Raw genomic sequence first — 201,972 nt, 5'->3', positions numbered from 1 at the left:
TTATTAGACTATTTGGCAAAAATTTTAGTTCTTTTCTTTCTTAATGGAATTGTAAGTAATGCTGTGCCGAATATCCTAAAATTTGCCTTTCTGACTGCATCTCTCCCTTGGGTTTTGGAGATGGCCATGTTGTTTTCCAGGTTAGGCTCCCATCAATATCTAGAGTGCCTATCTTTGTACTCTTTCCAGCACAAAGTGCTATTTAAAAAAAAAATATTTGTTTAGTTGTAGTTGGACACAGTACCTTTATTTTAGTTATTTTTATGTGGTGCTGAGGACTGAACCCAGTGCCTCGTGTGCTAGGCAAGTGCTCTACCACTGAGCCACAACCCCAGCCCACAAAGTACTATTATTAAACAAGCCTTTGCAAATTTTGGACAAACCAGTTTATATTTCTTTAACTGCCATTGAGGCTGAAAATGATGTAGCATTGTACTTCTCCTTTGGTGACTTATCAGTTGTTATTTAGTTATTATTTTTACCTTTTCTTTTGGAGTCCTAGCATTTTCCTTGTTTGTTTGAAGAAGGTTTTTATATAATAGTAATAATAATAATCTATACTTATAGCAAGTATTTTTCCTAGTTGATTATTTATTCTTTATTACATTTAATGATCTTTGCACACTTATTTTGATGACAAATCCTATTAACCAGTCATCTTGTTTTCCCTTACATTGCTCTTAATGCTTAAAAAATCCTTCTTTTTCAGCTTGTATTTTATTCCTCTTATTTCTCTTACACAGTTTTTTTTTAACTGTGTTTACATTTAACTCATATCCAGAGGCAATTTTTGATGGGTTGAATAAGGTAATGAAATAATATAGATTTTTCCAAATATCAAATATTCTTTTTTAAAAAATATTTTTCAGTTTCAGTTGGACACAATACCTTTATTTTATTTATTTATGTTTACGTGGTGCTGAGGCTTGAACCCAGGGCCTCATATGTGCTAGGTAAGAACTCTACTGCTGAGCCACAACCCCAGCCCCTCAAGAGTTCTTAATATCAATTACAGAATAATCAGTGCCCCTCATGGATTTCTGGTGCTCTTTGAAACTATATGAGCTCTTCAGTCTTATGGGCCTGCTTTTGGGCCAACTATTCTGTTGATGAGTCTGATTATTGTTTTGCTAGAATCCCACTGCTTACATTACTGCTTTAAAAATAAACAAAAATTTTTAAAATTTTATTTTTTTGTAACATTACATAGAAATAGCTCTTTCCTACTGAATGCTTTGTGTGTGTGTGTGTGTGTGTGTGTGTGTGTGTCTCATAAGTAAATAAAGAAAACTCCATGAAAAATATAGATGTCAGCTTTAGGGAGTGAATAAAAAGGGTAATATACTTAGGGATGTTTGAGATAAGGGAAGGGAAGAAGTAGTATTTGTGGAGTGTGTTACCTGCACAGTACACAACATGGAACAAAACTGCAGAATGCAGGGAGGAAAAAATGCATAAGAAAAGAAGAACAGACAGTGTTAGAAAATATCACAAAAACAAAGGGAAGGAGAAAATGGAGAAACAACTGAATATCTGTGAGAAGGTAATGATTATTCAGATATTTATAGAGCATCTTTTCAAGTGCGTATATTTACAGTAGCATATTTGCATATAAAATGTAAAAACCCAAAACAAGGCCTAACCCATGGGAATAACAGATATGAAAAAAACAAAATGAAATATCAATATTGGTGAAAGAAGAAATAGAAACCTCAGACCCTAAACTAGCAAACCCCAACCAATTGTCTGTTGTGGTTGAATTGATGATCAAAGAATTGATAAGTGTAGAGTTTGCCTGGACTTTTCCTGAAATGGGTACTGTATGTTTACTTTTTCAGTTTGATGAATTTGTACATATTTTTCTATAGTTATTCAAAATCAGATTTGCTAAAGTGTGACACACAAATTGAGACATAAGCTTTGATTGTGTGATTTAGAGCCAGTGGGTCAGCAATCCTATTTTGGATGTCATGTTGGCACAAGTTAAGCCATATTAGGATTGTGATTTTAGGTAAGTTATTTAATGTATCTAAGTCACTTTCCTCAATAAAATGAGGTTAATCATATAAATTGTTTCTCTGATAATGAGGTAGTTTATACAATTTTTAGCAGGGTAGCTGGCACGTGATCTGTGCCCATTTGACTTTTTTTTTTTTTTCCTGAAAGCTTCTGGATACCACCGTGTCAGGGCAGAAACTTCTGTGTCTTCTTCCTGATGTTTCACTGCTGCTTAAATCAATGGTTGGTTCATTAGAAATGTTCAGTAAATATATGTTGAAAAAGAAAATGAGTATTTCTATGGGTTCTAAAATGCCATTAAGTTTTTGTTGGTTTTTGCTCATTTAGCTCATGTCAGGGGTTGATGCAGAAACTCCCTTTCTTCATGTTCAGATTCCTCTTTAAATCAGACTCACCTAGAAGGAGCAAGGCATTGTCCTCATCAACTCCTGCATTATTTCAAGAGCTTGCCCCTCATAGGGGTCTGGTTATCAACCAGGTAAGGAGGGCAGAGCATGGCAGGTGGAAAGTGCTCTGGCAGAGGAGACCCAGAGGGCATAGTAGGGGGACACAAAAACAGTCCTCCCTAACTGTGCAATTCTCCATAAACTGGTTCTACTGTATTCTGCAAAATTTGCAAATCCAGATATACTTATGAGATGGGATTCTAGGGGAGGTTTTCAATACAACACATGTCCATTATCCCAGAGCTTACATTCTAAACCAGAGAGCTTCCTTTTAGTTCCTTGATCTCAATGTTTTATTTAAAGTGAGTTTGGATCCATCCTGGGGTTTGACTGAAAATAACATTGCCTCAGCCACATCACTTATGCAGCCTTTCTAATGACTAAGAAGGAAAATTAAGGAAAATTTCCAGATCTTTTGATAATCCAGTTGCACTCCAGCCTAACTAGTCTGTGGATGCCATGGGGAATGGGAACCTCTTAAGTGCAGTACACTTAGATTTCATGTTTAATTTCACAATTGGTCCACATTTTCTATCACTTGCTTCACCTGCCCTGTTTGTTCTGTTCTGCTAAAATCTTCTTGGATCTGTGGATATAACCAATGAAACATCCAAAACACCCTCACATGCTATCCACGAATTTACCAACGATGGCAAAAATGATTTTAAAGGTACAAAGAACTATGACATAAATCCAAAGTAGTTTTATTATAATTGTTAATATACATCCATGGATACAACTGTTCCTATGTTATGATTTCTTACATTGATTTGAGAAATCCCTTAGGAGGGTTCTTCTCATTTCTAAGACATCAAAGTGCTTCATCTGTGGCTTTGTCATTGCCAGTGGGGGTCACTCAGAACACAGTTTTGTTTTCTTTGTTTGACTTTGAAGTGGTGATAATGGTTTTGCCTCACAGGGCTGTGCCCAGGAAGTGTCTAATTGTGTGGCTTACCTGAGTGATGGGTATGTTTAGAGATCTGTGAATTTTTTTTTAGTCTAACATTAGGAGAATGGAATTTATTCCTTATGGGATTGGAGCAAGAAACAAGAGGAAAGTGTCTGGGATCTTGACTCACTGGCTCCACTGTTTTGGATAAGCCATGTAATTTCTCTTTCCTTGGCTTTCTAACTCTTAAGATAGTAATAGCCTAGAGTACAAGGTTGTTTAGAGACCGGATTAGATTGACTTCATGTTTTACAAATCTAAAGGGATTTGAGGAGGATGGGCTGATGAAGGGGACCTGGTCCTTGTGCCCAGAGGCGAGGCTGCTAGTGGCAGCTCAAAGCAGAGTTGTGCCAACAGCAGAATCTGCACTCTACATGACACAGCTTGGCTTTGCTTTTGAAGTCCTTTCTTTATGAGGGTGGAATTTGTGATAGGAAACCGGTTTGCTTAGGTTAGGGTGGTGGAGTGGGGTGGGGTGGGGTGTTGATGGCTGCTACTTTTGTTTCCATGTTTGATTTCCAGGTTTCTGTGAGGTTCTCTCATCTTGCTTCCTGTTTTTCTGAAAGCCCGTGTATATGAATATCTTTTTTCCTGCAGGTGTTAGTAACTTTTTTATCCTTCCGGACAGTCTCAGCAATCATTGCTTTCATGTGGGTTCTATGACCTGGGTGAGTGATGTATTAACACAAACAGATTCCCACAGCGAGGGACTTGTGTGTGAACGTTGGGGTGAGGCATTCCTATTTGGAATGAGGATGTGAATCTCCAAAAGCATAGCTAATTTTTAAAAACTCAGATAAACTTAAAAAAAAATCTGCGGTAGAATTTGTTAAAATACATACTTGTCATTCAACACATGCCAGTAAACTCAGTGAATTACAAAATATCAGCCATGTACAACAGAAATCTCAGTATGACCTTACTAAAAACAGCCTCACCATACATAACAGTCTGCACACACAGATATACATTAATCTCTTGAGTTACGTCTTTTAAAAAATTTTTTTTAGTTGTAGATGGACACACTGTCTTAATTTTATTTACTTACTTTTATGTGGTGTTGAGGATTAAACCCAGTGCCTCACACATGCTAGGCAAGTGCTCTACCACTGCCGCAACCCCAGCCCTTGAGTTATATCTTAAATGTTTCTTCATAAAACCTTATATTTTTAAATCTGTACACACTTCCTACTATGCATCCATGGCTAATAGTCATGCCATTTGGGCAGTAGATTTTTATACCCTTAGGTTTCAGATTATTATTCTTTCCTTGGCAAAAAGCATAGCTGTCTGGAGGAAGTGCTAGTTCACCCGTGGTGTCACTGCTTGCTTCCCAAGCAGCTAGAACGACTGCTACTCTTGAGGCCTCCCGAGGGATAATTCTGGGATGGAAAATTCTCAGCCTTGATAGGAGTTTAGCAACAGTTAGGGAAAACATAAGAAATGAAATTTTTTAAAACCAAGTTGACTAAGGCTCCTATTTTTTTTTTTTCATAAAATTGCCTGCCTTCTGGGGACGAATTCTCAGGACCCTTGTTTATATCTAGAGGAATTCCATTACAGAGGGAGCCCTGCTACATTGGAGCCTATGTCTGACCAGAGTTTTCAAACTAAATTTTGCACTTGAAAGTTTTCCAGCAATTTTTAAAAAGTGTTTTCTTGCATGAAGAAGTCTATACATCTTTCACACTCAGAAGGAAGTTTGCCAAAATCAATGATAGCCCATGTGTTCACTAGTCATTTTAATTTTACACAGATTTGACTATAAACATGCCTAGCTTTAATTAGAAGCTTTTCAATAAAAACTGTCCATCATAATTGGAGGAGAATTGATATCACCTCACACATCATTTTGGGGAAACCATTGCTTAAATGTATAATAGATAACAGAGCCAGCATGGATCTGTTGACCCACTTAAATCTTTTTTAAATTTGCCCATGTTTTGTTTTACTTTTCTTACCACCTATAGAAGGGAAATTTGCTGGGTATAAAAGTTGCTTGTTTATAACTATTCTCCAAGATCTCATGGGGAAGCTAAGGGTTTATGGGTAAATCAACATGTTTCATTATAAGAAAGTCAATGCCCAGAGGGAATGGGACTATCAAGGAGGGTCATGATCTTTTGGACATGTCATTCATCTTAAGTAAAACTCAGGTGTGCATAAAGAAGCACCCCAAAGCCACCTGTGTGGGCGTTTATGTGCTGCATGCTACAAAATTCTCCCCACCTCCTCATTCAGTATGAACTCCAATAGTCTCTTCTCCGCAGTTTCTTTAACAATGTTAAGTCAAATGATATTCTTTAGATGAATCCTGCAGTACTTTTCTCATTTTGAATGAATTCAAAGGCTTCATGTTGACTTAATAGTAGGGTTATCACATAATTATCTTGCAGACTCTTTTGATTATAAAAGGGTCCTTAAGAGCAATTATACTAGGGCAAGAGGTATAAACCAAGGTTGTCCCAACAGAGACCTAGTGGCACCTACCAGAAGACCCCGTGTGAACTAGCCAGCCTTCTTTCTGGGGTCTCAGGTTCTTGCTCTGTTGGCTACCCTCAGCCCCTACTTAGCTTCACCCTCAGCGACCTACTGGATGCTATTCAAATATAACAAGCATGTCTCAGCCGCCTGGAATGTTCTTCCCTGAGATATCTGCATGCCTGGCTCTTTCACCTAATCCAGGATTTTACTCAAATCTCATCTATTAGAGCTTTCCTGACCCCCTCCTAAAATAGTATTTTCCCTCTTCACTCTCATTATCATGCCTTATTTTTCTCCATTATATTCATTTCATCCTGCCATGTTATACATACGCACATTTTATTTGTATGTTTTCTGTTATGTCTCCACCAGCGGAGGGCAAGTTCTATGGCTAGATGGAATTTATCATATTTATTGTAAGTGCCTGGCATCTACACATTTGACACATAGTAGGCATGTAGCCCTACTGGATGGGTGAGGATGAGCACTTGCCTAGATGAATAGGAAGCTGGTAAGAACTGGAGGCTGGCTTATGGGGAAAGAGCAACTTCCATTTACTTATGGATGGCAATTAAGTCAGATGCTTGTCATCCAAGAAATAGCTGAGAGGTATCAGGAAAAGTGTTATACAATATTTGTAAAGAGTGAATGGAACGGTTAGGATGGCAATCAAGAAGTAATGTCTCCCTGGAATAATTTTATATCTGATTATAGGAAAATATATTTTATGTCTTTCTAGTATGATTATTCCATTTGGGTTGTCCGCCATGTGCATTAATTCAACTTAATTTTTAAAATTCATTTTTAAATTTTGTGGTAGCTGCTAGATTTAGGAAATCCCTTAACAGATGCTGTCATCTTAGAAATAGTAATATTTAACTGTCAACATTCTTTTGTTTACAAATATCATCTTATTTAATCCTCCCCAAAAAACCTTTATGGTGTGAATGTTCCCATTATCTCAGCTGATATCAAGAAAATTGAGGTCCAGAGAGGTTGAGATACTGTCTTGGCCATAGGGTGTGATTTGACTGTTTTTGTTGTTAAACTACTATTCATTCATTATTTCTGTTAACCTCTGTGTTCCAATACAAACACCTTGACAACACTCTCTGATTTCTCTGGCAAATTCTAAACATAACTTTTGTGACTCAATCTACTTAAGCCATTGCCAGTTGTTTTTCTCTTAGTGTTTTAACCTTGTTTGTTTATTTCATTGCCTGCCTTTTCTCACTGAAATGTGAGAAAAGCTTCTGGAGGGCAGAGGCCTCTTTATTTTTCTCACTGTTCTATCCCTGATGCAGAAGTACCTGATGTGTATCTCTGCTCAATAACTGTTGATTGCATGAATAATAATGAATAGTATTAAAACTATCTCTTTTTTTTGTATACGATTCATGTGACTCAGTAAAGTCACCTAGTATTTATAAGTACCAGTTTGGGGTCTGGTTCTGTGGTTTTACTAAATATCAGCTCCTCCTCTTAAGTACTCTCTGTGAAACAGTTCTTAATCTCTACAGTAACCCTAAGAGTTGATTAGCAAAGATTCAGAAATGTTAGGACATGGCTCCTCTCCATAAAGATCTTCAAATATAATGGAGAAATAATATTAATAGAAGTGAAATAACTAGAAAATAATACAAGTTTATAATAGCAGCAAATAATTATTGAATATTGAGATGTCATTAAATTTTGAAGAAAGAGGAATGTAGTTCTCTTTCTATATTCATCTTCTACAAAGAGTTGATATCTTGGTCTTAAGAGATGGGAGGAATTTAGATGGAGGGAAGAAAGGAATGATTTTCCTGGATGGACTGAACAAAGGTACAGTACATGGCTGATCTTTGTGTTCTAGGAATAGTGATATATGTGATAGGCAGGTAGGGAGGAGTAGATCATGAATCAGCTTGAAATTCAGACAAAACTCGACCAGAGGTGGCCAAATCAATGAATTCTTGTGTGCATGTGGATATGTGGGCATAAGTACATCATTTATAAAGTCAGGAAAATCGATTGTTCTAGCCTTATTATGTGGATTACATGGGATAAAAGTAGAAAGCACATAATGATCAGTCTGGTGCATAATGATCAGTCTGTACATGGTAGCTATTATTACAACTACTAATGATTATAGCAGAGAAAATTTTGCATTGAATTTTTAATCTGGGTAAACAGACTTTGAATTATTTATATCAGGTCTATCCACTTTGTCTTTATAAAGTTGAATATAGCTTAACCAATATTAGTACTGATTAGAGACTGGAGATGTGGTTTGGTGGTAGAGTGATTGCCCAGCATGCTGGGGTCCCTGGGTTCAATCTCCAGGAACAAATACACACACACACACACACACACACACACACACACACACACATATTGGTTAAAACAAATAGAGGGGATCCTGTATGAAAAAATGAACAGACCCTACATGCACTGCTGCGCTTGCCTAGCAAGTATGAAGCACTGGGTTTGATTCTCAGTACCACATATAAATAAATGAAGGTCCATCAATATCTAAAAATAAAAAAAAGTCAAAAAAAAGAATGGCAAACTAGTTGATAGAACTGAAAAGTAATCACATGAACAGATCTTCAGACTACTAGCTCTTATTATTTCATTAAAAATGTGCTATTCACAACTCTACAGAATCCAGTCATAGCTTTGTGATTCCCCATGGAGAATATTTTAGTTTATATAAAAACAGGCATTTCCCAGAGGGATCAACAGAGCAGGCATAATAACCTCTGCAAGATCCACTATAAACTTCAAGGGTCTGAGAATGCCTGTAAGGTTTTCATTTTGTTTTATTTTGGTTTCTTTCTTTTTTTTTTTTTCTTATTTGGTGATGATAGGGGAGGCAGAGTATAAATAAGCTGTAACTCAAGAAATGTTTACCACTTTAACATTAAAACAAGTTGCAGTGTTTCCATCTAAGCATGGTGTACCGGTTCTTTTAGTACAATATATTTTGTACTAACCATTCTCCAAATTGCTTACTGGAGTCACTATTGCAATCTGTAATTATTGTTCTAGATGAATGAAAATAGGTCAGAGTTCTAAGGAAACTAGATGTGGATGGAGAGGTCTGAGCAACAGGGCTTCTGTAAAGGGAAGGTTTAAAAAGTTAAGCAAGAAAAAAAGTGGTAAGAGAGAGTAAGAAAAGAGGAAAAGACAAAATGATTTGAGTCTTTGAAAGAATTAAAGCCAAGAATTCTAATGAAAATAAAAACATTAGTCAGAAACCACACTGTTTGCTTTATTGCTCGTGTCCACCAAAGTAGAAAACATTTTCTTTATGCAACATCCTGGACCTGCTCCATCTAATTAACAGAAAGAAAGGTCATCTACATGCACAAAAGGGCACTACCTTTGTTGCTGAATAGCTGGATTAATCTTCTAACAAAGTCTTAAATATTTCTAATTCCCTCTGCCCTTAAACCTTGGAATTAACTAGACTCTCAGGCTCTTGCTCTGACCGCTCCATTTCCTCTGACTAGCCCTGCAGTTTCAGACACTCCCTGCTGTGTTCTGTGGCCCCTACACAGTCTTTCTTGAGAGGGGCTTTGTGGACAGAGCTACTTAGCCTGTGGTCCTTGCAGTGTGCTGCTGAAATGTCCCTTTCCTGTCCTCAGGCCCTTTATGCAACTTGTGACACAAGTTTCTAGCAGTGAGATTAACTCTGGGTCAAAGTGCATGGAGGGTTTTGAGTGCAGGTCACTGTTTGCTGTTCTGGTTGGCGAAGTACATAGTGGCTTAAGCAATACCCCTTTGGCAGTTTAGCTTAGGGTGTGGATATTCTGTGACACAGGTGTCCAGTCTTGCTTTTTCTTCAGGACAATTAGCTAAAAATGAGTTGCAATCTGTTTTGGTTTTGTGTGGACCAACTATGCAATAGCTTAAGTGGAAGCCTTCAGTATGCCAAGGCAATTCACTCTCTGCAGGCTCTCCAGTCCTGCTATAAAATGAAACCATTCATAGTATTTTCTACATTATAGCATGCTCCAGCTGCTGCTCTCAGGGCCAGGTGAAGTTTGTTCACTGGATCTGGGATCCAGGTGTGGTTTCATTTTACTGGAGCAGCAGGCAGATGCTGAGAGCAAAAGCCGAGGGTCACACAGACACGATGGCAGAGCAGCCATGACATGTTCTTGGAAACAAAAACAATTACTGAACATCTAGTTTTATGTAAAAGTATTCCCCCACCCTTTGATTCAAGAATATTACTGGGAACATTAGCAAAACAAGGCAATTCTGCTCAGACTTGTGAACATCAGACCTGAACCTGAACATGCCTTTAAACTGGGCTAAGGTTTTGTACTGTAAGTGGTTGCATTTAACTTGTTTATTGCCACATCCTCCATTCTGGTTTTGTCCCAGAGATTTCCAAAGGTTCCAGCCGCTTTGGAGTCTCTGATGTGTTTTCATCTGACCTTTGACCTAAACTTCAGTGTTATTTTCAGCTGTTCTTTGACAAGGACTCCAACAGCTGCTGCTTAATACCACAGACAACTGTGACACATGAGGAGTTTCGAGCAATAGGATTGATCTGTGGATCTTGGGCTCTGATTTGAAGCCAGTTATAATTTTTCTTCTCAGGGGGTGGGGTAAAGAATAGAAGCCAAGCCAGTACAGTGCTATCCTTTTTCTTTTTTTAAGTATACTTAGTGTTAGCCTTTAATTTAAAAATAAGATTAAAAACTCTTTTCTTGCTGCAATTTAAAGGTAACAGCAAAGCGTTTTGCTTTCTGTAAGTAATTGTGAGGAATAATTTGAAAAAAAAATGCTCTTTGATGGAGCAGAACCATCACAAAGAAATCTTGACATGATAGGTATCTATTGATAAATGCTGGTTGGACTATTTTTAAAATGCTCCTAAGAAATCCAAGGCTCTGAGAAAATGTAACTATTCCACATAAACTTCATTTGGCAAAGGGCAGTAAGTTTTAGAAAAGCAGATTAATCTAAAAATATATTTCAAGCAATTTTGTGACTTAACCTCAAAACAAATACCAGAACTTTTAAGTACATTTTTGGTATTTTTATTTTTTCATGAGAGACTTGAAAATTTTTGAAAAGATTGATATCCAGGTCAATGACTTGCTGGCTTCAAAGTCCGTAGTTACAACTGTTTAGTTTCAATGGCAAAACTAATTTGGGTTGTCAGGATGTATTTTTTTTCCATTTGCTATCAAACATCAGCTGATAGGCAAAGAGCTCAAAGCTATCCTTCACTTTTCAGATAATGGCAAAAAAATAACAGGCACTTAGTGTTACCATACTAGGGGTGTGGCTCTTCTCTGCGATTGCTCCCCTCTCTCTCCTCTCTTATGATAAACTCAATGGGGCTGTCTATTTTTAACCTCCTGTACTTTACTTTCAGCAAAGTAATCAGTGCAAGCAGAGCTCTTTTCCCTGAATGAATCCAAGTAACCCCGGTGGTTCCTTTCTGAAATGACCAGCAGACGTGCATCTGAGCAGAGGCTGCCCAAGGAATAAACTCTGGTTGTAAAGTACCATGTCTAGCCAAGGAAGTCCTGGAGTGGAGTTTTCAACAACAACTGTCAGTTCAGTAGCTGTGCAGGCTGGAGACTGCAGAATCGTGATAGCTGTCATAAAGGTAAGTGAACAACTTTCTTTTTTTTCTGTGTGACTTGGGCTTCTTGCAGCATGCTGATAACCCTAAAGAGCACTGTACGCAATCAGCAGGACTCAGCACATAAAAAAGAGCGGTATATACTCCTGCTTTCTGAAATCAGCAACTAAGAGAGAAACTTTTACTAAGTTTCAGCCAGTTTCCAGAGCTTCTCTTTCCTTTCAGTTAGATAGAAAGCATCTAGAGCAGCTGAATTAAAAAACCCCTACCATATATTTTCAGTTTGGTCTTTAAAGGCACGGCACGTGGATTAGAGGGTCACGCTTACCAGCTGAGGAGGCTGGCAGGGCTGTGCATGGCTTGTGGGTTTGAGAGTAGATGTGAGGGAGGTGGGAGGAGGCAGATTAGAGGGTGGCACTGTTTTGAGGATGATGGAGCACAGGAGACACCTAGAAGGGGCTTGACTTGCACCCCATGCAATACTGGTTTTAATGTGGTAACGGTGCTACTAAATCCTTGTCCCATTGCTGGGGGAGTGCTACAGAAGGTGTAAAAAGCAGGTATGAAATTTGCTTTTAACAGTCAGAAGCTGAGGCCGCTTGGTGCTTAAATACATGTTTTATGTCTAGCAATTTGCTCATTTGCAAAGATAACCAGACATTTTAGGATTAAGAAGACACCCATGATTTTACTCCCTATGAAAATGGCCTGTGAAACCTCTGAAGCACTGTACTTGGGTGGTAGACAAGTTACCATCTAAAGAATCCAGTGTTTGCTAGGCATGTAACTCAGTGGTAGAGCACTTGCTTAGAATGTGCAAGGCCCTGGGTTCACAAAAGTACCACAATACCACAAAAGCAATGACAACAACAACAACAACGAGAGAGAGAGAGAGAGAGAGAGAGAGAGAGAGAGAGAGAGAGAGAGAGAGAGAGAGGGGGGGGGGGAGGGAGGGGGGAGGCGGGGGGGGGGAGGGAGGGAGGGAGGAGAAGAATTCAGTGTGTAATGAAAGGAAACCTGGCAAAGGAGCTGGTGTTCACCAGCCAGTTACTTTCAGGACACCAGCAGACTTAATTGAATGCTTTTCTAGCCTTTTGTTAGAGCAAGAACAACAAGTCCTGTTTAACTGCTGCAAATTTTATGGTCATATGAAAACTCGTAACAGAAAAACAGAACTTGACATTGAGCAAAATGATTCATTATAGAAGCACAGAATGCAAAGTGTTCCTACAGAGGCCTATTTGCCGGTGCTGGGGAGACCTGCCCCCCCATGTATACAGGACCTCTGCTGACTCCCTTGCCCTCTGGTCTTTCTGAAGGCAGTAGGTGGAGGTGAAGAGAATTCTGATGCAGAAGTAGTGAGAACTGATCATTTGTATGTGATTTAATGAGGCTTCCAGCAACTGTAAATTTCAGCAATTAAGGAAAAGAGGCAATTTTCCTATTAAAAAAAAATTTAACTTTTCTTTTCTTCAAATGAAACATTCTTAGAACAGGATAAAGAATAATGTTTAGGAAATTAATCTATAGGAGAATCAGAAGGATGGTGAACATAGGAGAAACAACAACAACAAAAAAACCTTTACACTGGATAGTATTATTTTTAACTGAATTATGTTTCTACGAATATTCCTTCAATGTCCCCTCCCCAACTCCTTTCCCTTACTTTTACCATCTCCATATAAAATACACTTGATGATATTCAGGGTGGAAAGTCCATCTCAGTGGACTCAATAGCACTGCCCATGTCCGATTGTGGTGAAGTTTGCATCCTACGTTGCCCACATGGAATTTCACGATTTTTATGGAAGTTCAGTTTTGTGAGAATAAAATTGTGTTAATTATCCTGTAACTTTGGAATATTCAGTAATACATAATTCATTGTATGTGTTTCTCATTAGGGAATTTAAAAAATTAAATCTACACTGAGAGATGAATTTATTATAAGAATAAAGCATGACAAAGCATGCATTTATATTAGACCTGCTTGCTACATTTCAACTTAAGCAAGGCCTATCTCTATAGAAAGAGATTTCATATTATAACTGGAAATTAAAAAAATAAAAATAGAAAAGGAGAAGAGTAAAGAGGAAGAAGCAAGGGGAACTAAAAGTGCATTTTATTCCATTTTTATTTTTAGTGTGGCAAATGGGTACAACTTCAGTTGGCTGAATCACAGCCCAATCTTCTAGAGATTGGGAGCAGTCAAGATGAAACCAAAAAACTTCTTCATGATCATGAACTTCTTTTGGCCAAACTCAAGGTAAGAGCCTAAGATGTAAAGCAGATGCAAATTAAAAAGAAAGAAAAATCTCGCTCTTACTCTTCATCTTTGAATCCATTGCTGTCACTGGTTATGGTCACTTTACTATGGTACTAGATAAATAATGGGTAAATCTACTACTGTCACTGTGGGTAAACATCAGCACAGAGAAGTAACAAAATTTTTTTTAAAAAATTCCCTGATGTGATAGGAGATATTGAGTGATAATATTCTCACTGTGAAGAAATACGTTTTTTACACTCTGACTTGGTGGAAAAAAAAAAATTCCATTTCTTGCATTCCTTGCTTCATACTTTTCAAATCAAAATGACAGATCCAAACTTCCTGCTGTTAATTACAGCTTCTAGTAAGACTAATTTGTAGGCCTTATGCCCCTGTTGAACTATCAAAAATATCTGATTTTGTGCTTAGTATTTAGAATTCTTGAAGCCAAATAGCCAAATAGTATTTTGGTAAAATCAGACTTATTCCATATAGGTTGTAGTTATTTAGTAAAGGATCTAAAATTAACATTGATTAGAGATTTCCAAGTAAGGGACAGAAAAGGTCAAGGCTGTACCATAATTTGTGGGGTTGAGTGTAAAATAAAAAATGTGGGGTCCTTTGTTCAAAAAAGCATCAAATACTTTCTTGATCTGTCATAGTTCTTTTTATTTGCTGCTTAATATATGATTTCTTCAGGTGCAGGGTTATGTGAGTGCAGACCCTCAGGGATTCTCAATCTCACCCATAGCTCAGTTAGTATACCTGTGTGGACCTGACCGCATTGAGAAGGGATGAAAGGTAGATAGGACAACAGAGAGTTCCTATCCCCTGGAGGTGGAACTACATGTGCATGAGGCTCCAATTCCTAGCATATGCTCCACTGTCCCATGGGACTTCACTTATGAAACACAAATTCACAGAAAAAAAAATCCTTAAAAATTTCAAGACAGAAACCTGCAGAGCATGAACCCCATGGTGTCCCTTTCTGAAAATGGAGCCCTGTGATGAATTTCTTTGCTAAGATCAAAGAGGGTGATGGAGATTCACAGTCCTACATTTACTAAGACAGTCTACAGTTTTGATACTTTAACATTACTGGCTTCTTTGAACATCCAGGCTGAAATTCATACTTGCTTTCTAGATTCAGATGCGGATCTAATCTACATCAGATATACAGACAGTAGTAAAGGTAACCAGGTAAATCAGACTGAGAAGTTGAAGAAATAATTATTATTGAAGAAGGAGACATTTGACAGCTCCTAGCTCAGGTCTCTGGGTTCTGAATTGTCTTTCAAGGTAGCAATCCTTATCTAGGAACTGGAATTATCAGGAAGGCTTGTGTCTATTAAAAAATGAAATTACAATCTGAAGGAGCATTGAACTGGGAATCAAATGCCTATATTTAGCTCTAATTATGTTTCAAGCTAGTATAATTTTATTAACAATGCAAGGTGTTCCTGTTAAAGAAAAAAAACTGCATAAACTTGTCTTGAATACCTAATTCTACTAACTACGGAAGCCCAATACTTCCTTGTTATTCCTGCCCATTCCACGAAGTTTGCTTTCTCATAGTCCTCAGAGAAAGTGAACCTTTGTATTCACCTGGCAATGGTGGCTGAAGTTAATCTGGACTTGAAACCACATTCCTTCCCCAGTTCCCACTAATAATTCACACTAAGCAGCATTTTCTGTTCCACTGATGAATTGTGAGTGGTGGGGAGCTCACAGCAGTTTGGGTCTCTCAGGCTGCCTCTCTTCTCCCCTCATCTCTGTTCCTATCAAAGCAACTTCAGCGGGGGATGCTTTCTTAGGTGAAGCAGTACAATTGTCTTCAGCTCCTATACCTATTTGCTCAACTCAGAAGGGATTTTTCATTTAATGGAATCCCCCTCCTTAGAAGGAGCTTGTGGATCTAGATTCTAAATGTCTTATGTCTTTTTATGGCTGTCCTTGGACTGTATACCAACTACTTAAGTTCTCTGGACTTCAGGATTATTATGTATAAAACAAAGAGGGAAGACATGGCAGAATTTCATATTTATTGTGGATCATCTCATAATGTGCCTTGGAAGCCATTCTCCCTCCCTGCATATGCATCTAACAAAAAACAAGACCTCAGAATAATCTTTTGGCTTCATGTAGGCCTGTAGCCATAACCTCTTAGTATTCATCTCTTCCCCACCCAACTGCCACCCCAGGAAATTGTAAATAGTAGAATTATCTTCCAAACAGAATTGGTTCTAAAATTACTGGTATTTAAGAAAAAGAAAGTAAGAAAAGGAAGGAAGTTATCAAAGAATCTGAAGTCTATTTCAGATATGCCAACTTTATTAAAATAAAAAATTATGAATTTCAGCTAGCAAATGAATAGACCACAATTTCAATCAATGTATTAGTTATTTTGCTCTTGGGATCGGTACAAACTTAACCTATAGCAGAAATTTCTAGGATCCAAGTTGGTTTTTAATATGAAGATTTCAAAGAATAGGGCTAATACTAGTTTAAGAAGCCAATAATATTTAATATTTAATGTTCATTCCAGCCCTATCCCTATGCACAGGGCCCTATGATTTGTTCTAATTATAAAGAATGCTTTGTAAGGGGATTTGGTGTAGGGGGTGTGAGAGTCTGTGCTGAGGCTTCTCTGATTTGAGGCCAGCACTGATCCTCTCTGGTGTTAGGGTCTATATTTGAAAAGTTAGGATAATAACAATTACCTTCACACATCTAAAAAGAAAATGTGGAAAGAGAAATGCACTGATATATAGAAGCATATGGCTCATATTGTGCTAATTCCTTTCGAAATGAAAAGTGGCATAATTATTATGTCAATAATGAATATATCAAAGTAATTTGGATGTTTAATTTAATAGAAAAGCTATTTTCTGTCCTCCATTAAAAGTGATCTCAAACCCTACTAATTCAGACTGAAGGGAAAAATTCAGGAAACAGAATTTTTATGAGTGTTTCTAATATTGGTAATGTCTATACCCCAGAGATCTTATTTTGCTTTCAGTAATGTGTTTAACAATCCCAGTGGAGTATCCAGAGGAAAAGGTCTTCCTTATTTTCAGTGGTGAAAACAGTCATGTGGAAAAAACTTTTGACTTCCAAAAGGCATCTGGATTCCCAAATCATACTGAAATAATTTCTAATGAGAAAGAAGGCAATCAAGAAAGAGAACAGGAGTAGATGTCAGTCAGGCGAAGAGCTGCAGGGGGAACATTGCACCTTCAGGTGGGCACAAAATGGTGGGAGGAAGAAAAAAAGGCACCAAGACAATGTCACTGAGAATGTTCCACCCAGTGTCTGTCTTCCAGCTACATTGTTAGTGTCCAAAGGAATTAGCACAATATGAGCCAAAGAAAGTTCCTGGGCACTGGCTCCTATATTTGTAGACATGTGACATCAGCTTTCATTGAAGAATGAGCCTTCAGAGTAGAAACACTAAAAAAATTCACCTCTGATTTGACTCTCATAAACCCATTAGTTTCCTGGTTCTCACTAAATCTCTGACCCAATGAACACTTATTTTTGTCTGCTTTCTGTTTCCTGAGCTAGAAGCAAATGTACTATAAATAGAACGTATTAGTAGTAAAGCTAAACATTTTATTGAAACTTGCTTTGACTAAGAGACTGTGAACTTTCCTGCTGTTAAGCTGAAGTATTTACTCAGAGTGCATTTCAAAAATATTTTTTATTGTGCTAAAACATATGTAACATAAGATTTACCACTTTAACATTTTGGTGGTGTATAGGTCAGTAACCTTAGTTACATTCACTGTGTGTGCATCCATCGCTACTATCCTTTTCCAAAATTTTTCTTCACTTTTAACAGAAAATCTGTATCCATTAAGCAGCAACTCCCCATTGTGACCTCTGCTTATAACCTGTGATGGACTTTTTTTTATGAATTTGTCTTTTCTGGGCACCTCATATAAATGGAATTGTATAACTTTTGTCTTCCTGTGTGTGGCTTAGCTATTTTACTTAGCTTATAACATTTTCGAGATTTGCCCATATTGTAGCATATATCAGAACTTCATTTCTTTTTGAATAATGAATAATAACAATGAATAAGTAGATAATGAATGATAATATATTGCAATGATGGAATATCCCTTGAAATGTTTTGATTTCAAGGGTCTTTTTTTTGAATATTTGTGTATGCTTAATGAGATATCTTGACCATAGAATCTGATTCTAACTGTGAAATTCATGTGTATTAGTTGTACCTTATTACACAGAGCCTACAGGCAATTTTAGACAGGATTTTTGTTGTGTCTGCATTTTGACTTTGACCTATCACATGAGGCAGATGTGGAATTTTCCACTATGGATTCATGTCATTGCTGCACTTCTGATTTCGGATGCTCAACATGTAGTACATTTACAAATCGTCTATTTATCTGTCCACAGCAGCTATATCATTTTACATTTCCACCAGCAATATACAAACATTCCAATTTTCCACATCCCACCAAAGTTCGTTATTTTCTATTTGTTTCTATTTTTAAATTGTAGCCATTCTATTGCCTATAAAGTAGTATCTTATTGTGGTTTTGATTTGTATTTCTATAATGAAGAAGGATGTCAACAACTTTTCATATGCTTACTTGTCAATTTTATATCTTCTTTGGTGAAATATCTATTCATGTTCTTTGCCTATTTTGAGATTATGTTGTTGGTTTGATTTTTTTTTATTGTTGAGTTGTAGGAGTTCTTTATATATTCTGGATATTAATCCCTTATCAGATATGTGATTTGCAAATATTTCTGGCATTTTGTAGGTTGCTTTTTACTTTTTGGATAATCTCTATTAAGAACACATTTTAAAGTTATACAACTTGAGTTGTAAATATTTGAATATTAGAGACAGTTTTATAGCATGTATGTTGTGATGTCATAAGAGGACTGTGTCATAGCAGTGGTTTACCCTAAGTATTGATTTCATAGAGGAGATCCATTTCCTCTCTTTCCCTGCTGTCTGATAGGCCCGTAAGATCAGGAATTATACTCTCTCAGAAGTGTTAGGGAAGCTTGCACCTATCTTTTCTCTTCATTTTTTTTTTCCTTGCAGAAGTGAGGAGAAAGTATCTCCGGGCTGGTGAGACTTGGGGATGAAGTGGCTACCATGGAGCAGCCAGCCTCAAGGGCTCTGTGAAGCCTTTGTCCACCTATGGGCTCTAGATTCTTCTCTCTTCTTCTGCTGACCTGGCCAGGTGTCCCTACCTGGTAGACATAGGCCACAATTCCACTGGGAACAGCTAGGCCTCAGGTCCAGTTCTCTCATAGGCAGGTTCCAAGGGCTAGATTTTAAGGGGAAAAGTAGAAAGCCAACACAACCCCATCCTTTAGTCCATCCTCACCAGTAAGAAGAGCAAATATTTTAATCCATATTTGACCCTGATATCCAGGAGCCCAATCCTGACTGCCCAGCCAGGACAGATTACTCTTTTCTGTATCTATAATATTTTCTTTCTTTTTCTTTTCTTTCTTTCTTTTTTTTTTTTTAGAATTTCTGCTCCTCTAATAAATCAACTCATATAAACACTTCATGGACAATGGATATATCTGAGTTCCTGCCTATCAGGAACAAATTATAGTAACAAAATTATAGGCTCCCTAGGCATAGCATCATCTGTGCTGTATTTTATTTGCCAAGGCAGGGAAGGCTTTTATGTAATTTTAAGAGACGGGACACAGAAGGGCCTATGGGGAACGGGAGGCCCACACCATATTTCTCTGTAGCTGAGCAACACCAGGTGACACAGAGTCAGTAAGGGAAAGAGTCATCCTCTACATTTCTGCTAGAAACAGAGCATGGCTGAGGTGTAGCAGATACTGACAAGCCATTGGGCAATTTTAGAGAGATCCAATTCATAGGAAGATTATAGCAAAGATAACTTTAAATTATGTGGCCCTATTCCCACTGAGAATGGAAGTCTGCATCCCTGCCAACCGTGTAGTAAACCATCTTAGAAGCAGATACTCCAGCCCCAATTGAGCTTCCCAGCTTACCTGTGTGGAATAGAGACAAGCCTTCTTCACTGAGCCCTGTCCAGACTGAACAAATAAAGACTGCTGCTTAGGCAACTAGGTTTATTATCCCACGAGAAAACAAGATGAGAGGTAACAGCAAGGGTGCCATCCTCTAGGATTTTGAAGGTAGCATTTATGAAAGAAAAGACACAGCAGAAACTGAGGATGTGCTCAGTGGTAGAGCACTTGCCTGGCAGGTGCAAGGCCTTTTGTTCAATCCCCAGTACTAGGGGGAAAAAAAGGCACAGGCATAAGAAAACAAGAATTCTCATGGGGAGACAGTTGAGAAATGACACTGAGTTCCTCTAAAATAAGAGCTGTTGTGTTAGAACTAATAATAAATAAATGAAAATTCTAAAATTTGTGAATGATTCACTTTTTGAAGAATGAGTGAACTATATGCATTCTGATATAATTTATTGACTAGAAGGAAAAGGATAGTAGTTATGATTCTATAATTTTACTTATAGGGATATGCATAAAATCTTATAGGTATGTCATGGAAGGAATTACTGATCTGTCAGGGAAAGTCAGGGAAAGCTTGATGGAGAAAGTGGTATCTGAGCTATCCTGAAGATGGATATATGTATTCCAGAGACCAATTTAAAGGAAAAAATGGAAATAGATATAAATATTTGCAATATACATGACAACCAAAGGTTAAAAATCCTTCAAATTGATTTAAAAAAAAAAACCTAAAATAGACAATTCACAGAAGAGAGGCAAATCATCAATAAACATGTAAAAAAGTGCTCAATATCAATAGTAGCCCAAGTAATTGAAAAAGATTATTTCCCTATATTACTTGCCTCTTGCTTAATTTAAAATTTAAAATATTGATTGCATCTAATGGCAGTAGGATGTAAAGATAAGGGCATTCTCCTGTACCATCTGGGAGACTTCAGATTGACACAGCCATTTGGAAACTAGAAAGCATTAAAATGCAAAATGCTTACATCCTGGGACCCAGCAACCTCACTCCTGGAATTTGTTCCTAGCAATGAAAGCACTGCTCAGGATATAGTGAGAGTAATGCTTTTGCTGCCACATTGAGCATCTTTACACTTCTTTTTCCCCTTTGGTACTAGGAATCAAACACGGGGATACTCAACAATTGAGCCACATTCAACCAGACCTTTATATTTTTTATTTTGAGATATGGCTTTACTGAGTTGCTTAGGGCCTTGCTAAGTTGAACCTCCCACCTCAGCCTCCCAAGTCACTGGGATTTTAGGCACATACCACTGTGCATGACTACCTATGTTTTTAATAAAATGACCTAACTGGAAATAAATAATATCCAATAAAAAGGCATAAACTTATAAACTGTTCCTATATGCTCCTTCTATACTGTAGAATATTATGGTGAGCCCCATGCCTTAAACTCTTAGGTGCTTAATCCAGTGCTGCTTGGGCTTTCTGTTATTTGTCACTAAATACATTATTATCCGAAACCTGGCTCCAAGGCCAGGATCACAGCTAGCATTTTGAGATCATAGGCTTATAGCCTCCAAGCTTTGTTTATTTAGAAGATAAGTTGTTCTTTAAGGTGAAATCTACAACCAAAAATTTTTCATGGAAAGTAGAACTCATGGGCTGGGTGCAGTGGTATATTCCTTTTATCATAGTGGCTCAGGAAGCCGAGGTAGGAGGATCGCAAGTTCAAAATCAGCCTCAGCAATTTAGCTAGGCCCTAAGCAACTCAGTGAGATCCTGCCTCTCAATAAATTATATAAAAGGTTTGGGGATATGGTTCAGTACTGCTGGGTTCAATCCCCAGTGCCAATGAAATAAAGAAAGAAGGAAGGGAGGAAGGAAGGAGGGAGGGAAAGGGAGGGAGGGAGGGAGGGAGGGAGGGAGAGAGAGAGAGAGAGAGAGAAAAGAAAGAAAGAAAAAAACATTGTCCTAGGGGCTGGGGATGTGGCTCAAGTGGTAGCATGCTCGCCTAGTGTGCGTGAGGCACTGGGTTTGGTTCTCAGCACCATATAAAAACCATGGTCCTTATTGGTGACACAAAAGCTCTTGATCTGAGATTTGGATTGATAGGGCAGAATTATGACATTTTAGTGAATTTACAGATGTATATTTTTTCAGTGTTGTTTTTATTAGTGCATTAAAATTATATGTACTAGTAGGATTTATTGTTACATATTCATATATTCACCTGATATAACAATATAATTTGGTCAATATTGTTCCCCATTATTTCCCATTTTCCCCCCTTCCTTCCCCTACCCCAGTCCCTTTCCTCAGCTCTACCGAGTTCCCTTTTATTTTCCTGAGACACCTTCACCCCAAAATACACACACCATTTCACCCCTTTTTCCTCTCTCTCTTCCACATATGAGAGAAAACATACAACCCTTGAATTTCTGAGTTTGACTTATTTCACTTAGCATAACAATCTCAAGTTCCATCCATCTTCCTTCAAATGACATAATTTCATTCTTTCTGGCAGAATAAAACTCCACTGTGTAGATATACACCACATTTTCTTTATTCATCTATTGACAGACATTTAAATTGGTTCCATAGCTTGGCTATTGTGAATCATGCTGCCATAAACATTGGTATACATGTATTGCTATGGTATGATTCTCTTAATTCTTTAGGAATGGTATAGTTGGGTCATATTATGGTTCTATTCTTAGTCTTTTAAGGAACCTCCAAACTGATTTCCTTAGTGGTTGTACTAATTTATAATCCCAGCAACAGTGTAAGTGTTCCTCTTTCTCTCCATCGTCTCTCACATTTATTATTGTTTGTATTTTTGATGGCTGTCATTCTAATTGGAGTAAGATAAAATATAAGTGTAGGTTTAACTCCCATTTACCTAATTGCTAAAGTTGTTAAAAATTTTTTTCCACATACTTATTGGCCATTTGTATTTCTTCTTTTAAGAAATGTCTGTTTGATTATTTGTCTATTCATTGATTGGTTTTCTTTGGTGTTAAGTTTTTTGAGCTTTTTTAAAAAATATATTCTGGGTATTAATCCTCTGTCAGAAGAGTAGCTAGCAAAGATTTTCTCCCATTCTGTAGAAGTCTCTATCCCTATTCTTAATTGTTTCCTTTGCTGTGTAGAAGATTTTTAATTTGATGCCATCCATTTATTAATTCTTGGTATTATTTCCTAAGCATTAAAATTCTATTGAGGAACTTGTTGCCTGTGCCTATACTATTGGTGTATTGGTCCTACATTTTTTCCCCATGGAAGTTGCATAGTTTCTGGTCTCATTCCTAGGTCTTTGATCCATTTTGAGTTGCTCTTTTGCTTTGTGAGAAATGGGATCTAGCTACATATGAATAACCCTTCTTCCCAGCACCATTTGTTTAAAAGCCTATCTTTTCTTCAACATATATACTTTTGTCCCTTTGTCAAGGATCAGATGACTAAATCTGTGTGGGTTTATCTCTGTGTCTTTATGCTATTCTATTGGTCTACACATTTGTGTTTATGCCAGTACCACACAGTTTTTGTTAATGTAGCTCTGTAGTACAATTTAAAGTCAGATACTGTGATGCCCCCAGCATTGCTTTTTTTTTATGGTTTAGAATTACATTGGATATTCTGGCTTTTATTCTTCCAAATGAATTTTAAGACTTTTTCCCCTAATTTACACAAATGTATTTATAAAGCAAAGACAAAGCAGTAGGACATGACTCACTATCTCTATTCCAAACCTCCAATATTGCCGCTTTGGATTAATATTAGGTTAAAATATGCCTTTTGAGCTGGGTGTGGAGGTGCACACCTGTAATCCCAGAGGCTTGGGAGGCTGAGACAGAAAGATTGCAAGTTCAAAGCCATCCTCAGCAACTTACTAAGGTTCTAAGCAACTTTGTGAGACCTTGTCTCAAATAAAATAGAAAAAAGGGCTGGGGATGTGGCTCAGTGGTTAAGCACCCCTAGGTTCAACCTCCAGTATTAGGGTCAGGGGGACCCTTTGAATTCTGGCCAGAAGGCAACAGATCATATGTATGTATTGTCCTTAACTGAGAATGAGATTCTCTTTGGTTTAAATTCACTATGTCTCTTGCCTCCTTGGCCTTAGTTAGAATGTATCTTTTTTAAACTATAGACTTTGCCTTTGATATTTAATAAGGTATAAATGCACAAAACTCAAGGGATTTTCAAATGACATGGCTATATCATTCTCATGACAAGTTCATCTTATTATTATTCTTTAGGAGAATAAGGCAAACTTGTGATTCCATGGTTAGTCTGTCCTCCAACTTATCTGTATCTACTATCTTTTTCCTCTCACATACTTGAAATTCAGATACTTGAGTGAAATTAGACTTTTTGTCTTCTTTACTGATTCCAGTTCTAGGCAAGATGGAATGAACACTCTCCGGGCTATCTCCACTGCTGGGAATAAGACCCCTGGTGCCGTGTGCATATGGCCTAGATGCTGATGAGTACTGGCCCCCAGGCAGATTAGGGCAAGAGAGCAGAATTCCATATACCATTAAGCCCACATTTCCCCACCTTCCCCCATCCTCCAATATTTCCTAGATTGACTACAAAAGCAGATTTATATCTTGGTGATATGTCGGATGTGGACAGAAAGAGCCCCAGAAAACGCTCCTTCAGGTCCAAGGAGCAGGAAAAAAGACCTCCAAGCTTAAAAGAGGAAGGGGAAAATCCCCTGCTTCTGTTTTTTGTTTTCAGTATGTCCAGCGTGTTTTCCCCAGCCCAGGCCGACCCCCCATAGCAGTTGTGAAAGTAGAGGCAGCCAGGCCTGTACCTAAACCTCTGAGAAACAGGAAGTGCCTAAACCTCTGTCTAGAGGAGCTGTGGCCCCAGCGCTGAGAGTGTATTCACTGTCCCCCGACCCGCTTTCTGCTACTCAGGGAGACACAGTGGTAGAAGTGCCTGGCAGCTGAGGAAACCAAAGGCACAGCTTTCAGGTCAGGTGACTAGTAAGGGGGCCTTCCCTGGAACAAGTGTCACATGCTGAGTCAACCAGGGCAGTGAGAAGTCAGAGAAGGGGAGCCAGCAGTCCCACTTCTCAGCTTCATAACTCATATTTTTTTTTCTGATTTTATTTTATTTTTTTTTTAATTTTTTAAAATTTTTTTTCCATTTTTTTTTATTGATTGTTCAAAACATTACAGAGCTCATGATATATCATCTTTCATACATTTGACTCAATTGGGTTTTGAACTCCCCAAATACATAATGCAGACTCACTTCTGTTACATACTCACATTTTTACATAATGGCATATTAGTGACTCATATTATATACATGGCTATCCAGTTGTCTTAAAGAAAGCCTAATGACCGTCAGCCAGACATGGATCTCTGAAGAGCCACCGACTCTCAAGTTCAAGTTCAAAGAACACATTTTTCACTTGAACAGCCAAATCAGAATGCATCCAAGTTTTTCTGTAATTGGAACTAGAAAAACCCATACCACCCAAGGCTGCCAACCGCTCTTGGAATGCCTGAGGTTCTTTGGTTCAGTGGTCCTGTGGGGGATTAAATTTTTATTAATGTCTCAGAAAGAAAACACCTCGCTGAGTATTACACTTTCTAGAGCAGCACTAAATAGAAATATATAATGCAAAGTACATGGGCCGACCATATTTGTAACTTAAAACGTTTTAATTGTCATGTATAAATTTTAGAGCATTAAATGCTTATGTTAGAAAAGAATAAATATCTCAAATTAGTGATCTCAGCTGAAAAGACTAGGAAAGTAAGAGCAACTTAGAAACAAAGCAAGCAGAACGAAAGAAACAATAATGATAAAAGTAGAAGTCAGTGGAATTGAAAGCAGAAAAACAACAGAGAAAAAAAAATCAATAAAACCAAAAGCTGATTCTTTGAAAAGGTTAATAAAAATGATAAATCTCTAGCTAAACTGAGAAAGAAAAAAGGAGAAAATGAAATTTGCCGATATAGATATGAAAGACAGGTGTCTCCATAAACACCACAGTCATTAAAATCACAATTAAAAAATGCCATGAACAGCTCTGTAGGCACAGATTGAACAACTGAGATGAAATGAACCAATTCCTTGAAAGCCATAAATTCCCAAAACCGCTCAAAAAGAAATATAAAAAGAAATAAGTGAAAAAACTTAATAATATGCTTAATTTACTCCAGTATATATAAAATTATCATTTAGAATGTAATCATCATAAAAATTATTTATGAGGTATTTTAATCATATTTTGTACTAAGACATCAAAACCAGTAGTGCATCATTATTTGAACTAGACACATTTTAAGTGGTTGGTGGTTTCCATCTGGCCAATATGGTAGCTTTAGAGACTAAATCTTATAGGAGAAAAAAATACATACCAATAAATATGCACACATGTACATGTAAATATAAATATATATATATATATTTATTTAAATTTGGGAGAGACTTATCAATAGGATAATGTATGCAGAGCCTGAAAAGGAAACCTGTAAAATAAGATTTCTTTCAGGAATAAGAAATCAAAACAACCAGACCAAACTATTTCCAATAGCAATTTTTTGAAGGCATTTATAAAGCAATATTATTAGACATGGGTCATAGGAGGAGTAAAAATATTTTTCCTAGTGTAATTAAAATTTTTTTAAAAAATATGCATGTGAATAAAAATATGTGTTTGGTAATTTATGCAATTAAATTTACTTAAATAATAATTTCTTTAGAACCAATAAATTATGAAAGCATTTTGAACAATAGAAAAATAAAACAACCTTGTAGTAATCCAGTTTGAAAGGCTGACAGTAGAACACTGTAATTAAATGGTGAACTGTCTAGTTCCAAATTCTGGAAACATTACTGCACATTTCATTAATAATTTTATATATAATTAATTTGTTGTTCATTGTTCATCTATTAAATATTGCTCAGTGGAGTTTTTATGGTTATTTTGCTTAATAATGATAGCATGGGAGCAAATACAATTCAGATTCTAAAAAATAACTGGAAGGGTTCTGTTAATATGTGTTGGTTAACACATCATTAAAGATTGTGTACTTTGTTACTTGAGTGAGGAATAAGCAAGGATGTTCTTTCTGTTAGTGTATTTAGAGAAACTGAAATTTTATGATATTGCTTAATTCATTTATAAATATTTCACATCTGATTGGTTTTCATTTATGTTGTAGATGATGGCCTATGTTCTGAATAATAAACGGAAAGGGAACATAATGTTATTGAAAAAATACATTCTTTAATAACTTGAGTGTCCAATTTTTATTATTATTTAATGTTTTGAACCATAGTCTGTATACTACATGTATCATTGGGGTATATATTTAAACTTTGGTTAAGCCTGTTTTCCAGGACCAAGCCACCCACCTGGAAAAGTATTGGATAATTAATCAAGATTAGGAATTATAAATTATTAACTGAGACTTATACAACTAGCCTGAATAAAATGTTAATTAAATATAGGGATACCAAATAGCATTTTCAACCCTCAAATTCCCATTCATTAGTCATCATGAGAGATTCCTTTTATGAGTCAGGTTTATCTTTCTACCAAAAATAAAAACTAGCTAAAATTGCAAATAATATTTTGCTGTAGTTACTAGAATTTTCATCTTGTGGATTGACTATATAGCTATGAGACATCTTCTGTGTACATAGCTCAGAGTTAGTGTGCAAACTGATTCTTAATTATTTTCTTTATAATTCATTAACTCAGCAAAAGTGTATTTTCATTATACAAACACACTGTGCCAATGGCTATAACAAAGTCTTTTAAAGTTGAACCTTTTTACTCTCTCATTCAGAATCCAAAACTTAAGTTCTTTGTGCAAATTGAAGTTGAAAAACTTACAAAAGCAGTGATAGTTTTTATTGATTGATCATCTACTATGTGCTAGTCATATTAGATGCCTTAGGTATTTCATCCTTAAACCAACTTTGTGAGGCAAACATATTCACAAATGGATTTAGAGGTGGCTTATGCATAAGTCCCACAATAGTTTAGGCCAATCTGAGTCATTGCCACTCTGATTTAAGAAGTTATCATTAATATTCAAAATCTAAGTATTAAGAGATAACATGTACAAGATTGCATACAAAGTGCTAACAGATGGTTCATACAAGAGTCATTATCTCAAGAAAGAAGAATAGTTATTTGGATCTCAAAGGAAGTGAGCTGTAAGGATTGGGAATCAGAATGACATTCTAGATTAGAGGACATGGTTAGCAAATCTGAGATAGATATAAGCAAGACACACACAGATACATGAAGAGTTCTGTCAGAAATATCTGAAGATAAGGTTAACATGGTATTAATGATGAGGGTTGGGTTGGAAAGCAGGACTCGCTGATCTGCACAGTTAGATTTGTGGCTTAGAATGGGTTCTTAAAGCAGAACCCATGTTATCTCTTTGATAAAATAGTTTCATGAAGGTTACCTCTATAACATTTTGCAGGGTAGATTTGCATGGGAAATTTCTGGAGTTAAGAGATGCAATAGAAGCTATTAATAGACACTAGGACTTAAAGTAGGACTCTGAGAGAGTAAAAATGTTCAAATTTAACAGTTTTTTTTTGTTATAGCAGTTTGTACAGTATGTTTTTATAAATAGAACAAAACTTTTGCTGAGTTAATATAAAGAAGATATTTCAGAATCTATTTTATATGGAGAATAAGGGAATAGTCAAAAGTTATTCCAAACCTTTAAATGTATAGTATAAGAAAGAAGACATTCCAAAGATATATTATACAATGACCCAAGGGGTGCCATTTTGAATCAGGACATTGTGTGTGTTAGCATATCACGGGTCTCTGATTCCATTTGCTGGAGGAGTTTACAGTGAGTCATGGTGCTAGACACCAAAGTGGTAGTTGTTTAGTGAACAACTATGAAGAGAAGAACTGGCTTTAGCAAAAGTAAACTTTTCTAAAACATATGACTCGAACTAGAGGGTGATGCCCACTAAGGAGCTTGTGTTGGGATGAAAGCAATGAGAGGCTGCATAGATTATCAGCCTCCAATGAAGAGGTAGAGTCCAAGCTGGAGAAGAGTTTGTTTACTAGGAACCTGGATTTCCATAAGATACAATTGTGAAGTTTGGAAGAAGAGGAAACAGTAAAAGTAAGATATAAAGCAGACAGATGATGACCAGAGAGACTTACTCAAGTACCCAGGCACAGGAGGAATGTAAGGAAACATAGAGTTTATCAGCCTCAAGATTGCAAATGGTCACAGTAGCATCTATCCCCTGGTATCTTGGGTTGGCAACTCTGGGATGGTGACTTCCTGTTCCGGTGTTCTCATTCTAATGGACTGTTTCAGGAAATCAATGAGAGGAAATGGCATGGAAATTAAGCATCTCCACAAGGAGCAGTTAGAGAAGGAAAGGTTTACTTAAGTGGGCCTCAACCTGGATGCTTAAAAAGCAACCCAGTTCTCACATATTCAAGTATTCCAATGGAAGGCTGGAATACCTGTATATTTAAAAAAGTTTTTTTTGTAGTAATTCCAAGGAACAATGAAGAATAAGAAGCCCTGACCTAAACCAGCAGAAACATCCTCCACAAAGCAACCAAATTAAAGGTCTTGAAGATAGGTGTCTTTGATAGAATGAGAAAGGGACCATGGAAATTAGATTAAAAAATATTCAGGAACATATCACAAAAGTTTGGGGAAAAGAAAATTTCAAGACAGAGTACTAAATAGCATAGAATTTCAAGACTCAAGTACATACACAGCAGTGTTTATGATGAATCTGCCATGAGATTCGACAGTGAGAAAATTATTTCTCTCTGAAATCTTTCTGGAATATTCTCCACTTATGCTATTGGCCATGTTCTCCTCTGAGTACCTTCTGTAAATTGCAGATCGTCTACCTCTACTCTAGTATCTGTTTCATGAAAGATCCACATATATTTCATTTTCATCATCTTCATTAGACTGAACACATTTCTCTTCCTGGGGTCTAATCCTATGCTTGAATATGTTCAGTAAATATTTGAGGAATGAATGAATGAATGAATACATGCATCTATTACACAATCTCTGTGAAGTAAAAAAAAATCTCTGTGTAGTAACAAAAAATAAGTTAATTTCTGTGTGTGTGTGTGTGTGTCTGTGTGTCTGTGTGTCTGTGTGTGTGTACAAAAGAAACAGGCAAAAAAAAAAAAAGAATGTGGGTAAAGAAATGCAATAGTGATGATCTAAATGGTGTTCACATCCCTTGCTCTTCTTGTACACAATGGTTCTGAGGGTTTTAAGAAGACTTAATTATTAATGTATAGAACATTTGGGCTCCTTAGAGAACATGGTGGGACGGATAAATTATTAATACTATTAGCTTTTCTGATTTGTGTCATTCTTCTTCTTTTAAGTGAGCTGGAGGATAAATTTCCAAGTAAATTATTGATGCCCTCATTTCAGAACGCTAAGTCAGTCTGTGTGAAGCCTTCCCTGAGCTCTGGGCTCACCGTAGGCCTCTCTTTCTCCACTGTGCTTCCTCTGGGCTTCTCAACACAAACTCCTTACATTCTGTACAGTGTCACACAAATGTGGTACTTCTTCAAGCGTGACCTGTATAATGTGCTTCAAGTGTCATATAAAATATTTACATCCAGATCACTGTGAGCACCTAGATACCTACTAAAGGGCCACTCTTTAGACCCCTACAAGATAAGGCACTATGGGCAGAGCAAGGGAATCTGCCCTTGGCACCTGTATCTCTAAGGCTCTTTTTCATCATATTGGTTTGCTTAATTTTTAAAAAAGTATATATATATTTCTCATAAGACCATAAGCTTTCTTCTGGGCTGAGGTTGTGTTGGCATACATTAAGTTATCATCTGGGTAATTTTGGTCTTAATTAGTTATAAGAGTTTTAGAGCCTACGTCATGCCATGTATAAACATAATACATGGCCACTTATTGAGTGCTTGCTATACATCAGCCAAGTTTTAAAATTTAATATTTAATTTCAAATATTAAGTTTATTTAAGCATTTTAAATTATTAGTTTGTCCCTAGAATAACCACATGAGATAAAGTCTGTGAGTGACAACTCACCTCCTTAGTCAAGCACATCTGCTCTGCCTGCCTGGATGTGAGTTCCAGTGTTGTCACTTAGTTGTTTAACACTGGGAAAAGTTACTTACTCTGGCTCTGCCTTAGTTTCCACACCTGTAAAATGGGGCTAATAATTGTGCCTACCTTAAGGGTAGGTGTGTGGATTCAATGAGTTGAAACAGTTAAGGCATTTAGAACACGTTGTGAGTGTTGAATGATGAGTATGAATATTTTTAATTCCAACTTCACAAATGAGGTGGCTCCTTGATGCACAAGTTATTTGCCTGTTCATACAACTGGGAGCTGGATCTCCAGATTCAGGGGCCCGTGTGGTCTTTGTACTGCTACATTCCCTTTGATCTTCAGCTGGACTATAAGGTCCCTCTCAGCGAGGAGAGTTGTAAGGATGGTGTTAGTCACTTCTCAGCTGACTGAGAAGGACCAATAATTTCTCAATATGGTGGCCTTGGATCTCATAGGATTTGTAGGATGCATGTCACCGTAGCAACAGGATGGCTGTGTTCCAGCAGGTGTTAGATTCCCCAGTCTCTTGCCTGCTCTGTGCTTGCCACTGGGAGGAATATGAAAGAAATGTAAGAGGCACTTTTGGCCTCTAGAAATTTATAATGTATAATGTATAGAGGACAAAATGACCCTGGTAGGCCCATGAAGCAATTAAATAACAGTGAAATCACAACATCAAGGCAGTAGATGATTAATTAAGTCCCCTGATGAAAGTTGCTGATAGTGAAAGTACCACAGCCAAGTTCAGGGGGAAAGAGAGATTATTTTGCTGGGAAGGTTTCATGGAGAAAGTGGAATTTTAAGTCAACCTTGCAATGCAGGAATGTGAGAGTAAGTGATATGAAAGTTAGTTTCTGGGAGGGAAGAGAGGTCCACTGTCAGAAGGGGCAGACTGCTCCTTCTACTCTGGCTTGATCCTGAGAACAGATGTTAGTTTAATACTCTTATTTATTTACTCTCCTATTTGATACAAAAACTTCCTAATGTTCTAGCTTTCATCAAGTCTGAAAGAATGGGTTATTCTCTTTGTTATTGTTGTTTTTGTTTTTTTATCAAACGTGGTAGAGTTCAAGTTCCCCAGTAAAACACACAATAGAATTTTTGATAAGCCCCTAGGACTCTGTTTTTTCCGTCACACAAAAGAGCCCAGAAACTCTGAGGAAAAGGTAATGAAAATCTAAACAAATCCAAGGGTACAGGTACAGACCACTCTCTCCAACAACAGAAAACATTATTTAGAATCTAACCATGCACCTGTAGATTATTTCTAATTACACTATTTCCTTCATTTCACAGAGAGACCTGGAAGAGTCATTTATATGCAAATGCAAAAGAAAAAAATTAAAATGCATTTATGAAAAATAATGTTGTAGAGGTTTGGGGATACATTTGAAGTCTATTTTAAAATACCATCTTTTATTGCACAAAAGAAATATTTTGAATAACAGTTATTTTGCAGTAATTGAGAAGAAAATATCTGATTGTATTTACATTTAATTCTAAGGGAACTAAGTTGTAGCCTTAAAAGGTGAAAGTTGTTCTGGCATTTTCATTATGAATGGATTTTTTTTTTTTTGGTCCTTTAAAGGCTTCTGGCCTGAAAAAAGACCAAACAAACCAATCAACAACCCAAATCCTTATTTCTTTTTAATCTAAACCTACCGATTCCACACAATTTCAGAATTTTACGAGTCAGTTTGTTAGATAAATTTTGTCTCTGTTCCTGGTTATATTGCTGATGTTTTCTAGGGACAGCAGAATCCTTTGATATTTGCTAACTTGGTTTTAGCACAGGAACCCCTGAAAGTTTAAGCATGACAGGAGAATTCTTAACGACATGAGGGCTGAGGGTGTTTTCGGGTAGAGGCCATTTCGACTCAGGACTTGGCCTTTGGGCTTTCTGCAGCCTGTTCACTGCAGCTTTATTTCCAACTGGAAGCCAACCAGAAATCTAGTCTGCCCTTTGTGTTGTGTGCCAATTTGGATCAGGGGCAGCCCATATGAATAGGGTGGGGTAATGATTCCTCCAAACAGACGTGTGCAATGAGGTTTTTACAGCCAGAATTAAGTGGTGGTGTGCTCATTTCTCTTTCATCAGAAAAATGTTTAGAAGTCAAAAGTCATCGTGCCTGAATACAGCATGTGGAAATCCAAATTATGTGTGGTTTACAGAGGTAGGTTTGATACATGGAGGATGAATTAAAGGCATAAAATGCCTATAAAAGGAAGTGTGTAACTTCTAAAGTATTTGCCCTGTTATTTTATAATTATCTTACATTTTGGTTGCAATTAGTAATCATGATGATGCTGGTTGTTATCTGCTTTTATAGAACACTAAATTGCCACCGGGCGCCATGATATTCATCTTACATATATCATGCCATTTCAGACTCACCACAGTATGATGGGAAGATCACTCATGCCCATTTCTACATGAGAAAACTGAGACTCATGTTTTTGGTTGTGTGAGATCCCATAGTTAGTGTCAGAACCATCTGCTGGTACAACTTGGGATGACAAGGAATCTTCTTATGCTCACCTATCCATACCCTTCTCATCTAGGCAGTTTCTGATGCCACAAATTCCACCATTAGAGAGCCATTATTTCAAATTGTCAAGAAATTGTTCACAAAATTATTCTTTATTAAATACGAGTAGGGAAGCAAGCCCTTTCCCATCCTGCAGTCTTTTGCTGACAGAACCTGTTCTCCTCATGACCCTAAAGGCTTTCTGGTCCTTGGTTTGCATGAATATTTTCAAAGATATAAAATCCTTAAATTTAAAAAAAAATCAGCTAATAGAGTTGTTAGTATTGGCCAGCATGTGGAAAGGATTTATGGTGACTCTCAGGGTTTTCCTCCCATTCCTGCGGTCACACCACATGTTCATGGCTTACTTATCAACATTTATGGCTCATTCTAGTGGCCATTAGGAAACACTGAAGCCAGGACAATGTACAAGCTTTGCACTCATAACTGGGCCATAGCGCTGAATTTTTAAAATAAACTACCAAAACATCAACTAGGTTAGAATAATTGACATTACACACACGTGTAGCGTTCAACTCACATTTACTTTAGAGACTGCTTTCATATACATTCTCATTTTGCATACATAATAAGAATCAGTGTGGTATGGATACCTTTTTTATGGTGAGAGAATTGAATCTTGGGGAGATTAAGGGACTTGTTTCTATCTAGTTACAGGATCAACTTGGACTCAAATCTAGTTTGTTATGATCTTTCCACCATGCTGCATCCAGTGGCTTCCTGTTCCAAGCTGAGCACTGAAGCCTCATCTTTCTAGAAGCATATTAATTCCATGGAAAGTGCTGCAATATCACTGTCAACTGTGAGGTCTCCTTATTTTCTCATGTGAAGTCTGGCCCAGCATGGTGGATGCTGATGTCCAGGGTCTTAGGTCCCCTGGGCAGTGGTGGTTTGGATGGGCCCACACAGGTCATGTGGCACTCTGAGATGTGTAGGAGTACCACATCTGATATAAACGGCAATGATCAAATAGAAAAAAATTATGCTTTCAGATTTTTGCTGTAATACTCCCGAGACTATATATTGAGTGGGAGAACAAAATACTTGTATTTGACACAAGGAAATGCTTTCTAAAGAACTCTTCAGATTCTAAGTGATAGTAATAACAAGAAAGTCTTTTTTTTTTTTTTTTTTTTTTTTTTTTTTTTTTTTAATTTTTTTTTATTGGTTGTTCACAACATTACAAAGCTCTTGACATATCATATTTCATACATTAGATTGAAGTGGGTTATGAACTCTCAATTTTACCCCAAATGCAGATTGCAGAATCACATCGGTTATACATCCACAGTTTTACATAATGCCCAATTAGTAATTGTTGTATTTTGCTACCTTTCCTATCCCGTACTATCCCCCCTCCCCTCCCCTCCCTTCTTCTCTCTCTACCCCATCTACTGTAATTCATTACTCTCCTTGTTTATTTTCCCATTCCCCTCACAACCTCTTATATGTAATTTTGTATAGCAATGAGGGTCTCCCTTCATTTCCATGCAATTTCCCTTTTCTCTCCCTTTCCCTCCCATCTCATGACTCTGTTAAATGTTAGTCTTTTCTTCCTGCTCTTCCTCCTTGCTCTGTTCATGGTTGCTCTCATTATATCAAAGAAGACATTTGGTATTTGTTTTTTAGGGATTGACTAGCTTCACTAAGCATAATCTGCTCTAGTGCCATCCATTTCCCTGCAAATTCTATGATTTTGTCATTTTTTATTGCTGCATAGTACTCCATTGTGTAAAGATGCCACATTTTTTTTATCCATTCATCTATTGAAGGGCATCTGGGTTGGTTCCACAGTCTAGCTATTGTGAATTGTGCTGCTATGAACATCGATGTGGCAGTATCCCTGTAGTATGCTCTTTTAAGGTCTTCAGGGAATAGTCCGAGAAGGGCAATAGCAGGGTCAAATGGTGGTTCCATTCCCAGCTTTCCCAGGAATCTCCAAACTGCTTTCCAAATTGGCCGCACCAATTTGCAGTCCCACCAGCAATGTACAAGAGTACCCTTTTCTCCACATCCTCGCCAGCATTTGTTGTTGTTTGACTTCATAGTGGCTGCCAATCTTACTGGAGTGAGATGGTATCTTAGGGTGGTTTTGATTTGCATTTCTCTGACTGCTAGAGATGGTGAGCATTTTTTCATGTACTTGTTGATTGATTGTATGTCCTCCTCTGAGAAGTGTCTGTTCAGATCCTTGGCCCATTTGTTGATTGGGTTATTTGTTATCTTATTGTCTAATTTTTTGAGTTCTTTGTATACTCTGGATATTAGGGCTCTATCTGAAGTGTGAGGAGTAAAAATTTGTTCCCAGGATGTAGGCTCCCTATTTACCTCTCTTATTGTTTCTCTTGCTGAGAAAAAACTTTTTAGTTTAAGTAAGTCCCATTTGTTGATTCTTGTTATTAACTCTTGTGCTATGGGTGTTCTATTAAGGAATTTGGAGCCCGACCCCACAATATGTAGATCGGAGCCAACTTTTTCTTCTATCAGACGCAGAGTCTCTGATTTGATATCAAGCTCCTTGATCCATTTAGAGTTAACTTTAGTGCATGGCGAGAGGAAGGGATTCAGTTTCATTTTGTTGCATATGGATTTCCAGTTTTCCCAACACCATTTGTTGAAGATGCTATCTTTCCTCCATTGCATGCTTTTAGCCCCTTTATCAAATATAAGATAGTTGTAACTTTGTGGATTAGTCTCTGTGTCCTCTATTCTATACCATTGGTCCACTCGCCTGTTTTGGTACCAGTACCATGCTGTTTTTGTCACTATTGCTCTGTAATATAGTTTGAAATCTGGTATCGCTATACCGCCTGATTCACACTTCCTGCTTAAAATTGCTTTTGCTATTCTGGGTCTTTTATTTTTCCATATGAATTTCATGATTGCTTTATCTATTTCTACAAGAAATGCCATTGGGATTTTGATTGGCATTGCATTAAACCTATAGAGAACTTTTGGTAATATCGCCATTTTGATAATGTTAGTTCTGCCTATCCATGAACAGGGTATATTTTTCCATCTTCTAAGATCTTCTTCTACTTCTCTTTTTAGGGTTCTGTAGTTTTCATTGTATAAATCTTTCACCTCTTTTGTTAGGTTGATTCCCAAGTATTTTATTTTTTTGGAGGATATTGTGAATGGGGTAGTTTTCCTCATTTCCGTTTCAGAAGTTTTGTCGCTGATATACAGAAATGCCTTTGATTTATGCGTGTTGATTTTATATCCTGCCACTTTGCTGAATTCATTTATTAGTTCTAGTAGTTTCTTTGTAGACCCTTTTGGGTCTTCTAAGTATAGTATCATGTCATCTGCAAATAGTGATAATTTAAGTTCTTCTTTTCCTATTTTTATGCCTTTAATTTCTTTCGTCTGTCTAATTGCTCTGGCCAGTGTTTCGAGAACTATATTGAATAGAAGTGGTGATAGAGGGCATCCCTGTCTTGTTCCAGATTTTAGAGGGAATGCCTTCAACTTTTGTCCATTCAGAATGATGCTAGCCTGAGGCTTAGCATAGATAGCTTTTACAATGTTGAGGTACGTTCCTGTTATCCCTAGTTTTTCAAGTGTTTTGAACATAAAGGGATGCTGTACTTTGTCGAATGCTTTCTCTGCGTCTATTGAGATGATCATATGGTTCTTATCTTTAAGTCTATTGATGTGGTGAATAACATTTATTGATTTCCGTATATTGAACCAGCCTTGCATACCAGGGATGAATCCTACTTGATCATGGTGCACAATTTTTTTGATGTGTTTTTGTATTCGATTCGCCAGAATTTTATTGAGGATTTTTGCATCTAGGTTCATTAGAGATATTGGTCTGTAGTTTTCTTTCTTTGAGGAGTCTTTGTCTGGTTTCGGAATCAGGGTGATGTTGGCCTCATAGAATGAATTTGGAAGAGCTCCCTCTTTTTCTATTTCCTGAAATAACTTGAAAAGTATTGGTATTAATTCTTCTTTAAAGGTTTTGTAAAACTCTGCTGTATACCCATCCGGTCCTGGGCTTTTCTTGGTAGGTAGTCTTTTGATGGCTTCTTCAATTTCATCCATTGATATTGGTCTGTTCAAATTGTGTGTATCCTCCTGACTCAGTCTGGGCAAATCATATGACTTAAGAAATTTATCGATGTCTTCACTATCTTCTATTTTATTGGAATATAGGTTTTCAAAATAATTTCTAATTGTCTTCTGTATTTCTGTAGCATCTGTTGTGATATTGCCTTTTTCATCCCGTATGTTAGTAATTTGAGTTCTCTCTCTTCTTCTCTTTGTTAGCATGGCTAAAGGTCTGTCGATCTTATTTATTTTTTCAAAGAACCAACTTTTAGTTTTGTTAATTTTTTCAATAGTTTCTTTTGTTTCAATTTCATTAATTTCCGCTCTGATTTTAATTATTTCTTGCCTTCTGCTACATTTGCTGTTGTTTTGCTCTTCCTTTTCTAGGGCTTTGAGATGAAGTGTGAGCTCATTTATTTGTTGGTTTTTTCTTTTTTTGAGGAATGACCACCAGGCGATGAATTTTCCTCTTAAAACTGCTTTCATTGTGTCCCATAGATTCCGATATGTTGTGTCTGAATTTTCATTTATCTCTAAGAATTTTTTTATTTCCTCCTTTATGTCTTCTGTAACCCATTGATCATTCAGTAACATATTGTTCATTTTCCATGCGATGTAGGATTTTTCCTTCCTTCTTTTATCATTGATTTCCAGTTTCATTCCATTATGATCAGATAAAATGCATGGTATTATCTCCACCGCTTTATATTTACTGAGGGTTGCCCTGTGGCATAATATATGGTCTATTTTTGAGAAGGATCCATGTGCTGCTGAGAAAAATGTATATCCATTTGATGATGGTTGATATATTCTATATATGTCAGTTAAGTCTAGGTTATTGATTGTGGTATTGAGTTCTATAGTTTCCTTGTTCAACTTTTGTTTGGAGGATCTGTCCAATGGTGAGAGAGGTGTGTTGAAGTCACCCATAATTATTGTGTTGTGGTCTATTTGATTCTTGAACTTGAGGAGAATTTGTTTTATGAATGTCGCAGCGCCATTATTTGGTGCATAAATATTGATAATTGTTATGTCTTGTTGGTGAATGGTTCCTTTTAACAGTATATAATGTCCTTCTTTATCCCTTTTGATTAACTTAGTCTTGAAGTCGATTTTATTCGATATGAGGATGGCCACCCCTGCTTGCTTATGAGGACCGTGTGCGTGGTATATTTTTTCCCATCCTTTCACCTTCAGCCTGTGTATGTCTTTTCCAATCAGATGTGTCTCCTGGAGGCAGCATATTGTTGGATTTGTTTTTTTAATCCATGATATCAGCCTATGTCGCTTTATTGGAGAGTTTAAGCCATTAACATTCAGAGTTACTATTGATATATGGTTTGTACTTCCATCCATGTTTGATTATTTATCGTTTTTTAAAAAAAAAAAAAAAATTAGTTTGTTTTTCCATGATTATTTTTCTCCCTCGCCCTCTGTCTTTACCGAGGCACTTCCCTCTGATGGTTTTGGTTATTGTTTTTCATTTCTTCCTCGTGTAGTGTTTTGCTCAAAATGCTTTGCAATGCTGGTTTTCTGGCTGCAAATTCTTTTAACTTTTGTTTATCATGAAAGATTTTTATTTCGTTGTCATACCTGAAGCTTAATTTTGCTGGATACAGAATTCTTGGTTGGCATCCATTGTCTTTCAGTGTTTGAAATACATTGTTCCATGACCTTCTTGCTTTCAGTGTCTGTGATGAAAAATCCGTTGTTAACCTTATTGGTTTACCCCTGAATGTAATCTGTCTCCTTTCTCTTGTAGCTTTTAATATTTTCTCTTTGTTCTGTATATTGGATATCTTCATAACAATGTGTCTTGGCGTTGGTCTACTGTGATTTTGTGTGCTCGGTGTCCTGTATGCATCTTCAATTTGTATATCTGTTTCCTTTTTTATTTCTGGAAAGTTTTCTGTAATTATTTCATTCAGCAGGTTACTCATTCCCTTGGTTTGAATCTCTGTACCTTCTTCTATCCCGATGACTCGTAAGTTTGGCTTTTTTATGTTATCCCATAACTCTTGGATGTTTTTCTCGTGATTTTTTACCAGCCTTTCTGAGTTGGCTAGACTCTTTTCAAGATGAAATAATTTGTCTTCATTATCTGACGTTCTGGTTTCTACTTGCTCCACTCTGTTAGTGATACTCTCAATTGAGTTTTTAATTTGGTTTATAGTTTCCTTCATTTCCAAGATTATGGTTTGATTCTTTTTTATAATCTCTATCTCCTGATAAAGGTGCTTAACTTCTTCTTTTATCTGTTTGTGTAATACATTCTCAATGTGTTCTTTTGCTGCTTGAATTTGCTGTCTCGTATCCTCTTTAAGGTTCCATTCCATCTGTCTAAGGTGTTCCTTGAGTTCTTTATATGACCATTTTTCTGATGACTCTAGGTCCTCCTGAATATTTAGGCTGTCCTGCATTGTTTGTACTCCTTTTCTTCCTTGCTTTTTGAAGCTGCTCATGTTACTTCTTGTTCTGTTTGACTGCTGAGTTACTGTTTACTCCTATAAATTTATTTGATGCTTGGGAGGAAAGGTATTAGAAGGGAATGGAAAAAGTCACTAAAGAGAATGAGAGTAAGCAGGTAGAATTCAAGGAAGGGGGGATAAGATAATTGAAAAGAAATGAAAAGACAAAAGAAGAAAAAATAGGAAATAAAAAAAGAAAAAAAAATTTTTTTAAATAATAAAAAAAATTAAAATTGGAAGAAAAAAAAATTTTTTTAAAAAAATTGTAAAAAAAAAGTAAAAAAAAATTAAAAAAACAAGAAAAATGAAACTGAAAGAAAACCCCAAATCAAAATTAAAAAAACAACATCAACAACAACAATAACGGCAACAAAAAACAAGAACAACAACAACAACAAAACTAATAAATGCAGTCTTAGAGTTTGATTAACTTCTCTTCCAGTAGGTGGCGCTGTGACCACCAGGCCAAGTTTCTCCTATCAATACGCGGAAACCAATCACTGTGCAGCAGCTCCTCCTCCCAGACTGGGCGAGTCTCCAATCCTGGGTGCCTAGGGCGTCCTCTTGTGTCTAGTCACTTCCCCACTTTTCTTCTAGCCAGGCCCCTCTCACGGGTGCTGCTCACCACAATACTGGGTACACACCAGGTCTGCTGCTCCCGGGAGCCCTGTTGTCATGAATGACTGGGCACACTCTTCCAGTTTGCCATTCCCTCAGACCCTAAGTTTGTAGAGCTTGGGGCTGAGAATCCTCAGCGAATTTTACTGCCCCTCCGGTAGCCACACCCCCGGTAGCTGGTGCAAGAGACCTCAGCTGTCTGCACTGGTGGGAGCGGTAGTCCCGCGCCGGCGGGTCCCACGCCACCTCTAATTCCCTCGGTCTGGCTACCGTGCTCACGGGAGAGCTGGGAGAGGCCCTTACAGGAGAGCTGAGATTGGCCCTTAAGGTTTCCCCGATGTGTGGAGAGGGAAGGCTAGCGAATTACACACCTGTAGCCGCAGGTTTCAATGAAGTTATCTCCTCCGCCGCAGTCTGATGACGTCAGTTGTCTGCCATGGTGGTATCTCTTGCAAATGGCGACAGTTTGTTTCCCTTTGCCGGGTGACCAATGCAACGGGTGGGTCCTTACTGTCTCTCCCAAGCCCCGTTTCAAACCTGTGGCCACTACCTATGAAGGCTCGGTTGGCATTTACCTCCGTAGGATCAGAAGGGCTGACCGGTTGTTTCAGCCGGATGGATTAGTGCTGAGTCACAGCTGTTTGTCTGCGGGAAGCAGGCGAACGGGAGCTTGAATTCAGCCGATCCAGGTTCAGTGTGTGTTCTGAGAGGCCCAGACTGCTCGTTCCAGATCCACGTCAGCTCAGCATTGCCTAGTGATCCTGAGCAAACAGAGTTAGGCTGTTTACGACTCCCTATGCCTGCACAGCTGAAGAGGTCAGAGACTTGATCTCTCCGCGCCCGCCGCCATGTTGGAATCAATCCAACAAGAAAGTCTTTATTGCTGATAAACATGAAATAATATTCTCGTATCTTACCCATTTAAATGCTCTTCCCATCAATCTGAAATAGACTAATATGATGTATTTGAACTAGATTACTTCAACTTTTAAAGTCAATATTAATTATTAGAATCTCCTACTATAGAGTACCCATTTTACTTTTGATATGAGGTATGGTGTAAAGTCAAGAAGATAGAAGGAAAAGAAAATATATAATAGTTTCTAAGTAGTACTTGAACATTGCTAAAAGCTTTTCAATATCAAATAAATATTGTGTAGTTAAACTGGAATTACTGACACAGTAGTGAGCAATCTAAACGTGCAACAGTGAGGGCTTGGATTTGATTGGTGTTTAGAAAGAATGTTTCCCCCTCATCATAAATGCTCTGCATATATGAAATAAGGTTATGGAACTGAGTGTTCTTTTAAAATATGAAGGTGCTTTTCTTATCTGTAGTGCCGACTATGAATATATTTTACTGATTCCTATTCCTAGAGTCTAGAGGGAGATCCTTCAATAGAAATATTTGGGATACATATTAAGTATTTGGATTTGTATTAAGTGTTGGTATTAAAATGCACTTTTATCTTATAATATAACAATGGCTCGACAGACACAATTATATTTTTGAATTACCAGATGATGATTAACACTGACAAAACATAATGCTCTGAACTTGGACCAAAAAAGGACATGGTCTTTGGGTACTTATAATTGAGTAGAAATTGGACTTTTTTTTGTTTAATAAAATTTGCTTTTATGGATTCATTATCTGAAAAAAATAGTGACTTATCTTCTCAAAATATGAATTTTAGAACACGAATTTTTCTTTTATTTTTTTGCTGCCTAATTTTTTTATAGTAACTTCCCTCTTGGAAGCACAAAATGATCAAGATAGTCCTTGCTCTCACCTAGTTTATAATCTGCAGGAATTAAAATTTGCTCACGTAATTGTACTATCAAGGGCAGTGCAATATCCAAATGAGAAAGTTAGAGAAGAAAGGGTTCACAAGAAAGACAAATTGCTTTTGGTTGGGATGGACAGGGAAGTTTCATATTAGAGGAGGCTGAATTGGAATTGGGACTTGAAGACTACCAGGTTTAGGAAAGGCAGCAATGAAAGTGTGGCGTTCTCTAGTTAAAATGAACAGCATACGCTAAAACAAATCCTTGATGTTATGTGCAAAAGACTGACAGAAATAATTGAACTTAACTACATGGTATTCTTAAAATTTTTGTTCTCGTTAGTCTAAATGAATCATTTCCAGTTTAGCAATAAAACTGAGATCATTTCTGCAAGCTGGAGACACTACCTGTTTGTGTTACAGGTAGACTTTCCTGTGAGGAAAACATATGCAGGTCATACCACATATATTTTCTCTTTTAGTAAATTGCTATTCAGGGGATCATTTAATGATCCACTGAAGAGAAAGTCTGTAATCCTTTTTGTGCTCTGCATGGCAGTTGAGATGGTGTAATGACCATAAAATATGCTCTACTTAAAATCAGCAATTTCGAAGCCACACTTAAAAAGACAGAGTGCATTCTCCCAGGATCATAGAACATTCTTGGTTTCCTATCCTTTTGGAACCAAAAGGGAAAGCAGTCCTTCAACATCTCTTTAAATAACCAGCTTTATTATATTGACCGGAATGTCTTTTTCTTAGATCCCATTCCAAAATACTTTCCTGAGTTTAATGACTAACCAAGTGGGAGAGGAAAACTTAAATTAAGCTGGCCTTGACTGAATCCCGAGGCAAGTCATTTTTCATGGGTTGCTCATTGTAAAAGCTCCATATCTCACTGTCGACACGAAGTCTGCTTACACTGTAAGCTGGAGATTGCATTTGTTCTGTTAAACAACTAGCTTAAACAAATGTTATTACTGCTACTGTCGATTAATCTAAGTGTTTTATTTGGTGGCGTCCCGAGGCCTCTTCAACCTGAGAATGGATTTTTTCATATCTGAGAATGTTGTCTCCTTTTTTTAAAAAAAAACAACTAAGGAAAAAAATTGATTTTTTCCCCTTAGACTTTGACAATAGAATGAAGTATTTTTGTGGCACCCAAGGCAGTGTCTAATTTTTCTTTTTGGTATTTTGTATAACCCAACTGCCATTTTCTTTGGTTTGAAGATGGCACAGTGAATAGAGGGATTTATATACTGTAAAATTGATCTGGGAACGTGGGTCCCAGGAAGGGTATTGAGACTTGAGATGGGGACAGAATGCTTAACTCCCAAGGAACAGAGACAGTGACTCACAAGATGTAAGTGGGAAGTGGAAACTTCTTTCTAAGATGGGTTTCTCCAGTGGGACCATGTGGCTTCTTAGCAGAGGTAATGCTAGCCAATGATAGATGTAGAGTTATTTATTTATTTTAGCAAAAGTCAACAGTATTTAAGTATAAATCAAGAAAATAAGATCTGGGGAAAGTCAGAAATCCTTCATCTAGATTTACTAATTGTTAAAATTGTTCTATATTTTTCTTTCTCACTCTCTTTCAAAATATGTAAATATGTTCATGCATCCTTTTATTAAAATTGGGAGTGGAAGGAACTAAACATTTAAAAGTAAATTTCAGACTTCAGGAGATGGGCTTTTCAATAAGTGAATCCAATAAAAATGCAGAAGCTCATAAATATATAGGGAAAAGATAGGTATAGGAAAGAATCAGGAAAGTCTTTGCAAAAGGTTATTTGCATAGCTTGAGCAAAAGGAAAAGCACAAATCATAGTGCCAGGACCTAGCCAGTATGGAGCATTAGGAGAGCAGAAGGTGGCTTTGCAAGGTTGCACCAAGAGCCAGGAAGAAGGGGCTGGGGAAAAGAGAGGATGGGGAGGTGGGCAGTAGGCAGAGTGTGGAATGCCAGGTTTGCTGCAGAAGGGAGGTTCCTTTTATGTCTTCTCTTGTGGGGTGCAAAAAAACCATTGATAAGTGTTTTGGCAGGGGAGTGTCCTAACTGGTATTCTTTCACCAGAACTTTATAGAGAGAATGCCTCAACTCGAAATAACTGTAAAGGGGGAAATTTTCAGGCCTTCTCTTAAGCGTGTAAGTAAAGATATCATGGGAACTTACAGGCTTTCAAATGCCATAATATCTTACCCATGAATTGGTACCATATTCCTTCCTTCTTTCCCTCCTTCTCTCCCTCCCTTTCTTTTTCATAATAGAGATTTTTTTTGCATTTTAAAATTCTTAGTTGTAGATGGGCACAATACCTTTATTTTATTTATTTATTTTTATGTGGTACTGAGGATCGAATCCAGTGCTTCACACATGCCAAGCAAGTGCTCCACCACTGAGCCACAACCCCGGAGCAGATTTTTGCATTTTTGTTCAAAATGTTCATTGAAGTTTAACTTGTGTCAGTTGAGATGCCAGGCATAACATATAAAAAGAGATTTAAGACACAATCCTTTTCCTTTAGAAGTCTAGGTCAATGTTGCTAAAGTTACAAAAATATACTTTTAAAAATCACACAGTGATCATACATATTTATGGGGTGCACTGTGGCATTTCAATACATGTATACAATGTATAGTGCAGATCAGGGTAACTGGCATAGCCATCACCTCAGACATTTATCATTTCTTTGTGTTAGGAACATACAAAATCCTCACTACTACCTATTTTGAAATATTCAGTTAGTTGTTGTCAATAATCTATTGTGTTTTAGTACATTTGAAGTTATTCCTCCTATCCAACTGTGGTGCCCTTTAGAAAAACAATAAGTAGATGGTGCTTGACTGAATATCAGAATCAAGTGAGGAGTTTCTGGAGAAAGAGTGATTCCCCATTTTTTACTCCAAACATATTGAGTCAAAATTTGCTATAATGGAACCTGGGAATCTGCATTCTCTGGAATCTCTCCCTCCTGTGGCACTGGTGAGGCCAGTTCACTGCCTGAGGTTTGGGAGTATGAAGCCTTAGAAGGAGGATAGGAATGATTCAGTTCAGAGGTCTTTGCAAAGAACTCAGAAATGGTCAATGCCCAGGAAACTCTACCAAATGTTATGGGAACACATTTATGGTATCAGCCTGCATTGTACAAGCTGCAATGTCATATGTCTGTTTGCATCCTTGGAAAAAATTAAAAAGTCAGGCACATGGTAGGATTCCACAAATATTTGGCAAATGAACGAACATTGCTTAACCCTAATGCTAGCAGAGGAGATGGTTAGCAGTGTCGATGTGTATTTTTGTTTGGCCAAAACACCAAAAATACTAACATATTTTTAAAAAATACAGATAGCCTAGGTCCTAGCTATTTTTTCAGACTTTTCAGTAGTTCTGAATTCTTAAGCCAGGGTTCAACCATTTTGGTAGAATATGTGCTCTAAAGAAGATAACAGAATATAGAGGATGACATCAGTCACCTTGTGAACACTTGTCACACTGAGACTTTGTGTGCTAAAGTAAGAAAATGCATTCCCTGGTATTCCTTCTGAATCAGTTATGATCGCTGTGTGATTGTGAGAGATAATCTAAGTGATGACAGGTGAAGGTAATAATGGTAGTTAATCCAGACATATATTAAATAATGGAGATAGGAAAAAAATCATTTGAGACTGAACTTGGTAATCACTTCATGTTGTTTATTTCAAAAGTATTTGGAAATAAACGGTTTGAAACATTTAATCTTCTTGCCTGGCAGAAGAGATAGTATGACTGCATAATCATTAGTTAACATTTCATTATAGATGTCAAACCCGAGATGCTAGGTAGACAGTTAAAAAAAAAATTAAGACTTTTATTTATGATCCTTTACTATCTAAAATAAAAGTCTTATCTTGACATTTGAGGTCTGGAGAGATGCTAAAAGTTGATATTGGGGAGACAGAGTTGATCTTTAGCAATTGAAAATTCATTTGTTTAAAAACCATATTCCAGAACAGCATGCATTTTAAAGTAGCTAAATAATGATGTTTATCTGATGCAGTTCTTTTTCTACCCCTCAAGTCATAAACAGATACGATTTTAAGATTTTAATTTGTCTTACATATTTATTAAGTTTGGAGAAGCCACAAAAATGTGGATTATGTCTCTGAATGTATTTATTTTTCTAAGTAGGAGAATCAGTTAATAAGTAGGCTGGATCCAGGAATGCTAGTAATGTTGTTGGGCTCTGTCTCTCTGTCTCTTGGGTAAGCTGTGTACATAGCTGGTAGAGTGGCCAACCACCCGCACCAGGCTCACATCTGACCAATTTAGTAACTGGTGAATAGATCTTTGCAGATCGTCTCACCAGGTAAGGTTCTGTGGAATCTGATTTTTCAGGCTTTGATCATTTTTCTTCCCTGAGAAAATCATGTTTTCACTCTTGAACCAATCAACTCATCTGTGACTTGGAAGACAACTCCTCAAGAAGCCAAAAAATACAGATTTTAGGAGTTTAGCTTGCCTTTTAAAAAAATATTACTTAGGAAGTATTCTGAATTACCTGATAGAGAGTATAAGGTGTGGTTTTAAGAAAATTCAGAAAATTGATATCCCAATATCACTGGTTGAATAGAAAATTCAGAAAATTCATTCTCATTCTGATCCCAAAATTTAAAGATTAATAACAAAAATATTTGGCGTTAGAATTCAATCATATTGATAGTCAGCTAAAATGTCTATTGATCCAAGATCTGTTGTATCTTACAGATGAACACATATAATTCACCTATCAACAAATATCTAGTTTTCTTAATAAATGGTCATTTGTATTTATTGCCTCATTGGCTTTTAAACAAACTTATGAAGATAATTATCAGCAATAGAAGAAATTGCAAAAGATGACTATAAAAATTGATGGAGGGGGCTGGGGTTATAGTTCAGTGGTAGAGTGCTTGCCTAGCATGTGCAAGGCACTGGTTTCAATTCTCAGCATGGCATATAAATAAAATGAAATAGGTCCATTGACAACTAAAATTTTTTAAAAAAATTGATTGAGAATACATTTTTGTATGAGCATAGGCAATGTGGTTTCAATAATTACAGCATATGTTTGCTTTCAGATATATTTACTTTGTTTTAGTGAGTGATGCCTAAGGATGCATAAAAACAATTATGTCAATCTTCCTCATCATTAATACAATATTTAGCCCAAAGGAATACAAATCCTAGAACACAACATTCCATTTTTACTTCCATTTGGATTTTCAAAACAGGCTACACATGATTATATAGTTGGATTTACTGCAAAATCAAAATACTAAGACTTGAGCCTTGTAAAACATAAATTTTTGCCATATGCTGAATTTCTATATTTAATTACTGAATATTTGTGCTATCCATCTCATCAACATATCTGATACAATTATTATTTATTTCATACATAAAAATAATAATTTCATTATAGAAAATTAGGACAAAATAAGAGAAATTTTCTAAAAACCCAGTTCTTTAAATATAATCTAATATTCATGTTCCTTGGAAATAGATCATTGTTATTGTCTCAGATTAAAATATCTTATGTTTTGAACTGTCATCATTTCTGAAATTGTTATTAGTGGTTATAGTGATTAGCATTTCCTATAGATACTGCAAATCAGAAGTAACTTTTTATTTCCTATTATGAGTATGTTATTATTGGTCAGCTTTTTGTTACTGTGACTAAAATACCTGACAAGAGCAATTTGGAAGAGGAAGGATTTATTTTAGCTCATTGTTTCAGAGGTTCAGTCCACTGTCAGCTGACTCCATTGCAGAAGCACCATGACAGGGCACGGTGCCAGCTCTTGGTAGCCAGGAAGCAAGAAGGAGAGAGTTGTGGCAGGCGCTAGGGAGAGAAGGAGGTGAGAGCCAGGGACAGATGTAGTTCATGGTCATGCCCCAATGACCTAACTTCCTTTAGCTACACCCCACCTGCCTACCATCACCATCCAGTAATCCATTCAAATTATTACTCCATCAAATGGATTAATCCACTGATGAGGTTACATCTCTCATAATCTGATCTTTTCACCTCTGAATATGTTGCATTATGTAACCCCTGAACTTTTCAGGGGACGTTCCAAGATCCAAATCAGAACAGGTATCATTTAGTTTATTCCTACTAGGATCTCAATATGATGTTCTCCATCCAGTGGTTTTATAAATAAATAAAAATCTTACTAGTAAGAAGCACACATAAATAAAATCTTAATTAAAATGGTGGTTAACATATATTGAACACTTATTATATACCATGCACTATGCTAAGGGCTTCCAGGGATTACTCATTTAATCTTCACAAAAACCTCATGAAGTAGTTATTATTACTGTTCCCATTTTATGATATGCTGAGATTTGGTTATAAAATTAACTTGTAAAGTGTGCCGAGCAGTGGTGGAGCCAGAATGTGGACTCCAGAGTCTGTTCACAGTGCTGGGGATAAAAGCCAGAAGCTTGTGTGTGCTGAGTAATGTGCTACCACTTCAGCCTGGCTCTTAATGATGTCATTACACTGTATGACATCAAAAGGAGACCCATTACTACTTTGGAATGTGGCCCCTCAAGGCAAATTCATCTCCATCTCTGGAGAAACAACTCAACGTGTATGATGTTTTGACTGTTAGAAAAACACCATTTTTATATGTGAAAAAAAGGGAAGGATATTACCTCAATAGGTGCCTCATGAGCAAACTTTGTCTCCTTGCCAGAATAAGAAAAAAATTCAAATTTCATTAAGAAATGTTAAAAATGATGTTTTCAAAATTACAGCAAACCAGAAAATATCAGAGCAATTTCATCCATAAACAAGTGTTGAGCATAAAAGATCTTTATTCTGTTTTCCAGATTGGATGGATGCATCCTTCAAATTGTCTAAGAAAGTTGCTTCAAATTGTCTGCTCTATAGTGTAGAAATGGGTCTAGACAAATGACCACTCAAGTAGGCTCTAAGCAACTGCTGTTCACTTATGTTTCTAGCAGCATATATTTCATATGTGCTGTGATTCCTCAAGAAGTGTATCAATTACTCTGTGTGTTTGTGAGCTGTATCATTCTGACGGGTCTGAGATGCTTCTTGAGAGCTTCACTTCATCAATGACAGTGTCCTGGTCTCAACTCTTACGTCAAACTCTGGAATGCCCGTGTCTTCCTGGCTCTCTTATTCCCACCACCTCTGAGACGTTTTCTGATTTCCTGGTGCTTTGCTGTGTACACATCCCCCATCTCTTCATTCCTCTTCCCAAGGTCATTTCTATTCAACTCTATGACTTTTTTTCCCCTTGAATCCATTATCCTCTTTTTTACCTCCCACAAACAGTGTGACCACAAGCCTGGAAATGTATAAGTGGTTTGTTCTGGTGGACTATGTTGATCGCACAGCTCCTGAGCACAAAGCATCTTTGGCACTGCACAGCTTTGGTAGCAGCACAACCGTATGGTCAGCCATCACTCCCACCCAGCCTGACTCATTTGTCAGCTTCTTCTATTGCCTTGTTCTCAATTGTGCTTCCTAGATCCATGGGAGTATACAAATGTAGTCTCAGAGAGATCCATTAGGACCTCAAATAATTTCCATGTTTTTGGTGGTTATCTTGAAATATTTAATATAAGCTGACAAATTTCAATGCCTTCACTTGTGTTTGTGTTTCATTTCATTGGTGCCAATGGAGTGGCATATGGACTTTCTTTGGTGGTTCCTCAACTGGGGAGTCCACAGCATGTTCTCTGAGTTCCTGAGTTCTCAATATTGAGACACACTGCTCTAGAGTATAGAAAGGGGCCTGGATGAATGACCACTCAAGCTAGGGTATTCATTTCTCATACATAGAATATATACATACTATGAGCCTCACTCCCCTCTATTTAGTCCCAAAATACAACTATTATCACTCCCCTTAGCATAATATTCTCCAGTGGAGTATAAATTTTCAAAATATTTTCTAATTATCTTTGGTATCTCAGTAGTGTCCATTGTGATATTTCCTTTTTCATCAAGAAGTTTAGTAATTTGAGTTTTCCTTCTCTTTCTCTTTGTTAGTATGGCTCAGGTTTTATCAATATTATTTATAATTTCAAAGAACCAACTTTTTTGTTAATGAAAAAAACTTTTTTTTGTTCAAGTTCATTGATTTTAGCTCTGATTTTAATTATTTCCTGTCTTCTAATATTTTTGGTGTTGATTTGTTCTTCTTTATCCAGGGCTTTGAGATGTAATGGTAGGTCATTTATTCATTGACTTTCTATTCTTCTAATGAATGAATTCAATGTAATGAACTTTACTCTTAGCACTGCCTTCATGGTGTCCCAGAGATTTTGATGTTGTATCAGTGTTCTTGTTTACCTCTAAGAATTTTTTAAAATATTATCCCTGATTTCTTCTGCTATCCATTCATCATTAAATAGCATATTATTTAGTCTCTAGGTATTGGAGTAGCTTCTATTTTTATTCTATCATTCATTTCTAATTTTATTACTTTATGATGTAACAGAATGCAGGGTAATGTCTGTATATTTTTTGTATTTGCTAAGAGTTATTTTGTGGCATAAGATATGGTCTATTTTAGAGAAGGATCCATGTGCTGCAGAGAAGAAAGTGTATTTGCTTGTTAATGGATGAAATATTCTATATATGTCCATTAAATCCAAATTGTTGCTTGTATTATTGAGTTCTACAGTTTCTTTGTTTAGTTTTTGTTTGCAAGATCTATGCAGTAGTGAGAGAGGTGTGTTAAAGTCAGCCAGTATTATTTTGCTGTGGCCTATTTGATTCTTAAAATTGAGAAGAGTTTGTTTGATGTATGTAGATGCTCCATTGTTCAGGGCATATGATTATTATGCTTTGTTGATATAAAATTCCCTTAAGCAGTATGAAATAGCCTTTGTTGTTTCTTCCTATTAACTTTGGCTTAAAGTCTACTTTATCTAATATGAGGATGGAAATCTCTGCTTATTTACGTGCTCCATGTGAGTGATTTTGTGGGTTTTTACCTATAATGTGAGTCTCTTGAAGACAGCATATTGTTGCATCTTGTTATTTAATCTAATATTCTAATCTATGTCTTTCAATTGATCAGTTTAGGCTATTAACATTCAGAGTTATTACTGAGATATGATTTGTATTACCATTCATTTTGGTTTATTTCTGGTTTTTAACTTAGTTTCTCCTTTGACTGTCATCCTTTAGTGTAGTCTCTCTCTTTGCTGGTTTTCACATTTTTTGTTTTCATTTCCTCCTCATGGAATATTTTGCTGAGAATGTTCTGTAGTGCAGGCTTTCTAGTTGTGAATTCTTTTAACTTTTCTTATCATGGAAGGTTTTATTTCATCTTCAAATCTGAAGCTTAATTTTGTTGGATATAGTATTCTTGTTGGGCATCCATTTTCTTTCAGATGTTGGTATATGTTGTTCAAGGATCTTTGGGTTGGGAAATCAGCTGAGATCCGAATTGGTGTCCCCCTCCATGTAATCTGATACTCTTCTCTTGCAGTTTTTAAAATTCTCTCCTTGTACTGAATGCTAGGCATTTTTATTATAATGTGTCTTGGTGTGGTTCTGTTGTAATTTTGTACATTTGGTGTCTTGTAAGACTCTTATATTTGATTTTCCATTTCATTCTTCAGCTGTGGGAAATTTTCTGATATTATTTCATTGAAAAGATTGTTCATTCTTTTGGTTTGTGTCTCTTTGCTTTCGTCTATCCTAATAAATCTTAAATTTGGTCTTTTCATGTTATTCCACGATTCTTGGAAGTTCTGTTCATGGTTTTTCATTAACCATTTTCTCTGTGGGGTCAACTTTATTTTCAAGATTATATATTTTGTCTTCATTGCCTGAGGTTCTGTCTTCCAAGTGGTCTAGTCTGTTGACGATATTTTCCATTGAATTTTTAATTTGTTTTATTAATTCTTTCATTTTGAGTATTTCTGCTTGACTTCTTTTTATAATCTCGATCTTATTATTGAAGTGATCTTTCATCTCCTGAAATTTTCTCTGATTTAATTCCTTACATCATCCTTTATTTCATGGATCAGTTTAACTATGTACATTCTGAACTCCTTCTCCAATATTTCTTCTACTGTGTTGTTGATTCTACTATTAGAGCATCTTGGTTTGTTTGGGACACTTTATTCCCTTATTTTTTCATGTGTTTTGTGTGTCTTCCAAACCTTCAGTGTGGATCTGAGGTAGTATAGTTTCTACCCTATAGACTTACAGTGTCCCTGAAAGTTTCCAGTACCTTACATTTATATTGGGCTTCCAGGCCCTGGCTGTTGTCCCACAATGGATTGGCCTCCTTCATAGATGGGGCAGTGGTGGCAGGTGGCACAGTGGCCTGAAAAGCACTTTAGAAAGGCAAATTCCATATACCCATGCATGAGAGGCAGATGCGGGCCAGTGAAGACTCGCAGCCCCTAAATATCTTAATGATGTCTTCATTAGACAGAGGTGAGTCACAGGAAGGAGAAGGACGAGCAGAAAGCTGCATGGGGGAGAATTCTGGACTGAGACATGGATAATAACCTATAGAGTCAGGAATCACAAGAACTTCAGGGAAGTTAGAGAAAAGTGTGAGAGAGTGAGTTGAGAGAGGAAAGAATAGAAAGAATCAAGTACTGGGATTCTCGCTTGCTATGCTTAGACTTTAAGTTTTATCTTCAAACCAATTGGAAGCATGGAAAGATTTACAAGTTGCTGATTAGCAGGATCATACTTCTATATGGAAGCAGGGTAGAGAATGGATTAGGTGATAATAAGCCTTAGAGGCATGGGTATGAGTTGACAAGCTGTTGGAGGAAATCAGGAGAGAGATGATGGGAGATTAAATTAGGGCAAGGGGGTGAAAATTGAGAAAGGCCAGGGTTCAAATGATAAGGAAAAGATCAACTCAGTAGGTCTTTGTGACTGACTAGGTCTTGATATTGAAGTATTTGGCAGGGATGGGTGAGTGAAGGTTGTCGTATTTCTGTTCCTGGCAGCCAGGTGAGTTGCAAACTTAGTGAAGATGGTTGTTGGATTTTTTGGTGACAACTTTCAGTAGGATTTAAAAATCAGGAGAAATAAACTATGTCTATAGTGGTTGTAGTTACAACAGCGAGGTATTCACTTGGAAAGAGTGTACTGAATAATAATTTTCACACTTTCTCCCCCACCCTCTATTGGATTGTACAGAGACACAATATAATTAATACTCGTGGCTTATTGGAATATTTCATTCAGAAGGAGTCACTGGTCCTGCCCTCAGGACCATATCGACATTCCTGAAAGAAGTTGAGTGTAGTTTTGAAAAAGTCAACCAAATGATTTTGAGATTAGTCCCCACCCCACCCCACTCCTAACAGCTACTTCTTATGTGAAGAGAAAAGATCATGGTATCCTGGAATACCTAGACACTTAAAAATGGACAAAGAAATGCATTTGTAAAAGGAAGCAGAAACAGAATGAGCGTGTAGTGGTGTCCAGCAGAAGAGAAACATTTTTACTGGAGCATTGAACATTTTCAATTATGAAGAGGTGATTAAATGAGGAATATGGCATTGACAAATGTGAGGTCAGATGGATCTCTGCAAGAGTAGGACAGTGGAGACAGAAATCACTCAAGAATGAGTTGAAAAGGAGATGAGTATTAGAAAAAGTTGAAATATGGAAGAAAGGAAAGCATTGCCACAATAACTAGATCACCATCTTCAATATCTATCACCATGATCTGTATTGCTTAAGAGGTGCTTGAAAATTCTTACAAATGGATAAGTGAATACATTCATGAATAGCTTTAGGTTCCACTAAGTATTCTTTTTTCTGAAACACAAGCATCATAGAGAGTATTATTGTGTTATGTTTGAACAAGTGACAATTCAATTTTAGCTTTAATGGAGGAAAAAGAGCACCCTTTCCATTGAAGTGAAATACTTCCTACACAACTATGTTGATGGAGGGTATCATAAATATCATAAAGATAATATCTATATTTTCAACTGGAAAGCACTATACAAATATTCTTTTTTTAAATAAAAAGCCATAAATTTATTGCAAATCTAGAAGTACCAGAATGTCACTAATACAGAACAAATCAGCAATCTTTTTATTTTCTTCCAAACATTTAAAATCTTGATAATTGACATACTGAAATTGGCATACATATTTTTTTTCTCATGCAGTTAACAGAATGGACACAGAGCAGATCCCTCAAAAATCAGTTATAAATATTAAATTGTGTTGAACATTCATAGTACAAAATATGTTGTAAAGTGCTGAAGTCGTGTAGGTCAACAAACCTGCCCCGGGCTCAGAGTCTTTCCGAGCCGTGGCAGACATGTGCTACATCCACCTTGTTTTAGGTGTGTCTGTTTTGGACAGACGCTTTGTCATTTCCTCCCTTGCCCTCCCCAAAGTTTTACCGATTGTCCTATTTCTATAGCTGATAAAATGCTGTACGAAATGTAGTCAGTGGTGATGAACTATGTCACTTTCATCTCAGTGCACAGAAATATTCAAGCTTGTATGTACCTGGAACCAAACTAGGCTTGTTATTTTTTTCCCCCTGAGTTGTCATAAATTAACAGTAAGATGAATAAAGATGGAGCAACAAGCATTGATCACCACCTGGAGGGTGAGGTCCAGTAAAACAGGTGAGGAAACAGGCCACCTCTGATCCTCTTGATGAAAACTGCTAGAATGAGAAAGACTATACATGTAGTGTGACTCCAAAACAATAATGGACACAATCGAGTTCTAGATCAGACGAGAGTTCTACCTTGTAACTTGTGATGGTAACATAAATGTCTCTGCTACTGCCCAATGAAATACAGAAATGCTTCAACAGTAAAGGTTTGACAAAATCAGAAATGCACCAATGATTCAGTGAACTATAATTTTGATCAAAGAAGATCCTCAAGTATTCTTAGGTGATCAAAGAAATCATCTTTTAAAAGCTAAGGTGATTTGCTCTCCATTATTTCCCCCCTTTACATAGCACACACTACCTTTAATCAAATTGAAGGATCATTGCAATTTGGCCTTGTATGAGAGTAACTTTATAAGACAAGGAGTACTTTTTTTAAAAATTTTTTTAATTGGTTGTTCACAACATTACAAAGCTCTTGACATATCATATTTCATACATTAGATTGAAGTGGGTTATGAACTCCCAATTTTTACCCCAAATGCAGATTGCAGAACCACATCGGTTACACATCCACATTTTTACATAATGCCCTATTAGTAACTGTTGTATTCTGCTACCTTTCCTATCCCCTACTATCATTTAAAGGATTGCGGGAAGGAGGTAAAAATGCCATTGATGTCTCAGATTCTGTTTTATTTCTTTTGATTAATCATCCTAGAATAACTTAATAATAAATAGTGGTTTAAATTAAAGACATTATAATCACATATTTCTGAATAATTAAAAGCAACAGGAAATACATTTTTGAATGCAATTCCATATCTTCTATATTGAAATACTTTTGGTGATGATTGGCCATAAAAAAGAAGTGGTCGTCTTCACATTTATGACATTCAAGTTATATATTTTAAATTTTCTGCTTATTGATCAGATGTTTGGTCTTAAACTATAGTTTAAGACAAATATTCTTATTGACATTATCATGTCATTACTGAATTGATAAATAAGACGTGAAAAAATGAGACTTTTCCATTTTAAAGAGTGTTTTCAGTTACTAATTTGTCCCTTCTTACTGCCTGGATTTTGATGGTCTTCCACTAGGAAGAGCTGTTCTACCACTTGGCAAGAAGTCAGTCTATAGCTGACAGTGATGGACAGACATTTGAGGAGAGGGGGTGAAGGTGGAGTGCCAGGCTCACTTCAGATGCTTAAAATATGTCAAGTTTTCCTTGTCTAAGTCTCCATAGTGCCAAATTCAATTTCTAAAAGAATCTTCAGGTCTAAATAAGAAGAAAGAGAAATGGAAGACTTTGAGAGTGCTGTCAAGGGATTTCCTACAATTAGAAATCTTGGAGGTATGGCAGTCTGGGGAACAAAGAGACAGATTTTGGTCCAATAGAAGACAACTTTTTCTAACATCCATGGAAGGGTCTGCTCTAAGGGTTGGGGAGACACAGCTGTGTGGGTTTCCTAACGTTGTTGAGTTTGGATTGGAACAACTGGTGTCAAAGTCTCCTCTAACCTGAATAACCTGTGAAATAAAGTGAGATGATTTTCAGGAAAATGTGAAAGAAACCATTTCGATTTTTCCCACACAATCTACCATGAACACTTACTGAGCCTTTATGATGTGTAGAGCATTCAATGTTTCTCAGTGGTGCTACCATTTGGTGGGACAATCCTTTATCAACCTTTCCCCATTGTGGTGACTAAATATGCCCTACAGGTATGAGGATCAGTGACAGCTGCTTAAGCTGGAAATATTATTAAGACAGAGTTTTAAGTCTCTTGTGTCTCCTTCATGAACTGGAAATCATTGTCATTAGCATGCATGTGTAAAGATCTCCTCTCTTTCCACTAGTATATTGCTTGCATTTGTGTTTCAGGCTGCCCAGCTGATACACCCTGCTCCTTGAGCAGAAGAGAAAAGAAAGGAGGTAGTCTCCCTGGAGGCTCAGTAATGAACATTAAAATAGCATTTCCAAAGTGTTGGTAGCATATGAACAGTCATCTGATTCAGAAGGGTAGGTGTGGCCAATGAGATGACATGGTACTTGGGTAAACATCGAAAGGTGGGAACCAATAAAAGAACCATGTGGCCTTACTAACACCATTACCACAGCTGAAGAAATAGTACTGTAGGGGGCCCCCAGTGCTAAACATCAAACACCTGGGTGGTAGGTTCTGGTTTGAGTTCTTGCGCTATTTCTAGAATCTCACAAGAAGCACCGAGATTTTGGATTAGCTGAGAAATAACCCTATCCTATGAATCCTGCTTGTTCACTCTGTTTGAGTCCCTGTCTTCTCAAGTATTTTAGATAGCATTTTAGTATTTTAATAGATTAATGCACTGAACCATTCTTGGCCTCTGATTCTGGTACCCCAACAGTGATCTAAATTTTGAGAGAATTTTGAACAGAAATTTTTCTGCATATCCGAAACCAAGCAGAATGTCTACTGGATTTCTTGGACAAAATCCCAAGCACAACTTGTACCAGATCAAACCCAGAGGGTTCTGCAAGAATGTTCTGGCCTTGGGTCTGCCATGAATATAACATTCTGTGGTTCACACCAGAGGTCATGGGAGAGTCCCAAGGAAATACTGGAAGCTGGAATTGTAGTTCTTCAAGTTGTTTGTTCCCCTGTCTTCTACATTACTTTATAAAGTGTCACTTCAGTGGGAAAGGACAGTAATAAGAAGAATCATTTCACGTATGTTTAACAAAGCGGAGAGAATTCTATGTAAAAATGCTTTCAAAGACAACCCTTTTAAATATAAAAATAGCCAATTTCAGACTTATCACCTTTGTTTAAAATATGAGAACTATTACTGTAAGGTTAAGTGTTTATCTGCCTCTCTCCAGAATTAATTAATTGCCTATTATTCTTCCCTGCATCTCTGCCATGTTATTATCAAACTCCCCTAATCTCAGTTCTTATTGTACTTCTAGTTGTATTAATGAGTTTTCTTAAGATGTTAAAGCTCCTAACATAATATTTTTCTTCTTCGTATATATCCCAGAAATAAAGCCTATTGCAAGTAGAAGTTAAGACTAGGTTAATCTATTTTAGTGATTAAAAAGTATAAAAAGAAAACCATGCACAATGCAAACTTAACTAGCACTTAAAGTTATCTAAATGTCTAGTTATTATGCTCAAAAATATCTAGGTAAGAAAATATGTGCTTTTGAACCAACTGCCCTGGTGATGTAGACAATGAACAAGTAGTTTAGCCTGAATACTAAACAGTGCAGAACTGTATTTTTTAACATCAGTGCACAGATGGTTAGTGCCATTTCAACATAATCTCCAGGAGACCTTTTCTGAGTTAGCTGTGAAACCTTTAGGCTCTACTCTGGAGTTTTTACCTACTTGATTTTTCTTCTTTATTAAGCATGAGAGAAACTTGGTTGTATGGATACACCAATAAAAGATTTTACTTTTTGTGACTATGTCTGTCAATTTTTATTAGGTAATGAATGCTATGGTAGCAAAGAGTAGTGGCCCACAAAAAAAGATTTTATTTCTTACTCATATTACATGTTGGTAACTACAGTTCATTCTGCATTTCTCTTTTATTTTAGGATCCAGGATAAATAATCCTAAACTCCTACTAAGGAAGAAAGTAGTGGTGAAATCACACATTAATTCTTAATAATCTGCTCAGAAGAGGCACGTAAAATTCCTGTTCATGTTTAACTCCTCTCAATGAGTCACATGGACAAGTCAGATGATAGGGCACATGAAAGTGTGACCCTCTTAAAGGCAGACCAGCAAATAAATGGCACAATAATATAATTAAAGTGTATAATGTATCTTATGATATGATTTGAAAGTTATGAAGAAGGAAATGAGTGTTCCAAGAATAATTGGAAATAACAGTCCATTGTTCCAGCATAAGAAGGGCATGATTTTCTTCTTTTTAGAATAGAGCTATTTTACATAGCTACAAAAATAAAAACAACACTTGCCCCCAATGATTTTTTTAAAAAAAGACATTTTCATTAAAAAAGTGAAAACATATGGAAAGGTATGATAAGAAAGTAAATTAAGTTGGAAAACACCTCAGGTAAATACCTAGAGAAATGGAAAAAATGTCTACAAAAAACATAATAAATATTCATAGCAAGTTTATAAACAATAGCCACAAATTGGAAATACTTATCAACAATAACTAGAGCAACAAATTGTGTCTTATTCATTCAGTAGAATATCTTCACAGTTAAAAGAACACACAAAAAATGTGTGGACGGATTCTATTGCACATTGTTTAATCATATCTTTCTTTCCTTCCTATTTATTTATTTATTTATTTATTTATTTATTTATTGCTATGACATTTTTAGTTCCTTAGATGTCCTATATATTAACCCCTTATCACTTGTATAGTTTGTAAATATTTTTTCTTTTTCTGTAGGATTTCTCTTCTGACTGATGATTGTTTCCTTTGCTGTTCAGAAGATTTTTAGTTGGATTAAATCTATTCATCTATTTTGCTTTTGTTTCCTGTGCTTTTTAGATCATGTTCCCCAAAATCCTTGCCTAATCCAATGCCTTAAAGAATTTCCCCATTTTTCCTTCTCATATTTTCATTGTTTAAAGTTTTATATTTGTCTTAATACACTTAAGTTGATTTTTTGTAGTTATGGATTGTAGGAGTCTAATTTATTCTTTTGCATGTGGATACTCAATTTTTCCAGCATCATTTATTGAAAAGACTGACATTTCTCCAAAGCAACTTTTTTTGTTTTTATTTTATTTTTAAATTAAAATAATTTGTTCTAATTAGTTATACATGACAATAGAATGCATTTTGACATATAGTATACAAATGGAGCACAACTTTTCATTCCTCTGGCTATGCAGGAGTCATACCAGTCATGTAATCATATGTGTATATAGGGTAATAATGTTCATCTCATTCCACTGTCTTTCCCACTCAGCACCCTATCCCCTCACCTTATTCCCCTCTGTTCAATCCCAAATTCCTTCATTCTTCCCTACCCCACCCCACCCCCTGCATTATGGACCAGCATCTGCTTGTTAGAGGAAACATTTGGCCTTTGGTTTTTTGGGTTTGGCTTATTTCACTTAGCATGATATTCTCAAGCTCCATCCATTTACCTGCAAATGCCATAATTTCATTCTTCCTTAAGGCTGAGTAATATTCCATTGTGTATATATACATTTTCTTTATCCATTCGCCTGTTGAAGGGCACCTAGGCTGGTTCCATAGTTTAGCTATTGTGAATTAAGCTGCAATAAACATTGCATCACTATAGTATGCTGATTTGAAGTTTTGGGGTTATAAACTGAGAAGTAGGATAGTTCAGTCAAATGGTAATTCCGTTCCAAGTTTCAATGCACATTCTTTACACTTTCATTAAAATTTAGTTGGTCGTAGATGTGTGGTTTATTTTCAGACTCTCTATTATGTTCAATTGGTCTATGTATCCTAATCTTGATCACTGTTGGCAGGAATGTAAATTAGTAAAAATATTTAAAAAACAGTTTTATGAGTTTCCTCATAAAATTAAAAACAGTACTACCTTTCCTCATAAAATTAAAAACAGTACTACCTTTCATTTATTTGTTGACTGTTCACATTTCTTCTTCTGTGATGTGTCTGTTCAGTTCCTTTGCCCATTTATTGATTGGATTATTTTTTATTTTTTTATTTTTTTGGTGTTAAGTTTTTGAGTACTTTATATATCCTTGGAGATTAATACTTTATTGAAGGGGTAGATGGCAAAGATTTTTTCCCAGTCTGTAGGTTCTCTCTTCACATTCTTGATTGTTTCCTTTGCTGTGAAGAAGCTTTTTAGTTTGATACTGTCCCATTTACTGAGTCTTGATTTTACTTTTTACACTATAGAACATGATGGAGAGTTGGGACTACTGTTTTCTAGTAGACACAGGGTCTTGTCTAATATCTAGATCCTTGATCCACTTTGAGTTGAATTTTGTGCATTGTGAGAGATAGGGGTTTAGTTTAATTCTGTTACCTGTGAATATCCAGTTTTCCAAGCACCGTTTGTTGAAGTGGCTATCTTTTCTCCAATGTATACTTTTGGCACCTTTGTATTTATGTGGATTTTTTTCTGTGCCATTTATTCTGTACCATTGGTCTATGTGTCTGTTTTTGTGCCAATACTATCCCATTTTTGTTACTATAGGTCTGTAGTATAATTTAAGGCCTGGTATTGTGATGCTTCCTGATTAACTTTTCTTGCTGAGGATTGCTTTGGCTATTCTGGGTCTCTTATTTTTCCAAATGAGTTTTATGACTGCTTTTTCTATTTCTATGAAGAACATCATTGGAACCTTAATAGGAATTGCATTAAATCTGTCTAACACTTTTGGTAGCATGGCCACTTTGACAATATTAATTTTGCCTATCCAAGAGTATGGGAGATATTTTCATCTTCTAATGTCTTCTTCAATTTCTTTTTTTAAAGTTCTGTATTTTTCATTGTAGAGGTCTTTTACCTCTTCTGTTAGATTGATTCCCAAATATTTTATTTTTTTGAGGAACTTGTGAATGGGTAGTTTTCCTAATTTCTTTTTCAGTTGATTCATCACTGATGTATAGAAACACAATTGGTTTATGGGTGATATGATTGGTCAACAAATATATGAAAATATGTTCAACAGCTCTAGCAATTAGAGGAATACAAATTAAAACTACTCTATGGTTTTGAATGGCAATTATCAAGGATATAAATAACAATAGGACTGGGGCTATGGCCCAATGTTAAAGCACTCGCCTAACATAGGTGAGTCACTGGGTTCCATCCACAGCACCACATAAACAAATAAAGGTATTGTGTCCATCTACAACTAAAACAATATATGAAAAGAATATAAGTAACAATAAATGTTGCAGAGGATGTGGGGAAAAATGTTCACTCATAGATTACTGGTGGGACTGCAAATTGATGCAACCACTCTGGAAAGCAGCATTGACATTCTGAATAGAACTATCATTTGACCCAGTTATACCACTCCTTGGTATACACCCAAAGGACTTGAAATCAGTATACTACAATGATTCAGCCACATAAATATTTATAGCGGCTTAATTCACAATAGCTAAGTTATGGAACCAGCGTAGGTGCCCTTCAACATATGAATAGATAAAGAAAATTACACACACACACACACACACACACACACACACACACACACACAATATTAGCCACAAAGAAGAATGAAATTAATGCATTTACTGGTAAGTGGATGAGACTGGAGAATATCACACTAAGTGAAATAAGCCAATCCTGAGAAACCAAAGGCCAACTGTTCTCTCTGATATGTGGATGCTAACACACAATAAGGGGAAGGAGAGAATATTAGAAATACTTTTGATTAGACAAAAGGAAATGAAGGGGAGTATGAAACAGTAAAATTAATTAGATATAACTTTCTTATATTCATATATGAATACATGGTGTGTATAATTCCATATCATGTATAACCACAAGATGGGTAGTTATACTCCATGTATAAATGATAAGTCAAAATACATACTGACTTGTAACTAAAAAGAACAAATTAAAAATTTTAAAAAACAATACTAGCATAATTCAACAAAACCACTATTAGTTGTTTTTGCCAATACCATTCTGTTTTCATTTAACAGCTTTATAGTATACTTTTAAGTCAAGTAGCATAATACCTCTTGCTTTGTTCTTTTTGCTCAAGATCATTTTGGCTCTTTTATATTTTTTTAAGATTCCAGTAAGGATTTTTTTCTCCTAATTCTGTGAAGAATGACATTGAAATTTTGATAAGGATTGCATTGAATCCATAGATCCATTAGGTAATATGGACATTTTAACTGTATTGATTCCTCCGATTCATGACACAAATGCCTTTCCATTTTTAAATGCCTTTTTAAATTTATTTCAATCATGGTTTACAATTTGCATTGTTGAGATCTTTTACCTTTTTGGTTAAATTTATTCCTAGGTATTTGATTGATTGATTGATATTAATAAATATCACCCCCTACATTGAACACTATTTAGGTTTTCTCTTCACAATTCAATCTTGGTAAGGCATATGTATCAAGGAATTTGTTCATTTATTCTAAGTTATCATTTTTTGACTTATTTAGAATTCTTATTTCCTCTTGCTGAACTTACCAGTTTATCATTATGTAATGACCTTCTTTGTCTCTTTTGATACAAAGTCTGTGTTGTCTGATTTAAGCATGGTGTTATGGTTTAGATATAAGATGACCCCCAAAAGCTCATGTGTGAGACAATGCGCAAAAAAGTTTAGAGGCGAAATGATTGGCTTATGAGAGCCTTAGCCTAATCAGTGCATTAATTCCTTAATAAGGATTAACTGAGTAGAACTCTAGGAAGACAGACTGTGGCTAGAGGTGGTGAGTTTCTGGGGTTATGCCTTTGGGGTATATATTTTGTTCTTGGTAAGCAGAGCTTGCTCTCTCTGTTTCCTGGTACTTTGTCCTGAGCTGCTTTGAACATCTTCTGCCATGATGTTCTGCCTTACTTCAAGCCAGAGCAATGGAGAAGGCCATCTATGGATTGAAACCTCTGAAACTGTGAACCAAATAAACTTTTCTTCTTCTAATTGTTCTTGTCAGGTTTTTTGATAATAGTAGCAAAAAAGCTGACTAAAACATATGGCTACTTCTGTTTTATTTTGCATTTCATTTTCATGCAATATTTTATTTCATTCCTTCACTTTAAGTGTGTGTGTATCCCTAGAGGTGAAGTAAATTTCTTGTAAGCAACATATGGTTGAATCTTTTTCTAAAGAAATCCATTAGGTCCTTTAATTGGAGAATTTAATCCATTTACACTTAAAGTTATTATGAACAGATCAGATCTTACTATAGCATTTTATAACTTGATTCTTTGTTTTATTGTAATTATTTTCATCTTTTATTACTCTTACAGTCTTGCTTTGTAATTTCCAAAGTAGTATGTTTTAATTCCTTGATAATTATTTTTTGTTTGTTATAAATTTTTGCTTTGTGGTTACCTGGAAACTTACAGAAAACATCTTTTGATTATAACAGGTTATTTTGAAATGATAGTAACCTAATGTGACCATAAAGAAACAAAAAAAGCAGAGAAAATATATTAGTAAAAAAATTGTGCTTATACTCCAATCTTCCCCACATTTTGATTTTTTTTCCCTTGAATGCTGTGGGTTGAATAACCCAGCACCTCGTACTTACTGAGTGAATGCTCTACAATTGAGCTACCCACCCAAGACTTATTTTGAACTTTTAAAGTCCCATTTTACCATTTTTCTATTTACTATTTTCTGTTAACATATGAATGTAGTTATTATTTTAATTGTTCTGTTTTTTAGTTTTATGCTAAAGATATAGTTTATGCACCATGTTTATAATATTAGAGAGCATTCTGAATTTATCTGTGTGTTTAGTATGGCCAGTAATTTTTATGCTTTCCCTGGTTTTCCTCTTCCTCATTTATGTCTTTTTCTTTCACTTTGAAGAATTCCCTTTAGCATTTCTTATAGGTTAGAGATATGTTCTTTCAGTTCTTGTTTGTGAGTGTTTGTAGATTTTCTGGGTACAATACTTTCAGTTGGAAATTTTTTCCCTTTAGTTCTATGAAAATCTCATGCCACTTCCTCCTGACCAGTTAAGTTTCTAATGAGATGTCTGCTATAATACCCTTATGGATTATTTTTGTTGTTGTTTTCTCTTAATGCTTTGAGAACCTTCTCTTTATGTTTTAATGTGAAGTCTCGATTATAATATGTCTGGATAAAGACTTGGTTGAGCTAAACCTAATAGGGGACCTTTGCCCTTCTTGTACCTAATTTTTGTATCCTTCTCTAAGTCTGACAAGTTTTCTTTTTATTATTATCTCTTTGAATAAGCTTTCTACCCCTTTGGCATTCTCCAGTCCCCTTTGAAACCCAATAATCTAATTCTCTTTTAATTCTGTTCTAAAGTTATCATAGACTTTCTTTATTCCTCTTGTTTCTTTTTTTCTCCTTTATCTCTGTATTTTGAAGTAGCCTGTCCTCAGACTCACTAATTCTTTTGTTTGATCTATCTTACTATTGATGCCTTCTACCATTTTTGTAATTCTACTTAGTATAATTTTCAGCTCAAAGATTTCTGTTTAACTTTTAAAAATTAAAACTTTGAATATAGTAGCTTCATTATTATTTTCTCTAAACTGCTTATAATTATAATGATCATTATAAATTTGATTTAAGAATAATTATTTAAAGTTTTTTTAAATTTCCAAAAATATTTGTTTTATTATCCATTTATATTTATATTTATTACAATGTGGTCTGACTGTTCGCACCTACTTGAAATATTTCCGTGCTATAACTGGAAAGTTCATGAGTGCCTTATCTTTTTTTTTTTCATATTTTTTAAAACCAGAACATTAACTGTATGGCTAATTGTTGAATCTCTCAAGAGTAACAGATGCTACAACAGCTGCCCTCTTGAGTTTAGATTTGTTCCTTCATGGAATCCATGCTGGAATCTGCAACACGAAATTTTTAGGCGCCTCCTTAGAGCATTCCTGTGCTCTGGCTAAACTTGCTCTTGAGCTTGCTAGAGGTCATCTCCTGAAGGTGGCAGGCCCTAGAGCCGGGGCAGCCAGCCGACATGTGTATCTTATAGAGCCTTTCCATCTCCCTTTTCTACCATGGAGACTAAAGAGCAAGTGCCTTATCTGTGCTGAAGATTATACTATTTGTCAATATAAAAAGGCATTCTTTAATCCTGAATGATTTTTGTTTTGTTTCTAATATATCTGATATTAATATTGCTAGTCCTGTTTTGTTTTGTTTTGTTTTGTTTTTGCTTGTTTCTGCCTGTTCTTTCTCATTTCTATTTTTAAATGTTATTTCTTTTTTAGTTTAAGGATGGCTCAAGCAAAAATATGAATTAGTTGAATTTTGTTGCTTTATTATTTCACTCACTTTAATGATATTTATTTTTTTAGTTGAAAACTTCACGTTTTTACTGATATTTAATATATTCCCATCATTGCATTTGGTTTTGTGTAAGTGTCCTGATAAATATGCTCTTACTACTTTTGTTTTCTTTGTTACATTTTGCCTGATCATATTTGTAATGCCTTTCTACTAATTTGAGTCTTTGTTTTGTTGCTAACTTCAAGAGTGAAACAGAATCTATGGAATGCTCCTCCTATCTCTCAGTGAGACACTTATGTAAGTGCATGTTCCCTTCCTCCTCCATAGTTTGTTCAAACAAGTCATAACTTTGGTTACAGATTCTCTAATTTTTACAATATGAATAGTATCTTTCAATAATTTATTCTTAATATTTACATGAAGTTTTATAAACATACTAACAACTAACTGACAGTAATTCAAAGTAAACAGTAAGTTTTCTTGGGCTCATTTCTCATGACTTTATTCTTGATTACTCTTCTGGATGTCTTCCAATTAGTTTTCTTATTTTTATTTATTTATTTGGAAATGTGAGATCCAGCTCAATAATCTATAACTCCAGGAATGTAGGAATGCAACTTTGATGAACCTCTACAGTATTTAGCGTGGCTATGCTCTCTGGCTGTCCACAATCTCCACTGCTCCTCCTTGCCTACACAACAGATTGTACAAATTCTCTCCTCAATCTTCCCAGGCTACTTACAGTTTCAACTATCCAAGTGTTTAAGCCATGCTTCTGTGTTCTTGCATTGGGTGACACTCTACCTATGCCTTGTTTTTCTCCTGGACTTAGGCTTTGGAAGATCGAGTGTGGGAACTCTTGCAGGAAGCAGACAAGACAGCTGAAGAGAACAAGAATCAGAGTCAGGTTTATGACGCCATGGCCCAGACCTTGGGTGAAGCATGGGCAGCCCTGGTCTCCATGCTTGAAAGAAGAAGGGAACTCCTTAGGTTGACCTGTGAATTTTTTGAAAATGCCTTGGAGGTTTGTATTTGAAAATAATTCTCCCTTTTCTACACCAAAGCCAATAAACAGCACTCCTGAAAATGTTTTATTTCCACAATTAGACATTGCCATTGGATTTTTTTAAATGGCAGAATAACAAAGGTATATACATTTAAGAGAATACATTTAAGTTTTTAAATTAAAAAAAATGAATAAAATATTAAGTAAAGTGGGTACCCTTAGTCTTAAGTCATTTTAATTTTATTTCCTCTTTAGAAGACACTAATGCAGTTACCAATCAAACAATCAAACAATTACCATTAATTACAACTAATAGGGTCATTAGGAAATGCTGGTTTAGAGCATTCTTGTTGACTAAAAGTGGAAGGATAAAATTCTTCTGCTGATTAAAAAAAAAACAATCACAGAATGTCTCATAGAACACTTAGCTTATAAAGTTAGCACTTTATAGAGTACTTTTCTAATGCATATATTATTAGTTTTCTGTAGTTTGTGCTCATTAAAATACAAGGGAAGGAAAAAGTACTGGATCTAAGAAGATCATTTCCCCTATAATTTTTCTTGAATTCTGTAATTTTTTTTTGAGGCTCCAGATTTCAAAATGTGAGCCTCAAAGAACATTATCAAAAGAAGTGTTGTATTTGGTATAAGCCAGTTATTGGAAATTTCACTTTTAACTTCTCTGTCAAGTGGCAGCACATTCGTTCTGATGGGATAGCACTGCTTCATTATGATAAAGCACTAGCTTTGAAAAATATGACATTTTTAAACGGAAAATTCAGAGCTTAAATCCAAAATAATGAAGCAAAGAAGATTAGTAGCAGAACATAAGAATTGAGGTAGACAATCTCATGCATCATGAAGTCATTTAAAAGCCAAAAGGAGGAGCAAAAACCTTATTGCAACTTCCAAGTTTTGCTCTCCACAATTTGAACACTGAAGTCCAACTCCAAGTTATTTTACAGATCTTCTTGGGGAAAAGTTCCACACAATCATCGTTTTTGAAAAGAAATAAACTAGCTGAAATACACCTACAGAAGCCAAATTAAAGATGTAGCTGATTCATTCTGTCCTAGTAAAGGGTGTACAGGTGTCAACTGCCTCCAAACTTAGCTCCTCTGAGTACAGGAAATGATTTGTCTAACATTAGGCTCAATATTTGCTTCTCACTGTGTTTTAGTGTTAATGCTAGCTAATTTTCTCCATGATGTGGAAATTACTTCCAGATTCCACATGGAGTCAAAGGAAATATTAAGTCAAACCATTTCAACCCAGAATTTCTTATTCTCTTACTTGAGTGAGCATTTGTTGGATCTAGTGAAATGACTAAATGTTTCTGTATTATCCTAATTCCAATTTTCGGACCAGCTCCTGTATACTGTTCAGGCTCCTTTTGTATACCAAGCAATTTTCATTAGTAATACAAAAGAAGAGGGTGAAATTAATATCAAGCTCTTTGAAAAGTGTCTCCTTTTTGCCACTTCTGCCCTGAACAAGCTGTAGAAAGAGGAAAAGTATAACTTTTTGGTGGAGAAAAGAAAATATCCATAAGTTAGTAGAACATCAAGGCAAAATTTTCAAGTATTATTTGCTTATTGGTTTATTTTTTAAAAATTTACATAAGCATTAAAAGTACAGAGATAAGTTATACAGTGACTTTAAAACTTATCATAATGTTCTATGAGTGAAAAAAAAACCAAATCACCTGTGATGGCCATTCATTTTTTCTCTTTGAAGAATATTTTCATTATTTCTCACGAAGGTGCCCCTTTGGTGTAAACCTGTTCAGGCTACTTCCTGTATAAATATATATTTTGTTGTGTACTAACAAGGGGATTAGACTAAAACTTGCATTTTTCATTTCTAAGTTTAATCATTGTGGGGGGGGGACTATATTTAAGCCTTCTCTGAGTTTTTTTTTTTTGAGTTAAATTTACTCATAATTTCATAAGTACTGGCTAGCCAAGCTTTTGTTGGTTTTTTTTTTGCAAACTTTCTGCTGATTCTTTCAGACACTTCCTTAGAATGTTGAAAGTGATTGAATTTATTACATAAAATACAATGATTTTGGTTGAAAAATGGAATATACTTCTGAACAGTAAATAAGTTGGTCTATTTCAACATACAGGGAATATTTCTTGATATAAGAGAAATCTAAAGGAAGGAGAGGGACTATGAAACTTTGTAAACATGCGAACACCCACTTACAAAAACAACCCAAACCAGCACACACTCACACATACCATTACAGAAACGCACATGGCCATCGAGGCTGTTAATTCATCAAATTACCCACAGATAACAATAAGCATCATTTTGATTTTGATTGATTTCTTATATCTTCCTTTATGTTTGTGTTGTAGTTTGCTATTAAAATAGACCAAACTGAAGATTTCCTCCAGAGTCCTCATGAGTTTGAAAGTGCTGAGACTTTACAATCACTTCTTCAGCTTCATGAACATCACGCCAAAGGCAAGAGACATGTTTATTCTTCACATAAACTTTTAAAATTTTCCAAAGATGTTAATAATATAGGTGCTTATGTACAACAGCATGCTTTAACTCATCTTGTTATGTAGACCCCCAACTTGTTCCCAAAAAGGATAAGTAAAGCTTTATTTGTGGTTACCTTCTGAAAGCAAGCACTAATTGTAAATGATTCTAAGAGAATGCAGAGGAAGAGCCTCTGGAAGATTCCTTACCTGGTCTTCTAGTTTTAATTCTTGAGGAAAGAGGCCATTTTCACCTTGGTCATCATTTTATCCTTGCATCTAGCAATGTGGATGGTGGGTCCTAAATACTTGTTGGTTAAATTCAGTGATTATTCCTTTTAAGTGCTAATAAATGAAGGCCAGTCTTTTAAATAACCACTTTGAATAAAGAAAATTCCTCTCTCATTATTGCAGAAAAAAAGTAGTGAGCTTCTTCCAGATACAATTAATAAAGCATTACACAAAAAGATTTCCAATTTCCTCTGCACAGCTCTGAAGACAGTCCAATTGTTACATCAATTTGTATGCCAGGCCTCTCCTTTAACCCTCTGCTGCCAAATTTGGGAATGGCCAGTACTAGAACAAGGAAGGTATTTGTGGAAGAGTTGTTATTTGCTATCATCTTTGGGGGAGTAGGGTAGATAAATACATAGGGAAAGTCACTTCTGCCTAATGTGTCTTCTAATTAAAACTAAGTGTGAATGAAATGACTTTTTGCTCCACAAATTTGATGATGCTAGAGAAGAATAAAGAACATTTTCAAATCCACAAACATGTATTGTGTTTATATTCATTCTCCACAGGACCTAGATCATTATGATTAATTATTTACCATAACTTTTCCCAAACCCAAAGACTAAAGAATTCAATGTTTCCTGTGTAAATTCTTATGAGAACCTATGAAATACATACATGCAATTTTAACTGATTATTATTCTGTACAACCTATCACTAACAAGAATCATAAACATCAAAAGATTCAGCACTAAAGCAGCGGCTATCCATTATTTACATGGCAGCCACAATTTAGCTGGCCACCCCAAAGGTAGGTGAGCAGAATCACATGACATTCTTTCCCAGAGACTGGAAAGTGATTGAGTCTTGTTAACTGAGGTGGGTTCTTGGTCTCAATTCAATCTTTATCCAACCAGCATGATCTTCACACAGCAATTTTACTCCTGGAAATCTGAGAGCGACTGATACTGTTGATGAAAAGGCTCATTACTGAAACAATAAAATGAAGTTTTCCAGAGGGATGGGGGCTTATGGAAGTAGAAAATTTCCCAGAAACATTGAGAGATGGAGCTGGAAGGGGGTGAAGTAATCTAAACATTGTATTCTTGCTCTGGTTGGCTCCTACAAGATTGGCAGATGTGCAGCACAGCAAGCCAGTTTACATGGGTGTGCACTGCTTGGTTGGAGGCCATAGGCTACACTGCTGGCATCCAGTGACAGAGGATTGCTTTTCAGGGGTATTGTGTTTCAGAATCCACCTGGCCTTCTCTTAGTCTGAAAAGAAGGATAAAAATGCTAGCTGAAGTCAGGAAACTTGCTTTATATTTTGGGACAACAAAATATTCTTCCATCCTGATGAGATGCTTACCAGAACCCTTTTTGTGCCTCTTTTTGTGATACTAGAAACCCAAGGATTACACAGGGCCCGGTCAAGATACCTGGTTCTAATTCATATGCCTCATGATGGTTCAAGCACTTTGTTTTCATAGAATGGGAGTTGATTAAACAGAATCATCAACTGATTCAGTGGGATATGATTAAGATGAGCTGATTTGAAGTACATATTAATGGATGAAACTCCAGTTTGTAGTTAAGGGCTTCATATCTGTTATCTTTAAATTTAAGGAAATGAAGTATAAGTATAGTTAGCAGTCGTAATTCATCTCTGATATGTCGATCAGTTGAGTAGCACAGAGAATGTTGGGATGGAAAATCTAATACTGTAACTGAGAACCATGATCTAACTTACTCCTCCTAGTCGGCTCACTTCAATTAGCTTCTCCTGTGCCTTTTTATAATTGAGCAATGCTCAGGCTGCATTGTTTGTGAGAAGCTTATCCTCTAACATTGCAGAGGTCAGAACAGCAGGAACAAGTTGAAGTTTCTGCCCTCTGGAATGTTACAGAATAAGCCTGTTCCTCCACAAGACAGTCCTTAAAATAGTTGAGAACTAACATATCTTCTCTTGTCTTCTCTCCTTTGGGCTACACAAGCTTAGTTAAAGTCTTTTCCAGCAAGCATGGTTTCCATAGTCAACCTGGCTACCAACCTGGTCATCCTCAATTCAACCTCACATACTTAAACAGTGTTTTCCAAGCCTGGAGCTGGTGAGAAACCTAGAGCCATGTTTCTAGGGAGTGCACAGACTTTGGCCTCAGGAAGCCAGTGGTTTAGCAGGGCAGCAACCTGCTTGTCACACTCTTCTATGCTTCCTCTGAGTGTCTTGTACACCACCCTGCTCACTGTGCATTGATAACTTATTTCCTTACTTATCTTTATCACCAGATTGGGAAACCCTGGGTGGCAGGGATTAGAGCATCTCTGCACCTCCTGAACTTAAGATAGCTTCCAACCCAAAGTGTATTTCTCATTGAATGTTTCTTGTATTTAATTCCAATGGAAGGCATGGCAGAATGATGAAAAAGTAAGCAATAAACAAGGTACTACAGGGATGTTCAGGAGGAGAATAGTTGCTTTAATTTTGATCACAGCTGTGATCAAAATTTTGATTCTACCTGTTTAATGTCCTTCTTAAAATGAACAAAATACCTACAGATCTGTAAGTCAGGGAGAATCTTATTACTCCATTGTCATAGATTTTAAATAGATACAGTCTCAAGGGGGCCCGTTACACTGTTATCTTTACTTTTGAATACATTTCAAAATGCTCATTAATTAAGTTTAAGAAAAAAAAACATTTTCTTGAGAAAGATTTCAGAATATTTTAAAATTTATTGGGAAGAAATATCATCTGTGGTCTCAGTGACCTTGATGACTATGGCCTTGATACTTTTTTGAAAGCACTAATTTGGGCAAGTTTTTAATAACTATTAAGCCCACCTAACTTGTTGACCTCTTTCACTGGTTTAAATTGATTATTTATACCTAGTAATTATGGCAAACCATATAGATATTAGTATAAAATGTACTTTAGTATCTTTTTTGTGGGGGGGGTACTGAAGATTGAACTCAGAGGCACTTGACTACTCGGCTACATCCCCAGCCCCTTGTATTTTATTTAAAGATAGGGTCTCAGTGAGTTGCTTAGCACCTTGCTGTTGCTGAGGCTGGCCTTAAGCCCATGATCCTCCTGCCTTTGTCTCCCAAGCCAGTGAGATAAGTATCACTTTTTTAATATGACAAAATTAATCTAACCAATTAAGCATTGAAAATTTTACTGATTGTTTATCAACTTCACATCATAAGGTAAGTAGGGTTTTTTTTAAAATTTAATTTTATTTTGTGTGCTGGGGATTAAACCCAGTGGTGCTTAACTACCACTTTTTATTTTTTATTTTGAGATATAGTCTCTCTAAGTTGCTTAGAGCCATACTAAGTTGCTGGGGCTGGCTTTGAACTTGCTATCCTCCTGCCTCAGTCTCTGTAACTCCTTGTTTCTGGGATTACAGGCATGTGCCACTGAGACCAGCTAGTAGGGTTTTATAAATGCCAAAATGTGTAATCTTTCCAATAAACAAACTGTAGAGCTTTTGTATTCTTGAATATAGCTAGATGGTTTACCGTGAAGAAAAATATGTCATTTGGTATGACCAACTAACTGATGGAATAAATAAGTAGGGAAATGTAGACTGTAAAAAAACGTGAGTATGAGGAACTGACAGGGGAAGGCCAAGGGAACTGGCAGAGGGAACCGAGGGAAGAATTGGTCCATTTGGGTGACCAGCAGGTAGCCGGTAATAGGCTGATGCAGCCTCAAATTACCTTTGGCTCTGGCGCATGCATGCCTAGAGCAATGTGGTCATGGTTATACTATTTTGACAGAAACTCGGACAGAAAACTAAAAAAAAAAAAAAAAAAAAAAAAAAGAATGCAAATTGAAATTTTGGCTAATTATATGTATTTTAAAGGGCCAGTTCAGTATGATTTGATCTACTGTCAGTTTGCAATATCCTGAATCCCTAAAGTTGTGCTTCCCTCCCTTATTTGAAAAGTCTAATGTGTAAGATTAGACATGTGGATACTTTGTTGCCTAATCAGATTTTCTGTGTGTGTGTGTGTGTGTGTATGTGTGTATGTGTGTGTGTGTAGCTGTTCAAAATATCACAACAAGCTCTTCAATGCAAAGGAAAAAAATTCTTTCTTTTTCCATATACAAAAGTAAACTCACTCATTCTCATTACTACATTGTTTGCAAAATTATGGCTATCTAAATTTACGACCTTCTATAACCTATTTCACCTTGTTTCTCCTGCTGTTTCTTTTACTTCCCCATAACTAACTTGTTTTAGACAATAGGTCCTTCCCCTGCTGCTAACTTAGTAATGTTTTCTTCTGTGTTACCTTTTCATCATTGTGACCAAAATACCTGAAAAGAACAACTTAGAGGAAGAAAACTTGATTTGGGCTCACAGCTTCAGAAGTCTCATTCCATGGTCCTGAGAAGAGGCAGGACGTTATGGAGGAAGAGGTGTGGCAGAGGAAAGCTGGTCGCACAGGGCAGCCAGGGATGGGGGTGGGGGAAGGGAGAGCCAGGGACAAGATATAGTCCCCAAGGGCATTCACCTAGCCTAGTGACCTACTTTCTCTAGCCATAAAAAATATACATATAATAATACATGTATATGTATACAATTATACATATACCTATGTATAATTCCCACCCAGTAGTTCATTCAAATGATTAATCCATCAAATAGATTAATCCACTGATGAGGTACAGTCTCCACGATCTAATAATTGTCTACTAGCCTTCTTTGTATAACTTGCTATACTGGGGACTGTGCTTCTAAATCATGAGCTTTTCAGAGAACATTTCAAATCTAAACCATAACAGGTTCCATTTCTTTGTTCAAGAAAATGAATTTCAATGTTCTCCATGACTTTTCTTATTTAAATTCTCCTATTCTTCTGTTCTAGTTCAAATTCTTGTGTTTCATTTGTTTCTTTGTATTGGTGACTCCCAAATTACCCAGGGCACATAATCATTGCTTGGAGATACTATTATATTAGTAAGCTCTAGTACTATTATCTAATATTTTAATAGACAGGTGTTACTTAAACCTACAACTTAATTTTCTTCAAAAATCACAAACTTGTGGCCCATTTAACAGTAAATATGCTTTATCTTGTGGGGAGTTTTAATTAAAAATATATAAAGTATAAAACATTTTAAAAAATCAGAAGCTTTTCCATACAAATCTATAGTTATAACTCTTTAAAAAATTGGAAGCCGTATCAGCACTGCAACCATATTCTCTCATGTCAACAGTTGGCTGGAACTGAGTGAAAACTGACTCCATTAGACTGAACGAGTTTTTCTACCTTGCCATAGTCCCTGACATTGAGACAGCTGGCTGTAACCTTCACTAGGTGTTTGGTCATGACAGGTATTACCCTTTTGACCTCATATTTAGTTCAACAAGCTCAGAATACAGAATACTCCAGGGAGGGTTGGCACCATAACCAGCATCACACCACTAAAAACAGTGAACCATATCAAAATTCTATCATCCTTCCATGGCCTACACTGAATCATGCTAATGCTCAACTTTAGCATCTAACATCTGGCAGTTAGGGCTGTAGCAATGGTTAGGCCAGGGTGTTTGACTACTTCAAGTTTGTAAGCAGTTTATGTTGACCTTGCAGTGTGGCTTGTTATTACTATTAAAGCTATATGCATTTAAAATTATATGAAGAATCCAACTATCACTACATAAAAGCTTGCTTATATCATTATCTCGTTTTCTTTTTAATTTTCTTCTAGAACTCCTATCTCGATCTCTAGCCCTTTTAAACAAAAGCCAGCAACTCACTGACTTCATAGAGAAATTCAAGTGTGATGGACCTACTGTGAGTTCCGAGTTGATCCAGGGAGCTCAGAGCAGCTGTCTGAAGATTGACAGCCTTCTTGAACTTCTGCAAGACAGGAGAAGGCAGCTAGACAAGTACCTGCAGCAGCAGCGGCAAGAGTTGGGTCAGGTTCTGCAGATATGTCTGTGGGACCAACAAGAAAACCAGGTAACCCAATGGGCACTGGCTGATATCCTGCCTCTGCTAACTGGTCATATGTGGATTAGCCATACCCTGGGGCAGTGTCTCTGTTGTTATAGTCAAATCCTTTTATTTTTGATCCAAAAGGCTTTCTTCCAAACTACCATGTTGTTTTTCCAAGTAAATATGAATACAAAAGAAACAATTTTTATTTACTGTCATTATAATATTGATTTTGTGAATGGGAGAACAATTACAGACAGTTTTGAAAATGACTATGTTTTACTCTTGGGTTCTCTTTCTCACTTCTTTCCAGGTCATAACTGGCAGGCACAATTTTTTTTTTTTGCAATCCTGAATGTTAATAGTACTTTTCTAAAAAGTTGGAGAAACATGAGGGTGCTGCTGAATTGTGCTAGATTGCTGTGATTATTGTTTTAAAAAGTCTGTAACCTCAAAATAGAAGAATGGTCTGATGTTAGTAAAGAAGTCTGACCTTGGCCAATGGCTGAATTCTCAGTGGTTAGAGGGTTTTGGAGGTGTTTAGGCTCTTCAGAACTCACTACCCAGGCTCCAGGCAAAACTCTGATCAGTCATTGACATGTTTGTGAGGTATTCCTTTCATCTCAGTCATTTGAGGGTAAGTGTGGACAGAATTCTCTTTGCAAACCCCCAACTAATATAGATGGTATATTTATTGCAACATTTCTGAATGTCTCAATTCTGTGCTCAAATCTATGAATATTAAGAGGAAAGAATTAAGAGAAAGGATACAGAGGGAGATCTTCTGGTTTGGGTGCACGGGAAAGGGGTCTTTTTACATGTTTTATTTTTATTTGACACAAATTGGAAAGACAGACTTATAACTGGAAGCAAATACTTGTTCTTATTTCAAGCTGGAAAAATGAGACCTTAGATGATGACTAATATTTCAACTAATAATTATTGAGTACCTACTATATGCTAGGACACACACTATATGCTGGAGACACACTAGACACAAGGCATTTTCCTCTATAAATTTTCCTTCTAATATATTTCTCAATTTTAGCCTTATTGACAGTTGGTGCTAGGTAATCCCTTGTTGTGGGGGTCTGTCCTGTGCACTCTAGGACATTAACCCTGACCTTTACTAACTAGCAACTCGTGAAACATCCTCAGTTATGACAACCACATATGTCACCACATTGCCAGATGTCTCCCAAGGGGCAAAACTACCCTCAGTTAAGAACTGTCATTCAAATGTGATGAGAAAATCATGAAATATATAAGCAAAGTAAAAAGTGCTTTAAAAAAAATCAAAAAGGACACTGAATTTGGACATGCATTGCTCTGCTATTAGATAACCCTCTCCCAGGAGGTGGCATACAGCAGAGGCAAATGTCCACCCTCCAGTCATAGACTCTGCCACATTGCATTTTCTTCCTAAGCTACTTCTGCCTTGGCCAATCAGCTCCTGTCCTGATTTTGCTGTGCATTACCTGTCCACCCCACCTGCCCCTGATTCAGTTCTTGTGGTCCTTCACCTGCTTATTAGAGTACTGTCATCCAGTGCAATAGTTTTTACTGATGATTTTGGCATAACAAAGAAAATCAATGCCAGGGACAAGAATCAATATAAAATTGTCAGACAACCATTTCTAAATTTCCTTGTCCTTCCTCTCTTAAGTGGGCTCTCTTTCAACCCCTCCTAACCCCTACCCACCACCATGTTCCCAGAGCTTTTTAATCCTCAATCTCACTGATTCAAATTAACAGAGCCTTTCTCTCTCCAAAGGAAAGTCTCATCCATGAGGCTTCCCAATGCAGAAGCATCTACAGTAAGTTTTATTTATTCATAAGATAGCCATTTTTGTCTTCCTGCTTCCTGACTGTGGCAATTATCACTCACTTGGTTCCTCTGCAGTTAAAGAAAAAGAAAGAAAAGTAAAGAAATCACATGAAAATTCAGGATGAATTTTCAAATTCAAATTCCAAATGAACATTCTAACCCAATGTGATGTTGAAGGGAAATCTGGATCTCTGCCAACCTTAGAAAACTTAAAGATGTCTCATATTAACTGAAGTGAGGTATTGTAGAAGCTTTCTGAATTGGTGAATTCTCTAACTTATCAGTCTTCAGCTTTCCTTTTCATTTTTTTTTTATTTTAAGGGGGGTGCTTTTTAGGGGGTAGTGTTAAAATAGATTTTATTTCACAGCAAAATTGAGCAGAAAGTAGAAGTTTCCCATGCACCCCGCCCCACAGCCTCCCAAATTATTAGCATCTCCTACTAGGGGGGCAAATTTGTTATAATTCATACATTTCCATTAACACATTTTTATTCCCCAAAGTCCATCACTGATATTAGGATCACTCTTGATGGTGTACATTGTAGGTTTGGACAAATGCATAGTGACATGTATCCACCATTGCAGTATCATGCAGAATCACTTAATTGCCCTCAAAAATCCTCTATTTATCCTTCTCTACACAATTGCTGGCAACCCCTGATCTTTGTAATGCTACAATAGTTTGCCTAATATCATATAGTTGGAATCACACAATATGTAGCCTTCCTTAGATTTATTTTTGTACTAAGTAAAATGCAATTAAGTTCTCTGTGTCTTCTCATGGCTCGACAGCTTACATCTGTATAGGGCTGAATAATATGCCCTTATCTGAATGTACTACAGTCTAGTCCTCCTTTCACTTACTGAGGTTTTATCCAAGTTTGGGCAAGTATGTATGAAGCTCTGTAAGCATCCATGAGCAGGTTTTGGTGTAAATATAAGTTTTCCATTAATTTGAGCAAATACCAAAGAGTGGTGCTGATGGATAGTATGCTAAGAATGTGTTTTTACTGTCTTCCAAAATAGCTAGACACTCTTCCTTCTCACCAGCAATGACTGAGATTTCTGTTGTTTGACATCTTTACTGGGACTTGATGTTATCACTGTTTCAGATCTTGGCTATTCTAATAGGTGTACAGTAGTTTTTTGTAGTCATTTTTAATGGGCCTCATTTTAAAATTGGAAATAGTACTCCACTCACAAGGTTGCTCTAAAGATTAAATGAAATAACATGTATAAAATATACTGCTTACCATTTTAAGAGAAATTTAAGAAATGCCAGTTTCCTTGCCCTCACTCTCCTTGGTTAAACCTTACAACTAACAGATTCTCTCATCTAGCCCAAGTTCTTTCTCCTGGGTTTAGCATTAATGATGTTATACATATTGAGGTTTCTTAATGCCCTTAATTGTTGGATGCTTTTATGGATATAGTAAAGGCTTAAAAATGAATATTTGTGGTTATGAGAATGAAACTGATCTACCTACCTACCTATCTTCCTTTCTCTCTCTTTTTGCTGTTATTATTTTTGTGATGCTGGGGATTGAGTCTAGGGCCTCACTCATACTAAGCAAACATTCTGCCACTGAGCTACTTCCCTTGTCCTTTTAAAATTTTGAGACAAAGTATCACTAAATTGTTAGGCTGAACTTGAGATCCTCTTGCCTCAGCTCCCAAGTAGCTGGGATTACAGGTGTGTAATTACACTGTGCCCAGCAAGAATAAGGTTTTCTTTTAGAGTCCATTCCTAATAGTCCTTGAACCAGAACTAATTTAATTATAGTAATAAGAATAAATACCATGCTTCATATGACCCATTAATAAATAATACAGTCATTTCCTTAAATATAAAATTTAGGCTCTTAATCTTAAAATGATCCCTATTAACACATTCTCTCAATAATAGCAATGATAGCAACTGGAATAATTAATAACAACTGTTGTTTCTTTGTGCTTGTTAACAGCAACAATCCTGGAGTAGCCTGTTGGCTGGGTTTAAATCTCAGCTTCACTACTTATCAAGTGAGTAACTGAGCATTTATTTAAATTGCCTGAGGCTCAGTTTTCTCTAAAGATGTGGATAATAATAGTACCTACCTTTAAGGGTTATTAGGATGACTCAAGAGTTATTACATGACAAGTACTTAGGACAGTGTGTGGAACACAGAAACTGTGGTATTAGTATTAGGAGTTTTTATCATCATATCTGAAAAGGATAGTGAAGGGCCAATATGTCATTGCTCTCCTTTTTTTGCTCCCTCCACTGTCATGCTCCAGTAAAGACAGGGCTTGAGTTGAAGGTCAATTTCATTGTTTGAGTTCATAGGGTATGATCAAATAAAGGTCACTTTTATAATCTTAGCAGCCATATTTGTTTAATGGGCATTCAGCCATATTTGTTTAATGGGCACTCTAACTTTTGTTAGAAATGTGAGGAGCTCACTATCCATGTAGATGCTTTATTAGAATTTTGGTTTACAGCCACCTTTTAGGCTTTTATCCTAACAGGAGCCCAAACACACAAGCACATACACATTTGTTGAAGGAACAAACAAATATACAAAAGTCAACTAAATATGCCTGTATTTATTCTACTGTAATCTGATTTTTATTCAGTTGAACAAATCATAGACATATTCTTATATCAAAAGTAGAATAATTTTAACAGATACATTGTATTTTGCTAATTGAATGTAACACAATTTAAGCAACACCTTACTGATGAGTAAGTCAACCCTTCAGTTTTTCAGTGTTATAAGCAATAGTCAATACTGACCCTGTTGATAATTATGTAACAAGGAAATATTCAAAAAAGCTATGTAGGTATTAGCATAATTCTCTTACCTGAATTTTAAAGTTTCTCTATTCTATAGTTTTGGTGATGTTGTACTGGTACAGATGAGCAGCGGGGACCAAAATTGAATGAGGTCTGCAAGTAATTTAAGTTCTGTGATTATCATGTTCCTGGATGATTTTCCTGATAATTCTAGAACATCGTGGAACCACGCCTCTTTAGAATGCAAAGTTTATTTTGTCAATTCCCTACCTATTTTAAAGAATCATGGAAGCTGTCAGACTTTACATGAATAAAATATCAGCTTTGTCAATCATTTTAACCACTCAAGGGAAAATTAAGTGAAGAATTAGAATAAAGATGACTGATAAATAATAATGCGAATGCCTGAGTATCTGAGGCATCTCTTCTCCTTTAGGGCCATTTGAAGGATGCATTTAGTGCTTCTTTCTCTCTAAGTGCTTCTGGCCTAATGTTTTTGAGACAAAAACAACAAGATTTTTCTGTCTTAATTGGGACATGAGAGCCTGGTAAACATAATCATACCATGTTATTTCTTTATCGTTATGTTTCAGATGTAAAAATGTGTACTCGTTTTACATTGAAAGATGAGCAGCTGCCCTTTCTTTTCAGTTCCTGCAGCATCTTATTTTTCAGATAATCTGCTTCATTAATGAAAATCAGAAGCAGCTTGGAGTATTTTGTGCATAATTAATTATCTTGGCAAGAAGATTTATGAATGCAATTTTTCTCAATTGCTCCAATCAGGCATAAGTGAGCCAAACAAATATATTAAAACTAAGTTATTCATGGCCTGTTTGTATAAGACAGTGTCAAGGACATCTAGGAGAATTAAGACACAAGGGAGACAATCTTTTTTTTACTATCTGGATCACATATATGTGTGTAAGATACATATTTCTGGGGGAGGGTCAGAGAGGTTGCATTCACTTGGAAGGTTTTGTGGGTTATAATTTGAGTACAGTATACATCATAATCATATAGTATATTTACTGTCAGTAGACAATTAAAAATGATATCAAGATGGTCTACATAAAGCACAGTCTCAGGGCACCAGTCTTGTATCCGGTGGGCATCTGTAAAACTGTGTGTGTAGGAACACATGTGTGCATGTATGTGCTCTCTGGTGCATGCTGCCACTTTCTAACTAGCATTTAGGGCTTGAATGGTTGGTCAGCTTAAATTGATATAATGTGTGAAATGTTAGTGTCTTTTTAAAAATTTTTTTTTGAATGTAGCTTTTTAAAATTTTTTTTTAGTTGAAAGTGAGTACAATACCTTTTATTTTTATACGGTGCTGAGGATTGGACCTAGTGCCTCATACTTGCTAGGCAAGTGCTCTACCACTGAGCTACAACCCAGCCCCTAAATGTAGTTTTCAAACAGTGTCTGGCATAAAACCAAAATAAGGGTTGAATTATCTTGGTGATACTAGAATCAATAGTTTAGTTCAGTAAAAGACAACAATATCTAACTAGCCATTTGTAGATTAAGATTTATCCCAGAATTTCATTTTGGAACATAGGCTTCTTCTAGAATTCTCTCTAAAGCATGCCAGCAGGAAATATAAAGTACCTTAATGTTGTAGGAAAAACATATAATTTAAAAAAAAAATTGTTAGATGTTGATGAACTTTTATTTTATTTCATTTATTTATATGTGGTGCTGAGAATTGAACCCAGTTCCTCACACATGCTAGGCAAGCGCTCTACCACTGGGCCGCAACCCAGCCCTAAGGAATATATAATTTTGAAAGTAGCAGACATCGTTGCTGGAGTACTTGCTAATCATTACTGTTTTCAATGACATTGCAGGTCAAAGGTAGCAACAGAGGGACTCAGATACAAATAGTAAGGGGACCAAACCTGCTTTCACCTTTACTCGCTTAGATGGATTTGGACCATTTATCGGCCTCTGTGCCTTGGTTTTATTTTTGGTAAAATAAGGACAATAGTAGCATCTGACTATAGATTTTGTACAAAATAAATAGGGTCATATATGTACAAATGTTAGAGAACAATCTGGCATATGTTAACTGCTCAGTAAACATTCAGGTGTTCACTATAGCGGTATATGGCACTTTCTGAGCTTAGATATCACTGGCACGAAATTCTGCATATCAGCTGGATCCCACATCCATTCTCTAAACCACTATGTGATCCTAGAATTCTAAAATGTTCTGATGTGCAGGGGAATAAATGCCATTTTATGACTTGATATCCGGCCTAGTTTATTCAAAAGTTTTGCTTTTTCTCCCAGATAGTTAAAAATCAACTTTTCAGCTATCCACCAACTTCGTCCACCCTTTAGGTATTTCATTAGCTCATTTATATTTATTATACGTTTTAACTACAGTTTCATTAAATTTAGTTTGTTACTTCTATATACAGTTGTCCTCCCTTATTTGAGGTTTCATTTTCTACTGTTACCCACAGTCAACCATGGCTCAAAAATATTAAATGGATAATTCCAGAAATGAAAAATTCATAAATTTTAAATAACTTTTATGACAGCAGGTTATTATAATAGTTCTATTTTTTTTTCCTTGATATTCTGGGGATCTAACCCAGGGCTAGGCACCACTGGGCTATATCTCAGTCCCAGTTTTATTTTATTATTAGTTATCTATCATAGTTAATACTTTAGTATGTCTGATTTATAAATTAAACTCTATCATAAGTATATATATAGGAAAAATAGCATACATAGAATTTAGTATTGCCCTTGGTTTCAAAAATCTACTTGGGTCTTGGAAAACACATTGTGGATGTTCATTTGAACTGATGTTTTAACATTTTGATTATTTAATTCCCAAAATCAGTTGGTAGGATGAATGTGGGGTATTTACTATGACTTCCTTGTCCTGGTGTTGGAGTTGATTTTCCTTTTTGTGACAGCACTGCCATCATCCCAATCTGGGAGGGGGACTCATTCTCTCCTTTCCCTCACTTTCAGGGTCCCCAAAGACAAACCTAAAGGCTCAATTAAATTTAATACATTTTAAAGGGAGACTTATAATTAAACATAATAACCATTGTACTTTAAAATGATTACAACATCGTTTTAAAATTTAGCGGTGATTTGTTTTCTGAAAACACATTATATTATCTCCATTTCTTTTAACAACCAACGGTTTAGGTCAAAGCTTCAAACTGAAATCTATGAAGCTGCATGACCTTGGAAAATGTCAAACCTCAGTCCTACTCCTAATGTCGGTCTGTCTCTTTTTTCTTACATAGTGAATGTAGTTGGTTCTCGATCTCCAGATCTATTAGGGTGAAAACTTATACTGGGAAAACCAGACCTTGGTTATTTTTGGTAGGAGCACACATTGCTAAGACACTGGGCAGGGCTCTGTTTCCTTTCTAGAAAGACTTCTACAGCTGGGGGAATTTCTCTCAATGAGTTGGAGGTAATTTTAAAAATAAAATATGGGTCCAGTGACTTTTGCTATACTAATTTTATTGATTGGACTAAATAGCTTTCTACCACTAAGGAGCTGAAATTGAAGAGCCCAGCTAAACAAAAATAGGATATGAGGGCAAGGTTGGGAAGGGAAGTCTTTATCTTTCTTGAGAAATAAAGACACAGAGAAATTATTTGTCAATAAAAGTGAGATTATATATATGATAATATTGTAATTCTAGACAGGTACAAAGGTGATCTGTGAAGCTATTTATAAAATAACAAAATTTGCCTCATGATAATATATTTTAGCTCTCCTCTTTATCAATCAACAGAGTTGTTATTGTGTGTGTGTGTATGTGTGTGCACATGCATGTGTGTGTATGTTTATGTTGCAGGAGAGTGAACCCAGAGTCTTGTACATGCTAGGCAAGTACTCTGTCACTGTGCTATATCCCCAGACCTTTTAATTATTTTTTCAAGACAGTGTCTCACTAAACTTCCCAGGATGAACTCCAACTTTTGATACTCCTGCCTCAGTTTCCTGAGTAGCTGGGACTACAGACATGTGCCACTCTCAATCAGCATTTATCCTGGGATTTAATAATTTGGGAAGACACTAATGCCTTCCAGCTGACTTCAGTGACTTAAGGAGAGCTCCCAAATTCTACAGCAGAAAACTGTGAACATTGTCCTCTTTGAATCTCTGAGACTAAGCCCAAATAACAATAGGCCTATAGTTAGATGGATCCCAAAATGCATTTAGTAAAAGAAACTCAATCTACATGTTTAGTAGTGTTAAGAGACAAAGTTATAACAAATCCAGGTTTTCAGCTCTTAGTTGACTTTATTTGTGATTCCAGAATCAGGCAGTAGTGTGGACCAAAAATGCTTTGGAATGCTCTACTACATCACATGGGGTGGGTTATAGTCATAGCCAGAAAAAAGGAAATGACATGCAGAGATTGGAAGTTAGGCACAGAGAGAGAGGACTGGTTACAGCTCACACCTGTCTTATTTGAACATGGTTTAAACAGTTGTACTCTTGTGACTGACTGAGACTCCGCCTCTTGTTACCAGAGTAGGTCATAGTCAGTATCATGTTAGGTGGCAATCCTTCATGTACGAAGAAAGCTTTAGTAAAAGCCACACTTAAAGAGTATGGAGGCAGTTCTAGGCCAAACAGTTCACTTTAACAGCAATAATTGTTCTTTTTTTACCTACTCCCAAGTCCTCAAGTACAACATCAGAACATGTCTCTACTACCTCTTGTAATGTCATAGTCACCTAAATGAAGCCAATGAATATTTGATTCTGGTTTTGCCCAGTTAAGTACAGAGCACATTTGACTGGATTGCCTAACACAAAATACAGACAACTGGTTTCTAGTTTCCCCACCATTGGGGAAAAAAAAAAAGGAAAAGAAGAAAACCTAAAACCTTTTGGGAGATAAAATTGCTGCTATAATACTAACATGCCTTCAAAATCAAAGTAGTCATTGGAACTGTCACCTGTGGCCATCAACTATAGCTGAAAATATTTTGGAATATATGAGTGTATTTTTGGTAGCTGAGAGAGAGAGCTAGACTGTCAAAATGTCTTAGGTTAAAGAAGATAAATAACTGATTCCTCCCTGCCCATCTCTTTATCATTTTTTTTTGGTCTCTAATAATAGCTGGTTATTTGGCAAGAACTGTTCTCTTGGAAAAGAAAATGAAAATAATTTGAAGAGATTATCATCTTCCCTTAAGCATTTTTATTAAGGTGGTTTGAATTGCTTGTTGCTGGCTCACCTCCTTCAATATAGTCTTAAATAAAGATTAAAAAAAAATAAGATCCAATCTCAGATTGTAGAACAAATTGCAGAAAAAGAAACTATTGGTTCATGGCAGTCTGATGCATGACTTCAGGCTGTGGCACCAGTTCACATGCTTTCCACCTGAGTTGTTTATCCTTGAACACCTGAGAGCATTTTGTATTGCATGTGTTCTGATGTTTCAGTCCTATCTTTGGCATGTGTCATTTGGGAACTGGTTCTCTTGGTCTGTGCTTGCTGTCACCTCTGCCCATGGCTGGCCTCTTCCTCTCGGGCATTCCTGATGGGTCTGGTGCATACTTCCCTTACTGTCTCCAATGCACTATTTCCACTGAGACCCCACAACTGCACACAGGGCCATTTTCTATGCTAGAATTAGGTTTGATAAGTACAGCCTTGCATTGTGGTTTTGATTTTAAGACTGGTCATCATTATAGGCTAATAAGAACCACTTCTCTTTTCCAGAATTCTTTATTTGTATAGATAAATATGATGAAAAGGAAAAATAATTACTGGATCATGCAGCATGAACTTCAGCCATGGCATTCCTGTCCCCAACTGTAGGACTTAGGCAAGTTACTTAATCTGTCTGGGTTTGAATTGACTCATTTATTGAAAAAGCCATTAACTCCATATAGAAAGGGTATAAAGATTAGATGAGATATCGGTGTAAGCTACCCAGGTAGTACCCTATACCTCTCTGTGAAGGTCTACTCTTCTCTTACTTTCTTTATTCTTATCTTCCAGCAGGGGTTCCAGGTATGGGGTAGAAAGTTCAACAAAGACTTGTCCTTCCTTGCCCACAGATAGCTTCTTCAATACCATTCCCTTTCATCCTTCCTACTCAGTCTGATACACTCCTATATTAACTCTCATGAATCTTCAGTTCTGTCTCCCTGCCATAAATGCATGCTTCATCTAATCAAATATAGAAAAAAGATGTGAGGAGTAACCCATTTGTTCCCTGTGCTTTCCCTAAAGCTGTCTTCAGCTGTCCTCCTGTATTCAGCCAGTGAACTCAGCCAATCAGCTTCTTTGAATGGGTCATTAGTTCTTCTTTCTCACCAGCTCCCATCAGTGATCCATAAATGCACCCAACTGATATCTCATTCCACTATTCTCCTGGCTCTGCATTTTAATTTGCTGTTAATTAAAACTCAGTCCTTACATTTACATTTAAGAAATAATGATTTTTTTTGGAACATCCTTGAATTACAGAACCATCCAATAAAAATCTGTGATTTTAAATATTGCAGTAGCCATTTTAAAAAAGTAAAGAGAAATATTCAAACAGTGAAAAGTAATCATACATATTTAAACCCAAAATGTTCAAAATATTATTTCAACAGATAATTAATACTAATATTCTTGTGTGTGTGTGTGTGTGTGTGTGTGTGTGTGTGTGTGTGTATGTTGTAGTGGGGATTCAACCCCAGAGTTCTCTATCACTGAGCAATATCCTAAGCCCTTTTTATTTTTTTATTTTGATACAGGATCTAGTTAAGTTGCCCAGGCTGGCAATAAACTTCAATCCTCCTGCCTTAGCAAACTGCTGGGACCACAGCATGTACCACCCTGCCCGGCAATAGGAGCATTCTTTTTTTCTCCCGACATTTTTTATTGATGTGCTATAGTTGTACATAATGATGGGCTCTGTTGTTATATATTTATACATGCACACAAGACAGCAATATAATTTGGCCCATATCATTCTCCCAGCACTTCTCTCTTCCCTTCCCACCTCCCACCCCTGGTCCCCTTCCTCTACTGATCTCCCTTTGACTTTCATGAGATCTACCCCCACCTTTCTTTTCCTTTTTCCTATTTAGCTTCTGCCTGTGAGAAAAAACATAGGACCCTTGGCCTTCAGAGTTTGGCTTATGAAGATGCTAATATTCTTGATGAGATACTCTCATTATTTTTTTATGTGAAAAGTCTATGAGATTTGATGTGTATTTTATACTTAGAGCACATTTCTGATTGGAGTAGTCACATTCCAAAGTACTTGTGAGTTAGAACCTTATAACTTGGGCAGTATAAGTCTATGCTCTTTGGCAGAATTTTTCTGGCTTCTTCAGTTTTCAAGGTAGCCTCTTGGTTTTATTGAACATCCCTGATTCTCCTTTGTATTTTTGCTCACTTCCCTTCATCTCTCTTTCGTCACCCTCTGATAGATGCCACATACCCTCTCCCCCCAAAAATATCTGTCGCACTTCTTCCCAGACTTAATTCTATCTCCTTCAAGTACCTAGAAGCTCCGTTAAACTGATAAGATGATCAGAAGCACATTACTTAAGTCAGGCTGAGAGATAGGAACTGAGAAAAGAGAGGAAAAGTGTTTTCACTTCCTCTTTTAGTCTAGCCATGCCCAGAACTCACTTCAGTGTACACTTTGAATGTTTTTTGTTTTTCCTTCATTTTCACATTCTGTCAACCTATGGGTCATATTTTCATCCTTTTGCAGGAATCTTGTTCTACAAACATGCCCAGATGCATCATTTGCTGTACTTACCACTCAGGCTTTGGGACAGCAGCTGATCTAAAGTGCACTTGGAATATCTGTGCAGCTGTCTATAGTAGCTACTTGCAGGATGGCATGATTGATTTACTGGGTATCAGAGTATTGTGGTTGACATGCTCTTGGCTATTTAGGGTGTCTTATTTTAGTCTGAGAAGGACTCTGAGAGCCTGTTTTGCATACATCCCATGGCATATATGATAAGTCTGAACTATGAAGCTGCCTCTGTGTGTGTATGAGCACCTCAGGATGAGATGTAACACCCTCACAATCTACTTACTTTGGAGTTTTATGCCAACCTGTTTTTGTTTTGTTTCTTTCTAGGGTGTTGTGGCAATAAAAATGTGTAGCTCTTGGGCTGGGGTTGTGGCTCAGTGGTAGAGCACTTGTCTAGCACATGCAAGACCCTGGGTTCGATCCTCAACACCACATAAAAATAAATAAACAAAATAAAAGTATTGTGTATAACTAAAAAATAAAAACTAAAAAAATGTGTAGCTCTAGAGAGTCAGTATGCTTTAACAGGTAGGTATTTGCACAGGAAAATACTGCATATCACCAGGTTTTTTTCTTACATTCTCTTTTAGGGAATAATATTACCTCATAAGAATAGTATCTTTTGGGGTTTAAAATAGTATTGGCCCAATCTAGAGGGTGAGGTCACTTAACACCATTTATAAATGAAAATAACTGGCTTTCATCACTACTAGCATGTGTTAAATAACGAGTTTTTGACTCATAAAATTTAATAGGACCATCTGAAGGTTCAGGTTTCTCACCTGTTTGGGGAGATTAATGGACACCTGTTGGTACCCATGTTTCATTTACTCAGCTTCTATATTAACCGTCTCTAATAAAGCATTCTTGAGATTTCTAGGCACCTCCCTCCCAACACTTTAGCTAAGAATAAATGAAATTTAGCTAGGCACAATGGTGGTGCACGTCTATGATCCCAACAGTTTGGGAGGCTGAGGCAGGAAGATTATAAGTTCAAAGCCAGCCTCAGCAACTTAGCGGGATTCTAAGTAACTTACTGAGATTCTATCTCAAAAAAAAAAAAAAGTTGGGAATGTAGCTCAGTGGTTGAGAACCTCTAGTTTCAATCCTTGGTACCAAAAGACAAACAAATAAAAATAATAAAATTAAAGTCACTCCCAGTGCTTAATAAAATAAATTATCTCTGAAATTCAGCTAACTTCATGATTCATTTCATTTTAAGGATGCTCTTAAGTCATTCCTTGTGTTGTCTATATATGGACTAAGTTCATGAGAAATTACTTTGTTTTATAAAAATTAAACAAGTCAATGACTAGATTTTATTGCTCTTGATAAAATTCTCTGTGGGTTCTATATGTACATGTACATATCCAGTTTTAACTGGGACATGAGAGAAACAGACTGACTTCAAGTAATTGTGAATACATAAACACAATATTTTAAAAGTAGAAACTATAAGATAATACATATATTACCAAATAATCTGAAGAAAATGAAGCATATTTTACATGAAAACTGCTTTTTTTTTGCATTGGGATTGGACTAGAGTTTAGGTTAACAGAGATTTCCAATTATCAGAAAGCTGATGGGCTGGGGATGTGGCTCAAGCGGTAGCTCGCTCGCCTGACATGCGTGCGGCCCGGGTTCGATCCTCAGCACCACATACAAACAAATATGTTGTGTCCACAGAGAACTAAAAAATAAATACTAAAAAATTTCCTCTCTCTCTCTCTCTCTCTCTCTCTCTCTCTCTCTCTCTCTCTCTCTCTCTCTCTCTCTCTCTCTCCCCCCTCCCACTCTTTCTTTAAAAAAAAAAAAAAAAGAAAGCTGAAAAAATCCTCTTGCTCCATACAGCCTACTCCATGCTGGAAAATACTGAGTTGGTACTTTTGCTCTCATAATCAGCTCTGCAATATCAATCCTAATAATGATCCTGGGGTATCCCATTGTATATGAGCCTTTAAGTTTGAATTCTGGTGTGTGCATGTAGGTGTGTGGTACACTTATTGTGTGGAATTTTAAACTTAATCTAACTTTATCCTAGACTCTTGCTTCACACACTTCTTTTTGTTTCAGAATTTGGAAGAAATCCTATGGCAAGATAACTTAGAAAATTAGTATCAGGTTTGGGATATGTCTGCCATTTTGAATGGGCATCGAGTATCTATTTCTTGGGTTTGAAGTTGTTCTCCTTGATGATAAGGTTTTGTAAGACTTCAAGTTACCCAGGCATGTATCTGGGAATAGCAGAAAGAACATGTATTTTGAAATCCTATAGACTTGGAGGCAAATACTGCTCTGACGCTAACTATGTGGCCCTGGATAATCTTGTCTTTACAATTATTATATCATGCTTATTATAAACTTGTTGAGAAAAATAGAGATTATGTCCCCAAATCAACTAGCCAACTGTTTTGCTTGTAGTTTTCTATCAAGCTGGGCTGGGGTTGTGGCTCAGTGGTAGATCGCTTGCTTAGCACATGTGAAGCCTTGGGTTCAATCCTCAGCACCACATAAAAATAAATAAATATGGGCTGGGGATGTGGCTCAAGTGGTAACACATTCGCCTGGCATGTGTGGGGCGCTGGGTTCGATCCTCAGCATCATATAAAATAAAGATGTTGTGTCCACCAAAAACTGAAAAATAAATATTAAAAAATTAAAAATAAATAAATAAGTAAAATAAAGCTATGTGTCCAACTATAATTTATATATATATATATATATATATATATATATATATATATCCATGATGTGATCATAAGGATATAAGGATTTGAGAGTATAAATTCAACTCTTTTATTTAATTGGGATAAGGAACCTGCATTCAGGGGTCCCAAGTCATAGTCCCAGGTCAAACTATAGCTTTATTTGAAAAATGTATGGTATCAGGATTAAGGATGAAGCTTAGTGGTAGAGTAATTTATTAGCATGTTTGATGAGTTCAATTCCCAGCATTGAGAGAGAGAGAGAAAGGGACAGTGAATTCATGGCTTCTTTCAAGTTCTTTGATTTTGTTGTTTTAACATGGTGTATGGCATGTAGTGTAAATCGAATCTATATGAATGAATCATGCCCTTAGCCACTTAAAATGTCAATGAAATTTTAATAACTTTTCTGTTTAATTTCTGCATACAGATTTCTAGCAATGAGAGCAATCTAAGTAGTTTTGCATTGTCTTTTTTATAGTAGAAAATATAATTTTATATGTTGTTTAATATCCCCATCTAGGTCTATGTAACTACATTCAGATTCATATTTATATCAATGAAAGAAAGCATTTGAAAAGAATGCATGATTTATAGGATACAAAAGAACTCATTTTCATTCTTTTTGAGATTTTCTTTATGCCATGTAATTTACTGAGCTGAGAAGTAATTTTTGTGCTTTTCTGAAATGATTTTTTTTTCTCTTAGGAATGTAGAAGTTGAAATGAAGAGAAATAAAACCTTATATTCATTTAATACATGGGATTACTTTATAGAAGGAGAAATTAAAGTGGCTTAAGCTTTAAAAGGTTGAGGAACTATTCTTGAGTTTATACTGACTTATTTGCATCATTTGAATTTTGTTCTTTCTTTGTTGCTTCTTTCCTAGGTTACTTGCTGGTTTCAAAAAACCATAAGAGATTTGCAGGAACAAAGTCTAGGTTCATCACTTTCAGACAATGAGGAGCTAACTTGTAAGCACGAGGAACTAACAATAAAAGCAAAGGTAAGAGACACTAAAAATAATTGAAAATGCATGGGGTTCTCTCGAATATGTTTGTATGAGTGATTTAGAGGGGGCTTCTAGAACAGCAAGAAAACCAACATCTTCTATAATCTCTATATTCTTAATAGTGAACTACATACCAGATGCTATGCTAAGAAAGTATATTAGATGCTTTCTTTAAATTATCACAAAAACCCTAAAAAGTATGTATTATTTTTCTCGTATTATGGATCAAACCAAAGAAACAAAACAGAGGCTTGGAGATGCGAAATAACTTGACCATTACAGTGTCTTCTCAATGACAGTGTTGGAATTTAATTCTAGATTTTGTCTAGTCCACAGCTCAAGGTCTTTACACTTTGGTAGTTTTCTAAATAATTTTGTCTATCCTGAGATCTCAACTCACTATCACTTTCAAGGTATAGTTTGATAACTGTTCCCATTTACATTTCCCTAGTTCCTTGACTCAAAATTTCTCAATTTTATAAGAAGTATGGGCTGCCGGCCAGGTAATTTCTTGTTGATATCCGGAATGTGCAAAAATAGACCCAGGGAGGGCTGGAAGCATGATGAACAGGGAAGCTGGACTATAGTTGTTTCTCTTTCCATTGAATTTTGTTATTTAGAAATCAATTCATTTGTACAAGTTGGGTCTGTAAATACTTTCCACAATTCTTTATAGGTGCTCCATATTGATCTGTAAGAAAACAAATTCTGACATAATAGACTGAGTGAGAACTGTGAATACTGTATACAGCATCAAGATTTAAAGAACTCTGAATTATTAATATAGTGGGTGGTTAGCAGCTGAAGGTAAAACAGTCACGAAGTTCTGGAAAACAAGGCACCAATGCTACTGAACAGTGGTTGAAAATAGTGAAAACAAACCAACTATTCACATGTCTAGGATGGGAATTGATGGGGAGGGGACAGGCAGTAGATTGCATTTATTTAGATTTAAATCTTCTCATAAGGATCATGACATATTTTCGTCTTGTTTTGTGTTAGTTTCTTTCTTTTATTTGAGTACTGTAGTAAATTGTGGGTATTCAAACTGTTTGATTAGAATATCTAACTGATCGATAAAAGGTACTATTACAGGAGTCTGTTGATCCAACAGTGATGCTCATTTTTTAAGTTCTTTACATTTTTTCAGCATTTAAAAAATCTACTTATAAAGTTTATTTTTATTGAGGTTGTACAATAATTTATTCTGTGTGTATCAAACTCAAATTCTATCAGAGAAAATTCTGTCAAAATCTTCAAATGCTAAGCACAAGGGATGGATTGAATTGCGTATGATAGCTACTTCCTTTAAAACAAGTGAGCAAAACCAGTATAACCACATAATTTAGACTTACTGTGAGTTTTGGTCACTATAAACATAGAGTTATTATGGTTTTTTACAGTCATGAGGTGAAGTAGAATATTTGTTAATGTTTGACTTTGGTTTTAGTAGGACACAATTTCTATCACAGTTTGCAGTTCATATTTGAACCTCTGATATGCCTAAATAGAAAAGCATACAGATATCCTTTCCATCATTATCCTTAAATTACAAACATGGCTGTGCCATTTTGCATTTCTGCCAAAAGTGAATAAGACTTACTGTTGTTCCCTATCCTTGCTAACATTTGGTACTGTAGGTGTTCTGAATTTTGGCTGTTCAAATAGATGTGCAGTTCTGAATTTTGGCTGTTCAAATAGATGTGCTCAATGTTGTTTTAATTTGTATTTCTCCTGATGACATAGGAAGCAGAGTATCTTTTATATCTATTTGCCTCTATATCTTCTTTGTTGATATATCTGATAACATCTTTGGCTCCTTATTTTAATGAGGTGTTTTGTTTTCTTACTGTTGAGTAGAAATAAATTTTTAGTAATACACATTTTATTATGCCAAGTGAACTGTGGAAAAATTCAAAACTCGAAGGAAAATAAAAGTTAATCCTTCAACTGAAAGATAATCATTATTAATATTTTTGCACATTTCCTTTCAGTCTTTCCATATATAACCCTAGAGATACATTAGAGTCATGGTCTTTTGCTCCATCATATTGATGAAATTCAAATAGGAGGATTACTCATTTTATTATACAAAAAAAGTTAAGCTATAAGAATATCCAAGAAAATATTATAGAAAGGAACTAATTCCTGATAACTTCCATGATATTCCCGACTAGTCTATCTGCTTCCTTTAGGGTTTGAGCTATTCAGGATCTCATGCAGAAGCTGATTATTGCCCCAGGCAAGAGATTTTCAAGGCAAACTATGTCTGGAAATTGAGGCAGAGAAATCTCTCCATTACATCACTGAGCCTAAATATATTTTCTCAAAATAAATACTAGTGTTTTTGACTAGGAGTTCTTGTTTTCTTTCTTCCTATTAAGCATTCTTTTTGATGTGAAATTCTTTCCAAATTACAGGTTGGCCTATGGAACCACCAGTCTCAATGCCGTCTTTAGAGACTTCAAAAATATCAAACAGTTATTCATTCATCCATGCATACATGCATTCATTCATTCATTTTGTGGTACAGGCGATTGAACTCAAAGAAGCACTGAGTTACATCTCCAGCCCCTTTAATTTTTTATTTTGAGGCAGAGTCTCTCTAAGTTGCCCAGGTTAGCCTCACACTTGCTGAGGCTGGGCTTGAACTTGTAATTCTCCTGCCTCAGTCTCCTGACTCATTGAACAGCTATGCAGAGTGGATCAAACAAATAGAGATAAATACTCAAGACAGGTATTGTGGAACATGCCTGTAATCTCAGCTACTTAGGAGACTGAGGCAGAAGGATTACAAATTCAATGCCAGCCTGAACTATTTAGTAACATCCTCTTTCAAAAAGTTAAAAGGGTTGGAGATGTGGCTCAGTGGTAGAGGGCTCCTGCGTTCCATCTCTAGTACCATGGAGAGGACGAGGGAGGGGGAGGGGGAGGGGGAGGGGGAGGGCAGGGAGAGGGAGAAAGAAACAAACATAATTTTTTGATAGAAAAACTTTTAATAATTTGCCAGCAATTTGGGACACTAGATTGTTCAATGGCAACACAACTGGTTGTCCAAGGCAGCAGGGGTCTCTGAATCACATGCACTGAAAGAGCCCCGTCAATGGAAGTGCAAAAAATGGAGTGGCACTCCATTCTAGGGTTTGAGCAGGTGGATGGAATATGAATGGTTGGTTAGGAGAGTTCTTTCCAGAATAAGGCAGAATTAGGCAAACAGCATCAGAATAGTTTGTCCATGAAAACAATGAAAGGTCCTAGAAATGAACACAGATGAGAGAGAATAAAGAGAATCATCTCAGAGGCAATAGATGTATCCACAGCCATTCAATTGGAAGCAATAGTAAGAATCCATGGTCATTCCTAGTAAATTTCCACAGGTTGGGGGCTAGCAAGATTCCTGAGGCAGTGAGAAGTGGGACTAGAAGACCTCAAAACTCCCTTTATCTTTCAAACCCCATCAAGGAGATCAGATCATATTGCAACATCAGTTATGCTTGCTATATTTAAAGCAACATCAGTGTAAAAACACTTTTCCAGAGCTGATATGAAGTAGTAGGGCTGAGTTGGGAAAATGGCAACCCATATTGAAAAAAAAGACAGCATCTTATCCCTTGAGGTTCCCAACCGGCAGTTAGGAAGAGAAAACATTACCTAAAAACGTACCCCAGCATATCTCCAGTCTGTGGCATCCACCATGATTATGTTTAACTCAGCCACATGCCCCAGACACTGAGGTTCATCCATTCTTTGGCTCCCCACCAAATGACCTCTAAACCTCTCACTTTGTTGGCCTTTACAAGAAAGACAGCATCTAGTTTGAAAGCTCAGTGAAAAATGAAGATTTACAGGCTTTTAAAAAAAATTATTGAGAATTTCAGGATAGCAGCAGCAGAGAACTAAGCCAAGCCTGGGGTCCTTCTAAACGCAGGCCCCTGTGTGATTGCACAGGTAAGTTGATAAAGCTACTTCTATTTACAACCTTAGGAATGCTGGAGGGACCTAGAAACCTTTGTTGCTTAGACATTTTCCTTAGCCACTTTTATAAACCTCATGTTTTCTTAACACACACACACACACACACACACACACACACACACACACGAGAGAGAGAGAGAGTGAGAGAGAGAGAGAGAGAGAGAGAGAGAGAGAGAGAGAGAGAGAGAAAGGAGAGCTATAATTCTTTGTCCTCCCCATACTCCAAAGCAGAATATGTTCAGGGAGTAAAGCAACACCTAGAAGTTGACTGTAATTCTATAATGAGTTGCATCTAAATTAAAAAAAAAAACTGGTAAAAATTCCTGCTGTGTCACTTATAACTTGACCTCCCTGAGCCTCACTTTCCTTATCCAAAAGAAGGAAACTTGAAAATTCAAGTGGAAAATATTTGTGAAAGCCCTTGCCTTTTAGTGGTGCCCCCCCAAATGTTGTATCTCTTCTAACCTATAGGGTGAAATTTCAAATAGTTTTCATCTGTGCTTTTTCAATATTTGTATTCCTTATTGAAGAAGGAAGCCCATTTTCTACGTTGTTATATAGGAAACAGTATATTACATTTTGATTTCTGTTTGGGTATGGATATGAGGAGAGGGAGGGGAATGTTCCTTTCAAAGATTTAGCAGAAATAGGGCATCAAGCTGGGGTTTCATTAGTAAAACTCATACAAGTAATCTGATACACAGAGAAAGCAGGTGTTTCTACTGCCCACCATGAGATTGAACAGCAGGGAGTGGTCTACACAGCTTGTTAGTGTATTCAGTAAGTTCTTTCCAAATAAACTTCCAAAAATGTCACTATCATTTCTTGCTGAAATACATTCAAAACAAGAAAGATAACCACTTTTCCCTCCCTCATTCCCTCTCTCTCTTATTTCTTTCTTCCCTCCCTCTCTCTTCTTTCCTTCCTTTCTTTTCTTTTTTCTTTTCTTCTCCCTCCCTCTCTCCCTCCTTCTTTTCTCCCCCTTCCCTCTCTTCTCTCCCAACCCCAACCCCTTTCTTTCTCTGGGATTGAACCCAGGGAAACTTACTCAGCCACTGAGCTACATCCCCAGCCCCTTTGTATTTTTTATTTTCAATCAAGGTCTCACCAAGTTGCACAAGCTGACCTTTTGCATTAGCCTCCAAAGTTGCCTTGATTATAGGCATATACCACCATACCCAACAAATTTTACAACTCTTATCTGTGGCAGCATGTGTTGAAATCCTTGAACTGAGGGATTTTTTTTTAATATTTATTTTTTTTGCAGTTGTACACAATAGCTTCCTTCCTTCCTTCCTTCCTTCCTTCCTTCCTTCCTTCCTTCCTTCCTTCCTTCCTTTATATGTGGTGCTGAGGATCAAACCCAGGGCCTTGCATATTCGAGGAGAGTGCTCTCCTGCTGAGCTGTAACCCCAGCCCCTAAGGGATATTTTTAATACATACTTTGTGTTTAATAATTTTAAACTGTACTTTCTTTACTGAATATAAAAATAGTTTTCCTTTTACATATGTAACAGATAAAGAAATAAGCAGACATGGTTGATTATAAATTGTGTTTTGGTTTAGAACTTTAAATACTCTTAGACTGTATCCTAAGTCAAAGTAATACCCCATGACTTAAATTCACCTTTGGAGCCCAGACTTAGTTGTAGGAAGTATAAAGAGAACCTGTAAATAATACTTCCTCATTACAGGATCTCCTTTGAGGAGGCATAACTCATTTCCTAGAACTGCCTTCAGGAACCAGCCTGGACTTCCAGAGCTTCAATGCATAGTTCAGTTCAGGCCCTTTGTAGTGGGTGTCTTGGTTGAGTCTGGATTAGTGCTCCTCAACTGTGGCTACACATTAGAGTTACCTGGGGAGCACTGAAAATTACAGACATCTAGATGTCATTCTCTGAGTCTATGTAGTTTTGTTTTTTTAAAATTTAGTGTAATCTTAAAGTGTTGGAGTTTCTATCAAAAAAGGCATGTGAGTTTCTCGCTCCTTCTGAAAAACTGGAACATCTGGCATTATCAGGTCTGCCTTTCCGTGAAGACATAACAACTCTTTAGAGAAGGCTTGTGTGCTCTCGTTGGCCAGAGGCCCCACATTCCATCATTACCTATCTCTTCTCCCACTTATTTGCATTATCATTATGTTCTTGGCCCTTGTGAGAATTTGAGTTTGTGACCTGAAGGGCAATGAGATGCCATCAAGCAAGGTAGTAGCTGATGTGCTTTTTAGTTACCTTGAAAACAATATGAATGATAGTAATAGGAAAGAGTGAGATTGAAGACAGGGAAAATCACTTTGGAAACTATTTCCATTTGAATGGGAGTGACTTTAAAGTCTCTTTTAAGATGGAAGTTATTAATCTCCATCTTTAAGATTTAAAGGAGATGTTAGCCTTGTTATTCAAGGTGTGCCTCTCAGTCTCAGCGGCATCTGAGTGTTAGAAACGTAGATTCTGAGACTCCCCAGTCAAACCTGTAGAGTCAAAATCTGTGTTTTAATAATTTATCCAAGAAGATTAGTATTCATGATAAAATTTAAGAGGTGTTGAGGGTCTTTTTTCCACCATAGAGTCCATGTATGTCCATATCCTTCTTTGTTTTTGTAAATGAACCTATATTGTTATAAAGTCCTTCATTAACTATAATCTTCAAAATTCTGAGAGTCAAACTAAAAATGACGTAAAGAAACATCATCTTCAATGGTTTAGTACAGCAGCATTCACATTATTCAGCTTCAAGATTAAAACCATCTTCCATGATTCATCACTTAATCCGATTTTCCAAGTCATTGAAAATATTTTCCAGTTGTTGCTGAGTGATTTTATAAATTGGATCTGTGATCTTGGCCCCAAGTTTTGTCAAATAATATTATTTAAAGATCTTTTTAAAAATAGCAGTGCTTAGGTTCCATGAAAACTTTATTCAGAGAGTCAAGTTTAAAGTTATAAAATATTTAGAAATATGAGAAAAAGAAGTAAAGCAGAATCTCCTGCAAGTTTGACTGGTTTAAATGCATAATTATCATCAGTAGAGCTAGTACAAGTGACTCTCTAAAAATATATTGATATTTATATTGTGTGTGTGTGTTTAATTATTTATTTGCATATTTTTGCAGAATTGGGAGCTGAACCCAGGGGCTTTCTACCTTGAGCCACATCACATTCCAGTCCTTTTTGTTTTTATTTTGGGACAAGATCATGCTAAGTTGCTGAGGCTGGCTTAGAACTTGTGATTCTCCTGCATCAACCTCCCAAGTTGCTGGAAAACAGGGGTGCAGCACTACACACTGTAGGTGTGTTTATACACAACTGTGTGTGTGCTGTTTTGAAATGTGATTTCTTTCGATTAACATTATGATATAGCATTTCCCTATTTAATTCATATTTTAAATGCTTTTTAATGATTGCATGTCCCCAAGCCCTGTAGATATTCATACATTGTCTGAGGCAGCCAGAAAGATGTAGTGTCTTAAGAAAATGGCATGAAGTGAATGGTTCACTCCTAGGCAGTGTCCAGCTTGGCAGCCCTGGCACAAGGAACCAGCAGTTAAATTTCAGGATCTCTGCTTTCTTTTTGTATAATCTTGAGCAAATTTCTTATATAATCTTGAACAAATGGATCTGAATTCCATTCCCTTTTTGTAAAAAGGGGTACCTAACTTACACAGTTGTAAGGATTAAATGTGTTTAAATGTAGTAGTACTTAGCACAGTGCCTGCTACAACTCCATACTGTTTTATTTCCTTTCCACATTATAGTTATATGTAATGATGAGTTTTCTTGTTGTATATTTGTACGTGCATTCTGTACAACAATATTATTTGGCCAATATCACTCCCCAATACTTTTTCCCTTCTCCCAACCTCTGGTCCTGCCCCTCTACTGATCTCTGTAATTTTCATGAGATCTCTTCCCTCTCCACCTTTCTTTTCCTTTTTCCTCTCTAGTTTCCACACAGGAGAGAAACATATGACGCTTGGCTTTTTGAGTTTGACTTATTTTGCTTAACATAATGGTCTCTAGTTGCATCCATTTTCTCCACATCCTCTCAAGTATTTATTATTAGTTGTATTCTTTTCTCCTATTTTATTTTTACAGTAGAAGGCATTTTGACACACTGTACACAAATGGAACACAACTTCTCATTCCTCTGGCTGTCCATAGTGCAGAGTCACTCCAGTGGTATAATCATACATGTATATATATATGGTAATAATAACTGTCTTGTTACACCGTCCTTCTCATCCCCACAGCCACATCCCCCCCTCACTCCTTTCTACGCAAACCAAAATTCCTTCAGTCTTCTATACCCCCACCCCCAAAACAATATGGATCAGCATCTACTTATCAGAGAAAACATTTGGATTTTAGTTTTTTTCTGGGGTTGGCTTATTTCACTTAGCATGATATTCTCTATTCCATCCATTTACCTGCAAATGCCATAATTTCATTCTTCATTAAGGCTGGGTAATATTTCGTTGAGTATATGTACCACATTTTCTTAATCCATTCATCTGCTGAAGGGCATCTAGGTTGGTTCCGTAGCTTAGCTATTGTGAATTGAGCTGCTATAAACATCGATGTGGCTGTGTCCCTGTAATATGCTATTTTTAAGTCCTTTAGGTATAAAGAGAGGAGTGGGATAGCTAGGAAAAATGTTGGTTCCATTCCAAATTTTCTGAGGTATCTCCATACTGATTTTCATAGTGGTTGCACCAATTTGCAGTCCCACTAGTGATGTAAGATTGTTTCTTTTCCCCTACAGCCTCGTGAACCCTTTTTATTGCTTGTATTCTTGATAATTGCCATTCTGACTGGAGTGAGATGAAATCTTAGAGTAGTTTTGATTTGTATTTCTCTAATTGCTAGAGATGATTAACATTTTTTCATATGTTTATTGATCAATTGTATTTCTTCTAGTGAAGTATCTTTTCAGTTCCTAGTTTTTTGATGATTGGGTTATTTGTTTTTTCTGGTGTTAAGTTTTTTGCGTTCTTTATTGCTGTATCTTAGGTGCATGTGGTAAATATTTTTTCCCATTCTCTAGATTCTCTCTTCACATTATTGATTGTTTCTTTTGCTGAAAAGAAACTTTTTAGCTTGAATCCATACCATTTATTGGTTATTGATTTTACTTCTTGTGCTTTAGGAGTCTTATTAAGGAAATCAAGTCTTAAGACAACATAATGAAGACTTGGGCCTACTTTTTCTTCTATTAGGCACAACATAACTGTTCTAATGTCTAAGACTTTAATCCACTATGAGTTGATTTTTGTTCAGGGTGAGAGAGGTTTAATTTCATTTTGTTACACATGGATTTCCAGGTTTCCCAGCACCATTTGTTGAATAGGCTATCTTTTCGCCAATATGTTTTTGGCACCATTGTCTAGTTTGAGATAATCATATTTATGTGTGTTTGTCTTTGTGTCTTCTATTTTGCACCATTGGTTTACATGTCTATTTTGATACCAATACTATGCCATTTTTGTTACTATTGCTCTGTAGTGTGGTTTAAAGCCTGGTATTATGATGCCTCCTGTTTCATTCTTCTTGCTGAGGATTGCTTTGACTATTCTGAGTCTCTTATCTTTTGAAATGAGTTTCATGATTGTTTTTTCTAGTTCTATGAAGAAAGTCATTGGGATTTTAATAGGAATTGCATTAAATTTGTATAGCAGTTTTGGTAGTATGGCCAATTTGACTATATTAATTCTGCCTATGCAAGAGCATGGGAAATCTTTCCATCTTCTGAGGTCTTCGTCAACATCTTTCTTTAGTATTCTGTAGCTTTCATTGTAGAAGTCTTTCACCTCTTTTATTAGATTTATTCCTAAGTATTTTATTTTTTTTAAATTTTATTTTCGAGGCTATTTTGAATGGGGTGGTTTTCCTAATTTCTATTGCAGTGGATTCATCACTTATATATAAAAATGCATTTGATTTATGGGTATTGATTTTATATTCTGCTATTTTGCCAAATTCATTTATTAATTCTAGAAGTTTTCTATTCTTTGGATCTTCTAAATATAGAATCATGTTGTTGGAAAATAGTGATAGCTTGAGTACTTCTTTTCATATTTTTATCTTTTAATTTTTTTCATCTGTCAGATTGCTGTAGCCAGAGTTTCAAGAACTATATTGAATAGAAGTGATGAAAGAAGACATCTCTGTCTTGTTCCAGTTTTTAGAGGGAATGCTTACAATTTTTCTTCATTTAGAATAATGTTGGCTTTGGGATCAGCATAGGTAGCTTTTATAATGTTGAGGTATATTCCTACTAACCCTAGTTTGTCTAGTGTTTTGAACATGAAGAGGTGCTATATTTTGTCAAATGCTTTCATTGCGTCTATTAAGATGATCATATGATTCTTATATTTAAATCTATTGATATGATGAATTATGGTTATTGATTTTCATATGTTGAAACAACCTTGCATCCCTGGGATGAACCCCACTCGATTGTGCTGTGCTATCTTATATATATATATATATATATATATATATATATATATATATATATATATATTGTTTTAATTAGTTACACATGACAGTACAATGATCTTGACATATCATATATTTGAATCAGATGGAATATAATATCTCATTTTTCTGAGTATGCAGGTTGCAGAATCACATTGGTCATGCATTCACACATATACACACAATAATAATAATGTCTGTTATAATATGTTTTTGTATGCACTTTTCCAAAATTTTATTGAGAATTTTTATGTCTCTATTCATCAGGGATATTGGTCTGAAGTTTTCTTTCATTGATGTGTCTTTGTCTCATTTTGGTATCAAGATGATACTAGCTTCATAGAGTGAGTTTGGAAGTGTTCCCTCCTTTCCCATTTCATGGGATAATTTGAGGTGTGTTGGTATTAATTCTTCTCTGAAGCTCTTGTAGAACTTGGCTGAGAATCCATCTGGTCCAGGGCTTTACTTGGTTGGTAGGGTTTTGATGGTGTCTTCTGTTGCCTTGTTAAAATAAATCTGTTTAAAATGTATATGTCCTCCTGATTCAGTTTGGGTAGATCCTATGTCTCTAGAAATTTGTTGGTGTCTTTGAGATTTTCTATTTTACTGCAGTATAAATTTTCAAAATAGTTTCTAATTATCTTCTGTATTCCAATAGTGTCTTTTGATATTTCCTTTTTCATCACAAACTTAATAATTTGAGTTTTCTTTTGCTTTCTTTTTGTTAGGGTGACTAAGGCTTTATCAATTTTATCTGTTTTCTCAAAAAAACAGATTTTTGTTTTAACTTTTTCAGTTGTTTCTTTTGTTTCAATTTTATTGAATTTTAGCCCCGATTTTAAGCATTTCCTGTCTTCTAGTTTTGGTGTTTATTTGTTCTTCTTTTTCTAGGGCTTTGAGATGTAATACCAGGTTTTTTCATTTGTTGAGTTTTTCTTTCTTTCTTTCTCTTTTAATAAATGAGTTCATTGCAATGAACTTTCCTCTTAGAACTACCTTCATGGTGTCTGGGAGATTTTCATATGTTATATTATATGTTCTCATTTACCTCTAAGAATTTTTTATCTCCTCCTTGATATCTTCTCTTATTCATGCATCATTCAATAGTGTGTTATTTAGTCTCCAGGTGTAGGAGTAGCTTCTATTTTTTATTTTATCATTTATTTCTAATTTCATTCCATTATGATCTGATATAATGCAGGGTAGTACCTCTATTTTTAAAATATGAACTTAAAATATGGTCTATTTTGAGATGGATCCATGTGCTACTAAGAAAAAAAGTGTATTCACTTGTTGAAGAATGAAATATTCTATATATGTTTATTAAGTCTAAGTTATTGATTGTATCACATAGTTTCTTTGTTTCGTTTTTGTTTGGAAGATCTGTCCAGCAGTGAGAGAGGTGTGTTAAAGTCAGCCAGTATTATTTTTTTATGGTTTGATTTTTGAAATTGATAAGGGTTTGCTTGATACACATGGATGCTTCATTGTTTAGGCAAAGATATTTATGATTATTATGTCTCATTGATGTATGGTTCCCTTAAGCAGTATGAAGTGACCTTCTTCATCCCTTTTGACTAACTTTGTTTGAAGTCCACTTTATCTGATATGAGGATAGAAACCTCTGCTTATTTATGTGGCCCATGTGAGTGATATCTTTTCTCCCATCCTTTCACCTTCAGTCTGTGGACACCTTTTCCAATGAGATGAGTCTCTTGAAAGTAGTATAATAGTTGGGTCTTTTTAAAAATCCAATCTGACAGTCTGTCTTTTAACTGAAGAGTTTTGACAATTAATATTCAGGGTTATTATTGAAATATGGTATGTATTCCTGGTCATTTTGGTTTATTTTTGGTTTTTAATTTGACTTGGTTTCTCCTTTCACTAGAGGATGATTAGTTCATCCTCTAGTGTATTCCTCCCTTTGCTGATTTTCATTGTTGTTTTTCATTTACTCCTCATGGAAATTTTGCCCAGAATGTTCTGTAGTTCAGGCTTGCTCATTGTAAATTCTTTTAACTTTTGTTTATCGTGGAAGGTTTTATTTCATCATCAAATATGAAGCTTAATTTTGCTGGACATAAGATTCTTTGTTGGCATCCATTTTCTTTCAGAGCTTGGTATATGTTGTTCCAGGATTTCTTAGCTTTGAGGGTCTGGGCTCAGAAAGTTCCTGAAATCTGAATTGGTTTCTTCCTAATTTGAAACTTTTCTCTTGTGACTTTTAAAATTCTCTCCTTATTCTGTATGCTAGGCATTTTCATTATAATGTGCCTTCGTATGGATCTGTTGTAGTTTTTTACATTTTGTGTTCTGTAATCCTCTTATATTTGATTTTCCAATTCATTCTTCATGTTTGGGAAATTTTCTGATATTATTTCATTGAAGAGATTGTGCAGTCCTTTGGTTTGTATATCTGTGCCTTCCTCTATCCTGATAATTCTTATATTTGGTCTTTTCATGTTATCCCATAATTCTTGGGGTTTCTGTTCATAGTTTCTTACCATCTTCATTGTGTTGTCAACTTTATTTTCACGTTATATATTTTGTCTTCATTGCCTGAGGTTCTGTCTCCCAAGTGATCTAGTCTGTTGGTGATGCTTTCTATTGATTTTTTTAAATGTATATTTTTAGTTGTAGTTTGACACAATACCTTTATTTTTTTATTTATATGTGGTTCTGAGGATTGAACCCAGGGCCTCACATGTGCTAGGCAAGCACTTTACCACTGAACCACAACCTCAGCCCCTCTATTGATTTTTTTATTCATTTTGAAGGATTTCTGGGGTTTTTTTTTCAAAATCTCTCTCTCTCAAAGTACTCTTTTGTTACCTCTATTTACCCTCTTATCTGTTTGTTGGAGTGATAAATTGTTGCTTGTATTTGCCCTTTTATCTGTTTGTTGGTATGATCAAGTGTTGCTTGTATTTGCTCTCTTATCTCTTTATTGAAGTGATCATTTATTGCCTGTATTTGCTCTCTTATGTCATTCTGTGCTTTGCAGATCATTTTAATTAGGTTTGTTCTGAACTTCTTCTCTGACATTTCATCTATTGTGCTCTCAATGGATTCTGTTATGGTAGCATCTTGGTTTGTCTGGTGCACTTTCTTGTTTTCTTCATGTTGTCCATGTGTCTTCCTCTCTATCAGTGAGGAGCTGAGGTATTACAGTTTCTACTCTGTAATCTGGTTGTCTACCCTGCAGGACACCAATACCTTGCCTTTAAGGGGAAGATCAATATTTACAGCACCCAATGCAAACAATATGCAGCTTTAAACCAAATAACTCCTATTTAGCCAATTACAGTTTTTTTCCACAATAAACAGAAATGATGTTTTGATTAATATCTACAATATAAATAGTAGATTTGCAAATGGGTCTATAGTTTCAAATGGTAGGCAAAGAGAGAGCAGGGGTGGGGTGGGGTGTAGGATGTTGGGTTTATAAGGGATTAGGTGAGGATATGGAGGTGTATTCGATCTAAGGAAGAGTGAAAGAAGAATGGAGAGAAGTAGACTAGTTAGGGATACCTCTGGTGTAACCTTTCTTGCAGGGACCTGGGTGATATTCTTCGAGGTCCTAGCTGTCATCTCTAGATGGAAGCACTCCAGGAGAGCCATATGTTGGTAGATGGGCAGGGTCATAGACTGGTCCCTCTCCTCCTCCTCCTCCTCTGTGTGGTCTGGGCGGGGTCACTCTCTATTATTTGTATTCTCCATGACTGCCATTAGACTGGTGTGAGACAAAATCTCAGAGTAGTTATGATTGGATTTTCCTTTGCTAATGATGTTGAACATTTTTTCATGTATTTGTTGCCATTTTTATTTCTTCTTTTGAAAACTATACTGTTTTTTTGTGATGGAGGTTAGTAACAAAAGAAATATAAAATTTACAATTAGTGATGTTTGGTAAATTCATGATGTTGTGTCACTACCTTGCCTATCTAGTTCCAGAATATTTTTAGGACCTAAAAAGAGAATATAAGTTTATACTCAAAGGACTTAAAATCAGCATACTATAGTGGTGCAGCCACATCAATGTTTATAGAAGCTCAATTCACAATAGCTAAACTATGGAATCAACTTAGGTGTCCTTCAATAGATGAATGGATAAAGAAAATGTTATATATATAATATTATATATATATATTTTTTCTATAGAGTATTACTCAGCTTTAAAGAAGAATGAAATTATGGCATTTGCCAGTAAATGGATGGAGTTGGAAAGTATCATGCTAAGTGAAATAAGTCAATCCCCAAAAAACAAAGGCCAAAGGTTTTCCCAAATATGTGGATGCTAATTCACAATAAAGGGGAGGGCACTAGGGAAGACTAGAGTTACCTTAGATTAGATAGAGGGGAGTGAAGGGAGGGGAGGGGGAAATACGGGGACAAGAAGGATAGTAGAATGAAACAGACATTATGACTTTATGCATAAAAATGACTGCATGAAAAATATGCTTCTGCAACATGTATAATCAGAAAAATGAGAAATTATATCCCATCTATGTATGATGTATCGAAGTGCATAAATGCATTCTACTGTCATGTATAAATAATTAAAACAAAATAAAAAAATTAAAAAGAGAGAGAGTGGATAAGATACACATTAAGCAATCAGTCTATATTCCTTTCTCCTCCTGCCTCAGACAACCACTGATCTGCTCTATACCTCTACAGATTTACCAATTCTGGATATATTATATGAAATCGCATGACAAGTGATGTTTTGTGTCTGCCTTCTTTCACTTATTTCCAGATCTATTCATGTTGTAGTACAAATAGATCATTCATTCTTTCTTCTTTTAGTTGAATAATATTCTGTTATATATAAATACCAAATGTTGTTTATTCATCAGCTGACAGGCATTTGGGTCATTTTCACTATTTGTCTGTAATGAATAGTGCTGCTATGAACATTCATATATATATGATTTTGTTTGAATACATGTTTCCATTTCTTCTGGTTATACACCTAGAAGTACTTAATTACTGGGTCATGTGGTATTTCTACATTTAGCTTATTGATGACTCACTATGCTGTTTTCCACAGTAACTGTACCATGTTATGTTCCCACCACCAATGTACAAGATTATAATTTCTCCACATCCTCGTCAGCACTTGCTATTTTCCATTTTGTTTGTTTAACTGTTTAATAGTAATGTTACTGTGTGTGAGTACTATCTCATTGTGTTTTTTATTTGCATTTCCCTAATATGTAATATCTTGCAGATCTTTTTGTGTGCTGGTTGGCCATTCATGAACCTTCTTTGGAGAAGTGTTTCTTTAATTCTTTACCCAGAGTGTTCTTTGATGAACAAAAGTTTTTAATTTTGATTAAGCCCAAATTATCTATTTTAAATTTTGTTTTCTTATACTTTTGAAATCATATTTAAGAAAAATATGCTTTTCCAATCCAAGGTCATAAAGATTTACCTATCTGTTTCCTTCTAAGAATGTACTGGTTTTATCTCTTATATTTAGGTCTTTGCTCCATTTGGGATGAATTTTTGTGTATGACATGAAGTAAGGGTCTAACTTTTTTCTTTTATATGTGTTTATCTAGTTGTCCCTGCACACTTTACTGGGAGAAAATTATTTTCCCCCACTGAATGACATGGCACATTTCTTAGAAATTAATTGACCACAGATGTATGGGTTTATTTGGGGCTCTTATTTCTATCTCATTGATATAAATGTCTATCTTTCTGCTTGCATGCCACACTGTTATAATTCCTGTAGCTTTGTAGTAAGTTTCAATATCTGAAAATGTGAATTATATAATTTTTAATTAACTTTTAAGAATGTTTTTGGCTTTTCAGGATCCCTTGCAATTTCATGTATAAAAATTTAGCTTTTCCATTTCTTCAAAATGGGCCCTGCCTGGAGATTCTGATGGGGATTGCACTGTATCTATAGATAACTTTGGGGGAGTACTGGCTCTTAGGAATATTAAGTTCCCCAACTCATGATTATAAGATATCTTTCTGTTAATTTAGGCTTTTAATTTTTTCAACAATGATTTGTAATTTTCAGTATACTAGTCTTGCACCTTCTTGATTAAATTTATTCTGAAGTATTTTTTGATGCTATTGTAAATTTTCTTTCATATTGTGTTCATTGTAGGTCTACAGAAACAAAGTTTTTGGGTTTTTTTTGGGTGGGGGGGTACCAGGATTCAACCTAGGGGTGCTTTAACATTGAGCCATATCTTCAGTCCTTTGTTGTATCTTATTTAGAGACAGGGTCTGTCTGAGTTGCTTAGGTCCTCACTAAGTTTCTGAGCCTGGCTCTGATCTTATGATCCTCCTGCCCCAGCCTTCTGACTCTGGGATTACGTACGTGCACCACTGTGCCCAGCATAGTGATTTTTTTAAAAAAATGTTTATCTGATAATTTGCAACTCTACTGATAAAATTCATTGGATCTAATAACTCTTTTGAGTATTTCATTGAATATACCAAAGATAAGATGATGCCATCTGCAAATTTCCCCTTGTAAGTAATGGGTATTATTTCCTTACCCATATGTCTCATTGTAAAAAATTCACTTTCTGTGTAGACCAGAGCTTCTTAAACTATAGTGTACTTGAAAATTACCTGGACACTTAAAAATGTATATTATGATCATCAAGTTTTTAGTGGGGGTCTGAGCGTCTTTATTTTCTAACAAACTTGTATGGAGTATTGATGCTGCTGGTCTCTGAACCATCCTTGGGCTGACAAAGGTATGAAGGGAAGAAGTGCACAGTATAGAGTAGTTCAGAAACCCAGGGTCATTGTTAGAACTTGGAAGATGTAGGTCAAAATAGACCTATGAGTCTCTTAAAGTGTTGACATGATTGTCCAAGTCTTGAATTTAACCTTTTGTTGTTTATGTTTGTTCCTATTCCCATTACTCAGTAACTGAAGATCAAAAGATAAGTAGGTTTTCTGATTGTTCCTCTTTAAAAATAGGAATATTCCCTCAGAAGTAGCACTTAAATGAATTCTTTAGTACAGAGGGAACTACTTATAGGTCTCTTGGGAAGTGTAGAGCAATATTCAAAATTCCTACAACATAGTTTTCAGGTTATCCAAATATTTTCTAAGTACTTCACAAGCATGGTCAAATGGCTGTCTTTTCATTGCTGCACATTTTAACCTGTACAAGGAAACTCACTATTCTGCTATTTGAACTTTCATTACATCCCAAGTTCTTTTGTTGAAGGTATGTGAAAAAATCGTAAAATTACCATAAAATATATTGCTTTAGTAAATCAGCTCACCATGGATCTGATGACTCCAAAGAAAATCTATAAAATGAAAGACAGTCCATTTCTTTTAAAATGTTTCATCTAATTAAGAAAAATAAAGTGAGGTCTGAATCTGAAATGTCTCAAGGCAGAAATCTACTGAGTTCTCCAAACAGAAAGACACCTGCACTAGTGCATTTCAATTCCTCTGTCTTCATTTTAGTGAGTAATTTGTTTCACTTGTCTGATTTTTAAATGAACTTCCCAATTAAAAGCAGATGTCATTTTTCACAGAACATAAATTAGAAACAATTTCATTACGAACAGGCAAAATATGTATAAATAGTATTGAATTTACCAGTGAGGATTACACAAATCTACAAAACGATGGATTTTTTTCAGTTGGCAATCCTCTTCTTACCTCAACTTATGGGTTAATTTGAAGCTTAGTGAACCATATGGTTTGATTTCCAAGGTAAATTTAGAAAGGCCCTCAGAAATATTTATGCCCATTTGGGAAAGGGTTGAGTTAAGAAAGCCAATAGAGAAGATTGTACTGTATAATCACTAGGTTTAAAAATACCTGCTGTCACTTTGCTTGTGGAATCTCCACCAGCTCATTTATGTTTAAATGCCTAGGAAAAAAAGTTTTTATTTTCTTAATTACATGCATGGTAATATTGCTGTCATAATAACAACAGTGAAATTGAGTCGACCTTCAGGGGACACCTGAGAAGCTGTATCTTATGACTTGACATGTCATGCCCTAAATCTCTATCACCTCCCTGCAAGCTGTTTTAGCATCTATGTGGTGACTTATTCGATACTTGGCCTTGACCTTCTTACTGCAAAGCCCTTCATTTTCCACTGTCTTCAGCTTCCCACTCCTTTAGCCATTGCATCTTGTTTATGGCCTGACCCCAAAATGCTCTCCTCATGGCCTCCTTTCTTTTCCTCTCCCTGGCTTCCTTCCTTGTGCTCCTCAGCCTGGGCCACAAGAACTGTTGTGAATAAACCCTTTCACTGAGTTTCTGTTTTCTTCCTCATTTAGAAAGATCATGAAGCCATTTGCATAATTGTTCTGATTGGCTCCCCTTAAAATACAATTTATCTATTATTGGTTACCCTTACAAATTTTTTTATTTGTCATCTGTTAATTCGATAGTCCATCTCCCATAACAACTCAACCCAAACATTCATGCTCTTTTAAAATTCTCACCTGCATTGAGTCAAGCCTTATCTAATCTCAAAGTTGCTTAATTATACAAAGCGAAATCACTTACTCATTTCTCTGCACAAAATTTTTGTCTTGTCTCCTCTTTTTCCTCCCCTTCCCCTTCCCTTTTCCCTTGTTTCAAGTTTAAGTCTTCATCTATTATTCTAGATCCCACCCTTCCCATCTTCTTTATTTCATATCTTTCTTCATTCTTAATCCCTCATTTCTCTCAGTCTTTCTGCTCCATGCACTGCCAATCCCCTTCTGTCTCCCTAACTCCCACCTGTTTGTTGTAGGTCTCACCTTAGATGCGTCTTCCCACAGGGGATTCATATTCATGCCTGACACCAGATCAGCTCCATTTCTCTTATGATCCAGGATCATCCTCCACCCCAGTTCTCTGGCCTGGGCATCACCCCTGGCCTCTCCCCAGCCCCACCTCTCAGCTCACCAGTTGAAACTCCTACCTATGTTTAAAATCCTGGAAGAGAGCTTCTCAGATTCTCCAAATTGGAAGCAATTTCACTTTCCACCAAATACTTAGTTTTCCATTTGAGTTCACAGTGATCCCTTTGTATTAGGTGTCCTTAAGAAGGACTGAATGATGAATTAATTGTTTGTGCTGGGGATTAAACCCAGGAGCACTTTACCCCTGAGCTATCTCCCCAGCCTTTTTTATTTCCATTTTGAGATGGGGTCTCACTAAATTTTGAGGCTGGCCTCAGCCTTCTGAGTAGCTGGGATTTCAGGCCCACATCACCACACCCATCTTGAATAATACCTTTTAGATCATTCCACATTCATTGTAGAAGAGTTATAAATGTCCATCCCAGTATTGTTTGCTACTGCTTCACAGATTTTTAAAAATTACTTAATTAATTTATTTTACAGATAAATGCATTTTGACATATGGTACACAAATGGAGTACCACTTCTCATTCCTCTGGCTGTACATGGTGCAGAGTCACTCCAGTAGTGTAATCATACGTGTTATAGGGTAATAAAGTCTATCTCATTCTACAGTCCTTCCCATACCCACAATTCCACCTCTCCCAGTCTACACAAACCAAAGTTCCTTCATTCTTCCCTATCCTCCTGCCCCACTATGGATCAGCATTCACCTATCAGAGAAAACATTCAGCTTTAGATTTTTGGGGATTGGCTTATTTCACTTAGCATGATATTCTCTAGTTCCATCCATTTACCTGCAAATGCCATAATTTCATTCTTCTTTAAGGCTAAGTAATATTCCATTGTGTACATGTACCATGTTTTTTAATCCATTCATCTGTTGAAGGGCATCTGAGTTGGTTCATAGTTTAGCTATTGTGAATTGAGCTGCTATAAACATTGATATGGCTGTGTCCCTGTAGTATGCTATTTTTAAGTCCTTTGGTTATAAACCAAGGAATGGGATAGCTGGATAAACTTGTGGATCCATTCCAAGTTTTCTGAGGTATCTCCATACTGATTTCCATAGTGTTTGAACCAACTTGTAGTCCCACTAGCAATGTATAATACCTATTTCCCCGCATCCTTGCCAACACTTATTATTGCTTGTATTCTTGGTAATTACCTTTCTGATTGGAGTGAGATGAAATCTTAGAGTAGTTTTGATTTGCATTTCTCTAATTGTGAGAGATAGTGAACATTTTTTTCATATGTTTATCGATTGATTGTATTTCTTCTAACGTGAATTGTCTGTTTAGTTTTTTAGCCATTTACTGATTAGATTATTTGTGGGGTTTTGGTGTTTTTTTAGTACTTTATATATCATGGAGATTATTGCTCTGCCTGAGGTGTGTGTGGTAAAGATTTTTTTCCATTCTGTAGGCTCTCTCATCATGTTAGTGATTTTTCTTTTGCTGAGAAGAAGCTTTTTAGTTTGAATCGATCCCATTTATTGATTCTTGATTTTACTTCTTGTGCTTTAGGAGTCTTGCTAAGGAAGTCAGGTCCTAAAGGTGATATGAGGAAGATTGGGGCCTACTTTTTCTTTGATTGGTCGAAGTGTCTCTGTTCTAATGACTAAGTCTTTGATTCACTTTGAGTTGATTTTTGTGCAGGGTGAGAGAGGTTTAATTTCATTTTGCTACACATGGATTTCCAGGTTTCCCAGCACCATTTGTTGAGTAGACTATCTTTTCTTCAATGTATGTTTTTGGTACCATTGTCTAGTATGACAGAACCATATTTATGTGCATTTGTCTTTGTGTCTTCTATTTTGTACCATTCGTCTACAAGTCTATTTTGGTAGCAATACCATGCCATTTTTGTTACTATTGCTCTGTAACGTGATTTAAAGCCTGATATTGTGATGCCTCCTATTTTATTCTTCTTGCTGAGGATTGCTTTGGCTATTCTGAGTTTCTTATTTTTCAAAACGAATTTCATGATTGCTTTTTCTAGTTCTATGAAGAATGTCATTGGGATTTTAATAGGAATTGCATTAAATCTGTATAGCAGTTTTGGTAGTATGGCCAATTTGACTATATTAATTCTGCCTATGCAAGAGCATGGGAGATCTTTCCATCTTCTGAGGTATTCTTCAACATCTTTCTTTAGTGTTCTGTAGTTTTCATTAAAGAGATTTTTCACCTCTTTTTTAGATTGATTCCTAAGTATTTTATTTTTTATTTTATTTTTGAAGCTATTGTGAATGGGGTGGTTTTCCTAATTTCTCTTGCAGTGGATTCATCACTTATGTACAGAAATGCATTTGATTTATGGGTATTGATTCTTAAAAAAATTTTTTAGTTGTCAATGGGCCTTTATTTATTAATTTCTATGTGGTGCTGAGATTCAAACCCAGTGCCTCACACATGCTAGGCAAGTGCTCTACCACTGTATCCTACTACTTTGCTAAATTCATTTATTAGTTCTAAAAGTTTTCTGGTGGAATTCTTTGGATCTTCTAAATACAGAATCATATTGTCAGAAAATAGTGATAATTTGAGTTCTTCTTTTCCTGTTCCTTTAATTTCATCTATCGGATTACTCTAGCTAGAGTTTCAAGAACTATGTTGAATAGAATTGATGAAACAGGACATCTATGTCTTGTTCCAGTTTTTAGAGGGAATGCTTGCAATGTTTCTTCATTTAGAATAATATTGGCTTTGGGCTCAGCATAGATAGCTTTTACATTGTTGAGGTATGTACTTACTAACCCTAGTTTTTCTAGTGTTTTGAACATGAAGAGGTGATGTATTGTGTCAAATGCTTTCATTGCATCTATTGAGATGATCATATGATTCTTGTATTTAAGTGTATTGATATGATAAATGGTGGTTATTGGTTTTCATATGTTGAAACAACCTTGCATCTCTGGGATTAACCCCACTTGATTGTGCTGTAGTACGTTTTTAATATGTTTTTGTATGCACTTTTTCAGAACTTTATTGATAATTTTTGCATCTATTTTCACCAGGGGTATTGGTCTGAAGTTTTCTTTCCTTAATATATCTTTGTCTGGTTTTGGTATTATGGTAATACTAGATTCATAGAATGAGTTTAGAAAGTTTCCCTCCTTTCCTATTTCATGGAATAATTTGAGATATACTGGTATTAATTCTTCTGTGATGCCTTTGTAGAACGTGGCTGAGAATCTGTCTGTTCCCGGGCTTCTCTTGGTTGGTAGACTTTTGATGGAGTCTTCTATTTCATTGCTTGAAATTGATCTGTTTAAATTGTGTTTGTCCTCCTTATTTAGTTTGGGTAGATCATATGCCTCTAGAAATTTGTCAGTGTGTTCGAGATTTTCTGTTTTACTCAAGAATAATTTTTTTTTTAGTTTTTACTTATCTTCTGCATTTCAATAGTATCTGTTGTGATATTTCCTTTTTCATCACATTTTTAGTAATTTGAGTTTTCTCTCTCCTTATCATTAGGGTGGCTTATGTTTTATCAATTTTATTTAATTTTTAAAGAACCAGCTTTTTGTTTTGTCCATTTCCCCCTATTGTTTCTTTTGTTTCAATTTCATTGATTTTAGCCCTGATTTTAATTATTTCCTGTCTTCTGTATAGTTTGGTGTTGATTTCTTTTTCTAGGGCTTTGAGATGTATTGTCAGGTTTTTTATTTGTTGAGTTTTATTCTTTTAATGAATGAGCTCAATGCAATGAACTTTCCTCTTAGCACAGCCTTCATAGTGTTCCAGAGATTTTGATATGTTATATTGGAGATCTTGTTTACCTCTAAGAATTTTTTTATCTTCTGTTATCCAGGTATCATTAAATAGCATATTGTCTAGTCTCCAGGTGTTGGAGTAGTTCTATTTTTTTAAATTTTATCATTGATTTCTAATTTTATTCCATTATGATCAGATAGAATGCAGGGTAGAATCTCTATTTTTTTTATTTGGTAGGACTTGCTTTGACGCATAACATATGGTCTATTTTGGAGATGGATCCATGTGCTGCTGAGAAAAAAGTATATTCACTTGTTGAAGAATGAAATATTTTATATATGTCTGTTAAGTCTAAGTTATTGATTGTATCAAATAGTTTCCTTGTTTCATTTTTGTTTGGAAGATCTGTCCAGCAGTGAGAAAGGTATGTTAAAGTCAGCTAGTATTATTGTGTTGTGGTTTATTTGATTCTTGAAACTGAGAAGAATTTGTTTGATACATGTGGATACTTCATTGTTTGGGGCAAATATATTTCTGATTGTTATGTCTTGTTGATGTGTGGTTCCCTTAAGCAGTATGAAGTGACCTTCTTCATCTCTTCTGACTAACTTTGGTTTGAAGACCATTTTATCTGATACTAGGATGGAAAACTCTGCTTGTTTATGTGGCCCATGTGAGTGATATGTTTTTTCCCATCTTTTTACTTTCAGGGTCTTTTCCTGTGAGATGAGTCTCTTGAAGGCAGCATATTATTGGGTCTTTCTAAAGAAATCCAATCTGCTAGTCTGTGTCTTTTGATTGATGAGTTTAGACAATTAACATTCGGGGTTATTATTGAAATATGGTTTGTATTCCCAGTTATCTTGGTTTATTTTTGGTTTTTAACTTGACTTGGTTTCTCCTTTGATTGGCTTTTCCTTTACTGAAGTTCTTCCCTTTGCTGATTTTCATTGTTGTTTTTCATTTCCTCCTCATGGAATATTTTGCCCAGAATGTTCTGTAGTTCAGGCTTTCTCATTGTAAATTCTTTTAACTTTGTTTATCAGGGAAGATTTTTATTTCATCATCAAATCTAAAACTTTATTTTGTTGGAAATAATATTCTTTGTTGGCATCCATTTTCTTTCAGAACTTGGTGTATGTTGTTCCAGAATCTGCTAACTTTGAGGGTTTCAGTCGAGAAATCTGCTAAGATCTGAATTGGTTTCTCCCTGCATGTAATCTGAACTTTTCTCTCGAAACTTTAAAATTCTCTCCTTATTCTGCATGCTAGGCATTTTCATTATAATGTGCTTTGGTGTGACTCTGTTGTAGTTTTGTACATTTGGTATCCTATAATCCTCTTGTATTTGATTTTCCAATTAATTTTTCATGTTTGGAAAATTTTCTGATATTATTTCATTGAAGAGACTGTGCATTCCTTTGGTTTGTATCTCTGTGCCTTCCTCTATCTTGGTAATTCTTAGATTTTGTCTTTTCATGTTATCCCATAATTCTTGGAGTTTCTGTTCTTGGTTTACCATCTTCATTGTGTGGTCAACTTTATTTTTAAGATTATATGTTTGTCTTAATTGCCTGAGGTTCTGTCTTCTAAGTGATCTAGTCTGTTGGTGATGCTTTCTATTGATTTTTTTATTTGTTATTTTTTCCTTCATTTGAAGTATTTCTGGTTTTTTTCCAAAAAATTTCTATCTCTTTCTTGAAGTAATCTTTTGTTACCTGTATTTGCTTTCTTATCTGTTTATTGGAGTGATCAGTTGATGCCTTCATTTGCTCTCTTATGTCATTCTGTGCTTTGCAGATCATTTTAATTAGGTTTGTTCTGAACTCCTTCTCTGACATTTCATCTACTGTGCTGTCAATGGACTCTGTTATGGTAACATCTTGGTTTGTTTGGAGGAACTTTCTTCCCTTGTTTTTCTCATGTTGTTCATGTGTCTTCCTCTCTAGCAGTGAGGATCTGATGTATTACAGTTTCTACCCTATAATCTTGTCATGTCCCTGCAGGATACCAATACCTTGCCTTTAAGGGAAAGATCAATATTTACAGTATCCAATGCAAAGAATGTTTTAGCCTTAAACCAAATAGCTTCTATTTAGACAATTACAGTTTTGTCACAATAAACAGAAATGATGTGTTCAATTAATATCTATAATATCAATAGTAGGTTTATGTGTGAATCTATAGTCTCTAATGGTGGACAAAGGCAGGGTATGGGGGTGGGGTTTATGAGGTAGGAGGTGGGAATATAGAGGTATTAGACCATAGGAAAAGTGAGAGAGGAATCAAGAAAAATAGACTAGTAGGAATACCTCTGTTGTAACCAGGCCTGCAGGGACCTTGGTCATGGTCTTCCAGGTCCTGGCTATTGTCTCTAGATGGATAGCCGACTGAGAGAGGCATGTGTTGGTAGATGGGGGACCCACAGCACAGTCAGTTTCCTCCTCCATTTTGGGCTGGGGTCAACCTCCTTTGCCACCTCTGCATGTGGGGCCAGGATCAATCTGATTCACAGATTTTTGATTATGGGATTAAGTCCTAGGCATATACTTAGTGATAGATTGAAAACCAGAGCCCCAAAAAAGGAAGATGAGTTGAAGAAATTCTAGGTCTTGCCTGAATTTTGTTAGAGGACAAATGATTTCTTCTGTACAAGTAGAAGTAAGCCTTTTCTCCAATAATAGAGTTTGTTGATATTATACATAGGGTTATAAAAATTTCAGAAGGAAAGTTAAAAAAAGTAAAACCTGAACAGGTTTATACCTTTACCCAGCACATCTCTATATGTATCTCTGTCTATCTATCTATTCTTGATTGTCCTTTTAAATCAATGACCCTTTGACTGAGATGGTGATGCAAAGAAAGCATAACATAGAAAGGTCTGCTTTGGTTTCTCCCTTATGAGTTAAGATGAATGATATCTAACATTGTATCAGGGCTATTGTGGACTGTTGTGTTAACTATTCAATGAGTGTGTGGGCAAGGATTTTATTTATTTTCATTGCATCTTCCATAGGCTACCTCAATATTCGCCTAATCTATAAATCCCAAATTAAAATTTAGATTTAGAAGTCATCAAGGCCATAATGTAATGTTCACATAATATAATAATGAGTTGAAAGTTTTACAGCTAAAGCTACCATGATTATATGGCCCATCCTCTATTTATTAGTATGATTTTTACATAACCTATTCTAGGCCTAAGATATTATGGATCAGTAATTTCAACATTTGGCTGGTTATAAGTATTATTGCTTGTCTCTGACTTGAAGTAAAATGCTTCAGGTTTTAACAAATACACATTTTTTCACCCTACCAATAAAAACTATAGTTCATTGATATGAGGTGAGCCTGAAAATATATGTTTTTAAAACTTTCCCAGGAGGGGCTGGGGATATAGTTCAGATGGTAGAGTGCTTGCCTGGCATGCACAAGGCCCTGTGTTCAATCCCAAGCACACACACACACACACAAAAAAAAAAAAAAAAAAAAAAGAAGAAGAAGAAGAAGAAGAAGAAGAAAGAAAGAAAGAAAGAAAGAAAGAAAGAAAGAAAGAAAGAAAGAAAGAAAGAAAGAAAGAAAACAAAACAAAACATTCCTAGGAAATACTCATAGTCAGATTTAAGACCATTGTTCTAGTCTGTATCTGACACTCATTTTGGGCAAAACATAAACACACCCTCCCACATATTAATTTAATCTAGTTTATGTAGGAAAATCTCCACAAGAAGTGAGCATCACAGCTGAATAATTTGCTCCACAATTGAACTATATGATGCAATGCTGAATATATCTCCAATGGGTTCTCTAGAAAATGAAGAAGTCCTTCGAGGACATTACTGTAAACTAGGACTGAATAGCCTGTGTCCCAATCCAATTATAGACAAATTATGTTAGAGGAAAATCTTCTTGCCAGTCAGGCTTTTAGTAATTTTGATTAAAAATGGAAACACCGATCTCCAAAATCCAAAAGCCGAATGTTTTCTCTGACATGTGGATGCTAATTCACAATGGGGGCCAGCTAGGGAAGAATAGTTACTTCAGATTAGGTAGAGGGGAATGAAGGGAGGGGAGGGAGTATGGGGAATAGGAAGGATAGTAGAATGAATCAGATATTATTACCTTATATACACATATAACTGTACAACTGGTGGGATTCCACATCACGTACAACCAGAACAATGAGAAATTATACTCCATTATATATGATGTATCAAAGTGCATTCTACTGTCATGTATAACTAATTTAAAAATTATAAAATAAAAACAAAGATAAATACCTTCCCCGCCCCCCCCCAAAAAAAATAGAAACACCAGTTCGACACTGGTCTTTACTTAATTAACTAGATGAAAATGTGAATAAGAGGTACAAGAAATCTAGGGAATATCAGGAAGACAGAACACTGAAGAAAAAGACAATGGTTCATGGAAAACACACATCTTGGGAAAATTTCTCCCAACTTTATATATAATTAAACTATGTTGAACAAGGAAGGATAAAATAAACACATTTCTGCACTAATGTCTCTTTTGAAGATTGGCTTATGAGCATACTTTATTGTGACTTTATTTACATTGGAGATTTGATTTTGCCACACATCCATTTGCTTCCCTGTTAGCAATGTGCACCCTGCTTTTGCCGCTGACTATGGGCTCCACTCAGTGGCCAAAACTGAAGAGAACAGCAGAACCGATTCGTCATTTCTGCTATATTCGATTCCAATCCACGCAGGGTTAATTCATGGATAAAATGGCCAATAACCTAAAGTTTTGGAGAGCCTGAAGTCCAATAATTTCAAGCCCCAATTAGTTATTGAATTAGATGAGTCATAAGAGAAGCAGCAGTGTACACCCAATGGTGGTGACTATCATTGCACTACAGGAAAAGAGCTCAAAAAGCAAATGTCTTGCCTGAAGCCACTTAACAAGTTTGGAATAAAGTGTACTTCTGTGTCCAGTTCTCCTGTTTCCCACGAGCTATCCCCTGATTCAGTGGCTGTGATTCTCCATTGCAAGGCTAAATAGCCCAGTTCTTTCATCTCTAGGTGAGACAAAAAAATGCAGTTCTTCCTGTTTGCAGTCTGTGCCTGTGCTAGGATCACATCACAGTGAGGGCATAGTTCAAATGCCGGTGGGCATTGAACTCTGCACACCCGGGAGAGTGGGGTGAGCCATTTCTCAGAATGACCCTTGAATTTGTACAGGTCAGCACAGAAATGCCCTGGAAGGGAGCACGAGGAAAGGAAACTGAAGCCAGTTTGCAACCCAACTTGACATGATTAGAGTTTCAGCTTTTCGAGGACTCAGTGCCACTCTTCAAAAGCATAAACATTTTTTAAAAATTTCTGTTCAAAACAGACTTTCAAATATTCCCTGATTAAAATTGCCAGGTTTATTTTGTTTGTACCATCTGCTAATGCAATCATGTAAAATTCTATGATTTTGTGTCGATGAGTTAATTCTCCTGGTGCCAAACCAAATAGGAGTGTAGATTTAGGGATTGAACAAGAAATGGGCTGTTACTAACGAAGTGGCCTAGGAATTAGCCATGCTCAGGGAGCTATACATGAAATCACCACATACTTCTGCCAGATCTGATGTTGGCCAGTAATCTGCACAATCCATATTTCTTAGTCGTTTACAAACACAGTCCCCATTCCTTCTTGTCTGTCTTCCCCCACTTAAAAGTTAAAATTCTGAAGTCAAGTTGATGATGAAAATTTATCACATGGTGTTGGATCATTAAATCACCTCATCTACAGGGAATTTTTTGTGTGAATAAAAGCTTTCTAAACATACTCAGATTATTATTATTTATCTTTCAAATCAGAGCAGCTAACATTTTTACTTTTTGAACCCACTTACTGGATAATTTTTATGCCAGTTCATAACTTCATTTTAAGAGTTAACCTAGGACTTTAACAAAAAAAGGAAAGAAACATTTTTTTTTCACCTTCTTGTCTATCAGCTCTAATCCTCTTAACAGTACCCTTTCAATCAAGGGATGCACAAGCAGCTCAATTTCCTCAGCAAATGGAATACTGAAAGGTACAGTTTAAAAGGGTTACTACTGTGAGTGATAAATGAAAATAATGGAGTGACCCATGGAAACACCCTGAGCCCAGGAACACACAGGGCCATATGTCTTTATTGGGTCAGAGATACTCACGCCATCTCTGTCAACTGGAAAGCCAAGGAAATGGCAGGCTTTGGCTTTCTGCTGTTGGGGACAAATACTGGAAATATTTCACTGCAAAATGACTGAAACCCTGTTAGAGGTTTAACACTTAGCAGGCAGCAGGAACAGCTTAGAGAAAACGAACTAAGATTTTCTCCGTTGGGTTCCTCCAGCCTTGACAAGGATGACAACTATATTTTTTAAATACTGTGATGGATTCAGATGACTCTGGAAAGTTTTATCTTAAAAATAAAATAGCAGAAGTATCCCCTAAGAAAAATGGCTGGGGAAATATATCATCAGAATGGTGTCGAAATCCATTGGAAACTACCTCCAGATTGCCCAAAGAAAACAGAACCAATTTTCTGAATAGATTGAATAGAAATATTGAATGGGTCCAGCTTCACTTAATACCTACAGAGTTCATGTGAAAATGTAATTAAGCAGACTGGGGGTGGAGAGTAAAAAAAAAGAAAAGAGGCACAAAATGGTTCTTTACAGTTTCTTTGGAAGGTCAGAGCCCACGTTTTATTGCACTATATGCCGCACAAGGTTAGAGTGGCTTTTCAAAGACTTGGCTCTATGCCAAAAGTCTCTCTCTGATGTTGTGGCAAAATTTACACTAAAGGCAGATTTATGAACATTGTTAGAGAACAGATATTTCTCCTCCTCCTTTTATTTATAGAGAAAAGCTGTATTATTTTGGTCTAATTGCTAAGCAAAATTAAGCCTGAGTTGGGGCTGTAAATTTTTAAATTATATCTATAATAGCATCATGTTTATTTTGAAATAGGAAGACTCACGATTTCAAATTGGAAAGTTCCAGGGTCATATAAGACTTTTCTCATCTTCAGGGCCATATCAAGGATCTATGGAAGTTTTACCTAAATAGCTCGAAACTAACATGGCAAATTCTTCTGTCATGAGGAAAACCATATAAAAAACCATATATCCTCCTCTATGAAGAGCTGAGGCTGGGGTACTGGTTGACAGGCTGTGAAGTTAAACCACCTGAATCTGAGTGCTGGCTTTTTCTCTTACATGTGCTGAGACCTTGTGCAAGTTCCTAATCTCTTGGAGCCCCAGTGAGATCACTGGTAAAATGTAGATAATAATAGTTCCTACCTTATGGGGGTTTGGCAAGATAATACAGGTAACCATTTAGCACAGTGTTGACACAGGGAAAGGAAAATTAGCCGTTACTGTGTTGTAGACCATTAACATCTTCAGCCTGAGTGTACAATGGCTATGAACCATTTCTCCATCCCAGTTTCTTCTGTGCTTTGTAAGCATTTCCCAGGGTCTCCACAGTTGTTAAATAGGTTTCCCCTAGTAAACAGAGAAGCTTCTGGTCAGTGCCATTAAAACAAAAATTACTTTGCATCTTAGTGTTCACCACTGAATTCAACAAGCTTTGACAGAAGAAAGAATGGTACAGAATGAACTAACTTGAGTAGCTGAAGGTATAGGGGTAAAAAAGAGAAAGAAACCAAAAACTTTGGTTAGTAGATGGACTGGTAGGTGATTCAGGGCTTAACTTTGAATAGTATTTCCCCACACTGTTCCAACTGGACCATTGGTCTCTGAGATGGTTAGTGAAAAAATGGTTTCCTGTTCAAGAATGCATGTCCAAGACATTTCATACCACATTTCTCTCTAGGAAAGTCTTAACCACATTAGTATTTTATGGATTCTGACAAGTGCTTCAGTAAAGGGACCTGTTTTACTTTGTTTATCTCATAATACTGATGAATATATCATCCTGGCCAATAACATTTTGGTAAACTTTCTATTACCATTAACTCAGAACTGGGAAAAAGGAATTCTCATAAATAAAGATCAAATTTTGGGATGCTAATGAGCCATGATAAAACTGATGGGAAGTGGAACTATTATGGGAAGTGAGTGCCTATTATGTGTGCCAGAAATTATGCTAGCTGCTTTAAAAATATTTGCTCATTTCCAATAGGTTAAAATAATGGTTTTTAAGCAGAAGGGATATTGACACTGATTTATGAAAGACTTTCACTGCATATATTAGTTTTTCTTAAGTGAGGACACAAAACCCTTTAAAAAACAAAGGGTTTTGAGAACTCATGTAGCCCATATCCATGCCCAAGAGTATTGCTTTTGCATTTGCTTGGAAATGTGAAGATTTTGGAGTCTCAATCCTCAATTCCCTGGAAGGTAACATAATGCTCAGAACTGTGATCTAGTCCTGGTATTGCCACTTATTGGATATGTAACCTTAAGGAACATATTCCTATGACCCTGTGTAATACTAGGAAAAAAATAGATAATGTAAGAATTTTTGAGTATTAGAGTTACAAGTCACAGTTTTATAACAGGATCTCTAAAAAAAAATGCCATTCCCTTAATCTGCCTTCTTACCCTCATATCCATTTATCAAAATATTTTTCTCTTGTGCAAATACTAGCACAGGTTTATAGACACCACAAAGGAATATGTAAAAGTTTGACATTCAACACCTGCTAATTGTTATTTAAAATAATACCAAATTTTGGTGAGTGTGTGTGTGTGTGTGTGTGTGTGTGTGTGTGTGTGTGTGTGTTATAGAACCAGCATATAGGTAATATATTTCATAATATAAGTCTATAGGAAAGTTATATAAAATAGCAGTTTATATATTGTTAAAAGAAAAAGCTACATTTTGTTCTTTCTTTATATTCCCCAAGACATCTATCCCAGCACAGTGTCATGTACATAACACTTAATATATCTATGAAATGAATAAAACAGTAATGGTAAATTGCACTAAAATCATTTTATACTACATAATATAAAAATGTAACTTAATAATAGGGCATTTTGCACTAGGGGAACAAACTAGGATGGAGTCAGACAGAGATTTTGTGAATCTGGTGATAAATTTCTCATGCTTTAACAAATAGCTTATGATTACCGCTCAATCTCAGCTAAAATGGGTACCAGAAAATACACTAACAAGATGGTCATGTTAGAGATAATCATGGAACTGAATCTGGCTACAATCCTTTAGCAAGAAACTTGAATTTCCCTTAAGAATTTAGATGGAATGTTAATGTTTGGCTTAATCCCACTGTTATTTTCTTTCTTTTTTTGTGGTTTTCTCATCCTTACACAATGTAATTTTTTTAAAAAAACTACCTCTTTTCTTTTTTTGAAATGTTTATATATCATTAAGAGTGATGCATTGAGAGGAGAAACTAGGGTCAGGAAGGAGAGAATACTGCACACTAATGGGTCTGAATTTCGTGATGAATAACACATCTTTGAGTTTTTTGCGTAGGCACACACAGAAACAAATGCCAGAGATATGCGATTTCTCTTCCTTTCCTGTACACATTTGCTGACAGGGAGACTGAATTCTGGGAGAGAGAGCTTTTGAGACTTAAATGGAGACAAACAGAACATGAGTTAGAGATGTTAAAATGCTGTTGATGGTGTGTTGGGTCTGCTTCCAGGTACAGGTAACAGAAATGAAAATGACCTGCATTCAGGCAACCAGGTGTTCCATCAGCCACTCATCTCTGTGCTTTCTTCTATTTTCACCTTCTCTCCCTTTTCAGCCTCTTTTCTGCATCCTTTTGCATTGTAACTTCCTGTTGGTATTCAAACCTATAATTCAGCATGCACTACTATACTATTTATTATAGTTGCATGTTTTGAAAATATGACAGATTTCTGATATATTCAACACATGTAAATGTTCCCTGAATCTTCGATCACAGAGGGGGAAAGTGTCTTAGTTTGAGCTGTTGTAACAGAGTAACACAGATGGTGTCGCTTATAAACAATAGAAATTTATTTTGCATAGTTCTGAAAGCTGGAAGTCCAAAATCAAGGTGCCACCTTGATTGGATTGTAGGGCTGTCTCCTGGGTGATAGATGACTAACCTCTCATTGTATTCTCACATAGTGAGGGGAAAGCTAGAGAGTTCTCTTGGGCCACTTTTATAGGACTCTAATTATATTTAAGAAGGCCCCACCCTCATGACCTAATCGTCTCCCAGTGGCCCTACCTTCTGATGTCATCTTACTGGAGGTTAGATTTCAACACAAGAATTTGGGGAGGGACACCAACATCCAATCCATAATAGGGGATGTGTATAATAACTAAAGAGAGTACTCTCTTGCAGGAATGGAATTCCATTGCAGAGAAGCTGAAAAGCGAGGCCTTGGGGATTCTATGGGGAAAGGACTGTGTGGAGAAAGAACATCTACAGCTATCTAACCAGAAACTGAATCAGCTTCAAGAAGAATTTGGTCGACTCATGGTGGAAAGGAAAACCTGGTTAAAAAAGGCACATGATTTTTTTAACAGTGCTAATAAGGTCAGTGTAAGGTTAAGATGATAATTTTAGGTATTCATGCAAAGTAGTAGCAGACCCATTACTGCAATAGTTGTAGATCACAGAAGTCAAAACTCCATGTAGAATTTCAAAATTAGCAGCAGCAAAGGAGAGTTTTCAAAATATATTCCATGGTGTCCATTATTTGGTTCTTAAACCTAAGAGACTCTGTGCCTTCACAGGTAAAGAGTTACTTTTAAAAAATGACCTTATGAAAGTTTTATTTTAGAGCTACCATAGGTTGTTCGTGGGGAATGCTTGTGTCTGCATTGTGGTATTTCTAACAGAGAAAGGGGAGTCTCATAAAATATATCAAGGTTAAAAAAAAAAAAAAGTATTTACCAAAAGGTCTTTGTCCTTTTTTTTTAATCCTCTTTCATTTATTAGGTAGAAATACATGAGTAGTGAAAACTTTGCAAACCAAAAGGCCAAAAACTGCCTCTCCTGATTGCTCTAGCTTGGTCTTGCCTTTTTAAGTCAGGCACAGAGAAGTTTTGCTGTGGACCATCTCTGGATCATCTTGAGTTCACGAAGTGCTCTGCTTCTTCTTGTTGACTCATTTAATATTGATGGTAGCAGGTGGTTCCTATTGAGTGGTAATGTCCTGGTCATATCACTTGAGGATGGTGATCTTACTTGAATTTTTTCTACCTATACCAGTGTAATATATACCTTCCAACCACCATGTTGAAATTGTTTAATAAGTTAAATTTCCCTGATTTAGAAATAAACATCGTGGCAGGCAATGAATGGGGAAACCCCAGGAAGCTCAGTTACATTGTGATCTAAAGTCATGACATAGACTCTGAGTACAGTGTCCTTCAAAGAGGAACTTCACTTCAAATTTCTTTATTAATAAGAAACTTTTGAAAAGATGTACAGGAAAATCCTAAAACAGGGGCTAGAATTATCATAAAAACATTAAAGAAGTATTTATTGTTTAATTATTTGTTGTTGGGATTTTGTTATTTTTTAAAAGAGAAATAACATATTAATGAATATGTTGAATGTAGATGTGAAGTGTTGTTCCTCTTAGCCGTCCTATATTTGAATAAGAGACTTTAATTTACGTCTCATGTTCAATCTACAAACTGAGTGGGTCATTCTCAAGTCAATTATTATCGTTTCTAAGGAAAACAGTTATAAAACATGTTGCTACAAAGCAGTATTTCTATTAGAAACCCTATAGTTTACAGTCTTGCAAATATAGAATTCCTCTCACACATTCATTCTCATTTTCTCTCTCTCTCTCTCTCTCTCTCTCTCTCTCTCTTCTCTCTCTCTCTCTCTCTCTCTCTCTCTCTCTCTCTCTCTCTCTCTCTCTCTCTCTCTCACCTGTTTTTTCTGCTCTCATTATTTAGTTCTTTGCTGGGGAGATTTTTATTCTAATATTACTCCTGGCCCTGAAGGAGAAGGAATATCTCTAGTAAAATTTAATGAAAAAAAAGGTGGAGGAAGAGGAGGAAGAGAAAGGCAAGAGTAGTTATTACTTTCTCACCGTCACTCAGTAATACAATTCAGATCTGGAGAATGGAATTCATATTTCTTAACCCCCAAGACTTTGATTTCTAGACTCCCTAGAGTTTGCTCATTTGAATGCCATGCCTGTTAACTATGCAAATTATGATCAACTGAACTAGGATTCATCCATGCTATAGCATTTCTATAGCTAAAGTGGCATCCAAAAGATATAGAATTTTTTCTCCCTTTTTAAAGCATCAAAGAAATAATTTCCAGCTTTAAAGCTACAAATTCAATGAAAAAAAAATAGATACTTTTACCTCAGCAAAAATAGAAGCTGAAGTTTGGAAAATGGATGTCTAAGTATTACTTTTAAAATGAATTCGTCACTATATTATTAAGAAGCAGTAAATCATGAGATCCTGTAGTAGAGAAATCCTCTCATGACTTACAAAATTTTTTTTTCCCTTTTTTGATTTTTTTCGCTGGAAACTCCAAATTTTATTTTATTAACATCACCATTTTATTAAATCTTTGGAATAACATTCATAAATAAATAGAGGGATGCATTTAAAAAAGTTAATATAATTTCAAAATCTCTTAATTTTTTTCAGGTTAAAACTTCTATTTACATGAGTGAAGGAGTATTTTTCATATATAGCATCAGGGATTTTTGTGTTTGTTTTTAATATCTAAAGCACTGAATTTTCCTTTTGAAAATTCACTTTCTTGCATCTTGAGAGTGCTGGAATTTTCTAATTATGAGCCATCCCCTCCTTAGATGAAGTCATACTCTCAAGAACTCTTGAGGGCTCTGATGTTAACTTGTCACAGTTTGATGGATGCTAACAGAAGACACATGACTTCTAGGTCAGAGTTGAAGGACTTCATTACAGCAAAAGCCATAGCTGATGGACAGCATGTCACATCCATTCTATAGGGCCCAGTTTCCACAGGGATGATACAGAGGATGGTATTCAAGAGAGGAACCCTCAACTTGTGGAATCTGCTGTTTTATAGCAAGCAGTAAGCAAATCTGTTATTTGTCTTAATGGGGAGACATTACCTCAATCCCAAAGTTGCTAGCTGCCGATACAATACTCAGAAATGGCTCCAATAAAGAGAGGTCAAGATCATGTACTCTTGGCATAACAGTAAGATAAATGGAAGCACCAGGCACTCATAAAGAACACCCACAAATCTAGGTGTTGGCACTTTGGGAGCAAAGAGAAAGTCATGCTTTAATAAAAAGGTACTTTCCTCAAAATCCAATTCCACTCTAGATAAGCAGAATTATTTTTTCAGCAAACAGTCTCTTATTTCAAATTTCTGGAAGCTAGGTCAATATTATTTTTTCTAAAAAGAGAAAGACGGGATTTTAAAAATATACATTTTACTTTTAAAAAATATTTTCTTAAAGGAGAAAGGAATGAATGTCAAAATCTGTCTGAAGAATGGACCATTAGCAAATTTTTAAGATCTAAATTTATTTATCCAGATTTTTATCATGTTTGTGGTTACGATCATTTAGAAATCTTTTCCCCCGGCTTTTCCTTTCATTCTCATTCATTCCTCTCTCTACTGATTTTATTTATTATTTTTTTAATATTTATTTATTTTTTAGTTCTCGGCGGACACAACATCTTTGTTGGTATGTGGTGCTGAGGATCGAACCCGGGCCGCACACATGCCAGGCGAGCGCGCTACCGCTTGAGCCACATCCCCAGCCCATCTACTGATTTTAGATATCATTCAATAATTCCTTTTATTAAAGTCATTGAATAAGTAATATGTAAAATTCATGAGACTAATACCCTTCTTTAGATATTCTTTAATTTAGTAATTCCATGTGTCAGGCATTGTTCTAAATACTAGGCTATAGCAGAAAACAAAGCATCTATAAGCCAATATATTTTATAACTTGTGAAATTCAATAAAATGTAATTATCACCTAATTGTTCACATGGACAACAGTTCTCCCAATGCCTTTGCCCCATAACTTCAGGAGTGCAATTGATTCTCCTTTAATTCTGCTGGGGTTTGAGGATGATTACCCAGGGTTTGTGAATCTGTTTCTCCCTCAGAGGAAGTACAAGCAGCATGTGGCTTGAGATGTGGCTGTTTGAACCTGGAGTGAGCAGTAGGTGACAGTGCCTGTCAGGAGTTATTGCTACTGATGTTTGTCAAAAACTAGCCAGGGATTAAAGTGAAGAATGAGCCATGTTATTCAAGAACCTTTTAATTTTAAAGTTTCCCACTGTATTTGGTGAACCTGTGTGTTAAATCAACTTAGCAACAAGTACAAGAAAGGGTCGATGGTCAACAGTGACTGGAAAAGAGTACATTTGATTACCAAGTGCTGCTATGAGTTAAAGGACATGGCATGAAATGGGAACACAGCATCTATTACTGACACTCATCTCGATGTCCCCAAATTTGCATCCTTCATCATTATAGATTATCTTATCTATTGTATTTCTGGCATGTTTGTGAAAAGGTAGCTCTGATCAATCTTGAGTGATCATCCAAAATGTATTGATCATTGTTTAGGGAAGGCAGTTTGAATCAAACGGATAAGTATATAGTATGTTTCAAGAACATAACAGCATGAGCTGGTGTTTCTAGGACAGCTGTGATTGATCCCAAAGCTCTCAAGCATACATGATGGGCCATAAATTTTTATATTCCATGCCTTCCACTCCTGGGCATGTGATTTCACTGGGAAAAACAAGCAGAGGAGACTGAGGCCAAATCTATTTTATGAACGTGGTCTGAGAGTTTGGAGTAGTCAGTCTGAAAGCAAAGGTGAGGCAGAAGTTGGGGCAGCCAAAGAAACACACAAAAATTAATTAAAAATATAATGTGATAGCTTTCATTGCTTCTGCCATTGTTGTTAAAAGTTTACTATCTCTTATAAAGATAATGTTACTTTTTCAAGATATTTATAATGACATAAAACAGTAATGCCTCCAGCAATATCTTTGTTTCAGGTGAAAACAAAATAATCAAATCTGGAGTATGGTATAATTTCATTTATACAATCATCACTTTAGCATTTTTAAAACAAATACATTTTAAGCCCAGATATGGAAAACAATTAACCAAAACAGTCCAGTTGTTGTATATATTGAAAGAATATTATCCAGAAATATTATCCAAAAAAATCATTAAGATGACAGATGACATAAGAAAATTCAAGAAATTAAGTTGCTTGTTACTAGATACCAAGGGAGATGTAATTACTTTCAGTTGTACAGTTCTTTAGTAGCCTCACTCGGATTCTTCTTTCTCAGAACTTCCTTCTCTCTTGGAAACAACTAGAGCAACCTTCTTCCCTATCTCTCCTTCTTCCTTATTTACATATAACTAAGATGTTATAGTCCTCCCATTTCTGTTTCTGGGCCTGAAATGGGCATTTGAGCTAAACCAACGACAGATACCATCTGTATCTTCCAGACCCTGTCAGGTCTAGTTTAGAAAGGAGGCAAGGGAACAGGAGGGTGGAGCACCCTGCCAAAGCAGCAATGGAGTTAGCCCATTCAGGAGGGAACTCTGAGCAGAGACTTCTAACCTGGCCCAGCGATAAAAGGATCAAGGACGGCATCTTCAGAGGATGGGACCCCTGAGCTAAGCCTAGCAGGATAGGGCAAAAAGAAATGGGAGAGAGGTGAATGGTGCAAAGTCATGTCATGTTTGGGGACCCAAAGATGGGTCATTTTGTATGAAGTGTAGGGTGTCTGCTCAGAGTGAGGAGAATCAAAAGCAGTAGGAGCTGCAAGGGGGCCAGGAAGGTCTTGGATGCCATGTCAAGGAGTATCTGCTTTATGCCGAACGTCCTTAAACATGCAGAGTTGTTTAAGGACTTGAAAAGTTATGATAGGGCAAACCTCACCAGGAGAAGCAGATCATGTGTTAATTCACACTCCTTTTTAGATTCCCAAGAGAATGGTGACAGTAGGATTTAGAAACCTTTGGGTTTTAGAATTCTGTCTAAACAACAGCAAATATTTGATAACTATGACTGTACTATTAGCATAAAAGCATTAAAATATATATAATAGAAAAATTATAGAAAAGAAGGAATGCCTTTAACACCTTACATTCTCATGAGGGTCCACAACTCAGTCCATATTTAATAGTTATAATCAGGACATCCAGTTTTACTGTTGCTCATTCTCTTTTTTTAAAAAAAAACATATAAAATAAACAATGCTGATCCTTTGCTAGAATAACATGGTGCATTTTGGAGTCAGGCTGGGAATGAATCTGGTCTCGGACACTTAGCCCTGTGACTTACAGTAGTAAATTAACTTCCCTTGCACTTGGGCTTTTTTTAAAAAAATCTGTTAAATACTAATTATATAAACTTCACAGGATCATCATACTAAATTAATATATAGCTAGCGCATCGAATAACAACAGTCACTAAATGTTAGCTATTATTTTGTCACTGTACAAGCATTTAATATCAGACTAGCCACACTAGTGTGACTTCAACACTTTTGTTCATTTTTATATCCCCAGCACATTGCTGAGGATATAAATTCATAGATTTCAATGAATATTTTTTTGAACAAAGAAAGGAAACCAAATGCTTAATATATTATAAGCGGGCATTTTCTACATTAATATTCCCAAGATCATCCTACAAGTTATTTAGGTCAATTTGGATAAAAGAAACCACAAATTACTAACAGATACCAGCTGCCTAAAGTTCTATTTAAGGGGTCTGGTTTCCATTTCTAAGGAGGATTTATCCCAAAGAAACTGAGATGGTCAATACCTAAATACTCTCCATTCCTTGTTTATAAAATGCTTTTGATATTTGTTACTTTAAACCTAAAACTCCTTCGTTTTCAGTCCTCAAATTTTTCAGATTATGGGGCAAAACCTGCAACACCTGTTGTTATTAACACCACTAATCCATCCTGAAAGGGGAAGGGGTTCCTGGGCCCAGCAGCAAGGGCCACTGGGACAAGGAAGAGGCAGGAGCAGCAGCAGTGGGCAGTGAGCTTTAGCGTTGAAACCCCTCACCCCAGAGCCCCTAGCCTTCAAGGATTTGAAAGCTTGAGCCTTTCTGACCAGGACCTGAATTAAGAATCATCTTGGCAGGTTGAGGGCCACCAGCAGTTATCTCCGGTCATGTTCAAGAAAGTAAAATGAAATTTTGGTCTCTATAGTGAACCCAGAGGAAATGTGGATCTCCATAGGTAGAAGAATCAAGCACTCTGATTAGAAAGAAGCTGAGTTGAGTTTTTGTCCTTGGTTAATTTCAAAGTTCATAGTTTTGTCTTGTTGTGGTTTAATGTTGACTCTTTTCAAATTAGTGAAGCAGCTAAAATGTTCTTATTAAACATCTCTGCGAAGCAACATGATTTAAGAATTATGCTAGAAAAATTGTGATTCTTGTCTAAAGCACTAGTCTTGTAGATATTTTTTTTAAAGAATAAAATGTGCCATGTCCTGATATCATCTCTATTTGATGTGGTGCAGCCTGCCTTGGATCTTGTACTTAACAAGGGAAAAAGGAAAGGTTTTTATTAGCCTCTTAAAGAACAAAACCCCAGCAACTCCTTGGTCTTTTCCAAATTAGGGCCCTAAGGAGTGCATGCCATCTCTTCCTTGCCTAAGACCTGAGTAGTGTCATTTGAAATGTTCAAGAAGAGCTGGGATTCAGAAGGAGAAAATATCTTTGTGCTTACATCCTTTTCCCCAATCCAGTCATAAAAGCTTTATATGACCTGCGTGGATAAGGTTTAAAGAAAGAGGGAGCTGTGAAGAGAGAAACTAGAGGGGAACCATTAATTCCAAAGGAATGATTATGTGGGGGTCACAGTGTTCTTATTTCTAGAAATAACCCATTCTGTACTGTACGTGCAACCAAGAGATTCTTTCCAGGCTGGATCCAGTTTATCATGTTCTCTATAGATATGGTAAATCAAAAAGCCCTCTGTTCTATTTTTGGAGTAGATTAAGTGAGAGCAATGATACTTAGATCATTTCTGGAATCAGCACATGGATTTCTCATCTAATTCTTCATGGGAATGAGAGAAAGGAGTTTTGCATATAATTTAGACAATCACACACATTATAATCTTGAAAGAGACTTCCTCTTAAAGTCAAGAAGTTTAGCTTTTATTTCTGTCTACAGATTATTCCCTTGGGGTTAGATTAAGATTTACTTTAAGGAATAAGTTCTCTTACAGCATCCTGCCCACCTCACCTGCAGATGTTCTACAGATGTATTTGTTGGGCTAATGAGGAATGAAATCACTCATTTCCTTTTTCTGCTATAGTTTTATTAAGTGTGCTACATAGAACAATTTATAATTCAATGCTTTCCTAACACTTGGATCTATTAAAAAAACAGCTCTGAAAGGAAATTTTGCTATTTCTCTTCCAAGTTATGAGTTAGTTTTGTCCTTGATAGAATTATCTCCTCCCTTTTTTTTGGGGGGAGGTGAGTTACTGGGGATTGAACTCATAGGACACTCGACTACTGACCCACATCCCTGGCCCTATTTTGTATTTTATTTAGAGACAAAGTCTTACTTAGTTGCTTAATGCCTCACTTTTGCTGAGGCTGGCTTTGAACTTGTGATCCTCCTGCCTCAGCCTCCCAAGCCTCTGGGATTACAGGTGTACACCACCGGGCCTGATTTATCTCCTCCTGTTGAATATTCTGCCCTTCATTTTTACTTCCATTATATTAGGAAATGATGCTTTTATATAGCATTCAGGGATAGAGTGATATCACACATGTGTTTAATGACTTTGTGGCTTCAGTGCTCAGGCCTGTGAAAAGAGCAATGCCTGAAGACATGAGAGTGGCAACAGTGCCCCTGGCCTCCTGGGATGAATGACACACAGCAGGCAGCCTCACCCTCCTCAGTGGCTTTTTAATATTCACTGAATGAATGAATCAAGGTTTGGCAAAACAGCAAATATTTGTGGAGTATTTATTGCATATCTGTCATAATGCCTAGTTACTTTCATATTTCCTTCTTCTTTCATTCTTAAAACAACAACAAACATGATATGTCTTAAGGTTATCCTGGCTTAATAGGAAAACAGAATGGAGTTCAACTTCTATGCAAGAAGCAACACTTTGGAGTTCTCCATCCTTTTCCTGTTCTTACTAAGATCTTGGGAATTATTTTAAAGGAAGAAAGGAGAGAATACCCTGACATGTCATCCTTTAATGTAACTCAGGGCTTCTCCATTCCAGTGTGAAGATGTGTCACCTTAATCACTAATTCACATATCTTAAACTCTAAAGGTGATTTTTAGGGAGAGGATAATTTTGATTGCACCAGATTTTTGCTTCAGGCATTGACTTTATAATAAATCCTCAATTAACAAGAGGCTCTGCTTTATTCAAAATAAGCAATAAAGAATTAAAATATAAAACAAAACTTCAGAAACAGTAGTTAATGTCAAGTGATATTTCAATGAACACTGGAAGAATCCAGGAAGTCATCTTCTTTTCTGACGTCGGCATCTTGTTGCATTTGGCTCTGTTGACAACTGCAAGAAGGAAGAAGTATTAGATAAGAAAGAGTTCTTTAGGGTCAAAGTTTCTTTAAAACACTTTCTTTCTGCCAAGCGGGGTGGCGCACACCTGTCATCCCAGTGGTTGGAAAGGCTGAGGCAGGAGAGTCATCTGTTAAAAGCCAGCCTCAGCAATGGGGAGGCACTAAGCAACTCATTAAGACCCTGTCTCTAAATAAAATACAAATTAGGGCTGTGGATGTGGCTCAGTGGTTGAGTGCCCCCGAGTTCAATCCCCACTACCCATCTCCTCTAAAAACCCAACTTTTATTCTTTTATAGTCCTATAGTGTAGAAGAAATCTTTCTCTCCATCTTTCTCTGCATCGACCTTTTAACTTTTCTCTGTATCCCTCACCTATAGCAAGGAAAACTAGACATTTAGTTAGAGAAAATAAGTTGAAAAACCCTTCCTTTGCAGCTGAAGTAGCTCGGTGGTAGAGCACTTGCCTGGCATGTGTGAGGCACTGGGTTTGATCCTCAGCACCACATAAAAATAAATAAAATAAAGGTATTTTTTTTAAAAAAGGATACAATAAAGTTTTTTTTTAAAAAAACCCAAACCCTACCTTTTCCACTCAAGATCACAGCCTTTTTCTGAAATACTGCTTCTTTCTTAAGCTTTCTATTATAACTCTTTGCCACATGAAGCTATAGACTAGGGTTTAAGAGCAGGACCCTCAGGGCCAAACAAATCGGGTGTAAATCTCAAATCTGTCCCTTAGAACTGTGACTTAGTGGAATTTACTTAACCTTCCTGAGACTTGATTTTCCCAATCTTTCCAATCACCCAACAGGGATAATTTCTTGCCCTCCCAGGGGGTCTTAGAGATGATACACTTGGAATGGGATAGGCATTCGATAATATTTGCTGAGTGAATAAAAAGTTACATGTCCCTCACTGTAGGGAAGCAGCACATAGTCCATTCTCATTAAACTGAGTCATTGTTGCTTCTTCTCAGCTGCTCAATAAAGGGGAATGAACTTGTTTAAACACTCTAAGCAAATAGAGCCGACTTGAGACCTATGAGGACTCTGGTTGGGAGAACAGAATACCTACAGACCAGTTAATATAGCATTTTAGGGCATCCATTGGAAAATTTCAATTCTAATTCTGTCACTAAGACTTATTTCCTAAGAAGCAGTCAGGTGTTGGGATGTGGGTGCATTTAAACTCTTCCACAACTGTATGTAGCTTTTACATTTGGCTTAATTGCCTTTCCCAAGAACCTCCCCTGGCGTCTCTCGGGTCTCAGTAGTACCAGACCCGTGAACCCATCTGTTCTCATTTCTCACAGTCTGGGATCCTCCCCAGAGTCTCCTGTGAGGTCTTCCTGCTACATTCCCATGGCCCCTGCCAAGCTCATTGGCTTCCAGCTCAGGAGTGCAGGAAGGCCACATTCCACAGCCCTGGCCTGACTGTGCAGCTACGGGCGCTTTCTGTTATCAGGACGGTTCTTGAGATTGGCATGGAGCATTATGCAAGGTGGTTTCTCCCAGTCCTAATGAAAGGCAACAGAGCTCTTCAGCTTTTCTTTGACTTTCCTAACTCATCTGCTCTCCAGATGAACATCAGAGATGGAATATCAGGAGACCTATGAAGACCACTGCACTCTGCTTCCTGTTCTTACCTTGTATTACCACAGACTGATTTCCTTGATGACATGTGCTCCTCTATTTTAATGCCAAGTCAACCTTAAAAGTGAATGGATAACTACTTTCTAACCTGTGTTTATTCTATAAGCTTAATACCCTGCACCAGGTAGTTGGGCTGCTAATGCAGGATGAAAATAAAGGAATTTGAAAGTCTTCTCTCAAGACAATATCTTGGTATTCAAGGCTACTTTTTATACATAATTCTATTTTGCACATCTGAAAAGAAATAGCACCTTGGTCCTCCTCTGTGCACTGCTTTAGCACTAAATTGTAATTTCCTTACTAGGCAGAGGTATGGTTTGGAGGGAGTGGGCTGAGGTCTTTGAACAGGCAAGGGAGAAAAGGAAAATTAGTAATTTCCTCCATATTTCCCCATGGTGTTTCACGTTCACAGTATACTTTATTAGGAAACTTCCTTTTAAGACTGTTACAGAAAAATTTATGTCAGTAAAGGATATCTAATATTTTTTAAATAGCTCAACCCTTTATCTGTATCCAGTATAAAATGTGCAAAATATAAACCAGACTCTCCAAATTCCACAGTTTGTAACTGTTTGTGTGGTACAGATACATTCTCAAGGTAAACTGTTTTGGTAATTTCTGGTGTTGACATTTATTTATGCTGAACTAAACTGTGATCAGTTTTCCTAAAGGGAGGCTTAAAACTATACTGCTGTTTTCCAAGGCTTCGATAGTTGTTTTTTGGTGATGATTAAACTAATAAATTGAATGGTCTGGTTTAATCGCCAGTGTTTTGTGTACACATGGTTGTAGATTTTAAACTAGAAAAGCAGAAAATAAAAGTCTGTTTTCTTTGGCAGGCATTTGATGTACTTGGAAGAGTTGAAGCTTACCTTAAGCTCCTTAAATCAGAGGGTTTAAGTCTGCCTGTCTTGGCAGCAAGGCATGAGGAATTACACAGAGAAATTAAAGAGTGCACAGCTGATGCTTTGCAAAGGGGCCAAACCTTAATCAGACAAGTAGACTCCTGCAGGTGAGTAAGCTTCCTTCATCCTCAGTGTAACAAGCTTTTCTACAATTTCCACAACCTGTTAAAAAAAAAAATAAGTCGCATAATATTTTTTTTCCTGCTTCTGATGTTGTGCTGCATTATGATATGGCTTAAAAGGATCCATTAAATTTTGGTCACCAGTGATTCTGAAGGCAGTGTTGCTCATCGAGAAGTGAGGCCATATTCTGAGCCTGAGGACTTAAATATGCTCAAGCTTTCTCTCTGCATGTTTCTGAGGAGGGAGAAGGAATTGATGAAATAATAAACAGGGCTTTATTTCTCAAGCTTTTCATATCCTAGCATCTTCATAGCATGTCTTTCTCCCTTTAGTTCAGGAACCTCAGGTCTATCTATCCCTTTTCCCTTTCTGAAAAGAAAGAAAATTAAGTACAGAATTCTCTTTCGTTCATGATCTTGGTGATTGATCAAGCAAAACCCTAAGTAAAAGATGACTATTAATAACAATAGCTAAACCACATTTATAAACATTAATAAACAATAGCTAAATAACATTTATTGAGGGCCTACTATGTGCCAGGCACTGTGCTGAGAGCTTTCAGAGCATTATCTTATTAATCCTCATGGTGACTCTACAAAGCACCGGCTATTAAGGTTTACCTTTTACAAATAAGGTAACTGAGACACAGAGAGCTTAAGTAACTCGCAAAATGTCACAAAGACAGTTTGTGACTCAGCCAGACTTTGAATCCAAGTGCATGAGCCCCAGACTTCCTGCTATCTGTGCTTGGAGAGTCATTTCTTCGAGCATGTTTTGTGAAAGCATCAGTGTGACCTTAGACTTGGGTGGCATGAGGAGAGAAAGGGACCTTGAGAAACAGAAAGAATGCAATAGCAAAGCATGGGAAAGAACTGGTGTTGGAAGACAAAGGAGAGATGACAGAGCAGATTATGGAACAGGTCTTGGCTAGGAAGAAATGAAGGCAACCTTACATTTTGGCAGAGAGAGGCTTCATGGATTTGTACAAATGGTTTTCCCTCCTTCATATCTACAGTCACCTTGAAACTCAAAGTCATTCAATTTGATGAACAATGATATAGGCAGAATATGATAAAAAATTGTTTTTCTGTTTAAACCCTTGTTTTACTCTATTTTGATATCTTTAAAAGTGCTGGTTTGAGAGTCTATGTTTAGGAAACTTTCCTTCCAAAAAACCTTCTGAAACTGGACAGAAGGACTGGGCTGTGGCTCAGTGGTAGAGTACTTGCCTAGCATACGTGAGGCACTGGGTTTAATCCTCAGCACTGCATACAAAACTAAGCACATAAATAAAGGCATGCTGTCCATGTACAACTACAAAAGAAAGAAAGAAAGAGAGAGAGAGAGAGAGAGAGAGAGAGAGAGAGAGGGAGGGAGAGAGGGAGGGAGGGAGGGAGGAAGGAGAGAGAGAGAGAGAGAGAGAGAGAGAGAGAGAGAGAGAAAGAAAGAAAGAAAGAGAGAGAGAGAGAGAAAGAAAGAAAGAAACTGGACAGAGGTTCAAAGCTAAGGTTAGAAATAATCCAAGGTCTTCTAGCAGGAGCCAAAAAGTTGAGGTGATAAGGAGGACAATAATTTTCTCCTTTGAAAAACTAACAAGAACAAATGTAGCTACTAAGTATCTTCACTTCAGTTCCAAGCCATGCACCACATGACGACGGTTGTCCATTAAGTTCCAGGGTCCAACATGCTTCTTTCTGGACCCAAATGTGCATACAGGTGCTCCTTCCTCTCCCTTCCCCTGTTGCAGGTCCACTTTCCTGGAATGTGTAAGTGACTCAGGATACACAGAGGATAGACCATGAGGGAGAATAGGCACTTACTGTGCCTGAACTCAGGGTAACTGTTGGAGGTTGATCTGAGTCATGTGATGTCTGCATTAAGTGGAGAGGTCAGCATGGCTGTAATCCTTGGGGAATGATCCAAACTCAGTTTAGCTATTGGATCTGCAAGGACCCGCAGATGTTATTTCTACTGTCAGGTTACTTGTGCCTGCACAGATATCTGGAGTTCTGTTTTTGTGTTGCTGCTTCCTATCTAGTATTCCACTCCACAAATTGTAGTTGCTTGCCTTCCCTAAAGTCTGACCTCTGATCTCTGGGCTCTAGGATTCCCCTCCACCTCTCTGCTGAGCTTTAGTCAGGTAATTACCTCCCAGGCAGTAAACTGATGTAATCACAAGGCTCATCTCTTTTGTTTCCCCTTCCCTGAGATCACTGTCCTTTGCTACAGGTTGTTCACTATCTGAAAATCAAGATTTCATACATCTATCTTTTTCGGGTCATTTAAAACACGAGAGTAAATCCAGTCCCTGCTTTTGGGCTAGAAACAAATCTCTAGTTCAGTTTTGATGCTTCACTCCTAAAGTTAATAAGGTGGCCACCATTTTTTACTGCTAAACTTATCCTATTTGCACTAATCAGGATGAGTCAATGCTTACTTTTCTTTCATATATATATGAAATATATATATATAGTTGTAGATGAACATAATACCTTTATTTTATTTATTTTTTTATGTGGTGCTGAGTATCAAACACAGTGCCTCCCATGTGCGAGGCAAATACTCTACCACTGAGGTACAACCCCAGCCTAGTAATGCTTTATAATCAATAGTTAAAAATAAGTGATTTTGTTTTAATATATATTTTTTTCTTTTTTGGGGGGGTGCATTTTTTTAAACCATTCACTTTCTGTGGTTGCCATATTTATTTACTTAGCTAATTTCATTCTTTGTCTCCTTTATTCTTTCTCGTCTTAATTTTTACATGCGTGTTGTTTTTCAAAGGGAAACACATCATTTTGTTTTCAAGAGGCAGACTGGATCTTGGCAGTAAAAACAATCATTAGAAATATTTGAAGAAACTTGATTTAATTCTTTTTTGAGGGGGTACTGGGGATTGAACTCAGGGGCACTCAACTACTGATCCATATCCCCAACCTGAAATTTTGTATTTCATCTAGAGACAGGGTCTCACTGAGTTGCTTAGTGCCTTGCTATTGCTGAGGCTCGCTTTGAACTCATGATCCTCCTGCCCCAGCCTCCTGAGCTTCTAGGATTACAGGTGTGTGCCACTGCACCCAGCTCTATTTAATTCTTAGGCAACTGGATTAAAAATAATTGGTAGCATGTTTTTTGTCAGTTTCTTAAAATTCAAGCTTTCATGAAAGTTTCAAGGTATTTGATTGCCCTGAAATTACATAGATTTTACAAATCACTGCTACTTCAATTTTGCCAGAAGGAACTGAAGGTAAAGTGAAATTGTTTTTTGACAAAGGACATTTTTGATTTAGAAGGTAGATGCAGAATAAAAATCCATTAAAAGCTGAATTGAAATGCATTAGAATCTCAGTTGCAAACTAGAGTACTAAGTGGCGACTGACCTCAATCCTGGGCATTCCATCTGGGCCTTGATTTCCTTCCTTATCTAATGATCTATTGGCTAATGGATCTGGGTTCCCACCTAAGAAAAGAAGCAGACCCAAAGACGGAAATTTAAAGTTGTAGTCAATTCAGGAGCGAATGTGGAATTTAGAATGGTGGTGATGGAAATCAATGTAAATTTCAACAGAACAAAATGGTTTCCTAGACTTCTGGGTGTCAGCATCATGACCAGAACACAGAATACCAAGGTTCCTGTTATGGGACGTTTGAAAACTTGCATGGAGAAGAAACTCAGGACCTCATGTCAAAGGAGTTTTATTTCATGAGTCTGAGAGCTGGAACAATGATACAATTTTTGAAAACTCTCTGAACCTCAGTTTTCTCATCTGTAAAACAGAGATTGATAATTTCATAGAATTTTTAACTGAATAAGATAGCACCATTTCTTGAACATAGAAAGCACCCAATAAGTAATTACTTCACTTTTTTTTAAACTTTTATACAAAGAGCTTCAGACACAAAATTCTAAGAACCACAAGGTTGTTTCAAATGATTTCAACCGAGTGAGCTGTACCAAATTGTCATGTTCATTTTAATTAACTGGGAAGGCTAAGATTAAAATAGAGAGGATAAACATGTATCTTAAGGTAACAAAAAGCATAATTAAGTATTGGAGCAGGTAGGAATTTCAGGGGTCCTATAATCTGATTTTTTTTTTTTAACTAAAGAAAGGACCTCAGCTAGGTGCGGTGGTTCATGCCTGTAATTCCAGTGTCTCAGGAGGCTGAGATAAGAGGAAAGTGAGTTCAAAGCCAGCCTCAGCAATGGCAAAGCACTAAACAACTCAGTGAGACCCTGTCTCTAAATAAAATACAAAATAGGGCTGGGGATGTGGCTCAGTGGTTGAATATCCCTGAGTTAAATACCCAGTACCAAAAAAAAAAAAAAAAAGAACCTCAGAAATTCAGTTTTCTGAGCTTTCTCAGTATATATGAAACCTTTGTCATTGCTGTTCTGTAATCACCATTGTATTAGGAACAGACCCACGCTATTTTTCTCTCCTGGAATACATTTGAAGTTGGAGCAGCCTCACAGAGTAAATAGTGGTTATTTTTATGTTTCCTTACCTTTTCTATGTATGGCCTATAATCAGATGATAATTCTGAGTTAAGTTGCTTTTATCTTTACAGAGTATAATATCTGTCACATAACCTAATTATCCCTTAATGTTAGTGATATTTTAGTGCATTCCTTTGTATTGAGTTATGATGCAAGTTACCTGTTATCATATATGAGAATGGTCACATGGAGACCCTCCAAGTTTGCAAGCCCTGGGTTTTGGCCTTCTTCATCTCTTTTTCGGTCTGGCTTGGCATCCTCCTCTAGCACTGAGTCTAACAATAGACCAAACATCGCTGGCTACCAAGAAGAATTCTGTAGTTTTGAAGCCACAGGAAGCTGTAGTGATTGGAAGTGCTGATCCTAGGACCTTGTTTGAGGGCAAAGTTTTCCAGAGGGACTCCTTTTTTTTCCTCAAGTACAACTACTAATTCAGAGTTCAAAAACATGAAAACACCCAGCAGGACCAGGCAACCTTATGAAGTATTCATTTGCCTTTCCTCTTTGCTAAAATTAATTTAGGATTTATGAGTAAAATTATATCAGTTCAATTTCTGTCCCAAAATAAGGATGTTCATTATGCCTTTTATGGTGGATTTAGGCTTCTAAGTCTCATTTTGCTTTGGTTTAACTTTAAATATTACCTGTTGTGATCCAAAACTCATTAATTTCTCAATGTAAATTCTTTTTGAAAAAATTTTAACTTCAAATGATTAATTTTTTATAGTGCCACTTTAGAATTTACTGGACCAATTCAAATGTTTTTATCATAATAGAGTACCCTACAGTTATTTGGCTTAAACATGTTTATCAAGAACAGTGATTATCAATCTGCTAAACTGATTTCTGTTAAGCACTGCACAATAAGCTAACTTGTTTTTTTTCTTTTTCTTAGTATATAAATTATATGTTTTACTTTTGAATTTGGCAATAGATATTTCCAAGTGTAATTCTTTTTTTTAATTTGTTCTAATTAGTTATACATGACAGTAGAATGCATTTTGATACATATCAATGTAAATTCTTTAATGTATTTTCATGTAAAAAGAGGAGTTAATCAGGATTTTGCTTCCTCTCCCGACTATTTTGATTTCTGTTGGTTACCACTGCTTCCCTTGGTTGATATTATGGATGTTAATGAACTCAGGACAGAGCATGGTCTTTGTTTATTCATCCAAAAATAGTTTAGGTGCTCTTGAGCATCTATTGTGACAGGTGAAGTGTCTGTCCTCATATTGCTGCTTCTATTCTACTGGAAAGAAGGAAACAACTAAACACATAAAAAAGTGAGGTGCTCTTATGTAGCAATGAGAACCACCAGTAGATAGAAAAGCAAAATGGGAAGAGAGTGAGTGCAGGGAGAGGACTGTGGCAGACCCTGGAGTCAAGGGAGAACTCTGGAAGGAGAAGAGGCTGCCATGCAAATAGCTAGGGGATGAGTGGACTCCACAGAGCAACAGAAGAGGATAACAGAAAGAAGGACAGTGTGGCTGGAGGACAGAGCTGCAGGGGGCAAGGGCCTAACACAAGACCAGAGAGTTGGGCAGCACTTGGACTGTGTTCAAAGGCTCATTAGCAATAATGGAAAATGCCTGTGTGTTTAATTCATTCATTAATTTAATCCTCACCCTCATTGTAGGCACCACTATTACTAATTTCCCTGTTTTGTGGAGAAATTCAGCATCTTGCTATAGCATCTATTCCTCAGCAATAACAGGTAAAATGAGTACTGGAATGTCAGCCTCAATGCTCTGTTGGGTTGCTAGCTCTATCTGGGTCTTTATCTTTTTTTGATTTAACTTCAATCAATGACAAGGAACCTGGTTGCTTGGTGGATCTGGATTCATTTTTACTCTAGTGTGCTAAAGATGTACTGCGTCTATCTTCTAGTTTCAACTCGAGTCCCAACTTCTCTGGAGTTTTTCTCTCTTTCAGTTTATTTAAAAAATGACTGAACATACTTACAAGCATCTTGGCCCCTGGGCCTCAGGGGGGCCAGTCCAAGCTATGGCCCCAATCTCAAGAAACTCAATGAGGGAGCCACACACCAAGAGTGTGCACCAGGCACAAGGAGCCAAGGACACAGTGAGTGCTAGAGATACTGCTGCAAACAAAGGTGACACAATGCCAAACTCTGTGATCAGGACAGGACAAGAGAAGGAGTGGGATTGATGGAGACAGTGATGAGTGGTAGTGGAATTTGGAAGGTGGAGATGAGTATAGGGTCTGTATCTTCAAGCCAAGTTGAACAGAATCTACACCTACTACATAATACTTTCTTTGAATTTCTTTGCATTTCTCATATCTACCATGTAGCTTCTTTTATATATATGTATATATATATATACACACACACATTGTAAATGGACACAATACCTTTCTTTTATTGGTTTATTTTTATGTAGTGCTGAAGATCGAACCCAGTGCTTCACACGTATGAGGCAGGCGCTCTTCCACTGAGCCACAACTCCAGCCCCTGTGGCTTCTTTTTTCATTTGGTTGCTGTTCTAAGTCATTCCTAATTGTTTTACTTGTGACAATATCATCACATTGGGACTCTAATATTAACCTGCAAGCCGAAACCAATCAGGAAACCTCTTCTGTCATTAACATTACACACCAGGTGACTTGATATGAAATGTTGTTAAGGGACTGGCATGTTATCAAAGAAAGCCCCTATCATACTGAACATATATACCAGAGATCTTAAATGGAAAAGAAACAAAACTAATCCCCATCCTCCAACCTAACAAAGAAATGAGTTGGAAGAATATTTCAAGGCAGTGTCTTTACAATGGGGTGCTGAGTGGATACGAGTGAAACCCAAATCATATGTATGGATTTATGGGTAGTAGGAGGACTGCAAACCAAACCCCAAACCAAACTTTTTGGCAGGAAATACACCAAAATGTGTTTTTATTTTTCCAAATTATCTCAAATGAATGTAATTATTTGTTTAGCTCTTGTTGTATGTTTTTGTCTGAGTATGTCATAAATAAGAAAATCTCAAGAAATGTCTTTTAAATATGGCTTTTCTGCTGTTCCTGTTATAAGCAGACCTCAGTCTCTCTCATACAAGTCTTTCATGCTTTTCATTCCTGGTTCTTCCTGTTCCCTGCTCAGTGAGACCCTAGGATAAATTTTCTTTTTAAATTTTCCCTTTGTTTCCATTTGTTGATTTTTCCCCTTAGTTTTAGTAGTTATGTTGTTTTCATTTCTAGGATTTTAATTTTTTTTCCAGATCCAATTTTGTTTTTATTTCTGTCTGTTTTTGTTTCAGAGTTTCTTGTTATTTAATTGTGAATGTTGATTTTTCCTTTATCTCCATTGAGCTCAGAGGTATTTATTTTCAAATTGCTCTCCTTATTTTCATTCCAGCTGGAGTACATTTATCTCTTGATGGTCGAGTGTTTTAGGATTGCTTTTTCTTGTATGTTTGAGATGTTGCATTATGTGCTCATTTGGAGGGGGAGGGCCTTGCACTTTGGCTATCTTGCTTGCTTTATTCTTTCCTCTTTGCTCTTTTCTCCTCACAAGCTTTGCAGGGGTTTCCCCCTGGATTCACAGTACCCACTGTCCAGAATCATACTTCTGTCATGTGATCAGGTTCATACAGGAGCCCATGCAGATACTGTGGCTCTCAGAGATGTGATCAGGAAACCAGCAGAGGAGAAGAGAGGGCTTGGTGCAAATCCTGCTAAGTATAAGCCATGGCTCCAGTAGCAGGTGGCTGCATTTTTTAGTCTCCTTTAACAATGAGGGAGAATCACATCCCTATTACTGATTTCAGGTAGAGTCCTGGTTATGGCACCCTTTGCACAGGACACATATGATGGTCTCTGTGGCCTCAGGAATGGAACTTTGGGCCATCTCTATATGATCTGGACCCAATCCCAGAGCCCTGTGGCTTCAGCTCCACTTCTTACTGTTTCTTCTTTGTTATGTATATATAAAACAATGTGTGTGTGTGTGTGTGTGTGTGTACGCACATGTGCATGTTGTGATTTGTTTGGTGGAGAGAGGTTATCAAATAACTTAAAAATTGTTATTAAAAACATGCATTTCATGTCTACAGTGCAAATGATATTTTTTCAAAGAAGGATGCAAACTAGACAATAGCAGCTGTTTCCTCCAAAATAAACACAGGCGTAAACATGAAGGGACAGTGTTCGGGTTCCTGGTAAAAGAAACAGAAAGCTAAAGACAAGAAAGACTTTTTTCCATCTTCCAAGTATAATTTGTCCACAGAAAGAAAGAAAAATATGGTCAGCTGATCCCTTTTGATGAGACAGAGTAAGCTGTCAAGTACTTACCATCTGGTTTAGCTCCTAATCCAGATGGGCTGCCAATAGTAATTTATGAAAGGGGTGAAAGTAAGTTGTCATTTTCCAGAAAGAATCATTAGAACATATTAACATTGGGATTTGCTCCTTCCCCTGCCCTGATTTGTGACAGATAAGATAGGGCAACTGCTTTCCTACAGTAAATAGAACAGCCTATTCTTGAACCAGAAGTCAATGTGTCTTTGCTTCTTGAGAGAAAAAAAAAATAATCATTTTTCTTTTCCCTTCCTTTCTCTCTGTTGGCTCCCAGTATGGAGCTTCTAACAAATGTGGGAAGCCTCCACAGTCTGTTGTTTCTGAGTATTAGAAAGTCAAAGTCAACATCAGGAATAATCTGATGCACCCCATGCTACTGATAGGCACAACTTAATCCTTTCTTACAGGGAAAGCCCAAAGGTCAGTCCAATGCAGATCATAGGCCATTAGATCTGGACTAACCCCTGCCCCTCCAACTCCCAATCAGATGCACATAAGCAATGTTGCTTCAGAATCAGAACAGGGTAACAGGGTACCATATTTTGTTCTACCACATTTCTGTTACTCACCATCAGTCCTTGTCCCATCATTAATTTAATGTGACTGTGAAGTAACAGAACTCATTGCTGGTGACAGATGGAATTCTATTTCTTTATTTTCAGTTCACATAAGAATTGCTGGCAAATTGTGAAGTCAGATCTTTCCTTTGATCAAGCCATTTGCTCTTCAGGCACTGAGGAAATTGCCAATATGTATGCTATGCATGTTTTAAAAATGTTTTAGAATGGTGAAAATTAGAGTCTGGAATCAAGCCTATAAATTTTCTACCTGAAAATGATCAGGCCTAGAATAGGGGCTGGTTATAATCTGCAGATTAAGGTTTTACTGAGGAAGAATAGAAAAGACCATAGTAGCTCTGAGACTAGGAGTTGGATGGGTATATGCCAACTGAGAAATTGGGGAAAAGGAAGAGATTACTACCAATCATACAGAGATGAGCTAGATGGGATATAGAGAGAAAAAGGAACTAGTTAAGGTGAGAAGGATGATTGGGAGCTTCTCATACCAAGGAAGGAGGATAGGCCACAAATAGGATGGCAATAATGGACAGGTAATACTGCATAGTAGAAGAATTTAGTCTTTTCTCCTAAGGCTATAAATAGATGAGAGTAAGTATCAGATGAACCAAACTATACATGACAAACTCAATTAAATCCAACTATAAATGCTAAAGCATACCAGAGAAGAAATGAGACAGTCTTTACACAGTCTAAAGTCACCAGGGGCGTGGCTTAATGGTGGAGTGTTTACCTAGCATGTGTAAGGCCCTGGGTTTGATTAGCACAGGAAAAAAGAATAAATAGACAAGCCTGATGTCTGTAAGTGGCCAAAAGTGCAAAGCCATCATTATTTGAAAACTATTGGTCACTGTTATCAGTAATATTTTAAATATGGTAACTGTGTATATATGTTTTCCCATCCTTAAATCTATATATACTCTTCACTTAAATAGTGATCTGACTGTACTTTATTTAATTTTAAATTGTGCATTAATCTACTACTTATAAGTCTATATGCTCAGGGCTACAAGAGATAGAAGAATGAATAAGATACCATCTTTTCCACTTAATGAATTTACAATGTAATTAATAGAGTGCATTATAAGTAACAAATCACCACAAAATAAAACAGAGCCTCCTAGGTCATTGAAAAACAAAAGCAGAAATAGTTCTATTTAAGTTGATTATGGTTTATCTAAATTAAAATAGTACATTGCTTTAAAAAACAGTATTTTTAACTGAAGGAACATTTTATTTCCTATGTCCACTAAATTGTTATCCTCGTTCCATTTTCTGTGCTGGAGGCACCAGCAAGACCTGTCATTTGGACAAGGTACCACGCCCCTCTAGCGGCCACTTTGAAAACAACAGGCAGATATTGCATTACCCAGAGAAGCCAGCCAATTTCAAGAGCACGTCAGCCAGGCCTAGGCTGTTTGTATGATAGCCAATAACACTCAATAAAGGAAAGTTAATTCTAGAGGAAAAATGCCCCTCACCCTATGTCATGTGTCACAGACTCAGATAAGGTACTGTAAAGTGGTAGAGTGTGAACTCTGAGATCGATGAACAAATCTTGGCTCTGCCAATTCATAACTGGTCAACTTACTGAGCATCTGTTCTCAGTCTGCCCATAAGTAAAATGAGGATAGTGATTATAGTTCAAAAACATATGGGGTAGGGTCGTTGGATAATTAGAAAAGGCACTATTTGAGACATTAAGAATGGTGCCTTATCACAGTAAGATTTCAATAATGACTTTTATTAATTATAATTATAGTATCTTATGGTAAAAACAAAACCAGTATCATCTGAATCTTCTAAAATTAAGATATTAAATTCGTCATTAATTCAAAAAATTAAATATAATAAGTGTATATATTTGGGTATTTAAGAAACATGACTTTAAGTCAGGTGTTTCCTGCTTACTAGCTGTGTGTCTGTAAGGCAGATTATCTCACCTCTGGAGCTTCGATTACATTGTCTAAAAATTTGGAGTTATCGGTACCTTCCGAAGAGACATGTTTGTTTCAAGAATTTATTAAGTAGTGGCTGTTATTAAAATTACTTGCAAAGCTGTCAGGATCACAGTCCATATTTGCCTTGTACTCTCCAATTGGGTGTCATAAGTTTAGAGGAGAAGGAGCTCCTTATAGATTTAAATGGCCAAAGAGGAGACTGGTTTAGTGTGAACAGAATTAGAGAACCATGATTGAAATGCAAAATAGGGACACAGGTGGGGAATTCAGGAGGAGTGGGGATATTAGAGCAAGTTTGGGTTAGAATCAGAGAGTGGGTCTGAGCCCTGGTACCTGAAACACTCTGACTGGGACTTATGGATAAGACCCAGATTTGGCTGCCACCTATATTCTTCAGAGATGGCCAAAGTACAAAGAAGTGATGTGAACAAGAATCAAGAGGCTTGGCTGGACCTGGTTACTGAGGACTGGTTTCCCCCACGGAGCAGCCTATTAAAAAATTGTAGTTAACTCCAAGCTACCTTCTTTGGGTCCCACAGGCCCCCATTGTAAATCTGGTTAGTAAGATAGGCCCTGTCTGCAATAGATGCAGAGTGCATTCTGTTGGGGGACCACAGAAGGCCACCCAGAAGTAGGAGTAGCATCTTTCATCTTGGTTGATGCAATTCTTTTTCAAGTTCTACTCTTTCCGAATTTTGTTAATCATTTCCAAATTCCTTTTATTTTAGCAATGGCATTTTCTACCATTTCTAAGCTATCTTTTCTTGCTACATGTTTGCCAGTTTCCTTTTATAAGCGTTGTCCTTTGTACCGTTTCACAGTGCCACTTTATTGTCTTTATCTTTCTCATTCCAGATTTTCGTGTTCACAGAAAACTTGGAACCAGTAGAGTATAGGACAGCTGAGCTTTTAAGTGCCTTTTTAGCAAATTGTGTCTCAGTCTAAAACCTAGTCAAATATGATTAGGATTACCAGTACACTGCTTCCACAAAATTCATGGATATAAGTATCATTAAGAATTACTTTTAAAGTTCTCCTGATGACTTGATTATATTCTTCACTGTCTCTGAGTATTCAAATGCAAAACTAATTGTTCCAAGTGTGATGTCTCTGGAACATTATGTGCCAGGAATAAGACTTCTCGCAATGGATCCATATTTCCCCCAATTACACTTGTCTGGGGTCCCTGTGGTGCCCATAGGACACATCTGAATGTGTCCCTCCTTTATAGCAGCCTCATTGTCATTCCAGTGAGATTGCTTTCACCTCTTAGCCATTTGGGATCTTGCCCTCATTTCATTACTAATTAAATTCATTTTTACAGAGCCATAAATTAATTATTTGAGGTAAAATTACTGAAATCTGTACCTCGCTCAAAGATCTTTTTTTTAAACTCTGTGTAATTAAATTTAAGAGTCATCATGTTAATCCTTATTAGTGTTTGAAGGAAATGACTGGTAGGAATTAATGACTTTAACTTCTTAAATAGTAGGCCAGGTCCTCTTTTAGGGATAGGGGTAAAGATTTAAAAGTGCTCATTCCATCCACAGTGTTCTTCCTTTGTCTTGCCTTGTTGGTGTTCCCAACTTGGAACTGGTTTGGAAACCTGTTTAGATGTCCAACTCCAAGTTCATTCATTGTTTCAAAGGCATTTTCATTTTATGAGCTCTTGTGTGGCTTTTTTTGTTTGTTTGTTTCACAAGACCAGAGAAGAAAATGACAATGTGAGAGTGGGTTTCTTTTTTATGCATAAGTGTATTTGATACCTAATTGTTGGTGATAACTTAGTTCTCATCTAACAAGTCTAGCCATGAGTATTCAGAATTATTAAGAACAAGGGCCTTACTGTTATATAAATATTTTATCCTATTGGATAGTAAATGCTTTGTTAAATGGCTGATATATATTTCTGTTCAAAGAGCATCTTTACCTAATTAGAATAAGTTATATTCCATGTATGTGTAATATGTCAAAATATACTCCACTGTCATGTATACTGAAAAGAACAAATAATTTTAAAAAAAGAACATCTTTAGTTAAATGAACCTTTTAAATAATACCCTCAGGAAAACTCTTGGCTAACATGCTGTGCCTTTTGCCATATGGTTCTTAAAATATCTTAGAGAAATATTAAAAAGTAAACCTTTCAAAAGAGGACAAGACCTGTTGCAAAAACCCATAACATATCTTTTCCTTTAGGACTGACTGATTTAAAACAAAGGAACATGATTTGGTTGTCTCTCTGCCCCACCAGTATAACTACTATTATTCTAAAGCAGATGACTATCACTAACTTGTACTTAATGTAAGGAAGCAGAACTGTTTTCAAATGTTCCCTGTTCCTGGGACTTTTGTGTTGGGTTGAGTGAACTAACAGCTGGCTTTCTCGGTTCAGCTTTCGAGTGACGGGCGTCCATGAGATGATGGGACACATTCAGAGACGAGTGGACCAGTTGACCCAGCAGTGTTCAGCACACAAGGAATTTGCTCTTAAGAAGCAGCAATTAACAGCCTCCGTGGAGAATCATCTAAGGAAGGTAGTTTCATGCAATGAAACTAAAACTTCTAAATTGTTGATTATAGATGGTATTGTGACTGCCATGTGTGGACATGGAGAGGGTTACAGGTGTGTCTCCTTTAGCTTCTGTCATGTGCCACATGAGGTCCTACAACCTGACCAAACACTCATAACTCACTATTGCTCATGAATCATCATATCATGCAAAAACAGGTATCTAATACAATATGCCACCTCTAGCCTGATTGTATACACACAAGGTATCTCTCACCTTGCACAGTTCTGTGTAACTGAACTACATACACATCAGAATAAGGTCCTTTAGGTGGTTCTGTGTATGGTTCCAATATGCACATATGTTAGCATGGCACCATATAATGTGAGGGATACAGACAGATGAATACATGGATAGATAGACACTAGAAATAATGGTTTTAGGTTTTTCTGGGAATAAATTAACATTACCATGCTTCGTTGAACCAGACCATTTCAAGAGATACAGTCATTTTGCATAAAAAAGATGGAAAAAATGAATACATTGGCTTGTTATAGAAACATTTCCTATTTTCAAAGGGGAATAAGGATAAGAACCCACATATTGACATCCCAGTAATACTAATGCTGATGAACTTTGCTGCAGAGGCTGGGTTTCAAATTTTCAATGATGGTTTCATTATACAGTGGACTTGCAATCTTGAACTTAAGTGAGTATAATTAGTATGTTTTGCAACAGAAGACATTAAATAACAATGTCTCTATTTTAAATTACCTTTCCTTCTATTATCTATCCAAACATTCGGGAATGTGAGCCTTGTTCTGATGATTGAGTCCAGGGAGCGTCTAAATACAGGAGCAGCTGTGGTTCCTCATTCCCTACAGCTTGAGACACAAGCTAATTTGGTGGAGGTGGAAAACACTGTTGGAATTCAAACAGCTGTTGGCTACTAGTCTTACTGCCAATTCACAGCCAGTTTGTGGGATGTATGGACTCTAGATGGAGCAAGGGAATGAAGGAAGTAACTTGAATGGAATGGAACCCTTCAAGGGTCTCTTTATCCATTGATTCATACGTACCAAAGATGAAGTCACAATTCCCCAAGTTCTTCAATTTAATGATTCACATATGTCCCTGTGTTTAACTATTACATGTGCAGGGGTTTGTGCTTCCCCAGAACCCTTCGTTCCTAAAGGCAGCAACCTATAGGGTCGTCTCTGGATTGTCTCATAAGTTGTGCTCTGGATTCTATTTCAAAATGTGCCTGTAAATTGGTCTCATTAAACTTAACAGATAAATTCAACTCTGTTGATACATTTGCAAGTGTATTATCATCCTTTGTAGGTAATGTAGATAGTAAGTTCTGAGAGGATGTGAATGGTTGATGATATCTCATTGCTCTTAATAAAAGAAATATCCTTAATCATATACCCTCTGTTGGTGGGTTACTAGTCTTACTTCATGTGAAAGAGGAGCATTATTAAGATATGAAGGGCTGAAGTATTTGAAACTCTTTTAGATTAAATTTTATATATTTTAAAGGACAATAAGAATATATACAGCAGTATTTGTTTTATTTATATATATATGCATCCATATATGCAAATATCTTTACTAAGACTGTAATATATTCTTTATTTCTAAAGGTGGATATGTCAATTCAGAAAATCATTCCGGTTGTTTCCAATGCAATGGATATTGGTTCCAGTCTTTCTGAATCTGAGAAGATTTTAAATCAATATCTGGAATTAGATATGCAAGCTAAGGTAAAGTAAAATAAGAATTATTATTATGGCTCTGATTTTGCAAATATTATGTTTAAAATGTTCTATAGCTCTAAAACTTAATTTTAGCTCCCTTAAGGGATGCATTTCTAGATTAGTATGTATCAAATAATGACTTAAAAACTCATACTATTATGTGTGTCTAAATTATTTATATTTATATGTGCATTTATTAGAGCATTTAAGCTCACTGAAACTCAATATTACAGCCTAGTATTAAATACTCATTTGGCTTTTTTTCCTTTCCTGAAACATTTTAGCAACTCCTTTTGTGGGTTCCAGAGGAGGTATTTCTCTACAGGTTTTTTTTTTTTTTTTTGTGTGTGTGTGTGTGTGTGTGTGTGTGTGTGTGTGTGTGATTTTCTGCTTAGAGTATGTCACAAAAGAAAATCATCAGAAGGAGCATGCATAATTGCAAGATTCCAGGAGGCAATGGCTCTCAGCATTCAGGCAGAAGTGCCCCATCCCCGCCTCAGCACCTTCTTTAGCACCCTCCTGCTTTTTCTCATGGAACTTGGGTTCAGTGATTCCTATCAGCAGCCTCAAACCTTTAGTGAAGTCTCTGCCTGCACAGCAGGGCTTGCAGGTCAAGTCTAACGTGAGAGTCAAGTCTAACTCACCCAGGTCCTCAACAAGAGCCCTGGGACTCCAGTTTTTAGCAGAAGAGCCCTCTTCACAGATGGCCCCCACCCAAAACTCAGACACACCAATGTTTTTAAATGGAGTACTTTGAATTTATTATTTAAGGTCTAAAATAACACTTATATGTTAATGTTTTTATTTCAAAAAATTTAGTAGCAGGGAAGAGATTTCATGGGGAGAAATCCCATGTTTCTCTTCTTCCCAGAGTGCTACCATGAAAAAGGGCTTGTAAATTAAAATCACCTTCATTCAGTGGAGCACATGGGAAGCATATTAATCACATGCAGGGAAGCAATGCTTACTTCTGCAAATGAAAATGAAGCTTTTCTCTCCCATTTCTCCTTGATTCTTAGCTTGTTCTCACATGGAAATTTACATGGCTTTTTCTATGGCAATTGTACAGTCATGAGTCACTTAACCATGGGGGGTATTGAGAAATGTACTGTTGGACAATTTTGTTGTGTGAACATTACAGAGTGTGCTCCACAGTCCTAAATGGAATAGGTCAATTGCTTGACATGGCTTCTTAGAGCAATCAAGAGATGTAGTGAACACAAGATCTGAGAGGCTGCTGGCAGTGTAACCAGGCACACTGTTTTACAGTAAACTTGTTTTTTTTTTTTTACATAAATAGAAGAGTTCACTCGCAATAATAAAAAGTATAGTACAATAAATACATAAATCAGTAACAGTAATTTATTATCAAGTATTATGTACTGTACATAATGGTATGTGCTTTACTTTTATACAACTGGCAGTGCTGTAGAGTTGTTCATACCAGCATCACCACAGATACATGAGAAATGTGTGGTGCCATTCAGAATGGCTGTGGCATCACTGGGCACTAGGAAGTTTTCAGCTCCTTTATAATCTAAACGGACCACTGTCCCTCATATATGCAATCCATCATTGAAACACTGCTATGTGGCAAATGACTGTAGGTAGTGCCTACAATACTTACTGATCCATTTAATCAATGGTAAGAGTCCACCAGCCAGAAATTTCATGAAGAAGAAAGAGTCCTAAGCAAGTTAAATTCATCAATTATTTGGTTTGTTCGGATCTGATATGTACATTTCCATTACCTGTGTTTAAGAATACTTCTATATAGGCATTTGAATAAGACTGCATGATTGATATGCCATTTTTTTGTAAATTAAGAAGGAATGAACAAGTTTTATAAACTTGTCATCTCATTTAATAAAATTAGCCCATGAATTTGTTAGAGCTATTGTTAAATTTCATGAAGCAATTCTCATGGATAATTATTTTACTTAAATCACTTAAAACTTTCCTGCCATTTTTGTTTCACAAACTTTATATGAAACAACCTTCCTGCTATTTGTGACACAGAAAATAGAATAATCTAAATGAGAAGTGTAGCTGATAGAACCAAGGAGCAACTTGAGATGGTTTCCATTTTAAGTGCATTGCATTTTTTTTCTTCTTTTTGGAATTTGAAAAGTTGTGCCTTTCTTTTGTTGAGTAAATTCTCAGGACAAATTCAATTAATAATCGCAATAGATGGATGTGCAAAAGGCTAATGAAATGTGAATGTTCATGATTCCCCTGTCAGCTTCTGACCTCTTGTACTTTGTTTTCACAGGAGACATCACAGGCATTGGAAGCAGCTGCAAAAGCCATGTTGGAGAAAAATGAATTTGAATCTGATGAAGTAGCATCACTTTCTTTTAAAGCTCAATGGCTAGAGGAAGAATTAAACATACTTGGCCAGAGCATCACCTCCAGGTCACAAGTCCTGCAAAGCTACATAGCATTTCTAAAGTCATCAGAGGAGGTACAGTAGGATGTGTTGACAAGGTGACCTCTGCCTTTCTCCTGTTTTCTATGGGGATCAATACTCTGACCTGACAGGTAGTTCCTTATCTTCTGCCCAGTACATGCCCTCACTTACAGGCTCTTTATTCTTCAATGCACCATACAAAGGCTTGAAGAGCAAATTGTTTCATTTTTAAAAATGTGTACATGTAGATGTATGCACCAATAAAGTATTGCAACATTATTTACTATGTCTTATCCATATTTACCATAATCTAGCATAGAACAAAATTATTTGAAAATAGTCACTTTCTAAACCACCGAAATCTGAATACTGAGCAGTTAGTGTGGGTCATTTAAAATATATAGAATTGGAAATTACAGGCCATTGCTTCAATCAGTCATCTGTCTTGTTGGATACCTTTTTTTTTTTTTAAAGAGAGAGTAAGAGAGAGAGAGAGAATTTTAATATTTATTTTTTAGTATTTGGCGGACACAACATCTTCGTTTGTATGTGGTGCTGAGGATTGAACCCGGGCCGCACACATGCCAGGCAAGCGCGCTACCACTTGAGCCACATCCCCAGCCCTTGTTGGATACCTTTTAATAAGTTACCTCTCTTAGATTCTTCTGAGGTTTTTTTTTTTTTTTTTTTTTGACAAGGCCATACCAGATATCTCTAACATTCCCTGTAGTACAGTAGGATTTCATCTCTGAAAGGTCAGTTTCTTTGAAGATGGCATCAGTAATAGAAAAATGTTGGATCCACCTCACTTACCCCTGAGAACTGTGCACCCTGTGCCAATGCAGATGACTCTTGCGTTCAGGAACACAGGTTCTGGTTTCGTGGGAGCCAGAACCAGCAAGGTCCTCTCAGGGATAAGGTTCATGCTCAATTTCTATTTTCTCATCTCTAAACTTCTAACACCCTCACTCTCAACACCCCCCCCCCACCTTCCTGCTCACACAGGTCTCCTCTGTCTGATCTAAATTCTTACTACTGGGGGATGGGGGGAGAAGCTCATGTCCAGTACCTAGAAATATCAGATACCCATGCTGTCCTTTTCCACATCTTTCCTTAACTGTTGGTCATTTCTTACTTCTTTTTAGTTCTTGGCCCTAAACTCCCCAGTTTGAAGAGACATTATGACTGTTAGCATTATCCTGTGGATGAACATTTTTGTTCAGGACTCAAAATGGAAGAGAAGCTACAATGAAACACTTTTTTTTTTTTTTTTTTTAGAGAGAGTGAGAGAGGGGAGAGAGAGAGAGAGAGAGAGAGAGAGAGAGAGAGAGAGAGAGAGAGAGAGAGAGATTGATTTTTAATATTTATTTTTTAGTTCTCGGTGGACACAACATCTTTGTTGGTATGTGGTGCTGAGGATGGAACCCGGGCCGCACGCATGCCAGGCGAGCGCGCTACTGCTTGAGCCACATCCCCAGCCCAATGAAACACTTCTTGTTACATCTTCATTGTCAAAACAATTCCTCCCTGGCTTCACATTAAGCATTCACTTTCACAGCCCACTCTGGTCCTGGGGACCAGGAGCTTCTCTAGGGCTGGAGCCTCAGCTTTGCAGATACCTGTTTCCCAGAAGAATATCATGTCTCTCAGTTTCCCTGCTTACACTATGTCACTTTCTCTCTCTGGCAGAGCCTTCCATCCTTCTAATCCTGGCAAGGCCTCTGGTCTGTTCCTCCCTCCCCCTCTGGCTTTTCCTTTTTGCTTCCCTGGGTTGTGGTTACTCATTTCCATTCCACTCTTCCTCCTCTCAACTCCCTGCCTTCCACCCAGAGTAACCCTGCCAACTCCCAATACTAGATCAGTCCAACGTCTGTTTACTCATCTTCTCTTTCCAAGCTTCCAGACGCTCCTACGGAAAATCATACAGTCATGCTGATTGGAGCTATTTATGGGTCTCAACCTCAGCTGGGTCCCCCATGTGCTGCCTAGTTGATTCCCATTCAATAGTGGTCTTCAAGTGTCTTATCCCAGTTCCCACCCCTAAATCTCAGCCATTGTCCTTACATATCATACACTGGGAAAAAATGAGGCCATTGAGCCTCACAGTCTTGACTTCCTTCTACTTCCAAACTTATTGACATATTTACCCATTGTCCACTGGCTCCAATAAAGTGATGTCCCAATTCCTGTTCAGCCCTATTAGTAACCAGTCCCTCCCTATATACTCTTAAGTTTTTTTGGAACTAGCTCTAGCAGCCATCCTCTAATTTTTCAAACTGCCTCTTTCCAAGGCTTCCTGTAGTCTATAGTTGTATTGTCATAGTCGTGTCCTCTCCTTGGCTCTCTCTCTCTCTGTCATTTGACTTTCCTTCACATGCACAGTTTTGGAATGGGAGGTTGGCATTCCTTGCTCCTACTAGCCCTTCCTCCTTAGTCCTCATCTCCGTGTAAATCAGTTTCCCTTTTCAACCCTGACTGTTTGCCATCTCTTCACTCCACTGAAAAAATGTTCTTATAGGCTACCTACTGGTGGACAGATGAAATGGTGTACTTTCAGGCTTTGTTCTGTTGAAATTATTTAACCTCATGACCCACTCTCATGTCCTTTGACTTTTTTTAAACTATATTTTATTGAGGTATAATTTATATAGCATAAAATTGACAATTTTATAGTGAAATGATTTCTAGTATATTTAGAGTTGTGCAAATATGATAGCACTCCAGTTTTAGAATATCCCAACTCCTCCAAGAAGAACCTCAGTGTACATCTTTGGACAATCCTGGCTTCAGTGTCTTTTCCAGTTCTAATAAACATTAATTTTGTATCAGGCCCCATGCTTTTCACTCCTGATTTTACTTCATCCTCAAACTGCCATGTTTTAATTACTTACCATTATTATCATTTTACAAGTGAAAAAAACTGAGACTCTAAAAATTAGGCATTCATATCAAACATCTGCTAAACATCAAAGCTGAAGTTTAATCACCTTCTTTTTGTTTTCCCTTTTCAAAGGCTGTGCTCTCCTGTGTCTGTCTGTTGAGAGAACCTGAAAGATCTGTGAGCTCCCCTTCTCCCACATTCCTCATCATCTTGAAATTCAAATAATTTTTCACATGTAATTAGTGAAGCAAGTTGCCAATAATTTTTTTCTACCAAAAATGGATGTAATAATGTTTACTATTAATTCACTTAAAAATAAACTATTACAGATATAAGTGAATTCCTATAATGGCATTGTTCTCATTTACATGCAAGCCTTTTTTGAGTTATTGATAAAGAGGATGGATTAAAGCTTGTTTTGAGAATTGCACATAACTGGCTACCCATCATCTTGACAAGTAGCACATAGCAGTTGACCCTCTGGAAGCCAGGTGATTGCAGTGCCAATTCTGAGTCATAGGGGGAGCTATCAGTTGTTTCAGACAGAATGTGCCACAGTCATGGTGGCTTCAGTAGAAAACAAATGGAATCTTGCTGCTGGGCTTTGTTCCAGCACAATTAACCTCATAGCCTCTTTTCTTACCTCTGAGCTTGGGCAACCTGAACTTCACCCGGTTTAACATCATTTATCATTCTCTGAGTCAGTCACTGTTTTCCAGCTTGTCTTTTATGCCTCCTTTTCCTTCCACCTGGGATCCCTTTCTACTACCTCTCACTCTGGACAGCTCCTCAAGACCCAGATCAAGCATCACTTCCTTTGGGAAGTTCTTCCCCACTTACTCTGTACACAGGTGGTGATCTCTCCTGAGCGTTCCCATAACATCATGTATACACCTATCTTCACATTGTGGTTTGAATATTGGTCTCTTTATCCCAGAACTTTCTTTGGGTATCCAGGAAGATACATGCTTAATTCCTACTAGGTTATCTCAAAGGGCTCCATGGAGGGGTAGCATTTTAACTAGCTCATGAAGAATAAATAGGAGAAGACAATGGAGAAAAACTCATCCTGAGCTGAACAAGCACCAGCAGAATAGAAACGTGAATAAATGGCTCATGGAACCAGGAGAGAACTTCTGTTTCTGAAAGCTATCTGCAGACTCTCTTATTAAGTTCATTCAAATTGAGAATAAGTTAAAAAAATCTTTTAAAATGTGGTGGCTTATTGAATGAAAGTTCTTATTCTGTTTGGATTACTTTGGTAGTTAAAAGCTCTTTGAGTCTTGTTTTTTAGCCATTAAGTATTCAAGATGCATAAAAATCTATGTCAAGCTTTGTAAGGTTTTGAACAACCAATAAAAAAAATAAAAAATAAATAAATAAATTTAATAAAAAAAATCTATGTCAAATAACTTCTACTATTTCTACATCATCCAATTACTTGTTAATCTATAGTTACACACTTGATATTATATAAACTCAATGCAAGGAGACTAATTTAAAATAATATTGCTTACAGAAAATTAGGAATTATTTGTGCCTCTTTATTCTGGTTTATCATTGATTAGAAATCAATAATGAAGCCATGTGTGGTGGTACACACCTGTAATCCCAGCAGTTTGGGAGACTGAGGCAGGAGTATTTTAAGTTCAAAGCCTCAGCAACTTAGTGAGGCCCTAAGCAACTTAGCAAGACCCTATCTCAAAATGAAAAATAAAATGGGTTGGGTATGTGACTCAGTTGTTAAACACCCCTGGGTTCAATCCCTGGTACCAAAATATAAAAAAATAAAGAAGTCACTGGTGATATACTAATTACTAATAATCTTTTATTAATTTACATTTATTTCTGATTTGTAGCCCCTGATTCTATATGTGTTTTTCCTCTGAATTATCAAGCCGCTTGAAACTGAAATACCTAGTCTTTGACACAAATTGTCCTAAATTGTGAAATATACACTAATATGTAGTACATTAAAATGATTTGGGCTACGATAAATGTTTTTCTGGGTTAAAAACTTGTCCACTCAATTTGCTACCCAGGGGTAGTCATGTATGTCAACAATCTAAATAGATTTCTTCTGTTTTTGTGGTTAGTTGATAATATTCAAAATTATTTAAATAATTCTGAAAGTGTGATTTCAATTTAACTTTTACCTGGGTTTTTACCGGAATCTTCTGTTCATTTTTCTGTTTTAAATTGTTCTTAAAACAGACTGCTAAAAGAGAATTTATCTTTTCCTTTTTAGGTAGAAGAGCAATTTCAGAGCCTGAAGGAATTTTATCAAACTCAAATCCTTTGGGAGGAGAAGGAGGATGTGAAAATCAAGAATTGGTCTGACTCGGCTGAGAAGCAGTGGCAGCTATTTTTGAAGAAGAGTTTTTTAACCCAAGACCTAGGACTTGACTTCCTTAATTTAATACAAATGGTGAGAATGTCATTAAAGGAGTCACATCTTCTACAAGGATTACTCATCAAAGTCAGAATCATAAATTCAAAAGTTCACCTGTTAATCAGCTGCACTGGTTTTAGAAGTTCATTCAATCTAGACCAGTTCCGAAACCCAACATTTATATGCTTTGAGCTCTTGTTAATTTGGATCAAGAAGGCCCTTTTAGCTATTAAGAAGAAAGATGACTATAATGAGATTGCAACATTGTTATTACATAGACTCAGAAGTCCATCCCAAAGTTCTGAGTTCTGTGGAGAGCACATAACCAGGTCCTTACAAAATTTCATTGGCTACAGACAACTTTTTTGATGAATCTTCATTTTGACGAATCTCTTACCTTAGCAGATCTTTTCACAATGAAGCTCCATTGCATTTAGAAATATACCATCATTCTTTAGTTGTCATGAGCATATCTATGAAATATCCTAGGATCCTTTTGTCCAACTATGACTCTCATAAAGATCCCTATTCTTTTTTAAAAGAATTCTTTTTTAAAAAAGATGGTTAATCCTCCTCTCCTTCAGTACCTCACATATCTTCCTAAGAAAACTGCTGATTTCATTGTTAGAAAATGCCAGCTGTTAGAAAACTGTGATTTAAAAAAAAAATGTTAAATAAATCTGTGTTCATATCTGTCTTAGCTTTCTGTAACTAAACAAGGTCAAAAAGTATCCATATTCAATTTCTCTTATATTTGAATGTCCTTCCCACACTGAAAATAATTGCTGTATCTAATAAGAGCCTTTTCTGCAGCTAAACATATACAAATCTTTTACGAGTTAGTTTTCTCTCCAATTCTCCTTTCCAGAATTTTATGCCATTTGTTAAAATTATTAAGTGTGACCAAGAAGTGAAGTACAACTGTAGCACAGAGCACGGTGAACTGGACCATCATTCTTTCTTAGTGAGACCTAAGATGATACTACATTTTTACCAATAATTTTACTTTGGTATTTTCATATTAAGCTTGTAATAGAATAAAACTCTCATAACATTTTCTTGCAACTATATCTAAGCCAAGTTTCTCCCATGTATGTTTATGTCCACCATTTGTCTTTTTCATGCAGATGTGGGCCTAAATGTTTGATCTTATTTGATTTCATTTGTTCTTCACCCATGATTCCGTCTTGTTAAACTAATTTGAACCTATATTAGCTATCTCTCCTGTGTCTTATTCTGTAGATTTGACAATTAAGCCTTTTATGGCTGTAATTACTGCCTTAATAATAATGCCTAAAGGCAGATCACATCCTCATTCATAAAACAATCTATTGATTAACCAGTTTTTTAAACAATCATCAATGTTCCAATTGTATTTTAATTCAATCACGACTTCATAATCTTTTTATAATGGGAATGAGTTATTTTATAACGAGTTACTTTTCTCAAAGTATTTGCTCAAAAGAAGGCATACCCAGTGAACTACATAAAAATTATTTTACACAAATCAAACTGATGCTAGTGATTAAGCTTTAAAAAATGCTCACAAAGTGCTTGATAAGTGATGAATTTATTGCACTGGATTTTAATGTGAAATTTATCAGTCTTTAAATTGTGTAATCCATCCTTTTTCCTTTTTTTAAAATAATGAGACATTTTCCTTTCTCGAATTAGCTAAGCCTTCTAGTTTCTGTAGATTTTTAAAGATTACTGACATTTATAATTTTCTTCATACCTTGTGGCATGATTAATCTCAATCTGGAGTCTGAATTTATCTGAACAAATTAGGTTTTAACTACCCTAATCTACTTTGACCTAAAATCATCTCTTTTATTTTCTTTGCTTCAACTCTTGTAGTTTGAAGATCATTGTTGTTAAGCCGTTGTGGAAACAGAAATAACATGCATTATATAGTTGTAATTTTATTTTATACTCTCCTTGTGCCTCAGGAAAAAAAAAAAACCTTGATAAGCTATTGGCCTGTGTTCTTATGTTACACAGATGTTTTATTTAAAAAAAAAATTCAAGCTACTTTTCATCTGGAACATTTAAAACACCTATGTCTGATCGTTTGCATTTTTTACTTGGTTCAGTATATAGTCTTTCATCTCTTGATATGTTTCCAATTTGCCCTTGGACAGCATATATTTGCAAACACCTTTGGTATCTATCCTTTACTAAATGCATTTCATAAATTTTATTGTTCAGTTCTAGATTTTCCAGTTGGTTCATTTTAAAGTAAGATTTAATCATTGGTGAAATTCTCTTTCTCACCCTGTCTTTATCTTTCCCATATTTTATTGAACCATATTAATCACAGGAGTTTTAAAGTATTCCATTAACACCATCATCTGCATCTGGAGTCCTCTGCTTTTTCTCTTGGTTTCCAGTTAGGTAGTCTTGTCTTTGGGGGTGAATATTTTTCAAATACCAGGCACGATGTGTAGACAACTGGAGGGGCTTTGATTGGAGTTATCTTCTAGAATGAGCCCCTTTTCTCCAGGTAGGTGTGAGTGAGAGATTGCCTAAGCCAATCAGAAGCCTGGAATTGTCTGTGATGCCATCCTGCAAGGCTCAGTTTCATCTGTTCACCTTGGGTTTTCAGGGTTTGCAACTGAGAAGGTGGTCCTTTCTCTGATATCTCTGCCTGGGGCAGGTCCCAAACTCCATTCTTGGTTTGGGGTGACAGCTGAAAAACTCCAGTTTTCCAGATGTGTCTTACATGGGTATTACAATCCACTGTTCTGTATGGCTCCAATATTTTGTCAAAGTCCTTAAGAAGAAGACTGTCTGTGTGCTTGAAACCCTCCTTGATGGTTCCTTTGTTCCAGGAAAGCCTTGATCATCTACCTCCTGTACAGAATAGGGATCTGTCCCTGGGGAAAAGTGGGGAACAGGTGAGCTCACTACCTGAGGTCTTCCTGCTGGAGTCTCAGCCTCTCTAGGTCTTGTTGCTATGGTCTTGTTCTTCACTTAGGTGCTTTCTGCATTTTCTCCAGCTTTTCTTGTTTCACTAAGCAGAAGCATTCCTCTCCCATTGGTTACTACAGCCTGCCCAGAAAGAGAAGTCCTTCATTATTTATTTAGAAAAGTTAAGATTGTACATGTAGATTTTCGTGTTTAAAGATATGCAGCAGGAACCCATTCCAAATAATATTTTGTATCTATATCTAAATAAACCTGGATTGTTGTGACATTTAAACCCCCACTTAAGGTTTCCCCGAAACAGTGTGCATTTTAACTACTACATCTTCATAGTTTATCTTGAAATCATAAATGCGGTCACTTTAACCCAGTCTTCTCTATTGTTATACGATAAATAAATTCTACTTTACTGATATTCAAAAATAAAACTCCACATAGTAGTTAACGTTTCTGATTTAGCGATGTTATGAGATATGAAATTGTTGGTAAAGCAGTTAACACACATTCTTTTTCTCTTCCTATCTGTTGGGCCATTAGGCTTTCAAACGAACATTGTTGAAGTATGGTGACTGTTTGGCTTTGAGAGGAAGACCAGCTGGCCTGAGCCCTGAGGGTTCTGCTGCTGGTTATATTGCCGTGGCTGATGTTTTTAAGCTTGAAATTGAAAAAAAAAAATTGAGTTCATCTAAAAATTATCAAGATCAGAGAAATTGATTTAGGTCAGAATTTTGGCAGATGAAAGTACCAGTTTATTAATTTATAGTAGTGAATACCAAGAATGCTACTGAGACCAGCCTTCCTATAACTAAGGATCTGGAAAGCAAGACATCAGAAGATCATTTGTTGGGCATGAATATAAATGGAAAATGGATAATTTAGCGGCCTACTTAGACTGGATTATGGCAGAATTTTTCCATGCCCTTCACAGAAGTAAAATGAGCACCTGTTTACTAGCTAGACTGCAGGCAAATTATTTAACCTTCCTGAGTGGTCAAAACACTAAGTCTGCCAAATACAAAATCACCTTTCTTAGATCCTGCTGGCTGCTCATTAACAAAGCCTGCTATTCTTTTTCTTAGATGTTGTTCAGATCATCATATTCTTCTGATTGTAGTTGTCATTGACATGGTGTAATTTTCAGGTTATATTAAATTTTATATTAAATAAAAAGAGTATATATTTTAATAGTTTCTTAATAATAAGTGAAAGAGACCTTAACTATATTATAGCATATATAAAAACAAAATGTAGAATTATTCTAAATTATCTAACACTGTAGTTGTCCAATATCTTTCATAATTTATATTTTCTTAATCATAATTACAGAATACAACACTTTATCACTAGATTCCCACATTCATGGGAGAAATTCACTTAGGACTCGTAGTTATTGTTCTGCAATTAATTGTCACTTCATGATGTCTAAAATAATATAAAAAATATAAAAGGCCACTATGAATATATTTTAAATTATTTAAAGATAAAGTGGCCTATTTTTGAAACACTTTTGAATATTCATGACATAGTCAATCGCTGTCAGTTTGATTACAGAAATCTATTAGAAATTTGAGAATTTATTGAGAAAAGCTGGCCATTGAAGTAAAAAAAAATCATTGTTTTACAAAATAAATATTCCTCTGCCTTTTTTATGTTTACACAGAAGCAAAGCACACAATCTTATGCTTTACCCTATTATTCTTTTGTCACCAGTTAGATTTCCTCTGTTTAAAATCTGTGGAGGTTTTCAAGCCAGGCAGCTACACATGTGAAAGTTGATAAGTGAAGTCTTGGAGTTTAGACAATGTGCTTCTGCTGCATGATAATCATGAATGCATATAGGTACACATTTCAGTTCAGACAAAATGGGGAAAATTGAGAGAAATGGAAAATAATTGTAATATACACAATATGATAGTTTAAAGGAAGAAACAGAAGTCTTGAATAATCCACCCCTTGAGGCTGAGATTCTACATATGCTAATGACTCCAAACACCTTTTGGGTCTTAAAGGAATTCAAGACCTAATGAGCAAGCATAGAATCTGAGTTCTGATGGCCTCACTGCCTCTGGACAAGGAATTCAGCCTTGTCCCAATAGCAGAATGGTGATTTGCTTTGGCTGTGATGAAGTATTTTTGCATCCTAAGATAGTTGTATGCAAAAAAAAATTGTGCCTCTTGGGAAAGAAAAGTCATTATGTGGATTATTCCTTTAACAGACAAAGGAGAGTGAAATATTAAATGTGAAAAATAAAGTGCACATTATGGAGAACACTCTGGAAAACCAGAAGGCTAAATGGGAAGAACTTAGCCACCTGCGGATGGCATGGCAACTTAAAGGAACTGAAAGCAAGTCCGTGAAGCAGCAGTGGACAGCATTCAAGGAGAAACTCAGAAAGGTAAGGAAATGTGAAATGTCACTAAGCCTTAGTCAGGTAGTTAATCCTGATGCACACCGACACATGATGGAGCTTCTGAAGCAATACCATAAGTGAAAGGAACTGGGTGAGGAGGCTAAGTATTATGTGCTTCCACTTGTTCAAGGTGCCTAGACCTTCTGGTAGGTTGATGAAAAAGTTCTAGAAATGGATAGTGGTGATGCTCACAGAGAATGTATTATGCCACTAAATTGAACACTTAAACGTGGTAAAGATGATAAATGTTTATTATGTACTACTACTATAAAGGCAAAAATAGCAAGAGAAACCAAGGACTTTTCATGATTTAAAACCACAGATGTCTCAGGGAGTTAAAAAGTGTAAAGGCACACCACATCATCACTAGAACGATCATTGATGTTTACTCAGGTGTCCAAGAAAACACATCCATGGTTATCCAATGTTTATTTCAGACAACCCACAATGTAAAACTCCTTCAGGAAGTACTCATGCCTGTGTCTGCACTTGACCTTGGAGGGAGCCTCCAGACCATTTCAGATCTGCGGAAAAAATGGAATGAAATGAAGCCTCAGTTCCAGGTGAAGAAGTAGATTGATGGATTTGGGTGACTGGGAAAAATGTTTATTCTGTTTGAAGTTTACCTAATTAATTTTTACATTCTGGTAAACATCTTTTTTTTTTTTAAACAAAAGCACTGCTTACCTAAAAATCCACTGGAAAGACATGTTTTTCTTAGCATTTTCCCGGATGCTTCTCTATTTGATGACACACAGACATCTAGACCATGAAATGTCCTAAATATGTTTTCATTATAGATCAATTTAATTTACATTATAAAGTAAAAGTTGAATATTTTTACCATATATATACATACATATATACACATATATATACTCTAATTATTTTCTTAGGCAGTGTTTTAAACTGAGATGCCTCGGGACAAGAATGGGCAACCTCTAACTTAGAGGCTCTGCTGCCCTTGGTCCCTGAAATCTCACCTGTGTTACCCCTGTCCCCACATTCTGCCACCCAACTTCTACCACAGCCCCAAGAATTTTGCTGTGCTCTTTATTCACCTCAGAAAGGCTTCAGCAAGCCCTCAGCAAAGGAGAGAGAAAACCATGAGTCATGTTCCTGGCTCCTGCCCTGCTCCCCAAGCCCTGTTGCTCCCAAATGGAACTCAACTGCCAGGAGAGGTTGCCAGTACCATTGTCCTTTGGCCTGGATTTTTGGTTTTTAATGCAAAACTTATAAGTGTTGGCATTAAGGAATCCCAGAATCAGATGAATGAAGGTTCCTTTAAGACAAAACTTATATACAAGAAAATATAACCACTCTCCCTACACACACATACCACAGCAATCTCTTTCATCAGAAAATGTGACTAGTCTGTGTTAGGTTTCTTGAAATGCCCCATGAGATATGCTCAATATCATTCTGTTTGCCTAGACATGTTTATGTCTAAATTCCTCTAAATCAGGAATCGCTGCTGAGCTCATCTGGCTCTGTCACTGTGATGTGCAGGGATTTGATGGCTACACGCTTAATTTGAACTTAAAGATCCAGTTTAAGTCAGTCTTCAGAAAATCATTTCCTTAACCTAAATCATTTCCATTACTTTCACCTTTATTATAAGATCCACCCCCAAATTATAGTAGCATTCTCTTGAAGTTGTCAACTCTTATGAGTTCTACACCAGATCCGGTTCCTATGAAGGACATCTGAACAGTGCTGGGTAGAGGGGAAGGCAGTTTATCCTCTGTGCAGGGGTGGCTATTTGTGGATAGGGGACAGCCACTTTGAAGCAGCATGTTCACTCTGCTGTTCATCTGGTGGCTCATTCTGATCATTCTTTTATCAGAGAGCACAAGTTATTCCCCTGATATATTTGTACACTTGCCTTCTCTTGATGTTCTTACCGTGCCACTTAATTCTAGTCTGTATTAAATATCAGAGCTGATCGTGGGGCTTCATAAGGATCTAAGAGACATTTACTCAACAGATGGGGGAAATATGTGGTGGGTCATAGGAATGCACAGCTTTCCATTTCAGGACCCAGCCTTGACACGTTTCTTTTTCTTTCTTTCTTTCTTTCTCTCTCTCTTTCTTTCTTTCTTTCTTTCTTTCTTTCTTTCTTTCTTTCTTTCTTCCTTCCTTCCTTCCTTCCTTCCTTCCTTCCTTTCTTTCTTTCTTTTTTTTTCATTGCTTATAAATTTCTGAGAAGATAAGGATGAACTAATGCACCCCTACCAGCAAGCACAATGCCTGGAGTAGGGGGAAGCACATAAGAAGTATTTGTAAACAAATGAGAGAATGAGTCGTTATTTAGATCATCAGATTGCTGGTAGTAAAACAAAACAAAAAAAAAAAACAAAAAAAAAGCTGGATTTCTTGCATTACTTTCAATTTTTTAGCAACTGCGTGATGAGGTTCAGTACATCATGAGAGAATTGGAAGAATTAAGAGACAAAGGAGCCCCTGTGAAAGAGAAGTCTCAACAACTGAGTGACCTTATTTACTTTCATCAGAAACAAACAGAACGCATCCAAGATTATGACAATCTCCTGCACAAGGTAGTCCTCTTCCACCAAGTCAGGGAGGAGGTAAGATTTATAGATGTCTAAAAGATCCCAGGTTTTACACTATGGAATTAAATTAATCTTAGTATCACAAATCAAAGCCAAATTGCTTGCATTCGAAGCTAACAGAATCTGCACATAATTTCTCTATCACAATGCCCCATCTTTGTTGTGTTCCTTATCTTCGGTCCATAAATATAGCACTCATATTTCTACCTCCAAGCCTTAGCCTCTCAAGCTACCTTGTGGGGCAGATCTTTGTCTCTCTTCTCTGTTATATAAACCTGTACCTCCTTTCCAACAATCCCACCTTACTTGGAGCGACCTCCCTCTCTCTCTATATATATATATTCTAAATCTCTAGTGCTCTCTTTATTCCATACATCTGTCATTCTTAGTGTCTTGATTCTTAATTACATTACATTTTACTAAGAGCAGTATTTTTCCCAACTCAAGGATAAGCGAGTTGAGAGCAGGAACCAAGTTCAATATTTATTTATCTCAAGTATCTGGCATTGTGGAGTTCTCAGTAAATATTATTTTTTGGTTGCTCTCTTCACAAGAACATTGAAGTTATTAGCCTCCATTTACATGAAATAGAGGTGCATTGATATTCCTTTAATATAGCCTCTGAGTTTACTCAGATCACAGGCCTACACCTTGCTAAGGTTTTAGTCAAGGACCAAAAGGGCGTTTCCCTCTTTCATAGAACTGACAGTGTTACAGTGTTAGCTGCTCAGTGTTAGCCAGTTGGATTTGAAGCACTATAACATGTATTTGGCCATATAACTAATAATTACGGGTGGGCTTGGCAGCATTTCACCAAGCTAGTATAATATGTTATAGAAAATAGACTTAAAAATCTGTCTATGAAACTCAGGTTAATTGTTAATGGCCTAAATTCCAGCTGGGACGTCTCATCAAATCAAGAGAACTGGTGTTTCTGGAGCAGCTGGAGGAGCTGGGTGATGCTCCTGAGGCCCAGATACACCTCAGTCGCTCTCAGGATCAAAAGGCACATGTGGAGCAGCTCTATCAACTGGCCTTTTCCTTAGGAGTGGACATTATCTCATCAGCACAGCACCCTGTAAGCATCTTAGGACTCCATTCTACCTAATGAGAAGGAAGCCAGGCAGGCTGCTTATCATATATTTCATTTGAAAATATATTCAACCATTGGGGTAGTTACTTGTGGTGAGTTTCTACCATCTATGTCAAAAGGAAAAAATTTTAAGGAGAATATTCAAATATAAAAATCTTATTGTGGGGCTAGGGTTGTAGCTCAGAGGTAGAGCGCTTGCCTAGTATGTGTGCAGCACTGGTTTCGATCCTCAGCACCATATAAAAATAAGTAAACAAAATAAATGTATTGTGTCCATCTACAACTAAAAAATATAAAATAAAAATCCTATTGAGCACATCTGTTCTCATGTTGATATCAAAGAGAGTATTTTAGAGCTGTGTGGTCCCACACAGCAGTTAGGTTTCACATTTGAAATGTGTTCACATTTGAAATGTGCCTAATGCCACTAAGAAGCAAAACTTTTAATTGTATTTAATCTAAATTAATTTAGTTATCAGGAAACTTTTAAGTATGTTTGGAAGAACTTGGTTTATGAATATGCTTTTGAAATTAAATTTTATGAAATTTAAGTGTAGATCAAATATTTCTGATAGAAACTTAGCAATAATTGAAATATGCTTGAAGTACGAAATTATACCAAATTTCAAAGACTTAATATGAAAATTGTTATTAATTTTTTCTATTGGTTACTTATTATAAAACAATGCTTGGAAATATTTAGAAACTATTTATGAAAATTAATTTCACTTATTTCTTTTTTACTTTTTATTATGACTACTGAAACATTTTAAATTATTTTTATGGCTCCTATTATATTTGGACAGTGCTGCCTTGGGATTGCAGATTTGGAAGATAGTAGATCCTAGTGTTTATTTAGAAGAGTATCCTAATTTTATAGAGGAAGAATTTAAATTCCAGAAATGCTTGTCCATATAAGTTCAAAATGGAAGAGCCCAAGCCCCCTGGCTAGCCAGGGCTGTGGGCACTAGGTGTTGATCTATTTTTTCCCACTGATCAGATTTCAACAGTGGAGCCTAAAAGAAAAGAAAGTATTTCCAAATCAAATTTTCATAAATAATACAGAAGGCTCTGATTTTCAAAAAAAATCCTTCTCCAAATTTTTAATTCAAAGGAAGAAAAGATAATGGTTATTCCACTAAAATGTATTGCATTAATAATGTCAGAATGGCCAATTTAATTTTAAAGTTCATTTAAAATAATCCACCAATGTATACATAACACAGGGGAACTATAGTATATCTTTCTAAGCTGACAGCCACCTACTTTTGTCAGGAAAGAGCTTTCTTTCTAAAAGAGTTTTATTAAGTAAATGAACTTTAAAAAGGAGAAAGTAAGAAGTCTCACTTGGCATAATGTAAATTGTTCTCCAGCCTTTTTCTGGCCCTCACCCCAGCGGCTCCTCTGTGCTAGGTAGAGATTGGAGCACTTGCATAATGAACCTGAGGTTAAACTCAAGTTGACGCGAAAATTATAGTGCAGGAGCGGAATGTTTCTAATGCATATTTTATGCCTTTTGAAGTAAAAATTATACCTTATAATGAATGGTGTCTCCGAGGAGTTGGGCATGATGAGCAAATCTTCCAAACTTGAGATTCAAGACTGGAAATGTCTTTCCTGGAGTGTTGAGTGTCTGGCTTCCTTCTGAAATAATAATATTCAGATATATTTAAGGTAAAATAAATTAGGATCCTATATCTTATTTTTTGGGGAAGTGTTGCTTCTGGGTTTCATAATGCAGGTAAATTGCATATTTGTCTTATGGCCATTTCACTGTTCATTTGTCACTTCCAAGTGCTTTTCATTTTTAGAATTGCTCTAATGTTTCTGCAAAGAATGTGCAGCAGCAGCTGGAGGTCCTCGAGGTGGACAGTATGAAGTGGCGTGCCAAATCTGAGGAGCACGACCAGGCCCTGTGTCGCAGTTTGGAGTACTGCACCACAAGAGATGAAATCAATGAGGTGGGGCAGTGGGAACTAACACAGACAAAAGCTGCTCCCGACATGAAGTGTTCATCTTGGTGAACACATGTGTGCATTCACACACACACACACACACACACACACACACACACACACACACACAGTGAATCAGGATACTTCCTTCTCATCTATGTCCTTTAATTCTCAGAACAGTGCCTTCAGTGTTCTGAAAGTTTTAATAAACTTCAAGTTCCCAGTTTTGTTGAAATGAGTCAAAGCATTGAAGAACCCAGAAGGCAGGATTACGAGTGTGTTTTGTGTATGTGAGTTTACTTGCTTTTGTTTGTTTTTTTGCCTTTTCTCCTATTCAACCCTCACAGTAGTCCCTTGCTTGAGCTGTTTCAACTTTTTTAGGGCACAGAAGGCAGGGTGACACTGACTGATGGCAGCCAGCTCAGCCTGCTGAGAGTCTATTTAAGTATGGTTGACTCATAGTGAAGCGGGTGCTAAGGACAGGGGAACAGTCTTTATGTTTCAGAGGCTACTACAGGGTATTAGCATCAGAGTCAAGTGGTTGGTTTCATATTTACTCAAACTGAGTAGCTTTTCTGGCAAAAAAAAACTCTCTGTGAAAAAGAAAGATAAATATGGCCCTCCATCCATGTCCATGTGCTCCTACATGCATAATTCCACCTCTTCCCCATCAACTGTGACCAACCTCCAGTCCCTAGACACTTACTGAGTCACCATCACCCCTTTCCCAGCTAAAATTTCCATTCATGGATTTACTAATTTGGGGGGAAAGCACAAATTAAGATACCAAGGGTCCTAATTTGGAGAATTGATAGTAGAATGCAAGGGTACCCATAAATACCAAATTTATCTCCACTTAGAACAAGCTATTTCTGAGCTCCTAAAGACATGAGTCCACTAGGCAAGGAGAGGAGGGGGGAAAGGGGGTAGTTAACCTTCTTGAACTTCTGGATTATGCCTGAAGTTCTGCATAATCTGGACACAGCAAGTATCAAATATTATTAAGCAACATTCAAGTTTGGACTAAATTTGAGAATTGAGCTCTAATAGTGGTCTAACTCCAAAATACAACCCCTGCAGGCTACACTTTTTCAGAGCACAGGCAGGTGCAAGAAGGAGCGTGGCTGGAAGGAAAGCAAGAAGGCAGGACAGTAGTAGCCACTTGGACCTCATCTAACAGAAGGGAAGCCGAAAATGATATCTACAAACATTTTTTTCATTTAAGCAATATGCCACAAAGCTGTAGAGTCTCTGCTTAGAGTCTTCGTTATAGGGAGTCACTTTCGACTAAAGTCTTGTTAACTTAATTCTGAGTGGAGCCCAAAATGCAGTCTGCCCCCTCCACAGTAACATGGCCTCTTCTGGTTTCTGTACTTCAGCTTACACTCCTATTAGGTCTTGTTAAAGGAGACAGTCAGAGCTTGTTTTTCTCCCTAAGTCTATAAAATTCGGATTTGTGGCCAGAGAAACAAGTTTGTAACAATCTCTCCCAAAGTTATCTACTTTCTTCCTCCTCCTGTCTTCTTCCACCCCTCACTTGCTTCTCCTCCTTCTTCTTGCTGTATACCATTGTCTTGTCCAAATGTCCCTGTCCCTCTTGGCAGTGGGCAGTGATGGTCCAGCTTTGCATTTCAAGTGGAGTAGATGTTCCCAGCCTCCTCTGGCTGGGTTTCTATCTCCTGGAGGAGCCCTGGCATTTATAGAGCTGGGTCTCCCTGTTAGGCCCTTCCAGCAGGTTCTATTTATAGGGACTATCTTGTGATGAACTTGCACTTGGAACCAGCCAGCTGGGATGACAGATGACCCTTCCAGTCACAGTAGGGACACCCCAGGATTGTCTGTACTGTTTCAGGAATGAGCAACCAGACGCATGTGGGTTTGATTTGGGAATCAGATGTCATTTTAGCAGATGCCTGAATATTAAGAGAGGTATCCTTCCCATTTGCTTCTATTTCCAATCCAACTAATCTTTGATGTAAGTTACAGTTTCACATTGAAAGGATCTTTGAAAACCTTGGGTCTTTTTCTTTTCTCCTCCTCTTCCTCCTCTTCTCCCTTCTCCTCCTCCCCCTCCTCCTTCTTCCTCTCCTCCTCCTCCTCTTCCTCCTCCTCCTCCCTTTTTTTTTTTTTTGGTAAAGACATACTAGGCATATAAGAATGTAGCAACCACATCCTGAACTTTTCAACCACAAGCCTAGTGGAAAAATATCAGAAGAACATTTTCAATGCCTCTTAGTAAAATAAATATATATGTGTTCTAGTTTATATTGCAAATCTCAGAGTACAAACAGATGGTCAATTTCCACAGTGGTAATAATATTTAGATATCAATAATGTTAAAAATTTAGACATTATTATCATTATTGCTCTTTAGATATAGGCACTTAGACCATTATATAAAATGAAATGAAGTATGATACACAATTTTTTTTCTTTTATTAAGAATAAAACCAGATACTTGGCTGGGAAACTAGAACATACACAGTATTTGTTTGTTTGTTTTTTAAGTTAATCTTAGAACATTGTTTTGCCCCCAGTGTGCTTAAAGTGTCTCCTGAAAGTTCAGACTCTGGGTTGCAGTAGATTTTGGAGAATGTCTAGTTTAATATCTTCATTTTTCAAATGAAAAAGAAAACTGAGGTATAGGTATATGATTTTCATCTTAATAATGCACAAGAGGACAAAGAGTTTCTGCTCATAGTATTCCAGGGGTTGACTCTGAATCAGAGGCTAATTTTTGAGCAAAAGTCAGTTGCTAAGTTCAGAATTTACCATTCACAAATGTTTCAGTCCCAATCACCCAGTATATGATCTGATGTTAAATGTATCTTCTCTATGGTTTCCTCTTCTATTCCTATTTTCTATCTATTCTAAGATATTTGTACGATTGGATGTGACACCATAGTTCATTTAGTTATTTCAACAAATATTTCTTTCTTGACTGTGCTGTAATTAACTTGTGTGGTCTCATCTGCTCCAAAGGTACTTTCAAAAGGATTTGGTACTTTAAGGCAAAATGTATAAGAACTCTAAATATCATTTTTAAAAAATGTAATATAATATTCCTTAAAGACAAAAAACAATGATTTTTGTGCTAATAAGGCACAAAATCATTGTTTTTTGTCTTTAAGGAATATTGCATTACATTTTTAAAAAAAAATTGATATTTAGAAATCGTAAAACCTTATTTTCTTTGTATTTACCTACTAGAAAACACAGCTGTCAAACTCCCAGTTTTTTTAAACTTTTTAAAAACTTATTCAAAAATTATCAAGGAACAAAATTATTCTTTTTTTGTCTTTAAGGAATATTGCATTACTTTTTTAAAAAAATGATATTTAGAAATTGTAAAACCTTATTTTCTTAGTATTTACCTACTAGAAAACATAGCTGTCAAACTGCCAGATTTTGCAGTATTCATTTTTACCCATTTCACACAAAGGTGTAATTAGATGCATAAATGTTGAATACCACTGTATATTTTCTTGCCTGGTTAAGTGAATAAGTGATTAATACACATAGACATATTCTCTGCTGTGTGACATGACAGAGGAACATCATTAGTTACTCATTCTTTGCCCATCTACATTTAGAAAAGTAATAAGTTAATATCGAGTATTTTTTTTTGTAACTTGACCAAAAAATCCTTTATTTGATGTTAATGGAAATGTGTATCTAGAGCCTTATATTATGGGTCACAAGCAATTCCTCTGCTGAAAAGAACAGCAGTGACAGAATCAGGTTGGTATCCATTTTCTCAAAATAAGCTTTCTGCACATAAGCTTTCAGGTAATTATATTACTGTACCCTGAAGTGTTTCCACGTAGCAACATCTTGCCTATCAGGAAGAAAGCAGAAAAGGACTCAGTATATATAATCCATGTGTCAGGCATGGGTTCCAATGACACAAATTCTTCTGTCAGTTTGGATAAATCCATCATCTGAGTTCTAGAGACACGAGCTGGATTAGAAACAGTAAATTGGAATAGAGGAACAGTGTCCCTGGGGACACATACACAATCAATAAAAATGAAACCACCTGATATCATGTGGCACTTTGCTACTGACAAAATGACCATGGACAACCACCCACTGACAGGAAAGGAAGTAAGAAAAGTTTATATTGAGAGCAAAACAGCCATTGGGGCTGCACCATGAAATAGTACAGACAGTAATTATTTTCCAGATTTATAACCTGAATTTATTATTTAAAAATTAAAAAAAGACTTCATTCAACAAATATCTTTAATGTGTGGCTACTGTGTGCCAGACCATAGGAATACAAACGACCACAGGAAACTTAGTGTAGGGAAAATTAAAACCTAGGAGGCTTACTTCATGGCCACTTGTTAATCGGGCCCCACTCTATGTCTATTTGGAAGGTATGTGTAAGTAAATAGGAAAGTTTCCAATTGTTCAGGAAACAGCCATCCTGTGGGGTTAAACTAAAAATTTCTGTGTTTAACTTGTGTAAACAGCTGTAGGAAAGTTCCAGAAGAATATAGAGAACTGAAGGTTAAAACTATAATAGTTATCCTATCCAGAAAATAAAACTTAATATATTATGAAGATAGGAAACATGCAGAGTGGGTAAAATATTTATTATTGAGACCTGCTGCCACCTACAATTTGAGATGGTGCAATCATCTTCTCTTTCCCAGTTGCTCCATTTTCTCTTGCTACAAGATGGGTCTTAAGCTCAGGTCAATGTGGTATGGTTGCTGAAGGGAATGAGAACAAGAAATTCTTGTCCAGGAACATCTCTAGCACTGGGGCTGAATATGCTGCCATTTATATTTGGCAAACCATTTTGGTTAACTTTTAAGTCTCTGGGTGTCTTCCTTTCAAATGCAAGCATTCCTGGAGGGTGACATTACAGACTATTGTTACTGAAATTGAGCATCAAAAAGTTTTATTTATTTATTCATTTTTCTTTTTTTCTGGAATGGGCAAAATGGTGGGTAAGAAATGAAGCTTCTCAGGTGGACATTAAGAGAAATGAAAATTGACTACCATTTTTTTTTTAATTTTTACTTCTGACCAAGAATGTCATAATTCTAATGGAATTTTTTTCTTGTTTAGTTTGGTTTTTAAACACATTTCCTTGGTTGTAAAATATCCCCTGTCTCGCACATCAATTGGTCTTGCCAGCAACAGACTTACAGATAATACATTCTTGTGCCAAAGCTGCCTCAACCAGCTTAGTCAAGACTAAGAATAGCAAGTCAGATTTCAGGTCAGAAGTCTCTTCTCCTTCTTCCCAACAACACTTTCATCCTAATCCTGAAAGGGAGTTTACAGCTTGCCAGAAAATTTGGTGAACATGCTCATTCTTCTAGTTTCAAAATGACCGTGGTTTTAAAATCTTAATAATTTTTGATCTAATTATAGCTGTTAACTTAGTCTACTTATTCCATGGCAAATACAGAGGAGTTGAGAGAGTGCAAAAATAGGAACATCAAATTGTTCACTGAAATTTTTTTTCCTAATTTTTAAAAGATGTTCAGAAATTATATTAATATGAATTGTAACAACAGTTAAAGATTTCCAGTTGGGTAATTTTTTTCTTGCTCTATAATTTGGGTGTTTTATTTTTCTGCATATGTGCTCAAGTCGAACAGTTGTCTTAACCATCTCCACCATTCCCCATTGTTGACAAGCGAACTAAAGTTAGAAACAGCTGCATGAACAATGATACCACACTAAGCAACCATGGCACTCAGTTCCTTTAAAAATATGACCCCAAGTTATGTGGGGATTAGATGGGAAGTTAAGTTTTCATATTGGAATGTGCAGGTAAGAAAAATTAGATACTGCTAAATTTTTTAGTTGCTGGAGGTAGCTCTCCATGCTGTTTGCCACGTGTACCTTAAAAGTACAGAGTTTGAGTTGGTTAAGGCAGAATGGTTTAGATTTTGAAGGTAATTCCAGTGGGACCAAAAGAGAAAAGTGCCAGCACCTTCAGCAAGGGAGCTCGAGTGTCAGAAAGAGGCTGATCCCATTTCACATACCCATAGTGTCATGAACATTCTTCAGCCTTATGAATCATGTTCAGTGGAAGTGCATACATTCTGAAGCAAACAGAAATAAAGTCACACTTATCCGTTATCAGTCTTAAATTTCTTTTCTTTTTCTTTTTTGTATTGAGGATTTAACCTAGTGGTGCTTTACCACTGAGCTACATTCCTAGTCCTTTTTATTTTTTATTTTGAAAGAGAGTCTTGTAAGTTGCTGAAGGTCCAATAATTTGCGGAGGCTGACCTCAAATTTGTAATCCCCCTACTTCAGTCTCCCGAGTTGCTGGAATTACAGGTGCATGTCACCCCACTCAGCCAGTCTTAAATTTCTTAACCTAAAGTTTATTTGAAATCTCATGGTTTAGGATTAGAGTGTTAAGGCTTAGTCTTTCTCCATTCCTCATATAATTTTCTATTAGCTATTAAACCTTCTCATTTAAACAAGCATCTCTGTTCAGGTGCCAACTGCCATGACCATCACAGCTGTTAATTCAAGATCCAGAGAGGGGTGATGGGGGATGAAGAAAAGACAAATAGACACAGGGATTGAACTCAAGGACGCTTGGCCACTGAGCCATACCCCCAGCCCTATTTTGTATTTTATTTAGAGACAGGGTCTCACTTAGTTGCTTAGTGCCTTGCCATTGCGAGGCTAGCTTTGAACTCTCCATCTTCCTGCCTCAGCCTACTGTGCCTCTGGGATTATAAGCATGTGCCACTGCATCTGGCATTACATTAATATTTGATCTTTTAAAAAAAAAACCTTGAATAATTTTAACTAATTGTGCTAAAATTATATATAACTAAATTTAATTGCACACAAACTTTTAAAAAGTGCTTATTGGTTTTCATGTTAATGACCCAGCCCCTCTTCCTTCCTCAAGACTTAAGTGTATAAAAATATGTCATGTTTCAGTAAAGAAAAATAAGATACAAAATTTTATTTTCCATGGATAAATGTTAGTGATATATTTTTCCCCTTATTCTACCTTAGACAAAATATGCATGAAAACAAAATTTATCATCTTAACCATTTAATGTGCATAGTTCAGTGCTATTTAGTACATTCACACCATTGTGAATCTATCAGCACTGTCTGCATGTCTGCAGAATTTTTTTTTTAACCATTCCAAACAGAAACTCTGGTCATGAAACAATAACTCACCACTGGGATATGTTTTTTAAAACAAGAATTCCTGGCTTGCTCAGAGGTGGTATTATTATACTTATAGTTGTAGATTATAGCCTTATGGGGAAAAAGTTCCTGCCTAAGGTTTATCAGAATATTAAAGATATAGCTCCTTTACATCTCAGACTCATAAAACTAACCTCATCCTTTCCTGCTAAAATCAAACATGTGTACATTGAAACATCAAATGTCATAGTATGTAAATATTTATTGGCACAAATATGTTAATTTATTATAACATTCTTGTAAATCATTTTCTGAGTTCTGATAAATTGTTTCCAATTTTTGAATTTATGGCTCTTTTCACTCCTTCTAAACATTACTGATTTATCAATTAAAACGCTCTATGTGGTCTCTGTTCTTGGTTTAGATATAGTTTCAAGCTAATGCACAACAATTTCATTACCATATAAAACAAATAATACTGATTAAGCATAAGTATGACAGATGCAAAACTACATGAATATAATAATTTCTGTGTACACAAGTCTGCTAAGGCTTTGCAGACAATTGTCTCCAAGAAGTGTTAAATATAAGGTCAAGGCTTTATTTTCAAATATGCAGAATTTGAAATAAGCATTTTGAGAAAGCATGCATTTTCTAGAGCAGATACATTTTTCTGCACTATGAATCTAAAATCTCACCTGGTGCACAGCTTTTATTCCCTCCCAAATAAATTATTTGCTGTCATTGAAAAGAATTTTAATGTTTTTCTGACTTTTCTCATCATAGCTCAAATTTATCAACCATGACATTGTTCACTCTTGCTGTTAAATGACTCCGTATAATCTTGAGGTTAATGTTTTCTCTGTATTTCTCTTTGCTGATAACACAAGGAGAGAGTTGCCTGTCAATATCCTCATCCTTCTTGAATATAGAGAAGGGACAGAAAGTGATGTGTCTAATAGAACTGAACTGCTTAGAATTCTGGTGCAATGGTAAAGTCAAGCTATCATCATCTGTACCCTGTTCTCTGAGCAGAGACATGTCCTCAGGTTAGCATTGCCACTATTGGCAATGACTCTCATTTTATTTATTTATTTTATTTATTGTTTTTGAAGCACATCTGAAGTTAACGACCTATGTCTAAGAAGTGAACTCCTTTGAAAATGACTCAGGAAAAAATATTTTTTAACTGGGCAAATAAAACTGTCCTATCAAATCTTCTTTTTCACTCCAAGGTGGTCTCAATGTCACCACTTCATGGTCCTCTTCAACCTGAATAGCTCCTTGGAGCTTAGTATATTTAAATGTGATGGCTGCAAGAGAACATTGGGAGATGGAAGAATTGGGAACAAATATTAGCACAGAGAACAGAATGAATAGGATAAATGATACCAAATAAATAAAAATAAGAAAATCAGAGTTGGTGAAAGCCTTTGCACAATATGGTAGAAACTGTCTTGCTTGGGGAACAATGGGATATTCTATAATTTTAAATCCTAATAATTACAAATCAAAATGTATTAAGAACAACTGATGACTACTCATATTGGGGGATATATTTAACTTCACACTACATATCCACCTACCTAATTTGTTAGATTTCTATTGAAAATTAACTGAATACATTTTGAAGGTTATACATATTTTGAAGTGTTTAGATATCTTGACTTATCATAAATGAATATAAGTTTTCTTATTTTAAGAATTCTGTTTATTTTCATTGAACTGTAGCTCAAAGAGTCTTTCAAAGATATCAAAAAGAAATTCAACAATTTGAAGTTTAACTACACTAAGAAAAATGAAAAAGCTCGAAATCTGAAGGCTCTTAAATATCAAATACAACAAGTTGATATGTATGTTGAAAAAATGCAGGTAACGAAAAAGTGTTTGTGTGTTTGTGTGTGTTTATGTGTGTGTGTGTGTGTGTGTGTGTGTGTGTGTGTGTGTACTACAATGATTGCAAAATCATTTAGTACTTTATATCAGATGCCTCTTGGGGTTTTTTGGATCAAAAAGATCATTTTCCATTTTTATAACATTTGGCTTTCTTGTGTAAAATAAGTAATAAATTAATTTATTTCTCCTTCTCTTTTCAAAAATAGTAATTTTATCTCTATAGTCCAGAGTCTGCCTTCCTGAATTTTTTTTTTTTGGTTGGTTTTGGTGTTCAGCAAAATGGTGTCAATTTTAAGTGGACTCACCTGCAGTCACAGTATCATCCTGTCCTTGGTAACAGCATGCCACCCTTAGTGGGAGTTCTATCATCTAAAGTCAAGTGTTGCTTTTACTACTTTTTAAAATATTGCTTATGAGAGCCAGATTTTAAATTTTTTATTAGTTTTTTTAATTTAAAGTTTTTAAAACTGATCCATAAAACATAAAAATTATACATACTTATATATATTTATGTGGGGATAGGTGCTGTTTTAATACATGTGCACATTGTGTAATGTTTAAATCAGGTAAAACGTATCTGTCTCCTCAAACACTTATCATTTTATATTTATGATGAAAACTTTCAAACTTTCTTCTTCTAGCTTTCTGGAATATGCAATTCATGATTGTTCTCTGTAGTCATCCAACTCTGCACCAAAACACCAGCGCTTCCTCTCCTGTCTGACTGTAACTTAGTACCCATTGATGGACATTGAGATTTATCTTTTGAGGCAGCTTCAGAATGATTTCTACCAAACATACCCTCATGTCAACCTCTGTTCTTCTCCCCAAGACATATGTACCCTGTAAGCCTCCACTTACTTTCCTTGCACCATTCTGTATCAGCAGCTTCCTTTAAGGCTCTCCTAGTCCCTTGATGACCACATGAATGGTGAATGCCCTTTTCAGGAGACAGTGAGCTTATTAAGAACAAGTATTTAATTTTCATTTTATGATCACTCTCTTTTTCTAAAATTCCTACTAATATTTTCAAAATCTATAATCAACCCTTCTAAATTTTTTATATATTTGCTGAATACTGGATCAATAAAATATTTGGAATAAAACCTATTATTTCTAAAATACATTTGTAATAACTATGATTTTAACATATCAGAATTGTGGAAGTTACAAAAATTTGTCCTAATTGTCTTGCTATTTTATTGCTACCCTTCATAAATCATATCTGATTTTTTAAACTTTTTTGCACAGGTTTTGAGAAAGAAAATGGAAAAAGTTAATAATAAAACTTGTGATTCTTTCTTAAATTATCCAAGTAATAAAGTTAATGTCCTTTTGGAAGCCATGAAGGATTTGCAGAAACATGTGGAGGACTTTGAGAAAGTTGTCACAGATTACAAAGTAAATCTGGACCTGACTGAGCATCTCCAAGAAGTAATAGAAGAGGTATCATCTTAGTGTTGTTATGATATCCTTGTTTTAATGTTTAAAGAAATTATTTTGCTACTTTAAAACAATGCTACATTAGATATTATTGTCATTAAATCCCTGAATCATACTTCTTTTCATGATAGTGTCGTTGGGATAATTTCTTGAAGTAGAATCACTAGATCAAAGGGGATGGCTGTTGTAAGGCTTTTGATTGTATTATCCAATTGCTCTTCAGAAAGCTTTTACTAATTTACCCTTGCCAGAAACACAAGAGTACACATTTCTCTATAACCTCATCGACCCAGGATGTTTAACCATTGTGAAATTATGTTCACTGCTGGATAGCAGTTTAAAATACTTATAATGGCTTATTTGTCTCACAGATTTTGAAAATATTTAGAAAAAAAGTGATACTGGCATTTTTCAGGTGCAAGATTTTGTTATTCATGTAATTTTTATTATTGTCAAGAGAATTAATGGTGGTCTACACAAAAGGCATAAAGTTTGACAAGTTATTATTTCACACTTCATACTGAAGAAACTACACTTGAAGCTCTTGAGTATTCTTTGTTGCCTATTATTCTGAGATAAAGAATATCTTTCTTTACCACTAATACAGTTGAGTTTTTAGATTTAACACTACATTAAGGAGGATCAAGATGATTATTCTTCTATATCTGATGTATGGGTTTGCTGCAGCTCCATGGCACTTATTTAAAACCAGCTTATAAGAGAGTTGTGTGTTGCTATTTCTCTCCCAGCATAAGTGCCTCTGGCCTGGGTCAAATGTTTCTCCCATCACTATTATTCATTTTTAGTGAAAAACTGTTTCAATTCTCCACTGTGCTTTGAAAATATGATTATCTTCTATTTTTAAAAGGTAAAATGCTATCCTTTGGATGATATTTCCTCCATCCATAATCTAAATACCATTCTTAAAAGATAATATATTTATTGCAATATTAAACAGGCAATATTTTACCTATGGATTGCTAATGATATTACTTTATTATGCTGGATTTTGAATGTTTGGGCTATTTCCTTTCCTCATAGCTGATGTTTGGATTCTTTTTAGTACCAAATGTTTTTCATGACTCTTGTTCTTGAGTCTGCAACATTCCTCTTAGGAATTATTTTTTTAGACAAACCTAAAAAGGCAGGAGAATCAAAGGTGTTTCTATGTTTTTGGTTTTTAATTTTATTTTCATAGTATGCTTTCTTATTTCTGCCTTTAGTATCTAAGTGAAAAATTACAGTGTTTTGGTATTTTCTTTAATATGACTTAAAAAGTTCAAACCCATGTGACCACAAAGTTTGAGGAAATTCAAATATTATGCTTCACTGGTGAATATTAAGAACTTTTGAAGGATGACATCTCTTTAATCTGTGCTTTAACCCATTTTAATTTAGTGTCACTTTTGGTATGAAGATGCAAGTGCCACCGTTGTAAGGGTTGGGAAATATTCCATGGAGTGCAAGACAAAGGAAGCCGTGGAAATTCTCCACCAGCAGTTCAACAAGTTCATTGCACCCTCGGTGCCTCAGCAAGAGGAAAGGATTCAGGAAGTCACGAACCTTGCTCAGCGCTTATATGGTAAGTTCTCTCTTAAGCAATGCAGTGATTTGCCAACAAACCAATCTGTACTGAACCTTATCTAGCACGAAGGAGGGAAGGCAAGCCTTCAGGGTCCTCCGGTTCAAAATTATTCAGAGGAAAGGCTCATGATTAGAGCCCATATCCAGCAAAACAAACAGCAGGGAATGGAGGGAGGGATTCCTGACAGCAAGAGATGGAGCCTCCTGATTTTTAGCTACCAGAAAGAGATATAAACTCTCCTTCTCTATTTGCTGTTCTCCTCCGTTCCTCTTATTCATCTCCAGGGAAATAAAACCAGAACAATTCGACTTATACACACATACAAGTGCGTGCACACACACACACACACACACACACACACACACACCACACACACAGCAACAACAACAAATCTAATTTCTACTAGAGTAATTCCTTGAACAACATACAAAATACTTATGAATAATAAGTATGAATAATATTCATAAAGCTAAGACTGAGGTCTATAACCCTCTGGTTTCTATGAAGGTTTTGGTTCACAGATTTGAGAAATAGCTGGAAAATCCTCCCTTATCTACCTCTCACTTGTGCAATAACTGGAAGAACTCTGATTTTTATCTTAAAATTTCTGTTTTTGTCTACCTCCATCATTAGGAAAGGTAATATTGTTGCCAGCCTGAGAAGTCCTTCTTCCTAAAATCTGTCTCCAATAAAGAAGTCCCTAGGTGGTGACAATCTTCCAGGGCTTTAAGGATTAAGTTCCATGCATTTTCTGATGTTCTTGTGAGACCAAGAGTAATTCCCAGAAACCAGACAAATGCAGCCTAGAAGGGAGACAGCAATAGGTGGTATAAAATACTTCTTCTGGCTTCCCACATCTGCCACCAGATAGATAGTCTTATAACATGAAGCACTACCCATGCATAGCCACATCTCCATCCCTATTTTGTAATTTATTTAGAGACAGAGTCTCACTGAGTTGCTAAGTGCATCACTTTTGCTGAGATATCTACTATGTAAAAGGGGATGTGGTTGATAAAAAGATAACTTAGACATAGTTGAGCTCAAAATCCTTTTGCCTCAGCTGCCCGAGTTGCTGGGATTACAGGTGTGCACCACCATGCCCAGCTTTGGTTGTGGGATTTTTGAGGGAAGAATTGCTGGCTCAGTTTGGCCAGAGATGAAATATGTCAGATAATTGCGGTAACATTCGGGAGAGGCAGATTGAAACCAGATTGTAAAAGGCCTTGAACATCATCCTCAGGGATTTGTACTAGGCAGTGGAGAATCACTGAATGTTCTAAATAGGAGAAACTAATTAGAACTGAGTTTTAAGAATATAGCAACATGATTTAGGTTAAGTTGCATAAGAGTAACATCATATAGCAAATGTTATCATTTTCCTGGAATGCTTGATTTTTTAAAAAAAAATGCCTTCATTCATTTGTTTATTTGTTGAGCAAGTATCAACTTTTTATTGGTATTTGTTCTTTTTAGTTACATGTGACAGTAGAATCCATTTTAACATATTTATATTTATACATGCATGAAATATACATAATTCTAATTAGGATCCCAATCTTGTGGATGTAGGTGATGTTGAGATTTACTGTGGTAAATGCACATATGTACACAGGAAAGTTATATCAGAGTCATTCCACTGTCTTTCCTATTCCCATCCCCCTGGCAAGTATCCTATTGAAAACTTACTATTACTGTGCGCAGTGGGCACACGTCTAATACCACCAGCTCAGGAGACTGAGGTGGAAGGATCACAAGTTCAAAGCCAGCCTCAGCAATTTATTAAGACCCCATCTCAAAATAAACAATAAAAAGGGCTGAGGATGTGGCTCAGTGTTTAAGTGCTCCTGGCTTCAAACCCTGGTACAAAAAAGAAAAGAAAACCCCGCTACCACTACCCACCACCATCACCACCACCACCACCAACAAAAAACCCTTACTGTCTACCAATACTTAGCAATAGACACTTAGGAGATGAATGAATGTCTGGGCTTTTAAAAAATGTTCCTGCTAAGGATTTGGCCTTTAAAAATAGTTTTATCCTTTCTCCTTCTCAGGTTTGGAAGAAGGACAAAAATATGCTGAGAAAGTTGTGGCAAAACACAAAGAAGTTCTTGAATCTATCACTGAATTATGTGGGTCTCTCATGGAGCTCAAAGAAAAGCTGAAGGTAATCTCTTCTTCCCAGAATATGTACTTTCAAGTGATATAAATAAAAACGTGTTGATCAAGTGTCTTCTGGTGTGAAGATGTTCTAATAGAAATTCTCAAGAGACATAACATACACATTTGTTTCACAGCATTCTAACATAATTATTGAGGTGTTGCTGATAATTAATTCTGTTTCTTTCCCATCACTGCAGAGTAAAGTATTGCTGGGAATGAAGGCTAATTACAATTAAGATGTCTCGTTTACATTTTCATGGATCATATCCTAAAGGATAAATGTGTACCACTAAAGCCACAGTAAAGACTGTATTAAGTGGCCTTCTGTTTGTGTTCATAAATAATAGACATTAGGCTTTTTTCCCCTTTCAAATTGTGGCACCAGAGAAAATAAAGCTAATATTCTGGTATTATGTTCATTGAACATTTAGCTTCATGGAAATATTAATCTTTTCACCTTACATGAAATAAAAATCTTTATAGTAAAAAAAAACAGAGTAAATGCTTATGTACTATATATAGGCAGAAAACCATTTAAAAGAAAAATACATGCGTTACTTTACCTATGTTACATCAAAAACTGGTTTAACACTGTTTTTACAATTGACTGAAAGAATTGGCTATATAGAATATGAAGAATAGCAAGGTAATTAAGAGTATAGAGTAAAAAAGCTGCCTTGGAATAACAACCCCTTAAATTACTTCATTTGCAAACTTGGGTCATGAATTAGGTAAATGCTTTAATCTCCACCAGTCTCAGTTTCCTGGTCTACTACGTGGCTTACAGGATTGAATGTGAAAATACTCAATATTATTGTTGTACTTAGAATTATTACTGAGGTTTTTTTAGTTCAGCATAGAATTTTGGTTTTCTGCATGAATTTCTTTGTCATAAATTTGAGTGCCTTATTCATTCAAAGAAATTGTGAGACTAATTCAGTGTGTACCCAGCCAAATTATCTTTTTCTAGATTTTTCATCATTTTAAATAACACTACAATGAACATCTCTGTGCACACTGTTCTCTAAAGCAGATTTGGGATAATGAGTCTGAAATTGTTAATGTTCCTAATATGTATGCCAAATTGCTTTTCATAGATATTTTATGATTATAACACCACCAGCAGTGAGTGAAAGAACCATGTGCCTAAGTTATCCTTTTCAACATTTATCATTTCTTCCTCATCTCCACCTGCCCCTTGAGGATCTCCTGCTCCTATCTTTCCCTACACAGGCTGAAAATCCCTGCTTCCTCTGTCTCTTTGCTTCCATTATTTACAATATCCTTCAAAATTATGTGTACTTCTTCAACGTAATGGTATTTACTCTCTCCAAGTGGTATTCCTTTACAGCTTCTGGCCTTCCTGACTGTTCTTCCTGAAGGATCTGTTCCCACAGCCTGGCCCCCTTCCTCATTCCTGTTCCTTTGATACTTCTTGTTGTCAGGAGTGTGTCCTCTTTCTCATTTTAAGCTCATCACTTGTATTCTCTTTTTGGCCAGTCAGGAGTCCCCTAGCTATATACTCACCTAGATTACCCTGCCTAAGTAGAGTTCCTCTCCTGTCATTGCTGCTTCAGAACCCTTCCCTACATTCTACCTTGCTTACCAAGAAAAGTTCAGTCTTAAGTCTTTCCAGTGTTCTGAGACTGATCATGCTACGCTTCTGCATTCATTATAGGTTTCTGTCCCACTAGTCTATGACTCTACACTCCCTGGTGTCTTCTAAACCATTACTTCAAGTACATGACCTTCTGATTCTGTTTATCAAAATCTTGCCATCTCTCAAAGCCAAAGCCAAATAACATCTTTTCCACAAATCCTGCCTTGTCTCTCTTTGATCTTCCACAGCACTTGTATTCTTTTCTACCTGTCCCAGTCTGTTTCCACTGCTATAGAAAATACCATAGACCAAGTAGCTTATAAACAACAGAAAATTATTTCTTACAGTTCTGGATGTTGGGAAGTCCAAAATCAAGGCACTGGTAAGTTTGGTGGCTAATAGGGCACCACTTTCTCATAGTCATCTCTGCACTCTCACATCACTTGGTGGGAGGGTAAAGGGTCTCTCTCAGATCCCCTTTACAAGGGCACTGATCCTATTCACAAGGGCTCCACCCTTATGACCTTACCACCTTCCAAAGGCTCCACCTTCTAATACCATCACCTTGGGATGAATTTTGAAGGGATATCAACTTTCAGACCATGATCACATCAGTATTATCACATAGCATTACTCCTGCTACCATCCCTCTTGACTACAATTAAGGAAAACCTCTGGCTCTGGTCAGTTTAGTGTCCCACATGACATTTAATACTATGCTTTGCCTTTCAAAGCAAGTTCTTCAGAAAGAGTATTGACATTTATAATTAATGCCCAAAGGACTAGTACAAAGAAGAAAGAACCATTCAGTAGATACTAAAGGCTGAATGTGGGTGGCTGAATACAGAAATGAGAAGAAGTCTTTTCAGCAAGAGAGTTATCAGTATTAGTCTTATGAGTTATAGCCTCATAAAAGCTTCTCAAAGAATGTTTACTAATTCTTTACAGATGTCTATATGGAAAACATAATTGTCCAGTTTCTGTTTTTCAGACAATAATGAAAAGGGGGTTATTACAAAATGGACCCAGAAATCCTTGTCAAGACTAATATAATGAAAAAAATATTTCTATTTGAAGAGGAATTTGAGATTTTAAAAGGACTTTCATATATTTTTATCCCCAGTGATTTCAAAAAAACCTTGAGTAAGACAAGAAGGCAGATATTGCTTTCCTTGCTTTAAAAGCAATGGGACAGGTCCAAAGAAGGGAAAGGTGCTTTCCTTGGAACCCCACAGTTGGGAATGATAGATCTGGAATTTGATCTTAGATCTCTCACAACAGCTGCCATTATGGAATTAGATACCAAATGTGTACTGAGGCAGAGTGACTCACCCAGTAATACACTCCAGTTTAGTTTTAGAGTTGAGACAAAAAGTTGCATCTACCTGCAGGTCTCCATGAATCTCATGAGTCAGGACAGCAGGTGAACTTTGATGAGTAGCTTATTTCCTTAAGGGCCATCCAATGTCCATGATCTACCTGGAATAGAGACTTTTCTATTGCAGTATAATCATCGTCCAGAGCCAATATTCTATCATTTGGGGTACCAAGTGGCTCTATGTATCTTCACAAAATCTTCTTGGTCCTCACATTGGTTCCATATTAGTTTGCAAATCCCCACTACCTCCATGACTAAGCTGATTCCCATGAAATGTAGGAAGGAGATATCATCACTTTGAGGCATTCTGTGTTCTCCATGGTGTTTTTCCTTTTCTATACTCAGTGATAGTCAAGTCTTCCATTTGCTTGTGTAGATTCTCTGAATTTTCTACTTTCTTCTCCACCAGAGACCTTTTATCATTTCTACCTCATTGCTGCCCCCAGCATTTCCTAATGGTTTAAACTGCTACACACAGTGAATTCTGGTCTCTAGAGAAAGCTCCTGCAAGAGTATGCTATTGTAACAATTACTTCTTTTCCTGCTGGGCCTTAGAACAATTTTTTTTTCCTGGCAGTGGACTTTATGAAAGGAATGAGGCAGGCAGGGGATTATGAGCTTGGAGGGATAATTTTATTAATCACCTGATGGGTGGGACATTGGTCTCAGGTGGAATACATTTGCTGAAAGGCTACATACATGTGGCTTCTGTTTTTCTTGCAAGTGTTAAAGAATGACATTGTTCCTCTGACTTTCCTTGGTCCAGTCCCTCACTAACCATTGCTTTGTACAGCAGGGTGATGCTGTAAAGATGAATTCCAATCTGGAAGATTTCCATGACAATGGCATTGACCTACTAAAGGAACCAGTGAGAAATAAACAGATGATATTTAATGAAGAGAGAAATAAGGTAAAGAGAGCTACTTAACCTCAGCTATTCATTACCTTTTTGATATTATCAATTGCATATTTTTAAAAAAGTAAATTGAAGACTTCTTATCTATTGAGATAAAATTTTTAATGTAAGTTTAGTGAGAATTTCCTCATCCCTGACGTTTTCTTTGCCTCTTACTAGTCCTTCTCTCTCTTGCTCTTTCCTTCTGAGTCCCTCCTGCTGACTGCTGGAGATATAGCATTTCACAATGGCCTGGAGACATCCAGGCAAACACCATAATGTTGTCCCCAACTACTTCTTTATCTCCCATCTCTAGCTGCCTTCCCCAGTGTCCTTTTATATTCAATCCAACTTCAAATTTTACTCCTCTTATCATACTGACAAAGGAGGATTTTTAAAATATTTTACACTATCCATTGTACATTTCATACACTTAGTACATGAAATTAGATTCTATCTCTCTCCTATACAATCTGCTTCTAGATGATATTTCCAGGCACTGGTACTAAAATATAGAATCCAGCTGAAATACAAACACCAAAGCGTTTAGAGAAATATTTACATTATTTCATAACCCAGGAATTTACAGATAAAATAAAGCACATTGCAAAAGCAACAAATACCCACAAAATACAAATGTATCATGCTTTCAGAAGTATTATTTAAGTCACGGCAACCTTATGGACTTTCCAGCAGAAGTTGTTCACTCTCTACTCGTGGCTGCCAGACTATAATTAGTACTTGACGTTTTGCTTTGCCAGCTTCCCTCTTCTCAGTGTTTCGCTTCTGGAGGAACAGTACACTCAATGTGATTCTCAACAGCACTCAAATTAATAAAATAAATTCTTTTGATATTCGAGTTAAATACGCACACATGCACACACTTACACGGACCCACAAAACCTCCCCCTATTTGTTGCAGTTATTTCATGGAGATAGCTTTATTTGTAGCCAATATACTTCTCACAGCTTCTTTAAAGGTCCTTCACCCAACTTAAATCTATATCAAGGCCCAGTACAATTGTATTATCATCTGGCAGAGGTACCATTAAGCAAGCTGGTGTTACTATAGTGAGGGCTGGAACCACTTAGAGCTTGGTTCCTGTCTGAGTCAAAGGAGGGCTGTCCAACTGTGGTCATCTCATTGGCTGCTAGTCTTACATCAAATGGTCTATAGTTAGTCTGGTCTAAATCAGGATTTCTCCATCTCAGCACTATTAACATTTTGTCCAGAGAATTCTCTGCTGTGGGGGCTGTTCTATGCATTATGGAATGTCTAATAGCATCCCTGGCTGCTTCCCACCAGATACCAATAGCACCACTGCTACCCCCAGTTGTGGCAATATAAAATGTCTGTAGAAATGGCTAAGTGTCCCCCAGGGAACAAAATCACCCCAGTGGATAAAAAAGAACAACTAGTTGAAATAAAGAACAATATTAAATACACTACTTTTTCTTAATTAAGTTTCAAGAGTTCCAAAACCAACATTATATTGTTAGTTTACTTCATTCTGCACATTTTGCTATATTATGAACCAGGCACATTTACTAAAAACTCAGAGATAAAAGTTTTTACTAACAAAGCAAATATACTCACTTATACATAGCAAAAAAAAAATGTTTTTCTTTCTTGCTTTTATTTTCTTGCTAGAAGAAAAAGATCTCTTTTTAAATAAAAAATGAGATTTATTTTCATTGAAAATTCCTTTTATTTTAACATAAATTAAAAGACATGATAGATCATCAGTCATTTAGAATAAAAGTGAAGGTCCACAATTACAGCTGTCAAAAATTCTCTTTGACATCATTTCATACACCCATTCTGGTGCAATTGGTACAGACAGAATAATGAAAGGGTAGCAGTAATCTTCACTTTTAAGCAGCTCAATCACATTTACCCTCTTATTGTCTCTATTATGTATATATAGGTCAGATGTAATGATTCTCCAAAATACCATGTGGGCAGATAACAAGACGCGCCAAGTAAAAAGCTTGTCCGGAAATTATGGCATTCAATTCTGATTCCCTTAAATGGTGTTAATTTTCCTCAGACAACTCTTTGAGTCAGAAAGAACAGTTCTACCAAACTATTTCAAGAATATATTCATCACAGGAATCTTCTCCTGGAGATAGCAAAGTGCTTCTCATTTTTCTGACTCCAAAACACAGCAGGTGGAATTAGGCAGTTCAGTCAGTGCAGCGCACGGGGCACTGCAAACAGATTAGTGATGGTGTTTATCCCCAAGGTGGGTGCTGGAGCTAAATCCGCAGTAATGTCTGAAAACTCCCAAGGTTAAATGGAGTCATGGAGTATTAAGAGTCTCGCCTAAAGTCATCAAACTATTTGGTAAAAGATGAGGGCGGTTGATGCCAGCATTGAGAGTTATAGAATTTTAGAGCTGGGAGGGATTCAACAATCATCTAATCAAATCTCATTTTACAGTTGAGGAAACTGAGGCCAAAAGAGATTAAATATCTTGCACTCCAAAATTCACAGAAGGTAGTGTCAGAACTGGGCAGGCAGCCCAGTTCTTGTGGATTTTAGCCAGATACCTTTTCCATAAGACCAAAGAGGATCTCCAAGGAACTGCTGCATATAAATAAGCTGTTTTATAACAATACTGTAGATGTCCTGGCCAAACTTTCCCCTCTTTCTGTTCATCTGTTTGCATCAGGAGTAATAAAGCAATGACACAGAAGTGCTTTTATACCAAACAATTCAGTGAGGTGCTCTTAGACTATGGAAGACAGTCCTTGACTCTCCTCCATCAATTCTGATCACGTGGCAGATAGGAGAAGATGTTATAGACACATTTGCCTTGGAAAAAAATTGGAGGAAACAAACTGCTTTTCTTTTCCACCTATCTGTTCCTTCCTCTGTTACCTTGTCCCCTCCAAGAGTGCCCAAAGGTGTCAAAGAGAATATTCTCTCTTGGCTGTGACAGCATCCTCTAAGGGTTTCTTTATAAAGGCCTTTCATAGACCAATCCCTCTGCCCAGTATCTTTCTTTGTTTATTTCCTACTTGCCTTCATCAAATCTTATGTATCCTAAACTAAGACTAACTGTCCTAGAAATTGGGGGTAGGTAGAATCTTGTAGTATGCCTTTACATTTGCCACGTAGGTGGCCCCCACTTAATGGGCTCTGAGGACAGATTCTGCCCACTCTGTTGGATGGATGGAGAATATCATTCTGCTCTCCCTTCCAGATAGGTTTCCTGCCTACCTGGCAACAGTTGTAAACCCAAGTAAGTCCGCCCATCAGTGGAAATTAAAGTTCAGAAATCAGACAGAGATAAGACCTGAGGCTATAGATTTAGGTTTAATTAAAAGTCAATTGATCATTAGGGATGAAGGTAGGTGAGGTCTTTGAAGGGAAAAATATAGAGAGAAGAGTAGAGGACTCAGACAAGACCATAGGTCACCCATCCACTTAGAATTGGGGAATAAAAGAAAGAAATTGACAAAAAAAAAGTCAAATAAAGAGCAGTGACAGATAAAAGAGAAATAAATTTAGAGCTGAATTATGTTTTTGGTGAATTAGATAATTTCCCAGCTATTTTTTTGAGAATGTGTCAGATTGGTGCAAATATGTTCTGTCTGCTCTGAGATATGTAGATTTATTTACTCCTTTCTGAAAACATACACTTTTTTTTTCTAAAAACAAAGATGGTTTCATGGTGGAAAAATTAGAGAAAATATTTGGAACGTGTGAATGTTTAGTTACCTTTTTCCTAAATGAAAAACATATAGTTCTAGGAAATTATATGTTAGTGAATTTTGAAAGTAGTTACTATAAAATTCCATAAGGACTTAAAAATTGAATGCTCATTTGCATTTGAGAACAAAGAAAGAAGTGCCAGAGCCAAATGGATTTAAAAAAATCTCACATTCAATTCATCTTATTTTGCTTACTGTGATGATTATTTATTTGTGGCGGCGGCGGGGGGGGGTACTAGGAATTGAACTCAGGGGCACTCAATCACTGAGCCACATTCCCAGCCCTGTTTTGTATTTTTTTTTTTAATTTAAAGACAAGGTCTCATTGAGTTGTTTAGCACTATGCCATTGCTGAGGTTGGCTTTGAATTCACAATTCTCCTGTCTCAGCCTCCCGAGCCACTGGGATTACAGGTGTGTGACACCACATCTGGCTGAGATGATTATTTAATGGGTACTTCTAGGTTAGTGCCGTACATATCATTTGCTGCAATTTTGGAAAGGCATTAGATAAACAGTCATGGTAGCACTCTTGGTAAGTGGAGAAATAGGAGTTTGGTTGGTGATAGTTGAACTGGCAAGTTTATAAATTTCTATAGTTTCCAATATTCTTATCAATGATATTAATGGTCAGAGGAGATAGGAAATTTTAGTTGATTAAAACTCACTGTGAATCAATGGTCCATGTGGTTCTGATAAAAACATGAACCGAGACAATCGCTTTAATAAAAATTTATCACAGAAATTGAGGAGGTGATGATTTCTCTGATTATTCCCCATCTGGAAAGTAAATATTGAGAGGGTAATACTCATTAATAAGTTGAAATGTTTCCAGAAAAATACTTGAGAAAGTAATAAATCCTCTTGGTTTTAGTAGACATTATCTGGTAGCATTATTTTTCTGTGAAAAGAGCTTTTTCTATTAGGAATTATAAGAAGTAAAACAAAACAAACCCACTAATCTTTGGATTCCCTTAATGCATTGACACCAAATGAAAATAAGACAGGATTTGCGAATTTGGTAGCCAGTAAAAGCCAGATTGGAAGATGTGACTTGGACTTTTCAAACTTCACACATGTTTTAGATAGACCTGTCTACCCAGTCACTTTGGTGCACAGCTAGACAGCCACAGGCTTCTAGGGGTGTTCATGCCTTAGAGCCACCTGGAACATACCCATTTGGTGGAAGGCAAATCCCAGAGAGAGAACCTTAGCCAGAGATGAACATGATTGGTTCCTTCTTCCATGCTCCCAATGAGGGAAGTCATTCCTCCTGGGTAGAGATTGAGGAGGAGGAATGTGAGTGGCTTGGACTTTTAGTCAAGTTTCTTCCTTCAACTTATAAAATTTCAGACAGTTTCAAAGGATCATTGCTCTGCAGAGAGGCATAGGTTACGGGAAAAGGTGTTAAGGAATTAAGGCCTGAATGTCCCTGCTCTCCTGGGAAGAGCTTGAGCTCACAGGAGTCAGACCTCTCGAGTTACCAGATGATGAAAGTTCTGGGAAGAAGAAAAACTAGAGATATTTAGTACAAAGAAAGAGGTTTAGAGGTTGCAGGACCAAGTCTCCAAATAGTCAGAGATCTGTTGAAAAGGCTGCTGAGCTTCCCTCTTTGTAGGCTAAATCAGAATCCCTGGTAGAAACTGCAAGAAGACAGGTCTTGGCAGAATATAGGAAGACAGTCTTAAGTAAAGCACAAAATTCTTAAAGACAGCAGCCTTTTAGAAAGTTTTCAAGTCTGGCAGACTGGTGTGAGGAGATTCTCAAACTGACTAGGCAGTTGGATCAAAGTCCCTATGAGAAGGAAAATAAACATTCTAATTTTAGGAAGAGATGAAGAGAGAATTCATGCTAAGCTATAGTAGGACAACTAAAAGAAGCAGAGCTATTATTTACTGGATGTGTGTTTATTTAGTAATTTGAGGTTTTTGGGTTTTTTTTTTTGTGTGTGTGTGTGTGTGTATGTGTGAGAAGGGGTCTATGTTACCCCATCTAGCCTCAAACTTGCAATCCCTGCCTAAGCCTCCTGGGTATCTGGGCTTCCAAAAGTGGGACACTGCACCTGGCGGTAATTTATATTTTCCTTTTCTTAAATAGGAGGAAATTTCAAGAACTTCTGGATTTTATGAGTCTGATTGATGTATGACCTACTGTGCTAACCAGGTTCTGAACTTCAGGGGTTTTAGACCCAGAATTTAGACTTCTACTAAATGACCAAAAGAAGGCACTTTCTGTAAACTGGGTATATGTTTTCTCTGAGGCAAGCTCATCTCTTGGGATGGTGGAAGGAGCTCTGCTTGGCTTCTACTCTCCAACCCCCAAACAAATTTATTTTCTAAAAAATGATTTATAAAATGTTAAGGGCAGGACTATGGGCTAAAATGAGAAGCACAAAGTCAAGACAAGGGATGGCTTTCTTATGTTAGCATAGAAGCTATAGGACAAAAGTAGTAAAGGTAAGAATACACCCCAAATCCTAAGGAGAAGCACTAAAAAAGTGTGTATAAAACAAGCAGACTGCATAGATTAAATCAACTTTAGCTTCAATATTTTTTCCAGAAGGGACATTTGGGCCTCTCCTTAAAACCAGAGATAGATGTGGATTCTGGGAAGAAAGACCAGGACAATTCAAGCATGAGGGGTGCTGGAGGCAGTGCCAAGTGTCCCTCCTTATGTCTTGGCATGCCGTCTTGTGAAATATGTGATGTGATTGCACCGCTAGTCTCCCCCTTGATCACGAATCGAGTCCCCAAGTGCAGTGACTGGATCTCCTTTTCCTTATCAGGTCACCCCTGCCATGCCTAGCATGGTCCCTAGTACATAGTAGAGCTTCAACAAATATTTCTCAATGTAAGAATATAAACCAGTCATTAAGAATGACTTTCTCTGTATGAGGTACCTAGAGTAGCCAAAGTAGCCAAAGTCTTAGAGACAGAAAATAGAATCATAGCTGACAGAGTTTGGGGAGAAGGGAATAAGGATCTGCTACTATCTGCTAGGTGCCGAGTTTCAGTTTGGAAAGATGAATTACTTCTGGAGATGGATGGGGCTGTGGGTCACATGACAATATGAACACTGAAATGTGTGCATAAAAATGGCTAAAATGATAAACATAATGTTATGTTTAAAAACAAGGGATAGCTTTCTTTGAGAAAGAAGAGGGGTTATTGTGAGAGGGTCTGAGGGATCATGTAACAAGGTGAACTACACTTTAGGAACTATGTGTACACATGGGTAGAGATAAACCAGACCAAAGCCAAATTTGCTGGATAGAGAAGACTCCTCAGGTCACTGCTTGAAAGATATCAATCCAGTCCAACCCCTTCATTGCAGATGAAAACTGGCCTTCTCTCTTTTATTTCACAGGGCCTGTTAACATTTTACACAGGGACTGGAGGTCAGTGTGATGATTCTTAGTCATGGGACAGGACTGTTTCCAGGATAGGCAAAATAGTTTCAAGTTCCACGTTCCCTGTGCCAGCTCCCTGGGCTTTAACTCACTGGAGGTTTTTTTTTTTTTTTAATGAGCCTCTCGCAAGTTGAGTTTCCCTCTGATTGAAACCTGGAAAAAGAAAAGTGCGTAACTAACAGTTTTGGTTTTCCTCTCTCCAAGGATCAGGCGCAGGTGGTAGATACTGAGGCCATTGTTGGAGCAGGAGAAGATAGACTTCCCCAGAACCTGAGGCCTCTGTCCTCTGCTGAAGAGAGCCGTGTCCAGGGCCTGCTTCTGCCTGAAGATATGCTGTTAGGAGAAGAGTATGAGTGTGTCTCGCCTGATGACATCTCCTTGCCTCCACTCCCGGGAAGCCCCGAGTCCCCCCTTGCACCTTCAGACATGGAGGTAGAAGAGCCTCCCAGCTCCTCCCCCTTAATTCACATCAGCAGTTGCAGGATGCAGATGGGGACCAGTGGTCCTGGGGAGGCCCAGGAATCCGCTCTTCCACCACCCGTTGCTTTTGCCGATGAGTGCAGTGAAAAGAGAGAAACATTTTCAAGTCATTTTGAGAGGCCTTACCCCCAATTCTTACTCACCTCCGGAGGATTTCTGGAAACAAGTTCTGCCTTATACAAAATCAGTGCTAAGCATCCGGAGAGCATGCCGAGTGAAGTGCATGAGAGAGCTTTACAGCAGCACCCTCAGGCTCAGGGAAGTTTGCTAGAAACGCAGGAGAAAATGCATGCTGATCATAACGTCACTAAAACCCGAGACAGGCTGCATGCTTCCCCTGATGCCCTCCAGGGCCTTGACTTTCCATCAGGCAGCAGCAGAGGCTATCAGAGACAAAAAATGTTTCCCCAAGAAGAGATGAGCAGCACATCTGCCAAGAACAGCGTGGTCAGCCTCGCTGGCCAGGCACCAAATTTCTCCAGGCTCCTGTCCAATGTAACTGTCATGGAAGGTTCTCCAGTGACATTGGAAGTTGAAGTAACAGGATTTCCAGAGCCTACACTGACATGGTGGGTAGCCTATAATGATAAGCCATCAACAAACAAACCCAACCCCTGAGGGTGTTATTCTGTGTGTGCTAACCTAAAGGTTTAGGGTTTGCTGGCTAACGTTCTAGACACTGCCGCTCTGCATGATCAGATCTCACATCTCACTTCCAGTGCTCATTTTAGTAGCAGCATGGTTAATACCCTTAAGGAAAAAATGTAACCCGATACAGTAATAATTTAACAGACTCCAAAAGCACTGCAAGTTGGTCGCATTTGTTTTTGTTTTCAGTTTAATGTTCCTCATCTGAAGATTGCGGGTTGAAATACTTTCCCTATTTTCTGTTTCTACATCAGCATGATATTTTCTTGGCTTAACACCCCTTATGCAATTAATATACATGAACCTAGGTTTTCTCCTTTCGTTTCACCTGTTCTCTCTTTCCAACAGTCACACACGCCTCCTTTGTAATATTTGTTTTACTAAGATTTCTTCTTATAAATTTCTTCAGTGTGAGAGGTGGAAGAAGAGCATTTCTTTCACAGTTGCTCCAGGAGACAACTAACAAACTCTTTTTTGAGAGTTATCATAAAAGCTGACCTGTGACCAATATTATTTCACTCTAGAGACATCATTATTTTTCAACCTATTTGTTTTAGAAAAAGTAAACTGTAGGTTTTAGGTTTTGAACCTCTATTGTCATTAACTGCAAATGCAGTTCTAATGTTCTCAGTATGGGGATTACTTTTAAACCTTCAAAAAAATTTCATCCTTAACTAGATTTATTTGAGGACAACATAAGTATGTGATAACAAGTTTCTACTAAGATAAGTAAGCTCGCTTTTATTTATCAATATAATTTAGTAGACATTAATAGTTTCGGTTAATGTGTGTGCCCATTGATAGTACATAAAGTATGAACAAGGTACCCAAAGAACTTGCAAGAAAACTTGGGTTTCTCAAGTTTGTAAGAAAACCACAGTTGTGTGTAGTGCAAACTTTGAATATTTTTTGGCTTTATTTTGTTAATTTTACATGTGCATGGGTTTTTTTAATAAGTCAAAAAATTTTGTATTTTTGAATTTAGAAGATATTTAATTCTTTATTAAATATCGATTCACCCCAAAGAAAAATGTTGTCTGAAGTCTTTCTTGTTTTTGTCTACATGAATAAACAACTTGGTTAGTATATATGGCTGAAGAACTACTGCAACATATATATTGTTGGAGAACCGTTGCAAATGGTGGAAATATTTTGCCACCAGATTTACAAAACTTTTGTTCAGTGAACAACTGACAAGTTATCATGGAGACATACATTTAGGATACTCAGAAAACTTCAAAACCCTCACTTAGGCAATGGAACAACAACAACAAAAATGATTCAGGTTAGTCATTAGTCCCTGTGGAGAAGAAAGTGGATATAAATAAATAATCAAGAACGTAAGATATACAAAATAAATTATCTGCATTATAGAAAGGTAAGTGCTCCTGTTCATAGGAAACTTTTAGAAATATGTCATGAGCAGTCAAAATCCAATTACATAAATGCCTTTTATAATGAGAAGCCATCTTCTCCTAATGAAATTAATTTACAAAAATTAAATGAACTCATTTCGCCAGGAAATGATGTATAAGTCGCTTCCTCTACTATGGCACATTTGTGCTGTTATGTGGATCTGATGATACAAATTGAGGGGGAAATGTGTCTCACTCCAACAGAGAATCCAAGGCAGCATCACAGCTGCTGCTCTGTAGCTGCAGAAAGAGTGAAGCAGGTTGAATGTGAGGGTGTCATTTCACACTCTAGGTAATTATCACCATGAGTAAATGGTGACCCAGTGTGGTCTGGTTTCTTTAAGAGTAGCTGGATATCTGAATTTTTACATGTAATATTCCAATTGTTCAATGTTGTCAAACTTAATCATTCAAAAACATGATCTAAGCCAATCAGTGTAACTCTCTGACCTCCAGTTGCCAACCTCTGCTTGAAAGATAAACAGCCTCCCTGGAATATGTCATAGCTATGAAAGCTCCTGCTAATCCTACAGAGCACTGTAGAACTCCTGAGCTGATTTGCAATTTGTTAGAACTTGGAAATGATGTGAATGAACAGTGATCCTGACTTTAAAAACTGACTCTCTGCTTTAGGTACAAGAAGGGCCAGAAATTGTCTGCAGATGGGCACTTACAGGTTTTAAACAAGGAAACAAAGCATTCCGTGTTCATTCCGAAGGTATGCAAGGCAGATGCAGGCCTCTATGTGGCTCGGGCCCAAAACTCTAGTGGCACTGTCTCTTCCAACGTCGTCCTCCACGTGACAGGTAACCACAGGTCGCCAATCACAAGGATAAACTGGATAATGCTGTGTGTCATCTATGTCAGTGTATCCCTAATGTACTGGCTACTCACACAGTGATTGTGGTGTTGACATTGATGGACATCATTCTTATGAGCCTAAAGGACAATATAGTTGTTTATTTTCTGGCACTTCCTACAAACCACCCCCAACAAATGTACCTCCGGTGTTGCCATCTTGCTTGTTGGACTCATAACCTCTACTATGTGAAATCATTGAATTTTCTTTACTACTTACTGTAGTTGAGGAGCTTGGTAAATCATGTGCAGTGGATAAGAGTATATTTTTGTACTCTAGAAAGAAATGTGTTTAATATAATATGCAGCAAAATGAGACCCTGCTTATTCCCTCCTAATTTAAGGACATGCCAGTGAAGGCTCACTTAAGCATAGAAATGCTAGCTAATTTTCAAATCTAATCTAATTGTACTCCCAAACACCTATTTGTAGGGCTTGACAGTAGAAATAATGAACCAAAGTTGTGATTTTTCTATCATGCATTAGCCGTCCCTCAATTTTATTTTTCATGTCTTGATCTCATTTGCTGGTATCCATTCTATGTACTTTTGATATAGACTCCATTCCTGAAGCTAGGTCACTATAAATAATCATTCCTCAGGTTGATTTCATGGATCTGACACTGGAGAATAAATGCACCATCAAGTCCACTCGGAGTTTCAACCTTCCGTCAGCTCTTCATGTTATAGAGCAAGATGGAACACAGGCAGCAGGAATGGACCCACAACACACCTGTCATTCCATTGATGTGTTTTGGGTATCCATGTAAACAAATGCAATCAAGTCCTCCTGCTTCTAATCTTGACACTGCTGCTGACCACTTTTATGGTCTATAGCAATGCACCTCATTGCCTCAGTTGCCCATTTGGAAAATGGGTTCTTTATCTCTACCTCTCAGGCCATTGAGGATTTTCATTTTGTGCTTTGTAAAGATTTAGAAAATAGAAAACACATCTGTGAAGGGTGAAGGTTATTTTACTGTTTAATACAATGTATCGTCACACTGGCCTGCTACTCACTACTCTCTTTCTTTCAGATGCTGTTTTTTTAGAATATTAAATTAAAGGAGTGTTGTTAGTATGTAATTTCAAACTATTCCCGTAGGGAAAAATGATAATTTATGAGTTGGAGCTTAAATTCCTTTCTAATTTTTTAAGATTACATTCCTTTCAAAGACTTGAAATTAAACTCAGGAGGATAGATTTAGCATGTTCTAGAGGGAAAGTGCTTAATAAGATGGTATAAGATGAATTCTAGCCTTTTAAAAAATAATTATCACTGTAATATGGAAGAATGTTCTATGCCTTTCTGAAATACATTATTCAGAAAAGAAGATAATCTTTTTGTTCTTTTTAAAAATAAGAGACATTTTGTTTTTATATTTTACACATAGTCTGTCACGCTAGGGCAAAATCTTTAGTTGAACGAATAATTCATTACAGATTTTCGATGAAGGAAAGGAATTAATTATATTTCTGGAAGACTGTCTCCAAATAATCAAAATATTTAAGTGTAATATATTCAGATTGGTATTAAAAAGTTACTGAATGTTATCTGATCATGTGAAATGTCTAGTCAAGTAAAAACTTGGCATGTTCTTTCTTGTGCTCCATATTCAATTTCATTAAAAAATTAAAACTCTTAATTTCCTTACAAATTTGACAGAAACCTATTAAAATCTCATATGCACAGCATCCTGTGGAACTCATGGTCATTTAACTCTCCTATCATTTTTGTCCAACTTCAAATATTTTACATGTCCTTGTGGAAGCTAAGGAGTAAAACCTATTCATGTCCAAAGAAGGCAATCAGGGAAAGGTAAAAATTCTCTCTTCACAATTTTTCTTTCTTATTAATCTGGTGAGAGCTCCTTTCCAATTTTATGAACTTGGTTGAATTTGTGCTTGGGGATTTTTAAGGCATTGGAATTACAGTTTTGCAGTACTTATTGCATTCCAGTCAATGTAAACCTTTTGGGGAGCAGTTGGGGTATACATTCATCCATGATATATGACTAAATAAGGTATGTAAAATACCCCAATGTACATATATGTATGAACATATCAACTGAGCTCAAATATTAGGAAAACATACTGTGATGATATTAAACATACAGTTTGAATAACTTTTTGTGTATCTACCTACCCTTTGGGTTACTCACACAGCAGTAAAAAAAA

At 36.5% G+C, this 201,972-nt stretch overlaps 1 protein-coding gene across 4 annotated transcripts; it reads left to right on the top strand.

Annotated features, from left to right (window-relative positions):
• Nucleotides 1-11,069: 11,069 nt before the first annotated feature.
• Ccdc141 (coiled-coil domain containing 141) lies at nt 11,070-201,489 on the top strand. Of its 4 annotated transcripts, none has more exons than XM_021725958.3 (24): nt 11,070-11,515; nt 13,632-13,754; nt 66,692-66,883; nt 69,229-69,337; nt 75,317-75,570; nt 91,523-91,639; nt 124,992-125,186; nt 136,692-136,864; nt 150,634-150,775; nt 152,398-152,517; nt 154,784-154,975; nt 160,051-160,230; nt 165,336-165,515; nt 165,968-166,093; nt 167,930-168,118; nt 169,002-169,181; nt 171,008-171,157; nt 180,035-180,175; nt 181,451-181,645; nt 183,041-183,224; nt 185,285-185,397; nt 189,168-189,281; nt 196,599-197,443; nt 199,571-201,489. In XM_021725958.3, exons 1-24 carry the CDS (start codon nt 11,414-11,416, stop codon nt 199,836-199,838), a joined length of 4,584 nt encoding a protein of 1,527 aa, XP_021581633.2. In that variant the 5' UTR covers nt 11,070-11,413; the 3' UTR covers nt 199,839-201,489. The 4 variants fall into 4 exon arrangements, with proteins under 4 accessions (XP_021581633.2, XP_077873800.1, XP_040150477.2 ...); XM_005324660.5 differs by having other exon boundaries at nt 11,071-11,515; nt 189,165-189,281; XM_078017674.1 differs by lacking the exon at nt 124,992-125,186 and having other exon boundaries at nt 189,165-189,281.
• Nucleotides 201,490-201,972: the final 483 nt, after the last annotated feature.

The sequence above is a fragment of the Ictidomys tridecemlineatus genome, chromosome 7, assembly GCF_052094955.1.
Source record: "Ictidomys tridecemlineatus isolate mIctTri1 chromosome 7, mIctTri1.hap1, whole genome shotgun sequence".
Classification (NCBI taxonomy): domain Eukaryota; kingdom Metazoa; phylum Chordata; class Mammalia; order Rodentia; family Sciuridae; genus Ictidomys; species Ictidomys tridecemlineatus.
This window is presented reverse-complemented; position numbering and strand designations above follow the sequence as displayed.

What these genes read in the sequence shown, in the direction of transcription:
- Ccdc141 (XM_005324660.5), top strand. Translation starts at nt 11,414, where the DNA reads ATGTCTAGCCAAGGAAGTCCTGGAGTGGAGTTTTCAACAACAACTGTC. An exon ending in AACTAACAATAAAAGCAAAG is followed by an intron (nt 91,640 to 124,991) that starts GTAAGAGACACT and finishes ACTCTCTTGCAG; the next exon opens with GAATGGAATTCCATTGCAGA. An exon ending in CAAGAGATGAAATCAATGAG is followed by an intron (nt 171,158 to 180,034) that starts GTGGGGCAGTGG and finishes ATTGAACTGTAG; the next exon opens with CTCAAAGAGTCTTTCAAAGA.